At 40.6% G+C, this 288,358-nt stretch overlaps 1 protein-coding gene across 2 annotated transcripts; it reads left to right on the forward strand.

Annotated features, from left to right (window-relative positions):
- The first annotated feature begins 69,324 nt into the window (after positions 1-69,324).
- On the forward strand, positions 69,325-233,147 carry LOC124778849 (nucleolar complex protein 4 homolog A). 2 transcript variants are annotated; one of them, XM_047253673.1, is made up of 11 exons: positions 69,325-69,465; positions 69,554-69,662; positions 120,483-120,694; positions 131,499-131,742; positions 150,262-150,462; positions 177,843-177,903; positions 177,981-178,091; positions 178,239-178,402; positions 191,919-192,112; positions 215,588-215,671; positions 228,275-233,147. In XM_047253673.1, exons 1-11 carry the CDS (start codon positions 69,373-69,375, stop codon positions 228,389-228,391), a joined length of 1,590 nt encoding a protein of 529 aa, XP_047109629.1. In that variant the 5' UTR covers positions 69,325-69,372; the 3' UTR covers positions 228,392-233,147. The 2 variants fall into 2 exon arrangements, with proteins under 2 accessions (XP_047109629.1, XP_047109636.1); XM_047253680.1 differs by lacking the exon at positions 215,588-215,671.
- The last annotated feature ends 55,211 nt before the right edge of the window (positions 233,148-288,358 follow it).

Raw genomic sequence — 288,358 nt, forward strand, 5'->3', positions numbered from 1 at the left:
AGACTGGGCCATTCAGAAATTCACTTTTAATTCTCGCTTGTTCTGCTGATACCAAAATTTGGTTAAAAATGTCTTTTCTAAATCATTAAATGTCATTTCAGAACTGGTATTCTGTTTGGCCCACAGAAGTGCTTCTCCATCTAGCAGATTAAAAAAAATTATATTGAAAGTATTGGTCATGTGATACGTAAAGTTTCCGTTACAGTTTTGAATAAATCGTGTACGATGCAGTTCTGCATCCCTGTGGGAGCTTTTTATGGGCAAATCCCACATGCACCACCACAACTGCCATAGAAACTTCTTTGCTTATCCCCTCCTGAAACTCTACGAATTTTTTGTTAAGATTCTCCATATTGTTATTAACATCTTCTTTGACATTACTAACATGACTACTAATTGCCGAATTTTGCTGGTAAGTGTTAGTTTTAAAATTTTTAACTTTTTTCTCAAAAAACCCTTTCGTGTGAACTACTTCTGTTCTCAACTGAGAATTTTCTTGTCTAACAAAAGTGATAATATTCTCCAATTCCTTATCTTTTTCGAAATCTCAAGTGTCAAACTTGACTCTACATCTCATAATTATCTTCTACTGTTTCCACGCGAATATAAAGCTGTTTTTGCTCAGACTCGACCATGGATTTCAGTGCATGTAGTCCCGCTCTTATCTCCACGACCTACATACTGTTTCCTGTTATTTGATCTTTTAGTTCCGAGATAGCCTGTTTCATCTTCTTTTCGATCAGGTTTCTTATACTGATTTTTAGTTCACTTTTTGTTGTTTCCAGTTCATACATTACATGTTTTTCTAATCGGGACTGTGAGCTTTCGATTTTTGTACTTAGGTCCCTCAACATTTTCTCCAGTCTTGTGAATATGTCTCCGACTGCTTTTATTTGTGAATTATTCATGGCTGCACTTTTCCCTACTACTGCAGTACTAATAATAACTCCTGTTCCTACTAACGGATTGCTAGTGTCTACAGTTGATGATTCCAAACGGAAACTTTGGTCGAACCCAACGTTTACTGACTGATTTTCCTCACATTCCTGCTTACTCATTTTGAATATCAACATGCAATATTCTTTTGAAATATAAATAACTGTTTCTGATAATACACACATCAAAAAAAGTTTTGCATCACATTGGTTCCGATAGTTCTGGAACCTGTACAGAAAATTCGAATAGACATCATCTTAAACGTTACTTCCGCCCTTTTTACACCTCATGAAAACCACACATTGCGAGTTGTACCATCATACAGCGAGACCTTCAGAGGTGGTGGTCCAGATTGCAGTACACACCGGTACCTCTAATACCCAGCAGCACGTCCTCTTGCATTGATGCATGCCTGTTTCGCCATAGCATACTATCCACAAGTTCATCAAGGCATAGTTGGTCAAGATTGTCCCACTCCACAACGGTGATTCGGCGTAGATCCCTCAGAATGACTGGTGGGTCAGATCGTCCATAAACAGCCCTTATCGATCTATCCCACGCATCTTCAATAGGGTTCATGTCTGTAGAACATGCTGGCCACTCTAGTCGAGGGATGTCGTTATCCTGAAGGAAGTCATTCACAAGATGTGCACGATGGGTGCGCGAATTGTCGTCCACGGTGACGAATGCCTCGCCGATATGCTGCCGATATGGTTGCACTATCGGTCGGAGGATGGCATTCAAGTATCGTACAGACGTTATGGCGCCTTCCATGACTACCAATGGCGTACTTCGGCCCCACATAATGCCACCCCAAAACAGCAGGGAACCTCCACCTTGTTGCACTCGCTGGACAGTGTGTCTAAGGCGTTCAGCCTGGCCGGGTTGCCTCTAAACACGTCTCCGACGATTGTCTGGTTGGAGGTATATGCGACACTCATCAATGAAGAGAACGTGATGCCAATGCTGAGTGGTCCATTCGGCATGTTGTTGGGCCCATCTTTACCACACTGCATGGTGTTGTGTTTGCAAAGATGGACCTCGCCATAGACGTTGGGAGTGAAGTTTTGCATCATGCAGCCTATTGCGCACAGTTTGAGTCGTAACATGAAGTCCCGTGGCTGCTCGAAAAGCATTATCCAACATGGTGGCGTTGCTGACAGGGTTCCTCCGAGCCGTAATCCTTAGGTAGCGGTCATCCACTGCAGTAGTATCCCTTGGGAGGCCTGAGCGAGGCCTGTCATCGACAGAGACAGTCTCTCTGTATCTCCTCTATGTACGAACAACATCGCTTTGGTGCATTCCGAGACACCTGGACACTTCCCTTGTTAAGAGCCCCTCCTACAACAAAGTAACAATGCGGACGCGATAGGACCGCGGTATTGACCGTCTAGGCATGGTTGAACTACAGACAACACGAGCCATGTACCTCCTTCCTGGTGGAATCACTGTAACTAATAGGCTGTCGGATCCCCTCCGTGTAATAGGTGCTGCTCATGCATGGTTATTTAGATCTTTGGGCAGGTTTAGTGACATCTCTGAGCAGTCAAAGGGATTGTGTCTGTGATGCAATATCCACAGTCAACGTCTATCTTCAGCAGTTCTGGGAACTGGGGCGATGCAAAACTTTTCTTGATGTGTGGATAATAGAAAATACAGTATTTATCTTTGCATCCGGAGTCTGATCTCTTTAATAACATGATTCATTAAGATCCTATGTCAGTTTAATTACATATGATCTCATAAAAAATTTCGAATTGTTAATTTGGTTTTACATAAAATAATCGAAGTTTAGCGATTAATTTGCTAATTAGTTACAACCTGGAATTTGATGCTAACATTATTATGACACATTTACTTACTGTTTTCAAAAGTTACTTAATCAGTTTTCCGATAACCGTTATCAAATCGCTGGTTCTGAAATAATGTATTACTAGTATTTACCGAATCTGGCTAATTACTTTTGCATTGCAAACTGATAAGCTGATTAGTTATACTACATAATGCACAAAATGTATTGCTGGCTAGTAAGCTAATCATTTACACTACATCATGTACATAACGTTTCCATTACTATCCTATAATAAATTATGAAGCAAAAGATGTTTCATTACATACTGTGTTTTGTGTAATGTGAATTGGTTGGTATTCCGAAAAGGTATCTTAGTTGGTATCGTACAGTTCATAATGTGTCCCTCACTAGTCCCAATTACAAATGGTGTCCCAAAGTCGAACACTACAGTGATAGTTTATCAAAGTTAAACATAAACAAGAACTGAAATTGATGAAGTAATTTTCATTAAATGACCTTTTTCAACACTGAGTAGTCAAATGTAATGAAGGAGAAAAGTAGTTGCCTTTGATATCGTTATCTACTTAGAGAGCTAAAAGAAACACAGTGTGTAAGGTAAGCAAGCACTTTAAGAATACAAACTTCATCAAGAACAAGCATTATGATGTTTCCTTTGATCATTAAGTTTACAGCAGAAGTCCGTGATATTTGTTGGCAAGTAAAACAGGAAATAACATCGATGTAAATAACAAAGTCTCTAATTTCATTGAGAGACTCAATAATTTGTAAGATAAGTATGCTCCCCTGAAAACAGTAAGAGTAAGTGGAAGCCTGCGCCATGGCTCACAGATCATCCCAAATTCCTCATGAGAGTTAAAGGCGGAGCACACAGGTTAATACAAGCGACACCCAACATATAACAATCACACCACATAAAGGCAGCTATGCAACCGAGTAAGTCAATTCATCAGGAATGTGAAACTCTGGTAAGCCCACTCACTAACTTAGGACTTACACAGACCTACTATACTGTGAAACATCTACAGGGGCTAGGAATAGGCAAACTCAAATCTGCTGGTGAACATCTAGTTCCTATTGAAGACCTAAATGAGTATTTCACAATGCCAACATTTTACTTGACCAACACACAAAGGCGCAACCTATCGATTCCCTTAATGCATCAGTGGTCAGGGGATATGAGAAGTTTTCTCTGCAGATTGTAAGCCCTAACACGGTCAGGAAGTCAGTTGTTAGAATTCATCATTCAGCTGCAGGACAAGGTAATATTACAGTGCAAATGATCATTTTTCTCGGTGATCCACTGCTACCTATAATTACAGACATTTTTAACAATTCTTTAACCTCGTGCCCATTCCCATCAGACTGGAAGCAGTGACTCATAAAAACACTACGAAAGAAGCAACCTGCCAAAGAACCCTTCGACTACAGACCCACTTGTATTCTACCATCGTTATCCAAGGCTTTAGAATATATAGTTCATGGACAACTCATTAATTATTTAACACCACACATCCTTTTAGATGAGTACCAATCTGATTTCCAGCAAAATCGCAGCATCACAACTGCTTTTATAAAAGTAACTGACGATTTAAAACAGGCCAAGGACAAGCAGCAGGCGACTATTAAGTGCTTTTTAGATTTCAGCAAGGCATTTGGCACTGTTGACTTTGTCATTTTACTTGCTAAACTCAAAAGCCTAAACTTTTCTTCAAATGCTGTAGAATAGTTCCATTTGTTTCTTACATCGCTTCAGCAATGTGTAATGGTTGGAGCAAAAAGATAACAACAGAGGAATGTAGTATCAGGAGTCCCTCAAAGATGAGTTTTGGGCCCACTACTATTCTCATTATAAGTTCTCTCCCACTGTAAAAACACTTATACATTGATGATGTCCTGTTATATCTAATTGCAAACCCAACAAACTTGTACACAGCCATCCAGCATGTAAATGCTGATTTACGTGCCTTGTCAGACTGGGTGCAGAAATTAGGATTGAAACTTAACACATCTGAAACACAAGCAATCTTAGTCAATCATGAAAGACTCATTACCTGCCAATACAGAGAATCTCTTCCACCATTGATCCTAAACAGCACATAAATAACGGTTTCTTCTTCTTCAAAGAACTTGGGAATAATTCTGGACCATCACCTAGACTGTACTGCACACACAATTGCAGTCGGTAAGAAGATGTTAGTGTCACTTAATTCACTACAGAAATATAAAATATAAAATTTTTTTTCCTTTCGAGTTTAACAATAAGATTGCAGAGTCACTTTATTCCCTATACTCGACTATGGTAACGCTATTCTCCAAGGACTTTCATACGAAAACTCGTGCAGGTTGCACAGGACGATGAATGTTTGTGCACGAGACATTAGTAAGATTCGCTTTTTCGACCACATCAATCCTGCCTAAAAACAATTACATACCATGGCTACATGCCAATAAGAACAGAGACCATCGTACCCTATGCTTGCTCTATTGTCTTCTCAATCACTGCACTTCCTCTTTTTTATTGTCAATTTTTACACTACCATCTGCATACCACACAAGAAACACCCACTCTCAATTCAGTAAAATCCTCTCTCTACCAGCACATAACACTGCCATATTCTCTAAATCAGTCTCTGTGCCAGGACCCCTACTCTGAAAAAAATCTTTCACAAAATATTAGAGAACCCAAATCCCTTCCAAGCTTCAAAAGACAGCTAATGGCCCATCTTCTATCCCATACTCAGATCCACAGCTTATTCTTGCTAATTCCTTCTAACCCCTCTTCTCTGCACAGTTCTCTATTTGTATTTTATTGTTTCCTATCTTCGATTGTCACTCTCATTTCAATCGTCTCCTTCATCTATATTCCTTTTACTCTTCATAACTCTAATCATAGACTCAAATGCATTAAAATAATTTTATTATTCCTTTTGCCATTCACTATTATTATTATTATCATTATCGTTATTATTGTTAATATTGTTATTAGTGTCAACTATTACTATTATTAGTACAGTCATTCTTAATATTATTATGACTATTATTACTGTGAGCTTTTCTAAGAAATCTTTCGTATGTTTTGTTCCTGGTCAGATGTGAGACAGAGTCTTAAGGCTCTAATCTACTTAGGCAAAATAAGCAATAAATAAATAAATAGTTAAGAAACTTTATCATTGCTAGTTTCTTAATTATGGCATTGTATTCCAACTTTTAATATCACAAATGGGAGCTCATAAATTCGCTTTCATACTTTAGTTCTGGGATGAACAAAACAATACCATATTGTAATTCTGTCTAGATTGAACATACCAGCATTTGACATTAACGTCATCAACTGTTCCATTCCACTGATGTTGAGTGTGAATCAGTCTTTTAGGAGTTCATTTTACTTTTTGAAATGATTCCCATTATTACAGAACCGTTAAATTTTTTTATTTCTTATTCCTCAATAAACATACATTGGGTGAATAAAATATCTTTACATCAATTACAAACAGCTAGCGTCTATGGTTTTCTGTGGAATTATTTCTGCATTTACAATTACCTAATTCTCACACTTTTGGAAACGTGTAAATAAATTAAAGGGTCATTAAATCCAATATACCCTCAATATTTACGTCATTGTATGAGGAACACTAGCTAATGTGAATATGAATCAGACATGATATGTTTAAGGCATTATACTTGGCAGAGACAAGCCTTTGGAAACACACGTGATTAGAAGAAGATTTGAAACTAGTTTTTCCTGAATGTATGTCCACTGTCCCAAGCACATATTAAAAGTTGAAATGAGCTGCATTTGTGTTAATTGCTTTGCATTGATAATGGTTCACGAATGTCCCTCAGAAAAATTTTGATAGCCAGTATGTCGGTAGATGGTATCATACATGATAACTGGGACTTTAGCAGGGCCGCTATATACACAACTATGCAGTTTCATGATATTTTATCACAAACATTATACATATTGTTCATATTTGCTGTAGATTTCAAGATAGCTCAAACTACAAGTTTTTTATCAAAACTTTCAACAAATGTAAGTAAACAATTCAAAGTATTTCAGCATAAGTCATCTAAGTAAACTATTTAGTGGAAAACAGTAATTATTTTAATAACACACTGTAAGTGTTACAGGCTCGACACAGCTGCTTCATACGAGTATGAGTGTGAGTTGGTGCTATCTTGGAGTGCTGACGAAATGCTTCGCTGGCCGCCTGCAACAGCAGAACTGTTTCAATGCACTTGATCTTGACGTGGAATTCAGAGCTTTTTCAGCTCACAATGGAGTCTTAACAAATCCACATTTATTTGTGATAGGTCGTCAGACATAGTTACATCGGGTCAGGAAGGAGAAAGTGTTATAATAAACTATGTTATAGATATAACGTGGTGATGGTTAATAGCTCGTAGTTGGTGTACTTCTGAAACTCATGGACCCAATGTCTGTGACAGTTCTGGCAGATAGCAAGGGAGGCCCACAGCTGAGGATACAAACCTCATAACCGCCTTCTAGAAATGGTGTCAGCATGGGGATCAGTTATCGAAATGCTACAGTCCTGAGCAGGGGCACCAATTTGTGAACTTCAGAGAATTTCCGAGCCTTTGTCTTTACTCCATGGCGAATCAGCAGCAGCGGCAGCAGCCTGGAATCATCTGACAAGGCGGGGGTATCCAACACTGAAATTCAGATTACTCTACTCAAATTTGGCTACAATGGTGAGAGAGAATGTCGCTAGAGTCCCAATAACAATAACGAGTATGAGTAACGAAAAAGTTGTATTGCTACGAGGAACGAAAGTTGCTGAAGTGTCAAGCATCAGTAAACGTGATGTCATACAGATTCCAAATGAAGTTTCAAATATTGCAGTAACAAAGAGAGATTTTTGTAGTGATACTGAAAAACTGCAGTCAGGAGTTGAAATTAATTAAGAACTAAAGAACAAGATTTGGCAGAAGATAGATGTTTGACAGCTGAAGAACAGAAATTTTAGCGTCTGTTTTATTGGAGTATACTGATCTTTTCCGAGAGCATTCAAATTTAGCTGTCACTCATCTGAGTCAGTGTCATATACATTCTGGAAATGCAGCACTGGCCACCCAGAAACCTTCCAGAATACCATTCACTACTGATAAAACAAAAGGTTGAATAACAAATGGAAGCTGGAATTATAGAACCAAGAGATCCTGCAGATCCACCATGGTATCCACTGGTTGTCATTGTCAAGAAGAAAACTATTTCCAAGGAACCACAGTTCAGTTTTCGTGTGGCTGAGCTCTACCAGACCTGGTAGAAACCCTTGGTTACTCAGGCAGATGTCGAACTTTTTTGGTTTGCAATCTAACAAATGACTACCATCAGCTGACAGCACATCTAGATGATCGAGCAAAAACTTTATTTGTTACAACAACAGGAGTGTTTAAATACTCACGTATGGCATTTGGACTTTGCAATGCATCCGACACATTTCAGCACCTGATGAATTCAGTTTTATGAGGGTTCCCACCAACACAAGGTCTTGTATACCTCGACAACATAATACGTTCTATTGAAAACGTGAAGCAGCTTAGACTTCAAGCAGTTTTCGCTCATATTGGAAGCTCAAATCTGTCTTTGTCAATAGATAAATATCATTTCACAAAGCCAAGACAACTACTTTGACATGTTATAACTAGTGGAGGAGTCCATCCTGATCCAAAATTAACTGAATCTGTCAACACCTTCCCGTGCCACAGAAATTAAAGGAATGCAATAATTCTTGTGAGAAGCAATTTTCTATAGCTGTTTAATAGCCGGTTATGCATATATAGCATGTCCAATGACACAGCCACTCAAAAAGGGAACTACATTCAATTTGTCAACAGAATGCACAAAGACAGTGGAAGAATGTAAAACTAACCACAGCTCCAGTGTTAGCCTATCCACATTCTAACATGTGCGTCATTCTTTCAACAGATGCTTCAAATTGAACTGATGGAGCTATTTTGTCTCAGGTAAATGATGGCCATGAGTACCCAATACCGTTTGCACCCAGGTGGTAAAACAAAGCAGAATACAAATGTACTACCTCAGAAAAGGAGCTCTGTGCTTTGGTTTTTGGTATAACATGTAACATTTTTTTTGACAGGAAGGGAATTCACGATGACACAGAACATGCCATACTTAAATGGCTATTGAGCTTAAAGGGCCCAAGTTCCAGACAAACAAGGTGGGCTCTGGGACTGAGTGAGTTTCAGTTTAAATTTATTCATCGACCTGGCAAACTACACATAAATGTTGGCGCAATGAGCCGAAAGGTGTATGTATGTGTTACAATAAGTAGTGAGGAAGAGTAAGTGCAGCTCAAGAGGAAGATCCACAACGCAAAATATGGAAAAATTGTCAAAGTTTTGTCGAAATAAATGGGTTGCTATACAAAATCACTAGAAAAGGAAAATGCCTAGTTCTTCCAGAAAGGATGAGAGAGCAAGTCATGATGGAATAGCATTATTATTATCTGGATTGTTGTTGTTGTTGTTGTCTTCAGTCCTGAGACTGGTTTGATGCAGCTCTCCATGCTACCCTAGCCTGTGCAAGTTTCTTCATCTCCCAGTACTTACTGCAACCTACATCCTTCTGAATCTGCTTGGTGTATTCATCTCTTGGTCTCCCTCTACGATTTTTACCCTCCACGCTGCCCTCCAATGCTAAATTTGTGATCCCTTTATGCCTCTGAACATGTCCTACCAACCTGTCCCTTCTTCTTGTCAAGTTGTGCCACAAACTCCTATTCTCCCCAATTCTATTCAATACCTCCTCATTAGTTGTACTGTGGTAAAAAAGCAACCAACATTGAAATAGCTGAAATATATTAGTGTCCAATTCGCAAAGTAGATATCTACACTTTAGGTCATGTAAATGCAGTTGACATTGAGGCCCAAGGTACCATCATATGTGATACCCAAACGTTTAAGGGTGATAAATCCTTTATAACGTCAATTTACAGTTCGCTATTTAAGTGGGGCATATCTGTACAGTTTTAATACGATATTAAAGCATGTGAAAACTAATATAGGTAGAATAAGATACGACTTTTCCTTTGTTTTGCGGAGATATGCTATGCTGTTGAAGAATCCGAAGTTTCCAGTCAGTGCTGTCAACACATAGCACTTGCTAGAAGAACGAACAAGTGAGCTACCACTAGCATGATGTCCTTTGTACATGATGCCACAGCCAGAAAAAGATCAACTGTATCATGTCCAAGAAAAAAAATGAAACCTGGAAGTACCATATATGATATCTTGGGATTAAACAGATCAAGCACTGCACAACAATGTCTATTTCTTTCATGACTGTAATTAATCTTCACTCAACAGTTTCCCGCAGCAGGAAGGTCGTTCAGATTGTTGACTGCAGTCTGAGCTGGGTCTTTTTTTATTACTATTTTTTGTTTTAGGTTCCACTTAAGAGGAAACAATTTTTCCTCTTTCAATGCAGACATGTTTTGCCAAAGTTGCTATATCATAGTAGGTTGTTTTTATTTTCTTTGTTTTACTACATGCTAGTTTTCTGTATTTTGCATTATACTTGTTTTTCTTTCACTTATTGTCATTTCTTCTGATTTTCTCACTACCGTCAATGTAGAAACTGAGTGTTTAAATTTTCGCTGCGTGACTGTTTACAGGATACGAAAGCATATACAGAAACAAGCTTTAACCTCAAGACTAATATTTCAGTGCTATACTAGGCTGTTTTGTTTGTTCTGTACTTTTTTCTGGCAGTGCAGCGATGAAAAAATATGTTATATATTGTTATTAACTATTTCACTGTTGTTATACATCTACAGAAGTATACCAGCAATAATTTGAATAACTATATAAAATCATAACAGCCAGACCTGGCATAATCAGGTGACAGAGATAAGCGATCTGATGTATTTCTGAAACTTTAAAAAATCTTACATAAAATCTTTTAATTATCTTGATCAAAATAATACATTGCTTTACAATTGATAACTAGTCTTGGTTACTAAACAACCATCTTCAGATATGTAAAAGTAATAAGAAACAGGAAATTGCCTTTAGGTTAAAATGACTTTTACAATCTTCAAGAACATATATATTTCAAAGTAATTGCCATTAGGCAGGGAAGTCATATCACTCATGCTATGAAATGTGTTTCCGTACACTGTCACCATCTGATAGTGTATTGTGGAACCATGTAAATAAATGGACAATACCTGTAGGGTGATTGTGTACAATTAACAATTTCATGACACTTATTATCTGTTTATGGTATGAATTGAAAACACATGAAGTCAAGATTGCATATGAAATCTTCTTTATTTGAGCTGATTACGTTTTGGCTAACAATATAGTCATCTTCAGATATTAGATATAAAACAGATTTTTTCCATGTTAGCATCATGTAACAGCTTACAGAACTGCACATACTGTAGCAGAGTTCAAGAGTATATTAACAAATTAATTTCATAATATGTACCATAAGACATTCTTGATTACTGTTAGTGCCATTATGGCTGCACACATTGTTAAAAACTTTCTTCAAATGACAACATCCATACATGACAATTAAGAACAGCTTCTCATTGATAGTAGCCAGAGTGTATCTTAGCGATGGTTAAAACGAAAATTATATGTTACTGTAGAGAATATGCAGTGAAAAAAGCATTATTTGCATAAGGAACTACCCACTAAAATGACTCAATGTAAAAGATGTCCTTACCAGATATGTTACACTATTACAACTTAGTAACTGACAAAATAAGTATTTACATCGTTTTGTAATCGTAATAGATATATTGCTGTGATGTGGTACATGTGAATAGTAAGGCTGCTGTTGCCCATTACAATGAACAAGAAACACAACTTTCGGCATATACATAGTATACACACGTGTGGCCAATACAGTGGTGACATGGGACTCATAGCTCCTAGTTTTTGATGTGTTGACTGAGAGGAATACTGCTGGGTGACGTTAGCAGCAGGCTACAGAAGTTTCATAAAATCTACATGTTCTAATAATAACTTAAAGACCAAGATGTAAACATAACCAAATTTAAATAGTCGACATCAGTACAGTTCACTTATTTAAAATCCAACATGACTTTAACGACAGTAGTTAGCAAGAGAGGAATCTGCTGACGTTATATAACCAAGCAATCAACTTTTTTCAGAATTTGGCCAATTATAGACCGCTAAACTTAAGATAAAGGGACAATCTTTTTCTTTTTATCCTCCTAGAAAAACTTGTTGCATTGGCTGATGGCCTGTCTCTGTTCATTTGACTTCACCCTTTTAGGTTGTGAATTTCATTGCTGGACAGGAAATTTTTAATATTGATCAGTAGCCTGAACCTTTCACTGTTCTGTATGGTGTTTTTTGCGGCACTCAATTTTCTCAAGTTCTTTCTGGCAACTTACTTTTATGCAATACTTTATTTATTGATAGTTTACAATACATTGCTGGCCTTAACTACTGCCTCAAAATGATTTTATTTTATTTTTAATATGTGTCTACACATGAATGAAATTATAAGGAACATCTCCAACATCCAACACTATGGGCCACAATTCAGGTGGAACTAATGAAGGACAGTTTTTTCATCACGCTGATAACATAAGATTATACAACAATAAAACTGAAAAGGATGTAAAATGTGTGACAATGCACATGATGATGATGGAATGACATTTTTTAAAACATGTTATTCTACATGACTTAATAGCAAACCATGTTTTAAGCAGCTTTACTCATACACAATATTAAGGACCTTAATGGCGGTCAAAACGACTTCAGAAAATTTTTATATCCTAGCAATGGTACTATGTAATGACAACGGATTCAGTTTATTAAAATGGAAAAGTGCATATGTATGACACTATAAGTAATATAAAGAGATGTAATAAAAAAATAAAAACTGCATTTAGCTCTGTGGCTTGATGCTTACCAAGTTCATACATAAAACTGCAATACTTACATTCTTGGAATTCACCATAATCTTGTACATTCTATGTATCATTGTTCGAGATCAACTTACAGAAATACATGTATTTGTAACTAAGTTTGTACCACACTCCATCACATGGTTGGCATTCACTCTCTTATGAGAAAACCTTACATAATCGGGCTTTCTACAATTTCTCCAACGAATCACTGAGATTTTGTCATAGAGTCGTCCCCATCTAGGTTGCAGCGTTGGCTGAAGTCTAAATTCAAATAGATAGAAGGTGGAAGGCATTAACTTAATTATCTTCCTAATGCAAAGCTTATTAATAATATTTATGTGCCTGTGTAATGTATGTGCAATACATTTATTGGATCAAACCTTTTTACTATTGAAAGGACATGTGTGAGTATACCGATATATTGACTACTTTGGCAGTTACTAAACCATTACTCCTTCTACAATTACATTGATAGTAAACATATTTACATCTCTAACTTTAATAGGAATGTAAAGCTTATAAATTTATAATATACATGACTAATAGGCAGAACTGGTAAAGACTGAATCAATTATCATTTATGGACATGGAACTAAAGTTACCACGGTCTACATAATACCAATCTGTACTCTCCAAACTTTTATTGATTGACAATGTCAACATACCTGAAAAGGTTATTTAAATAGATATTAGAACACAAACAAAATTTATGAAAACATTTTTTGTTCACTAATGAGGCAAATTTTCAGTACACTGTTGGTTATAACAACAAAATTACAGAGTGCAATTTTGGACCCAAGGAGACAAACGAAAAACTTTAGAATCATTAAAATAAAGGCATTTGAACAACTCATAATATAAATTAACTTTCAAGCAAAAGAATATGAAAATGTAACAAGAAAACAATACCATTCTTATTAAGAACCACATCAGAGTAAAAGGTTGGAATATCTTGTTTATGCATCATAGCATGTCAATGGTAGGAACGTAAAATACAGAAAAGAAAGTAAAAATTAGGTCATAGATCTTTTGCTACCATTTGAAGCCATCAGAATACTAACCACTGCATAGACTTGTCACCACCAACCAAATTAGCCAGTAAAAGGTGGCATGTAATGTGCAAGTACACTCAGTTCCAGTTCCAAGAATCAAATAAATTACTAACAATATGATAATAAATACAATTTAGAAATAAATAAGAGAACATGAAAAACGTGACTCACAATATAAATGTCAAGTTCGCAGCAACTGTGACTGGATTACATAAGAGCACACAGTAGGTATCAAAAGGTAATCATTTAAACAAGGATTAAAATCAAGTATTCTAACAAGCATTTTTTTAGCCAAATGAGTACAGATAAAAAGTATTACGATCTAAAAATAAAATAACTATTAAAGGCCAATCGACTGCCCTGCTACTGTGATCGAGATGCCACCTCTCAGTATGCATATGCAGTTGAGCCAGTGTCGATGCACACACACAGAGGGCCATAGGGGAGGTGGTAGTGTATGTAACAGACTACTGTGCAGAACACATTCAACATGGTCTGTCAGGACTATTGCTTCCATAACTCCAAGCTTGAAATACATTTTTAAAGTAGGTCAGCAAAAGTGCTGAAAAAATAGTTTCGATTAAATTCACTTTGCTCGTTTAGTAGTAGTTTAGGAGATTTTTCTCTTCTTACTGTGTATTTATTTTTATTTATTTATTTATTTATTGTTCCGTGGGAATAAATTAAGGAAAAGTCTCCATGGTCATGGAACGAGTCAATACATGAAATTATAACACGATATTAGAAACAGATAAAATGAAATATAAAAAAACATATTCAGGTGACAAGTCGTAAGTTTAAATGAAGAAAATCAACAATGTAACACTGGAATTTGCTTAATTTTTTAGCTCTTCCAGGAGCTCCTCGACAGAATAGAAGGAGTGAGCCATGAGGAAACTCTTCAGTTTATACTTAAAAGTGTTTGGGCTACTGCTAAGATTTTTGAGTTCGTGTGGTAGCTTATTGAAAATGGATGCAGCAGAATACTGCACTCCTTTCTGCACAAGAGTCAATGAAGTGCATTCTACATGCAGATTTGATTTCTGCCTAGTATTAACTGAGTGAAAGCTGCTAACTCTTGGGAATAGGCTAATATTGCTAACAACAATATTCTATACTTTGCAACAAATCGAACCTCCCTTCCTTGGACGCTGTCTAATCACACACTGCACTTCTGTGTGCAACACCAACATGATCCTCAAAAGGATCTTCAGTTCATGGTATGGTTCCCATTAAGACAAACTATAGCAAGTTGGAACAACAGAGACCATAAAATGCACTGCTCATTTACGAAATGAAATTGGCAGACCTATAAAACTGTGGCATTATTTTTATCTCAATAATTATCCAAAGGGGTACACAGACTGTGCAGGCTCTTCTACCACAATGAGAAAATTCTTCTGATACTAGTAGAAGAAATATGAAGAAATAAAGTACCAAATTTAGAAACAAAGATAATGTTCATGTACTTGCCTTACAGACGAATGGAACAGAGACAGATACATATGGTACACCATTATTATTTATGCAGCGGATTAATTACAAGACATTGAGTACACTGAATGAATAACAACAGTATTAGCAAGGTCTTCAAAACCAGGGAGTAATTATAAACATTAATCAGCAGTCACAAGAGGGTATTCCTTTTTTTCATTCTGAATCTGAGTGGCTTATTTGTGTGTTTAAACTAGCTTCAGAACTCAACTTCCTCTAGGCTTCTTGGGCAGGTTATGATAAAAGATGAATTTATGGTGAGTATGGGTGTACAGTATTCCCCTTACACCAGGTATTTCATTATGTCTTTACAATAGTGTGGGATCATTAAAAGCTAATGTTAGGTTCAACATGATTTTTGTGGTATTAGATGAGCACATATAATAGCATGAAACCCTCATTTACACACAATTGCACTCACAGTCGGTTCGAAAGTTCCAAAAGAGATATATCACTGTTGCCATTACCAGCATCCTCAAATCTCATAGCATAGGAGTCAACACAATGAAAGACATCCTTTGTTAATTTAATTCTATTGTATATACTGTTGTCCAAGTATTATGTGTAAAACTTTTTTTTGTGCTATACTTGCTGTGAATTCTCAAATCTTATAATCAATATAAGATCGATTGTAAAAATTCGCTCTATGTGATTGCTTCAGACCATAATTCACCATAATCTAACTCTTCACGTGGTAAACGTTCGTTCTTGCATAAACCAACAGACACTTTTCGCTAAAACATGAAGTTAAGTAGCAAATATCACTTATAATTATAATATTCTAATTAATATCAGTTAATTAAAACACCAATAAAATGCAAAAACCTTTGAAAATACTTAGCATTTACAAAATACAAAAACATGCTTCTACACTCCCTAATCAAATGCCATCATTTGATCTACATAAGAATAAAATTATGTTCAACTGTTATTACAATATTTTAAGAAGATTTTTATTTTTGTATCTTTTTAGCTATTCTATCCATACATCAGTCCATTCACTCAATGTATTATAAACATGGTATAATAAATATTTTGCAATAACGATGTATATTATACCAGAAACTGCCTCTGCTGGCGTGATCAGACCATTGGCAGAGTAGTGATAGAGTGAGGGGTGTGTTAAATGGTGGTTGTTCTGGTGCTTGTCACTTCAGATGCGTTTTGGGTCATGGTGTAATAGCAACATTGGTGGAGCCATATTAGATTGATTCAGATATATATTTTTGTGTAGAAAATTAAGAACAAGCAATCATTCTATAAAGTCTTTTGTTTGTTACTCGTACCTCAGTATCACCATGGACATCAAATAAAGCTGTGGACCAATAACTCAGCACTGAACGACATCAGCTAAGATAAAATATATCCAAAGAAGGTGTGGCTTTGGGTATCTCCTTACTCAATTAACTATCGAGTAATTTGATTAAATGTCATAAAGTAAACATAGGTAAATCTTGTACTCGCCACTCTCAAATACTAACCTTGGATTGAGCATTTAGAAGTGACATAAATTCAGCACTTGCAGGCAAGACAATGCGGTAGTAAAATACTTACCATCTTTCCACTATGTTCTGCAAATAACAGATGTAGTATGCTACATGTGTAAATAATTATCTGAGGGTAACATTACTAAATTTCAACTGCTAATTTGAAATAAATAGAAGCAGTCCAAAGGTGTATTGTCTAGTGACTTGCCTCCCACTACATGCATGTTACACAAACAAATGTACAGTGCATGGCAGGGTTACTTTGAACCAATATTATCGCTTTTTTACCTTGTTCCATTCGCATATATAGCTCTTCCGGCTTGCTAACTCTCATCATTCCTATGTAGTATCTACGATGGTGGTAGAAGGATGGTCACAGTCTTCCTCAAGTAAATATTCGCTACATTTACCAAACAGCACATATGAGAACTACATTGTTTTTCTTCAAAGAATTCTCACAGAAGTTCCTAACCATTTGTGTTACAGTTTTATAGTAGCAGCACCATTCAATTACGATCATAATAGCAAGTCTTTGAACTTATTCGGTGTCTGTTGTCATGTCTTCTCGATAATGGATAGAAAAATACTCTGCCATTGCTCACGTCAGCGTCCAGTAGGCGATTTCGTTTAAACAAGCATTGTACTGTTTCAGAGCGCTTCCAAAAAATCAAGTCTTCCATTCATCTCTCCTCATATGGATTTTTACGTGAACACCACATTTCAAATTGCTTCTTAGTATTGCGCCCTAAACGCTTACACAATATGACTTTACAAGATATTCGACACTCATCTTGTAATCACAGATTGTAAGATGAATGGATGGATTAGATCCCTTTATTGACCTTACAGATGCACAGAACTTTGTAGGATTTTCTAATAGACCTTCCGCCAAGACCTCATAGTGAATATAAAAAGGCGTCACACATGGCCCTTATTATGAATGCTCAATTTGCTATTAGTTTTCTTTATACTTCCTTGCCATCTCTTTTGAAGTGAGTGCATAGCAGTCTGTTGAAATAATTGCTTCATTTGATGCTGGGTTTTGTACTGGAGACACAGAGTTTCACCTCCTCTAATAAAAAAGGTACATGCATTCCACTTCACCACTTATGTCACCACTTCCACTACACAGAGCTCACCTGACTTATTCAGGGCATTTTTATAAGTCAGCACGTAAGTATGGTGTAGGTTGAGGAACATACAACTGACCTGATTACAGAACTAACAGAGCCTCTGGTTTAGATCCTCAAGTCAGTTCCAGTCAAAGGGGCCCTGACTAATCCTCACAACACTGCTGCAAATCAACAGCTGCCCAGAGACGTCATGGGTAAAGCTTGCTGCCTTCACTGTGTTCGCCAGTTTATGGATGGAGCTAGGAATTGCCTCAGAGCCCAAGTGTTGGATGTTTTTGGTGTTGATGTGATGACAACTTGTGCTTTCGACTGTCCCTGGGAGGGCCTCTTCCATCTGGCAGATACTTCTCCTCTGATACACATCATGTACACGTTTTATTCGTTTCGTTCCCAAAACGCTGTTTACCTAAGAAGGGCCATCGCGTAGCTAACAACGGAACTGCCTACAACTAATGGCCCCTCTCTTTCCCCTCTGAGGATCTGAAGATGCCTGGATCCCAAAAGAGGAGAATCGCTTCATGAGCAGGGGAGGCAATGCTTTCAGCATGTAGATTGGATGTTGCAAGATTGTAGCATGGATTAAACATTATTGATATACACTGAAATAAGCAGTGGACTAAGATTTTAGAAGTAATCATCCTCATGAAAAGTCCTGTTTATTCACTATCTGGCATAGTTTCGTTTCAGTCATTTGAAATTATTATTAATTACTGTAACAGCCTCGATTCCTCTTCTGAGGCTGGGATAGGGAGGCGAAGGCCCACATGCCATATTGCCTGTGCTGATGCTGTGGTGTCAGCGCTGATGTTGTTGCGCTTCCCTGGTGAACAATGAGATTTTACCAGCCAGACTGGGCAAGGTGTACCTCTCTCTGTGAGTGGCCTTGGAACTATTCAAGACTGAAGTTGCCTGCAATGCCTCCTCCTATGTAGGACCTCTGTGTTCCTTCTTTCCAATAAATCACTTTGGTGTCATTCATGCCTTAATCTTATTACCCCTAAAATCACTGTCTACCCTGTCATCCACACTCCTAGCTTGGCCATTCTGTACATTGGTGTGCAGAACTGGGATCTAACCTGTAACCTAACCCTTTAGACTGTTCATGGCTATTAAAAGACATCCAGAATAATACAGTCATGTGGAACACAGGATATCCTCTCAGCACAAGAGCGTGCTGGACTGCCCTACTGTGCTAAGATTTCACTTTTCTCTGATTTCACTACATGCATGCACACTGCAAAGAGCAAGTTCTCGTTTTCGCGCAGCCAAAGGCCGTTTGGAATAATAACTTGCTGCCGTCTGTTCGAATCGGCCGGGTATGACACCGTGTTGCCTATCCATTCGTCATAGTGGAAGGTCGATGGGTCGCTTTCTGCTCCACCACACATCAATCACGCATAGCCAACTATCTGTGATCCGCTGTGACCACCACATCATCCGTGTCACAGCCTGAAGACGCCGACCGTAAGTGTTGAATTATTATTATAAGCCAGCTTGATGATTGTTGAGCCAGAAAACAGAATAATAGAACCTGAGAATATCTATTTCAAAATATAGCGTCATTTAGAACTTGATAGAGCCATGAGATGAAGCTTAACTACTTCTATTTCATGGAAGCAACGTTTGTCTAACAGTATTTGTTTCTTATCGTAAGTGATTTGTTGGTTTGTGTAACTGAAGTGTGGCACTACTCTAGTTTTTATAAATTCTCTCTTTGTGTGAAAGTTGAGAAAAATTTTATGATGTAGGTTAAGACAATGAATGTTTATGACTTGTGTTGTGAATGAGGCAATTATGGCCAATTAGATCAGTTGCGTAAGTAAATTGTTGCGTTTATGTTAGAAAACAGACAACTGAAGGAAAGTTTAAATCAGGCGATTCGGCTGCAGCAATGTTTAGTGGGGACAATAAATCGCAAACCGATCCCACTATAGCAAATGTGTCAAATCCACAAGCACCTGTGGCTTCACCACCTGTGACAATGGCAGTTAATCCATTACTAGACGTTTTCTAGAGTCATTTTATACAGTCTTTTTCAGGAAAGTCGAATGGAAATCTACACACATTTCTACAGAGTATTAGAGATGTGAGGTGTATGTACACATGGTCGAGTGAGTTCCAATTGATATATTCGATTTAAATTTTCTGATGATACCAGGAAGTAGATAGTAGGTTCACTCAGAAAGGCTTTCTCTTTCCAAAGGATTATGCACAAGTTAGTGGAACGTGTCGCAGACAGAAAAAGGGGAATCATTTGTAGACAGAAGCCAGGAATATTTGTTAACAGAATGCCAAGGACATAATGATGTCTTACTCTGTGAGGCAAACACAGAGGCACATGTAGCTGATGTCTTTGTAAAAGGGATTGATCCTAGGATACGTGATGAGATGAAGTTCACATCCCGTAGTACCTAACAAGAAGTGGTGTGGCTTGTTCTATTAGGGTGAAGGCAAACAAAATAGTAACAGCTGCAAGTCATGCAACTGATGTGCGCCACGTTTTCGTAACCAGGACATTGTGCACACAATTTCCAAGTGCTGAGTTGCCTGCATTGCAGAGAAATGGGTAATTCGCAGTAGGCATATATGGTGGAATGGAAAAGATTCTCAGGGTGAAGGTAAAATCTAAATTCCCCATTAACTCAGTTATTCTAGTGGATCCAATCCCCAGGAATGAGTTACTCAATGAGTTGCAAGTGTGCGAAAACAGATATATATGTCAACCATCAAATGAATTCGCAATTATGAATGAGGACTACTATCAGCTGTAGAATAGAATGACAATAGTGAAAATTTGTGTCGGACCAGTATCCGACCAGGATTTCCTGCTTATCGCGAGCGGTGGCCTTACCATTTGGCTATCCATGTACGATTCATGGCCAGACCCAAACTCCCATATATCGTCAACCACATGTCTGTGACCTGTGTTCGTACATCCATTATGTATATTTCCGCACAGGTCGGACGTTGTGTTTGAAATTTTCATTGTCGTCTTTCCATTCTATAGCTGATGGTAGTCCTAACTCGCAACAAATTCATTTGATATGTTTCGTAACGGCAATGGTCACTGCAGTGCCTGTGCATATCCAAAGGAACTTTACATCGTAATCAGAATAACACATGCACTGCAATATCGTATATGTCAACCGATTGTATTGAATGAAAAATGTTTTCGCCAGTTAGTACTGATAATTTTGGAAGAACAGATGCCACAATATCCTCGGGAACAGTATTAGCAAGTAAACAAGAGTTGGTGTCAAATGAAATTGTGAAATGAGAAGACAAATGAAAAAAAGGAACAGGTGGAAAGTAAGACGAAAAAGAGTATATGTAAATAGTGTAGATGCCACAACACCTTAGAATAGAAATTATAGGAAAAGTTGATACATCTGCCTGAGAAGGATAGAAGTTTGTTGTATTTAGTACATGAGGAATTTAGTACCATTTTTGAGCACTTCAGGATTGGTCTGCTACAAATTTGGCGCAATATGAGAATCCTACTGGAGATGCTGGGCCAATCAGACAAAACCATATAGAATTCCACAGCATTTGCAACCTGTTGTTGAACTGAGCGTTAGAGAACAGTTGGAAGTGAGGATAGTGCAAACATAATGCAGTCCTTGGTCTTCATTTACTGTCATCATCCTTAATGGACGCAAGATAGAGAAAAAGCATACCAAATACCCATCAAGGCATGAACTTTGAATAAGGTAACTATGCACTTACATCCAATCACAACAAAGGATTAAACATTGGACCACTTTGGCAACTACCAATATTTCTCAACCCTACAAATGCATTCTGGCTGTCGCCAAATACTCTCGCCCAGCAGATCATGAAAAACCTGTATTTGTAGAATCGTCACGGCTCTGTGAGTATCTGAGAATGCCTTTTGGGTTATGAAATGCACCTGCAACATTCCAGCAGTTTGTGGATTTATTGCTGTGGGGACTAAAACCTTCAACATGTCTAACCTTTTTTGATGACACTATTGTGTCTTTCAGTCCCCCAGAGGAACATGCACAACAATTATGTCGTGCTCTTATGCATACACAAAATGTGAATCTGAGATCCAAACTGGAGACATGAAAATTTGCAGAACCAAAAGTTAATTATTTGGGCCACTTAATTTTGGGCGATGGAGTTCAACCAGATCCACAGTTAACTGATGCAGTAAAAGACTTCCCCTCCCCTAGTAATATGAAGGAATTAGTCATTTCTCAGTTCAGCAAACTATTACCATAGTTTTGTGTCAGGATACGCCATCTTTGGCAAGTAACCTAATAGCAAACTGACAAGATGGGTCCTTACGTTGAGCGGTTATGATTATTTAAAGAGGCACAAGTCAGCAAAGCTTCTTCAAAATGCTGACTCCTTAAGTAGAAAAGTTCAGTATGTAGAGGCTGACGAGGTTCTGTTTGCTGAACTAGGGAAAGAAGCGCAAGAGGATGAAGATTGCGTACAATCTGCCGCATCCGCAGACTTCATAGTTGTTGAGAAAATACTTTATCATAAAACACCACAAGGTATTAAGTTGGTTATTCCGATATCCCTTAGACAGATAATTTTGCAGCAGTCACATGAAAATTATGGCAGTTTGGTAACAAGGCCACTTATGCATGTGCGAAAAGCCTCACAAATTTGGTGACGTGCTCGTATGAAGGACGTCGAAAATTATGTACAGTCTTACCTACCATATGCAGAAAGAGCACAACATGTATAACTAAAAATTCCCCTTTACTCTTCCAGAAGCCACTAAACCATTTGTTTTATAGTGACTAGTGTTGTAGGAATGTTCCCAATTTCATCTCAAAACAATATATATGTTTCTTCAGGTATTGACCACATACCAATCTTTTAATTATGGTAAACATGAAATGTATCCGCAGCTGTGAATCAGCCATCAGCTGTAGACAACAATGAAAATTTGTGCCAGACTGGGACTTGAACCTGGATTTCCCACTTTACATGAATGCTCGTCTTAACTGCTTTAGTTATCAATGTCTGACCCACTGCTAGGTGCAAACTTCTATATGTCGTCTTTCTTGTATCATGACCTGTACTCATACTCACAAGATATAATTTCCATAAAGGAGAGGACATTGTAATTGAAAATGGCTGCCAGGTATCACTGGGTAAATACGAAACTAGAGTGGCTGTGTCGTTGAGAAGAATGATGCAATTTTCCTTTGGATATGCAGGCATGTACAAAGAAACAGGCAGTGAAGCCACCACAGTCGTTATGGAATACATGAAATGTATTTGCAGTAGGCCAATATAAATAACCATCAGCTGAAGAAGAGAATGAGTGCAACGAAAATTTGTGCTGGACCGGGATTCGAACTTATATCTTCTACTTCTACATCAACATCTACATCTACTTGGATAGTCTGCAAATTACACTTAAATGCCTGGCAGAGAGGTCATTGAATCACCTGCACAATAATTCTCTATTATTCCATCCTCGAACAGCGCATGGAAAAAACGAACACCTATATCTTTGCATGAGAACTCTGATTTCCATTATTTTATTGTGACGATCGTTTGTCCCTATGTAGGTCAACGTTAACAAAAAGATTTTCCTAGTTGGAGTTGAAAGTTGGTTATTGAAATTTCGTGAGAACATCCCGCCGCCACAAGAAACGCCTTTGTTTTAATGATGTACACCCCAAATCCTGTATCATGTCCGTGACACTCTCTTCCCCATTTACCGATAACACAAAACGTGCTGGCCTTCTTTGAACTATTTCGATGTGCTCCATCAATCCTATCTGGTAAGAATCTCACACCATACAGCAGTATTGCAAAATAGGACGGACAAGCGTAGAAGAGACAGTCTCTTTAGTAGACCTGTTGTAGAGAGTGTTCTGCCAATAAAACATAGTCTTTGGTTCGCCTTTCCCCACAACATTTTTTGTGTTATTTCCAATTTGAGTTGTCCATAATGAAATTCCTAGGGATTTAATTGAATTTACGGCCTTCTGGTTTGATTGATGTATCAGTAACCGAAGTTTAAGGGCTTCCTTTTAGCACGCATGTGAATGACCTCACACTTCTCATTATTTGGGATCAATTGCCAATTTTTGCACCATACAGATATCTTTTCTAAATCGTTTTGCAGTTTCTTTTGATTTTGGATTACTTTACTAGACGATAAACGACAGCATCACCTGCAAACAACCTAATACATTTAATATAGTGTTATTGGTTAGTTAATTAAAAATATTCTTTATTTAGTTATTATTATAAACACAAATTCTTTATGTGTGCTTCTATTTTAATTATTGGTTTAGTTATTGGTTTTAGTTGATTTAGCTTAGTTCCTTATTTCCTTTTATCTTTACTCTCCTAAAAACCTGGAAAATACAAATATTTCGTTTTAAATACCACAGGTGAGCAAGAGATGTATTTCGCAGCAGTGATATCACGGAAATTCCTTGTCGTTATCTGCTCCACCTGAAATCTCTAAAACCTTTAATCTCGCTGCGGACAGTTCAGCACAACTGTGTGCTATGTTGTTGAGTCTGGATGATGGGTCCAACAATTTAGTAAGTTAAAGTTTATTAATTCAGAGATAATCTCATAATATCTGTACTGTGACAATTAACTAATTTCAGTATGGAGATATAAACACCCTGAATACTTGATGTAAGTTATTGGATTTTATTTTGTGCAGAAAACTATTTGAATATTTACTTCATACCATAATGGCGTCTCACAACAATACACTCTCTCTCCTCCTCTCACAAGTCGGACCTCTCCATTTCCTTCACAGAGTCCCTAAAACAAAATCTTTGGTTCGGTAAGACACAGATATGCGTTCATAGCACGGAACGTCCGATTCTCGCAGTCGGTATATGCCGTTCACCACAATATCAATTTGTCGCACCCAATTTAGACTTTTGGATACATTGGTACACCATAGACGATTGCTCAGATTGTCTCCAAAATCGTTTATATCGATAACGAAAAGCAGAGAGCCTATAACACTACCTTCAGGAACGCCAGACATTACTTGCGTTTTATCCAACGATTGTCCGTCAGCTACTTCGAATTTTAAACACTCTGAGAGGAAAACATCACTCTGATCTCATAACTGAGACGATATTCCATAAGCGCGGAATTTGATTATAACCCATAAGAGGTAAGATGTCCAAAGCCTTTTGGAAATCTAGAAACACGGAATCAATTTCAAATCCGCTGTCGATAGCACTCAACATGTGTGAGTAAAGAGTTATGTTTCACAAGAACGATGTTTTCCAAATTCGTGTTGACTATGTGTCAATAGACCATTCTCTTTGAAATAATTCATAATGTTTGAACACAATATATGTTTCAAAATCCTGCTGCATATCGACATTAATGATATGGGTCTGTAATTTAGTGTATATTCCTATTTCCTTTCTTGAATATTGGTGTTACCTGTGCAACTTTCCAGTCTTTGGCTATGGATCTTTCATTGAGCAAGTGGTTGTGTATGATTGTTAAATATTTTGCTATTATATCAGCATACACTGAAAGGAACCTCGACTTGCTTTTATTGATTGATGTAAGTTGCTTCCTACTCAGACGATATCTACTTCTAAGTTACTCATGTTGGCAACTGTTTTTGATTCGAATTCCAGAATATTTACTTCGTCTTCTTTGGTGACAGGAGCACTGTCATCGATAGTATTTCCATTGCTACCGTGGAGAGATGGCATTGATTGTGTCCTGTTGCTAACATACTTTACATATGACCAGAATCTCTTTGGTTTTTCTGCCAGGTTTTGAGACAGTTTAGCTGTGAAAATATTATAAATATCTCGCATTGAAGTTCGAGCTAAAATTCGAGCTTCTGTAATAGACTGCCAATTTTGAGCATTTTGTGTTTGTCTAAATTTCACATGCTTTTTTGTTGTTTCTGCAACAGTGTTCCGACATGTTTTATGTGCCATGAGGTATCAACTCCATCGTTAGTTAATTTTTTGGTATAAATTTCTCAATGCGATCTGATAGTTTTATCATCAACACCAAAAACAGGTATCTACCAGTGCCAGAATTAAGTGGAGAAGAGCCTCAGGTAGAATGAGGTGCAGGAAATCTGCAGCACTCTTCAACCAAGGCCAAGAAGCCTGGGAATGTACAAAGTGTTAGGAAGAAGAAAGTGCTGCTGCTAGGTAAGAGTCATGGGCGAGGTGTAGGCCCTCAGTTACAGGGAAGTTTAGGGGCAGCGTTCCAGGCCACCAGTGTCTTCAAGCCAAACGCAGTGCTAAGTCATGTGATAGAGGACTTAGGGTCCTTATGTAAGGACTTGACAAAAGAGTAACATGTAGTGATAGTAGGTGGGGTGGGAAACAGTTTGGACAGGGATGAGGCATATGACATAGGTGGTGACCTGGAAAAGATAGCTTCCATGACTCATGGCACCAACGTAAACTTTGTTGAGCTGTTCCGGGATCATGATCGACGATGCCTTGATGGAGCTGTGAGGCGAATCAGTGTGGGGTTAGGGATGGCTCTGAGGGCAACCAACTTTGCTCATGTTTCTGTGGTGCCCGTCGGGACTATCAACAGATGGGGTTTCACTAGGCATGGCCTACACCTAAACAGGATTGCGAAGGGAAGATTGGTACAGCTGATTCATGGAAGTATAGGGGGTGGATTTTGGGCCACACATGGTCAAATACCTGTGTCAGTTAGACCATCAGTGACAGAGCTGCTCGAGTTCCTGCTGCTAATAAGGCGAGTACACTGTTCGTTTATTACATATTTTTAAGAGCTTCGAACAGGAGTGGCTTATTTTCAGTTATCTGCGTAGTTACTAGTTTGTTTTTGTAATTTCTTGCTTGTTTGAATGCTTACTAGGCACAACCTTTTAATTTAAACACAGTGTAGCGTACAGTACCGCCGTTGCTATTGACCCTTGTATTGATCCTCGTATCGTACAGGCTTTTGTTTGTTTTGGTTAGAACAGCTCAGTATCGGTTAGACCGTCAGTGACATAGCCCCTTGAGTTCCTCCTGCTAATAAGGCGAGTACACTGTTCTTTTATCGCATATTTTTACGAGTTTCAAACAGGGGCGACTTCAGTAATGGGTAGGAATTGTGATTACTGTGTACAGATGCGATCTGAGTTGGTGACCCTTCGCTCACAGCTCCAGGCAGTCTTGATTCCATCACACTGCTTGAGGTTGCTGCCAAGGGGCATCACTGTGGGGTGTCAGACATGGGAAGCGAGGGACATTGACACATCTCACATGCCCCCAATCGGGCAACTGCTGTAGCCAACCCAGGTACTGCCTACACTGAGGTTGACCCCTCACCCGTGGTCGAGTGACGGATCATTCCAAAGCCTGGTAGGCAGAAAAAGACTTTCTGAGGGGATGATCGTAGAACCTCCCCCGTTCGTTTGATGAACAGGTTTCGGGCGTTATCTGTGGCTAAGGAAGTCTCTAAGCGAGATGCAGTCGCCCCACCTGTTCCAGAGGAAGCTTCTCAGGCCACAAGGTCTGGGAATTCACAGAGGATGGCCGTGCTGGTAGTTTGGAGCTCCAACATTAGGGGCATAATGGGTCCCCTTTGGAACATGACTGCCAAGGAGGGGAAGGAAGTCAGTTTTCCCTCCATGTGCATACCAGGGGGAGTCATTCCGGATGTGGAAAGTATGCTCCCGGATGCCATGAAGAGTACAGGGTGCAGCCAACTGCAGGTGGTGGCCCATGTCGGTACCAATGACACGTGTCACTTTGGATCGGAGCAGATTCTCTCTGGTTTCGGGCGGCTAGCGGAAATGGTAAAGATTGCCAGTTTTGCTTGCGAGATTAAGGCGGAGCTCACCATCTGCAGCACCATCGACAGAATGGACTGTGGTCCTTTGGTGCAGAGCCGAGTGGAGGGTCTAAGTCAGAGGCTCAGGCGATTCTGTGACCGTGTAGGCTGCAGATTCCTTGACTTGCGCCATCGGGTGGTGGGTTTCTGGGTTTTGCTTAATAGGTCAGGAGTCCACTACACACAGGAAGCGGCTACACGGGTAGCGGGGGCTGTGTGGAAGGGATTGCGTGGTTTTTTATGTTAGAGGGTCTCAGGAAACCACAGAAAGGGCGTCCATCTAAAAGAGGGCAGGTAAAACACAGTAAGGTAGTTGTATAAACGATCGGTGTTGTACTTGTAAATTGTCTTAGCTGTGTTAGGAAAGAACCAGAGCTTCAAGCACCAATAGAAAGCACTAAAGCTCAAATAGTTATGGGAATGGAAAGGTGGCCAAAGCCGGAAATAAGTTCAACCGAAATTTTTTCAAACGACGTAACAGTGTTCAGAAAGAATAAATTAAATACAATTGGTGGTGGAGTATTTATTGCTGTCAGAAGTAGTTTACTTCGTAGTGAAATTGAAGTAGATAGTTCTTGTGAAACAGTATTGTAGAGGTTGTACTTGACAATCTGACTAGACTCTTAGTTGTATCGTTTTACGAAGCCCCCGACTCAGAAGATATAGTTGCTGAACAGTTCAAAGAAAACTTGGGTGTCGTTTCAAATAGGTACGCCACTCGTACAATTATAGTCGGTGGTGACTTCAATCTAACCTCGATATGCTGGAAAAATTATACGTTTAAAGCCGGCGGAAGACATAAAACGTCGTCCAAAATTGTACTGAATGCTTTCTCAGAAAATTATTTTGAACAATTAGGCGATGAGCCCACTTGAAGAGAGAATCTTTGCGAAAGCATACTTGATCTCTTAGCAACAAATAATCCTGGGCAAGTAGGGAGTATCATGACGAATATAGGTATCAGTGATCACAAGGCAGTTGCTGCTACGCTGAATACTGTAACACCCACAACCATAAAAAAACGCAAAGTACATCTATTTAAAAAAGCTGATAAAAATGCTCTTAATGCCGTTTTAAGGGACAATCTCCACTCCTTCCGATCTGACCATGTAAGCGTAGGAAAGATGTGGAATGACATCAAAGAGGTAGTGTCGACGGCAATTGAGAGATACATACCACATAAATTAATAAGTGATGGTACTGATCCCCCATGGTACACAAAATGAGTCAGATCGCTGTTGCAGGAGCAACGAAGAAAGCATGCCAAATTTAAAAGTACGCAAAATCCCCAAGATTGGCAAAGTTTTGCAGAATTTCGAAATATAGCACGTGCTTCAATGCAAGATGCTTTTAATAATTTCCACAACGAAACTCTGTCTCGGAATCTGGCAGAAAACACACCAGTGACAAGACGCAATCAATATCTTCACTGCGCGATAACAGCAGTGAAGTCACTGATGACAGTGCCACTAAAGCAGAGTTATTAAACACCGCTTTCCAAAACTCCTTCACCAAAGAAGACGAACTAAATATTCCTGAATTCCAATCAAGAACAACTGCCAAGATGAGAAACATAGATATCTTCGGTGTAGCAAAGCAGCTTAAAAGGCAAGGACTCCGGTACAGAATGTGTAACAGTCAGGTTCCTTTCGGAGTCTGCTGATACAATAGCTCCATATTTAGCAATTACGAGTATATACTACCGCTCGCTCACAGAAAGTTCCGTTCCTAAAGACTGGAAAATTGCTCAACTCACACCAATACCCAAAAAGGGAAATAGGAGTAATCCGCTGAATGACAGACCCATATCACTAACGTCGATTTGCAGTAGGGTTTTGGAACATATACTGTGTTCGAACATTATGAATTACCTCGAAAGAAAACGATTTATTGACACATAGGCACCACGGATTCAGAAAACATCGTTCTTACGAAACACAACTAGCTCTTTATACTCATGAAGTAATGAGTGCTATCGATAGGGGATGTCAAATTGATTCCATATTTTTAGATTTCCAGAAGGCTTTTGACATCGTTCCTCACAAGCATCTTCTAACCAAACTGCGTGCCTATAGAATATCGCCTCAGTTGTGCGACTGGATTCGTGATTTCACTATTTTGATTAACAGTGGCAGTTAAAATATACACATCAAAAAAAGTTTTGCACTATCTCAGTTCCGATAGTTCTGGAACCTGTACAGATAATTGGAATAGACATCAACATAAACGTTGTTTCCGCCCTTTTTTCTGCTCATGAAAACCACACATTGCATGATGTACCACCATACAGCGAGACTTTCAGAGGTGGTGGTCCAGATTGCTGTACACACCGGTACCTCTAATACTCAGTAACACGTCCTGTTGCATTGATGCATGCCTGTATTCGTCGTGGCATACTATGCACAAGTTCATCAAGACATTGTTGGTCCAGATTGTCCCTCTCCTCAACGGCGATTCCGCGTAGATCCCTCAGAATGACTGGTGGGTCAGATCGTCCATAAACAGCCCTTATCGATCTATCCCAGGCATGTTCTACATCTACATCTACATCTACATTGATACTCCGCAAGCCACCCAACGGTGTGTGGCGGAGGGCACTTTACGTGCCACTGTCATTACCTCCCTTTCCTGTTCCAGTCGCGTATGGTTCGCGGGAAGAACGACTGTCTGAAAACCTCCGTGCGCGCTCTAATCTCTCTAATTTTACATTCGTGATCTCCTCTGGAGGTATAAGTAGGGGGAAGCAATATATTCGATACCTCATCCAGAAACGCACCCTCTCGAAACCTGGCGAGCAAGCTACACCGCGATGCAGAGCGCCTCTCTTGCAGAGTCTGCCACTTGAGTTTATTAAACATCTCCGTAACGCTATCACGGTTACCAAATAACCCTGTGACGAAACGCGCCGCTCTTCTTTGGATCTTCTCTATCTCCTCCGTCAGACCGATCTGGTACGGATCCCACACTGATGAGCAATACTCAAGTATGGGTCGAACGAGTGTTTTGTAAGCCACCTCCTTTGTTGATGGACTACATTTTCTAAGCACTCTTCCAATGAATCTCAACCTGGTACCCGCCTTACCAACAATTAATTTTATATGATCATTCCACTTCAAATCGTTCCGCACGCATACTCCCAGATATTTTACAGAAGTAACTGCTACCAGTGTTTGTTCCGCTATCATATAATCATACAATAAGGGATCCTTCTTTCTATGTATTCGCAATACATTACATTTGTCTATGTTAAGGGTCAGTTGCCACTCCCTGCACCAAGTGCCTATCCGCTGCAGATCTTCCTGCATTTCGCTACAATTTTCTAATGCTGCAACTTCTCTGTATACTACAGCATCATCCGCGAAAAGCCGCATGGAACTTCCGACACTATCTACTAAGTCATTTATATATATTGTGAAAAGCAATGGTCCCATAACACTCCCCTGTGGCACGCCAGAGGTTACTTTAACGTCTGTAGACGTCTCTCCATTGATAACAACATGCTGTGTTCTGTTTGCTAAAAACTCTTCAATCCAGCCACACAGCTGGTCTGATATTCCGTAGGCTCTTACTTTGTTTATCAGGCGACAGTGCGGAACTGTATCGAACGCCTTCCGGAAGTCAAGAAAAATAGCATCTACCTGGGAGCCTGTATCTAATATTTTCTGGGTCTCATGAACAAATAAGGCGAGTTGGGTCTCACACGATAGCTGTTTCCGGAATCCATGTTGATTCCTACATAGTAGATTCTGGGTTTCCAGAAATGACATGATACGCGAGCAAAAAACATGTTCTAAAATTCTACAACAGATCGACGTAAGAGATATAGGTCTATAGTTTTGCGCATCTGCTCGACGACCCTTCTTGAAGACTGGGACTATCTGCGCTCTTTTCCAATCATTTGGAACCCTCCGTTCCTCTAGAGACTTGCGGTACACGGCTGTTAGAAGGGGGGCAAGTTCTTTCGCGTACTCTGTGTAGAATCGAATTGGTATCCCGTCAGGTCCAGTGGACTTTCCTCTATTGAGTGATTCCAGTTGCTTTTCTATTCCTTGGACACTTATTTCGATGTCAGCCATTTTTTCGTTTGTGCGAGGATTTAGAGAAGGAACTGCAGTGCGGTCTTCCTCTGTGAAACAGCTTTGGAAAAAGGTGTTTAGTATTTCAGCTTTACGCGAGTCATCCTCTGTTTCAATGCCATCATCATCCCGTAGTGTCTGGATATGCTGTTTCGAGCCACTTACTGATTTAACGTAAGACCAGAACTTCCTAGGATTTTCTGTCAAGTCGGTACATAGAATTTTACTTTCGAATTCAATGAACGCTTCACGCATAGCCCTCCTTACGCTAACTTTGACATCGTTTAGCTTCTGTTTGTCTGAGAGGTTTTGGCTGCGTTTAAACTTGGAGTGGAACTCTCTTTGCTTTCGCAGTAGTTTCCTAACTTTGTTGTTGTACCACGGTGGGTTTTTCCCGTCCCTCACAGTTTTACTCGGCACGTACCTGTCTAAAACGCATTTTACGATTGCCTTGAACTTTTTCCATAAACACTCAGCATTGTCAGTGTCGGAACAGAAATTTTCGTTTTGATCTGTTAGGTAGTCTGAAATCTGCCTTCTATTACTCTTGCTAAACAGATAAACCTTCCTCCCTTTTTTTATATTCCTATTAACTTCCATATTCAGGGATGCTGCAACGGCCTTATGATCACTGATTCCCTGTTCTGTACATACAGAGTCGAAAAGTTCGGGTCTGTTTGTTATCAGTAGGTCCAAGATGTTATTTCCACGAGTCGGTTCTCTGTTTAATTGCTCGAGGTAATTTTCGGATAGTGCACTCAGTATAATGTCACTCGATGCTCTGTCCCTACCACCCGTCCTAAACATCTGAGTGTCCCAGTCTATATCTGGTAAATTGAAATCTCCACCTAAGACTATAACATGCTGAGAAAATTTATGTGAAATGTATTCCAAATTTGCTCTCAGTTGTTCTGCCACTAATGCTGCTGAGTCGGGAGGTCGGTAAAAGGAGCCAATTATTAACCTAGTTCGGTTGTTTAGTGTAACCTCCACCCATAATAATTCACAGGAACTATCCACTTCTACTTCACTACAGGATAAACTACTACTAACAGCGACGAACACTCCACCACCGGTTGCATGCAATCTATCCTTTCTAAACACCGTCTGTACCTTTGTAAAAATTTCGGCAGAATTTATCTCTGGCTTAAGCCAGCTTTCTGTACCTATAACGATTTCAGCTTCGGTGCTTTCTATCAGCGCTTGAAGTTCCGGTACTTTACCAACGCAGCTTCGACAGTTGACAATTACAATACCGATTGCTGCTTGGTCCCTGCATGTCCTGACTTTGCCCCGCACCCGTTGAGGCTGTTGCCCTTTCTGTACTTGCCCAAGGCCATCTAACCTAAAAAACCGCCCAGCCCACGCCACACAACCCCTGCTACCCGTGTAGCCGCTTGTTGCGTGTAGTGGACTCCTGATCTATCCAGCGGAACCCAAAACCCCACCACCCTATGGCGCAAGTCGAGGAATCTGCAGCCCACACGGTCGCAGAACCGTCTCAGCCTCTGATTCAGACCCTCAACTCGGCTCTGTACCAAAGGTCCGCAGTCAGTCCTGTCGACGATGCTGCAGATGGTGAGCTCTGCTTTCATCCCGCTAGCGAGACTGGCAGTCTTCACCAAATCAGATAGCCGCAGGAAGCCAGAGAGGATTTCCTCCGATCCATAGCGACACACATCATTGGTGCCGACATGAGCGACCACCTGCAGATGGGTGCACCCTGTACACTTCATGGCATCCGGAAGGACCCTTTCCACATCTGGAATGACTCCCCCCGGTATGCACACGGAGTGCACATTGGTTTTCTTCCCCTCTCTTGCTGCCATTTCCCTAAGGGGCCCCATTACGCGCCTGACGTTGGAGCTCCCAACTATCAGTAAGCCCACCCTCTGCAACTGCCCGGATCTTGCAGACTGAGGGGCAACCTCTGGAACAGGACAAGCAGCCGTGTCAGGACGAAGATCAGTATCAGCCTGAGACAGAGCCTGAAACCGGTTCGTCAGACAAACTGGAGAGGCTTTCCGTTCAGCCCTCCGGAATGTCTTTCGCCCCCTGCCACACCTTGAAACGACCTCCCACTCTACCACAGGTGAGGGATCAGCCTCAATGCGGGCAGTATCCCGGGCAACCACAGTCGTAGTCCGATCAGGGGATGCGTGGGACGAGCTGGCCGTCCCCGACAAACCCCCATCCGGACCCCCACAGTGATGCCCATTGGCAACAGCCTCAAGCTGTGTGACCGAAGCCAACACTGCCTGAAGCTGGGAGCGAAGGGATGCCAACTCAGCCTGCATCCGAACACAGCAGTTGCAGTCCCTATCCATGCTAAAAACTGTTTTGCAAAGAACGTCTGAACTAATTTACAGAGAGCGCAAACAAATCGACAAAATTTAAACGGTTACTAAAATACAAGATTGCCTAGTAAATGCAGTAATGCTGCTACTTGCGCACTGCTGACACTGCTCGGCGGCGGAAGGAGACTAAGCGAAATTACACAATTCAGGTACTAAAACGCGATGCTACACTCTCAAATACTATAATACGCCCGAAATTTATGAATTAAACAATGCAAGTACCAAAAACACGCAAAGAAATTAAGAATTAAACTATGTAACAAATGAGTGAGCTAGGAGTATACGACTTGCTGCTCAGCTGCTTATCCAACGGCGGCAGGGAGCACACTGACTGTGACCAACCGACACTGGCCGTTCAAAACAAAAACAGTAGACAAACGACTACGCGAATTTACACTATTCAGGTACTAAAACGCGATGCTACAACTCTCAAATACTATAATACGCCCGAAATTTATGAATTAAACAATGCAAGTACCAAAAACACGCACAGAAATTAAGAATTAAACTATGTAACAAACGAGTGAGCTAGGAGTATACGACTTGCTGCTCAGCTGCTTATCCAACGGCGGCAGGGAGCACACTAGGGTTCAATAGGGTTCATGTCTGGAGAACATGCTGGCCACTCTAGTCAAGCGATGTCGTTACCATGAAGGAAGTCATTCACAAGATGTGGACGAAGGGGGCGCGAATTGTCGTCGATATGCTGCCGATATGGTTGAAATATTGGTCGGAGGATGGCATCCACGTATCGTACAGCCGTTACGGTGCTTTCCATGACCACCAGCGGCGTACGTCGGCCACACACAATGCCACCCCAAAACAGCAGGTAACCTCCACCTTGCTATACTCACTGGACAGTGTGTCTAAGGCTTTCAGCCTGACCGGGTTGCCTCTAAACAAGTCTCCGACGATTGTCTGGTTGAAGGCATAAGCGGCACTCATCAGTGAAGAGAACGTGATGCCAATCCTGAGCAGTCCATTCGGTATGTTGTTGGGCCCATCTTTACTGCGCTGCATGGTGTTGTGCTTGGACCTCGCCATGGACGTCAGTGGTGAAGTTGCGCATCATGCAGCCTATTGTGCACAGTTTTAGTCGTAACATGACGTCCTGTGACTGCACGAAAAGCATTATTCGACATGTGGCGTTGCTGTCAGGGTTCCTCGGAGCCATTATCCGTAGGTAGCGGTCATTCACTGCAATAGTAGCCCTTGGGCCTTCTGAACGAGGCATATCATCGACAATTCCTGTCTCTCTGTATCTCATTCATGTCCGAACAATATCGCTTTGGTCCACTCTGAGACGCCTGGACACTTCCCTTGTTGAGAGCCCTTCGCAGCACAAAGTAATAATGCGGGCGCGATCTAACCGCGGTATTGACCATCTAGGCATGGTTGAACTACAGACGACACGAGCCGTGTATGTCCTTCCTGGTGGAATGACTGGAACTGATCGGCTGTCGGACCCCCTCTGTCTAATAGGCGCTGCTCATGCATGATTGTTTACATCTTTGGGCGGGGTTAGTGACGTCTCTGAACAGTCAAAGGAACTGTGTCTGTGGTACAATATCCACAGTCAACGTCTATCTTCAGGAGTTCTGGGATCCGGGGTGATGTAAAACTTTTCTTGATGTGTGTACAAATCCATTTGCGAAGAAATAGAGGGTATGAGAGTATTTCTTCGGCATCACAAAACCAGGACTAAACTGGTGCCCCGAAAGCAACTTTTGGGATGCTCATATTTTTTAATACGAAACCGGGAGAGTCCTGGAAAACGGGGACATTTGGCAACCCTATGTCAAACACAACTGTCGGTAATTTTTCACCTATGCGTTAATGGAAATATTTGTTCATCTCGTCAATCCGATTGTGAGATACTGAATAGTGGCGGGGGAATAAAATGTAATATATATTGAAAACTGATTAATGATTGCTGTTTAATAGCTAAAAAAGAGATTTTGAAAGAATAATTTTAAAAAATTGTTAGGTACATATATCCTGAGTGACCTTGAGCTGGCGTTAATATCAGCAGACCCTCAATATTCATATTCAATAAATTTAAATTTACGTACTTCTTTTCTCGTTAACGCCAGTGTGCATAGAGCTTGGTATGACAATACTGGTTCTGGATCACCCCTCTTCTGCTCACGCAAGTTATTCTTGTCTGCTTCGATCCTCTTGATGCAGGATTCTTGGCACGTCGCGGAATGATGAACAGTCGGGTTTGGTCGTCGTGAATGTACGAATGAAATTTTCTGTCTCGATCAGTTTCTATTACACCTTTAAATGTACCATTGGAATATACATTTATTAACAATATTAACTCGGCGGAGCCACAACTTACAGAGACAGACAGATGAATATATAGAAATGAATTCTCATGCTGTTTGACAGAGTGTAGGGTAACGACGCGGGAGACCCACATCGTCGTACTAGGCAAGGTCCTAATGGAGGTGGTTTGCCGTTGCCTTCATCCGACCGTAATGGGGATGAATGATGATGAAGAAGATGACAGAAGAACTCCCAGTCATCTCGGGGCAGGTGAAAATCCCTGACCCCGCTGGGAATCGAACCCGGGACCCCATGCTCGGGAAGCGAGAAAGCTACCTAGAGACCACGGGCGGCAGATGACGAATATATAGAGATTAAAAAATTGAAGAGTGTATCTCTACTTGTTTTATTGGTTGATACAAACCTTAAAAAAGTGCACGGAAGTATGTTTTTTAACACAAACCTACGTTTTTTTAAATGGAACCCCGTTAGTTTTGTTAGCACATCTGAACATATAAACAAATACGTAATCAGTGGCGTTTGTTGCATTGTAAAATGTTAATTACATCCGGAGATATTGTAACCTAAAGTTGGCGCTTGAAACCTCCGACGTTCAGTTGCGTGTTGTAACAAACACGGGCCACGTCGGCGAGCAGCATCTGCAGGGACATGTTTACGATGACGACCGTGTTTACGAGTGTGGCTGTAGTGCTCTGTTGTGGTTTGGTCTAGCTGTCGCAGTGTCCGCATGTAGCTCTTGCTGCTATTGTTATTCTGCATTCGTCTCCGCACGCAGACCAATTGTAGTACACCGTGCACCGGACGTCTGTGATAGTGTAGTGTTGTAGGAACTGTGACCATGGTGTATTCGAACTCAGAAAAGGCGGAGATGATACTCATCTATGGCGGGTGTCGACGAAATGCAGCTGAAGCCTGCAGGGTGTATGCAGAACGGTACCCGGATAGAGAGCATCCAACGTGCCGCACATTGCAAAACATCTACCGCCAACTGTATGCAACAGGTATGGTCGTAGCACGCAAACGGGTCCGTAACAGGCCCGTCACAGGAGAAGCGGGTGCAGTTGGTGTGTTAGCTGCTGTTGCCATGAACCCACACATGAGTACGCGGGACATTGCGAGAGCCGGTGGACTGAGTCAAAGTAGTGTCATGCGCGTACTGCATTGTCACCGCTTTCACCCGTTTCATGTGTCGCTACATCAGCAATTACATGGTGATGACTTTAATCATCGAGTGCAATTCTGTCAATGGGCATTAACAGAGAATGCGTTGCAGTTCTACGCAGCGGCGTGATCCTTTGTGAAATCTTCGATGCGGTGACAACTCGTTTCCATAACAGCAGCCCGAGGAATGTATTTCAACTCGTCGCTCGCACTTATTCAGTGGGGACAACGTCCGTGCATCCGACATCCGCCGACGAGCTAGGATTCTTGCCGTTTCTACGTCGTTGTCGAGCACAGAAAATTCAAGTTTTCACGACGTTGCCGAGCACAGAAGATTCATGTTACACGAAGTATTGTCATTTTTAGTTCATCACGTGCACACCCACATATCTCACACGCATACTTTGCAGGCAGGTTTCGTATGTTTTTGCGCTTTGGTTTTGGCCTTCTTTCATACCGTTGCATTACACAAAATTTCTGTAGTGTCCTTTCCACACACTATACACATAACAAGAAAAATACAACCACAAGAATAAACTGCTCCTATTCATTTGCCGACATGCCATTTTCGCTTCGTATAGACATTGCAGTCTGATTGTCTTTTGTTTTAGTACATTTTGTTAAATTATAATTTCGTTACATTGTTCAATTCCAATTAGATGAGTAAACCTTTTACTCTCATTTGGTTTTACATTCTTTACACAAGATTCATACAACAATAGATTCGTTTTTCCTTTATGGCCTAAACTGACACACACATTTCATTTCAATTTACAGTGACTTCTTGTCGGAGCGTATTTATCAAGTTCAAAAAATTAGAGAAGTAACCGATAGTCGCTACAACAGATTCTACGCGGTGCTTAAATAACTACGTGTGGCCTCGCCTCTCTAGTATTCTCCAGGAAGGATCTACACATTACAGGCTTGAGGAAATTTCACGGAAAGGCTTTTATGTGCTCAGTTACGCCTCGTTGCTGGTCATAACTGCGTTCTCAAGAACAAAATAGCCTTTAATTGCCTCTTGTTTCGAGGAACAGGGCATCCAGTTTTTTAGGATCTGACAGTATGCCTTCCGAAGAGATTATGTATACTAAAAATTTTACCTTTTCTTATCCGAAAGTAGATTTCTTGAGATTTGCTGTTACTTCATATTCGGAAAAACGCCTCAATATTTGTTCAATTAATCTTAAATGTTCTACCCAAGTGGGTGTAGTGACTAAAAGGTCGTCCACGTATACTGTTACTTTACTCAAAAGTTCGGGTCCTAGCACCCTATCAAAAATAAATACACGTGCACTTACGTTCAATCGAAACGGTAATACTTAAAATTCGAAGCTCCTGCCCCCACACACGAAGGCGGTATACTTCCGACTTTCTTCATGTAGTTTTATTTGCCAATATGAAGACTGGAGGTCGATTATAGTAAGAAATTTAGCACCTGTGGAATTTCATAAGCTATTCCTTTAAATTGTCTGGACGTGTTCGGACTGGTACAGTAATCTTATTAATGTTACGTGCATGAGGACCAAGCGCACCTTGCCATCTGGCTCGCTTACAGCCAAGATAGGACTACAATAAGGGGAAAATGATGGTTGTATTGTGTCTCAAGCATCCTGTTAATCTCTTTTCTTATTGCTTCCCTTTTTGTACCTGGTATAGGGTATGAGGTAGAACAAAAAGTTTCGTGAGGATACACTTCCTTAATAATATCTGGTCATTTTTCAAATACATCTGTATAAACAAGTATCAATTCCGTAAGTACCCACTTGCTGTTCTTTAGACAAGCACTTTGATTCACTTACATTTGTGCTTACTGTGACGACGTTTATTTCTTCTGCTGATGACTGTTCGTTATTGTATGTGTTGACAAACGTAACTATGAGATTTACCAATTGAACTTCAAAGTCGTGAGTAACTTCAGCCTTACATCTATCATTACTTCCCCTGATTAGGTCTATTAGAAATAATTGGTTATTTACAGTGAAATGACATTGGCTTTTTCCTACGTCAGTTTGTACTTGGTATGTCCTAACTGTATCGATATCGATTAAACAATCAACTATTAATATCTCTACTATCAAAAGATTGTATCGTACAGAAAACTGTCCTAATTGTACAGGAATTAAGGCTTGTATCTTGACTCCATTTCTGATCAGTGGCAGTTTGTACTTAGCAATTTTGCACTGGCAGTGTGGGTATAAGTCCACGTTTCTTCAATACTTGAAAGAATCCCTGTGACATCAAATTAGTCGTAGCACCTGCGTCAAGCACAATGGGTACTTCAAGGTCAAATATTTTGGCTTTAACGGTAGCTTGTACCTTGTTCTCTATCAAGATTTTCTGCGTAACCTCATTACCTTGATACAGATCATCTCTCACATCATTACCATGATCGTGTCTGATAAAGCAAGTCTCGATCAAGCTCGTGTCCCCACTCCCCTCCAAGGTCACAGAACGGGAGCCTCCCGTGACCGGTTCGTTTTCCGGAGTCACGGTGGCATCGATCTCTAGGTTAGGCGTAACTTCCACTATGTTGACCACTGGTGTTTGGTTACGCCAATTAGTGTCCTGAGAGGCTCTTGACTGAAATTCTGTTTGGCTCTGCGTGTTATTCCGCATATTTGTGTTACTTTGCTGGCCGAATTCCGTTGTCTGTGGGCTCTCTTCCTATATTAAATCTATTAAGTCCAGTACAGATAGAAAGTATTGAGTGCCGTGTTCCAGGATGGTAATCAGTTTTTCCCTAATGTGGGCAGGAAGACGGCTCTTTAAAATTTCAACATGTCTTCTTGAGATACTGGGTTCGCCTAGTATCTGGTTTTATTCAAATATTTTTCAAAATGACCCCTTAAGCTTTCATACTTGCTATTGAACGTAGCTGGGTTGAATACTTCAAGTCTGAGCCTCTCTTGTACGGCCTCCGACCAATACTTATCCAGAAATGCTCTCTCAAATTGTTCATAATAGTGGCAACGTTCCGCCATGTCCGTAGCCCGTAGCAGAACGTCACTCTGTGTGTATCCAGCAACAAATCTAATTTTCTGGGCTTCGGTCCAGGTATGAGGTAAAACATTTCGAAACGCTCTGATAAATTCCACAGGGTGCGTTCTTTTCCCTTGAAAAGCTAATATCGGATGCCTAAGTGATCGCTCATCTACAAGTAATGTTGACAATCACGCCGCACCGTTAGTGACAGGAGTGTCTGTGTTCGCTTGTTGGGGTGGCGCATGGCAACTGCGCTTGGTCGACAAATGCAACTGCCGGCAACTGTTGTTGCATTGTGCAACCTTCGCTATTTTCCTCCGACGGGCTAACCCCGTATTGTGGGTAACCAGTGAAGGTATCTAACTTCTCTAAAAGCATAGGGTTGCTTTCTGTCATATATTGTTTTGGAATACCAGTAGTTTTAGCAACACTGCCTCGTAACGTTTCCTCTTTCTTTAAAGCCGAGTCTATTTTAGCTAGGAGTTGACTTTCTTTCTCCTTTAGAGCTTCTTCTACAGTATCTACATAAATTTTTGCATTCTGAAACTACTTTTTCAGCATGGGTGCTGCCCTTATCCAGTATCACATCTTCAGCCATTTCAGTTATTTCCTTTACATCTGCACATAACTTAACTCTCTGTTTCTTCACAAATTCTGACTGTAAACTTAACTGATCTCCTCTTAGACTCAACTTGTGTATTTCTGTAGTAGGTGTTTGCGTACGTCTTGCAGCTCGCTCACTACGTTCGTCACATTTTTTTACTGACGCATCCACTTGGGATTGCGTCTCCTGAATATGCTTCACTGAGGTTTTGCAACTCACCTGCAAGTTGTTCCTGTTTACAATATACGGATGTTACCTTTTCCGTTAACGTATTTATATTGCGGGACAAGTCGGTAATTATTTCTTGTTTTAGTTTTTCACCGAGTTCTGTCAACTTCCCGGATAGTGCGTATAGTTTTGCTCACTTCACTGAATTGTTGACTATTACTAATCTTGAAATAATTAAATGCCTGATTTTGCTGTGTAAGCTGTTGCCCTATATTTTCCTGATATTCTGTGAACTGCTGTGTAAACTGTTGTCCTATATTTTCCTGATGTCTTGTGAACTGATGTGTTACACTCTTAAGTTGCTGTGTTACAATTTCTTGAAACTCCTGTTGTCTGGTAAGCTGTTGTGTTATTAGTTGCATGAATTGTGTCAAATTGTGGGTGTCACTAGTATTTGCATTGCCTTTTCGAACTGTTTCCTTCTCTTGCGTTCGCGACGTCGTGTGCAAATAATCAAAGGAATTTTCGCTGTCGCGCGCTTCAGTTTCACTATTTGAAAAAATGTATCCCGGTGAGAACTGAAAAATTGTCTCATCGATCGTCATAAAAGTGACATGATGATTAGTTATATCACCAGTGTAACCATTTTTTAATAGTGAGACGCCAACTTAGTTGTTTTGGTAGCCATCGGGCAGTTCACGAGTTGGCTCGTTACTTCCAACTGTTTCCAAGCTCGGATTTCTGACATCTTGGCATATAGTATTTCGTAATGAGTTTACAACAATGGCCATTTCCTTTGACTCCATTGTGAACAGTGTTTAACAAAATTATGAAAAGAAAAAAAAAGATTTTGTTTGTATCGGTACTTTTCAATTAAAGTAGATTTATATGAGTAGTCATTAATGCTCCCAATTATTTTCAGATACGGCATTACAGAATTTGAATGAATTATTTTGCACTCTAGTGTTGACTTTACACAAATTTTCGTCTTTCCTATAGAAATGCACTTTTCATAGAGGATATTAATTGGAAGGAAAAGAGATAATCTACTGCTGTATAAGCATACAGCGTAGCAGCTTCCTACATTAACCGCAGAAATTCGCATTCCCGGCGCATCTTATGTGTAGGCAGAGTTTAATTCTAATTTGCTCCTTCAAGTTTTTATTGGTCCCAATCTCACGTACATGTAACAAATGCAACAAAGGCCTCATTAGCTTCTTGTAACGATAAAATGGATCATTTATCTAAAAAAAAATTTATCTCAACAATTGAAAGATTTGACCATATTTCGCTCGGCGCCGTTCTTTGAACAGTCGGCATTGAACAGTGGCGATTAAAAAGTAATATATTATGGAGACTGAATAATAATTGCTGTTTAAATAATTAAAAAAAAGATTTTGAAAGAATAATTGAAAAAAATTGGAAGGTACACTTATCATGAATGAACTTTAACTGACATTAATGTCAACAGACTCTCAATATTCGATACACATATTCAGCATTTAAATTTACGCACTTCTTTTTCTTGTTACCGCCATAACCAGAGGTCCCCACCCTGGTTGGACAGTTCTAGCTTATAGCAATAGACTCCAAGTTTGCGACACATTGAATTCAGCAGAGCAGCCCACAACATAATAGAGCTGGTCTTCAGTCAGTATCCATGATGCAGATGTAATGGCCTGACTATGAGAATGAGCTTGAGGAGGGCACAGGTTTTGTTGCAAGTGATGACGTGATCCGCTCCCAAACTGGTAACCGAATGTACTCTCGTTTTCTGAGTCTGCCACCGCTCTCAGCTGCTATAATATTTAACTTCAAGGTTTCAGGGCGTTCCTTTATGGGAAGTCTGCATCCTGAAAGGCGTTCTTATGACATCTCTGTATGAAATTATTTAGCCTCGTTACAGTAGAGCGTTCTGTCTGCTCCACGCTGCTGCCAAAGCGCTAAATCGGTTGACCTTGGCTTCCCTCTCACATTGTCTGATGAAACGAGCTCCCAGCTTTTTGTACTTTGGGCTTCCCATGTTGACATTGGTTAGAAACTTGCGCAGCCAGCAGACGTGCCCCATTGAGTGACGTCTCAGTAGGTTTCTAACCAAATTTTATTCCTGAAATTGCTTACTGTTCTACTGTGCAACACTGCATTTCATTCTCGCTGCTGCTGACAAGTCTTCACAACTTTGTTGCTACCCACTACCAAGCATTCACATAGGTTTGTAGTGCATGGAAACGTAAGTGTGCGGAGAGGGCAGTGATTGTCATTGGATAGTATTGCGTCTGCATGTTAATATGACTACGTTTCAAGACACACAGAGCCAAAAAAGGTATATGCATTTCTTCGCCATCTTAAAGATAATGCCAGAAGAGATGAAATCTGAAAGGCACCGCTGACTGCAACAGCAAATATGTATAGTGTTTCACTACGAATCATACAGAGAGTTAATTGCAGAACAACGAGCAATGGAAATCTCTGTCAAGAAATAAAGTTTCAATCTCCGAGAAAAGATATTATGGGAAGAAGAATTGTCATTCGTTTTATTTTCCAGGAAGGCGTTGTTATCGTAGTATATTAGAAGATAAAAGATCTTTTAAATGACGAGACTGCTTGCACAAGAGCTTTCCATTCGAGTGGACGAAGTCTTTGGGTTTTAGGTAGAAAATGCAATGATGGAAGGCGCATTGTGATGGAGAGATCCGATATTGTAGTAGCTAGGGCTACTTTTCTGCGAAAAAGAAACAACGCCAGGAAAGAAAATCACCATAGCTTATTACTTACCTCATGAGACCTAGCACAAACAAAATCACATCAAAAAGGACATCTGGCAGGATTCCAAAGGAAGTGGAGGACTGAAGGTACCGAATGTCAGAGGAAACAGACTTAATTGTGTGTCATGCCAGATCCTCTGAATATGGCTGTATCGAAAGCGCAAAGCTATTACTTACACACTGCAAATCCGGTGATTATCATGAAGAAATGAATAGCGATGTGTTTAAACACAAGTTTTCAGATTTATTACGTGATCCAGAAGAGGTCGTGTGGTCGTCTTGGAAACGCCAGTTTTCATTCAAGAAAAAAGGAGAAAATTCTTAATTCAAGTATAGAGAATAAAGAAAGCGCACAGTAACTGGAAAAGTATTTCAATTTCAGGCAACTACATAAAAATGGAGATGTTAGAGGAATTCAGGCGCCACAAGCACCTTAATCAATATGAACTCGGCAGTTTATCAACAGATATGTGCCACGAGGTTGTGAATCTGCCACCTTACCAAAGCTAATACCATGCCGTAGAAAATGTGTGGGGCCTAGTACAAAGAAAAGTCGCATACAGAAACTGCACAGTCAGAATGAAAGATGTGCAGAATGTACTTTTTTGTTTATGTAATACAACATGCTCCTTTATAATATATGTAATACTAAATGAATGTATTGTGTGTATGGAGTGCAGCGTAATGTAATGTTTGTGTTGTATTATGATGATGATGATGATGATGATGATGATGACGATGATGAGAGAAGGGAAGGGGCGAAAGCCGGTGACAGGACATAGACTACTCCTCGCCAATAGCACCAAGGGGGCCGCCAAGTTTAACGTCCCCATCCTACAGACGAATCACCATCAACAGTCTCACATAACCTCACTTCAACTCTCTACCTCGTCAATGGCGGATGGAGGGCTGGACAGCCTTCTAACTAACGGAATAGTGCTGCTGGGACGTGATTGGATTTCGAGAGGATTAGCAGGGGTCTGTGACTTGGCAGGGGACATCTCTTACTCGTCGAAATCATGTGCATTCAAATGCTATGTATCGAAGAATGGAAGATTCGTGAGAATATGGCAGATAAGCGATATTCTGACGAAAGGGGAGTTGAGATGTGAGCTCTATACCGCTTCTTATAAGTTGTGAGGTAACGGGCGAGTCGTCGTGCCCTGAAAATATAAGTTCGCAGGAAGCAGTGGCCGCACGGGCCGCTCGGCCAGCCGGGGCCCGGCAGCAAACAAGTGGTGCCGAACGTTAGCCGGACGAGAGGGGTAGCCCCATCGCGTGGTCCATCGAGCAAGTGGCTGGGAATTCCTTGGTGAGGCTGTGCGCTGGGAGGGCCAAAGATGGCGGACTTTGTGAAACCTTAATGGCAGACATTTCACAGTTCGTATAGAAATTAATAATAGCCAGATGAATCATGATACCTCAAAAAGAAACATGAATATCACTATTATTTGCACGACGATTCTGATGGTGTAATCAGATTTTCAATATCTTTATTACATAAAAAGTTCTCGGTTTACTTGCTGCGTCAGATTTGGATAAAAGCCCAAGCTTTTGATGACTACCTCCGTCATCTTCGTCAGGGGTAAGACTGACAGTCGTGGACCAGTGAGGCTTCAGCTTTTATAAGCAGTGGACAGCTTCTCATTGGCTGGATGACGTCACGGTGAAAACGGCGAGTACGGAGCTGGCAGCCTCTCTGTCCATAGGTTTTGTTTGTGCACTGTATCCAGCGTTGCTTGCAGCGCCATCCATTGCAACAGGCGCAGAAGTGCGAGCAATGTAAGAAGTCTCCCTCTGCACTCTTTCTTTATCAACTGCGCGCTTCCATGCATTGCTGAGTGCATATCCGAAGTCTCTGTTGAAATTATTTTCACATAGTCTAATTTCAACTGCTTCCCTGATGACAGAGTCCCAATAGTTTGAAGCGGGAGCAAGTATTCTTGTTTCATCGAATAAAATCTTATGTTTATTTAACAAACTGCGCTCAGCCACCGCTGATTTTTCTAGATACCGGTGTTTCAGGTGACGCTGATGTTCCACAAAGCGATCGGCAACAGTTCTTATAGCTTGGCCCACATACTTTTTGCCACACTCTCAAGGAATGGTGTAAATTCACGGTACTCTCAGGCCGAGATTATCTTTCATGGGTCGCAACATTTCCTTAATCTTCCTGGGTGGCCGGAAGACTGGTCTGATTCCCTGCCGGCTCAGGACTCTACCGATCTTTGATGGTCGTTGCACCGCAGAATGGTAGCCGCGCGATCTGTTGGTCACCTTGATCTGTTCGAACAGCGTCCTCCCTAGGATTCTTCGCCAGAGTAGATCTGATCAGAATATCCATTTTTTCTGAATACCTTCGTCAGATGGTTAATCTCGGAGCCGAGATGATCCTTGTCCGAAATAGTCCTTGCTCTGTGTACCAAGGTATTCAGCATACTCTCTTCTGAGCTGGGTGGTGAAAACTACGTGCGTTTAGATATAAATCTGTATGCGTCGGTTTTCTGTCCACAGAATGTCCGAGACGTCCATCTGATTTTCGCTCCACCAGCACATCTAAGAAGGGCAACTTCCCATCCTTCTCCATCTCCACTGTAAATCTTGTGTTTTGGTGTCTACCATTCGCCGGCCGGAGTGGCCGAGCGGTTCTAGGCGCTAAAGTCTGGAACCGCGGGACCGCTACGGTCGCAGGTTCGAATCCTGCCTCGGGTATGGATATGTCTGATGTCCTTAGGTTAGTTAGGTTTAAGTAGTTCTAAGTTCTAGGGGACTGATGACCTCAGAAGTTAAGTCCCTTAGTGCTCAGAGCCATTTGAACCATTTGTATACCATTCAAATGATCAACAAACTGCTGCAGTGTCTCTTTGCCATGTGTCCTGATTAAAAATGCATCATCAACATACCTGAAGAAGCAGGATGGAGGTAAGGGAGCACTGTTCAACGCTCTTTCTTCGAAATCCTCCATGAAAAAGTTAGCTATGGCTGGTGACAGTGGCGAACCCGTGGCTGTTCCATCAGTCATTTCATAATATTTTCCTCCATTCAAAAAATAGATGGTCGTCAAAGTGTGTCGAAATAACTTCAGTATTTCAAGAGAGAAATGAGCAGCCAACAGTTTTAACGATTCTTCCACCGGTATCTTTGTAAACAAAGAGACCACATCTAGGGTGACCATGATGTCATTCGGACCTATCCTCATCTGCTTTATGATATCAACAAACATTTTGGAGTTATTAATATGATGGCTACAGTGGCCGACTATAGGTGCTAATAATTTGGTTAAGTATTTTGCCAACCGATATGTAGGAGACCTAATAGCACTAACAATAGGTCTCAACAGGACCCCATCTTTATGGACCTTGGGTAGACCGTATATCCTGGGTGGCCTTGGTGCTCTTGGTCGTAGCTTCTTGACTAGTTCTTCTGGGAGGCCAGAGTTCTTCAGTAGCTCCCCTGTCTTCCTGCTAAGTGCTGCTGTGGGATCCCGTTTAAGAGAAGCCTCCACTGCTTATAAAAGCGGAAGCCTCACCGGTCCACGACAGCCACGACAGTCAGTTTTACCCCTGACGAAGATGACGGAGGTAGTCATCGAAAGCTTGGGATTTTATCCAAATTTGACGCGGCAGGTAAACCGAGGACTTTTTATGCAAGGACTCCGTCGTGAAAGACTTCGTAGTAATATCACTATTAGTTTAAAGTTTAGTATCTGACGGTAAATTATACAAGTAACACCCAGCAACGAATTTCCAAAAATCTAAACAGTTCTTCCGATTTCGTCGATCTACGTGTCTTTAGAAAGCTGTTAGTGTGAACCTAAATTAGTATGAATTACAGGCATGTAACTTAAATAGTACATGAGTTATTGGAGGTCAAAGTCACCGATTACTATCGATCGCGTCAGGCCATAAGTACTCCACAGTGACAAGAAAAAACGGTAGCAGCATGCTTGTTAATATATTTATTCCTCTATGTCTTTGTTTATATTCGGTATATACTAGTGATGAAGAAATTGGTTAAATATTTACTGTGTTTTAGAAAGCACAGAGACATTAGGCTACTGGCCTACCTTTTGTTCTATTTCTTTGATACATGTTTATTTAATTTCTTTATGTATCTAATAATGTGTGTTAGAGCGTGTTTATGGTCCAGCCATAGAAATATTTATTTAATTTAAAGTTATTTAAATGTACAGCTTCTACAGTGAAGACGTAGTGTGCGTTTAGAATTGAATATCTCGCGAGCTGTGTTGTTGTTCATAACTAATTATGTGCTATAGGAATCTATTGTTTCCCTGTTATTCAACTTATATTTTATTTAATTGCTGGACCATCGACGCCAATAAGTGTTTTGCAGAGATATACCGCACTCTCAAAAGTACTTGTACTATCGTTCTCATCATTTAAAGTCGTTAAGATAGTACCTGCAGATTTTATTGAATTGCAATCTTTCATTTATAAATTTGTATGTTACATTCATAATTCGCAATTGCCGAGTGATAGAAACATTCGACCATTCGATTCATGTGTGTATTCTTATCGTATACTGTAGACTCAGCAGTATTTCGCCTGTAATGCGGCAACTACATATCCCAGCCCCTAGACAACGACACCAGCCAAAACTTTTAATATTGCAACTTTGAGTTGGAGGGTATGTAGTTGAGGACCCACATCCTTTCATCATTTTATTGTTTGAAAGTCTGCAATGTGTTGTGGTCTAACATATTAAAACCTCCAACATACGTCTCGCAAAGTGACTGCAATAAGAAAATTGGGGGTTAACATGAAGATTTCTACAGAAAGACAGCCAGTAGCAGAAGTTGCATCGTTTGTTTTCTCGACAAATAAGAGGCAAAAGTCTTCTGTGGGTTTTGTGTATCTATCTGACATCTTTAACAGGTAGACTAAATTTACATGTACATCTGTATGTGTACTTCGTAAAACATCGTATGGTGCGTGGCGGAGGGTACCCTGTACTACTAGTCATTTCCTTTCTTATTTCACTCGCAAGTAGAGCGAGGAAAAAAAAAGGCTACTATCTATATGCCTCTGTCTGAGCGTTAATTTCTCGTCTCTCCTCTTCGTGGTCCTTACTCGAAATGTATGTTGGCGGTAGTAGAATCCTTTTGCAGTCAGCTTCAAATGTCGGTTCTGAGTAGCGTTGCTCGACAAGAACATCGCTTTCCCTCCAGGGATTCTCATTTGAGTTTTGAAACATCCAACCATTAATTTTGCGGGAGCCAATAGGATCGCTTCTACCGGGCTGTATTCTGAGGGAAGCCCAGTTCTGCAGGCTCATATACATTTCAGACGGGACAGGTATTTTACTATTGTTCACTGGGTCAGCCTTTCTGGCATATTTCGGAAACACTTTTCAGAACATTTCGGTTTGCAGGTGGGTGGAGAGAAAGCATATTGTTCAATGTCTTGGTATTTACCCCAGCGACATTTAAGTGCTCAGTGCTTCTGAGAAGGACAGGACAATTTTCGCGAGTCTGAAATCATTAACAGCTGTCTGGAACGGGAAGCGGTGTCTTGTTGGCTGGGTGCGGTACAGCCCCGACATGCAGGCAGAGGTTTGTGACCCAGTGGATGCGGTCGCAGCTGTTCGCATGCGATGCGGTGGCGGCGCTAGGGACGGGGTGGGGGAATTGCAGGAGTGGAGAAGAGAGTGAAAGATCCAACTGCCCCCATAGACCGACAGGTCTCAGCAGGATTAGTTCGGGAGCAGTATTCTGGAATTCTAAGTGACTTATTTCCACCAGGATGATAAGGCCGACATACAGAACATAATTAGCGTTCGATATCTTCAGCTATTTGACGACGGTTACCACAAAGTTTGGTATCGGAGGAAAGGACTACTTAGCCTGTGGGAAGCCCCTAAAGAAGCCACAGACGCGTCTGTTACTGTTACTAGAGAGTGTAACCCGACTACAGGAAAATAATTAAACACCATGTAAAGGGACTCCCATGATCAATTTAATTAATTAGTCAATTTTCGTCGGGCGGGTGGGAGTGAGGGCGAGAGTACCACAGATATCATCTGCGAGTTGGTGAGATAGACAGGCGTTTTATCGTTGCAGTGAGATCTTTTAACGAAATTTCAATCTCCCACCTACTCAGGGAGAGATGGCCGCCGTAATGAAATCAGCTATATTACCGAATTTATAAACAGATATGAAGTAATAACCTGACATTTACAACTCCTCTGTGCAGCTAATTGTCTACCTGAAGCGACTTTGTAGATGACGAATCACTGGTTACCCTAAGAGAGTTAGAAAGTGAGGAGGCATCCTGTGGCAGAGGTAGAGCATCGTCTCAGCAGTCCGTCGTGAGCCAAAAATGATTTTAGTGTTCTAGTCCTGTGATGCAGGACGTAACAGCTGACAAAAAGAAATTTTTTTCACGTGATAACGGAACACTAAGGGGAAATATAGCCTTTGCCATACTGTTGTACAAGACTTTCATCAGTAACGATACTTTAGCGATTTGGAAACGCATGTATGCTTCAGTGTCTTCTGTCTTCGAAAATAACTTTGTATAAAAGAAACGAATCCACATTTCGCGAGAAATTCGAGATATATGATCAACAACATACCTGTCTCGTATTTCCTAATTTGGATTTTGTAAACTGGGGAGAGTCTATGTCGGAGGGGAGGAGGAATTGTATTTAGAAATATATGTCCAAGCCAGGCCTGCTTGTCTCGAAGAGTGCCGCAGCCAGTAGCAGGGACAGTCATATGGGCTTGGCCGACGGAAGCAGAGTCTTAGCCTATGACGACTGGTTATGTACAAAGAAAGGCTCCGGTTAGTCAGGACTTGCCCACAGCTGTGGGGACAAGTCCTGGCAGCAGTGCACGTGTCGCCATCTGGGTGGCTGTGTTGTGAAGTAACCGGTGTGCTGGTTGAGCAGCAACAGAAGCAGACGCTTGTGTCGTGTTTATTCTCTAATTTTTATGTGGGTATTTGGGAAGATTCAATATGATGAGTATTTGCGCTGGACGATTATTTCCCCCATGTAAATTGATTGGCCTACAACTGGGTGATCACGGTGACAGTATCTCCGGCCTCCGACCATCTGGTATGGCCAGCATGTGGATACCGGGAGATGGGCACACAACTACCGGCGTGGCTGTTATGTGTGCTGGTCTCAGTTCTTTCCCGATCGGGGCGGCCGTGGGTCTGGACAATCCTGCAGTCGATATTTCACGATCATGAGTGTGTGCAATTGGAAGGTTTTTCTCCAGATATGTTCATTGTAAGCTGGAAACGTTGTGGCGGTCATGGTGGATAGTGCAGTACGTGAAGGAGGTGGCTCGTATTCTCAAATGTCGGTGGATACAAGAGCTCGGAAACGTACAGTGCTACAATTTATTTTTTGCGGAAATTTAATCACTTGATTTTGCAAAACGCATGTGCGTCATTTGCAGACGTTGAAAACATGTTCTATTGTGAAGAAGAATCATCAGAAGGTGGTGGTGAGTATTTTAAGCGATCTATTTGACTTAAACTTTCGAGAGCCCTTTTCCCTACCTTGTGTCCTGTAAATTGTTAAGCAGTTGAGTGAAATAGCCACTTGAGAGAGAGAGAGAGAGACAGAAAGGAAGACAGGCAGGAAGCGAGCTGGAATTTTCCAACCAAAGGAATGCTGCCGCCTGTTGCTTTCTTCAGGGCCACAACAACAAAGGGAGGTCACCCAGGCAGGTACGCATGTATTAGCACACAAGACTCCTATCGACAGACTGTGCAGCTCCTGACAGCGGTTTCTCTGCATGCGGTGTGGTCTCACAATTGGTGTGGCAGTGGACTGTGCAGCCCCTGACGGTGGTTTCCTTGTGTGTGGTGTGACCTCGTAGTCGCTGCAGTACGTCCTTATTCCATCCTACTGCATTACCATTATCTGCTGAAAAGTATTCCCCCCTACTCTCGTCCATTATCATCTCCTTCCATTCCTCGTGTAACAGGCTATAAATGCAGTCATCTGTTGTACACTTGTGAGTAACACACATATTAAATCCTCTCTGTCCAACAACAAATAAGACCTTCCTTTCTGACCTTTCTCCTGTCAATTCACAAGTGGGGGAGGACCCCTGTCTCCTACAAATTGTTTAAATAAGGAATATGCAAACTGAATTTTGTGTCATAAGATTCTTCCTCTCCAGCAGCTCAGCATAGACAGAGAAGAGTATTTGCTCTTGCATCAACATCCCACCAATTACCAAGTGGAAGAGGGGAAGGAGAGTCGGGGTGGGGAGAGGAGGCCTGGGTGGGTATTTTTCAGGAGGAGGAAAAGTAGCTCAGAACTGAACTAGTGAGAGGAGACAAAAAGGAAGTTTCCCAGGATTGACATACCTTTTCCCAGAGTGGTGGGGGAGGAGGATAGGGAGAGGGAGGGTGGGGGTTTCTCAGAAATGTGGATTACCTCCAGGAGGTCATAAATCAATCTCCAGAGACTCATTAACCAATGAGCATAACAATAGTTTAAGGGCAGAGGGAGGGGGATAATTCGCCCTTGCATGTATGCATGCCCCTGAATTTATGCAACCTGCACAAACAAAATGCACCATAATCGGCTTTGCGTAGCTACCCTTCTTCACCTGTGCTGCTCAAAGCAATTGCAAGTGAGGGCAGAATGCTCCCCTGAAAAGGTGGACATGGGGAAGGAGTACAATGTCACAATAATGTTGACTGGGAAGTGTACCGAGCTCAAAGATTTGGAGATCAGGATCCCCATGCAACATTATATCTCCCCAAACCAGAACAGCTCGACCACTGAAACGATCACGTTCCGACAATGTTCCTGGGTGCGTTATTTTGTGTCCCGCCTGGAAGACGGCACGTGGGTCTCCTCCTGAGATCTGCAAAAAAGGTCGAATGAAGGAAGCGAGTAGGAGAAGGTGAGGTCAAGCACTTTGGTACTGCAAGTAAAGTTAAAGCACTTTTCCTGATGTATAAACATATGCAAACATATTACTTAACTTTTGGTACAGATGAGCACGTAGGTGCGAAGCTGTTCATGTATCAAAGCTAACAGTTACTAGAAGTTACAAAGGCAAAGTCTGTAATGGCAAGCCCTCCTAAAAGTAGAAGCTAAGGTGCTAGGTCATCTGCTCTTGGTCAACTGGGCTGAAAGTGGAGCGGCGCTCGTTGAGCTCCACAGTGTTGGCTAGATGGCGCTGTGGTCGGCGTAGTTCGTCCGCTCTCGTAGTGCCAACCTATAAGCGTGAACCTACGCTGTGGCCTCGGAACTACCGATACCACACATTATATGTTCCCAGCTGTCACCAGTTGAGAGTATGTCCATAATTACTCCTCATACTGAATCAGCTCTGATCCAAAAAAATCACATGACTCCACACCTCATTGGTCGACTCCCTGTGCTCTTGGCACAATAGCAAAAGGTGCTACCAATGTGCAGGTATTACCAGAACACAATGTACCAGGTGTCAAGATCAGCAACATGCTGTCACCATATCACTGTAGAGCGTGAGATTCTATGCCTTGCAGTCCTGTTAAATGTAGTTCCAATTGCACCTGCTGTTTTATGTGGATCCGTTCTTGCCTGTAGTACAATGTAGCGGTCATCTGCTGCTGTATTTGCTATGAGCACTTGCTCATCTCCGCTACACTGTAAAACGCAGCTCCTTTACTGAACAAGTGCTCGTAGCTCTTTAGGCAAGCATTTCAGAGCCTATGTTTACTAAACAATTTTACCTTGTTTTGATCCATAAAATCTACTCCCAAAACATGGAAAACAAAGAGCTTGCACTAGAAGTGAATTGTTTCATAGTACCAAAGATGAAGAAGTGCTCATAGCTCTTAAGGTACGCATTTTGAACCGATGTTTACTGGAATTTTTGCTTCGAATCATCGTTCCTGTCGTATCTGCGAATATTGGTCATTACTTCTGGAACACTCCATATACACTACAACCTAGAATGAGAGTGTTCATGTCGATGACGTAGTTATTGTACATAAGTGCTATATTTTAGCTGGGAAACAGTTTTTCTCAATCCAGCACCAGTCGTGAGTACACCGGAAACCTTTTTTGTATCACGGTTGACTGGTGGGAAAACCTCTTTAAAGCTGGTATCCAGATATTATATAAAAATGTAACCTTCAGGCAATGACGACACGAGAAAGAATAACAAATAATTTCAACATTCTTAGTCATGAACTGAAAGCAAAAGTAGATAATGAGGAAAGAGCGAGCAAGTGATTTAAAAAAATTCAAAAAGCTAGCGCGCTAGAAGAGCAAATTTCATCACATGCAAGGATTATAGGTATCTGCCAGATGAAGTGGAACATTTACCACCTTGCAAGAGAAGGGAAAAGACGTGAACAGAGATATATACGTAATAACCTGTTTACAGACGGGAATGAATATGAAACTTCCTGGCAGATTAAAACTGTGTGCTGGACCGAGACACGAACTCGGTAGAGCACTTGCGCGCGAAAGTCAAAGGTCCCGAGTTCGAGTCTCGGTCCGGACAGTTTTAATCTGCCAGGAAGTTTCATATCAGCGCACACTCCACTGCAGAGTGAAAATCTCATTCGGGGAATGAATATGTTAGCCGGGAGGGGATCATTTCCAAAGTCTTTATGGAGCATGACCGTCTGATTATACAAAAACAGCTCAGCTGTTACAAGATCTTATGCGCTCATATATATATATATATATATATATATATATATATATATATATATATATCACATGAAAGTGTTATTACTTTGTCAGAACCTGTATCTGAAGAAGAAACAGGAGGCATAATAAAAGTCATGCCAAATCACAGGAGCCTAGGAGTAGACGGTAACTCCTATGAATTTTATAGAACTTTCAGCCCAATCATAAAGAACGAGTTTTCAGAAGTAGCGAGGGAGAAACAACGCTGTAAATATTTACATTCTGGAAATGAACTCGGAGTTACCCGGCTCGTCCCCGAAAAAAATAAGCCACAAAGAATAATGGACTTCAGACCGATAAAGGTGTTACAAGCAGACTCGAAATTCATATCACGTGTCATACACTCAAGATAAAAAAAGACGCTTACAGCATTTGAGAGAATGGTTTAGTAAGAGAGAGTTCTCAAACACTTTAAGGTACCACCGAAGAAGTATGGCCGGCCGGGGTGGCGGAGCGGTTCTAGGCGCTACAGTCTGGAACCGCGCGACTTCTGCGGTCGCAGGTTCGAATCCTGGTTGGGGCATGGGTGTGTGTGATGTCCTTAGGTTAATTAGGTTTAAGTAGTTCTAAGTTTTATGCGACTGATGACCTCAGAAGTCCATAGTGCTCAGAGCCATTTGAACCAAGTGTACACAATAAAAGCATCATAAATGAAATTTGTTCCTTAAGAGACATAGCCTTCTACTGACGGCAGCATCATGCATACAAACATTAGGGCTACTGAACACAGGTTTAGAGAAAGATTTCGTTAAAGTCAGGCATCAGTACCTAGGGAGTTTGTTGTAGCATTTCACATTTCCATGAGCAACAATAGATTTACAGCTACCAAATGTGTATGAAATGGTTTTCAAAGTGCAAATAAATAGATATCTTGTAGAAGAATTCTCAGTGCAGTGTCCTGTCGGACATATCAGGACTACGCAATGGTACACGATAGTTCACCATCAATGTCTATGCTGATGATCTTTTCATAATACCTGCAGAGCCCCAAGACATCCTCCAAAATCTTGGACAGCATAGATGTTTACGAGATAGCACTGTGAGGAACTATGAACAATGATGGAACACAACTCAATGAACGTGTGATGAAACATAACTCAATGAAAATCCACGTCCCTTGCTAAATCATTTTAACGAATGTGTTGGAATGGAAGTGATGACTGCGAAACAAGCTGCAAGACAAAAACGACCTAACTGACGTCAATTACAAGGAAATGGTACAAAAAATAAGAGTAACTCTAAGAGCGAATAGGGAAATTGAACATCATTCAAAGGACTCAATGCACTAACACATGGGCCCTGTCCAAATTGTTGCATGTTGCACATGTCATACCCACTGATAGAAAATATATAGCAAAAATAACTAAAATACATAGATTGGTTCATTTGGAAGGGTGTATTTTTCCATGTAGCCAAGGGATCAGCTGACGAAATCACCTACAGAAGGTGGCCTAGGTTTCATAGACTGTGAGACAAAGTCTTCAGCCCTTGTCGTGCAAAATCTATTAAATACACTGAAATTGCCTGCAAGACGATCGGATTTACTAAAGAGTGCCTGAGAAAACGTGACAGGAAAACATAGGTTACTGACAGATGCCAGCAGCTGTATGTCGGGCATTACAAACTGCAACATATGTATTAGAGAAGATTCCTAATGAAATGTTAACGACTGGGAGAACGGTGTGCTGACACACGCCCCTCCTATCTGCATCATCAGCTGAGGATGACATGGCGGTCGGATGATCCTGATGGGCCACTTGTGGTCTGAAGACGGAGTGCTTGCTAATGAAATGTATTATAGGTCAAAGACAATAATGGAAACATTTAGAAGAAAACTCCATGTGCAAGATGACATGGGCAAATCTTACCAACAAACCCATCAGCTCACATACATGCTCACTGGCATGCATGTTTGTAAATGATCCAATCCCAACAGAATTGTGTCGCCACAAAATGAAACAGAGTAGTCATCCAGTCCTTTGGGGCAGTTCGAGATAATTTTCCCACACAAGCAACTTACCGTTTGGCACCCAGCTCCTGGCCCCTTTCCCATCCAACACTTTCACTCGCATCAGGTTTTCGTTACGAATTGTGATCTACAATGTATACAAATCTTGGATCTAGGTTCCCCTCTCAGGTTTGCACCCTAAGCGGCCGCTACTAATTCTGATATGTGCTGTATGGCAGTCTTACAGATGCGCCTCTGGCGCCCCTCTTAGCTCGGTGCCCAGAGTGGCGGCTCGTGTCGCTCGGACCTTAAACTGGTCCCGCATAGCGCCAGAACTGCGGTATAACTGACACACCCATACACTGAATAGCAAGTTGCCACAAAATTACAGGTCTGTGGAAAAGGGTAAAGTTTGATGCAGCAAGATTGTTATCAACGAGTGTTGACGAAATAAACATGAGGAAAATAATTTATGCTACGGTTTATCAGCATGGATGATATTTGCACCCACAGATTTGAGCAACTTTTCTCAAACCTACAAATTCCAGGTTTGCGCATGTCTCAAATTGCACAAATCTTCTGTTCACATGGGCAGATGTCATGTGTACAGACAGAACGCTGCATGTGGACTGGTCTTTATGGAAAACTTTGAACTACTTATTTGTGCATGTCAAAGAGGTGGTGGGGACATGCACATGTATAAGTTTTAATTGGCAACTGTCTGTTGGTTTCCTGTAGCACACAGCACTTTTATCTTCCAGTGCTGTAAAAGTGTTTGTGGTCCCTAATTTATCCCTGTGCGAAATTAATTTCGGATCCAACATTTAGCTTTCATCTTCCTAGTATTTAGGTCTTGTCACAGCTCTAATGCCATAATCTGATCTACAAAACATTGATAACCGTCAATGTGATTTCAGTTGACACCATACTGAAAGCTGTGCGAGCGCATAGAATTTGTGGCATGCCATGATCTGTTAGGGATCACAGAACATCAAAATATGAGAAGTGCAAGGCCCGTGTTCAGGCCTTGGTAAACGAGAAAATTTGTTTATCAACTTCGTCTTCGTCTAGCCACGGATTTGTCAAACAAACCAATACACATGTTCCGAAGCTGACATTGTTCGTTTCCGTGAGTATTTTGCCAATAGTGAGAATGGCTACAAATGCGGACAAAGCATTTCTGGCCTTGTCTTGGGCACTGTGTTTAAAGAAGAAGAGGAAGAAGAAGAAGAAGGAGAGAAGAAAACAAGATGCTGATCCAAGGAATGACTTAAAACGAGAGAGAGATTTAACGATTAAAATCTGCTAAAGAAAATATTACTCTCAGAACCCAATGATTACATCAGCTTTCTTCGACTGGGCAATGACGTTTTTAATATCTTGTTAAGGCCCTTGTAGAAGAAGAAACTCATTTCTCGATTCGCTCTTATCTAGCCACAGTTGTGTCAAACAAGCTTGTACACATACCAATAAAGCTTGTCAATGTAACCTTAATTCTGCAGCAGATTCTTTTTCTGTATGCTGTATTTTGACTGTAGTGGGAATAGGCTACAAATGCACGTAAAGCATTTCTAAAACATTGACTCTGATACTGTGTTTAAAGAAGAAGAACATAACAAAACGCTGGTCTGGGGAGTGATTTAAAATGAGAGATAAATGTACACACGAAAACCTCTTAAAAGAAATTACACTCAGACCTTGATGATTACATCAACTTTCCATGGATGGACAGAGAAACTTTTAATAACTTGTTTGGTATTACTTTGTCCTTAAACTGGAAAAGAAGACACAAGTATTCGAAAATTTATTCTCTTCTACTTGGTGTTCTAATTACAGTTAGTTAAAATATCACTTATGAGAACATATAGCTCACATCATCAGTGGAAGAACTGGAGAGGAAATTGTTGATTTTCTCCTTAACCTCTTCCTGTATAATATAAGGCTGGGAAAGATGTGACACCACCACTATTTTGGTAACTGCAAGTGCTATTATGTTTTTATCTTTGATCGCAGTTTCCATGCTTTTTGAAACTCACAATACAGTCAGATAAATTGTAATAAAACTATTTTTCACTAAACTCAGCGAAACGTCGAATCAAACAGCGCCCGCCATCTTATCAAACTTTCTGTCAATCAAAATTTCTCACAAACACAGCAAACACGATTTAAGCTGTTGTAGCTGTTATCAAACGGAAATTATGTCCTGATTATGAGCTTCTTGTGCATGCTATGCTCTTTGAATTGCAATGTAACTGTGTTGCTCGAATTATGATTAATTTTTGCTCTCATCTAGAAGATTGGGTGGGGTAAATGATACCATATTTGTTTTTGCTTCACATGAAATAGAACAGGGCTGGCCACAGCAGGGCAAACTTCACGCATGTCGCATGTGTGGGCTGCTGGTGTGCCACAGCCCGGCCTGTCTCTGCTACAGTCTGGGACCGCGACCGCTACGGTCGCAGGTTCGAATCCTGCCTCGGGTATGGATGTGTGTGATGTCCTTAGGTTAGTTAGGTTTAAGTAGTTCTAAGTTCTAGGGGACTGATGACCTCAGAGGTTAAGTCCCGTAGTGCTCAGAGCCATTTGAACAATTTGAACCGGCCTGTCCCTCAGCTTTGTTTGGTCCTTCTCAGAGGTATTTGGAGCAGTGTGCCATTTCGTTTAGCATTATGGTGCGGCTTTTCTCGGTAGGTACAACTCTCTGAGTGTAGCAAAATCGTGCTGTCAGCGCTGTTTAACCTTCGCTGTTTATTCGTGCTATGAACGACACGCACAGATCCAAGGGCTATTTGTGTAAAAAGAGGAAGTCTAGAAATCTCGCGTTGCTGTCCCTTAAAATGAATGGGAATGACAGAAGGGAGGGATGAGAATTCTCAATTCGCATAACGACAGATACTGCATATTTACTATGAAATGACATTACAGTACTATGAAAAAAGAATTTAAAGGTTTAGCTGATAAAGCAAGAGCAAAAAATTTCAACGATTGACAGACAGGATTCATTGTTCTGTATATAAAATGCACTTTGTGCTAAATATGCAGGCCTGGATCACTTGAAAAAATTGGTCGTTCAAACTGTAAAATTTCTTAAGTCGCATTGTCAGTTGTAACTGATTTCAGTGAAAGAGTATGGAGACTTCATATATTACTGCAAAGTGTGTTGATTAAGTTTTGGTCAACTACATCTTATCTCCAGCCGATGAAGAGATGCAGTGTTCTAGTGAAGCAATAACTTTTTATTTTTTCTCAAGCTCGAACACCAATCAACTCAAAACACAAGTAAATACAAATAATACTAATAAAAATCAAAGAGTAAAGCAGATCGTCTGTGCGCTCTTCGGCACAGAATAATGCTGCGTTTCTTATGCATTCACAGGTGTTCTTCTGGCGACTCCCACACAGCCTCCACCCCCCCACCCCCCCTCTACTGTAGAGCAGAGCTCCAGGAATGTAGGGGTATTTATATTTCACCCGACGTCCAGCTCTCGTGTGTACTGAAGGCACTGCTTGAACTTCTTCAGTGACAGTGACAGTCCTGTTTCCTCTTGTGGCACTGAGACAGTGTCATTCGTGTCCAGTACTGTGGAAGGTGACACGTCATGTTCAGCGTGTACATCTTCTTTGGTCGGTAACATATGTGCAGGTTTTAAACGTTCCAATGGAACCACTTGGGTCTTCCCATTTTGATCTATACGTACAGTATGTTCATCCTGGGAGAGAACCCTGTAGGGCGCAGACTATGGGGGCTGAGGCGGTGACTTGATGGCGTCTATGTGTACATCACATGTGTACATGACCGTAGGTCTTAGTGCACGAACATTGTTATCGCCCCATGTCTTGAGACAGCAGATGGGCGAAGTGTGGCCATATGCTTCCGCACCATTTGTAGTACATAAGGCAATTCAGTCTGTCGTGCCCCAGTTTGATTGGTGAAGAATTCTGCAGGCAGTCTTAAGGGGGTCACCATAGAACAATTCTGCAGTGGATACCCCTAAATCTGCTTTTGATGCTGAACAAAGGCCCAACAAAACCAGTGGCAATGCTGATGATCAAGACTGTGCATGGCACATTAAAGCGGCTCTTAACATTCTGTGCCAACGTTCCACCATTCCATTGCTTGTTAGGTGGTAAGCCATGGTACAATGATAGTGAAAACCGCAGAGGTTGGCCAATTCTGAGAACAGCGTCGATTCAAATTGACTCCCCTGGTCTGTGGTGACATGTAAAGGGCAGCCGAAATGTGCAATCCATGACGAAAGAAAAACCGTGCCTCCATTTCCATGGAAATGTGCGATAATGGAACCGTCTCCGCCCATCTGGTGAAGCAGTCCACTACAGTGAGGAGGTAACGGTATCCTTCTGATGGCAATAGAGGTCCCACGATATCCAGGTGCACATGTGTGAAACGTTGTAAGTGGGAAGTCTCCCACTGCTTTGTGCACGTGTCGCCCAGTCTTTGCCCGACTATGGCAGACCTTCTTTATGTTGGGCCACACAAATCTTTCCATCATCAGCTTCACGCTGGCGTTTATTCCCGGATGACCCAGCCCATGGATGCTGTCAAATAATTGCCATCGCAATTTCTTAGGTACAAAAGGTCTCGGTTTTCCCTGTGATGCACCGCACCAAACTCGCAAATATTCACCAGCAGGTTGTATCTGCCGCAGACGTAACCTGGATGTACTGTAGAAACGGAATTCGGGGAGTTATTGGTCTGTCTCTTGCACAGTAACCAGCTCCTTGTGGTCAATAGCCTGAGAGATCGATTTCAACCGAGGCAGGAAATCCGCCATGACGTTCTCAGCTCCTTTTATATGCTGCAGGTCTCTCGTGAATTGGGCGATGAATTCAAGTTCTCTAAATTGTCATGGTGAACATCCATCCTTGTTCCTGCTGAAGGCGAAAGAAATCGGCTTGTGGTCTGGTAAGATCGTGAATGGCCTGGCTTCCACTTGTGGCCAGATATGACAGACAGCTTCATAAATTGCCAGCAATTCCCTATCGTAAGTGTTCCATTTCACTTGTGATGATGTAAGCTTATGGGAGAAGAAGCCCAGGGGCTGCCAGTGGCCTTCGACATGCTGGTGTAGAGCTGCTTGCTGACTGGCATCCACAACAATTGCCAGTATCGCCTTAGGAACTGGGTGTGTCAGCATGATTGCCTGACGTAGACATGCCTTGGTCTTATCAAATGCCATCAAATCTCTGGTGTCCATTGCAAAGGTCGTTTGCCCACTGCTTCCTTGCTGACTAGTGCTGATGTCAAAGGTGCCTGGATGGTCACTGCATTAGGCAAATGTTGTCTGTAGAAATTAAATGCTCCAAGGAACCGGCGTAGTTGATGATAATCAATGGGGTGAGCCATCTCTTCGATAATGGCAAGTTTATCTTGCAGTGGGCTGATGCCAGCTGCTGTCACTGAGTATCCCAAGAACGGCACCAGATGTCGCCGAAGTAAACACTTTGATTCATTGACCGAAATGCCATATGCATTAATGCATTGGTAAACAGTCTTTAAATGCAACTCGTGCAATTTCTCAGATGCCGAAAAGACCAGGACATCATTGAGGTATGCGAAGCACTACATTAAACCTGTTAGTAATTCATTGATAAACCGTTGCCAAGTTTGTGTCATATTTTTCAAACCAAACAGCATATGGAGGTATTCGAATAAGCTGAATAGTGTCGTGACGACTGTCTTCGGTATATCAGCAGGCGCTACTGGTATCTGGTGATATGCTTTCTGGCAATCAATGACACTAAAAATGGTCGCGCCTGCCAGCACATGCATAAAATCCTTAATATGTGGTATCGGATAGCGGTCGGGAATAGTGCGGGGACTGAATGCTCGGTAGTCTCCACATGGTCTCCAGGTGGTTAAGCGCCTGCCAGCACATGTGTAAAATCCTTAATATGTGGTACTGCATAGCAGATTGGAATAGTACGGTTACTGAGTGCTTGGTAGTCTCCACATGATCTCCAGGTCCCATCTTTCTTCCTTACTAGATGAAATGGTGATGACCACGGGCTGTCGGATCTACGGTCGACTCCCGAGCGCAAGAGTTCTTCGAATTCTGCCTTCGCTGCACCGGTACAATTAGGAGCTAACTGCCGCGGATGCTGAGATACTGGTTGACTGGGTGTAGTCCTGATGTGATGGACCGTGTTGTGCTTAACTGCCCACGCACATGGCACGGATTCGTAGTTTGCTACATGTGGCGTCACTTCCTGTCTGTCATCATACGTAGGCAGAGAACCTCGTCCTAGGGTGCCTCTAATACTCTGTTTACCAAGGCAGATGCTCGACGAGCCAGCATCTTCTTCAATTGTGTAATGAAACAGAAAATCCGCACCCAATATTGCGTCTGACACATCGGCATTCAAAGAAAGTCCATGGTAAATGTTCTTGGAAACTGGCCTACAACTGTCTGGCATTTTCCATAAGTCATTATTGAAGTCTCGTTTGCTGCTGTGAGCTTTGATTGAGATGGAGGAAGCTTCACTTCGCAACTTCCAACAGGCAATGCACTGATGTCCGAGCCTGAGTCGATTACATAAGCGCGGACGGGTTTAGCGTCTGTGACAAGAAGTCGGTGGGGCAGTGAAAGCAAAGAAGAAAGGTTACTCACCAGTAGTTTCCTGTCAACGCTCTTATCTCGCAGTGGTAGGCGCTGGTGCTCGAACTCGCAACTGGTGGCGCCTATCGCCGGCCTATGTCGCCATTTGGGTGAGTGCAAGGTGATGTTCATCGCTTCGCCTTATTTCCGAAGCGACGTTTGTACCAGCAGATACGTTCTTTTGACACATTGCCACCTTCCTTGCTCTTCTTGCATGCAGCTGTTGTGCCTTCCGGCAATGTCGATATCTGTCGCCGCAAGTGGTCAATGTGATTTCGTAGTTCATACAATTGTTGAGTAACGTCCGTTTGCTGGCGTTGTTGTATCGCTGCAGCTTCCCGAATGTATGTACTGTTGCGTTCGAACGTCACAGACGACGTATGCCCTGCATCTAACGAGACATAGACCTTGTCGGCTAGTGAGAGCAACGATGAAATACCGCGTGCGTCGAAAAGCACTACAGCTGTTCTGACTGCCTGTGGCAACTGTCCGCGCCGTACATGTTGCAGTGTTGCATCTGGCAACTCGGTGTCGTCAACTAAGCTTCGCAGGTGCCGCCAAAATCCCGAAGGCGACATGTCTCCTCTCTTTTCACCATGTAGTGCTTGTTGGATACGTTGTTCCACTTGCCGATGTAGTCGCTCAAGGAGTAACTGTTTAAAATGCGTATACTTATGCATGGAGGACGGGTGGAGTATTATATTCGTGCTGATCGTTGCTGTCTTACTGTCGAGCGCTCTAACAGCGATCGAAAATTTAGTATCTTTGTTTACAATGCCGTGGTGCTCGAAAGTGAGATTGAGCATTGCAAACCATAATTCTGGTTTATCAGGAATGAACTGCGGTGGGCGTATCTTGATCTTGCTGGTGTCATCCGCAGACGGCTGTTCCTTGACGCAATAGAAAAGTTCGAAGCAGCATTTTCCTGGTTTTCAATGTCGTGTCGTAAATCTTCGATGTCTTCCAACAAAATATCGCGCCGATCCGTAGTACTCTGTGAGTCGAGCGGACGTGCCGACTCTGAGTCAGATGACACCGATCGGTACTGCATTTGCTCGTCAAAAATGGAATTTAATATACGGGGTTACCACTTTGGTCAACTACAGATTATCTAGATCTGCTGAAGAGATGCAGTGTAGTAGTCAAGTAATAACTTTTTATTTTTTCTCAAGCTCGAACACTAATCAACTCAAAACACAAGCAAATACGAGGGTCACTCCAAAAGAAATGCACACTATTTTTGTAAAAATACAGTTTTCATTCTGCATGTGTGAAAGTTTTACAGTATGTAGATACATCCTTCCCGCTTGTTTTCAAACTTAGTTCAACCTGTTCCCGTGAGTGGCGACGTCACAGCATGTCTTCAAGATGGCTGCTACACTTGACGTTCGTCAGAAGCAACGTGCTGTCATAGAACTCCTGTGCTGTGAAAACGAGACAGTGAGAACATCCACAAGAGATTGAAAAAGGTGTATGGAGATGCTGCTGTCGATCGCAGTACAGTTAGTAGGCGGGCAAGCAGGTTACATGATGAAAGTGGGCATGTCAATATTGAGGATTGTCCTCGCAGCGGCAGGCCTCGTAGTGCACACACTGCCGCGCGGGATTAGCCGAGCGGTCTAGGCGCTGCAGTCATGGACTGTGCGGCTGGTCCCGGCGGAGGTTCGAGTCCTCCCTTGGGCATGGGTGTGTGTGTTTGTCTTTAGGATAATTTAGGTCAAATAGTGTGTAAGCATAGGGACTGACGACCTCAGCAGTTAAATCCCGTAAGGTTTCACACACACACACTGCACACACTCGAGACAATGTGCAGAGAGTTAACGAATTGGTGACTGCTGACAGACGCTTCACAGTGAACGAATTGTCACGCTACGTTGGGATAGGGGAAGGAAGTGTTTACAGAATACTGAAAATTTTGGCGATAAAAAAGGTTTGTGCCAGGTGGGTTCCCAGGATGTTGACAGTGGCTCACAAAGAAACGAGAAAAACGGTACGCAGCGAACTTTTGGAACAGTACGAGAATGGTGGAGATGAATTTCTTGGAAGAATTGTGATAGATGATGCAACATGGCTCCATCATTTTTCACCAGAGACGAAGAGGCAATCAATGGAGTGGCATCATGCACATTCACCCAAGGAAAAAAAAAAATTCAAAACCACACCTTCTGCTGGAAAAGTTATGGCTACGGCATTTTTCGATTCCGAAGGACTCTTGCTTGTGGACATCATGCCAAGTGGAACCACCATAAATTCTGATGCATATGTGACGACACTGAAGAAACTTCATGCTCGACTGAGACGTGTTTGACCACATCGGCTGGATGTTTTGCTGTTGCACGACAATGCATTGCCACATGTCAGTCAAAAAACCATGGAAGCGATCACAAAACTCGGATGGACAACACTGAAATACCCACCTTACAGTCCTGACCTGTCTCCATGTGACTATCATCTCTTAGGGAATCTGAAACACTTTCTTCGTGGAGCAAGGTTTGAAGATGATGACACCCTCGTGCACGCTGCCAAACAGTGGCTCCAGCAGGTTGGTCCAGAATTTTACCGTGCGGCTATACAGGCGCTGGTTCCAAGATGGCGTAAGGCAGTTGAGAGGGATGGAAATTATGTGGAGAAATGAAAATATTGTTCCTAAAGGATGTATCTAGACACTATAAAACTTTCAAAAATGTAGAATAAAAGATGGATTTAAAAAAAATAGTGTGCATTTCTTTTGAAGTTACCATAGTACAAAGCATATGAATAAAAATCAAAGAGTAAAGCAGATCGTCTGTGCGCTCATAGCTGCAGAATAATGCTGCGTTCTTGTGCATTCAAGGTGTTCTTCTGGCGACTCCCACAAAGTCAAAGGACATGCCTGGAACGATTTTTCAATTTAAAACTCGATATTGTTGAATTTGTGGTGGAAAAGGAGTATAGGAACGAAAATTAGAACATCTGGAATGGAATTTTAAGTGGACTAGGCAGCACACTGCCCACAGTAAGATATTGTAAAATAACTTCTTTCTGATTTGAGGGAATGCATTTAAAAAGAAAATAGCGTTGTAGTAGGGTCATATTCTGACAAAGACACTCCACTACCCTAAGCTCACTACCATTAAATAAAACGCGAGGTCTGCGGGATTCATTGTGGCCTTGCAACAATTACAAGAATAGTTTTATAAAAATTTTGAGTACGGTGTCAATCTTACATCGGTTTCTGTGCTATTTTTGTGATCATTTGCTGTTTCTGTTGCAAGCAGCCCTGTGCATATGCCGATGTAACTGATTGACCTACAAGGTAATTCCAGTTGTAATATACGCGCAAACAAAGTTGACTCTCGGCACGGTGGCTGATGGGAACGACTGTAAATGGGAAATGCCTTTACAGTCGCTACCATCAGCCACCGCACCGAGTGTCCACTTTGTTTGTGCGTATAGTAATGACAAACATTTTCACGTCAAAACTGCCCAGGACGTCTACATTGCTTTCCTCAGGTAGTGTTTCCAAGTCTCCATAACGAGATTGCAAAAGTACTACAATATTTCGATGGACGTATTTGCGTGAAAGACTTTTTCGATTATGAAACTTAAAACTTCACGACTACGTGGCAACTTGGGAGCGAATCTCTTTGAAACAGTCTGTGTCTATAAATACTCATGCCTACAGTTCAGATGAAAATTATATTATGTCTTCAGTACGCCAAAAATAATGAAATAATACTGAAAATTTGTTTCGTTTGTGACATATGTTGTTGAGAAATGAGAAATATAAGATCAAATAGTATGCAGTGGGACTGCATTGCTATTTAACGCCGGCCGGAGTGGCCGTGCGGTTCTAGGCGCTACAGACTAGAACCGAACGACCGCTACGGTCGCAGGTTCGAATCCTGCCTCGGGCAGTCACATGGAGCCAGGTCAGGACAGTAAGATGGGTGTTTCAGTGTTGTCCATCCGAGTTTTGTGATGTGTGTGATGTCCTTAGGTTAGTTATGTTTAATTAGTTCTAAGTTCTAGGCGACTGATGACCTCAGAGGTTAAGTCGCATAGTGCTCAGAGCCATTTTTTTGCTATTTAACTGCGAGCGTTCGCAGTTTTCTGCTATTCCTCCTTTTCGCGCTCTGACAGCGTGACAGAGCGGTGGGGGAAATGAGAAGGGAGGCCGAGCACTTTGGGACTCGCGCCGGGAAAAGCCCACGAGCCGAAATCCTGCCCGCCCCTGAAATAGATACTGTTTTGTCACATGATATTCTACGGACTCATGTTTTTTTTTTTTTTTTTTACTAGTTACGTATCATATGTGAATAGGTAGATTTAAAAACACGGTAAGTATAGTGATCGTATTCTAAATTTTTGTTGCCACACGTTTTTCGTACTGTAGCATTTATTTCAGTGGCTTGTGCTAAGGTGTCCTTATTGCATTATTGTAGTATCTGTTAAAAACATGTGAAAACACTTGTGTAATTACTGTCGCACTTTTAGGATTGCAAGAAAGACTGCTCTACTCACCCAGACAACAAAGCGTAGGGCCTACTACCTACATCTCCTTACTCCACCAGCCACTGTGAAATGCATGGCCCTCATGGCAAAAAGCAACACCATTCAAAGCAGAATTACATATTCATTCCGTGGTAAGATATAATAAGGCTGAATACCAGTACTGTCAAAACCTGCTAACAGTGAATTTTACATTAAATTTGCGAAAGTACGGGAAATGGACGCAAACAAAATATAGAGTACAATACTAGCAATATACTTGCAATCCATTTAAATAGAACAATCGGCACTCAGATTCGTAAGTAATAACAGATACAGAACACTATGCAACGAAAGCAGCTTCTTTTATACAACAAAAACAAGTTTGGAATCGTTTACCCCACCCAATACCGCGAAAGCAATCACAATACGAGTAAAATATTTACAACGCAGTTCAGCGTGTGCAATACACACGAGAAGACTTAAACAGGTGCACACTGTGATGAAACCAACGTGGAATACTAAAAATCAGCCAATAAGAAAACTAGATGATGGATTGATAAACATGCATCGCTTCAGATGGCGTGGCATCGAACCAAAGGCATGTTACCAAAGGTCATATTACTCGCACAAACAAAATTGACACTCGGCGTGGTTGCAGATGGGAGTGACCGTAAAGGCATTTGGGATCGACAGAAGCGTCCGTTCCATGGAGGTAAGAATTCTTACGTCCATGGTCCGTTCCCACGCGTCGGCTTTGACCCGTGACGTAAGGGTGTTGTCGTGTGTGACGTCATGACGGCGCGGAGTTTGGTTTGAGTGTGGCTGTCTCCAGTTCTGTTTTATCTTATTTTATTTACTTTTCTGATCTGTTCGTTCTATCTCGTGAGATTTTTTTAAAATTTAAAAACACTTATTACTTATTTTAATTATCTGTTTCCTCCAATTTCTGTTTTAGTTTATTATATTTATCTTTCTGATCTGTTCGTTCAATCCCGTGAGATTTTTTTTTTTTAAGACAAAAAACACTAATCAGCTACTGAAGCATCTTTATCTTCTATGGGTTGCAGGGGTTACGACCCCTGGGGAGGTGGGTGGGTATTCATGCAAGGCTGTCTTCACTTACACGTTGTAGCTACGCAAGGCGTCTAAATTTGTTTATATTTAGTTTACCCCCACGCAAAACACCCCATTTTCCGCGCTTGCCCCGTTAGTGTCATTAATTAGGCTTCTTGTGGAAAGTGTGTGTGTTTGCTTTTGTTTCCGCCATATTTGTGACGTCATGGGTCAAAGCAGACGGGCGGGATCGGACGCTTCCGTATTTCCGGCATTTGCCATTTACGGTCTCTCCCATCAACGACTGTGCCCGGTGTCAACTTTGTTTGCTCGAATATTCACGAGTTTCTGTCTCGTGTGAGCTCTCACATTACTTGTGTATATAATTTCGGCGTTCAAATTCATGCCTATGGATCCGGCTTCATATTCTAAACTCTTTGGGCAGGGGATGTGCGATCTCTGTGCAATTGTACTATGATTGAGAGTCTCTGAATTGCCTGTCAGTGTTTGTTTTGAAAACGTAGACCATGTGTTCGAAAGAGCTTCGTAATAAAGTTTTGTTCTTTTTAGAGAACAGAAAGTATGCAAATAATCTCGTCGACATACTTTCCTTAATAGATGTTAGTTCAAGATTATGTCTGATTCGAGCGTTGTTTGTGTGTAGGTGGTGATAATTTTATTCTTTAATTTATGTTTCTCGTATGGCAGGGCAGTGAGAAGAAATCACAGGCAGCGATACTTGCATTGGAGCTTGCATTTTCAGAAGTACTAAAACGAGGAGACTTGCATAATGTGCCCCAGAGTATTACACTAAATGGTAAGTTCAGCTAGTCTTCAGAATTAGTCTGAACGGACAGGTGGTAGTGCCCTTACTTTTCATTGTTTATTTACACAATAGTTGAGAAAAGGCATAAACTAAAAGCTAGAACCTGTCACGTCATCAGAGGAGACAGATGTCGATCTCTCTGTCAAGTATCCTGTATGACATTGGTAAGAAGCATGAGAGTAAATTTGCTCAGGGTTTAATATTTTCACTGGGCGATAAATTGTTCTGTGCTCACTTGTTTATTTAAAGCATTAAACGTTTAGATACAATGTAATTAGAAAGGTTTAGATAAGTGAGGCGGCGTGCCATATAAAAACTAAACATCCTGCTGACTGAAAATGTGGAGAATTGAAATTGGATCAACATGCATGTGCAACAGCATAATTAAACCTTCGGTTTAGATTGAAAGTTTAGAAAAGTTACGTGGTGGTGACGCATTGTTTGTAGTTTATGTGCAATATATTATGTACATAATGTGCTCAAAATAGTTGCCAGAGATTGGTCTATTATACGGTCTATTATACAGGGTGTTTATAAATGAATATAGGAGTTTTAAGGCTTTATAATATTTATTATATTAAACTTGCAATTACAAATGATATGTCAAATGAAAGAGCTACTCAAACAGTTTTACCAAGAACCTTATAAATGTTCAATGTGAGCACCATTTGTCACATGGCACACACAAAGTCTATAACCGAGTTCTTCCCAAATGCTGGATAGGCTGAAACGGGCACTATGACAGAGCTTGTTTGCATGGCCTTCACGTTCACCCAACCTAATGCCATGCGATTTTTTCCTTTGGGGCTTCATCAAGGACTGTGTGTACGTGCCTCCGCTACCAGCAGACCTCCTTGAATTAAGAAACCGGATTGAAGCAGCTGTTGCTACAATCACTGAAGACACACTTACTAACGTTTAGGAAAAACTTGGCTATAGACTTGATGTGTGCTGTGTGACAAGTGCTCACATTGAACATTTGTAAGATTTTTAGCAAAACTGTTTTAGTTGCTCTTTCATTTGACATATCATTTATAACTGTAAGTTTGACATAATAAATATTATAAACTGTTAAAACCCCAGTATTCATTATAAAAGCCCTACATAATACAGCATTTCTCAATTTAGTCCCTCTGTACTGCTGCTTATTTATAATGTGAAGACGGTTAAATGTGGAGTGAATATTGACTAATATAGATTCACACTGAAATTAGAAATAACCACACAAAAAAAGGAATTACTTGTCATAGTAATCATGCGTAGCATTAAATACTTGGTAAATGTTGTCAGTGATGGGTGTAGACCTCAGACTGTATTGCCAACCAGTCTTTTACCACAGCCTTCATATTCACATGTTTCATCCAGTGTCAACGAAATTGTCAGCCTCCTGTCTATCCTGTAATGTTAAGCTGTCACCATAACCAGATTTTCTATCACTATTACGTTGAGGTAAGGCAGCCATGGTAAATACTTTCCCCATCTTTGCCCTACAGAACTAGACTATCTGTGGAAGTGACTGTAAATTATGAAATACCTAATATACTGATTCGTGATAACTTTGTACATCTGTTCCATGCACTGAGAACAACACACAACTTATCATGGTCTGAATGTTAACTTTTACATTTTTAGCCATGATTTTATCTTGCTGGACCAGAAGTTTGGTAACAAAAGGCTTTTTTCTACTAGGAGACTCACTGTGTATTCTGAGCAGCATGGACTTAGCAGAGGAATATCATTCATATAGGATTTAATAAAGGACTTAAAATTACTACTGAGCCATTGCCCAGATTGGAGTTAATGGAAACGTCCAATTCCACCCATCTACTTTGACCAATGACGTCACCAATATAGCAGAAACGACCATTCACAACTACTCCCATATCGCGACTATGACATCATTACGTAAACATGACAATAAACATGAAAATAGATCGAAAAACCATCAAACACATATTTCTCTAATAATATAATGAAACAAGTGGGGGAAGTTGGGGGTTTTTGGGTGGGGACAAACAAAAAATAAACACACGCCACTAGACAAAACCGGTAAAATAAAATGACCACAACCTTCCCAAAATCATGTAGATACAATATCTACTGGAATCAAACATTTCCCGTGCCCTATATAGCTCAACAGAAACTACCAATACCAATTCATAAAACCCAAACCTACAACCACTTCCACAATCATCACCACCTCAAAAACCACAAGAAAACATCAAATTTGGAATTGAACACTTCCCTTGACCTATAAAGATCAACGGAAACTCCCGATACCAATCCATAAAACCCATATCTACAACCACTTCCACAAGCATCACTACCTCAAAAACTAATAAAACACCAAATTTGAATCAAACACTTCCATTGACCTCACAGGTCAACAACAACATACAAAACCAGCTCACCAATACCAGCAACACCCTCTCCCTCCCCCCCCCCCCCCCCCACACACACACACACACACACACACACACACACACACACACACACACACACACACACACACACTCTCTCTCTCTCACAATCCACGAATCATCTAACCAGATAAAAACATGAACAAAAAAGACAACTCACCACATGAAAGCTCCGGCGCTGTCTCCTGTATTGGACACCACACACACACACACACACACACACACACACACACACACACACACACACACACACACACAATAAACTACAACCAAATAAAATTCCCAACCTCCCCACTCCCAAAAAATCAAAACTGAAGAAACAAATACTAACCAAAAACAAAAAAACATACACAGCCTAAGAATCCTCCACAACAAAAACAAAAATCCACAACCACCCCCCACCCACCTACCTCCCCAAACCTCACCAACCCCCCCCCCCTCCCCAGAGCCACAGCCAACCCTCACCCCCCACCCCCCCAAAAAAAACCTAACTAACTCACAATCCTGGGCCTGTACATCTTCGTAACAGCTCTTAAGGAAACCCTAAACATAGGATACCCCTCAGGGATGCTCTTTCGCCAACAATACTCACCTAAATGAGACTGAAGGTTGGAAGAGTGCCTCTTCCCCCTCCCTATAACAGATTTAACAGCCCCCCTCCCCCCCCCCCCCAAAACCCCTCTATAGTATTTGTACAGGCCCCACTCATAATTCTTAAACTCTACATTGTGATTGACTACTAAGTCATTGTAACCCTCCCAACCCAACCCACTATAAGGAGCAAGCCCATTAGAAACTACAGTGCTCCCCTGTTCTACATACTCCTGAATTAACTCCACTAACTCCCTCTTTGTACGATGTTCAGCAACCCTAAACACACTTTGAGAAGACCCAGACCCTGATACCACAGCCCCCCCCTCCTCCCCACGCACATAAACCAACCACAGGTGTACTCCTCCCATACTTCCTCCTACCAAACTGTGACTCACGCATCTCAACCACACCTAGTAGATAGTGTCGGAAGTTCCATGCGGCTTTTCGTGGATGATGCTGTAGTATACAGAGAAGTTGCAGCATTAGAAAATTGTAGCGAAATGCAGGAAGATCTGCAGCGGATAGGCACTTGGTGCAGGGAGTGGCAACTGTCCCTTAACATAGACAAATGTAATGTATTGCGAATACATAGAAAGAAGGATCCTTTATTATATGATTATATGATAGCGGAACAAACACTGGTAGCAGTTACTTCTGTAAAATATCTGGGAGTATGCGTGCGGAACGATTTGAAGTGGAATGATCATATAAAATTTATTGTTGGTAAGGCGGGTACCAGGTTGAGATTCATTGGGAGAGTGCTTAGAAAATGTAGTCCATCAACAAAGGAGGTGGCTTACAAAACACTCGTTCGACCTATACTTGAGTATTGCTCATCAGTGTGGGATCCGTACCAGATCGGTTTGACGGAGGAGATAGAGAAGATCCAAAGAAGAGAGGCGCGTTTCGTCACAGGGTTATTTGGTAACCGTGATAGCGTTACGGAGATGTTTAATAAACTCAAGTGGCAGACTCTGCAAGAGAGGCGCTCTGCATCGCGGTGTAGATTGCTAGCCAGGTTTCGAGAGGGTGCGTTTCTGGATGAGGTATCGAATATATTGCTTCCCCCTACTTATACCTCCCGAGGAGATCACAAATGTAAAATTAGAGAGATTAGAGCGCGCACTGAGGCTTTCAGACAGTCGTTCTTCCCGCGAACCATACGCGACTGGAACAGGAAAGGGAGGTAATGACAGTGGCACGTAAAGTGCCCTCCGCCACACACCGTTGGGTGGCTTGCGGAGTATAAATGTAGATGTAGATGTTCTTCCCGCGAACCATACGCGACTGGAACAGAAAAGGGAGGTAATGACCGTGACACGTAAAGTGTCCTCCGCCACACACCGTTGGGTGGCTTGCGGAGTATAAATGTAGATGTAGATGTACTCCAGGCCCACCCAACTTACCCCTGTATTTAATGTACTCTGAACAAACCTCGAGACAAAAAGAATACCAATCAAGGACCGTTTGCTCACTCACACACACCTCATGCGCACAAAAACTGTGAGAGGACTGAAAACAGAAATGATAACTCATCAACACAATTTCACGCACGCCCAACCCAGACTTCTAGAACCAGGTACCAAGCGAATGGAGCGCTAAATGTTATCATGCCGGCTCCTCTACATATAGCCGTCCCTGGCCCGAGACGCCAGAACTTTCCTTAACTTTATATATTCACCACATTTCACCAGCTTGGCCAAAAGTCCAAACAGTTGCAGGAATTTGATGAGCGACGTAGTACTGTCACCCATCGTGCCCCACAACTGAAAACTGTTGACATTATCGGTCATATCCATTCCTAACAATGACATAAGAAAAGTAATGTAAAAAATTCAAAGACGACACACCACATACGACACTACATTAACATAGGAATAACCAAAAATTAAACCATCAACTCACTGCAAAATATTCCGCTAGAACTTCACTAATCACCAGAAGAACACCCGACAATGTCAACAACTCCAATGAACCCAATATGACACACAACACACAAACCCCACCAGAGAGCACCACCAACCACAACCACACACCACCTACAAACACATCACAAGTGCACACTAAACCAACGACAAAACGATACCCGCAACCCATGAACACGCCACCAGAGAGTACCACTTACAGCACAACAAGACATCTGCAAACACGCGACACTCACAAACTAAACTTTGCACTGTTGTGACGTCACACACAACAATAGACTTATGTCACGGGTCAAAGCCAACGGGTGGTATTGGACCCTTCTGGTGACCCCAAAATTGTATGTCCAGCTTGACTGGTTGAATGCTGATTATGCCCTCTGCTCTCGATTGTGATGAGAGCTAATCTGTGGTCTATGTTTACATCATAATTAACATACTCAGTGTTATAAAAATTAAAACTTCTAGATAAAATCAGAAAAGGTGTGTTATATAGCAATCAAATCTCTGAGAAGCCTTTCGTTGCGTATTACGTAAGTAGGGCCTACATATATTTTGCATCAATTATGAGAAAGGCAAAGGGACCACTTCATCATCCATTTTCATACAGTGTATGCGTACTGTGGCACAACAAGCAATTACAGTATTCTGCTTTGATACTCTACAAACCACTGTGAGGTGCATGGCAGTGAGTATATCCTGTTGTACCAGATATAGGGGCTTTTTCCCTGTTTCACTCACATATGGTGAGCAGGAAGAATGATTGCTTAAAAGCCTCTGTGCACACTGTAATTAGTCCAATCTTGTCTTCGCAGCCACTATAGGAATGATTCATAGTGGGTTGTAATACATTTCTAAATTCATCTCTTTGAAGTTGGTTCTAGAAACTTGTGACACTCTCCTATGGGTCAAACAAAACTGTGACCAGTTGTGCTGCTGGTCTTTGTCTCTGTTAGTATCCGGGATTTTCCATGTAAAGTAGGACACACTTTCGATATGTGAAAGTTTAAAATTTGGTACTTTTTATAAATTTTTTGGAAAGGCTGAAGTTTTTACTGTTTGGCAACAATGGTTTGTCGCCCATTATTGCTTTCCCTCCACAATTTGTAGCCATTTTTATAACACCATGTATTTTTCATGCGATGAGAGTGTGAATTATTGGAGATTTTGGAACTTCATTTCAACTAATTGAAAGGTAAGAATTAACATATCATTATTTGTATTACTGTTACATATCCTAATGTATTGCATAAAGAGTATAAAACTGAAGTAGGTAAATTTTAGGTTGGGGTAATAAATAATATAATACAACACCATGAACTTTCATGTAACATGAGTCACTTTCATGTAATTAAGTTTTTATACCAAGAGAGATGTTAGAGGTAACTTTATCTTGTTCAGTAATTTCCTTCTTAATGTGAATGTGTAACTAATATCACTACTAAAAATTTCCCAATTTCAACCAGTAATGTAAAAGCAGAAAATTAAATGTGTATCATGAGTCACATAGTCTGAGTCACAGTTTTATTATTTTAAGGTTAGAAGAGGAGGATGCTCTTAGCAGCAGCAGAAAGGCCGAGTAAGAGGAGGGAAAAAGTTAAAAGAGTCAAAGAAAATATGAAGAATTTAAGAATCATCTGGAAGAAGCTCAAAAAATTCAGCAGAAGCAGAAAGAAAAGTCTCTACAATTGAGTCAACATAAGCAAGGGCTGTTGTTAGGAGAAAGAAAAGCTAAAAAGAGGGAGAGAGTTAGAAAACATAGGCAGCATAAGATGCAAGATCAGCAACCTAGTAAAGCAAGTTGGTCACTGTATAAGCCACATAGTGCTCTGGATAAAGCCGTGACTCAAGTGCTGCAATTGCTTACATTATCATGTACTGTCAACTATACCTGAAAATGTAAAGGTACTTCCAACCTGTTCAGATGGACTTGCCTCACAATTTAAAAACAAATATGTTACTGCTGCTGTACCCCAATTTTAATCATATCTTAATGTGGAAATCCATTGGAACTTATTTGCTACAACCCATGGTAAAGGAGCCATAGATGGAATTGGTGCAGTTGCAGAACGGCTAGGGGGTATGCAGTAAAAAAGAAAAAAGGGAAGTAGGTTATGCATCAACTTTCGCTCAGGTAGCTGCAGGTACCACAACTATGCAGGTTTTTCATGTGTCTATTGATGAAATTCAAGGAATCAATATGAAACTTAATCTGGCTTAAATATTTTCTTCAGCGCCTCAGTACCAAACATAAAAAGCGTTCACTGCTTTCACTACAAGAAATGAGTACTACAAATATATCTGCTGTCTCCAAAGAATTGTGCTGCTGCAGATCATCATACTGAAGAAACTAAAGAAAGTATGAAAATTGGAGACTGGTACAAAGTAGAATATAACAGTAAATATAATGCTGGAGAAGTACGTGCAGTTTTTGGAAATTCTTACTTAATTAGTGCAATGGAGTGTGCTGGTTACTATTGGAAGTGGCCTGTAAAATGTGCTGAAATTATAAAGAAAATTAATCGACTTAATGGTGTCAGTGCAAGAGGACATTTTCAGTTTTCTGATTTTTAGTTGAATTTACAGTTCATTTTCCCAGATATGCTCTTATAATTTTTCATAATGTTTGAAAAGTGAAATGTTGATGTTAGGTTTATCTTATTTGGCACATAATGTCATATTTTCATTTCTCTGCTGTTAAGAAAAAAGTTTTTCGAACAAGAAGTAGCAAGTAACAAGAGTCATGTAACATTGAGTCACACATCTTTTTTAATATATTACAATATTTCACATGGTATAAAAATTTTTAGAAATCTGTAATTCTGTCATTTGAATGCCAACCTAATATGCATTTTCTGTGATCAAAACCAGATCCATACTCGTAGTAGTTTGAGGACACTTTTGACCTGAAATGCACATTAGGAATAGGATGTCCCAAATCTGTAACGTGAGTCACAACATAAATTACATTGTTATTCTTTAATTTTAATGCTCTGCCCTGCTTAAATAACACTTCAAGATCTTTGCCTGAATAATGCAATTTATAATGATGATTTGCATAAGAAAATATGGGTTTATAGATTGATAACAAGTCAACCTAATAAAACAGTGATTTCAAAATGTAACGTGAGTTACCATGGAATCTCCCACCCCATTAGTCCAACATGGTATGAGCATGACAGATGAGCAGTATTCTAGAATGGATTGCACGAGTGTTTTGTGTGCTATCTCCTTCATAGGCTGATTGCATTTCCTTAGTATTCTGCCAATGAGCCACAGTCTGCCACTAGCTTTACATACGATAGAGAATATTATGTGATCGTTCCATTTCATGACACACACACACACACACACACACACACACACACACACACACACACACACACACACCTCCTGTGCATCTACATGGTGCTGGCTGGATGGACAATGCCAGGATTGCAGTTTGGCAGGTGGCGGGTTGTAAGGGGTGGGTGAGTAGATGGAGAGAGAGGTGGGAGGCAGGATTAATGGTTTGGGGATACATAACTAGCGGCTGGGAGAGAGACAACCAGTTTGCTGGCTAGGAGTGTGGGAGGGGTGGCAGATGCACAAGTGTGGCACATGATATATGGGTGTTGGAGCTGTTGGGAGGTGACAAATGATGGTGATGTGGAGGTATTAATTGGGAGTGGGTGCTGCTACTGAGTCATTCTCAGCCATCGACCTACCTCCCTTTTTTACAGCCCTTGCAGACTTTCTTCAGTGGGAAGTCATTGACAAACTTCATTCCAGTGACCACTTTCCTTGTCACATTAACCTACTGGATGGAGGATTGCTTCAACAGAACCCACCACAGTGGATGGTCAGCAGGGCTAGCTGGATCTTTTCAGCCAGCTGGCTGTGTTTGAACACCGTAATGGCATCCAGGAGTGAGTGGACCACATTACGAGAGTGACCCATCATGCTGCTGACTTATCCATCCCGAAGTCTTCACGTCATCTTAGGAGGCGACTTATATGTTGGCGGACTGATGAGTGCCCTTCGGCAATCCAGTATAGGCATCCAGTTCTTTGATGGTTTAAATGCCGCCCAACTGCAGACAACATCATAGCCTTTCAAATCTTGAGAGCCAAGGCTCAACATATAATTAAGGAGATTAGGAATAGGTCATGGCAAGCATTCCTGGACTCTATCAATGGTTCCACTTGGTCTGCAAATGTTTGGGAAGCCAGCCAGAGGATTTCCAGTAAATGCAGTCATTTGCCAATAGCAGTAGTCCTGAAACAGAGGTGTCTCCAAACACCTCCCAGAGACATCATTCAGACACTGGCAGAGCATTTTGCAAAAACTACAGCCCATTCCAGCCAGCAACAGATGTTTCGCCACCACCGTGTGATGTAGAGAGGGGCAAGTTGGACTTTGGACCCAACAATTCTAAGTCCTACAACTCCCCTTTCTCCAGGTCACTTCCCCAACTCATGGTGAAAGGCAGTTTTGATACCTCTCCTCAAACTAGGAAAGGATCTTGTGTGTATCAATAGTTACCGGAGTATCACCTTAACGAGCTGTGTTGGAAAGGCCCTGGAGTGGATGGTCAGCTGTTATCTGTCATTTTGTTAGAGACCAGACAACTCCTTAGCCACTCTCAGTGTGGATTCCGGAGATTTCGGTCCACCATCGACAACCTGACCCTGCTAGAGGTGGTCATTCATCAGTCTTCCCTACATAACCATTACTGTATCAGCATGTCCTTCAGTATCAGTAACGTGTGCGATACTACTTGGAGACACAGTATTCTCACGCAGCTGCTTCATTGGGGCTTTCATGACCACCTCCCCATCTTCCTATGGTCTTTCCTGTGTTAGCAGTTTTTTTAGGACTCGAATTGGTGACACACTGTCCAATCATATTAAATAGGAGAATGACATCCCTCAGGGCGGTGTTTTAAGTGCTGCCCTCTTTGCCATAGCCATAAACAGCTTCATGTCTATGGTAAGGTTCTTGTACAGTGCTCCTTATTTGTCGACAATTTTGTTGTTTTCTCTTCCTCCTCTAGTAGTTGTGGAGCTTAGATGAGTAGGCTGCAAAGACAGATTTTCAGTTTTCTGCAGATAAGAGTGAGTGTGTGTGTGTGTGTGTGTGTGTGTGTGTGTGTGTGTTTGTTTTCATTTTAATCATTCCCATCATATTTTTAATTTACCGAACTTGCATATGAGGAACACCACCCTACATTCTTGAGTCTCAGTGAGGTTTCTGGGACTCATTTTTTGCTCCAGATTGTCGTGGTTGCCACACCTGAGAGACCTGAAAGACAGATCTCTCAAGGCACTGAACATTGTAAAATGCCTTAGTCACAGATCTTGGGGAGCGGACAGGGTACATCTGTTCCAGTTTTACAGGACTTATGTGCGTTCGCTTCTGGACTGTGGGTGCACAGTGTCTGGATTGGTGAGGGCTTCTTATTTGATCATTGACGCTGTCCACCACGAGGGAATTGGGCCAGCCTTTTCTCCACTTATTTGTGTGCAGCATGTGCTGGAGTCATTTGGTGTGGAGCAAGTACATCATCAAACCTAGGCTTTTAACCGTCTACCACCAAGGTTAGGGCAGAGGCCCAGAGTAATTTTAGATTTGGTGCAGTATAGGAGAGATTGCACTCCTGCTTCTGTTTTTCATGCGATATTATCTGACATTTTATATGAGCATCACAACTATGAAGCTCTCTTTACAGAGGGTCTAATCAGGAGGCCTCAGTTGGTTGCTCTGTGTTTTGCCAGATTGTGTCCTCAAGGTCTGACTGCCTGAGACTTTACTGTCTTCAATGCAGGTTGATTCATGAAGATATGCAAATATTTTAATATGTTATTCTACAAGTAAAACTAAAGAAAAAAGTTCATATAAACATAGGCCCGCAAATCTTTAGTCACAGAGTTATGTCTAATAAAAGATTTTTCCTGAAATTAGCAACTTTGCTAATATGAAGCCATCAAAAAAACTGTACGATGTTAAAGTAAAGCACAGTTCCCATTTATTTTGTTGTTATTGATCTGATGAATCTAATAAAACATGTCTCAGACGTGTATCTGCAGTAGTTTTCCATAACATCCAGAGAAGCAAATACGTAATTTTGTAAAATTTTTAATTTATTAACTACTTGGCCCAATTTGTTTTTTAAATTCCAGACAGTTGCATAAAGTTTCCAACAGAAGTTGTAGAGAATTTAATTTTGGAAAAATGATGGTAATAACATTAACTGTAACTGTATGAATGTGTCAGATAATCTGCTTTTATTAATACCATAGCACACTTGAATTCATGTTAAACCAGAAAAAACAAAAGCTCAGTGTTAAGGAAGTTGTACAGTGTACATACAATTTCACAATACATTCACAATAAATGTTCAAAAATGTCTCCACCGAGGCATCCCTATTTCATAAATAACCTACAAACTACAACAGTTGCTATGTGGCTTCACTTAAATACACTGTCGTTATTATGTTCTTTCACTGAACGATACAGAAAACTAACTGTTTCAAGGTCAGGAAACAACTGAAACAACTTGCTAATGGTTGCCAACAATGACATAAATGTTTCTACATTCTTAATGGAAAGTAAACAAATTTACCTGTATAATAATCTTTGCTTCTCTGGATATTCTGGAAAACTACTGCAGATACACATCTGGGACATGTTTTATTAGATTCACCAGGCCAATAACAACAAAATAAATGGAAATCATGCTTTGCTTTAGCCTCGTACAGTTTTGTGATGGCTTCATATTAGCGAAGTTGCTAAATTTCGCGCAGAATCTTTTATTAGCCGTAACTCCATAACTAAACATTTGCAGACCTTTGTTTATATGAACTTTTTCTTAAATTTTACTTGTAGAGTAACATACTAAAATACTTGCATATCTACAACCAATGTACCCAGCAGATAAAGTAGTCCAGAATATCCAGGATGCCCTGCTCAAACTACCATGATTGAGGAATGTGGTGTCTTTCTGCTGGGTACCAGGGCAAATGGGTATTGTGAGGAATGAAAGGGTGGATCTAGCAGCCAAGGAACTGTGTCATGATCCTCAGCTGTTTCAGCATGTCATCCCCTGCATGCTGTAGTCTCGCTGTTGTGCTCCAGAGTCTGGCGTCAGTGGTAGGATGAGCGACCGGAAGTGAAAAACAATAAGCTCTGTGTAGTAGAGTCCACAACTCAGCCGTGGCATACCTCTTTCCAGCCATGTCGATGGGACAAGGTCCTCGTTACTCCTCTTTGTGAAGGTCACAGCCCTATGATGCATGGCTTCTTGCTCCAGTGAAGGGCCTTCCAATGTGTGGTGCTTGTGGCGTACAAATCTCTGTGCACCACATTTTTTTGGCCTGTGTTTTATTTTCTGACCAGCGGGCCATGGTGGGTTTGCTGATGGATCTGCCCTCTATTTTAAGTAACGTTCAAACAAATGTGGTTCTAGTTTTAAAGTTTTGTGAATTGTCCAACAATTTTCCCAAGATTTTTGGGAGGTGGTTTTAATGTATTAACAGGGTAACTGTCTCACCCATATTTTTTCCAAATAGTCAGCTAGTGACGTTTGCATGTGCCTTTCTGTTACCTCCCATGTAGTTTTACTTGTATTTTAATCTGATGCATCGTTAGTTTTAATTGTGGAACAATTTTTGAGTTTTTACCCACATCCGTCTGTTTTGATGATTGTAAGAGCACTGATAACCTCACTGTTGAGCACCCATAAGCTCCAAACAAACACACAGACACACACACACACACACACACACACACACACACACACCATAAGAAGTTATGCAGTAATACCAGCAGAGTTGGTAGATGACAAGGTTGCTTTCAAAGGTGGTCCTACCTCTGATGGAGTAGTATAAGCCTCTGACCTGACAGGAGTAGGAAGCGCAGGGTGGATGGGTTGGGGAGCTTTTGCACCTGGGTCTTCCAAAGGTATATTATCCCAGAGGCAAGGGTTTAGGAGAGGGGAATGGTGTAGTGATGGACTAGGATGTTGTGTGGTTTGGGTGGGTGGGGTGTGGGAAGGATCTTGGTAGGATGTTCCTCATCTCAGGGCATGGTGATTGATAATCAAAGCCCAGGCGAATGACGAAGTTAATTTGTTTCAGTCCAGGTTATATTAGATGATGGGGTAGGTGCTCCTTTGTGGCTGGTTCTGCGGGGTGAAGGGAGGATTAGGGGTGTGTGAGGAAATGCCACTGGGAATTTTTTTATGGGCTGGGTTTGGGGGGGGGGGGGGGGGGGAGTCTCTCCAGGCTCTTGTGAAACTTTAAGCATACTGGGCAAGGGAGTTCTCATCACTACAGATAAGCCATTTGTGGGTGGCCAGGCTGTGAGGGAGGGACTTTTTGGTGTGGAAGGGACGACAGCTGTTGAAATGCAGATACTGATAGTGATTAGTGGATTTAATGTACAGAGGTGTGGATGGAACCATTGGGGAGGTGGATCTCAGCATACAGGAATGTGGCATGTTGGATTCAGGAGGACCAGGTGAAGCAGATGGGAGAGAAGGTGTTGAGGTTGTGAAGAAACAGTGACACTTGAGTGGATATCACGAAGATATCATTTGTGAAGCTGAACCAGACAAGGGGTTTGGGATTTTGGGAAGCTAGGAAGGTTTCCTCTAGATGGCCCATAAAAAGGTTGGCACAGGAGGCTGCCATACAAATTCCAGTGGGTGTGCTGCAGGTTTGCTTGTATAATCTCCCCTGAAATTGGTAGTAGTTGTGCGAGAGGATAGAGTTGGTAAAGTGTATGATGAATGAGATAGTGAGTTTGGAGTCTGAAAGACATTGGGAGATGTAGTGTTTGATAGTGGTAAGGCCACGGGCCTGAGGATGTTGTATAATGAGACAGCATCAACAGTAGGGATCAGGAGGTGAAGGGGAGGGGACGGTAGAGAGTTGTTGAAGAAAGTGGTTAGTATCCTTGATGTGAGGAGCTAGGTTTTGGGCAATTGATTTGAGACGTTGATGAACAAGAGTGGAAATCTTTCAGTAGAAGCACAATAACCATTTACAATAGTGCATCCAGGATTGTTGGGTTTATGAATTTTGGGGAGCATATAGAAGTTGGGTGTGCAGGACATCGTTGGGAGAGGTTATGGGATGGACTTAAGGATCTCAGAAGGAATTGGAGGTTATGTTGGACTTCGGGAATGTGATCACTGTAGCGGAGCTTTTAGGTGGAGGGGACAGATGGCTGGCAGAAGCCATCTGTCAGGTAGTCTCTGTGATTCATCATAAAGTGGCAGAGCCTTTGTCTATGGGGAGGATGATTCAGCCAGGATGTGTGGCTGTTCTTTCTCCTGCTGAGAGATTAGTGTTATTTTGATGGGACCTAGGGAAGGATGGTAAGGCCAAGTTGGAGGTAAGGGATTCCTGGAAGGTGAGCAGGAGGTGGCTGGGGGGGGGGGGGGAGACAAGGTCATGGTTTGATGGTAATACGAACTGGAACCCCCCCCCCCCCCCCCCCCCCCATGAACCATGGACCTTGCCGTTGGTGGGGAGGCTTGCGTGCCTCAGCGATACAGATAGCCGTACCGTAGGTGCAACCACAACGGAGGGGTATCTGTTGAGAGGCTAGACAAACGTGTGGTTCCTGAAGAGGGGCAGCAGCCTTTTCAGTAGTTGCAAGGGCAACAGTCTGGATGATTGACTGATCTGGCCTTGTAACAATAACCAAAACGGCCTTGCTGTGCTGGTACTGCGAATGGCTGAAAGCAAGGGGAAACTACAGCCGTAATTTTTCCCGAGGGCATGCAGCTTTACTGTATGATTACATGATGATGGCGTCCTCTTGGGTAAAATATTCCGGAGGTAAAATAGTCCCCCATTCGGAGCTCCGGGCGGGGACTACTCAAGAGGATGTCGTTATCAGGAGAAAGAAAACTGGCGTTCTACGGATCGGAGCATGGAATGTCAGATCCCTTAATCGGGCAGGTAGGTTAGAAAATTTAAAAAGGGAAATGGATAGGTTGAAGTTAGATATAGTGGGAATTAGTGAAGTTCGGTGGCAGGAGGAACAAGACTTCTGGTCAGGTGAATACAGGGTTATAAACACAAAATCAAATAGGGGTAATGCAGGAGTAGGTTTAATAATGAATAGGAAAATAGGAATGCGGGTAAGCTACTACAAACAGCATAGTGAACGCATTATTGTGGCCAAGATGGATACGAAGCCCACACCTACTACAGTAGTACAAGTTTATATGCCAACTAGCTCTGCAGATGACGAAGAAATTGAAGAAATGTATGATGAAATAAAAGAAATTATTCAGATTGTGAAGGGAGACGAAAATTTAATAGTCATGGGTGACTGGAATTCGAGTGTAGGAAAAGGGAGAGAAGGAAACATAGTAGGTGAATATGGATTGGGGGACAGAAATGAAAGAGGAAGCCGCCTGGTAGAATTTTGCACAGAGCACAACATAATCATAACTAACACTTGGTTTAAGAATCATGAAAGAAGGTTGTATACATGGAAGAACCCTGGAGATACTAAAAGGTATCAGATAGATTATATAATGGTAAGACAGAGATTTAGGAACCAGGTTTTAAATTGTAAGACAGGGGCAGATGTGGACTCTGACCACAATCTATTGGTTATGACCTGTAGATTAAAACTGAAGAAACTGCAAAAAGGTGGGAATTTAAGGAGATGGGACCTGGACAAACTAAAAGAACCAGAGGTTGTACAGAGATTCAGGGAGAGCATAAGGGAGCAATTGACAGGAATGGGGGAAATAAATACAGTAGAAGAAGAATGGGTAGCTTTGAGGGATGAAGTAGTGAAGGCAGCAGAGGATCAAGTAGGTAAAAAGACGAGGGCTAGTAGAAATCCTTGGGTAACAGAAGAAATATTGAATTTAATTGATGAAAGGAGAAAATATAAAAATGCAGTAAGTGAAACAGGCAAAAAGGAATACAAACGTCTCAAAAATGAGATCGACAGGAAGTGCAAAATGGCTAAGCAGGGATGGCTAGAGGACAAATGTAAGGATGTAGAGGCCTATCTCACTAGAGGTAAGATAGATACCGCCTACAGGAAAATTAAAGAGACCTTTGGAGATAAGAGAACCACTTGTATGAATATCAAGAGCTCAGATGGAAACCCGGTTCTAAACAAAGAAGGGAAAGCAGAAAGGTGGAAGGAGTATATAGAGGGTCTATACAAGGGCGATGTACTTGAGGACAATATTATGGAAATGGAAGAGGATGTAGATGAAGATGAAATGGGAGATATGATACTGCGTGAAGAGTTTGACAGAGCACTGAAAGACCTGCGTCGAAACAAGGCCCCCGGAGTAGACAATATTCCATTGGAACTACTGACGGCCATGGGAGAGCCAGTCCTGACAAAACTCTACCATCTGGTGAGCAAGATGTATGAAACAGGCGAAATACCCTCAGACTTCAAGAAGAATATAATAATTCCAATCCCAAAGAAAGCAGGTGTTGACAGATGTGAAAATTACCGAACTATCAGTTTAATAAGTCACAGCTGCAAAATACTAACACGAATTCTTTACAGACGGATGAAGAAACTAGTAGAAGCCAACCTCGGGGAAAATCAGTTTGGATTCCGTAGAAACACTGGAACACGTGAGGCAATACTGACCTTACGACTTATCTTAGAAGAAAGATTAAGGAAAGGCAAACCTACGTTTCTAGCATTTGTAGACTTAGAGAAAGCTTTTGACAATGTTTACTGGAATACTCTCTTTCAAACTCTAAAGGTGGCAGGGGTAAAATACAGGGAGCGAAAGGCTATTTACAATTTGTACAGAAACCAGATGGCAGTTATAAGAGTCGAGGGACATGAAAGGGAAGCAGTGGTTGGGAAGGGAGTAAGACAGGGTTGTAGCCTCTCCCCGATGTTGTTCAATCTGTATATTGAGCAAGCAGTAAAGGAAACAATAGAAAAATTCGGAGTAGGTATTAAAATTCATGGAGAAGAAATAAAAACTTTGAGGTTCGCCGATGACATTGTAATTCTGTCAGAGACAGCAAAGGACTTGGAAGAGCAGTTGAACGGAATGGACAGTGTCTTGAAAGGAGGATATAAGATGAACATCAACAAAAGCAAAACAAGGATAATGGAATGTAGTCTAATTAAGTCGGGTGATGCTGAGGGAATTAGATTAGGAAATGAGACACTTAAAGTAGTAAAGGAGTTTTGCTATTTGGGGAGCAAAATAACTGATGATGGTCGAAGTAGAGAGGATATAAAATGTAGACTGGCAATGGCAAGGAAAGCGTTTCTGAAGAAGAGAAATTTGTTAACATCGAGTATAGATTTAAGTGTCAGGAAGTCCTTTCTGAAAGTATTTGTATGGAGTGTAGCCATGTATGGAAGTGAAACATGGACGATAAATAGTTTGGACAAGAAGAGAATAGAAGCTTTCGAAATGTGGTGCTACAGAAGAATGCTGAAGATTAGATGGGTAGATCACATAACTAATGAGGAAGTATTGAATAGGATTGGGGAGAAGAGAAGTTTGTGGCACAATTTGACCAGAAGAAGGGATCGGTTGGTAGGTCATGTTCTGAGGCATCAAGGGATCACCAATTTAGTATTGGAGTGCAGCGTGGAGGGTAAAAATCGTAGTGGGAGACCAAGAGATGAATACACTAAGCAGATTCAGAAGGATGTAGGTTGCAGTAGGTACTGGGAGATGAAAAAGCTTGCACAGGATAGAGTAGCGTGGAGAGCTGCATCAAACCAGTCTCAGGACTGAAGACCACAACAACAAAACAATGAACTGGAACTGGAGAAGACAAGGTTCATTGTTTGGATTACATTGGCTTTGGTTGGTAGGATTGGTGACAAAGATGTGTTCTCACTGTGGGGATCGAGAGAAAGGGACTAGGTATCTGTCAAGTCCAGTGTGATTACACGTGGGTGTGGGGCTGAGTGACGCATTTGGCTATGACTGAAACTTCAGTAGGATTGATGTTTCTGGTGGGAAGGTTAACAGCAGTGTTTCATGTTTGGGTTCTGGATTTCATTGAGTGTTGGAAGTGAGTTTCAGAGGATATGGCAAATTGAAAAGGTCATGTAGGCAGGGCTTGGATGCTGCGAGGGGTGGATGAAGAGCTTTGCAATGGTAGGCATAGGAGTTGATGGGTAGCAGTGCTCCAAGCAGGGAGTGGGATGTCAACAGGTTGGACAATTTATCGATGTATTGTGTGGAATGCTCTTCCAGGTGTTAAGAGGGCAAGGGTTTCAATTTTGGAGATGTGTTTGGTATTGCATAGTAACATTATCTTGCAGAGGGAGCAAAGTTGTTTCTGGGATGCCTGTGCCATGGAGATATGTTTTTGCAGTATCAGGTATGTAAGGGGTACTGAACTGCCATTATTGGAAAAGGTGAAATGAAGATTGTTGCGAGAGGAGGGATGGGATCAAAAAAATAAATAAATAAGTAAATAAATTAAATAAATAAATAAATAAATAAAAATTATTGTATGATCAAAAATATTATAGTTAGGCTTTTGAGTGGTGGTCCATTGCTTAGGCAGCAATTAAGAAACAAAATGTGGAACTGGGGTCTAGCTATGGGGAGTGACACTTGACGACTGATGACCATAGATGTTAAGTCCCATAGTGCTCAGAGCCATTTGACACTTTACTGAACAGGTGCAGATAGATGGAGCAGGGGTCCATTTGGGTTAGGTTGGTGCTAGGAAAATGGGAAATGGGCAAATGAAAGCTTTAGGTGGCTGTAAAGGTTTCTGGATAACAGACTGTGAGTTTGGAGATTGCATCACTTTGAAATCTCATCAAGATCTGACTGAATTTGTGCAACTTTTCTCAGACAGTACCTCGTTATCTGCATAAAGTCTGAGGTTACTATTAATATTGTCTGCAAAGTCATTAATATACAACACAAACAGTAATGGTCCCAGCACTCTTCCCTGGGGCACACCTGAAGTTACTTCTATCTGTTGATGACTCCCCATCCAACGTAACATCGTATGCCCTCCCCTCCAATAAATCCTCAATCTAGTCACAGATATCACTTGATATCCCACATGAACGTACTTTTGATAATAAGCATTTGTGCAGTACTGAGTCAAATTACTTTTGGGGGGTCAAGAAACATGGCATCTTTCTGACTGCCTTGATCCGTGCGTGAGGAAGACCCCCCAATGGAAAGGCAGAGGGGGAAAGGAATAGTGGAAGTTTAGACTTGCAGTGCTGAATGGGAAGTATTGCTTGCCAAGGTGGTTTCTACTCATACCTATGAGGTGGGGCACTTATGCCTCATTGACTGCTTGCGGGGCCACTGCTCGCCTGCTCTGGCCCTGGGGACTCTGGCCTGGCTCATAACCTTCTCACCTTATTGTCCTCATTATTTTTTTATGGTTGTTGTTTTGTCTATCCTAAAATATTATCTTCTTGTGTGTTTTTATGGGGTAATGGAGGGTGAGGTACTGGTGGTTGGATGAAGAGGGTGCATCTCCCACTGCATGCCGTGTCCCAGGGACCTCCAGTTGCATTCTGGGCAGGTCACCTCACCCACTCCATTCCCTCTCACTCCTCTCCTGCATCTCCTTGCTTTTATCTGTGTCTTATTGCATCTTGGTTACAGTTGGGCTTCCAAGGATTTGCCATTTGTGTCCTTTTTCTGAGAGTTATTCCTGGTTCGATACATATAGGAAGAGGCTGATGACCTCGCAGTTTCTACATCTACATACTTACTCTGCAAGCCACCGCATAGTGCATGGTAGACGATTCTCTGTACCAGTACTAATTTTTTTTCCCCCTATTACATTCACAGATAGAGTGAGGGAAAAATGATTGTCTATATGCCTCCGTATGAACATTTACTTCTCGTATCTTATCTTCATGGTCCCTACATAGAAATGTGCGTTTGCGGCAGTATGATTGCTCTGCAGCCAGCATCAAATGCCACTCCTCTAGAACTTTCTCAGTAGTGTTCTTCGAAATGAATGTCTTCTTGCCTCCAGGATTTCCCGAAGCGTATCTGTAACAATTGCATGCTGCTTGAATCTAGCAACTTGCCTCTGAACTGCTTAGGAGTCTTCTTTCAATCCAACCTGGTGCGGATCCCACACACTTGAAATGGTCACACTAGTGTTTTATATGCGGTCTCCTCTACAGATAAACCACACTTTCCTGAAATTCTTCCAATAAACTGAAGTTGATGATTCGCCTTCCCTACCACAATTCTCACATGCTCATTCCATTTCATATCACTTCTCAGCGTTACACCCAGATATTTAAGCAACGTGACTTTTTCGAGTAAGACACTACTAATGCTGTATCTGAAAATAAAGTTTTTTTTTTTCCCCTACTCAACCACATTAACTTACATATTTCTACATTTAGAGCCAGCGGCCATTCGTCACACCAACTAGAAATTTTGTCTAGGTCATCTTATATCATCCTGCAGTCACTGATCTTCAACACCTTCTTGTACACCACAGCATCATCAGTGAAGAACTGTATATTGCTGCCCACCTGCTAGATCATTTATGTATATAGAAAACACACTTTCCTGGGGCACCCGTGATGTTACCCCTGTCTTCAATGAACACTCGTCCTTGAGGACAGCATACTAGGTTCTATTATATAAGAAGTCTTCAAGCCTGTCATGTATCTTGGAGTCAATTTTGTATGCTCGTACCTTTGTTAACAGTTGGCAATGGGATACGGTGTTAAATGCTTTTTGGAAATCTATGTATATGGAATCTACCTGTTGCCCTTCATCCATAGGTAGCAGTATATCTGAGAGAAAAGAGCAATCTGGGTTTTGCATGAGCAATACTTTCTAGTCATGTTGATTCGTGGACATGAGCTTTTCGATCTTTAGGAAATTTATTACATCCAAACTCAGAATATGCTCTAGAATTCTGCGGAAAACCAATGTTAAGGAGTTTGGTCTGTAATTTTGTGGGTTCATTCTTTTACCCTTCATATACAGGAGTCATTCACACTTCTTTCCAGTCACTTGGCCTTTTATGCTGGTGGAGAGATTCACGATAAATTCATATCAAGTAAGGGGCCAGTGACATAGACTACTCTTTGTAAAACCAACTTGGAATTCTGGACAGGGAACCTGGTGACTGATTTATTTTTCTCTCTTTCAGTTGTTTCTCTGTGCCAGGGATGCTTATTATTATGTCATCCATATGGGACTTTGTGTCGTGATCAAATGACGGTACATTTGTAAGATTTGCCTGCGTGAACATTTTCTTAAATGTGGTCTTCAAAACTTCAGCGTTCCTTTTGGTGTCTTCCACTGTGAAACCAGACTGATCAATAAGTGATTGGATAAGTGATTGGATGGAAGCCTTAGACCCACTTAGTGATTTTACAGAGAACCAGAATTTTATTGGGTCCTCCTCCAGATCTTTAACCACGGTATGACGGTGGTGGCTGTTGTATGCTTCGCACATAGATCTTTTCACAGACCCACAAATCTCTACTAATTTTTGCCTGTTGTCATTTGCGCATCGTCTTTCGAACTGAGAGTGGAACAGCCTTTGTTTCCTCAGCATTTTCCGAATTTCACTTTTAAACCATGGTTGGTCTTTTCTGCCCTTAATCCACTTACTAGGCATATACTTACCCAGAGTATAATTTCCAATCTGTTTAAACTTTGCCCATAATTCCTCTATGTCCATCATTCTGGAACTAAATGATTGCAGTTCATTGTCTAAGTGAGATGCTAACAGCTGCTTATCTGTTCTTTTGAACAGAAAAACTCTCCTAGTCCTCTTGACTGATTTATTAACTTTCATAACCATAGTTGCTATGATGACATCATGATCACTAATCCCTGTCTCTATACTGACACCATTGATAAGGTCTGGCCTGCTGGTAGCTACAAGGTCCAAAGTATTTCCATTGCATGTGGGCTGCAAAATTAGTTGCTCGAGACAGCTATCAGAAAATTCGTTCGAAGGTGCTTCACAGGACTGCCTGTTTTTCCCATTTAACTCCAAGAAACCAACAAACAGACCTTGATTCATGGCTTTCGGGATGACATGAGAAAAGCTGGAGTGAACTTTCACATGATTGATAATTTCAGAATCCATGCTGGATGACATGGAGAAGATCCCCCTGTTTGAGATACCTCATTACGTTTGAGCTCAAAATGTGTTCTAAGATTCTGTAACAAATGGATTTCAAGGATGTTTGTCATTAGCTTTGTGGCTCACTTCTGTTGGCCTTCTTGTAGATGGGTGTGACCTGTGTTTTCTTCCAATTACTGGGCACAGTTTTTTTGTTCAAGGTATCTTGAGTATATTATGGTTAAAAGAGGGCTAAATATGCCACAAATTTGGTATAGATTCTGATTTTGATTCCCTTAGGCCTTGGAGCTTTGTTCAATTTGCCAACTCTAACACTTACTTCTCTCTTCTTGGCTGTGGTAAGGAAATTAAAGAGGGTCACTACTGCTGGGTGTTCTTTTGTGAAGGAACATTGGAAAACTGAGTTAAGCATTTCCACTTTTCTTCACTGCTCTCAGTTTCAGCTCCTGTGTCATCCTTCAGTGTCTGATGCCACTAACAGCCTTCACATACGACCAAAATTTCTTCAAGTTTTGTGAAATGTTTGTTGATAATATTCTGCTAAGGTAGTTACTGAAGGCTTCATGCATTGCACCCTTGACAGCTAAACACATTTAATTCAAAACTCTCTACCTGTAGCCCTATGCTTTGTTTTACAAATATTATGCAGTACCATAAACTGTGTATACTTTGACAGATTTTCAGATCCAGATGTGATTATTGTGACTGTTCTTTTAACTTCTGTGATATTTATGTTAGTGAACATAGGAGCTTTTATGTAAGGATTACATACTAATTAATACAGTACATTTTCTAAAATGCAAAGGAAATAATAGAAAAAATTGTGGTTGGGCAAAGTTAGCTTGGATTTGGAGATTGGCCTCTACTTCCACCATAACTGTCAGCTACGTTCCATTTGTGGTCAATATTTCAGAAATGCAATGAAACTCTGACCACCCAGAAATAAATACAATTTTTTAAGTGCTCTATTAAGTCTTATAAAAGAAAAATCCTAGTAAGAATTAATAGAGGGAAACATTCCACGTGGGAAAAATATATCTAAAAACAAAGATGATGTGACTTACCAAACGAAAGTGCTGGCACGTCAATAGACACACAAACTTACACACAAAATACTAGCTTTCGCTACCAACGGTTGCTTCGTCAGGAAAGAGAGAAGGAGAGGGAAAAACGAAAGGATTTAGGTTTTAAGGGAGAGGGTAAGGAGTCATTCCAATCCCGGGAGCGGAAAGACTTACCTTAGGGGGAAAAAAGGACGGGTATACACTCGCACACACACACACATATCCATCCACACACATACAGACACAAGCAGACATATACAGAGGCAAAGAGTTTTTGCCTCCGTATATATCTGCTTGTGTCTGTATATGTGTGGATGGATATGTGTGTGTGTGTGCGCGAGTGTATACCCGTCCTTTTTGCCCCTAAGGTAAGTCTTTCCGCTCCCGGGATTGGAATGACTCCTTACCCTCTCCCTTAAAACCCAAATCCTATCGTCTTTCCCTCTCCTTCCCTCTTTCCTGACGAAGCAACCGTTGGTTGCGAAAGCTAGTATTTTGTGTGTTTGTTTGTGTGTCTATTGACGTGCCAGCGCTTTCGTTTGGTAAGTCACATCATCTTTGTTTTTAGATATAAAAAACCTAGTACGGTATATAAATTAAACAGTATGACCCATTATCAAAATTATAAATATACTGAAAGGTACTAGAATAGAGTACCACACATGTAGTTCCAAATTTAGTTTTGCATAATACCTTAAATTCAATCCATCTTAAACCTAAATCCTCAATGGAAAACACCTGGTACAGTGAGAACGAAGGTTATCCATTCTTCATTTAATGAACCAATACCTCGCACTCGTGGCAAAATGAACTTCATTCAAAGTATCCAGAGATATTTGACATTGTATGTTATACCTGAATCACCACCTGGACCACAACAGTTGGCAGTTTGATCTATGTATGACTGACATTTGCTTTTCTTAGTTTTTACTATTACAAATGAGTCTTCATCTATGTACCGATGGTAGCCTTAGCAGCCAGAGACTGCAGGTGTGTGTGTGTGTGTGTGTGTGTGTGTGTGTGTGTGTGTGTGTGTTTTCTATCTCCGAGGATGGTCATGTTGGCTGAAAGCTCATTTTCTCACTCTTTTGTTGTGCCTATCTGCGACTCAGCATCTCCTCTCTATGGTGAGTAGCAACTATACTTATGCAAGATGGTTAATTTTTGTTTTCCTCAGTTCCACACTGTCATGGCATCAACACTTTCATAAATTGTGTGTGTATGTGTAATCCTGGGGTAACAATGACCAGTGGTCAAACTAAATCCAGATTAGATTAGATTAACACATTAGAAAAATGTAATTAGAAAAACTTGAGTTTCATTAATTTTAATGGTCCTCAGTCAATAAACAGTAAAATTATGTACATGAATTAAATTCAAACTTCTAATATTTACAGGTTTAATACTTACATCTGCTTTCATTAAATCCATCAATCAGACATTTGCTAGTTTCTTGGATATTACAACCAAGCATTGTCAAAAGTTAAAGTAAATTATTCATTTCAGTGATCCTCAGTTAAGAACAGTCAGATTTTGTACAAGATTTAAAATTAAACTTCCACTATTTACAGACTTAAGACTTCCATCTGCTTTCCGTACATCCATCATTTACACAGTGGGTGGTTACTTGGCTGTTACAACCAAGTATTGTCAAAAATTAATGTATAATAAATTTTCATTAAAATGGTCTACTGCACTTGTTGAGAAACTCAAGGATGGAATAGAAGGAGTTGGCCACCAAAAATTCTTTTAAATTATGTTTAAATTGTGCCTTGTCTGAAACTAAACTCTTAATGGTTGCTGGTAACTTATTGAAAATATGCTTTGCTGAATACTGGACTCCTTTCTGGGCAAGAGTAAGTGATTTTAAATCTTTATGTATATTGTTCTTATTCCTAGTATTGATACTGTGTACTAAGCAATTAGTTGGAAAAAGAGATGTATTATTTACAACAAACTTCATTAAGGAATAAATATACTGAGAAGCTGTGGTTAATATGCCCAGTTCTTTGAATAGGTTTCAACATGATGTTCTGGGATTGGGCCAAAACTCTTTGCCTTTGCATATGTCTGCTTGTGACTGTATATGTGCGGATGGATATGTGTGTGTGTGCGCGCGCGAGTGTATACCTGTCCCTTTTCCCCCCCTAAGGTAAGTCTTTACGCTCACGGGATTGGAATGACTCCTTACCCTCTCCCTTAAAAACCACATCCTTTCATCTTTCCCTCTCCTTCCCTCTTTCCTGATGAAGCAACCGTGGGTTGTGAAAGCTTGAAATTTGTTTGTGTGTTTTTTATTGTTTCTATCTACCAGCACTTTCTCGTTTGGTAAGTCACAGCATCTTTTATATAAATCCTGCCCTGAAACGAGATCCATCCATCTTGAAATCTTCCCCACTCCACCAAGAGTGTCTTTCCGCCGTCCACCTAACCTTCGTAACCTCTTGGTTCATCCCTATGAAATCCCCAAACCACCTTCCCTATCCTCTGGCTCCTACCCTTGTAACTGCCCCCGGTATAAAACCTGTCCCATGCACCCTCCCACCACCTACTCCAGTCCTGTGACCCGGAAGGTGTACACGATCATGTGAAAGCACCCACTTGAGTTACCAACTGACCTGCCTACACTGTGAAGCCTTCTATGTGGGAATGACCAGCAACAAACTGTCCGTTCACATGAACGGACACAGGCAGACAGTGTTTGTTGGTAATGAGGATCACCCTGTGGCTAAACATGCCTTGGTGCACGGCCAGCACATCTTGGCACAGTGTTACACTGTCCAGGTTATCTGGATTCTTCCCACTGACACCAGCCTATCAGAACTCTGGAGATGGGAACTTGCTCTTCAATATATCCTCTCGTCCCGTTACCTACCTGGCCTTAACTTCCACTAATTTCAAGTTGCCGCCCCTCGTACATCACTTATCACTCAACAACATATTTGCCTCTGCACTTCCGCCTCGACTGACATCTCTGCCCAAACTCTTTGCCTTTACAAATGTCTGCTTGTGTCTGTATATGTGTCGATGGATATGTGTGTGTGTGCGCGCGAGTGTATACCTGTCCCTTTTTCCCCCTAAGGTAAGTCTTTCCGCTCCTGGGATTGGAATGACTCCTTACCCTCTCCTTTAAAACCCACATCCTTTTGCCTTTCCCTCTCCTTCCCTCTTTCCTGATGAAGCAACCGTGGGTTGCGAAAGCTTGATATTTGTGTATGTGTTTGTGTGTTTTTCATTGTGTCTATCCACCAGCACTTTCCCATTTGGTAACTCACAGCATTTTTTAATATATTTTTCCCATGTGGAATGGTTCTTTTTTTTTTGACAACATACCTTTACTCATCCTCATAATTTTGATGGTCCTTCTCAAAGTAGTCTCCCATGAATGCGATGCACTTGTCCCAGCATTTCTGACAGTCTTCAAATACATACTGGAAACCATTATTTGAGAGGTCCTTCAAAATTGCCTCCGCAGCCTTCACCTCTGCTTCTGATGATTGATAATGCCTCCCACGAAGGCGTGTCATCATGTTAGGGAACAGAAAAAGTCCAGACTATGGGGAAGGTGAGGGATGCATTTCATGTTTATTTTTGCAAGATATTCAGCAACAACATTGGCAGTATGAGGCTGCGCATTGTCGTGGTGCAACATCCAGCCTGCTTCACGAAAATGTGGTCTTTTACACCTGATATGGACTTGCAATGTTTTCAGGACATCCCTGTAGTATTGTCCAGTTACTGATGTGTGTGCAGGTACAACATGCTGATACACCATTCCATGAATATCAAAGAATGAGATGACCATAACTTTTCCAGCAGAAGCAACCACTTTTGCTTTTTTGGGGGTTGTTGACGGAGAGTTCCACAGTGAGCTTTGCTGTTTGCTTTCAGGATCAAAATGATGTAGCCAAGTTTTATCAGTAGTGATTACATTTGAAAGAAACTCCGGATCTTGCTCTAACATCAACTTTAATTGCATGCAGACCTGCACATGAATGTCCTTTTGTTCGGGAATCAACAGTATTGGAACCCGTTGTCCACAAATATGTGTCATTTGTAATTTTTCTGTTGCCAACATGTGGATGGAACCCAATGAAATGTTCAGTATTTCAGAAAGTGATCTGGTAATTCATCAATCTTCTCTCACAGTGACAGCAGCACTGTTGATGTTTTCTTCCACAAGAGCAGTAACTGGAGCATCGGGTCCACTTCCTTTGAAATTGATTGTCTCCCCTCTTTAAACATTTTAAACCAACTTCGAGCTATGCTGTAGGGAAGAACAGACTCTCCATAGACCTCCTGACCGTCGGTGAGCTCTACAGTGGCATAAGTGCCACACTTCTGTAGAGCACCTAATAGCCTTTAAGCAGCTCTGTGCCGGCATTCACCTGCTAATACAACGATGGAAAGAGGAGTGTTGGGAGAGGTACGTGTTGAAATATGCTCACTATTTTTATTTACTTAAATTTGGCATATTTCGTGACAGTACCTTTTCCGTAAAATGTTTACAAGGTGATATTTGTCTTGGCTTCAGTTGTCTAGTGGAAGTATGATTCCACAATGCAGTTTCGTCGGCTGCAGAAATGACCTGGTTCAATGCGTTTGCCTCATTTTTGGTGCTTCAAATACCATTTCTTTGAATGTGGTTTCTTCTTAAAGTTTATATAAAAAAAAGTAGTAACATAATTCATTTTTTTCTGTTCACTTCCAAATTATTATGACGGCGACCTGCACATTGTTCTACCGTCAACACACACCAAGAGTTCACTGCCGACTGACTACAGTCAAAGACGACTCCAGCGTCAAAGACATTTTACACAACACACAAGCTTCCACTTGTAACCAGTCTCTTTGATATTCTTTGTCACATTTACTAATAGTAATCAATATGCTTTCACTCTCAAAAATATAAGTAAATTAGCATATAATAAGGCAAATTACAATAAAAAGTTCTGACCAAAAATATAAGAAAACATTTACAATGTGGTATCTGGTAGAAAATAACACGTCTCCCAGATCCATTACAGTGTCGACCATTGGGTGCCATACGTCACCTTCCGATGTCCGGATGAAGATAAGACATCTTTTTGGGTCTCAGACCCCAACAGGTGTCCGTGCCATTAACATCAATAGCGTGCTCTCTACCGATGCAAACGTGATTGCCGAGCACTTTGCTGAGCACTATGCTTGAACCTCTGCGTCGGAGAACCACACCCCTCCCCCAGCCTTTCACATCCTCAAACGGTGGATGGAAAGGAAAGTCCTCTTGCTCACTATATGCCACAGTGAACCCTATAATGCCCCATTTACAGAGTGGGAGCCCCTCAGCACCCCTGCACATTGCCCCGACACAGCTCCTGGGCCGGATCAGATCCACAGTCAGATGATTAAACATGTCTCGTCTGACTATATCTCCTTGTTGTCTTCAACCAGATCTGGTGCGACGGTGTCTTTCCACCACAATGGCAAGAGAGCACCATCATTCCGGTGCTAAAACCCAGTAAAAATCTGCTTGATGTGGATAGCTATTGGCCCATCAACCTCACCAATGTTCTGTGTAAGCTGCTGGAACATACGGTGTGTCAGCGGTTGGGTTGGGTCCTGGAGTCATGTGGCCTACTGGCTCCATGTCAGGGTGGCTTCCAGCAGGGTCGCTCTACCACTGATAATCTTGTGTCTCTCGAGTCTGCGATCCAAACAGGCTTTTCCAGATGCCAACACCTTCTTGCTGTCTTTTTTGACTTCATAAAGTATGCGACGCAACCTGGCTACATCATATCCTTGCCACATTGTATGAGTGGGGTCTCCGAGGCCCGCTCCCGGTTTTTATCCAAAACTTCCTGTCGCTCCGTGCTTTTCACGTCCAAGTTGGTGCCCCCCATATCTAGGAGAATGGGGTCCTGCAGGGCTCTGTATTGAGTGTATCTCCATTTTTAGTGGCCACTAACAGTGTAGCAGCAGCTGTTGGGTCATCAGTCTCACCTTCTCTGTATGCAGACGATTTATGCATTTCGTACTGCTCCTCCAGTACTGGTGTTGCCGAGTGGTTACTACAGGTAGCCATCCACAAGGCGTAGTCATGGGCTCTAGCCCATGGCTTCCAGTTTTCAGCCGCGAAGTCGTGTGTCATGCACTTCTATCGGTGTCATACCATTCATCCGGAACCTGAAATTTGCCTTAATAACAATCCACTCACTGTAGTGGAGACGTATCAATTCTTAGGACTGGTTTTCAATGACCGATTGACTTGGGTACCAAGCCCCCACAGAACGTATCTCTGCCTACGTAGATCAACACCTTCAACCCATTACATGCAGTCTCCCATCCTTCATCAAAGACACCAACCACTTTCTCGAACGCCTGGAATCCTTACCCAATCTGTTACCCCCCGGAAACCATCCATGTAACCATTGATGCCACTTCCTTATACACAAATATTCCGCACGTCCAGGGCCTCGCTGCGATGGAGCACTTCTTTTCACGCCGATCATCTGCCACCCTATTTAAAACCTCTTTCCTCATTACCTTAGCCTGCTTCATCCTGACCCACATCTTCTTCACTTTTGAAGGCCAGACATACCAACAATTAAAGGGAACAGCCATGGGTACCAGGATGGCCCCCTCGTACACCAACCTATTCATGGGTCGCTTAGAGGAAGCCTTCTTGGTTACCCAGGCCTGCCAACCCAAAGTTTGGTACAGATTTATTGACGACATCTTCATGATCTGGACTCACAGTGAAGAAGAACTCCAGAATTTCCTCTCCAACCTCAGCTCCTTTGGTTCCATCAGATTCACCTGGTCCTACTCCAAATCCCATGCCACTTTCCTTGACGTTGACGTCCATCTGTCCAATGGCCAGCTTCACACGTCCGTCCACATCAAACCCACCAACAAGCAACAGTACCTCCATTATGACAGCTGCCCACCCTTTCCACATCAAAAGGTCCCTTCCCTACAGCCTAAGTCTTCGTGGCAAACGAATCTGCTCCAGTCCGGAATCCCTGAACCATTACACCAACAATCTGAAAACAGCTTTCGCATCCCGCAACTACCCTCCCGACCTGGTACAGAAGCAAATAACCAGAGCCACTTCCTCATCCCCTCAAACCAGAACCTCCCACAGAAGAACCACAAAAGTGCCCCACTTGTGACAGGAGACTTTTCGGGACTGGATCAGACTCTGAATGTGGCTCTCCAGCAGGGATACGACTTCCTCAAATCCTGCCCTGAAATGAGATCCATCCTTCATGAAATCCTCCCCACTCCACCAAGAGTGTCTTTCCGCCGTCCACCTAACCTTCGTAACCTCTTAGTTCATCCCTATGAAATCCCCAAACCACCTTCCCTACCCTCTGGCTCCTACCCTCGTAACCGCCGCGGTGTAAAACCTGTCCCATGCACCCTCCCACCACCACCTACTCCAGTCCTGTAACCCGGAAAGTGTACACAATCAAAGGCAGAGCCACGTGTGAAAGCACCCACGTGATTTACCAACTGACCTGCCTACACTGTGAAGCTTTCTATGTGGGAATGACCAGCAACAAACTGTCCATTCGCATGAATGGACACAGGCAGACAGTGTTTGTTGGTAATGAGGATCACCCTGTGGCTAAACATGCCTTGGTGCACATCCAGCACATCTTGGCACAGTGTTACAGCGTCCGGGTTATCTGGATACTTCCCACTAACACCAACCTATCAGAACTCCGGAGATGGGAACTTGCCCTTCAGTATATCCTCTCTTCTCGTTACCCACCAGGCCTCAACCTCTGCTAATTTCAAGTTGCCGCCGCTCATACCTCACCTGTCATTCAACAACATCTTTGCCTTTGTACTTCCGCCTCGACAGACATCTCTGCCCGAACTCTTTGCCTTTGCAAATGTCTGCTTGTGTCTGTGTATGTGCGGATGGGTATGTGTGTGTATGCGAGTGTATACCTGTCCTTTTTTTCCCCTAAGGTAAGTCTTTCTGCTCCCGGGATTGGAATGACTCCTTACCCTCTCCCTTAAAACCCACATCCTTTCGTCTTTCCCTCTCCTTCCCTCTTTCCTGATGAAGCAACCGTTGGTTGCGAAAGCTTGAATTTTGTGTGTATGTTTGTGTTTGTGTGTCTATCAACCTGCCAGCACTTTTGTTTGGTAAGTCACATCATCTTTGTTTTTAGATATATTTTTCCCACGTGGAATGTTTCCCTCTATTATATTCAGACATTTAAATCTATAGACAAGCCTAATGGTGATGGTGATAGCTTCCCATGTATGTAATTTCTTATGTGTTGCATATTTAAAAGAAAAGCAGTTATCAACCAGGAGGTTGTACTGAGAAAAACTGTAGTTACAGTAACAATATTATGCAAAGGAAAGTTGCTACTCACCATATAGCATAGATGCCGAGTCACAGATAGGCACAACTTTCCTATTCATAATATTGTAACATTCCATCCTGGATTTTCCATTGCAGTTACAGTAAGGAAACATGAAAAAGAGCTACAGCTACAATTAAATTCGTACTGATGTTGATCTTTGTGGTACACTTGATGTCATCTGCTTATAGTGTCTTTTGCATTGCATTCACTCTTCATTTAATGAATCAGTATCTCTCTCTCCCTCCCCCCCCCCCCCCCCCTTCCCCCCTATAAACCATGGATCTTGCGATTGGTGAGGAGGCTTGCATGCCTCAGTGATACAGATAGCTATACCTTAGGTTCAACCACATTGGAGGTTTATCTGTTGAGAGGCCAGACAAACATGGTGTCCCTGAAAAGAGGTAGCAGTCTTTCAGTAGTTGCAGGGGCAACAGTCTGGATGATTGCCTGATGTGGCCTTGTAGCATCAACCAAAACGGCCTTGCTATGCTGGTACTGAGAATGGGTGAAAGCAAGGTGAAACTACAGCCGTAATTTTTCCTTAGGGCATGCAGCTTTACAGTATGGTTAAATGATGATGGGGTCCTTTTGAGTAAAATATTCCAGAGGTAAAACAGTCCCCCCATTTGGATCTCCGAGCAGGGAGTACGCAGGAGGACATTGTTATCAGGAGAAACAAAACTGGCATTCTACGGATGTCAGGTAGATTAGAAAATTTTTGAAGGTACTAGGTTAAAGTTATAGTGGAATTGGTGAAGTTCAGTGGCAGGAGGAACAAGACTTCTGGTCAGGTGAATACAGGGTTAAGAATACAAAATCAAATATGGGTCATGCAGGAGTAGGTTTAATAATAAATAAAAAATAGGAACCCAAATAAGCTACTATGAACAGCATAGTGAACAAATTACTGTAGCTGAGATAGACAAGTTTATATGCCAACTAGCTCCACAGATGATGAAGAGATTGAAGAAATGTATGATGGGAGAAAAGAAATTATTCAGCTAGTTAAGGGAGGTGAAAATTTAATAGTCATGGGGAACTGGAATTTGTTAGTAGGAAAGGAAGAGAAGAAAAAGTTGTAGCTGAATATGGACTAGGGGTAAGGAATGAAAGAGGAAGCCTCCTGCTAGAATTTTGCACAGAGCATAACTTAATCATAGCTGACACTTGGTTTAAAAATTGTGAAAGGAGGCTATATATGTGGAAGAGGCCTGGAGACACTGGAAGGTTTCAGATAGATTATCTAATGGTAAGAAAGAGATTTAGGAACCAGGTTTTAAATTGGCAGGGGCAGATGTGGACTCTGACCACAATTTATTGGTTATGAACAGTAGATTAAAGCTGAAGAAACTGCGAAAAGATTGGAAGTTGAGGGGATGGGACCTGAATAAACTGAAAGAGTTGAGAGTTTCAGAGAGAGCATTAGGGAACAATTGACGAGAACAGGGAAAAGAAATACAGCAGAAGAAGAATGGTAGCTTTTAGAGATGAAATAGTGAAGGCAGCAGAGTATCAAGTAGGTAAAAAAGACAAAGGCTAGTAGAAATCCTTGAGTAACAGAAAATATATTGAATTTAATTGATAGATGAAAAAATATAAAAATGCAGTAAATGAAGCAGGCGAAGAGGAATATAAACGTCTCAAAAATAAGCTCGACAGGAAGTGCAAAATGCCCTAACTAGATGACAGATGTAAGGATGTAGAAGTATACATCACTAGGGGTAAGACAGATACTGTCTACACGAAAATTAGAGAGACCTTTGGAGAAAAGAGAGCCATCTGTATAAATATCAAGGGCCCAGATGGAAAACCCATCCTAAGTAAAGAAGGGAAATTAAAAAGGTGGAACGAGTATATAGAGGTTCTATACAAGATGATGTATTTGAGGGCAATATTATGAAAATGGAAGAGGACATAGATGAAAATGAAATGGGAGATACGATTCTCCATGAAGAATATGACAGAGCACTGAAAGACCTAAGTCAAAACAAGGCCATGGGAGTAGACAACACTACATTAGAGCTACTGATAGCCTTGGGAGAGCCAGCCATGACAAAACTCTTCCATCTGATGAGCAAGATGTATGAAACAGGCAAAATACCCTCAGACTTCAAGAAGAATATAATAATTCCGATCCCAAAGAAAGCAGGTGTTGATAGATGTGAAAATTACCGAACTATCAGTGTAATAAGTCACAGTTGTGAAAAACTAAAACAAACTCTTTACAGACAAATGGAAAAATTGGTAGAAGTTGACCTCAGGGAAGATCAGTTTGGGTTCTGTAGAAATGTTGGAACATGGGAGGGAATACTGACCCTACGACTTATCTTAGAACATGGTTAAGGAAAGGCAAACATACGTTTCTAGCATCTGTAGAATTAGAGAAAGCTTTTGACAATTTTGACTGGAATATTCTCATTCAACTTCTCAAAGTGTCAGGGGTAAAAATACTGTAAGCAAAATGCTATTTACAATTTGTACAGAAACCAGATAACAGTTGTAAGAATAGAGGGTTACGAAAGCGAAGCAGTGGTTGTGAAGGGAGTGAGACGGGTTTGTAACCTATCCCTGATATTATTCAGTCTGTATATTGAGCAACAAAAGAAAAATTTGAAGTGGGAATTAAAATCCATGGAGAAGAAATAAAAACTTTGAGGTTTAACGATGACAGTATGATTCTGACAGTGACAGCAAAGGACCTGGAAGAATAGTTGAATGGAATAGACAGTGCCTTGAAAGGAGAATATAAGACAAACATCAACAAAAGCAAAACGAGGATAATGGAATGTAGTCAAATTAAATTGGGTGATGCTGAGGGAAAGAGATTGGGAATTAGATTAGGAAATGAGACACTTGAAGTAATAGATGAGTTTTGCTATCTGGGAAGCAAAATAACTGATGACGGTCGAAGTAGAGAGGATATAAAAGATTGACTGGCTATGGCAAGGAAAGTGTTTCTGAAGAAGAGTAATTTGTTAACATCGAGTATAGATTTAAGTGTCAGGAAGATGTTTCTGAAAGCGTTTGCATGGACGGAAGACCATAACAACAACATCTGATACTTGTGGTCAAACAAACTTCATTTTTTGTATCCAGAGATATTTGACATTAAATGTTACACCTGACTCACTGCCTGAACTGCAACAGCTTGCAGTTTGCATATCAGGACCAGATATAGATAATTTTTGGGGTATGATAAAGACATAAAAATATGATTTTTGCATATAATGTGTTGAAATCAACTGTTTCTAGAAGTTAAATGAAATCTGGAATGGTAAATGTAATTGCTTGTAATCAATCTGTTTCCAGTTTGATAATACATTTGTAGGAGAGCTATAATTAAATATAGAATCTGAATTGACAGGTATCAAAATTACCCACAAACATACTAAACCTCATGTTGTATGGTTATGCCTATATTATTTTACCTTTTAGCTATTCTTGAGTAGATAAAAATGAGGGAAGACAAACCACTCATCTGAAGGTGAGATAGGTGGGTGCTACATAGACACAGATCACATAATAGCACTAGCTTTGTCTAGTCTGCCAAATGCTTGCCAACCCACTGCCCCCTCCACCCTTCCTCATGTACAGATAGAGGCTAGAGAAAAGCAAAAAGCTTGAAAGCTATTCCAATTTTTGCATTAACTGCAGCCTTCAGCACTACTTCCGAAACTCTCAGACTGTCACCGTTCAACCTAACGTAGACCTGGGGCAACATTACAGATCAGTATGTCACTGCAACAGTGGGATGCCACTTCAACACATAATCCCACCGGAGAAAGGAACCTTTGGCTTAATGTGGAATGCAAACAGCATGTTGTTCCTGGTGAATTGAGGGGAAAGACTAGGTTAAAGGCAGACAAATATTCTTTGGTCTCCTACTACCTTTGGTTTCCAGGCAAGCACTTCATCACTAGACCATTGAACCTGCCTGTTACATTCCAAAAAATAATGTAGACCCAAAAAAATGACAGTATTGTGTTCTCTTTCTGTTGGCATGCATATAACGTCACATACCACAAAACTCCATTACATCATGAGACGAAGTTAGCATCTGGACTCAGTAGGTTCATTTCACCCAAACTTTTTTGATGTGTTAAGTGTATATACACCACTTGTAAATGAACTGTAAGCTGCAGGTTGGTGCTAACTTTCCCTTTCCTCTGTAATCCGCACTTAAATATTCATTATCAAACTAACTGTGATTTAACCAGTATCATTGAGTGAGAAGAACAGTTTGTACTAAGAACTCAGCAATGTTGAACTAAATCTGTTACAAATTCAAAGCCAAGATGAGAAAGAGGAGGAGATGCCATTTTTCAAAATACCACTTCTTTTCACAAGGTGTGACGGTTTAAATGAAAACAGAGGCCCAGCATCATTTTAGATTTAGTGCAGTACAAGAGAGATTGCATTCCTGCTTCTGTGTTTAATGCGATATGTTTTGACATTTTATGTGATCACCTCAGTTATGTAGCTGTCTTTACGGCTGGGTTGAAGCAGGGGGACTCCATTCATTGCTCTGTCATTTTCCTGGATCGTGTCCTCAAAGTCAGACTGCCTGAAGAATTTACTGTCTTTGATGCAGAATTATATGCAATCTTGCGGGCAGTGAAGCATATGAGACATTCTTCCAGTGCTGAATTTCTTGTCTGTTCCAATTCTGAGTGTGTGCTTCATTCTCTACAATATTTGTACCCAGCAGATAAAGTAGTCCAGAATATCCAGGATGCCCTCCTCCAGCTACAACAACTGGGGAAGGAGGTGTCGTTCTGCTGGGTACCTGGGCACAGGTGTATTGCGGGGAGTGAAAGGGTGGATCTAGCAGCCAAGGAGGCATGTAGTGATCCTGAGTTACTTCATTGTACCCTCTCCCTGCATGCTATAACCTTGCTGTTAGGGTACAAGGCACGTGTCAATGGGAAAACGATTGGCTGGAAGTGACCAACAATAAGCTCTGTCTAGTAAAGCCCATAACTTGGCTGTGTTGTACCTTCTTCCAACCATGTTAATGGGACAAGGTCCTTCTTACTCGTCTTCGTGTAGGCCACAGCCTTATGGTGCATGGCTTCTTACGCGAATGAGATAACCCTCCAGTGTGTGGTGCTTGTGGCGTGCAGATCACTGTGCACCTCATTTTATTGGACTGGATTTCATTTTCTGGCCAGTGGGCCCTGGCTGATTGGCCAACAGATCTGCAATCTATTTTAGCTAACATTCAAATATATGTTGTTAGAGTTTTAAAGTTTTATGAATTCTCCAATAGTTTTTTCAAGATTTTATGCAGATGGTTTTAATGTATAAACAGGGTGTCTGGCTCACCCATATTTTACATAAGTGGTCAGCCAGTGACATTTTCCTGTGCCTTCCTTTTAGTTCCTTTGTTGTTTTACTTGTGTACATTTTAGTAATTTTATCCACGTTCGTTTCTTTTAATGTGTGTTTAAAGCTGTTGACAACCTCGCCATTGAGAGCTCGTAAGCTCAAAGTCGCACACATAAGCACACAGTTCAGTTGAACATTATTGATGACAGAAATACTCTGCCTTAAACTGTGCAGGAATGTTTCAGTTTTCTCAAATTAATTCAGAGACAGTTCACAAATGTAGGACATGTATTGTGTAATTAAGTATTAAAGTAACCACATACTGTAGTGCAAATGGTTTTCGTATTCAGACCCCCCCCCCCCCCCCCCCCCCCCCCGATGAACCATGGACCTTGCCGTTGGTGGGGAGGCTTGCATGCCTCAGCAATACAGATAGCCGTACTGTAGGTGCAACCACAATGGAGGGGTATCTGTTGAGAGGCCAGACAAACGTGTGCATCCTGAAGAGGGGCAGCAGCCTTTTCAGTAGTTGCAGGGGCAACAGTCTGGATGATTGCTTGATCTGGCCTTGTAACAATAACCAAAACAGCCTTGCTGTGCTGGTACTGCGAACGGCTGAAAGCAAGGGGAAACTACAGCCATAATTTTTCCTGAGGACATGCAGCTTTACTGTATGGTTAAATGATGATGGCGTCCTCTTGGGTAAAATATTCCGGAGGTAAAATAGTTCCTCATTCAGATCTGCGGGAGAGGACTACTCAGTAGGATGTCATTATCAGGAGAAAGAAAACTGGCGTTCTACGGATTGGAGCATGGAATGTCAAATCCCTTAATCGGGCAGGTAGGTTAGAAAATGGAAAGGTTAAAGTTAGATATAGTGGGAATTAGTGAAGTTCGGTGGCAGGAGGAACAAGACTTCTGGTCAGGTGAATACAGGGTTATAAATACAAAATTAAATAGAGGCAATGCAGGAGTAGCTTTAATAAGGAATAAAAACATAGGAGTGCGGGTAAGCTACTACAAACAGCATAGTAAACGTATTATTGTAGCCAAGATAGACACGAAGCCCATGCCTACTACAGTAGTACAAGTTTAAATGCCAACTAGCTCTGCAGATGGTAAAGAAATTGATGAAATGTATGATGAGATAAAAGAAATTATTCAGATTGTGAAGGGAGACGAAAATTTAATAGTCATGAGTGACTGGAACTTGACAGTAGGAAAAGGAAGAGAAGGAAACGTAGTAGGTGAATATAGGGAGACGAAAATTTAATAGTCAGGGGTGACTGGAACTTGACAGTAGGAAAAGGAAGAGAAGGAAATGTAGTAGGTGAATATGGAATGGGAGTAAGGAATGAAAGAGGAAACTGCCTGGTAGAATTTTGCTCAGAGCACAACTTAATCATAGTTAACACTTTGTTCAAGAATCATGAAAGAAGGTTGTATACATGGAAGAAGCCTGACAATACTGGAAGGTATCAGATATATTATATAATGGTAAGACAGAGATTCAGGAACTAAGTTTTAAATTGTAAGACATTTCCAGGGGCAGATGTGGACTCTGACCACAATCTATTGTTATGAACTGTAGATTAAAACTGAATAAACTGCAAAAAGGTGGGAATTTAAGGAGATTGGGCCTGGATAAACTGACTAAACCAGAGGTTGTACAGAGTTTCAGGGAGAGCATAAGGGAACAATTGACAGGAATGGGGGAAAGAAATCCTATAGAAGAAGAATGGGTAGCTTTGAGGGATGAAGTAGTGAAGGCAGCAGATGATCAAGTAGGTAAAAAGACGAGGGCTAATAGAAATCCTTGGGTAACAGAAGAGATACTGAATTTAATTGATGAAAGGAGAAAATACAAAAATGCAGTAAGTGAAGCAGGCAAAAAGGAATACAAACGTCTCAAAAATGAGATCGACAGGAAGTGCAAAATGGCTAAGCAGGGATGGCCAGAGGACAAATGTAAGGATGTAGAGGCTTATCTCACTAGGGGTAAGATAGATACTGCCTACAGGAAACTTAGAGAGACCTTTGGAGAAAAGAGAACCATTTGTATGAATATCAAGAGCACAGATGGGAATCCAGTTCTAAGCAAAGAAGGGAAAGCAGAAAGGTGGAAGGAGTATATAGAGGGTCTATACAAGGGCGATGTATTTGAGGAAAATATTATGGAAATGGAAGAGCATGTAGATGAAGATGAAATGGGAGACATGATACTACGTGAAGAGTTTGACAGAGCACTGAAAGACCTAAGTCGAAACAGGGCCCCCGGAGTAGACAACATTCCATTAAAACTACTGGCGGCCTTGGGAGTGCCAGTCCTGACAAAACTCTACCATCTGGTGAACAAGATGTATGAGACAGGCGAAATACCCTCAGACTTCAAGAAGAATATAATAATTCCAATCCCAAAGAAAGCAGGTGTTGACAGATGTGAAAATTACCGAACTATCAGCTTAATAAGTCACAGCTGCAAAATACTAATGCGAATACTTTACAGATGAATGGAAAAACTGGTAGAAGCTGACCTCGGGAAAGATAAGTTTGGATTTCATAGAAATATTGGAACACTTGAGGCAATACTGACCCTACGACTTAACTCAGAAGATTGATTAAGGAAAGGCAAACCTACCTTTCTAGCATTTGTAGACTTAGAGAAAGCTTTTGACAATGTTGTCTGGAATACACTCTTTCAAATTCTGAAGGTGGCAGGGGTCAAATACAGCGAGTGAAAGGCTATTTACAATTTGTACAGAAACCAAAAGGCAGTTATAAGAGTCGAGGGGCCTGAAAGGGAAGCAGTGGTTGGGAAGGGAGTGAGACAGGGTTGATGCCTATCACCAATGTCATTCAATCTGTATATTGAGCAAGCAGTAAAGGAAACAAAAGAAAAATTCGGAGTAGGTATTAAAATCCATGGAGAAGAAATAAAAATGTTGAGGTTTGCGATGACATTGTAATTCTGTCAGAGACAGCAAAGGACTTGGAAGAGCAGTTGAACGGAATGGACTGTTCTTGAAAGGAGGATATAAGATGAATATCAACAAAAGCAAAACTAGGATAATGGAATGTAATCGAATAAAGTCGGGTGATACTGAGGGAATTAGATTAGGAAATGAGACACTTATAGTAGTAAATGAGTTTTGTTATTTGGGGAGCAAAATAACTGATGATGGTTGAAGTAGAGAGGATATAAAATGTAGACTGGCAATGGCAAGGAAAGTGTTTCTGAAGAAGAGAAATTTGTTAACATCGAGTATAGATTTCAGTGTTAGGAAGTCATTTCTGAAAGTATTTCAATGGAGTGTACCCATGTATGGAAGTGCAACATGGACGAAAAATAGTTTGGACAAGAAGAGAATAGAAGCTCTCGAAATGTGTTGCTACAGAAGAAGCTGAAGATTAGATGGGTAGATCACATAACTAATGAGGAGGTATTGAATAGAATTAGGGAGAAGAGGAGTTTGTGGCACAACTTGACTAGAAGAAGGGATCGGTTGATAGGACATGTTCTGAGGCATCAATGGATCACCAATTTAGTATTGGAGGGCAGCGTGGAGGGTAAAAATTGTAGAGTCCATTTGAACAAAAATAAATATTTTCTGTTTCCTCTATCATTCTACTTCAGTTATTCTTTATGTGTTCTTTGCAAGTTTTAACACAGTTCACAGAAAAGTACTCGAATACTTCCATAATTCACAAATAGTCTTGGGCACATTCGAGTAATTTAGGAGTCCATTCAACAAATAGCAGAAACATTGAGCTGTTGACAGGCACACAAAAAGAGAAGAAAGATTTACTAGCTTTCGGAATCAATCCTGTCTTGAACTAGAGTACAAATACACACACAAAAGCCACACATACTCACATGCAAGCGCACGCACATATGTATGGAGTGCAGCCATGTATGGAAATGAAACATGGACGATAAATAGTTTAAACAAGAAGAGAATAGAAGCTTTCAAAATGTGTTGCTACAAAAGAATGCTGAAGATTAGATGGGTAGATCACATAACTAATGAGGAGGTATTGAACAGAATTGGGGAGAAGAGGAGCTTGTGGCACAACTTGACTAGAAGAAGGGATCGGTTGGTAGGACATGTTCTGAAACATCGAGGGATCACCAATTTAGTACTGGAGGGCAGCGTGGAGGGTAAAAATCGTAGAGGGAGACCAAGAGATAAATACACTAAGCAGATTCAGAAGGATGTAGGCTGCAGTAGGCACTGGGAGATGATGAAGCTGGCGCAGGATAGAGTAGCATGGAGAGCTGCATCAAACCAGTCTCAGGACTGAAGACAACAACAACAACATTCAGACATTAGTCAACTTGATAACATGAAGATCACTTTCTGCTTATGGGAGGGGGTGGGGTGGGGGGCGCAAAAGTGTTGATGGGTGGGGAGGGGTGTTTTTTCCATTTGAATTGGGTCCAGCACTGTTGACGTGCATAGTGTTAGTGACAGCAGTGTGAACAACGGTGCTCACTACAAATGGTTTATAATTTTGAAGGGTATTCATAAATATTACAAGGTGTACAACTTTTCTTCCGCTGTTTGCCGATAGGTGGCGACAACGGTAAGTAGCGGTCAAAAGAAACAGATCGCAGATATCAGGCAGTTAACTTGGACCTCAGTCAACATAACATCATTCAAACATTACTCGATTTGTGTCTGCATCATAAAGTTGTTTTTGATTGAAAATGTCAGTTTACGAGCGTAATTCTCGTCATTTGTGGTAGGTGTTACTGTTTTGTTTCAGTATGAAGAAAACTACGGCTGAGTCTCATCAAATGCACTCAAGTGCGGATGGTAAGGACGCTGTTAGTGAAAGAACATATTGTGAGTGGTTTCAATGCTTCAAGAATGGTGATTTTAACGTCATAGACCAGCATAGTGGTGGAAGAGAGAATGTTTTCGAAGATGCAGAATTGGAGACATTACTGAGTGAACACTCACTTCAAATTCAAGAAGAATTGGCATGGTTAGTGGTAGTGATACAGCAAGCCATTTCAAAATGTCTCAAGGCTATGGGCATGATTCAGAAAGAAGGAACTTGGATCCCGTGTGAGCTGAAACCAAGAGACGTTGAACGGCATTTGTGTGTTTGTGAACAGATGCTTCAAAGGCAAAAACAAAAGGGATCTCTGCATTGCATTGTGACCGAGGATGAAAAATGGGTTCATTACGATAACCCTGAACGCAAAAAACATGGGGATATCCAGGCCATATTTCCTCATCAACGGCCAAACCAAATGTTCACGGCTACAAGATCATGCTCTGCATTTGGTGGAACCAGTTCGGCATCGTATACTATGAGGTGTTAAAACCAAGTGAAACAATCACAGGTGCTCATTATCGAATGTGTTTGAGGAGAGCAGTAAAAGACAAACAGCCGCAATACAGTGAGAGGCACGGTAAAGTGATTTTGCAGCATGACAACGCTTGACCCCACGTTGCAAAAGAGGTCAAAAGATACTTGGAAACTTTAAAATGGGAAGTCCTACCCCAGCTGCCGTATTCTCCAGACATTGCTCCCTCTGACTATCACGTGTTGAGATCAATAGCGCATGGCCTGACTGACCAACACTTCCTATCTCATGAAGAAGTCACAAATTGGATCGATTCGTGGATCGCTTCAAAAGATGAACAATTTCTTTTATGTGGGATTTGTACACTGCCTGAAAGATGGGAGAAAGTAGTGGCCAGCGATGGAAAATACTTTGAATGATACATGTGTAACCAATTTGTTTCATTAAAGCCTCAAATGTTGGGGAAAAAATGGTGAAAGCAAAGTTGTACACATTGTATTATTTTAAATTATTCACTCCACACTTTGAATATAGATGCTGTTTTGTACACATCTGCATCTCGAATTGTAGAAATCTTTCCTGTGTAATAGAAAATTTAATACAAATTGTAGTATGATACTACACTTGACAGAATTCCACTGTATATGTCAGCCTGTGTGTCTTGAATAAAATTGGTGCTGGTGCTTCATATTCTGCTACAAATACTGTTTTTCCTATTCTGTAATTTTTTTATGAATATTACAGAGAATATTTTTTTCTTACATTCTGACATTTTGAAACAGACGCTGCATATAATCAACATAGTTGTGCTCCATAAATGGGTATTACGTTGCAGTCATATCAAAGACAGCAAAAAGTGGAAGCACGTATAATACGTAGTTTTCTCCCATTACCATTAAAGTATGATTTGGCCCTAAGTATAAACTTTTTGAACTTGGTATATAACTCACACACTTGTGACTGCTGTTGAAGTGTGTTTCGTTAGCTCAAGTGGAAAGCAAAACCTCTTGTCATCAGTAAAGTACCACATGAAAATATTGTGTGGAGTTATGGGTTTCTGAATGGGGCACCTTTTATTGGGCAGTTGAATGACCAGTCCATTGTTGAAGCAGATTTATGGGAGCTTCCTTTGCCACTAACTTGGAACTCATTAGCACATTAGCAGAAACAAAGTCTGCATTATCATGTTGGCATTGAAGTACAACTTATTTACCAACACTGCACGAATACATTAACTTTTTGCGAATTATAAAGTTTGTAAATTCATATGACATTGTTGCCCGAGATAGCTTGGTCAACAAATTCAAAAGGCAGACACTATGAGGTAGTGGTTTTACTGTATTCTATAAAACTGTTCTTCTCAGGCAGCATTGCCTAAGGAAAGACATTAACAATTATGAGAAGGATAGATTGGTATTCACCATAAAGATGACACGTTAAGTTGCAGACAGGCACAACGGAAAGACTGTTACACACTGAGCTTCCAGCCAAAGCCATCTTCGAAAAAGAAGAGAAAACACACACACATTCACGCGAGCAGGCACTCCTCATGCACATGGGACCGCTGTCTCTGACCTGAGTCTTGCCTTAGTGACCAGAGATAGTTGTCATATGTGCATGAGTGTGCATGCTCATGTGAACACGTGTGTGTGTGTGTGTGTGTGTGTGTGTGTGTGTGTGTGTGTGTGTGTGTGTGTGGTTTTATTTTTTTTTCTGAAGAAGGCCTTGGTCGAAAGTCGACCTGAGTCTGGCTTGAATGGCTGCAGATAGGGGTCATGTGTGCAAGTGTGTGCCTGCTCATGTGTGTGTGTGTGTGTGTGTGTGTGTGTGTGTGTGTGTGTGTGTGTGTTTTCCTTTCTTTTCTGAAGATGACTTTGGCTGAATGCTCAGTGTGTAATGGTTTTATTGGTGTGCCTGTCTGCAACTCAATGTGTCATCTTTACGGGAGTAACAATCTATCCTTTTCATACTTGTTGGTATTCCAACCTGGACTTTCCAAAGAAAGACATTCCTGTTTCACTAATACCTATTGGATGTAAATAAATTCTTTATTTGGCATTAGTGCCCAATTTTGGTCTTAGGTTATTGTTGAGCTATGCTATAGGTGTGCTGAAAGTGACCTTCTAAGATAAAAACCAGGCGGAAGTGTAGAATAAAGCTCAACCAAACTTCCTTTTTCAGAAATTTTGATGTCTTTGAATAAGTGTTGCAATTCAGTGTAGATATCTATGATAGGTGTAGTGTTGTAATTGTGTTGAAATGTTGTCTTGTCACCAATGTCTTAGTGTCCGTCTGCATAAGACACTAAAAAGAAGAGCTACGTGGCACCACCCTTCTCTATCACGTTTTTACTACACTTTATTCAGATGTTATAAAACTCACACTGACTAAGCAACATGATTTTTTCTTTTTTTCTTTTATGTATGTACAGACAAATCTTCCATCACCTTAGACAACTTGTGTTTTGCTTTTTTGACTTAGTTTTCAACCTTTCAAAACATACAACAAACACTGTGTTTTGGCAGCTTTCTGCCATCCCCTTCTTGCCCAAATACAAGTCATCAAAATGTTTTCCACATAAAAGATTTGAACCAATTTCTACTTGTTTGAAACCTGTTGCACCAACAGATGTTAGGAACCAAGACTGATAACAGCACTTCGTACAAAACGGCCACTGGTTTTAAATACTGTTTTGTCACAAACATTCTTTTCTGTTTCTTGAGATACTTAACTGTATAGAATGGTGATTGATAACCCAAAATAAGCCAAACAAATAAATCATTTTTCACATTTCACTGCTGCAATTCCACATGCAATAGGACAGGTAAGTTTTTCATCCTAATGTAAAGTTTGTAGAAGCTGTAGTTTTCTATCCTACTCGGTGTAGATAACAAAAGTTCAGTATCAGTCTGCTCACAGTGACTACTGGAATAAATTGCTGTTTTGAATGGTTGGTAACAATTAGGATCATGCATTGGACAGCTGGCTTGGAACAGAGTCCAAAGTGCAGTAAGGTGCTCATAAATGTACAAGATCAGTTCAGAGTGAATCCAAAAGAAAGAAAACCGTGAAACAAGCAACTGCCAATCTCAGTATCAAATGGTAACAAGCAAATGGCACTATCTGGTTGTATGCTGATATTTAAGTGGAGAACTTAGCAAAAGGGCATACCCATTGTGCTTTCGGGTTGAGCCACTGCAGAGCCACGAGTAATTGTTACTATTGCCAACCATAGCATTTCATACTCCGTATCAATTCTGCAATAGGGCAAGGAACCCGAATAACTGTCGAACACAAGATGTATTCTATAGGCTAACATTTTCTAAACTGCTTTCATTGTTTGAAAGGTGGTTTGTAGAATTTCAAACACTTTTTGGAGCAATGTAGGTAAACTTATGGAATATAATTCTCTGTTAACCATACAAGAACATTTGGAGATCTGAAATGTCTTGCTTTGTCCATAGTTGGAATTCCTTGTTGATGGGTATTAGATATATTATGTTGTGAAAGTTCTCAGTAGATCAGAGATTGATTTCATTTTTGCCACTTCCAGCACATACATAAAAGGAAAAAGGTAACTGCAGTAACTTCATGCAGTTATGTAATATTACAACAAAAGAGCGAAGTGACCAAATCATTTCTTCTCTACAGCAGAGTAGTTATTACATTCTTGCCAGTCTGATTGATATCTTTTTTTGAATGTCTGAAACTGCCCTTTTTCTGCTAACTGTTTGATTTTTTATGGCTGTTTGTATGTTGTGTTTTTTTATGTACCAACATAGAGTGTCTACAGTTTTTTTCATTTTTTGCATGGACTTTGCTGTGGGAACCATCAGGTTTTGTCTTCTGAATGGAAAGGGTGCTACAGTATTTTATGAAACAAAGTGAAGCTTCACCGGGATTTAGAGGATGTGTGATATTATGTCAATGATTACAAAATTGAGTCAAATTTACAAAGAACTTGGCAGTATGAGCCCACTTATCAGTACAATGTTGCACTCCCTTTGCCATGAATACGTATGGTTGGGAAGTGCATCGTAAATCCATTGTATCTTCTCCTGATGAAAACTCTCCCACAACTGTTGTATTTGGTCCTTGATATCCCGTATACTGGAACTGGGGTGTAGTTGACATCCAAGCTGATCTCACGTGTTCTGTTGGGCACAGATATAGGTATCTTGGTGGCTGCAGGAGTACCACATCACGTTCACAGAGAAAGTACCATGTGTGGACAAGCATTATCCTGCTGAAAAATGACATAACAATAGTGTTGCATGAGAGGTAACGCATAAGGATACAAGATGTACGTGACATAAGATTGTGCCATCTGAATTACCACAATCACTACCAGCCATGTCCAGAAATCATACTCAGTGGCTCCCCACACCATGTTGTCGGCAGTAACACTGCTGTCTGTGCCTCTCCAAGACAATGGACGAATGAGACGTCTTCCGAGGTTGCCACAGCCCTCGCTGGCAATGGTCATGTGGGGTAGTGTGCAACTTCATCGATGAACACAGTGCACTGCCATTCATCAGCAATTCATGCTTTCCTGTCGTGACACCATTGCAAACACAACCATTTGTGTTGCAACATTAATGGCAGTCTATGCATTGGACAGTAATTCCATAGTATGGCTGCTGCTAGTCTCTGACTGACGGTGCAGAATGACATAGAATTTTGCCGGGGGTCTATTACTTGCTTTGAGATGGTAGGTGCAGATGAGAAGAAATTACAATGTGCTTGGTGCACAGCGATCCTCCCTTGTCTCGATCAGATGTTGTCAACCAGATCCTTGATGATGAGTATGCCTGCCCTCACATATCCATACGGTCCAACATTGGCCGTCTGCCACATCTGGATGTCCCAGAATTTTGGGTATTGCAGGATTTGACCATTGGACCAAATGGAGATACACAATGGGGCTCCTTTCAAACTTTGTCAGGTGCTGGTAACACTGTCTAACATGGTATGTGGCACCTCCACGTCCTTCTCAGAGGTCTCTCAACATCTGATGCTGTTCATGCCCCACATATACTGGACCAGGCCTAGCAGCAACACTAAACACAAACAACATTAATGTACTCTGGTAGCCATTCTACCTGTTACAGAAAATTGCAACTCTAATCATTTACATATTCGCTGACGGTGAAGTTTCATTGACATTCAACCATGTCTTCTGGGTGCTTCATAGGCAGGGTAATTTATAAATGTTACCGTAGCAATGTATTTAGCTCTTTGTGTAACCAGTGCTCTCAAACAGGTCTTTCCCAGACAGACAAATATTCAGTGATGAAGTGTCTAAACAAGAAAAAGAGAGAAAATTATAATCATCATAAATTGCAATATACAGTAGTATTGTTGCTAGTTTCTTATAGTGTAGCTCTGGTTTAGCAATGGATTTTCTAATGTACAGACAATGTATTCCTTCTTCCTCAACATAGTGAAAGATATAAATGAAAATAGCTGTGCCTATTCATTATCTTTTATGACTTAACAAAGACTTTTCGACTTTGTAGACCACGAAATACCACTACAAAGACAAGGCATAAGGAGTTAAGGGCAAGGCATTCAGTTAATTTCAATATTATTTGATCAGCAACATTAGTTGATCTCATGTGGTGCAATATTTAAGGCCAACTCAATTCAGGAACAAAGAATACTTTTTGGGTGAAAAATGAGTATGTGATGTTAGTTAATAAGTTTGTGAATGTTTATTTAGTGACCAGAATTAGATTTTCACTCTAGTGAGTTGGGGATTCTTGCATTGGCATCTAATACGAGATCGTTTATCCTGCCGTGATTGTATTTATTAACAATCAAGCGACAGATCAGTTTTGACACCTTGGTCATTGTCAAGTGAACATGATCAGTTAGATCACATGTCACTCCTCATAAAATAAACATGTGTTGGTGACAGTGCATGATAGCGAACAAAAAACGTTAAAGCAGTGGCAGATACAGAAAAAACTCAAGGAGGTGGTGCTAAATATTTCTGCTTCTGAATGTAAACTAGCTTCCTAATCTGCAATTAGTTCATATTTATAACGCTACATATAGAAGGTTCTGCGTACAAGAAAACAATAGAATATTCATGACTTCTCTCGAACAAATGCCATACGGAATATCGTATCGAGATCACTAGAATGGCCGTGGCTTTTCTCATAGGTATGTGTTAGCTACCAGAGAGAAACGTTTAAAATACAATGACGCATGTGCTACATAGGAAAGTACAACTACTCGTTAACTCAATTCAGTCGAGTCGACTGAATTGAGAAACAAACGAATAGCATGTGGGATGACTGATGAGGGCGGCATGGGTAACAATGGGGGTGCCCCCCCCCCCGCCCCCCCCTGCCCCATAAGTATCCACCACTGCATTAAAGACAGCACTTTCAGTGGTTGACATGTATTGTCATGTCTTAATACCTTCAAATAATTTTTATTTTATTGGCTTGATCTTTTTCTAGTAGGTCGTGTATGATGAGTGACAAACATATTCCCAAAATTGGGCAGTAACTAGCATAATTATTAATAAATATTGGATAAATACTGTTGAGATATTCATTTTGTCCATTTACTGAAGTACACAAAGTACAATACATCCACCTATGAGAGTGATTGTTAAAAACATGAAATTTTTAGATGGCACAGCAAACAGTAAATATAAGACATAAGAGTATTATCAAATTCCTTTCAAAAAACAGTGCAACACTATGTAACCTACATTTTAAACTGTTTCCAGCAGAGCTTTTAGTGACAAACCACAGGGTTTCATACCCAAGTTGAAAGCTTTTCGCCTGATAATCTGTTTTCACAGGAATGCTTTAGGTTCACTGAATAGTATTGCAGCAGTGTAACTCACTGCCATTAATGGAGGAGTATGCATTGCACTTATTGCATAATATTTTCTCTGCTTGATTATGTTATGGTAACTGTTCAAACGAATATGAAAGTGAAAAAAACTGTTAATGTAAAGTGAATACAGACTTGTTTACTTGATCCAGCCATCCAGACCTTTTTTTTTACCCATAGTTTTTCCTATTCATTCCAGATGAATGATGAAATAGTTCATACTTATAGACCATCGCCAGCACATTCCCCTTCAGTATCCCTTTTAAATGGAAATAAATTCTTAACCTAGCATGCCTGTTGTTGTTATATCACTGTCACTCTGTAATTTCATAATTGAGCATTTCATTATTCTGATATCTTTCTTTTAATAAGTTGCAAGTGTATTCTGTGACCTTGCGCCATTGATACAGTAGTCCATTGGAACAAAAATAAGTATTTTCTGTTTCCTCTATCATTCTACTTCAGTTATTCTTTATGTGTTCTTTGCAAGTTTTAACACAGTTCACAGAAAAGTACTCGAATACTTCCATAATTCACGAATAGTCTTGGGCACATTCGAGTAATTTAGGAGTCCATTCAACAAATAGCAGAAGCATTGAGCTGTTGACAGGCACACAAAAAGAGAAGAAAGATTTACTAGCTTTCGGAATCAATCCTGTCTTGAACTAGAGTACAAATACACACACAAAAGCCACACATACTCACATGCAAGCGCACACACATATGTGCCTCTACATGGTGCCATCTAGATGCGCAGTGCCATGACTGTGGTTCTGCAGGTGGTCTGGGTGGAGAGGATATTATGTCAGGTGGGGTGGGTAGAGGCAGAGGAACATGGGAGGCAGGAGGAGAAGTTGGAGCGGAGTAGCTAGTGGCTCAAGGCGAGGTATCTAGTTTGCTGGCTAGGAGTCCAGGAGGGTGGGGGAAGAATGGCAAGTGTCTGGGGTTGGCATGTGATACACGGCAGCCAGCTAGTGGTGAGTTGTGCATGATGAAGATGCCATAGGGACATTTTTTGGGAGAGAGTGCTAGGACAGAGAGATAGGTAACTGTTGGGTGGAGGGTATGGGGACAGTCGGTTAATACAGACTGAGGCCAGGAGGGTTAAGGAGCGAAGGATGCACTGCAAGGATAATGCCCATCTGCAGAATTCAGAAAATCTGGTGGTGGAGGGAGGAATGCAGATGACCCGGTTTGTGAAGCTGCCTTGTAATCGAGCATTTTGTGCTCAGCTACATGTTGTGCCACTGACTTGTCAGCTCTGCTCTTGGCCATAGATTGGCAGTGGCCATTCATTCTGGTGGACAGCTGCTTGGTTTCATCATACCAACGTAAAAAGCTGTGGAGTGATTGCAGTAGAGTTAGTATATGGCATGACTGCTTTCACAGGTGGTCCTGCCTCTGATGGGTTAGGATAAGCCTGTAGCCAGATTGGTAGAAAGTGCTGGGTGGGGGAATTGGGCAGGTCTTCCACCTGGGTCTTCCACAAGGACATGTTCCTTGAGGCAAGGGGGTTGGGAGTGGCATACAGATGTACTAGGATGTTGTGTAGGTTGGGTGGTTGTGGAATATCACTTTAGGAATGCTGGGAAGGATTTTGGATATGATGCTCCATTTCAGGGCATCGTGAATAATAATCAAAGCTCTGATGAAGGATATGGTTCAGTTTTTCCAATCCAAGGTGATAATGGGTGACGAGGGGACTACTCTGTTGTAACTGATTCTTGGGGGTGGTGGGAGGATTAGGGGTGTGTGAGGATATGGCATGGGAAATCTTTGCAGACTAGGTTTGGAGGCAGTGGCTATGCTTAAACGCCCATTAAGTGATTCTGAATTACTGTATTAACATTTGTCTGTCTTATTGCAGAGAGTGATGCAGAACAAATTTATAAATTGTGGCTGCGAGAAAGATATGAGGAATACTTCGACAAGTTGTTGTGGACCATAGAGAAAGGAAAACTTGCAGCACAGTTACAAGCTCTGTCGAGTGCTGTGAAACTTTACATTGTACTGGAAGGAAGATACCCATTGGAGAATACAATAAATAGTGAATACTATTTTCCTTTGAACAGGTTAAAGGTAAACCTACTTTTTTGCTTTTTGTGGCTTGCTGTGCAAGTACTATTAATCTCCCAAATTTCTTTCTTAGTGAAGAGATATTGTTGTTTCTGAATATATATTTATCTTTTATGTCATGCTGAGAAAGTAGGAAGATTTTCTCTTTACGCTTTTCACACTGGATCTTGTTTAGTCTTATTTGTTTGACTCAGGTATTTAAATAAGTAAAATTAAAATGTTGTGTAAGGGGTGACCAAAAAGTTTTCATTAAAGGTGCTGCTGCATTGCATATGCAATGTAGTGTAACTCTAATGTGGGTATATAAGCATTGACACGTAGTCATAGGATTAGCGTGTGATTCATGTCTTTCTGATGTGCATGTGGTAAACCCAGAATCATAAATTAGGGTGACATTATTACCAAATGCATCCATACAGGACCAAAGTACTATTATTATTTTCTGCTAAAGAACAAACATCGGAGACATCCATTAGAGAATGAAGGATGTGTATGGAGGAGCACATCTGTCAAAAATCACTGTTGTGGAATGGTGCGACAGGGGTGATCTCCCCCATGCAGTTAAAAAAAGTTCTGATGGGTCGATGATTTCTGTCGGACAAGGATGTCCAGCAGGCAGTTACAATCTTCTTCACACAGCAGGACACAGTGTTTTATCAAATGGGTATCTTCAATCTTGTGCATCGGTTGGATGATTGCTTCATTGCACATGAAACCTTCTGCCTGATTGGCGTTCCGATTCTGAAGTGGAAACTTTTTGATCACCCCTTATAATTCACACCTAAAACTAGCGGAAATCTAATGTGCCATACAGTACAAAATCTTTCAAGCATTATAGATGACTGATATATTTGACGTATTATTTCTGACTCTTGTTTTCATTACTACAAGTAATAAACAATGCTAATTAAAATTCTAGTCTTGTTCTGATTTCCATGGGAAACTCTCATTAAAATTAAATAATAGAAAGGTGTAATATATATGATTCTAAAAGAATGAGAATTAATTTTCTGAAAAAGTATGGTGTTTTAACTCTGCGTAGATACTGGGGATAACAGTTGCCGTATTACATAGCTTGAGACCTCTGTTATGCATCATACATGACAACCACAGGATATTTCATCTATTAGTGTTGCCTGTATTACTGTATCAGCTTGCCCATTCCACCCAGATTGAGTATTAGTGTTTCAGTGTGTTGCATTGTGGCACACAGACTGCAGTTGTCAAATGTGAATACATTCAATGAAGCATAGGCAGTAGACATTTCAACAGCTTACAAGCTACAAAGGCAGTCACTTCGGTCCAATAATTGACTTTAAATGGCAATAAATGACATTTTGTCGTGTATGCTTCAGATCTGTCTGTCAGTCATTCATCAGTTGTGGAAGTGCTAAAGTGACACAGGTCAGGCCACAATTTATGTTGGACAACATTCATGACTCGTTACTGCCCACAGGAAGACCAATATCATGGCACACTTGTTGTGGCATTATACAACTTCTGCAAGAGAACTGCAACTACCCAGTAGGATGACCACTGATGCCATTGTGTTCAATTCAACTGTAAGGAGTGGATAATGAAAATTGATTTCACAACCCTATTAAAGTTCTTCACTCAGGTTGGCAACATAGCTCATATTCTGTTGGGTTGTACCAAACCAGTGGGCAACTTGCAATAAATGACTCAAAATTTCTGCTGATTCACATTATGTGCATGTGCAAGGGAATGCATAGTGAAGTTTTAATGCAACATGTTTCCAACAGTTTTGCAGATTTGAGCAAGATTTTATGGTGGTGTCACATGGCATAAGTAGTTCTGGCTGTTTGGATCTTGCTTTTGTCCATGTTGAGTACATCAAGGACTCCTGTACTGCATGTGTTATCTACTAAGTATACTGTCTGTGCTGAATTTTTTCTACTTACCCTATAATATCTGGGCACACATCTGCACCATTATCAACAGTTTACAGAACTTTCAAGTGATACAATTCAAGTGCTGCAAAGGTCAGTGATGAGTCCTTTATCAGTGACACTGAATACATGCCAGACAGATTTGTCAGACATTGTGTTGCATCACTGACTCCTGAAGATAGTATTTCACAGACATGCAGAGGCATGAAATTGAAAGACTCCAAGATGTGATGATAAGAGGAATGTAGACTAATGAAAATAACAGCTATGGGAAACTTTATATGCTACCTGTTTTGAAACTGGAGTTTGCGGCAGTGGGCAGACAATACAGTACAATGCAATGCAATGCAATGCAATGCAATACAATACAATGCATACAACGGAGCAAATGATTGTTTACTTACTGAATTTTCATGCTCCTCAGGAAGATGAAAGGATACCACTAATGTTGAAGATAAATTAAAAGTTCAGATGCAACACTTCGTAGGATCAGCAGTGTAGAAGGGGCTTGATTTCCTTACAGCATTTTGTGTAATGAATAGCTGAAAAACTGTTACTGTTATATTCAAGATTGTACTCAGGACTTGTACTTTGGTGCCACGAATGTTCACATGTTTATTTGACTCGAGAAAACAAAAATATGACTTGGTGTACCCTACAAGATAGATGTCAGTCCTGTGAAAGCCTACATACAAAGTTTCAAGAACCTGTGTTAACTACAATACTAGAGAAAGAAAGTTGCTACTCACCATATAGTGGAGATGCTGAGTCGCAATAGGCACAACAAAAAGATTCGCACAATTATAGCTTTCGGCCATTAAGGCCTTTGTCAGCAGTAGACACACATACGCACACGCGCGCGCACACACACACACTCACACAAACGCAACTAGCACACGTCTGCAGTCTCAGAGAACTACAGAAGTACAGGATCGTGAGGTGTTCTTCAGCACCTATTGTCACTTCCATAGGGATTGTGAGGACAAGATTATACTAATTACAGCATGCACAGAGGTATTTAAATAGGCATTCTTCTCTCACTTCATATGTGAGTGGAAGCAGAAGAAACCCTATCATGTGATACCATGCTAAGTGCCCTGTGCCATGCATTTCATGTCATTGTGTGTAAATGTTGTTAGGTACAACTCATATTATATTCATGGTGAATGGCAAAATATTTTTGAGATTTCCACAACAAATGCTTCTTGCTACACTTGTTACAGGTTAACATCTATTACATCTTTTGACTTTCTTCAAACTGATATTTCTATCTATGTGCCAGAACAGATTTGAGATCACATTTATATTTTTGGGAGGGGGGATTGCTGTATTTTTCATTTTTTACAAACACAATTGGATCATATAAATATAAAATTTTTCCAACAATGGAATATCCGGGATGGAATAAGCCTTCGCATCCAGAGATGTTAATGGTTTTGTGGGTTTTTATATATCTGACAAAGGACTTTGTCCAATAGACTCTATTTATAAATGTGCCTGTCTGCTACTCAATGCCTCCTCTATGAATTATAGAATGTTTTTCATTCATCATTCATATATTTAATGAAGAATCTAAGCACAGAACCCTGTCCCATTTACATAAACTGTTATTGAGCAGTGAAGTCATTTGTTATTTGTGCAAAGCACAACAGAATAGCTTTTTAACAAGAGAAAGTCATAGTCTGTTCAGCTAGAGTGATTTCTATTGTTGCTCTGGGAGCATTCAGGACCTAACTTGTGTGTGTAAACTACAAAAATACTGCTTTCCACAACAATTAAGTCCTTAAGTGTTGGTAGCCCTGCGCCTGCTGTACGGACGTCTGAGTCAGAGCTCTCATACAAGATAAGTAATTTAAGTAGTAATAAACTGTTTTTAACACTTTAAACTAATTTATTACATTAATTATAGTGCTCTTCAAGCGTACCATTAAAGGTTTTTGTCTTACTCGCGTATTTTCACAGTAATCACATAAAGTTTGTGTTGTTTACATATCGCGGCCAGGCCGAACTTTTGAGCTTTCAGACTAAACTTCATACTGCAATTTTAAGGGCATTTGCTGATAGTTTAGTGTGCTAAATACGTTTGCTGCCCCTTTATATCTGTAGAGTATCGTCATCTCTTAAGTAATTTCCAGTAATAAACTTCTGAACCACTGTTTACATTGTCGCGAGTAGGCCTAATTTTTCGTACACGTATTTTCATTGTTTTCCGGTAACTTAATTGTCTTTCTGTCACTAAAATCGATTTGTACCATGAGTGTAAAGTGCCTGACGTGCCGTAGAATCGTTAGCTCCGGGGTCTGGTGTGATGGATGTAGTAACTTTTTTCATTGGGGTGATTGTAGTGGCGTGGGAATTTGGAAAATGAGCGAGACTCATCAGTGGTTCTGTAGGCCATGCAATAGAGACAGAAAGATTGTGGAACAGGAGGGGAAAATTGCTGCCCTTCAGGCTGAGTTAGATGAGGCTAGGCGAGAACTGGGCAGGTTAAGGGGGGAGAAGGGTAAACAGGGGTGGGAAGTGGCAACAGGCATAAGGAACAGGCCAAGAAATTCTTCTGACAGCTTTGTTATTAATGTACAAAATAGGAGTGACCTGTTGCCTCAGTCAGAAACTGATGAGCCACTCACAGAAGTAGATGTAGACAGGGCTCAACAAGCTTTCAGCAGCAAATTGAATAAGAATGTAGGGAAGTCTGCAAAGAAAAAGAAAGTCTTGTTGCTAGGTAGTTCGCATGCTAGGGGTGTGGACCAACTTCTGCAGGATGAATTAGGGTCAGAATACCAGGTCACAAGTTTTTTCAAACCTAGTGCTGGACTGGGGCAGGTTACAGAGGATTTAGGTTCACTATGTAGAGGCTTTACTAAGGAAGATACCGTGGTTATTGTGGGGGGGGGGGGGGGGGGCGGGCAACAGTATTGACAGAGATCCGGGGTACAGCATAGAGTGTGACCTGGCAAAGATTGCATCAACATCGAGTCATACCAGGGTTGGGTTTGTGTCGGTTCTGGAGCGCCACGACCGACCTCATTTGAGCTCTTCTGTCAGGAGAGTTAATTTGGAGTTGGAACGGCTACTTGGATCTGGTGCAGGGTCACACATTGGTGTGGTTCCTGTTGATTCACTCTGTAGGTGGGACTATACTAGACATGGCCTACACCTCAACAAGAAAGGGAAGGGTAAACTGGCTGGGCTGAAAGCAGGAAATTTAAAGGGGGGAGGAACTACATCTCATGGTGGAAACTCTTTTTTAGTGTAAGATCAGTGTCCAGTGGGAAACTTAGCCAGGCAAGTACTAAAGATGTTAAAAAAGTTCAAGATACTCACAAAAGTAAAGTGAAAAATAATGTTAGTATATTTCATCAAAATATTGGGGGATTGAAGAATAAAATTGATGAGCTTCTGCTTTGTTTAGAAGATATAGAAACTGAGAATGTAATAGATGTACTATGCCTGTCTGAGCATCACATTGTCACTGATATGCAAAAGGTTAGCATCAATGGGTACAAATTAGCTGCACATGTAAGTAGAGATAATATGATGAGAGGAGGAGTTGCCATATATGTCAAAAGCTTCCACAGTGTAAAAAATTTAGAAACTAAAAAAATTTGTGTAGAGCAACATATGGAAGCATGTGCCACTGAACTAAAACTAAATGATGGCAGTTTCATAATTGTAACAGTGTATAGGTCCCCCTCAGGGAATTTCCAGCTATTTCTAGAAAACTTGGATGCTTTGTTGTGCTATCTGCAAGACAGGGGGAAGCAAATTATCATTTGTGAGGATTTCAATGTTGATTCCCTGAAAGAGTGTAATAGGAAGAATGACCTTGTAGTATTACTCAGTTCTTTCAATTTGAGCTTCGTCATTGATTTTACTACTCAGATAACAAAGAACAGCAGGACATCGATATATAACTTTTTTATAGACCAAGATAAGTTTAAGAACATAAATGCTTATCCTGTTGAGAATGGTCTTTCAGATCATGGTGCACAGCTAGTTACAGTACATGACATAGCTCCATGCAGTATATCAAATCAGAATTTCAAAGCAGTGCGTTCAATTAACAATATAAATATTGCAAACTTTAGGGAAAGCCTGCAGCAGATAGACTGGGATGAAGTGTATAAGGAACCCGATGCAAACTTGAAATATAACTTATTTCACAATACATTTTTAAGGGTATTTGAAAATTGTTTTCCCAAGAAAATAGTTAAACATAATTCCAAGAAAACATATAAAAAACCTTGGCTAACTAAAGGAATAAGAATATCTTGCAACCGTAAAAGAGAACTGTATCTAACAGCAAGAGGGAGTACTGACCCCGAAATTGTTCAATATTATAAAAACTTTTGTGCAGTACTAAGAAAAGTTATTAAAAAGTCCAGAAGCATGTGTATCATGTCTGAGATCAGTAACTCTGATAATAAAATTAAAGCAATTTGGAATATTATTGAAAGGGAAACAGGGCAACCAAGAGCAGAGGAAGACTTTAGTGCCATAAAACTGAATGACAAGTGTACTAACAAACAATCAGAAATTGAAAATATTTTCAGTAATCATTTTTTAAATGTTGTAGAGAAAATAGGATCTAGATCTTCACTAGAAGAGGCAAGGCTACTAATAGAAGAGGCCATACCTGTGCAGTTTGAAACAACTGTATTTCCACCAACCTTTCCCTCTGAAATCAGTAAAATAATAAACTCACTGAAAAGTAAAAGCTCTTACGGAATTGATGGCATTTCCAGCAAGGTACTTAAAGCCTGTTCCTCACAGATAAGTAGGATTCTCAGCCACATATGTAATAGCTCTTTGGAGCAGGGTGTTTTCCCCGATAGACTGAAATATGCCATTGTAAACCCATTGCATAAAAAGGGGGATACGTCGGATGTCAACAACTACTGCCCAATCTCTCATCTGACAGATCTATCAAAAATTTTTGAGAAAGTAATGTATTCAAGAGTAGCCTCCCATATTTGTAAAAATAAAGTACTAACAAAATGTAAGTTTGGTTTTCAGAAAGGCTTTTCAACAGAAAATGCTATACCGTATTTACTCGAATCTAAGCCGCACTTTTTTTCCGCTTTTTGTAATCCAAAAAACCGCCTGCGGCTTAGAATCGAGTGCAAAGCAAGCGGAAGTTATTTAAAATGTCGATGGGTACCGCCACAACTTAGTTCTGCCGTCGAATATATGTAGCGCTACACAGGCATGCTTTGTAGGCACAAAGATAAATACTGGCGCCAAAACCTCTGCGTCAGTAAATAAATTAAAAAAAAAAGGTGGAAGACAAGCTTTTTTTCTCCACGCCGAGTTTCGACCACTGCATTTTCGTACATTATCCAACGAAGTAAATACAAATCCCGTATTGTTCATGTTCGAATGTAGCAGCGAAAACCCGACTGGCAAGAATGTTTAGGATGTTTGTCAATATGGTCAACTCTCCGTTCTGAATTTTTTCCTATCTGTGAGAAGAGATGGTTGCTAATAGGAACTTTTATAAATTGCGAATCACATGCAGTATTCTCGTCACCATAAGAATAATACGAATATAAACATTTTGCCATGTATTGTTTCGTGTTTGCTGCTATCTCATTTAAATCCTGTCTGCGTAATAAACCACAAAACTAGAGTGAGACAACAGCCAGCGCGGAAGAATATACATATCATGTCATGTTTATATTCGTATTATTCTTATGCTAAACAGTGATACAGTCAGAAATGAAGCGAGACAATTGACTAGTTTTTAAATGTAAGATGACTCTAATTTCTGTGCAGAATGTAATGTATTAAAGAGGCGCCTGCAAAGATTTTCAAACGGAGAAAAATTTTCGCTAAACTCTTGTTCAGAACATCTTCTATCATACGCAGTCTATTATTTGGTTCTTGTTGATCATTATGGAAGGAAGCAGCAGTGTAAGTAACAAGAAGTAGCAGTCTCTTGACATTGTTTCGCTAATGAGATGATTCCTCTCTCTCTCTCTCTCTTTTTCTTTTTTTTTTATTTGTAAGCGGCGGTAGCGCGCACAAAAGCAAGCCATGCCGCGATTGGCGACAGGCCGTAAATACGCACTATCAGAGTACGACAAACAATGCATGACACAGTACAGTAATGCATTTTCAGCGTAGAGTGACGTAAACACCTATAACAAAGAAAACTGCGCTTATCAGATCAAAGAAAAATAAGCAATCAATTCAAACCAGACGAAGCACGTGAAAAAGGAAGGGTACCCGTATAAATACGGACGGAGCGCCTGACGCATAGCAATGGCTACCTGGTAAAGCTTAACTGCTAAGCTTACGACTCGAACCAAACTACTGTAGCTGTATCGTCATTCATTCGACCTAAATTGTCTCATATTACAGTGGACCAACTTTGTTTCGATTTGGAGATGCGGCCTAAAACTTTTATCTCCCCTTGAATGTCGAGTCTCAAATTTCAGGTGTGGCTTCGATACGAGAAATTTTTTTTCCTTGATTTCGAGTCTCATTTTTCAGGTGCGGCTTAGATTCGAGTGCAGATTCGAGTGCGGCTTAGACTCGAGTAAATACGGTATATGCTTTCACTGATCAAATATTAAATGCTCTGAATAACCAGATATCACCCATTGGTATTTTTTGTGATCTCTCAAAGGCCTTTGATTGTGTAAATCATGGAATTCTTTTAGATAAGCTAAATCATTATGGTTTGAGGGGAGCAGTGCACAAATGGTTTAATTCATACTTAACTGGAAGAATGCAGAAAGTTGAAATAAATGGTTCATGTAATGTTAAAACAACAGCTGATTCCTCAAACTGGGGGGGGGCTATCAAGTACAGTGTCCCACAGGGTTCGGTCTTAGGTCCTTTACTGTTCTTGATATACATTAATGACTTACCATTCCACATTGATGAAGATGCAAAGTTAGTTCTTTTTGCTGATGATACAAGTATAGTAATAACATCCAAAAACCAAGAACTAAGTGATATAATTGTAAATGATGTTTTTCACAAAATTATTAAGTGGTTCTCAGCAAACGGACTCTCTTTAAATTTTTATAAAACACAGTATATACAGTTCCGTACAGTAAATGGCACAACTCCAGTAATAAATATAGACTTTGAACAGAAGTCTGTAGCTAAGGTAGAATTTTCAAAATTTTTAGGTGTGTCCATTGATGAGAGGTTAAACTGGAAGCAACACAGTGATGGTCTGCTGAAGCGTCTGAGTTCAGCTACGTATGCTATTAGGGTTATTGCAAATTTTGGTGACAAGAATCTCAGTAAATTAGCTTACTATGCCTACTTTCATTCACTGCTTTCGTATGGCATCATATTCTAGGGTAATTCATCGTTGAGTAGAAAAGTATTCATTGCTCAAAAACGTGTAATCAGAATAACTGCTGGAACCCACCCACGGTCATCCTGCAGACGTCTATTTAAGGATCTAGGGATCCTCACAGTAACCTCACAGTATATATATTCACTTATGAAATTTGTTGTTAATAATCCAACCCAGTTCAAAAGTAATAGCAGTGTGCATAGCTATAACACCAGGAGAAAGGATGATCTTCACTATGCAGGGCTAAATCTGACTTTGGCACAGAAAGGGGTAAATTATGCTGCCACAAAAGTCTTTGGTCACCTACCAAACAGCATCAAAAGCCTGACAGATAGCCAACCAACATTTAAAAATAAATTAAAAGAATTTCTAGATGACAACTCCTTCTACTCATTGGCTGAATTTTTAGATATAAATTAAGGGGGAAAAAAAAACAACTTAAACATTAGTGTCATGCGATATTTTGTGTAATGTAATATCTTGTACAGACTAATCTTTTATTAACCTGACACGTTCCACATCATTGCGAAGTGTCGTATTCATGATCTGTGGAACAAGTATTAATCTAATCTAATCTAATCTTCATTTGACATTGTAATGGCGTGCCAGTACATACTAATGAATGTCCACAGAAAAATCCAACATGTCTGATAAATTGTTTATTCTGAAGACTCAGCAGATTTTTGAAATATGAACTTACCATTTTCAGTGCAGATTTACTCATTTTTTACAACACAAGAGCAAATGAAACAAGATTATCAGCTGAAAATTTTGGTAGCACATGTCGAGTTAGTTGGCGCACCTAGCATTGCAGACAAGGCAGTTATTGATGATCCAGAGATTCTTTTGTCATCAGGAGAAGGAATTCTTTGAGGCAAAGAGAAGTCACCCACTATAACAAGAGGAAGCTCTCTTTTAATCTATATATGACAATAGATTTTTGCTTTTGCTCAAGAAAAGTATCAAAAGTGTTTACTGTTTATGACTCACTGATGTCAGTGGCACAAATTTAACATTATTTTACCTTGCTGCAAAGTGTGCATATTACTGGCCTCTTTTGTGTGTTGATGTACTGAGGGACATATACTTCATTTTAAACTTTTTATGAAAAAATGTGGAACATATTTTAAAGTTTTTGGTGTTATCAGGATTTTTCCCACAATGCTTGCCAAAGACCTATGCTGAAGACATTGCTTGGTTCATCCTGTTTCTCTTGAAGAGAAAAGGAGACTGCATGATCAGCATACTACAAAGATTTTTGTTGGAATCTTTTTACTATTCTTTGTTCAATTAATTCAATGATATCTATATAATTTTATTTTTCTGAAATATGTGTGTAACTGATTTTGTCATTCCACATTGTATATTAACTGTTTTATCTACACTCATTTATCCAAATACTTTCTTCTCAGATATAGAAAAGTGAAACTTAATTGTTACTATGAATAGCAGACTTACTTCTTGGTAGATTTTAGTACAGTGATTACTTTTTTTATTGAGGATTATTAATGTTGGGTAGCAGCCAAACTTTTAAAATTATGTTTAAATTTTAAAAATATGTGCTCTTCTTTTACAGTTTATCATCAGCAAACTTCTGTCAAATGAGAGGGCAAACAGTCAACTAATTACCAGGCTACTTGAATATACATCTTGCAAAGACTTCTTACAGTTTACTTGGAAGGTGCTTCCTTCAATAGTTGTTATGGAAAGTAAACCCAACGAGATTTTTCTTAATAACTTAATTGAATTACTGGATAAAATTCCAATCCCAAGGAAGGAAGAGGAAGGAAAAATGACTTTGTTGCTATACAGCAGTGAAGGTTTGCTTTCCTGTGTCCTTATTTCTAGAATTATAATTCAATTAACAATTCTAAAACCCTTACCTGCTATTTTTATAAAGATAAGCAGTCTAGAAGTTTTCATTTAGCTTGGCATCAGTATTATGTGAAGAAATGTCCTGCAAACTGTTCAGAAGTGCCATTAATTATATCATGTACCTCTACATCTGTACTCCTATTCATATTCAGCAAAGCATACCTGCTTGTACTAAAGAGGTCTTCAGACTGTCGATAGTTATATGCACCTTTCTCAGATATAGAAAAGTGAAACTTAATTGTTACTGTTGTTGTTATTGTTGTTGTGGAAGACCGTTGCTGAAAAATGTCTTGCTAGGAAATGTAACGTGCTTCTCTACATTCTTCTCTATTCTTGTTTATCCGGATGAGCTCAAGTAGCTTAATTTTTTTCTGTGGCTTATTTTCACTACTTTGTTTTCGTAACAGAGACTTTGTGAATTTTTAACATGTTTATAATTCTGTCACTTACTTTATTGAGGAGCAATTACCTACAAGTCTGCTTATCTTGTACTGCATGTCCTCAAATATCCATTACCTCTCATTTTTGATAGCATTGCAGATTTCAAACAAGTGAGCATAGCAATCAATTTATGTACCAGGTGATCAAAAAATCAGTATAAATTTGAAAACTGAATAAATCATGGAATAATGTAGATAGAGAGGTACAAATTGACACACATGCTTGGAATGACGGGGTTTTATTAGAACAAAAAAAAATACAAATTTTCAAAAAAGTCCGACAGGTGGCGCTTCATCTGATCAGAATAGCGATAATTAGCATGACAAAGTAAGACAAAGCAAAGATGATGTTCTTTACAGGAAATGCTCAATATGTCCACCATCATTCCTCAACAATAGCTTTAGTTGAGGAATAATGTTGTGAACAGCACTGTAAAGCATGTCCGGAGTTATGGTGAGGCATTGGCATCGGATGTTGTCTTTCAGCGTCCCTAGATATGTCGGTTGATCACGATACACTTGCGACTTCAGGTAATCCCAAAGCCAATAATCACACGGACTGAGGGCTGGGGACATGAGAGGCCAAGCATGACGAAAGTGGCGGCTGGGCACACGATCATCACCAAACAATGCGCGCAAGAGATCTTTCACACGTCTAGCAATACTTTTTTTTTTTTTAACCCCCACGTTATTCCAAGCATGTGTGTCAATTTTTACCTCTCTATCTACATAATTCCGTGGTTTATTAAGTTTTCAAATTTATACTGACTTTTTGATCACCCGGTATGTTGGGTTCCACAGCTGCTTTGAATTTGTTGTTAGTTAAAAAGCAAGGAAGGAAAATGGGCACACTTCAAAGAATGCCCTGTGGGGCACCATTGTCATGTTTTAAAGAGGCAGGGAGCTACAAATGCTCTATTAAATGAAATGTTTGAAGTTGTCAGAGGGGCCTCATGTTAAAAGCTGCCTGAGGATAATTTACCTACAAGTGCCAATATAGTTCTTCTCATTATTGAGATAGGGGGAAAATCTATTGCATGAAGTCTGTCAACGAAAGTTTTGTGTAGCTGTCTGCGATAGAGTTCAGATATCATTGGTGGAGGGATATTTTCTGGATCTGCATGAAAACAGCTGAGAAACTATTTGGACTCCCAAGATCCAGATGAGCCAGTGTCTTTCATTCCTTACTTCTCTGTGTGAGACGCACAACATGCTGTAATTCATGCTGTTGTGACTGCGTAATGTATCACTGGCCAAAAACAATGCAGAATCCAGATCTCATATGGAAATGTATGATTTGTTGTTAAACTAATCAAAATCCAGCTGCCACTTGAGACCCGACCCCTCACAATGTGCAAGCACGTTGGAGTGCCAGAAAGCTGGATACTGACTGAGTTGATAACTCTGACGAAATGTAACACCAGTAACACCAGTGGTGGCCCATTGTCTTCGTTCAGTAATGCACCACCTGGCCACAATAGGATCAATAACAGCAAGTTGTGCACCTCACACAGAGACTGATAAAAGCAGAAGAGGAACAGGTTACAGTTACTGGAACTAACTACACAGATTCAACCGAGATGTGCACTCCGTACTGCAATGTGATTAAAAGGCGAATGATATTAAGTATGATGTATTTTCCTTTGACAGGGAGGTGCACCAGTTACCATAGGAACTTGGTATACCATATTTTAAAAGAAGAAATGTAACAAGGGAACCTTAGTGATTGGCTCTCTTCAATTTTCCTTGTACTTGGAGAATTTGAAGCTCGGTGCCCAGAGAGCAATATCCTAAAGCATTACAACATAGCTCTAAAATATAAATTATTTATATAGTCACCTGTAGCTAGTGCACCACCAAATGTCTTGTGTTCATTGTAATCTTTAATAAAAATAATCTCCTTTTGTTTTTAATTACTTTTATTTATTTATTTGCATCTAAATGTAACAAAATATGCTTTAGCAACAATTTTATGAAAAAGATTGCTACTTGCCATAGAGAGGAGACTTCGAGTCCCAAACAGGCACAGCAGAAAGACTGCCATACATTTTAGCTTTTGGCCGAAAGGTCCTCTTCTGAAGTAGAAAGCACGCACGCAGTCACACAAGCACAATGTGCACATGACCGCTGTCTCTGGCCACTGCAGCCAGACTGATTTGTAACTGTGCATGATGGAAGCAGCAGTCTGGTGGTGGTGGTGGTGGTGGTGGTGGTAAGGAGAAGGCATGGTGCAGGAATAGGAAGGGCTAGCAATGTGGGGTGGGGGAACATATAGTATCGCTTGATGTATCATGCAAGGGCAGTGTAGGGCTGGTAGATGCAATCAGAAGGTGTGAGAGGAAGGAAAAAGAGACATAATGAAGGTGAAAAGGAATAGTGGATGCATTGGTGGAACGAAACACTGTGTTGTGCTGGGGTTGCCGTTAAACAGAGAACCGACTCGTGGCGATAACATATTAGACCTTCTGGTGACAAACAGACCTGAACTATTTGAAACAGTTGACGCAGAACAGGGAATCAGTGATCATAAAGCGTTTACTGCATCGATGATTTCAGCCGTAAATAGAAATATTAAAAAAGGTAGGAAGATTTTTCTGTTTACCAAAAGTGACAAAAAGCAGATTACAGAGTACCTGACGGCTCAACATGAAAGTTTTGTCTCAAGTACAGATAGTGTTGACGATCAGTGGACAAAGTTCAAAACCATCGTACAATATGCGTTAGATGAGTATGTGCCAAGCAAGATTGTAAGAGATGGAAAAGAGCCACCGTGGTACAACAACCGAGTTAGAAAACTGCTGCGGAAGCAAAGGGAACTTCACAGCAAACATAAACATAGGCAAAGCCTTGCAGACAAACCAAAATTACGCGAAGCGAAATGTAGTGTGAGGAGGGCTATGCGAGAGGCATTCAATGAATTCGAAAGTAAAGTTCTATGTACTGACTTGGCAGAAAATCCTAAGAAATTTTGGTCTTATGTCAAAGCGGTAGGTGGATCAAAATAAAATGTCCAGACACTCTGTGACCAAAACGGTACTGAAACAGAGGATGACAGACTAAAGGCCGAAATACTAAATGTCTTTTTCCAAAGCTGTTTCACAGAGGAAGACTGCACTGTAGTTCCTTCTCTAGATTGTCGCACAGATGACAAAATGGTAGATATCGAAATAGACGACAGAGGGATAGAGAAACAATTAAAATCACTCAAAAAGGGAAAGGCCGCTGGACCTGATGGGATACCAGTTCGATTTTACACAGAGTACGCGAAGGAACTTGCCCCCCTTCTTGCAGCGGTGTACCGTAGGTCTCTAGAAGAGCGTAGTGTTCCAAAGGATTGGAAAAGAGCACAGGTCATCCCCGTTTTCAAGAAGGGACGTCGAACAGATGTGCAGAACTGTAGACCTATGTCTCTAACGTCGATCAGTTGTAGAATTTTGGAACACGTATTATGTTCGAGTATAATGACTTTTCTGAAGACTAGAAATCTACTCTGTAGGAATCAGCATGGGTTTTGAAAAAGATGATCGTGTGAAACCCAGCTCGCGCTATTCGTCCACGAGACTCAGAGGGCCATAGACACGGGTTCACAGGTAGATGCCGTGTTTCTTGACTTCTGCAAGGCGTTCAATACAGTTCGCCACAGTTGTTTAATGAACAAAGTACGAGCATATGGACTATCAGACCAATTGTGTGATTGGATTGAAGAGTTCCTAAATAATAGAACGCAGCATGTCATTCTCAGTGGAGAGTCGTCCGAAGTAAGAGTGATTTCAGGTGTGCCGCAGGGGAGTGTCGTAGGACCGTTGCTATTCACGATATACATAAATGACCTTGTGGATGACATCGGAAGTTCGCTGAGGCTTTTTGCGGATGATGCTGTGGTATATCGAGAGGTTGTAACAATGGAAAATTGTACTGAAATGCAGGAGGATCTGCAGCGAATTGACGCATGGTGCAGGGAATGGCAATTGAATCTCAGTGTAGACAAGTGTAATGTGCTGCGAATACATATAAATATAGATCCCATATCATTTAGCTACAAAATAGCAGGTCAGCAACTGGAAGCAGTTAATTCCATAAATTATCTGGGAGTACACATTAGGAGTGATTTAAAATGGAATGATCATATAAAGTTGATTGTTGGTAAAGCAGATGCCAGATTGAGATTGTAAGGGATCCATGATCCCACAAACATAGATGCTAGTATCCGATGCCCAGGTCGATAGCAGACAGGAGTGGATTGTCGAGTGCTGCAGGAGGCAGTGAGACCTAGTGTCAAGTGCAGAGTAGTACTAGAAAGTGTCGAGTGAGCTGTAGTGCGGGAAAGACGGGCAAGAATGTTGGTCGAGTGAGTTGTAAACGTTAAAATTCACCGGAGTATGACGAGTGAGCACGTCCCCCTGATCGTCGTGGGGTTGACCTTCACTAATACCGATTCGCGAGTGATATGAAACCAAAAGTGGCAAGTGCCGAATTACGTGTTTCGTGTCAACCGCGTCGGCCAACAACAACCATGGATTGCAGTGAGGATTGTTGTGGATGTTAACCATCATCATTGCGTTTGACGAAATACCTGAAAATCAGCAACCAATAAGAGGTATAACCATAATTAGATGTGTAAGGCGAAGGTAGCAACTGCCTCAGAATTTGTGTGTTAGTAGAAAATATAGAGTTTGTACATCGCAACCTTTATGGTCCTTAATAACAGACAAACTTTCAATCATTCCACTATTCAGTTTCAAAACAACCGCACTCGGTTGAAATGCCCTGAAACTACAGCAGAAAGCCGATAGCCTTTCATCCATTAAGCACACAGTCATATAATCATAATAATTAACTGTTTGGCAGCTGCGATAAGTTATACAAAATCCAGTAAAGGAATTTAAACGGGGGTGTTTCAAGATTCATTGGAAGAATCCTAAGGAAATGCAATCCGAAAAGAAAGGAAGTAGGTTACAGTATGCTTGTTCGCCCACTGCTTGAATACTGCTCAGCAGTGTGGGATCCGTACCAGACAGGGTTGATGGAAGAGATAGAGAAGATCCAACGGAGAGCAGCACGCTTCATTACAGGATCATTTAGTAATCGCGAAAGCGTTACGGAGATGATAGATAAACTCCAGTGGAAGACTCTACAGGAGAGACGCTCAGTAATTCAGTACGGGCTTTTGTTGAAGTTTCGAGAACATACCTTCACCGAAGAGTCAAGCAGTATATTGCTTCCTCCTACGTATATCTCGCGAAGAGACCATGGGGGTAAAATCAGAGAGATTAGAGCCCACACAGAAGCATACCAACAATCCTTCTTTCCACGAACAATATGAGACTGGAATAGAAGGGAGAACCGATAGAGGTACTCAAGGTACCCTCCGCCACACACCGTCAGGTGGCTTGCGGAGTATGGCTGTAGATGTAGAAGGGGATAGATAAGTACAGGACAGGGTCTAGTTAAGATTTGAGGCCAGGGGGCTACAGGAATGTAAAATATGTTGCAGGTAGAACTCCCCCTGCAGAATTCAGGAAAGCTGGTGTTAGTAGGAAGGATCCAGCAATCATTGAAATGAGGTACATTGTGTTGGGCAGCGTGTTCAGCAACTGGGTGGCCCAGCTGTCTCTTGACCACAGTTTGTCAGTGACCATTCACATTAACAGACAGCTTGTTATTCATCGTGCAGTTTAGTTTGTAGATCAGATGATCCCTTTCATAGGTAGTGCTGCCTTTGATGGGATAGGAGGTGCCTGTGACTGGACTGGAGTACATGGTAGTGGGAGGATGTATGGGGCAGGTCTTGCATCTTGATGCATGGACACAAGCCATGAGGCAAGGGTTTGGGGGCAGAGGTAGAGCAAGAATGGACAAGGATATTGTGTAGTTTTGGTGGGTGGTGGAATACCACTGTGGGAGGGGTGGGAAGGATAGTGGGTGGGGTATTCCCCATTTCAGGGCACAACAAGAGGGAGTGAAAACCCTGTCAGAGAATGTGTTTAGTTGCTCCAGTCCTGAATGGCACTGAGTCACAATGGTTCTGCTCCTTTGTGGGCAGGTGGTGGGTGTGTGACAAGTGGTAGGTGACTGGAGAGACAAGGCACAGGAGATCTGTTTCTGAACAAGGTTAGATGTGTAATTTCAGTCTATAAAGGCCTCAGTAAGACCCTTCCTATATTTGGAGAGAGACTGTTCGTCACTGCAGATCTAACAACCACGGGTGGCTAGGCTGTATGCAAGGCGCTTCTCGGTACAGAATGGATGACAGCTTTCGGAAGTGGAGGTACTGCTAGTGGATGGGTGGTAGATTGAATACAAACAGAGGTTCTGATGTGACCATCCTTTAGGTTGAGGTCTAAATTTTGGGTTGAAGATGGACTGGAGGATCGACTAACAAGCTGTCTGTCTCCGTGAATAGCCACCGGCAAACTGGCCAAGCAACAGCTGGACCACCCAGTTTCTGAACATGCTGTCCAATACAATGTGCTTCAGTTCAGAGTCTGCTTCAAAGACTGTGTCATGTGGATCCTGCCTACCAGCACCATCTTTTCTGAACTGCACAGGTGTGAAATCATTTTGCAATATATCCTACATTCCCATAACCCTCCCTGTCCTCAACCATCACTAGTCCCTGTCCTGCACTTACCCATCCCCTTCCCTGCTGCCACTCCAGCACAACATAGCCTTCCATTCCACTAACACATCCACTAGTCCTTTTCCCTTTCAATATCTCTCCTTTTTCTTCCTCCCAAACTTCTTTATTGCATCTAACAGCCCCATGCTATCCCCACCATGTCCCTGTACTCCCATGAGCTACACTACACATTTCCTTACCCCAACATGGTATCCCCTCCCCTCCCTGCCCTGAGCATTTTCCTTATCCCCACCACTGGATCCCCCAGGGGGCTCGCCAGTCTTTGGCGAGTTCGTGCTTGGCTACCACAGGGCCCCAGCTTTATCTATCCTCTTGCTATTCTTTTTCCCCTTCCTTGGGGAATATGTCTGGGGTGTTATTGGAAATGTTCTGCAATGTCTGTCGCTGACATAAGAACAGTCTCAGCTTTGTATTTTCCCTCCCTTTTCCTTTCTTTGTTTCCCTTCTCCTCTCGTTCCCCTGCTTCGATGTTTGAGGTTCCTCTTTCTCTTCTTCCTCCATGTGCACTGCCGAAGGCTGGTCCACACATCTGATGTGTAACAAGTGACTGGGTAACACGTAATTCTCAGCCCCAAGTCGACATGAAGGGTTCACACGTACCCCGTGGTACAGGCCAGGCCCAGGGAGGGGTGACTGCCTGAGCTGCAACCTTCCCAAATTGCCAATTGATCCGTCTGTCAGGTGTTCGGGAGGTGTGACTTGAGGTGTGAACAATCACCTAAGGCGGATGAAGGGGGTGCCCCAGTTGGAAGGAGCATCCCATTGTAGACGCTGGCAATCATGGGGTATTTTCTTGCAATGATTCAGTCATCTTCACAATCAACGCCTCCGAAAGGTAAAGGTAATGAGGCTAATGATTCAGAGACCCTTCCCGCTGCACCCCGGTTCCTTGTGGTCTCACGTACTTAAGACGGTCAGTCCTTTGCCATGGTAAATCCATTTATTATTCAGAAAGGTGTTGAAGCAATTGCCAGCCCTATGAAATCCTGCTCTCCTTTATGGGATGGCACTTTGCTTTTGGAGACTACTTCTGATTCTCAAGCACAACAACTGCTTTTCACCTTGGTGTCATTTACACTAGGCTGCTCGATGGTCTAACTGAGGCTGAAATCCAATCTTACCTATCTGATCAGAGTGTCATTGCCGTCTATCGTGTAATGAATATGGTATATTCCTCCTTAGTACCCAACCGCACTCTTTTTCTCACCTTTGATAGAGTGGTGCTTCCATCCAAGATCAAAACAGGCTATGAAATTATCACAGTCCGGCCATACATTCCGAACCTGATACGCCACTACCAGTGTCATCGTTTCAACCACACTAAGATGTCTTGTCAACACCCAGCCAAGTGTATCACCTGTGGTAGGAATGTGCACGAGGGTGATTGTCCGCCTCCTCCTCCCCGCTGTATCAACTGCAATGGCGGCCATGTTGCCAACTTTCGGGATTGTCCTGTGTATCTTAATGAGCGGGCAGTCCAAGAGATCTGAGTAAAGGAAAAAGTGCCTTACCCAGTCACTTGCAAGTTATTGGCTAGTTGCAAACCCTGCGTTCTCCCGTCTGGCACCTATAGTTCTGTTCTTGTTACCCCTCAACCCATGAAGGACATCGCCATGCGGACATGTGACGTCCAATTCAGCTCTGAGGCTGTGAAAACACCCAGTGTCAAGTTAGCATTGTCATCCCCCTGTTCAGTTGTGCAGCAAGCCATCAGACTGTCACCTCAAGAGGCGAAGCCACCAGCTACACAACCGGTAGACTGGAAAGGACAGAAGTAGTACTCCCACGAAGACATCCTCTGTCCCTCCAGCCAAGCACCACCTGAATCTTCCTCTAACGGTAAAGGCTCGAAGAAGTCCACCAAAGGCAAATGGTCTTCTCCTTCGCCAACTTGAAGATCCTCTTCGACGGTGTCGCCATGCAATAACTTAGCCCGGGCGGCCTCTATGTCACCGATGCACACCACCAACCATTTTTCAACGTTGGACTCCACAGACCGACCGCATAAGCAAGCCAATGCTTCTGTGGACCCCATGGAGCAGGATCCTCCTGCTTCTGTGCCCTGTAGTGGTGATTCTTCACAGTCTGGCACTCGGCAGCTGCTGAGGTAACACCCCTACAGCTCTTCTTCATGGCTCTCCTCCAATGGAATGTTTGCGGTCTTCAGTCCCGCAAAGAGGATTTACAGCTGGTTTTAGCATTGCAGCGTCTCCTTGTGTTCTGCCTTCAGGAAACAAAATTGTGCCCTTACGACTGCTCTCAGCTTTCACATTTGTTATTGGTTCGTTTTGACCTTCCCCTGAGGTTGACATTCCACCTGATGGGGGTGTCATGCTGCTCGTACGGGATGACATTCATAGTTAATCCATTTCCCTGACTACCCATCTTCAAGCTATGGCAGTTCGCCTGTTCCTTCCCACTGACCTTTTCCCCCTGTATCACTTATGTCCCTCCCTCATTCAGTGTCACCAGGGCAGACTTCCTTCAGCTTATTGGGCAGCTCCCTCCCACATTTTTGCTACGCAGTGGCTTTAATCCGCATCATCCCCTTTGGGGTTCTCCCAGGACCTGTTAGAGAGGTGCCCTCATGGCTGACCATCTGAACCAACTTAACCTCTTCTGCCTAACACTGGAGCACCTACTTTCCTTTCTGACTCCTCGCACACCTATTACCATTTGGACCTATCCTTCTGCAATGCCCAGCTTGCCCTTCGCCTTGATTGGCTTGTTCTTTCTGACACCTACTCGAGTGAACATTTCCCCCCATGCTATCCATTTGCTGACTCCTACCCCATGTGCGTGCACATCCAAATGGCAGCTTACTGAGGCTGACTGGCAGCTTTACTCCTCCCTGGTGACCTTGGCGACCTCCGAAGAACAAGATTTCCCCAATTGCAATGATCAGGTGGAATATCTCACAAACGTTATCCTTACTGCTGCAGAACGTTCCATTCCTCGTACTTCCTCTTTACCACATTGTGTCCCAGTCCCTTGGTGGACTGAGGCATGCCGCAACGCAATTTGTGCATGGGGATGTGCTCTCCGCATTTTTACCTGTCATCCTACGCTGGCAAACTGCATTCATTATAAACAAATGCAGGCAAAGTGTCGTTGCATTCTTCGGGATAGCAAAAGAGCTAGCTGGATTACATTCACTAGTTCTTTTATAAGTTCCACCCCTTCCCCTGTCGTGTGGGCCAACCTCCACTGGCTCTCTGGGACCAAGATCCACTCCCCAGTTTCTGGCCTGACAGTAGAAGACGATGTCATTGTAGACCCTATTGCCATCTCCAACACCTTGGGCCACCATTTTGTGGACATTTTGAGCTCTTCCCACTATCGCCCTGCCTTCCTCCATCGGAAATGAGTGGAGGCGGCTCGGCTGATACCGCTCTCTTATCCGAAACATGAGTGTTAGAATGCAGTTCATCCCGTTCCTCCACTCCAGGGCCAGACACCATCCACATTCAGATGTTGCAGCACCTTTCGCTTGCGGGCAAGCACTTTCTGCTTAACACATACAACCGCATCTGGGCAGAGGGCAAATTTCCCAGACGTTGGAGTGAATCCACCATCATACCCATACCTAAGCCCGGTAAGGAAAGAAACCTTCCTTGGAGCTATGCCTCATTTCTCTCATCAGCTGGGTTTGCAAGGTGATGGAACATATGATTCATACCCAGCTGGTATGGTGGCTCGACTCTCACAAATGTGGATTTCGAATGCGGTGTTCTGCAGTTGACCATCTTGTTACTTTGTCCAACCATGCCATGAATGGTTTTCTGTGGAAACCCCAGACTGTGGCCATGTTTTTCGATTTGGAGAAGGCCTACAACACCTGCTGGAGAATTGGTATCCTCCATACTCTTTACGGATGGGGCTTCCGTCGCCAGCTGTCCTCTTTTGTTCAGGAATTTTTAAAAGACTGAGTTTTCAAGGTGCGTGTGGGTTCTGCCTTGTCGGACACCTTTATCCAGGAAAACGGTATGCCTCAGGGCTCCATCCTGAGCTTTGCCCTCTTTGCTTCCACCATTAACCTTATAATGGCCTGTCTCCCGTCAGGCTTCTCGAGCTCCCATTTTGTTGGCGATTTTTCCAATTGTTGCTATTCTCTACAGACCTGTCTCACCGAGTAGCATCTTCAGAAATGTCTTGATCATCTTTCCTCCTGGAGCATTGACAATGGCTTTTGTTTTTCCACTGATAAAACCGTCTTTATAAATTTCTGGCAACACAGTTGGCTTCTCCCACCATATTTACATCTTGGGCCTGTTGCCCTACCATTCATTGAAAATATGAAATTTCTGGGGCTCATGCTCAATAGGAAACACTCTTGGTTCTCCCATGTGCCTTACCTGGCAGCCCGCTGTACGCGTTTTCTTAGTGTCCTATTTATTATATTTTAATTAATTTATTTATTTAAGAAATTTGTTTAAGAAAATTCTCTGCTTCTTATTTATTTTTGGTACTTTTAGTTATTGGTTTTTATTCAGATTTTAGTTTCAGTCTTTTGAAAGCTGAGGAATATAAATCCATGGTGTTAAATACCACAGGAGAGCTAGATATATGTCCCGCAGCGTCAGTCTCACTGATACTCTTCGTCAGAACTGCTCCATCTGAAATCTCTAAAATTTTTATTTCGCTACGAAGATCGTTCAGCACAACTAGGTGCTATGTCTAGGTGCTATGTTGTATGATGTGTATGGATTGATGTGTCTAACTTTTTTATCAACAAAAAGTTTATTGCTTCTTCTCTCGAAGAATATTGACCATGAAAAGATGTAGACCTTGAATGCGTATTAATTTCTTGAATTTGTTTATTGTGCCATTGACTAACTAAACATTCACAATGAGCTTAATAGCGTCACACAACAATAACAAAATCTCGCCAACGTAAAACACATCCGATCTCTGTAATCACTTCACACAGAGTCCCCAAATATACATCTGTGGTTACTTATTCCAGAGAGGTGCGTCCGTAGCATGGAACTTCCAGTTCTCGCAGGCAGTTTGTACTACTCTTGGCATTAATAATTTGCCGCACCTGAGTCAAAGTTTTTCACCATTTGTGATCAATTGCACCTACATTTTCTCAATGGTGCCGATCGAACCACCCAACTCTGTTTGTACCGGTCCCTTGTCCATTCAAAATTCGACTATGGCTACTTTGTTTATGTGTCTGTATGTCCATCCCTCTTATGCCGTCTCAACACTATCCACCATCCATTTGGCCACTGGCACCTTTTACACTAGCCCGATTGCCGATTGAGAGTCTGTATGCTGAAGCTGCTGAACTACCACCGTCCTACCACTGTGACTTTCTCCTCAGCAGGTATGCATGCCGTTTATCTGCCATGCATGGCCACCCATCCTATGCCTCCTTCTTTGATGATTCCTTTGATCGCCAGTATGGGGCGCGTCCCTCTTCTCTGTTACCTCCTGGAGTCGGTTTTCGGCTCGTGATACAGCGAGTTAACTTCACACTACCTGCAACTTTCCTGGTGGGTGTGAACCCTTCACCAACTTGGCTTTGTGGTGCAGCCCACGTTAACCTTGGCCTTCATTCACTTCCTAAGGACACTACTCCAGCCTCGCTCTATCACCTTCAGTTTCATGACCTTTGCATGGAACTGTGCGATAGTACCTTTGTATACACTAATGGCTCTCGGACTGACCATGGGGTTGAGTATGCCATCATCATTGGCACCTGTGTCTTTCAATATTGGCTTCCGGCACACTGCTCAGTATTTACAGCCAAGCTCTTCGCCCTGTGTCAGGCCATAGAGTACATCCAGTGACAAAGACCTTTCAATTGTGTCCTCTTCTCAGACACACTCAGCACCCATCAAAGTCTATGTGCGCTGTACACCGCCCATCCCTTAGTGCAGCGGGTCCATGAAAACTGTCATTTGCTCAGTCTTGGTGGAGCCAGTGTGATGTTTCTGTGGGTTCCTGGTCATGTCGGTCTGCCAGGAAACGAGGCTGCTGACGCTGCTGCCAAGGCTGCAGTCCTCGTAACTCAGCCCACTAGTTCCTATATTCCCTCCCATGATCCTTGTGTTGCTGTCTGTCAGGAGGTGGTGTCCCTTTGGCATTGCCAATGGTTCTCCCTTCACGGGAATAAGCTCCGGCTTATCAGGCCTCTCCCAGCAGCTTGGACGACCTCCTCTCAGCCCTCCTCTCGGGAGGAGGTCATTTTAACTAGGCTGCATGTTGGGCACTGCCTTTTTAGCCATCATCATTCGATAAGTGGCACTACCCCACCACTTTGTGCACACTGTGCCAAAGTTTTAACTGTCCGCCACTTCCTGATGGAATACCAATTTTTTAACCATTTACATTCCAGCTTGGTTTGGCCGTCTGAGTTATCGACCATTTTAGTAAATGACGCACAGGCTATCGACTGCATTTTACTTTTTATCCGCCAAAGTAATATTGCGAAGGCTATATAATTTTTAGTTTTGGACCTCCATTTCTGTACAGTGTCTTTCTTAGCCCTTTCTCTACGTGCCTTTTTTTTAGCTGTTTTCTCTTACGTCTGTTGGGACTAACATATAGTCACTTTTTAACTCCTCTCTGTCTTCGTGTTCTATAGTTTTGACTTGGGTGTGTATGACCCCAGTTGTTTTTTGCGCCCTAAAGCAAAACAAAACCAAACCCACCACTGGACTGCTGCTTGCATCATGAGCAGTTACACCTCAGTATGGTTGCAGCGCCCAGTGACAGTGGCCGAATGTGTGCATGTTGTGCTTGTGTGACTCTGTGCGTGCTTTCAACTTCACTAGATCTTGTTGCTTGAAGCTAAAATATATAGCAGTCTTTTTGTTGTGCCTGTTTCCAGCTCAACATCTCCTGTATATGGTAGCAATCTATCCTTAACACAACACTGTTCTTATTCCATCCTGGATTTTCTGTCATTTGAAGTTATAACATTATACATTTAATTTTTTCATGCACAGGTCACTAGCACAATACTCTGCATTTATAGTTGAAATATTCTTTAGTTGCATGGGCATATGTAGTAATAATGAAAAACACTAATAGCACAATACTTTCGATTTTACTTTTACATGACTCTGTTATTCATTTCTGGCCATATGGACACTTTGCTGTAAGCCATATCTTAAGGTCTCTCTTATGTCTTTTGGCCGTTAACTTTTTGAATTCACTCTGCTTCTTTGATATATGGACTGCTTTCCATTAGTCTAAGTGAAAAATCTTCCTACCTCCTTGTACTTTAACCATGAAATTCCATCTTTCTGCTAGTACCATGCAATGAGTCCAATATATATTATCTTTAATGTTTCTGACTATAGATGTTGCCTATAGATGTAGATGTTAGATTAGTACACACACTTGATGTTTCCAATACCCAATTAAAGTACTACTGACCACAGGAAAATATGAGTATTCACTGGAAAATAAAATTTGTACAAACATGTGAAACATCAGTAGAAAATAAAATATTTTGTTTGTAGAGATTTAAAAGTATTATTGATGTATATAACCTTTTCATTTTAACAACAAGGCCTTTTGTATGTCTGTATATAGTTTTAATTTATTTTCATATGGTCAGTAATTAAAATAAAAATGTTGTTTTTACTAAAATTATTATTTAGTATTTGTTAACTCACACGGAATTTAAATAAAAGTAAGAAAAAAGGTTATAGTTAATTAAATTTGAACAAGTTACTTTATGACTGCATAACTCTTACTCTGTACACTAAGTTACCTGTGGCAGTGTTTAATAAGCTGCAGTCCAATTTATGAGCGATGGCAGTTTACGCAGGTCGAGGCACAGGCGATAATTGCATTGTTGGCAGTTCCAAGTGACAGTTGCAGTATGCACATGCATGTGCTTTGTACATGAAGAAAGTCCTTTGAATTATGTCTCTTTCACTTGCTTATGTAGTATTTCACTCTTACCACAACCATCAGTGGTGTCAAATTGCAAAAAATTGAATAAAAATGTACTAAATAACTCACTCTCTTCACATTGGCTACTACATTCACAGCGATTGCTCAAAACACTACTGAATGCTCATTGACAGTGCAGAACAAGCTGAAACTCGAATGCCTTTGTTTGTGATTCAAGCTATAGAAACGTTTTGTACTTAACTGTACTCTGAAATATTCCAAATTTAAAAGCAATTTTTTGAGATTGTGGTTATAAGATTTTAGGAAGTTGATGTATTGCCTTTGACCGTCAAGTCCTATAAGCATCAAGAAAATCAAAGATTACCAGTCCATGAGGTCCACTTGTAAGTTTATTTCAAGATTCAAGTATAAATGTGAATCAGACCACACTCCATATTTTGGCTGATGGTTGATGAAATATGGTTTTACCAATTTGACTAAGAGGTTGAGTAGCATTCATGCATCAAGATATTTCACAATAATGTTCGTTCAAAGGAATTGTAGAGGCCAAGGAGCATAGGTAAAAGAAGAGTGTCCTTATACATTGTGCACAATTGTATTTAAAGGGAATACGAGGTCTGTTCAAAAAATTCCAGAACATTTGTAATTTAGCACCAGTGGTGTGTTGGAGCAAAATATTGTTGATATCCCTGGACACTCCTGTGTTTAATGTGTAACTGCTGGAAGTTTCATTGTTGTATGTCAGTTAGTTATTGTTCAGTGCTGTATTGAGTATAATGTTGTGTTGCACAGTTTGAAAATTTCGAGATGGCTGAGTTAGAGGAGCATGAAACTCCAGAAAACCTTTACACGGGCATGCCAAAGTTGCAGTAAGCCCACAGTGATGAGTGCTTAAGCCATACTCGGTGTTATGAATGGTTCACACAGTAACATTTCAACTGGATCATGTCATTAAATCCTGACACAGCATCTTGGAATGCATTGTGTTGCCACAAAATTCATCCCACAGCTCATTAATCAAGACCAGAATGACCTTCACCTCACAATCTGTGAATAGCTTTTGGATCACACAAATGAGAACAAGATGTTCTTTAAGAGAATCATAACTGATGATGAGACATAAGTCTACAGTTATGATGTTCAGACAAAGGTTCAATTTTCACAATGGGTCAGGGAAGGTCCTCAAAGTCCAAAGAGAGCTCATCAGGTGAGGTCAGATGTCAAAGCCATGCTGATAGTTTCCTCTGACTTCGAAGGATTAATTCATCATGAAATCGTACCACAGTGACAAACTATCAATCGATGGTACTATCGAGACGAGTGCGAGAAAATGTAAGAAGGATACGGCTTGAAATGTGGCGAGACAATTCATGGCTCTTGCTTCACGATAACATGCCTGCACATTCATCCCTGTTGGTGCATTACTATTGCACAAAAAATGAAATTACTGTGCTGCCTCATCGTCTGTACTCTTCAGACCTGGCTCCTGGGAAAATTTTTATTTCCAAAGTTTAAAACCTGTTGAAAGGATGAAATTTTGCAATGGTAGATGAGATAAAAGAAAATTTGCAGATGGCGCTTCGCGCGATCCAGCAAGAGGCTTAGCAAGACTGCTGCCAGAAATGGGGACGGCAGTGGGAGCTGTGTATCAATTGGGAGGAGAGTATTTCAGAGGATACCATGCACAATAAGTAAAAGGTAAGCATAGAAAAATTTTGTGGATAAAGTTCCAGAATTTTTAGAACAGACCTCGTATTATAGTAAGTTTGATTGGTGTGCTGATTTATACTTTCCTAATCGTTCTGAAACAAGTCCAATGTTGTAGCTAAAGGGTGGTCTTTTACAATACATTCTTACCGTAGAAGTGCGAAAACAAAGCAAAATGTTTATCAACAGTCTTCCAAAGAGAGGATGTTATGGCTCTCTATGTATGTATGTATCTATCTATCTATCATGAGGGAAGCTCTGGTATGTGCGACTTGAAGGAGTACACATAATGTAATTCAGTAAATAAAAAATCTACTCACCAAGTGGCACAGAACCCGTGCTTGAAAGGAGGTGATAATTATGCAAGCTTTCAGAGGCAGTGGCTCCTCCCTCCAGCAGCAGGGTTGGTGGGGAAGGAAGAGGGGTGAAGGGAAAGGACTGGAGAGGTCTAAGAAAAGGGGCAGATTTTTCAAAAGTCATCCACAACCGTGGATCCGGGAAAACTTACCAGACAGAATGAGAAGGAATTTTAGCAAAACATTAAAAATTAACCCTGTATATTGTGAGTGGCACAGTGATCAAAACATTTGATTTGTGTTCAGGAAGAAGGGGGATCATATCCACATGAAGCCATCATTATAAAGGAGGGAAACATTCCACGTAGGAAAAATATATCTAAAAACAAAGATGATGTGACTTACCAAATGAAAGTGTTGGCAGGTCGACAGACACACAAACAAACACAAACATACACACAAAATTCAAGCTTTCGCAACAAACTGTTGCCTCATCAGGAAAGAGGGAAGGAGAGGGAAAGACGAAAGGATGTGGGTTTTAAGGGAGAGGGTAAGGAGTCATTCCAACCCCGGGAGCGGAAAGACTTACCTTAGGGGGAAAAAAGGACAGGTATACACTCGCACACACACACATATCCATCCACACATATACAAACATGTTCCCTCTTTCCTGATGAGGCAACAGTTTGTTGCGAAAGCTTGAATTTTGTGTGTATGTTTGTGTTTGTTTGTGTGTCTGTCGACCTGCCAACACTTTCATTTGGTAAGTCACATCATCTTTGTTTTTAGATATATGAAGCCATCATTGTGTAGATTTCCTGCTGCTCCCCTCTGTCACATGAAGCAAAGCCAGGATGGTTCTTTCAGTGAGATCATGGCCTTCTTACACCATTGTTCATCTGAAGTAGTACTCAATCTCTATCAATTTCAGTATCAGAATGTTGTTGAACTGGAAGCTTTCTTGTTTTCTTGAACAAGGCACTGCTAATTCATGTTTGTCTCTTGTGATTACTTTCCATCTAGTGGGGTGTAACGTGTTCTGCGTGAAAATAAATTTCTACTACAGTTGCAATGTTATTGATTCTTTTGTGAGTGTTTCTGTACTAACAATAGTGCGGGATTGTTTTTAAAGCCTTCCAGTGCTGGAAATATTGTGCCCCCTTACTGATATTTCCCATAAAATTGAGTGTGTCGTCTGTAAGTAAAGCAGTGTCTGTCTCACAGTACTGCGTGGGAAGTATCTCCATCCTTAGTGCCACACTTGATGTTTTATCTTTGGATTATTTCATTGAATAGTGGAATGAAATTACCTAGGTTATGTGGAAAGAAGGTATTTGCAGTTATCTCAACCCTTGACATGTTATTGTGATTAATATTACAGGACTTGAGTAACCATTCAAATAGATGCTCACACACTGAGATAGTGAACAATGTCAGAATAAGAAGTTTCTTATATAATGTAAAAGTATTTTTTAAAGGAAGTATTAATTTTTCATGTTTCAGAACAGAACTGTTTTGTGCCTAAAACTCAACTTATGCAGAAGTGGCTTAACAAAGTTTGGAATTGTATGAGCAAGTGGGAGTACTGGAATTACTCTCCAGTAACTCAACGGCATTTGCTTGTAGTTTTGCTTGAGAAACTCCTTCCACATTTGGAAAAACCACTGCTTCTTACAGACTATTTTATTGACTCTATGGATGTGGGTAAGTATCCAAATGTACTTTCCATATGAAATGTGCTTGTGCTTCTAGCATCCTAGTTGGTGTCAGACAATGGAGTTAAATCTATGTGAAAGAATATTGTCTGTTGACAACTGTGTATATGGGTGTGGGGGGCATGCATGGTAGAACCAACCTCATTTGACACTTGGAGAAATTTATTTTCTAATAATTAAGTCTTTATTGCGTTGTGTTTTGTATACAAAAAAAAATCTAAAGTGTACTGTTTCCTGATAAATAACTCATTTGATCTGGTTAATTAATTTGAAGTGAAGTAACCAAATCTAGTTTCACAGAATGACATTTTTTCAATGACAATCTGTTTCAAACCTGTCAGTGAACACAGCTCCATTTCAACCAGTTTCTGAGCAAACTCGCTAAGGGAACTGCATGAAACATGTGTTTGGAATCGGGTATACCTCAAAAGGCCATTGCTCACAGCAACACATTAAGTTGCTTGTGTTCAGTAGACCAAACAACGTAAAAATTGGATGTAGCTGACTGAAGGCAAGGAGTGTGGACTAGTTTTTGTTTTCCTTCTTTTCATATGTTTCAAGGCATTGAATGCGCCAGTGGGCATTTAACCCACAATACTTGTTGTGTGTAGCCCTTCAGGCAGAAGTGTGCTTTTTTTTAGGGTGTTTTCTGGCCCAGTCATTCAGGTTTCGTGAACATGGACCTGGGTGTTTATTTCAACATTCTAGTGTTGCCCATTCTTCTGTTTCTTCATGATGACTACTCCTGTCTTCCAAGATGATAAAAGCCTTGTTCAGCAGTCTGCATACATACATTTATGGTTTTACAAAAAGACATGCACACTATGACATCTCAGTTGGGAAAATTAATCACTCAATCTTAATCCCATAGAAAATGATGGGGATTATTTGGAACAACAGGTGAATGTAGCAGTCAAGACACCCGCAATTTAGTGGTTCTACAGGGCCTAATCATGAGTGTGTGGCTTCACCTAGATATGGTTTACCTGAAAAAACTATTGGACTCATTTCCTCATCAAATTTAAGTTGCTATCCAGACTTGAGGTGGTGTTATGTAGTATTAGCATGATGCCTTTTGGGGGGACTAATCTTTTATCCAGTTTGCTTATAATGGTAAAATAAATGTGTAGGTCACTTGTAGAAGATGACTGTCTCCATGAAGCTGAATGAATCAAGGGTTTTTTTTTTTTTTTTTTTTTTTTTTTTTTTTTTTTTTTAAGGCAGGGAAAATTATTTGCCTTTACACAAACTTTCCCCTTAGATTTATCATAGTTGCGAAGTTTGTGCATTTCAGTCTGAGCAATAACTCTATGTGACCAGATAGATATTTCTGTGCAGTTTTCATTACATCTGTTTTATTTCGTCCACGTATTGTCTCCACATTCCTGTCTTCCTATAGGCACCGATTTCCCTCTGGAACTCTGTCACTTTTTACTACCTCAATAGTGACCAGTAAACTGTTTAGTAGATGTAAACAATATTTGTGTAAGCTTTCGCCATTTATATTTGTTGAGATATGTACCTTTCTTTACAACTAAGCACCTGTTGTGAATGTTTAACTAAGTTGGGGGACACCCACACTTGCCAGTACATTTTTTACATTTAAAAATCGCAGTAAAACACTTTGAAAGTTTGTAATACCTGTATTTCTACTCTTTAGACACAAAGCAATTAGGTCTGGGACAACACAAAATGGAAGTTATGGTATATTCTGTGCAGAAAGTACAATTTCCTCCTGCATCTTTAAGAGAAGTGGTTACTTAGAAGCCTAGTAGCTGTAAATTTTGAAGCAGCTGTTGAAATCAACTGTGTGATGTGTTATAGGTAGGGACAGGAAAATATTGTTGGATTTCATGACTAATTTCAGTGTTATTTTCTGCCAATTTCAGTGTTGTTTTTGCTAAATTTGTTGTTATTTGTTATGACTGGTAAGGGTTCTGCAGAACCCTCATTCTCCTTATTCTTTAGAACATAACTACACACATATTACTCAAGCCTATTTGAGTAAATAGTCATTACTTGAGAGTAACAATATAATTTATTGCCATATTTAGATGCAATAGACCTTTTCAATGTAAAGGATCTCAAACAACTCTGTTATGTAATATCCAGCAGTGTTTTTCTGTGGAATGCTTCTGCTTAAAGGATTCCCTGGAGTGACAATGGTGTTTGAGGTTGCTCTACTACATTGGTCCTCATGTCAGAGCATCACCCATTGTGTTCACAACAGTACATGAAAGCCAATGAATACCTCAAACAGAAATTACAAAATACAGCCAGAAACTTAATCTAGTACATGTTACAAATCAAGTTGACTGCATTTATTGACATCATAGATCACATTTATTTAAATTATTAAAAAGGAGTAATATATGTTAGATATAATCAATTAAATAAAAGTATTAATTTGCTATTTCAGTAGAAAGCATTGTTATAACTGCAAAGTTCTGTTCTTAGACATTATGTTACTCATCTGTCAACACTACACACATATTACTCAAGCCTATTGTAGTCTGGAAACAGCCACCCAGAGTGTAAAATTGAACACAGAAGACAAACTACCTTCATCACAGCACCTGACATTTGACAATGCCCATATACCCTTCTGGTATGGGAAGTTGCTGTTTCACTAAATTATGAAGGGAGTCGTACATGGCTGAGATTTGCCATTCAAGGTATGCGTAACAGTCTCACTGCCATGTCAGCTTTAGTAAAGTTCATCATCATCATCATCATCCTGTGACTAAAAGAAAAACTTAGAACTGTGAACACAGTTTACATAGATCTGCGGCAGTGAGTTGTTAGCCTAATTTGAAGGTGCAACTGTTTCCTTCACCTCTGCCTGAAGTATTCGTCCCTTCATAGTTCTCAAAAGTTTCCTGGTTTATCGCCAAAACTTAACTTTTCCACAATAATCCCACAGTCTTCATTTTTAACTTGGAGTACAGATAAAGTTCTGACCTGGCAATGTCATATTTCCTGATATTTTTGTGGAACAGATTGTACCACAAACAAAGCAGTCTGGGAAGATCTGTAAGGTGAACTACACACTTTTTGTAATACGTGAGTATAAGAATGAAAATAACCAATTACAACACTTCAGCTTCACTATTAAGTTACCCGACATGGCACCCACACCTTTTAGTTCTTTCAGCTACTCAGAGAATTGGACACACAAAATCATGCAAATGTGTTCCTGGCAGTAAAAGAGAACACTAACAAAGTTTATTTCAATATGTATCCAATTTTATTTTTACTGTTTAATGAATGAAGTTTGTGTTGACTGCATGATTTGTTGGATAGACAGGGGCCTGGGTTAGGTCGAAATGTGATCAGATACCTTGTTGATTTACATGATTTAATAAATAATGTGCTGAATTTGGTTTTTTTTTTCATATTTATACTTGTGTACCATGTAAATATGTAGTTTAATTAATGCATCACATTAACAATTTCTCAAAACAATATGACTTTTTTGTGCAATCAGACTATGCAAAAGAGTCAGGAGATTTCATGGCGGTAACTAAAACCCTTACTGGAATGGTGATCGTTGGAAACTGAATATTTTCATTTGAGGTCACATCTAAAGCCATAGTTCTTTACATAGAAAATCAGCTGTCATCATACACAATTGTCAGCATTGATTACACACAATTGTTAGCATTCACAAGAAGAGACAAAATCCACTTTCAGCATTCAGTAATTGTCAGTTACCAATATTAGTAAACTGCTATCCTCAGATTTACATTTTGCTCCCGGAAATAGGGAAAAGCCAGATTTTGTAACGTTTTACAAAAAAAAAAAAAAAAAAAATGCTGATTTTGCATTGTGTTGATATAAATCAGAGATTTCAAAGAATTTTTTCTTAATTGTTGATGCAAAATTTTCCTATCCCTAGTTATACGATACTGTAGAAGTGAAGAGAATATAAGTTCACCACAGCACATGAATACATCAACAGCTGTTCTTGAATGATATCTGTGAATTAAAACAATTTCTTACCTGTTCTTCTTGCATTAATTTTTTTAAATGACCAGTACTGGTTCAACATGAACCATTTTCAGATTCGTAGACAACAATATAATAATTAATTAGCAAATACTGTACGAAATACAAAATGTTACCATACTATGCCAACACCAAATGCATCGAAACTTTCCTGAATGTATTGGTTACAAGAGTCCAATTATCAGCAGCCACATGATAAAACAGTGACTTGGTAGAATCCACACTTTAGCATAGCTGCTGACATATGGTATATTTGTCACATTTGAATAACACACCCATACTGAATTAATAGTAAATTTTGTTGTTTGGTGTGAATAGTGTTCTTGGAGGTACTTAATTAAAATTTATTTATTTTATTTACACGTCAAGTTCCATAAGACCAAATTTAGGAGCAAATCTCCAAGATCATGGAACGTGTTAGTACATAAAATTACAACATAAAATTAATAACAGATAAAAATAAAATGTTTATGAACCCGAAAAAAGTCAATCCATAAGTTTAAGTAAAAACAATCATCAATACAACAAGAATCTCCTTAATTTTTCAAGGAACTTCTCTACAGAATAGAAGTGACCCATGAGGAAACTCTTCAGTTTCGAGTTGATAGTGCATGGATTACTGCTAAGATTTTTGAATTCAAGTGGTAGCTTATTGAAAATGGTTGCAGCAGTATACTGCACACCTTTCTGCACAAGACTTAAGGAAGTCCAGTCCAAATGCAGGTTTGATTTCTGCCGAGTATTAACTGAGTGAAAGCCTCTTATTCTTGGGAATGAGCTAATATTGTTAACAAGAAATGACAGTAAAGTATATATATGTTGAGAGGCCAATGTCAAAACACCCAGACTCGTGAACAGGGGTCGACAAGAGGTTCGTGGACTTACACCACTTATTGCCTGAACATTCATTTCTGAGCCAAAAATATCCTTTTAGAATGGGAACAGTTACCCCAAAATATAATACCATATGACATAAGTGAATGAAAATAAGCAAAGTAGACTAATTTTCGTGTCGAATGATCACTCGCTTCAGATACCGTTCGCATAGTAAAAATGGCAGCATTAAATCTTCGAACAAGATCCTAATCGTGGGCTTTCCATGACAGTTTCCTGCCTATCTGAACACCTAGAAATTTGAACTGTTTGGTTTGATTAATCATATGCCCATTATCTGAAATTAATACGTCAGGTCTTGTTGACTTGTGTGTTAGAAACTGTAAAAACTGAGTCCTACTGTGATTTAGTGTTAGTTTATTTTCTGCAAGCCATGAACTTAGGTCATGAACTGCACTATTTGAAACCAAGCCAATGTTGCACAAAACATCGTTTGCTACCAAGCTAGTGTCATCAGCAAACAGAAATATTTTAGTTACCCGTAACACTAGAGGGCATATCATTTATATAAATAACGAACAGGAGTGGCCCTAACGCTGATCCCTGTGGCTTGTCAAGATTAAGATATATTATCCGTGGTGTTGCTGTGGGACTGTCTTCTTTATGGCTTGCTTTTTCATGTGATAACTGTTTTGGTGCTGTGCTGTGCTGTGGGACTGCCAGTTGCCTGCCAACAACAACCATAGGCAGAGGGCCACATAGGAGGGCCCCCACCCATCACTGTTGTCAGGCGCAGCACATACATTCTAGCTGTCCCACCACACATTTCTTGTCCCTATCATCTTGGATATCCGTATGCAACAATCATCACTGTAGTAAGTCATCATAAATGTTGAAATAGACATTACGATTGACTTCAGTCTGTTCATTCAAGATCGTATTTTGATCTTGCTTTTTGCGAGTGGAAATTTCAAGTTCCTCCAAGACATTAAGGAGTCATCCCTTTCTGGACCTGTGTATTATTTCCAAATTTTGCCCAGTGTTTGTGATTGAGTGCTGTAAGGTTTCTGTATACGCACCAAATTCTGTTTTGTTCTGAGAGTATGTGTGGTCCTTCCCATTTGCCCTATGTACTGTTTACAGTAATCATTGCATTTAATCCTTAGCACACTTGAATCCCGAAACTCATTCCTAATATTACCGATTTGATGGCAGAGCTTGTTGGTGTGTGACTAGCATCATAGGACATTCCTGTGAAAGAAATAATAGAAGTCACCAAAAAAAAATTTCCTCACATACAAAAAATAGCAATAGGTGAAGTGACTGAACTAGTGGAAATGTTGCAAATGGTATTTTTGTTCAATTACTTCACATTCAGTGATAAATTTTTTTAACAGAAATGTGGGTTGACTGTGCGTGACAGTTCAGTTGGAATCTTGGCCAATATTTTTATAAACTACTGAGAAAACAATTTCTTTGATGAAAATTACAAAATATCATGTGTTACATGAAATATGTAGATGATTCAATTTTATTAGACAAAGGAGATAAAAGTGACATTAACCCTAGAACAGGCATGCTTTTTAGTGTTGCAGAAGCAGGCATGTAGTGTATTATGTATACTTTGATGATAAGTAGCTATTTATTGCTATTGCTTCATCATTTATTGCAGTAATTTACATTACATCATTTAATGTATACAAGTAATATTTAAGTACAACAAAAAACCAGTTCAAAGTTGCAAATTTCACTTTTTTTATCCACTCGATGACTAGTTTCAGGCCAAGACACGTTTTCAAATCATTGTACATAGTGAGAAATGGTATTTCCGAAAACGTAAAAACCATGTCAGAAATGTGCAAACAAACAGTTACAGCACATACAAATTGTTCATTTGCACATTTTTGACATGGTTTTTACATTTTCGCAAATACCATTTCGGAGTACATTACAGTGATTTTCAAATCTGCAACTTTGGCCTGATTTTTTGTTGCACTGATTAACAGAAGTTCCACAGCTATTCCAACATGCTGGAAGTTCATAGTAACATTTATGCTTATGCTCAACAATAGATTCATACATGTTATAAATGCTAGTTTCATACATAGGAATAATTTACTTGCAAATTAATTGTCTTCGACTTTGGATGAATGCACACTACATTTTTGGCAGAGAACTGTTGTCTAGAATGAGAGAACTGTTGTGTAGAATGATTTCTGCAAACAAAATCTTTGCGAAAGCTGCATCTTATTGCCGTAGAGCTATTCTGTGCCCTTTCACAAATTCCACATCTACCTTTTTTCTACTTTAGTTGCTCTTGTATGTGTGTCTCTTGATCATTGAAACATTGCAGGTGTGAGGTGTGATCAGAAATACACAGGAATTTTTTTTTAAGTATCTTTATTTATTTATCAACATTAACATTGTCCTCTTCAGAGCAATCCCCCTCAGATATAATACACTTGTGCCAGCACTTTTTCCAATCTTGAAAGCACTTCTGGAACTCACTTTTCATTATGCTCCTCAGCTCGTTAAGTTCTGTGGATTGCTTCGCACGAACCACATTAAGTTCCAGGTAGTATACCTTCTTCATTGTATAGTCATATTATCGAAGAAGACACTGAGAAGAACTTTCATATGTGATCGAACTTGTGAAGTTTTTTTTCAGTCTTGGCTCTTCAGGCAGTTTACAGAGACTTGGTTTTTCCCTCATACACATATACCCATGTTTTGTCACCTGCTGCTATCTTCTTTAGAAGTTGTGGATCATTGTCGACTTCAGTCAGCAATTCCTGAGCGATGTCTATTCAATGACGTTTTTGGTCAAAATTCAAGAATTTCAGAACAGACTTTGATGCTACACGTTTCATGCCCAAAACATCCAAAAAAATGGCTTGCGTGAGCCAAACGGTATGCTGCATCATCAGCAACATCTCTGATGGCAATTCGGCAATTTTCGAGAATCATTTTCTTTACTAATTCTATGCTGTCATCAATAATTAATGTGCTGTGCTGTCCAGGACAGTCGTCATCTTTAAAGTCTTCTCAATCCTCTTTGAAACTTTTAAGCTACACATAAACTGTTGTCTTACTCACAGTAGATTTTCCAAAATATTCCATTTTTCAAGCAAAATTTAATGCAAATTCTTTGATCAATCTTGTTGGAAAATAAAAGTTTGTCGAGCACTCGAGAACAGCTATAACTTTTTCGGCTGTCAACATTAAACTAAACATTTAAAACGGCTGAAAATACAAAAATACATCAGGAACATGTGTACCAACAAGATAAAAAAAAAAAAAAAAAAAAAAAAAACGAAAATATGATTTATAAAGTCCACAAAATTAAAAAATTCCCATTACTTTTTGATCATACCTCATACATGCTAATATCACCTGGTAAACTTGGTATTGCAAATTTCTTGTTACAATGTGTTTTCATGAGATGTGAGAAGAAACTTTCTTTAGAAAAACTCAGCAAGGCCGTTTCTCATTCTTTTGATTTGCTTGAAACATCAGCACATTGAATAAGAGCCACATTAAACTAGGTGTACCATATAGCTATTGTCCATCTTCTTGCCATTCATGTTACTGGATATTATTGCGCATTTGATCAATGGCATCAACTCTACCCTTTGTCATATTATAAACTAGCGTAATATGAGGTTTGTTAGTGACCGCACCCAGGCAGGATTTCTTTTTTATCCGTTATTTGGGTTACAACACAAGTGATTTAGTTTTGCAGCAGAGAGAGAGAGAGAGAGAAAAAAAAGAGAGAGAGAGAGAGAGAGAGAGAGAGAGAGAGAGAGAGAGAGCCATCATTGAGCTAGTGTACCAGTTATTTATTTTCGCTTTTTTATTTGTCCTTTTTATCGGCTAGGTTAGTCTACATATCAAATGTCTTATTATAAACACAGAATGGTTCCTGTGTCTTTTAGCCGCAATACACTTCCGACACACTAGTGTAAAATGAATTAGCACCATGCAGAGCAAATATTTTGATGTCATATTTAGCTGGTTTGTTGGGAAATGTATTGTATGAAACTGCAAAGACCCTAGAATGCTTCTAGTTTCTCACCAGTAATAACAAATTCTCGAATTATTCATGTATTTCTCACAAATGCGTCCAGAAAGCTCCTAACAGCTGCTCATCTATCTGTCTCACATCCCTAATTTCTTTATCATCAAATCTAGTGCACCTGAGAAGCAGTAAAAATATCTTGTCACTCATGCAGTACCTCAGAACAATCATTCTAGCTCTATCATTTGATCAAAATTCCAATTCGTTTGTGTGTTTTACAACTTTTGAGGCCAATCAAATTAAGAATGCCTTATTCTGCACAAATTTCGTTTGTCTGTTAATGTGGTATCTGTATCTCTAGAATAATTTTCTTCTTGACTTTTTCTGCAAATGTGTAGATTTGTTAAATGCACAGTTTCATCTGTCATATCAGTATTTATGATTTTATGGAATTATTACATTTACTTTACATTATCTCACACTACCATTTTAGGACCTGGAATGATCTTGACAATATTTATTGCTGGTACACAATCTGTCTTTTTATGCACATCAGTTTTCATCCATTTTGTTTGTTTCTACCAGTAAATATATCGTTTTCAGTATCAGAGGAAGGTAACCTTCCATCACACTCAATTTCAGAGTCACTAACATCACCACTTTATAATATTACTTCATCCTCTCCATCAGAACAAAAATAATCAATATCTCCACAGTTGTTCTCTTCCACAAGCACCTCTAAAAAGGTTTCGTTTGAATACTCCTCTATCGAGTATTTTTTGGCCCTAAAATTACAAACACAAACTGTTGTTAGTGACTAATGGAGTATAGTAATGGAGGCATCTAAGAGATACCATTTTTAGCATACCTCTTCATGTAAATGCACAAGAGATAATGTTGACAGTTTGAAGTAGTGCTTATGTGACCAGGCATGTGGTGTATACAGTACTCAGGTGCTGCGCATCCAGAATAAGTTATCGTTGCCCTTGACCGGTTGATGCTGAGATCTCTATGACACAACTACATATAAGCTAAACTATGATTAGAAAGGTATCAACAATTAGACGCCTATAAATCTTAGCATTTTTCCGGTAGAAGGCAAAAGGGACTCTGGTGTAAAAGGTGATTCTGGTGTATAAAATATACCAGTTAGTGTTAAAAACTTAGCACATAAAATGAGTTCACAGTAACTGAAAGTTATATTTACCATGGACTTTCAGGAGGATAACCTATTTAACACTAAGCAATGCAAGTGGGTGTATTTTAATGCAATGGTGTATAGGTTATAAAAATTGCTGCTCAGCCAGCAGGAAGTATAAAAAGAAGTGAGTGTGTTAAAGCAAATAGGTACAGGAGCAAGGACCCGGTGAAAAGTTATAATAATGTAAAGAAGCAGCAGCTAAAAGAAATAAATGAAAGTCACATTGCAGTTGAGAATAACAACAAGAAAAGATTTGTGGCTGTAATTTACAAAGAAATGGCTTGCGACAAAATTAAGAGATGTTTTCATAAAGCAAGTATTAAAATTGATTTTTGTACAAACAACATGTCAAAATTGAAGCTCCACCAGAAAACCAGTAAAAAACAACTGCCTTTAAAGTTGATTTTGAAGAATCAGTGAAGTGTCCTCAATCTCAGGGCTGTGAACATGACACAGTACTCCAAACAAACTATTGATGTCACTACAGCACAGTCTCATTGGAGCAAGAGAAAAAGGCTTCAAACTCACTCTGGCACCTTGTATGTGAAGTTGCTTTAACACTCTGAGTGAGCAAATTCCGTCTTTGCAATAGCAAAACCAGTAAGTCAGGTTGTGTGTGTGATAACCTAAAGTCCCTACAGAGTTCATTAAGTTCACCCTGAGTATTGTGATGAGGTGATGTTGATTGTGGTAGCTACACTCGAATCTGGGCCAGTAAGTGCTGTGCTGGTTGCTGCTGCTGCTGCTGCTGTTTCATTCTCACTGCTGTCAGATAGCATCACTTGCTGGCTTAGGAGGTGGAGAAGCATCATGAGGAACTGGCTGCGTATGGCTGAGGGCAGGTATGGATACTGAATAGCTTGTTTTGATTTTGCAGAGTACTCTTTCACTTTGGTCAAGCAGAAATAGCAGTAGTGGCATGATCCTTCTGTTGTGCTACACCATTGATACCATAAATGGCACTGATGCTTAAGAACTCTGCAGCATACATACAAGTTAATTGCACAAATGTTACAACAAAGATGAGGAGTAAAAGGCTCATTGTGGTTCCCAACTCTACAGTCAAAATACAACTTATGTGCCTTCTTAACTAAGGAAGTAAGGTTATCCCTTTGAATCTTCACTGTAAATTCCCCACAGATGTAATAAAACATATTTGTCTAGACATTGTGCAGAAGTTTCTGTCAAAATATACTCGTATATCACAAACTTCACATGACAACATGCAGTACAGTAGGAACTGCCGTTGCAGTGTAGCACCAACTCTCTGTCTTCGAAATTGCAGGAAAACTTACCAGGTGGCAGCACGAGGCACAATTGTGACTTCTGTGTGATGGCTAACACCAGATGGAGAAACACAGAGATCGAAATACTTGTTTAGAAGAAAGCTTCCATATTGTATGTGAAATGAAACTTCCTTCAGTTAAATTAAAACTTATTTCCGTACCAGAGAAAAAAAGCCTGATATCCAGAAGAAACTATGTAATAGAGAAAAACTAAAAACAGATAAGAATTTAATAGAAGAATATTAGTCGTAATCATCTATTTTCATGCAGAGGGCAAAAAGTGAGTTGTGCAATGTTGTTGGTACACCCTTCATTACTTTGAATAACTACAAATTATTTTATGGCCATTTATAATTTCATACACCCACAAATAAATAATTCATATCTGAAGTGCTCCTCAGGGAAAAAATTGTTTTCTGTGTGACAACAGACCAAAAGAGGAATGGGGCTACGAAGAAGTGACAGCATACAAATCTATGTCATCTCCAGGCAGTATCTCATGTATTTCCTACAGGTATTTACTTGAAAAGTACTACTTTGCTTACAGTTGTGTTGCACCCCCCTTTCAAAAGGATCTGTTAAAACATACTCTCTCAAATTTACTCTGTAAACACAAAAATAAAGTAGAAGAAAAAAATGACTGTTTTTGAGGAAAATTTATAGGACAGAAATGAATGCAAATTAGCTTGTTTTTTTTTTATATAATTTGCATATTAAAACTGGATATTCTGAAGCTTCTTGAAGAAAAAAGTGAGTCAATCTTGCAGAAAATTTGCTAAAACAGTATTAGTATTTTTTTTGTCCAATGATCATTTTATAATTATACTGGCTGTATCGATTTAACATAAGGTTGTTACAATCTGTCCTGGATTTTCCATTGTTTGATTTGCGCCACAGATGAACATTGAAATGTCAGCAGTTGACAGTAAATGGATAACTGCTGGTATTAAAAAGTCCTCTGAAACTCTCAAATGCTTCTGACATTTAAAAAAAAAAAAAAAAAAAAAAAAACCTGTGATAATCAAGAGTTCCTAAATTATAATGACAGTTACAAAAATTGTACAGTAAGGTACTGCTTGCTGCAAATAAATAAATAAATAAATAAAAAGGAATGATGTATAGTGCACAAAATAAAAATAAAGTAATATGAGCCATAACAAAACAAGAAACCAAAAAAGACAGAACCACATACAATTACATAAAAATTAAAAAAATGGAACCAGATTGGCAGAAAATATGCAAGAACTAGCAAATCTGAATAATGACCATTTTTCTGCTATACCAAAGAAACTGCAGGAAAATGTCGCTAAAATAGGTGTAGCATTGAAAACAAATTATGTAGCTGGTACAATGAGAGCAAATAGTTGGGAAGATAATACAAAAATTAAAAAATAAAAAGTCAACAGGGGTAGTGACGTACTAGTCTCTGTCCTGAGGACTGAATGGACAGCTTAGTAACTCCATTACCAAACATAATAAATGAGTATTTTAGTTTAGGCATTTGATTGCATTGATTGACTGTTTTGTCCACTTTTGGTAGAATATTTTATACATTATGAATGAAAACATGCACGACACTGTATAGTATTCTACAATATTTATTATATATTTTACCAACCAGTTTTTGATTGTTACACCATCATCAGATTCAAAGATAAATGTGTGTTTAAAGCTCACACATACTAAAGAAAGCCAGTGGTAGAAAATATTGTAACAACAGACGAGGTTCCCTGATCTCATCACTCTCAAGTAATAATAGTAGTAGTAGTAGTAGTAGTAGTAGCAGTAGTGGTAGAATGAGTCATGAAAGACACACTAATGTATTATCTGAGTAAATACAGCCATCTTATCGAAGCACAGTTTGAATTCCAAGTTAGCAGAAGTACAGCATTGTTTGTAGCAAAGTTCAGAAGAGTGGTATGTGAAGATCTCAACAGAGTGACTGTGTTATATACTTATTTTTGGACCTGCCCAAGGCTTTTGACAATCTTGGCCAGTTAATAAACAAAATAGAAGTGCTCGGTATAACACAAATGGTAAAAGAAAGGTTCCAGTCATATTTTGGAAAAAGGGTGCAAAAGGTAGACATATCCCACACTTTAAATTATCCCAAATTTTTAGTGAAACATTTATCAAGCCCCAAACATATTAATATAGGTGTTTATTAGGGAACTATGTTGGGGCCAATTCTGTTCTTAACATGCACTGTCCAGTTGCATTAATGTGACCACCTGCCAAAAGCCTGAGTAAACACCTTTTGCAGTGTGCACCACTGTGAGATGTGTAGGAAGGGAATCAGTGAGGTTCAGGAAGGATGCTGACTCCTGTGCTGTGGCCAGTTGCACTAGGTTTCTCGGTTGAGGATCAATGGTGTGAGCAGCCCGATCAGGTTCGTACCACATATTCTCGATTGAGCATAAATCCGGGTAGTTTGGTGGCAGAGGAGTATGGTAAACTCATCCTGGTGCTCTTTGAACCATGCACGTACACTGTAGGGTGTGTGAGAGGGTGCATTGTCCTGCTGGTAGATGCCATCATACCGAGGAAAAACAAACCGCATATAGGAGCGATGTGGTCCCAAAGAATAGATGCATATTTTTATTGATCCATTGTGCAATGCCAAGGCCACCCAGGGAGTGCCATGAAAATGTTCCCCAGACCACAGTGTATCCTCCTCAGCCCTGGACCCTTCCAGCCAATTATTACAGGGTGATTGCTTTCAGCCATTTCATCCTGTACAAGCAAAGGCCTTCTGTTTGATTGAACCTGAAACATGTTAGATCTGAAAAGGCCACTTGGTGCCACTCAGTGGATATCCAATTGTGGTACTGCTGTTCAAATTCCAGCCTTTGTGACTAGTGAACAGCATACTGCATGGGTGCATGAACCAGGCACCTGCTTTAGATGCCGATACACAGTAGTGTTCGCTGAATGGTCATTGAGGGGACACTGTTCGTTATCCTTTTTTTCATCTGGACAGTCAGCTGCTCAACAGTTAACAGTTGCATGTCTGTCTGCCTATATACATCTCTGCAGCTGTTGTTCACCCCTGTCATCTGTGGTCCATGGTGCACCACAGTTGCCTTGGCACCAGTTTTTGGTAGCAACATTTTGCCATGCATGTTGTCCTTCAATCATAGCAGCACACAAACAATTTACAGATTTAGACATTTCGGAAATGCTTCCACCCTTGGCCCAAAAGCCAATGATCATGCCCTTTTGGCCTTTTACGACAATGACTGCATTGTTTTCCATGTCCTGTCTTGTCTTCCCCCCCCCCCCCAAAAAAAAATCCCCTTGCCCCCTACCCCCTCGCCTAACACACTTTACATACTCTACTCTCCATTGCTGGTGCTGCCACCTGTCATCTGTAAATGTTTATTGCATGTTGACATTGAACATAGGCAGTGGTCACATTAATGTGACTGGAAAATGTATATCAGTGACATTCGAGATTATGTAACACATATCTCTTTTATGATCACAGCAACATTATAGAGACTAATAAAAATCAGAATTCTTAGCTGAGAAGGCAAATGAAAACCTCAAGGATATGTATGATCGGATGGTATGTAATAAATTAATACTGCATATAAAGGAAAGAAACAGCATGAATTTCAGCTTAGAGGGAAAACAACTCTATAACTTTAAGCGTAAATGATAAATCTGCAGATTGTATAGCAAATGCAGAGATTACAGGGATGAGTGTTGATTGTCAGTTACATGGAATGTACACACAGAGATACTGCCAAATAGAATGTTATTAACATGTTATGTTCTGTGTTCCTGTCATCAGTGTGTAACTTTCACTAATGTTATTTCATCATTTGCATTTGCAGTTTTGGTCCTAATTGTCTTCCTATATATTTGATAGACTATTTTAGCATTTTAGCTATTATTTGTGGCTACAGTTTTAACTGTATCCGACTCTGTAGTCATGCTTTCTCTAGTAAGGGGAACTCCAGTGAAGCGATCTATCATGGAATGAAAATACACTGCTTTACGTACTAGTGGGTGACGTGGTGAATTGTGTCATATATGGGCACTTGTGACTGGCTTGCAGTGTGAGTCGGGTTTATGGACACCATTACAATTAGCAATTTTTATATCCAAGAAGTTGATGCTGTTGTATGTTTCATAGATTACGGTAAATTTGGGTAAATTTGATGCTGTTATTCATTTTATTGATTTGTTGTTTAAATTAATTAATTTTATCATTATTTCCATTGAAGAGATGATGGTGTCACCAGTATCATGTCAGTAATAATGGATTTTATCAGCCATTGTATTTACATTCAATATAAATCTATTTTCGTCATAGATGTAAATTTAATAACAAACCATATCTCTGACACACAAATTGATATTGTAATAGTTGTACTCAAATACAAAAAAATGGTGTGTGTGTGTGTGTGTGTGTGTGTGTGTGTGTGTGTGTGTGTGTGCGCGCGTGCGTTTGGTGGTAAATAAAATATAAAAAAGCAGCTCTGGTGGATTATTATTGCAGTAGTATGTGTTTCATACAGTATTTTGAGGCTACAGAATAGCATACACAAGTGCTCTTGCTCAGATGGTAGAGCACTTGCCCGCGAAAGGCAAAGGTCCCGAGTTCGAGTCTTGGTCTGCCACACAGTTTTAATCTGCCAGGAAGTTTAATATTCAAGACATTGCCCAACCAGGCTGTAAGCGCTGTGCCAGTGAAGAAAAATCAAGCTAAAGAAAACCATAAAAAGTATTCAATTCAACAGCTGTGTATAATCAAGAAAGTGATAACTAAATATGCAGTTGTAAATATTAAAGCCACTGAAAATGTGGCAAAACCTGTTAAATAAAAAAAGTGAACAGTGGTATTTGAGAGAAGAAATTCGTGAAAAATATAAATGTAAAGATTTCTCAAATAAACAGCTTACGTAGCACATATGAAATTAGGAAAGCTTTAGCCCACACTCATTTTGATTAATAATTAATCAGTGACCAAATATGTTATCTGCATCAATTAATAATGCTAATGTTAAATTCATAATTGGCCATGGTAAAGAAGCATTGGGTGTAGTAAATAAAGTTACTAATAGTTAAACGAAATCTCATAGGTAGCAAAACTACAGGTTTTGTTGATAAGGAACTACAGCTGAACAAAAGTTTGAGAAATAATAATGATGATGATGATAATAATAATAATAATAATAATAATAATAATAGTGCTTGCTTTTAAAAACATCAACAAGAAATTGCAACCACACAATGCTGTGCAGTAAAAGCAGACAAAGGCAATATAATTGAAGTTATGTGTAAAGAAGACTATATTACAAAAACAAACAAAGAATTTAGAACAGGTAAGATTGTGAGCGTAAAGAAAGATCCAACAAACAAATTTCAGTCACTTATTAAACAGCAGTTGAGGAATATAATTTTCCACTTTCTGGTAAGAAAATGAATAGTTGTATAATGATAAAACTAGAAGCACTTAAACTAAGAGCACAGTGTAAAATACACAAACAAGGAATTTGCTTTAGACCTGTTGCAAATTACATAAATATTGCAGCATATCTACTTTTAAAAAAATAATTAATTTCTAAACCAATACTGTACATCTGCCAAGAGATACAAAATTAGAAAGATCATGGACCCAGATTAAGGGGAGATGGAATGCCCTAGCTCGACAATCTTAAATTTTGTCATTTGGCTGTACTTCAAAAACCATTGAAGCAATTGACATAAAACTTTTACAGGATGTTAGATGTTACATTCCAAGTCTACTGAACTACAGTCATTGCACCTCGGCCACTGTTTCTGCATATACAATTTTTCATTACATAGTTAAAATTTTTTGTACTTTCTCCTAAATAATTTTATGCTTAACATTGTTTTTCTCTTAGCTCAGTAGACTGTGAATATGTACGTTGCTACTCTCTGAAAATATAAATCCTCTATTCAGAGTGGTTTCTGAGTCTTAGGGAAAACTGCAACAGAAAATGCAAATTTTCAGGAATGGCTTCTCAAGTTTCAAAACACTAAAACCTATTTTTCTTTCATCAATTTTCTGACTGGTTTGATGTGGCCCACCACGAATTCCTCTCCTGTGCCCACTTCTTCATCTCAGAGTAGCACTTGAAACCTACGACCTTAATTATTTGCTGTACATATTCCAATTTCTGTCTTCCTCTATGGTTTTAGCCCTCTACAGCTCCCTCTAGTACCATGGAAGTCATTCCCTCATATCTTAACAGATGCCGTATCATCCTGTCCCTTCTCCTTGTCACTGTTTCCCGCATATTCCTTTCCTCTCCAATTCTGCGCAGAACCTCCTCATTCTTTACCTTATCAGTCCACCCAGTGTAGCACCACATCTCAAATGCTTTGATTCTCTTCTGTTTCAGTTTTCCCACAGTCCATATTTCACTGACTTACAATGCTGTACTCAAAACGTATATTCTTAGAAATTTCTTCCTAAAATTCAGGCCTTTGTTTGATACTAGTAGCCTTCTCTTGGCCAGGAAGCCCTTTAAGCCAGTGCTGGTCTGCTTTTGGTGTCGTCCTTACTCCATCCATCATTGGTTATTTTGCTGCCTGGGTAGCAGATTTCCTTTAGTTCATCTACTTCGTGACCCTCAATCCTGATGTTAAGTTTCTCACTGTTCTCATTTCTGCTACTTCTCATTACTTTCGTCTTTCTTTGATTTACTCTCAATCCTTATTCCGTACTCATAAGACTGTTCATTCCATTCAGCAGATCCTATAATTCTTCTTCATTTTCACTCAGGCTAGCAATGTCATCAGCGAATTGTATAATTGATATTGTTTCACCTTGAATTTTAATTCCACTCCTGAACCTTTCTTTTATTTCCATCACTGCTTCTTTGATGTATAGATTGAACAGTAGGGGAAAAAAAGACAACACCCCTGTCTTACATCATTTTTAATCTGAGCACTTTGTTCTTGGTTGTCCACTCATGTTTTCTGCCTTGGCTCTTGTACGTTTGGGTATTATCCACCTCTCCCTATAGCTTACCCCTATTTTTCTCAGAATTTTGAACAACTTACACCACTTTACATTGTTGAACTCTTTTGCAGGTTGACAAATCCTATGAATGTGTCTTGATTTTTATTTAGTGTTGTTTTCATTATCATTCACAACTTCAGAATTGCCTTTCCAGTGCCTTTAACTTTCCCAAAGCCAAACTGATTGTCCTCTAACACATCCTCAATTTTCTTTTCAATTCCTCTTTATATTATTCTTGTAAGCAACTTGTATGTATAGGCTGTTAAGCTGATTTTTCGATGATGATGATAATGAGCGTATGGCATTGGTGGCCGGGAGACCCCTTGCGGGACGGTTCGGCCGCCGCTCCACAAGTTCTTTAACGCCACTACGGCGACTTGCGAGTGAATGAGGATGAAATGTTGATGAAAGACACACAACACCCAGTCATCTCGAGGCAGAGAAAATGCCTGACCCCGCCGGGAATCGAACCCGGGACCCCGTGCGCAGGAAGCGAGAATGCTACCACAAGACCACGAGCCACGGGCATTTTACGATAATTCTCACACTTGTCAGCTCTTGCAGTCTTTGGAACTGATGAATGATATTTTTCTGAAAGTCAGATGGTGTGTCGTCAGTCTCATACTTTCTACACACTAACCTGAATAATCATTTTATTGCTACTTCCCCCAATGATTTTAGTAATTCTGATGGAATGTTATGCAACCCATCTACCTTATTTGATCTTAAGCCCTCCAAGGCTCTCTTAAATTCTGATTCTAGTGCTGTATTCCTTATCTCTTCTAAATCGACTCCTGTTTCTTCTCCTGTCACATCAGACAAATCTTCCCCCTTATAGAGGTCTTCAGTGTGTCTATCCTCTCTCTCCTCTGCATTTAACAGTGGAATTCATATTGCACTCTTAATGTTACAACCTTTGCTTTTAATTTCACGGAAGTTTGTTTTGGCTTCCCCATATGCTGAATCGGTCCTTCCGACAAACATTTCTTTTTAGATTTCTTCACATTTTTCGTGCAGCTACCTCATCTTAGCTTTCCTGCACTTCCTATTTATTTCATTCCTTAGCAAATTGTATTTCTGTATTCGTGACTTTCCTGTCAACATGTTTGTACTTTCTTCTTTCATCAACCAGCTGAAGTATTTCTTCTGTTACCCTTGGTTTCTTTGCAGTTACTTTGCCTTTGTTATTTTTTTTTCCAACTTCTGTGATTGCCCTTTTTAGAGATGTCCCTTCCTCTTCAACTGTACTGCCTTCCGAACTATTCCTTATTGTTGTATCTATAGCCTTAGAGAACTTCAAGTGTATCTCGTCATTCCTTAGTACTTCGGTATTCCACTTCTTTGTGTATTGATTCTTCCTGATTAATCTCTTTAACTTAAGCTTACTCTTCATCACTACTACATTGTGATCTGAGTCTACATCTGCTCCTTGGTACACCTTACAATCCAGTATCTGATTTCAGGATCTCTGTTTGACCGTGATGTAATCTAACTGAAATCTTCCTGTATCACCCGGCCTTTTCCAAGTATACCTCCTCCTCTTGTGATTCGTGAACAGAGTATTCACTATTACTAGCTGAAATTTATTACAGAACTCAAGTAGTCTTTCTTCTCTCTCATTCCTTGTCCCAAACCATATTCTCCCATAACCCTTTCTTTTACTCTTCCCGTTACAACTGCGTTCCAGTCCCCCATGGCAATTAGATTTTCTTCTTGCTGTACATACTGTATTACCCTTTGAATATCCTCATATAATTTCTCTATCTCTTCCATCTTTAACTTGTGACATCGGCATGTATATTCTGATAAGAGTAACACTATCACTGAACTGTTCACAGTAACATACTCTCTGCCCTATCTACCTATTCACAGTGAATCCTACTCCTTTTATACCATTTTCTGCTGCTGTAATTGATATTACCCTATACTCATCTGACCAGAACTCCTTGTCTTCTTTCCGTTTCACTTCACTGATCGCTTCTGTATCTAAAGTGAGCCTTTGCATTTCTCTTTTCAGGTTTTCTAGCTTCCCTACCATGTTCAAGCTTCTGATATACCATTCCCCAAATCATAGAACAGTATCCTTTCGTTGATTATTCAATCTTTTTCTCACTGTCGCCTCGTCCTTGGCAGTCTGCTCCCAGAGATCCAAATGTGGAACTATTCAGGAATCTTTTACCAGCGGAGAGATCATCATGACACTTTTTCAGTTACGGGCCACGAGTCCTGTGGGTACTCATTATGTGTCTTTAATGCAGTGGTTTCTGTTGCTTCTGCATCCTCATGCCATTGATCATTGCTTATTCTTCCTCCTTTATGGACAGCTTCCCATCCCAAGCACAAAAGAGTGCCCTGAACCACTGTCCGCTCCTCCACCCTCTTTGACAAGACCATAGGCAGAATGAGGATGACTTGTTGTGCAGGAAGTTTTCAGCCACCAATGTTGATTATTAATCGAAATTTAAGTATTGGTGGGTTTTGAACCTGGGACCAAGGATGTTCTGATTACTAATCAAGGACACTACCTCTAGATCACAGATGCATACTCTTACTTAAAATATGCTTTTTTTTAATTATTTTACTTATCTAGGAGCACCCTGCTCCATACTGTGTATCATCCTCTTCGTCTTTTTCCAAGGTTCTTACTGTTTTCTACTGTCTGGACTCCTTAGTGGCCAATTTTGCTGCATAATCTGCTTTATTGGTGTGAACCTTGTCCATCCATTCAATTTCTCTGATGCAGTTTGCTCCAGGATTAATTTCCATATGCTGTAGCACTTTCAGCATACCAATGCTGCCACCATTAAAAGCAATGATAGCATCACTGACCCCACCCCCCATTTTAGTGTATTCATTCTAACAAAAAAAAATTTGGTAAGTGAATCCATGTGAGATTACTGAAAGATTAATTTGGATTTTGAGTCTGACCTTGCAGACACTTAATTGATAATTCAGGATTTGCCAGGTCTCTGTAAATATGTTTTATGACATTCATGACTGCTGCTTCGATTAAATGTTTCTGGCTGTGTGAACTGGTGAGTACTGGGCATTGTGGTAATTGCACCTTGAATCCGGTCTGGGTAGGCAAAGTTAATATATTGGTTTTGTTCATCTGTTGCAGTCTGTGGAAGAAGAAATCCATATTGTAGTTCATCAGTAATTTTGTCTGCCAGCCAGTCTCTTATGGTTTTACCATCAGAAAGTTTCTTGTCTTTCAAACTTTATTTCAGCTTTGTCAACCTGGTGTCCATCCTCTTCTGGACATGGCCAACACATTCCAGTTTTGTGACACTCATATCACAATAAGGCTGAGTGGCTATTACACTGTTTTATTCTTCTGAGTCCTCATCACCTAAGAACTTAGTGTAACAGATACCCCTTACATTCATAGATCAAAAAAAGAAGAAAAAAAAATCAGTAGCTGCAGAAGCCTCCACACCACCACTTGTTCCTTCATAATTTCTGTCACAGATACATTCTTCTTCATTTTGTGATTTACATTTATTACAATGTTTTGGTACAGTCTGGAAGTCTATTACCTTTCCAGTATCCGCACTGGTCACCATAGCAACAGAATTCATAAAGCTGTAGCCATACTTCTGCCAAGTGCCATCAAAAGCTGCTGGTATGTGAGTCATACCATAATTTGTTTCAACAGCTTCATTTGCAGCACCCTTCATTTACCCATAGGCAACAGATCCCACAGCAGCTCCAATAAATCCTGTGTATTTGTTTATTTTACAAGGTGGGCATGGTATATTCATCACAGCACACATCATTTCTGCTGTAGTGTGTCCCTTGCAAATAGCTCTCAATCCATAAAACCTAAAATTTACTTTAAAAAATCTGTACACTTATCAGAATTCCAAAATGAATGAGCATATTTACAACTAGCACAATTGCTATCTCAGTGGACATCCCAGGATATGACAATAACTTAACAGGCGAGAGGATGGTGCAGGGTGAGCCATTTGTTGCTTCACAGTAGTTCATAATCCCTTATTGAACAAGGTATACTGAAAACACCAATATCATACAAATAAATAGTAACTGTTTGAGATTGATTTCAGGCCAACAAACCAGAAAGACCAAACTTACAACAAAGTAGCCCTGACAGAACAGGAAGTTTAAGGCAAGTTAACACAAGTTACGTAAAGTAGTTTAAATACCCCTTTAAGCAGTTGCAATATTTTTGTACAGGACAAGTAATGCCTCTTTAAAATAACAAGTTCAACATTCATAAAAATACAACTCGAGAGCCCATTAGTACACACAAAATTTCAACCAGGCAAATGCGACTTCTCTACAGTTGGAGAAAGAGCATAAACAGTAGTACCGTAGGGTAGGGCAGGTGGTTGCCAGAGAAATCATCATGGTCACAGCACCCACATCAGCAGTTTGCCACTCCCAAATCCAGATAGTCAACTGGGTGAAACAGTATAGAACACAGCACTCCACACCAACACGGCCCTGTACAAGTAGTCGTCCACTTGGATGAGCAACCACTAATCAGGCTCCATAATGGCATGCTCAGCGTTCATCATCCATTCCTCTCTCTCATTGTCCCATCATCCATCAACAAGCTGCCTCCAACTCCCTCTAACCAAAGAGCCCAACTACAAGACGACCGAAGCACCACCCACTGGTGTGATAGGAAAACGGATTGCGCCAGTAAGTGAACGTATAACAGCAGAAAACAAACCAACATGGCTCAACAATCACTGATATGTTTCCTGGCTATTCCATTTGATACCTCACTGTCTTCATGTAAACTAACTAGCCTCCCATGCTTCACCACACACACATTCACCCAGCACCTTTGTTAGTATGTTTAACTCTATTGGAATATAACTTAACATATCTTTTACATCTGTTCCTTTTTCAGAAAACTGTTTTTCACAATGTTTTATTTTATTCTTCAAAACACTAATGGGTACTTCTCTAGATACTGACAATTTGGGCTGTGATCTGTAACTTCACATGCCACATGTTCAACACAGTGTTTCCCTTTCTTTGAAAATATATTGTCACGAAACCCATGTTTCTTAAAAATACCTCATTTTGGTGTCACACTTTATTTTTTTAGAGATGTACCTGTTTATTCATCACTTTTCCTCAAGAAAACATTAGCACTTCCACATACAATGTGTGTTTATACTACAAAAATTTTATGATACTGTTTTCAACAGTGCTACCAGTTCACACAACGTTATTTCACCTTTATAACACTGTAAACCACAGCCTTGTACATAAAAAGTTACCAATACTGTTAGATCTTGGAGTAATGCATGTAAAAATTTTAACATTTTCAACCGATATAGACAATATTAAAAAAAAATACTTCCCATGCAAGTTTGTAAGTGATACATATACCATTTTATTCAGAAAATTGCAAATGTTATAATGAAATAAAAAATCCAAAAAATGTGAAAAAAAACCAGTAAGTGAGGAAAATTCATTTCTTTAGATGTCATTAGTCTCTAATCAAATGTTCTATATATTGAAATCACAAGAAATAACATACCAGAATTTGGCAGATTAGCCAACCAGAAATATATGAACTGGCCAATCTCCCAGAAATAGAACTATCACAAAATTACTTCAGTTTCCAGGGACAGATATACAAACAGAATGATGGGTTGCCATTGGGGAGCTGCCTTGCAGAAACCCAAGCAAGTTTTTTTTCTTAGATACGTACAAAATAAATGAAGCATAAGAAAATAGCATCAGATTTACTGTAGAATATGAAACAGACAAGAGCATAAACTTCTCGTACAAAAAACTAGCTAATGAGAATAGCAACCATAAATCTGACATATTTTGTAAACCAACCACAAGTGACTGTATAACATATAATTCATGCCGTCCACTAGCACATATAGCAGCTTATTTTCATGCCATGGTAGATCGCATCATTCAAGTTCCACTTACCAAAGAAAACATGAACGCCAAATTGGATACAATTAAAATTGTAGTCACAAATAATCCTTAAAATCCTAATATAGGTGATTAAATATACAGAAAGAAAATTAATGCCAAATTTGCAGATGAAAATGATGAAATAGCATTAGCAAAAGAAGAAAGAAAGCATCATTACCGTATCACCTTTTGAGAAATATTTCTCAAAAAATGAGAAACACATTTTGTCATAGTAATTTAAAATGAGCTTTTGCACTGAAAATAAACTATCAAAGCAAAGCTACACATTCTGGCCCTGATGGGCCAATAGTGACCAACCAGTTGCCAAGTCATTCTACCAATGGCGTCGTTTAATACAGAATGGAGGATGTGATGTCAGCTCACAGTCTTCCAGTAGTTGTCGGCTTTCATGGTCTTTGAGCCATCACTTCTCGTTCACCTTGCTCCTATGTTGGCTTCAAGAGCCTAAGTGCGCTCCATTCCAGTCCTCCTCCCAATGAAAAGTTCCTAACAGCACCCAGAATTGAACCAGAGTCCTCAGCATAGCAGCCAGACAAACTAACCATTGATCTGCAGAGCTAGATGAAAATAAACAGGGACTAAATATAAGAAATGGAACAGACAAAACTTAAAAAAAAAAGACCAATCAGGAATATATAAAATTAAATGTAATGACTAAATCAAACAGTTGAAAATTCGGGTAGAATGTAACAATATTATGAAAAGGATAGTTGCTGCTCACTATATAGCGCATATGTCACACTATCACACAATAGACTTTGTTAAAAGTAGAACACACTCACACACTCTGTCTCTCTCTCTCTCTCTCTCTCTCTCTCTCTCTCTCTCTCTCTCCCAGACATGCAAATGCAACTCACATACACTTGACCACAGTTTCTGGCAGCTGAACCAGGCTACAAACAGGAACAGCAGTGCATGACGGGAGAGGCCTCTCCTCTCATGCACTGCTGTTTGTAGTATGGCTTCAGCTGCCAGAGACAGTGGTTTTGTGTGTGTGTGTGTGTGTGTGTGTGTGTGTGTGTGTGTGTGTGTCTGACAAAGGCCTTTTTGGCCAAAAGGTTATTGTATGTCAGTCTTTTTTGTTGTACCTATCTGCAAGTGAGTATCTGTGCTATATGGTGAGTAGCAACTATCCTTTTCATAATATTGTTAAATGTAATGGCTGTAACATTTCTACACCAGACAAGCAGGATAAATATTCACTACAAAATACAAAGAACGTGTGATATATTGAGAACTTTGCCAAGATTCTTAGACGACAGATAACATAAATCAATTTTTATCAAACATATTTTAATATATAACCATATCTCTTGCCACAAATCAATGTTGTAACAGTCATACAGAAATATGACAAAACAAAAGCAGATCATAACTGAAAAATAACATGTAGGATCTTATACTGAAAGTAAAAATTACACATACGGTATGTATATAATGTGTAGTCAAATGAAAATGAAATGGATGGAAAAAGTAAGTAAACTGTGTATTATTTCAAAAGTAATCATCATAATTGTTAATATATTAATCCCACTGTGAGACAAGATCGTCAGTGCTTTCATGGAAAAATACTTGCAGTTTGCCTACAGAACCATGATTGTACCCAAGCATGCACCTCTTTGTCCAAAGCAAATTGATGTCCACAAATGTCTTCTTCAGGGCTCCAAAAGTATGGATATCATTGTGATGTTTAAAGCTTTCCTGGCGTACTGATTGTTCCATAAAAACACAGGAGAACTGCCGGATGTCAGTAACATCCTGCCACGATATTTCAGCGCAGAATCTTCTGGCCATCTTCAGGTGAGAACTTACTGTAGTAGTAGTGGTGAGTACGCGCTGAGCTCTGCTATTTAAAGCCATACTGAGGTGACATTGCGCATGCGCTGCTCAGTGTCGCTTTAAATAGCAGAACTCAGCCTGTACTCGCCAGTACTACTACAGTGGTACTCACCTGAAGATGGCCAGAAGACTCTGCACCGAAATATCGTGGCAGGACGTTACTGACATCCGGCAGTTCTCCCGTGTTTTTATGGAACAATATGGATATCAATTGACATTATTACATTCAACTGGAAGAATGAGGGTATTTCACTTGTCTCATATATCTTGCACATCATTTGGATTAGTTTTGTCTTGGCTGGATTTCCTAAGAACATCTATAATCCCGAGGGAATGTCATCTACTCCAAGGGCCTTGTCTCAACTTAGATCTTTCAGTGCTACTGTTTTTCCTTCTCTTCCTTGGAATTTTGATATGAGCTGTGAAGAGACTTAATGATCAGTTTATAATTGTTTTTTATGCTATTGAGCTAACTTTTTCCAAGTATAAAAGGCATAAGATTGCTGAATGTTTGAAATAGTCATGTGAGATAATGCATTTTTTGATACAAAGGCCTCTAATTTGGGAGAATGAGAAGGCTCATGCTCTGTCCAGCCATCCTGGCTTATGTTTTATCAGGAGAGCGGATGAAAGTTTTGTACAAAAATAGCAAGCATGAAGTGAAAAATGTCATATACTATGTAAACAATCTTAATTTATAAATTGTGTACAGTTTTCAAGTGCTTTCTGATATGGATTGTGGAAAGTGATCAATTTCTCAAAACCTGTAAGCACTAATTTTGTCAAAATAGAGCAGAAATCTGTTTCAAAATTATATCAGTCGTTGCCAGCATGGTAACTCATAATCATCATTCCTATCCATAGTATATCTTGATCAGTTGGTTGGGAGACTTACTGCTCATTTCACTTTAATTTATTCATTTCATACTTTGTTTGTGATCCTTTCTCTCTTAAATTCTCATTACAAGTTCTGAGGTCATCTTTCAGATGAAATGTGCTTAATCCATTGAATTCTGATATGCAATGAAAAATCTGCAGTTACTAGATTTCTGTACTAATACTACCTCTGTAGCTTAAATTGTCTTTCTTGGACCAAATAATAATTATCTTTTAATATTTTTCTAGTATCATCTAAGATTTTGTTTGATGAAGCTGTTTCTTATATGGTTCCATGTGCCTCACACATGCATTTTTTTCTTTTAAAAGGCTTTAATTTTTTTTTTGTTTTTCTCTTCTCTATTAGGTGGTCCTGTTAGTTTACTGGCACTACAAGGAATTTTTACTCTCATACAACATCATAATCTGTAAGTGACTACATTATAACAACTTTATGTTGCTGATATTGTGTGCTGTAATGAGAATAGAATTTTATTTTTTATAGGGAGTATCCTAACATTTACAAGAAGCTATATTCATTATTTGAGCCAGAGATATTCCACACTAAATACAAGGCTCGGTTGTTCTACTTATCAGATATTTTCCTGAGTTCGACGTAAGTATGGCCATATTTGTTTTGTTTCTTTCTTCTTTTAGTGCTGATTTGAGCTTTATTAGGATAATACTTTTCTTCTATCCGTTTACAAAGTGCTTTTATTTTTTCGTTAATCAAAATTATATTACTTTTCTGACCTCCATTTAGACATCTTCCAGAGAACTTAGTTGCAGCATTTGTGAAACGTCTCTCAAGGCTTGCTCTTCTGGCACCACCACAGGACATTTTGATCATATTAAGATTTGTGGGAAACTTGTTAATACGCCATCCAGGTCTGCAGATACTTGTGAACTGTACGCAAGGACAGCAAGGTATGCATTATAGTAACTGTTGCAATATGCTAAAACATCATTTATTTTGCACCACATTTTTCATTCCCTGTAATTGCAGAGGTTGCGTAAATTTTGACCATAGCTCAAGAACCATATTGTTATTTACACTATACTGGATGTCCAACAAACGAGAAGTTACTGCTCGTATTCTCCTCCCCCCTCCTCCTCCTGGAAAGATTGAAGAAATATGGCCTATAAAGGAGTGTGTCCACTAGCAAATAACTTCTGAGACGTTTGCTGAAGGGTTTACACTAGAACAAAAGCTTGTGCAAGTTTCCTTCTGCAAGTCAATTCAGCAAGTTAAACCCAGGAATTTGCAGCAAGCACATGCAGAAGTGTTTCCACGAGAGTTGCATTGTAAGATAGGCAGGTGAAAGTTTATATTGTCCTGCTTAAGAACAAGAGCAGGTGGCACTGGTGTTGCATTATTATTATTGAGGAAAAATCATTATGAAAAACGAAGTTAAGAAAAAAAGAAATGCTTGGGTGAAGAAATGGATACAGAGTTATGTATATTTTAAGTTGTGAAGAGATACTATTGAATGGAATAAAATCAGAGAACGTCACTAAGCTTGAAAAAGCTTTCTGAGAACGTCATGTACTAATTTTGAACATCTCTTTCCTGTTGTACAATAAAATATTCAAAAACGGGATGCAGAACTGCAGCAAGCTCTATCACCAAGAGATGACCTTTTCTGTACTCTTTGATTTTTACAAACAGTATTTATTAATTTTGTGACAAATGTATCACATTTATGTTTCTGCCAACAACAACAAAAAATCAGGTACCATTTAAAGACATCTATACTGCCATTCCACTTCCTCTTCTGGTAAAACAAAGTAATTGACAAATTCATTCTGCAGTGCCTTGCCTATGGTGGTCGGCTATGTATGTTTAAGGGCTCCAGAGGTACAATTGCTCTCTTTGCACCATTCTTCTTTTTGACACTGACAATTCCATAGTGGTAGGGAATTTGTACAACTCCTGCAAGCTGAAGAAAAACTTCCAGCAACTGGCAAGTTCGACACCTACTTGCAGCAGGATGTTAAGAAACTGTTTCCTTTAACTCACAGAAGCTACTTCTGTAAGATGATGAAATTTGCATAAGTTGACTTGCTGGTGCTACCTCCATGTGAAATAACTCGCAGAAGCAGCTGTTGCAAGTGACTTACAGGAATTTACTTGCCAGTGGACACATGCTATGATACAAGACAGTCCCTGAAGCAAGTGACTTTGATCCAGTAATGGTAAGCCCTGGTAGAATTTAAATAATCTAGGAATATAAATAACAGCTCACTGAATAGCACACATTCATGCGTGCGTACGCGCACGCACCCCACACACACACACACACACACACACACACACACACACACACACACACACACGCACACCCACACCCACACCCACACCCACACACTTACTCTCCTGTTCATTGTCATTGAACACTTCTCAAATTCACCTGTACCAGTGCCCGTGTAACATTCCTAGCCAAGAGCTATCCTTCCCCAACCCTCCAGCCCTCTCCCTCCCTCCTTTCTCCACTTGCCCACTCCACCCAATACACTCTATCAAGCTACTGAACTGAAACTAGCAAAGTTTCAGTGTTGTTTATTTCCCTCTCGATAACTCAATGCACCTACTGTTTGGTGAATTGTTGCCTTTATTCCTAAATAACTTGACTAAGACCATTCGATACTATTAGAGAGAAATGAGACTGAGATCCACATCTTCCATTTTGTGATTTAGCTTTAGAATAACTTTCCTAAATTATGTCACATGAGTAGCAAGATAGTTCCTTAAAGTGCACTGTCAATGTCATTTTCTTATTCCAGCTGTAAATTCAGAAACAGTCATTTCCAGTTTGTTATCATCAGCACAGTTCTAGTAGCACTCTGTTAAAACCAGTTCTTTTCCCCACTGTGGCTTTGTATTATCACACTTAAAGATGCATTGAAACAGAAAATGAGTCAATTTTGTATGCAAGCAGAGTTTGTTCTAGATGCTGCATTTATTGATATGCATTGTTTTGTTAGTCTCCAATGAATGTTGGGTAGATCCACTTAGAAATCATATGATTCAACAGAAGCTTACTGGTGATGCATTAATAGTAAATTTACTTGTCGATGTATAAGCTTCATAGCAAACACGACTACCAAAACATTAATATAGCTGACTGTGAAAACTCTTTGTTTGTCAGTTAAAGATAAATGTAATTTTTTTGTTTTATCAGTTTTTTTACACAATATAGTTTGTTTTTCAAGGCAGTTCATAGTTTTTCACAAACTGATTCCTTGCTGCAGGGGATTATTGTCTTCTAATTTAGGGGATCCAACATGATCAGTTATTTGGGTGTAAAAGTATGTCAAACTTTGGCTCAGTTTGAGTTAAACTAGAAAATAACATGGTGTCATGTGGTTAAGCAAAAAAAGTGTTGATTTTAAGGTTAAAAAAATTGAAAGTATAAGCACAGTAAAGTCTGAAGAAATTCTAATTTGAATGTAAAAAAGAGCATTATGTTGTTTTAAATTACAATTGTTATGCTGATAATATTTGAAGTCATATCAGAATGTCAGTTTCTATTTATTTTCCTTCCACTTAAAATGAGGGATCTTCGAAATGGTGCTCTAGAGTCAACGTGAAAAGTTAATGAGCCACTTGATGCATGACATATATAACCTGCCATGAAACAAAGCTATTCTTGGAAATTCTTATGGAAGTTCTCCCCTTACAGCAACAAGAAATAGAATCAGTAGCATTTACCTGAACTTTTCCAGTATTTGCCTGCCAAAGTATCATTTCTGTAGAAAAAATATTGAGTTTACTTCTACAGGAGTCCATATTAGACTTTTATGGTGGGATTTCTTTGCATATGGGAGATGTGGCTGTTTAATGTTTGCTTGATTCAAGTGTTGTATTGTAACAACAAAACACTTCACTGAAAAAAATTTAGGTGGCTGTGCAGAAACATATGATTTTTTAGTAATTGTTCTCTGTATGCCCTCCAGTACAGCTAAAAAGAAGTCGATTCTCTGGACATGATATTGTGCTAAACTTAACTTCTGAGGAAAGATATCTGGTAAATTTTGTAAAGTACATAGTATTAGAACTTCCAGACAAATTATAACTGAATGCTGGACTGTGATTCGAACCTAGGACCTTTCCTTTCACGAGCAGTTTGCTTACCAACTGAGGTATGCAAACAATACTTACAACCAACAGGTCATGTCATGTTTTGAGTAGTGCCTTTGTGTCTCCATTGGTAAGAGCATTGCCCCCTGAAGGCAAGGTTGAGAGATCAAGTCCCAGTACAGCACACAATCTTAATCTGTCAGGAGGTTTCAAAACAGCACACACTGTGCTGCAGGGTGAAAGATTCTTTCCAGTAGCCAGTATTAACTTAACAACTGATTTTTCAGTAAGTACTACTAGTTGTGTTTTGTGACTACTATCTTACACGCGCATATGCATATGCACACGCACACTTCCAGTCACTAGAATCACTTCCCCCTGCGGGTTCGGGGGTAAGAATAGGCCCGCGGTATTCCTGCCTGTCGTAAGAGGTGACTAAAAGGAGTCTCAAATGTTTCAGCCTTAATGTGATGGTCCCCTAAGGGGTTTGACCACTACCTTTCAAAATTTTCTGTTAGTGCGTACCATTTGGGGAAGGACACCTTACGTGGTGATTATATATCCATCTTGCCCTAAGATCTGGCACAACAGATTTTGTCATGGAGTTGGCCTTCCACCGTGCTTCCAGCCACATCAGCTGCTGTGTGTTCCGGGCAGCATACATGCCCTCCATTATGAACTTCCATCTTTGCCCTCCTGACACATATGGATATTCGACACCCGACATCCAGCACGGTAGCCAGTCCGTTGTGGTGGGGTCGTCATGTACCCTCTTGGTGGTAGCCCCCTGACTACACAGGGATCGCACTGCTGATGCCTGAGCTGCTACCTCCCCACATATGCCGAGAAGTAGATGCGTATCCCTCTGGGGCATCGGGACTCCCAGCAATGGCCATCCTGCCAGGTGGTCTTTGCTGTGGCTGGGTGGTGCCCATGGGGAGAGCCCTTGGTCGGAGTGGGTGGCATCAGGGCGGATGACCCGCAATGAAGCGTGGTACATCATCTCTTGCTGGTGGGCCTCCACCAGCAGTCTCTAAGCGATCGAGGTCTAACCTCAACGGCAAGCAATTCAATCCAAGATCATTTCCCTCCCTGGCCACTCCATGGGAGGAACGTATGGCAAAAGAAGGCAGTGGAGAATATTCACCCCGGTTCCTTGTGTGTACGCGAGTTGATGGGGAATCGTTTATGTCAACCAAGCCCCAGTTTTTTGTGGAGCATTTAGAGGACAAGTTCGGGGAGGTGGAGGGCTTGTCCAAGATGCGCTCTGGTTCTGTGCTCATCAAAACGGCATCCTCTGCCCAGTCCCGGATGTTGTTCAATTGTGACAAGTTGGGGGATGTTTCAGTTAGCATCACGCCGCATAAGAGTCTCAACATGGTCCAGAGTATTATATTCCACAGGGATCTTCTTCTGCAGTTCGACAATGAATTGCGCGCCAACCTCGAACGACGAGGTGTTCACTTCGTCCGGTGCGTCCATCGGGGTCCAAGGGATAATCAGGTAGCCACCGGTGCCTTCATCTTGGCCTTTGCAGGTGATGTCTTACCCGAAAAGATTAAGGTGATGGTTTACTGTTGTGATGTCAAGCCATATATCCCTCCTCCGATGCGGTGTTTTAAATGCTGGAAGTTCGGGCACATGTCATCTCGCTGTACTTCCAGCATCACGTGTCGGGATTGTGGACGTCCTTCGCATCCTGATACTCCATGTGCCCCGCCTCCTATCTGTGTTAACTGCGGAGAACACCATTCCCCCTGCTCGCCAGACTGTAGGATATTCCAGAAAGAAAGGAAGATAATGGAATATAAGACCCTGGACCGCCTGACCTACCCCGAGGCTAGACGGAAATACGAGCGGCTCCATCCTGTGGCAATGACGTCAACCTACGCCGCTGCTGCAACGACGGTTCTTCCATCATCACGACTCGGCTCTAAAATCGGTCAGCATCCACCAGCCCCCTTGCTTGTGGGGGGCACTTCACAACCTGTTGCTCCTGCTCCATCTACTTCAGGAGCAACACCCCCCCCTCCCCCCCCCCCCCCCCCCCCAACAATCAGGGACATCAGTTCCCCCTTCCCATCCGGAGAAGCGTCAGACTTCTTCGGCTACTCTCGCAAGGAAGGGGTCCCTTGGGGACCTCCCTTCACAAGTTCCGACCAGCGGCACAGCAGACACCCGCAAGTTTCTGAAACAACCACCGGTCGCTGGTCGTAAGGTGTCACGGTCGTCTTCAGTCCCTGAGACTGACCCGGTGCGGCCCTCCCAGCCAGAACCACCTAAGGCACAGCGCACAAAGCAGGCCAAGAAAAAGGCTCCCAAGCATACTGACATTGCGGTGGCACCTGTCCCACCACAACCTTCTCACTCTGCATCCGAAGATGAGGTGGAGATTCTGGCGTCCGCTGAGGACCTGGATCTCGCCAGTCCCTCGGACGCAGTGGATGGCTGTTGTACAGGTGGTGACTCAGTAGCAGCAGGGGCCCAGGAGGCTTAATCTGCCTCCCCAGTCCCTCCACGCCTTTCCCATCCATGGACAATACCATCCTCCAGTGGAACTGCAGCGGTTTCTTCCACCATCTAGCTGAGCTCCGACAACTTATCAGCCTTCACCCTTTCTTCTGCATTGCCCTTCAGGAAACTTGGTTTCCCGCAATGCGAACCCCCGCCCTCCGTGGCTATCGGGGTTATTATAAGAACCGGGCAGCTTATGAAAGGGTGTCTGGTGGCGTCTGCATGTATGTCCTTAACTCTCTTCACAGCGAGTTTGTTCCTCTACAAACAGCTTTAGAGGCTGTCGCTGTTCGGGTGTGGACGCCACAGGCTGTTACCGTCTGCAGTCTTTACCTTCCACCAGATGGTGCCGTCGCGCAGCATGTCCTGGCTGCTCTGATAGCCCAATTGCCGCCACCTTTCTTGTTGCTGGGCGATTTCAATGCCCACAACCCTCTGTGGGGTGGGACTGTCTCCGATGACCGCGATCGTGCCGTGGAGCATTTGTTGGCTCAGCTCGACCTTAGCCTTTTGAACACCGGTGCTCCCACGCATTTCAGTGTGGCCCATGGCTCGTTCTCGGCCATCGATCTCTCTCTTTGCAGCCCCGGCCTTGTCCCATCCCTCCACTGGAGAGTGCATCCTGACCTGTGTGGTAGTGACCATTTTCCCATTATTTGTCACTGCCCCAGTGTCATTCTTCTGGGCGCCTGCCCCGCTGGGCTCTCCACAGGGCTGACTGGCCGGCTTTTACTTCCGCTGCAACCATCGAGTCTCCCCCACAGGGTGACATTGACGAGGTGGTCCGTGTCTTAACCACGTCAATCATTTCGGCGGCCGAGGCTGCCATCCCCCGCTCTTCTGGACTCCCTCGGAGGAAGGCTGTACCCTGGTGGTCGCCGGAGATTGCTGAGGCTGTTCGCGACCGTAGGCAGGCCCTCCAGCGTCATAGGCGGCACCCATCTCTAGAGACCCTCATCGCCTTCAAGAGGCTCCGTGCCTTGGCCCGTCGTCTTATTACACGGCGTAAGCAGGAGTGCTGGGTGAGGTATGTCTCATCCTTGGGCTTCCGTGTCTCCCCCTCGCTCGTGTAGTCCCAGATCCGGCGGATTTATGGATACCAGACCTCTATGGGTGACCCTGGGATCTCCTTAGACGGCGCTGTCTGCACGGACGCTGCCGCCATTGCTGAACACCTTGCTGCACACTTTGCTAAGAGCTCTGCGACTGCAACTTATCCCCCCGCCTTTCGCTCTCTCAAGGAGCGAGCCGAGCAGACGCCGTTATCATTCCACACGCATCGTTCTGAAAAATACAATGCTCCTTTCAGCGAGAGGGAATTCCTCGCTGCCCTCGCCGATTGCCCTGATACAGCACCAGGACCAGACTGCATCCACGCACAGATGCTGAAGCATCTCTCCAGGGACTGCCAGAGACACATCCTCACCATCTTTAACCGCATTTGGAGTGAAGGCGTGTTCCCGTCGCAATGGCGAGAGGGTCTTATTGTCCCCATCTTGAAGCCCGGTGCGGACCCACTGGCGGTGGACAGCTATCGTCCCATTACCCTCACCAATGTTTTGTGCAAATTGCTCAAACGTATGGTGGGGCAGCGTTTGTGTTGGGTCCTTGAGTCGCGCGGTCTCCTCGCTCCATCCCAGGGTGGCTTCCGTCGAGGCCGGTCTGCAGCGGACAATTTGGTGCGGCTGGAATCTGCTATCCGTATGGCCTTTGCCCAACGTCAGCATCTCGTTGCTGTATTTTTTGATCTGCGGAAGGCGTATGACACCACATGGAGGCATCACATCCTTGCTACGTTGCATGAGTGGGGTCTTCGTGGTCGGCTCCCGGCTTTTCTTCAAACCTTTCTATTGTGCCGCTCTTTCCGGGTGCAAGTCGGTGCCACCTCTAGTTCCTCTTATACACAGGAAAATGGGGTCCCGCAGGGCTCGGTGTTGAGCGTCTCCTTATTTCTAGTGGCCATTAATGGTCTGGCTGCAGCCGTGGGGTCGTCGGTGTCTCCTTCTTTGTATGCCGACGACTTCTGCATCTCGTTTAGCTCCACGACTACGGGAGTCGCCGAACGCCGCCTGCAAGTAGCCGTTCGCTAGGCAGCATCATGGGCTCTGACTCACGGTTTTCAGTTCTCTGCAGCCAAGACTCGAGTTATGCACTTCTGCAGGCGTCGGACGGTCCACCCTCATCCTGAACTTTACCTCGAGGGCCACCTGCTTGAAGTGGTGGACACTTGCCACTTCTTAGGACTCGTCTTTGATGCCCGGCTCACATGGGTTCCTCATATTACTCAGCTGCAGCAAAAGTGCTGGCGGCACCTCAACGCCCTCCGCTGCCTGAGCCACACGTCTTAGGGTGCAGATCGCTGCACACTGTTGCGATTGTACAGAGCCCTTGTGCAGTCCAGGCTTGATTATTGGAGCCTGGCCTATGGGTCTGCATCACCCTCAGTGTTGACCTTGTTAGACCCCATACACCACTGTGGGGTTCGGCTTGCAACTGGCGCCTTTCGTACGAGCCCCGTGGATAGTCTACTGGTGGAGGCCGGGGTTCCCCCGCTGCGGATTCGCCGCCATCGACTTCTCGCCGACTATGCTGTCCATGTGCATTGCTCACTGGGCCATCCCAATCGTTGCCTGCTTTTCCCTGCCATGGTCCTCCATCTGCCCGAAAGGCGACCTAGGTCTGGGCTTTCCATAGCTGCCCGCGTCCAGTCCCTGCTGTCGGAACTGGGGTCCTCCCCTCTTTTGCCTCCCTTCCGGGTCCGTGCACCTACGCCTCCCTGGTGTTTGCCCCAGCCGTCCGTCCGTCTGGACTTGGCACAGGGACCCAAGGACTCGGTTCCGCCTGTGGCCCTCCGTCGCCGTTTTCTTGCACTCCTCACCTCATTTTCGGGCTGTGAGGCTGTCTACACTGATGGTTCCCTGGTTGATGGTCGCACTGCCTACGCTTTTGCTCACGCTGCCCATGTTAAGCAGCGCTCCTTGCCGGCTGGCTGCAGTATTTTTACGGCAGAGCTGGTGGCCATATTGCGCGCTCTTGAGCATATTCGTTTCTGCTCAGGTACGTCCATCGTCATCTGCAGTGACTCCCTGAGCAGCCTCCAGGCCATCGACTGCTGCTATGCCTCTTCTCCTCTGGTGTCCTCTGTTCAGGAGTCTGTTTCCGCCATTACCCGTTCTGGTCGTTCAGTGGTCTTTGTTTGGACGCCAGGTCACGTTGGCATCCCGGGGAATGAACGTGTTGACAGGCTGGCCAAAGGGGCTTTGGAGATCGGCCTCACGGCTCACGATCAGCAGCTGGTGTTGCGCCGTAAGGTGCTTGGGATGTGGACTGCTGAGTGGCGTGGCATGACATCCCCGAATAAACTGCGGGCTGTCAAGGGGACGACCGATGTGTGGCGCTCCTCCCGCAGATCCCCCCCCCCCTGTGTCGGTGTGGGTCCCGGCTGACGGTCGTCCATATTTTGTTGGAGTGTCCCCGACGGCGCACCCTCCGGTAATCTTTTAATCTCCCGGGCACTTTGTCTTTGGTTTTATGCGATGATGCCTCCATGGCTGACGATGTTTTAAATTTTATCCGTGGTAGTCCTTTTTATGGTTCCATTTAGGGAGGTCCTGCACCTTTCCCTTTCTGTGTCTCTTGTCCTCAAGTCTCTCATATTTGGTTGCAGATTTTAGTGTGTCGTAAGATGGTTGACTCTTTCCTTTTTTTTGTTCTCGTGGTCAGTCAACCAGTCTCCGGCCATCTTCTTTTCTTCTGTTTCTTTCTGTGTGGTGTTTATCTGTACTCTTCTTGTCTGTCATGTTCGTTGCCTAATTTGTGTTCTTTTAGTGCCTGGGGGGGGGGGGGGGGGGGGGGAGTCTCCTTCCCCTTGGGGTTTTACCTGCTCCGCGAATTTATGTCTTGCCTGTTTTTGGAATGGGGGACTGATGACCTTAGCTGTTTAGTCCCCCTTAATCACCCAACAACCACCACCACCACCACCACCACTAGAATCACTGATATCCAGAGCAGACTGTTGTGTGCCAGTAAACTCTTAAAAAAATAGCACCTGTCCCATTATTTAGTTTCCAGTAATCCATAAATTGGATACTTGTCTTGATGATAATATTAACTTCAAATTCAGTGAAAGGGATAGGTGCTACTACCCATATAGGAGAGATGCTGAGTAACAGAAAGGCACATCAGAAAGACTGCCAGAAAGTTAGTTTTCGCCCAACAAGGCCATTGTCAAAAATAGACACACACACACACACACACACACACACACACACACACCACAGTCTCTGACAGCTGGAACCAGACTGCGAGCAGCTTACGGGAGAGGCAACGATGTGATAGTAATAGGAGACTAGGGCGGGCAGGAGGAGGAATAGGAGGGTAGGGATGGGGGACAGTAAAATGCTGCTGGGAGCATGCAGGGAAGAGGTGGAGAGTGGGGCAGCTAGGTGCAGTCAGTAGGTTAGACGGAGGAGGCGAGGGGGAGAGAGGAGGTTAGCAGAAAAGAAGTAAAACAACTGGGTGTGTTGGTGGAATAGAGGATTGTGTAGTGCTGGAATGGTAATAGGAATGGGGCTAGATGGGTAAGGACAATGACAAACGAAGATCAAAGCCAGGATGGTTATGGGAACATAGGATATATTATTGCAGGGAGAGTTCCCACCTGTGCAATACAGAAAAGCTCCTATTGGTTGGAAAGTTCTAAATGGCACAGGCTGTGAAGCAGTCATTGAATGAAAGACGTCATGTTGGGTGGTGTGCTCAGCAACAGGGTGATCTACTTGTTTCTTGGCAACAGTTTGTCAGACGTTCATGCGGACAGACAGCTTGTCGGTTGTCATGCAGACAGATAGCTTGTTGGTTGTCATGCCCACGTAGAATGCGGCACAGTAGTTGCAGCTTAGCTTGTAGATCACAAGACTGGTTTCATATAGCCCAGCTTTTGATGGGATAGGTGATGATTGTGACAGGTGTGGAGGAGGTGGTGGTGGAAGGATGCATGGGACAGGTCTTGGATCTAGGTCTATTACATGGATATTACCATGAGGCAAGGGGTTAGGAGCAGGGGCTGTGTAGGCATGGACAAGGATATTGTGTAGGTTAGGTGGGCGGCAGAATACCACTGTGGGAGGAGTGGGAAGGATAGTGGGTAGGATTTTCTCATTGCAGGGCACAACAAGAGGTTGTCAAAACCCAGACGGAGAATGTAATTCAGTTGCTCCAGTGCTGAGTGGTACTGAGTCATGAGGGGAATGCTCCTCTGTGGCCATATGGTGGGGCTTTAGAAGGTATTGGGTGACTGGAAAGATGAGGCACAGGAGATCTGTTTTTGTACAAGGTTTATGATCCGTAAAGGCCTCTGTGAGACCCTTGGTATATTTCGAGAGGGACCACTCATCACTACATATGCAACATCTGCAGGTCGCTAGGCTGCATGGAAGGGTCTTCTTGGCACAGAATAGATGGCCGCTGTCCAAGTGAAAGTATTGCTTATGGGTAGTAGGTTTGATATGGACAGAAGTATTCATATAGTCATCCTTGAGGTGGAGGTCAATTCAACCCATTAAGCCACCTTCCTCGATGTTGACCTCCACCTCAGAGATGGATATATCAGTACCTCTGTTCATATCAAACATACCACACACATACCTCCACTTCGACAGCTGCCACTCGTTCCATACCATGAAGACCATTCCATACAGCCAAGCCACTTGTGGCTGACACATTTGTAGTGACAAGTGGTCTCTCCCGAAATATACTGAGGGTCTCACAGAGGCCTTTATGGATCGTAATTACCCTCCTAACCTTGTACAAAAACAGATTTCCCAAGCCGTATCTTTTCAATCACCCAACACCTCCCAAAGCCTCATTGTCCAGCCACTGAGGAGCATTCTTCTCTTGACTTAGTACCATTCTTCTCATGACTTAGTAGCACCAGGACTGGAGCAACTGAATTACAACAAACTATGGCCAAGAAACAAATGGACCACCCTGTTGCTCAACAAGCCACCAAATATAAAGTCCTTCATTTCAGTGACTGCTTCAAAGCCTGTGCCATCTGAATCCTTCCCACCAAACCAGCTTTTCTGAATTGCACAGGTGGGAACTCTTCCTGCAAAAGGTGGGAACTCTTCCTGCAATATATTCTATGTTCCCGTAACCCTCCTGGCTTCATCCTTTGTCAGTCATTTCCCTTACCCCTGTTCCCATTCTAGCACTGCCCAGCCCTCTATTCCACCAACACACCCAGTCTTTTTACTTCTCTCCTTTTCTGCTAACCCCCTTCTTTCTCCCCCAGTCTCCGTCTAACCTCCCGACTGCACCTAGCTGCCCCACTCTCCATTTCTTCCCTGCATGTTCCCAGCAGCACTTTACTGTCCCCCACACTACTCTGCTCTTCCTCTCCCTCTCCGAACCAGCCCTCCTCCTTAACTCCACCCGGTTGCCTCTCCCAGAATGCCCCGCTGCTCGCAGTCTGGCTCCAGCTGCCAGAGATTGTGGTCGTGTGTGTGAGTTGCATTTGTCAGCGCACGCGCGCGCGCGTGCATGTGTGTGTGTGTGTGTGTGTGTGTGTGTGTGTGTGTGTGTAACTTTCCGACAGTCTTTTTATTGTGCCTCTCTGCGACTCAGCATCTCCACTATCTGGTGAGTAGCAACTATCCTTTTCTTGTTACATTCCGTTGAGGATTTTCCATTATTTAACTTCTAATTCTGCACTTATTCATGATTTAAAAGTAGTACTCAGATGAAACATGAATTGCCACTAACGCTTACTATTCTATGCCTACAGTGATTGCATAACAACCTCAACTCCTCTTCTTTCTTTGTAGTTCCATATTTTACTACTACTGCCCCCTGTTGTATTTTCCTTTCTTCTATTCATGTCATTTTCAACTGCTTATTTTTTGTGTGTTCTAAATCTAATATCTTATTCTTAAAACAGTTGCTGTTGTTTGCTTTCTGTTTTTTCCAGTTATGTGATATTGTTTCTATTTAGTTCTTTTCTTGTTTCTGTAATCCTTGCTGTTGCTACTCCTATCGTGTTCTCATTCATTCAGTGTAGAGTTTCCAGAGAAGATTAATCTGCACTTTGCTGTTACTTCTACTACTTTCTATATATTTTGATAGTGCTCCTTATTATTCTCATGTTCCAGCCATGTGTAGTTTGTAATACACCCATTACTTTGTAATAATCCATGTTTCAAGTATTTCTATTCTCTATACTTTATAGTTCATTGTTATGCATTCACACGCTTATAAACATACTGGTCTTACCACTATGGTATAATGGTTTAGTTTTGTATTTTTAGAGGTGCAATTCTTGTAGTAGATTATTTTAGTTATACTGTATGCTCATTCCATTTTACTAAAGTTTACATCTATTGCAAATATTTCTAATCCATACAGCTGTGTTGTTATTCCAATATATTTAAATTTACTAACTTGCTTGATTTTATCTGTTCATGTTTCTATTTTGTTGCATGTTTAGATTACTCATGAAAATCCCCCTCCCCCCCCCACCCCCAGCTCAACTTATGGGACTAGTTTTATTGCCTATTCTCTGATATGTGTATGTGGTAACACTTAAGAACCACAGTAAAATAACAAGTAATGGAAAATGTACAAAAGGAGAGTTGTGCTTTCACTCATGAGTTTGGCATTAATTTGTTGCTGTGTTTAATGAAACAAAATTCATTTTCTGTTTCATGTTTTCTGTTGCTTTATGGTTTATCAGCTGACTCATAATCTGTCTTTACTGAGTTCTAGTGCATATTATCTTTTATATTGTAAGTTACTATCCAATAACTACTTGTTGTGTATGCTCCTTTTTCGTTTTCCCTTGCATTTAAGTGACAGGTGATCCCTTCATTATGGAAGAAAGTGATCCAGTAAAAAGCCATGCAATTGAAAGCTCATTGTGGGAAATCCAGGCTCTGCAAACACATCATATTCCTAGCATTGCATCTGCAGCTAGGTTTATCAACTTTCCTCTACCATCTCTGGAGTGGGATCTGTCAGATGTGTTGGAGGTGTCAGCAGATGATGTAAGTTCTCTCTCTCACCAAATATGAATACTCTTTCTTTTTTTTTCATGTTAGTATCGTATCCATTGACTGTAGATCACATTTAAGACAAGGAATGATTTCTGCAAGTGTTTGACTGTGCCTCTTTGGTTCCATATATTTTAATATCCATTATGCATACACAAAATACATCTATTACCTTATTACATGAGTAATACATCTGACGATTAGAAAAATTGTAAGGACATAAAGTGCAGATAAGTGCTAACAGCTCATATCAACAATTTGAGATATCTTGTCATAATCACAAGTAGTTTCAATTGTTGAGTGGCACAAAAGCTAAAGAATAAGACAAGAACAATATTTCATTTGTGGTATTATCTTCTGTCAAGGAATCTAGAAGTGATATAGAAGCTCTGTGGGAAAACACAAATTATCGATATGGTTTACAATCTCTTATGAATTGCACCCTTATCCTGTAAATTGTTCCTTTTTAGGGTTTCGTGTCTCAGTCATAAAAACGGAACCCTTATAAGACTGTTTTGCCGTCTGTCTGTCAGTTAAAAATCCTTTTTCTCGGGAACGGCTACATGTATCAAGTTGAAATATATGTCTCATATTGAGGTCCATGGTTCCTTGGCAGAGTAAAATATTGAAGCTTCTAAGTCAATGCAATTAAGAGATATAGCAATCTACGTCACATATTTTGATACTCGCGAACCCACCATCAAACCCTATAGGTTACTTCCCGTTGACATAGAATCATGAAAATTGGCAAGAAGCGACATTTCACAATAAAAGTACAGGAAAAATCCAAAAATTGTTAATTTGTAATTATAACACAAGAAACAAATATATTTTTTTGTCTTTTGTTGTGTGTCATCAAACTTGAGATTATAATGATCGGTAGTTCCACATTCAGTTGTACCACTGCAACTCAGTCAGCCTGACTGGAGAACTACTGATTATTATAATAATGATTGCCTGTGCGCTGCATGACTTTTTGTCAGATTTATGTCACTAAAATTAAAACATTCTCGAAAATCTTGGATTCCCTGGGACTGATATATTGCTTGTATCATTGTTGCTAAAAGGCAAAAATGGTCAAGATTCTCGATTCACAGAATGGATGAACTGTGTGTGTGTGTGTGTGTGTGTGTGTGTGTGTGTGTGTGTGTGTGTGTGTGTGTATATATATATATATATATATATATATAAAAAAACAAAGATGAGGTGACTTACCGAACGAAAGCGCTGGCAGGTCGATAGACACACAAACAAACACAAACATACACACAAAATTCAAGCTTTCGCAACAAACTGTTGCCTCATCAGGAAAGAGGGAAGGAGAGGGGAAGACGAAAGGAAGTGGGTTTTAAGGGAGAGGGTAAGGAGTCATTCCAATCCCGGGAGCGGAAAGACTTACCTTAGGGGGAAAAAAGGACAGGTATACACTCGCACACACGCACATATCCATCCACACATACAGACACAAGCAGACATATTTAAAGACAAAGAGTTTGGGCAGAGATGTCAGTCAAGGCAGAAGTGTAGAGGCAAAGAAGTTGTTGAAAGACAGGTGAGGTATGAGTGGCGGCAACTTGAAATTAGCGGAGATTGAGGCCTGGCGGATGACGAGAAGAGAGGATATACTGAAGGGCAAGTTCCCATCTCCGGAGTTCTGATAGGTTGGTGTTGGTGGGAAGTATCCAGATAACCCGGACGGTGTAACACTGTGCCAAGATGTGCTGGCTGTGCACCAAGGCATGTTTAGCCACAGGGTGATCCTCATTACCAACAAACACTGTCTGCCTGTGTCCATTCATGCGAATGGACAGTTTGTTGCTGGTCATTCCCACATAGAATGCATCACAGTGTAGGCAGGTCAGTTGGTAAATCATGTGGGTGCTTTCACACGTGGCTCTGCCTTTGATCGTGTACACCTTCCGGGTTACAGGACTGGAGTAGGTGGTGGTGGGAGGGTGCATGGGACAGGTTTTGCATCGGGGGCGGTTACAAGGATAAGAGCCAGAGGGTAGGGAAGGTGGTTTGGGGATTTCATAGGGATGAACTAACAGGTTACGAAGGTTAGGTGGACGGCGGAAAGACACTCTTGGCGGAGTGGGGGGGATTTCATGAAGGATGGATCTCATTTCAGGGCAGGATTTGAGGAAGTCGTATCCCTGCTGGAGAGCCACATTCAGAGTCTGGTCCAGTCCCGGAAAGTATCCTGTCACAAGTGGGGCACTTTTGTGGTTCTTCTGTGGGGGATTCTGTCCTGTAACCCGGAAGGTGTACACGATCAAAGGCAGAGCCACGTGTGAAAGCACCCACGTGATTTACCAACTGACCTGCCTACACTGTGATGCATTCTATGTGGGAATGACCAGCAACAAACTGTCCATTCGCATGAATGGACACAGGCAGACAGTGTTTGTTGGTAATGAGGATCACCCTGTGGCTAAACATGCCTTGGTGCACAGCCAGCACATCTTGGCACAGTGTTACACCGTCCGAGTTATCTGGATACTTCCCACCAACACCAACCTATCCGAACTCCGGAGATGGGAACTTGCCCTTCAGTATATCCTCTCTTCTCGTCATCCGCCAGGCCTCAATCTCCGCTAATTTCAAGTTGCCGCCACTCATACCTCACCTGTCTTTCAACAACTTCTTTGCCTCTACACTTCTGCCTCGACTGACATCTCTGCCCAAACTCTTTGTCTTTAAATATGTCTGCTTGTGTCTGTATGTGTGGATGGATATGTGCGTGTGTGCGAGTGTATACCTGTCCTTTTTTCCCCCTAAGGTAAGTCTTTCCGCTCCCGGGATTGGAATGACTCCTTACCCTCTCCCTTAAAACCCACTTCCTTTCGTCTTCCCCTCTTCTTCCCTCTTTCCTGATGAGGCAACAGTTTGTTGCGAAAGCTTGAATTTTGTGTGTATGTTTGTGTGTCTATCGACCTGCCAGCGCTTTCGTTCGGTAAGTCACCTCATCTTTGTTTTTATATATAATTTTTCCCACGTGGAATGTTTCCTTCTATATATATATATATATATATATATATATATATATATATATATATATATATATATAAAAAAAAATTAAGTTTGTACAGAACCCTCAGTGTGCGAGTCGTACCTGCACGTGGCCAGTTTTTCTGATGTGAGGGTAGTTGTAACACAAGTGGATGTCAGTGTTTCAAATTGTATAGTCTCATGGATAAAGTGACCTGCAGGTTACAATACTGCTCATAGCATTTGAATCACCTTGTGATTTTGAGGTCTCTCACCTGCAGATACGACCAAGTAAGTTGTCAAGATGTTAGTGCATTCTTATGGTGGACATTACGAATTGTCTGTTGCATGTCCAGTTTTTTAAGCCATAAACAATTTGTAGGAATGCACTGTTGGTTTCTGTGCTGTCATGTTTCTTCCCACTATTCCGTGCGTTATATGCCCTCATTTAAATTTAAAGATATGGCTGGGTACTTTGAAATGGACCTGTGTCACTTGTATTATTTGTGAAAAGGTCCATATACAAATTCAGTTGACTGCATTGGTCCACTGGTGTCCAAAGAATGTTCACCAAAGTTCCATACCACTGAAGCTCAATCACCGGCATTACATACATAAGATGAACATAATTGTTTCTCCGTATTGCTTGGGTATTGAGCACTGATAGTACACTTAACAAGTTAGATGTGACAGGAGCTCATTCACTCGTAAGGGCCTGACAAACTGGGGAGCTGACGTTATGCTACTGCCTCTGCGGTAGAGACTTACCTCATCTAAGGAATGGAGTAACCTGTTACTGCTTGTACTTTAGGGCAGAAAAAAAGTCTTAACCACATGAGGTTGATCAGCTTTTTTTCCTATCTGTCAGTGAATTTTTGAATCACACCTGAAATCGGGAATTACCAGGATCAGGAAAATGAAATGGAAGGACTAGACCCCTGTAACTAATGTCATTTATCCTAGGACAACAACATTTACATTTACCGTATTTACTCAAATCTAAGCCGCACTTTTTTTCCAGTTTTTGTAATCCAAAAAACCGCCTGTGGCTTAGAATCGAGTGCAAAGTAGGCGGAAGTTCTGAAAAATGTTGGTAGGTGCCGCCACAACTAACTTCTGCTGTCAAATATATGACTGGCGTCAAAACCTCTGTGTCAGTAAATAAACTTAAAAAAAAAAAAAGCTGGAAGACAAGCTTTTTCCTCCACTCCGAGTTTCGACCACTGCATTTTCATACATTATGCAACGAAGTGAATACAAATTCCGTATTGTTCATCTTCGAATGTAGCAGCATTTCAATGTACTACGAAAATCCGACTGGCAAGACTGTTTGCGATGTTTGTCAATATGGCCAACTCTACGTTCTGAATTTTTTCCTACCTGTGAGAAGAGATGGTTACTAATAGGAACTTATATGAATTGTGAATCACATGCAGTATTCTCTTCACCATAAGAATAATACGAATATAAACATTTTGCAATGTATTCTTTCGTGTTTGCTGCTATCTCATTTAAATCCTGTCCGCCTAATAAACTACGAAACTAGAGTGAGACGACAGCAAACGCGGAAGAATATACATATCATGTCATGTTTATATTCGTATTATTCTTATGCCTAATAGTGATAAAGTCAGAAATGAAGCACGGCTATTGACTAGATTTTTAAATCTAAGGTGACCCTAATTTCTGTGCAGAATGTAATGTACTAAAGAGGTGTCTGCAAAGATTTTTAAACGGAGAAAATTTTTCGCTAAACTCTTGTTCAGAACATCTTCTATCATACGCAGTCTGTTATTTGGTGCTTGTTGATCATTATCAAAGTAAGCAGCAGTGTAAGTAACAACAAATAGCAGTCTATTGTCATTGTTTCGCTAATGAGACGATTCCTCTCTCTCTTTTTTTTAATTGTAAGCGGCGGTAGCGTACACAAAAGCAAGCCATGCTGCGGGCGGCGACAGGCCGTAAACACTCGTTATCACAATGCGACAAACAATGCATGACACAGTACAGTAATGCATTTTCAGCGTAGAGTGACGTAAACACCTATAACAAAGAGAACGGCACTTATCAGATCAAAGAAAAATAAGCAATCAGTTCAAACCAGACGAAGATACCCGTATAAATATGGATGGAGCGCCTGACGCATAGCAATGGCTACCTGCTGAAGGATAACTGCTAAGCTTACGACTCCAACCAAACTACTGTAGCTGTATCGTCATTCATTCGACCTAAATTGTGTCTCATATTACAATGGACCAACTTTGTTTCGATTTAGAGGTGCGGCCTAAAATTTTTCTCTCCCCTTGAATTTCGAGTCTCAAATTTCAGGTGCGGCTTAGATTCGGGAAATTTTTTTTTCCTTGATTTCGAGTCTCATTTTTCAGGTGCGGCTTAGATTCGAGTAAATGCGGTACATTTTTTTTAAACAGGTAGAAAAAATTGAAGTTAATTTGGCATTACAGGCATTCAAAATGGTGAATGAGACAGCCATTAAATTACAATAATCGTAACCCCAAAGACATTCAAAGAATAAGACCTTCATAATATTGGCTATTTAAAAATTTTTAATTTATACAATTTTAAATAAACCTGCCAATTAAAATAATTACAACAGTTTTAGATAAATTTCTTCAAGCAAATTCAAGTCTAAGACATTAGGCAAACCCCCAAATGATATACAGGGTGTTACAAAAAGGTACGGCCAAACTTTCAGGAAACATTCCTCACACACAAAGAAAAAAAGTATGTTATGTGGACTTGTGTCCGGAAACGCTTACTTTCCGTGTTAGAGCTCATTTTATTACTTCTCTTCAAATCATATTAATCATGGAATGGAAACACACAGCAACAGAACGTACGTGACTTCAAACACTTTGTTACAGGAAATGTTCAAAATGTCCTCCGTTAGCGAGGATACATGCATCCACCCTCCGTCGCATGGAATCCCTGATGCGCTGATGCAGCCCTGGAGAATGGCATATTGTATCACAGCTGTCCACAATACGAGCACGAAGAATCTCTACATTTGGTACCGGGGTTGCGTAGACAAGAGCTTTCAAATGCCCCCATAAATGAAAGTCAAGAGGGTTGAGGTCAGGAGAGCGTGGAGGCCATGGAATTGCTCCGCCTCTGCCAATCCATCGGTCACCGAATCTGTTGTTGAGAAGCGTAGGAACACTTCGACTGAAATGTGCAGCAGCTCCATCGTGCATGAACCACATGTTGTGTCGTACTTGTAAAGGCACATGTTCTAGCAGCACAGGTAGAGTATCCCGTATGAAATCACGGCGGTGAATCGCGGAAGTACAGTACGTACTGACGAAACTAAAATGAGCTCTAACATGGAAATTAAGTGTTTACGGACACATGTCCACATAACATGTTTTCTTTATTTGTGTGTGAGGAATGTTTCCTGAAAGTTTGGCCGTACCTTTTTGTAACACCCTGTATATTAACAAACATAACACAGGGATTACCCAAAAGGTTTACACCAAAAAAAAAATTTCAATAAAATTTGGAACAAGAATACAATATGTATTAAAGACAAAATTTCCTGTGTGAAGCCACATAATCAATGGCTGACAACAAAATTTTGTTCATAGTGCAAGTCAAATAACATAAGATACTCAACTTCAGCAAAGACAACCAAGACACTTGACTGCAAACAAATAGCAAACCGCGCTAGGAAAAACTTGAGAGACATACACACGGCCACAAGTAAGCCAGGTCCACGCAGCAAGAAGCTGCTGACATGGAACACACTCCCTACATCATAGTAAGTGCTATTAACAAACAAGAAAAATAAATTTCTGACTAGCTTATACTACAAGTAAAGTTGTGGTTTAACAACAATTGCACTTTTAGAGTGTTTCCAATAAGTTGGTATGCCATAGGAAATAAACTTCGCTGACAGAGAACTACAGAAAGAGAGCTGGAAATTCTTCTGGAAAGGGATATAATAAACAACTGGCTACAGTCTTACCATTAGCTGAAGCTCACAACATGCTTAAAAGGACTGGATAACAGTAATACCAGAGCACACCAGCTTCTAAAACATTATGAAAACAGATATTAAAACCAAGAACTGGTTCTTTTGCATAAATCTTTTAAAACAAACTTCTTTTTTAACTAGATAAGATGTAGGCACATTACATAACCATGTTGTTGTTGTTGTTGTTGTTGTTGTTTTTCTCTTCCGTCCTGAGACTGGTTTGATGCAGCTCTCCATGCTACTCTATCCTGTGCAAGCTTCTTCATCTCCCAGTATGTACTGCAGCCTACATCCTTCTGAATCTGCTTAGTGTATTCAACTCTTGGTCTCCCTCTATGATTTTTACCTTCCACGCTGCCCTCCAATGCTAAATTTGTGATCCCCTGATGGCTCAGAACATGTCCTACCAACCGGTCCCTTCTTCTAGTCAAGTTGTGCCACAAATTCCTTTTCTCCCCAATTCTGTTCAATACCTCCTCATTAGTTATGTGATCTACCCATCTAATCTTCAGCATTGTTCTGTAGCACCACATTTCGAAAGCTTCTATTCTCTTCTTGTCCAAACTATTTATCATCCATGTTTCACTTCCATACATGGCTACACTCCATACAAATACTTTCAGAAACTATTTCCTGACACTTAAATCTATACTCTATGTTAACAAATTTCTCTTCTTCAGAAACGCTTTGCTTGCCATTGCCAGTCTACATTTTATATCCTCTCTACTTCGACCATCATCAGTTATTTTGCTCCACAAATAGCAAAACTCCTTTACTACTTTAAGTGTCTCATTTCCTAATCTAATTCCCTCAGCATCACCCGACTTAATTCGACTACATTCCGTTATCCTCATTTTGCTTTTGTTGATGTTCATCTTACATCCTCCTTTCAAGACACTGTCCATTCCGTTCAACTGCTCTTCCAAGTCCTTTGCTGTCTCTGACAGAATTACAATGTCATTGGTGAACCTCAAAGTTTTTGTTTCTTCTCCATGGATTTTAATACCTACTCCATATTTTTCTTTTGTTTCCTTTACTGCTTGCCCAATATAAAGATTGAATAACATCGGGGATAGGCTACAACCCTGTCTCACTCCCTTCCCAACCACTGCTTCCCTCTCATGCCCCTTAACTCTTATAACTGCCATCTGGTTTTTGTAGAAATTGTAAATAGCCTTTTGCTCCCCGTATTTTACCCCTGCCACCTTTAGAATTTGAAAGAGTGTATTCCATTCAACATTGTCAAAAGCTTTCTCTAAGTCTACAAATGATAGAAACGTAGGTTTGCCTTTCCTTAATCTTTCTTCTAAGATAAGTCGTAAGGTCAGTATTGCCTCACGTGTTCCAATATTTCTACGGAATCCAAACTGATCTTCCCCAAGGTCGGCTTTTACTAGTTTTTCCATTCGTTTGTAAAGAATTCGTATTAGTATTTTGCATCTATGGCTTATTAAACTGATTGTTTGGTAATTTTCACATCTGTCAACACCTGCTTTCTTTTGGGTTGGAATTATTATATTCTTCTTGAAGTCCGAGGGTATTTCGCCTGTCTCATACATCTTGCTCACCAGATAGTAGAGTTTTGTCAGGACTGGCTCTCCCAAGGCCGTCAGTAGTTCTACTGGAATGTTGTCTACTCCCGGGGCCTTGTTTCGACTCAGGTCTTTCAGTGCTTTGTCAAACTCTTCACGCAGTATTGTATCTCCCATTTCGTCTTCATCTACATTCTCTTCCATTTCCAGAATATTGTCCTCAAGTACATTGACCTTGTATAGACCCTCTATATCAGGGCTTAACAACTGGCCGGTTTTGAGCGCGAGTACTCGCGTCTGCTCAGGCACGTGCTCGTGAGCAGGTGCAAGGTCGCAGAGTAGGGAGGGAGGGGAAACGCGCGGGCACGTTTCAATAGGGCCGCAGCGTGCCTATTGAATTCGTACCGACTGTGTAACATTTAAAGTACTACGATCAGCTCTAACAGTCACTTCGCTGGTTAAGAATCATGTCAAGTCGCCATTGTGTAACCCCAACCATGCTTTCGCAGTTCAACCCCCATTGGAAGGAATTGTATCTGTTTACAGAAAAAGATGGTCGACCCCCATTGGAAGGAATTGTATCTGTTTACAGAAAAAGATGGTGTTGCAAATGTTTAGTATGTCACAAAACGCTGAATTCTTTTAGGAAATTTAATTTGCAGCGACATTACATGACTTACCACGCGAAAGACTACGGAAGTGGAAAATGTGATGGACCAGATCGTGCACAGGAAGTTATAACTTAAAAGGAAGCTATCCGAAGACGAAGAAAAATCAACTGAGGCAGCTCTCAGAGTGAGTTACAAAATTGCTTTGCTTTTTGCAAAATCCCTGCACACCTTCACTGATGGCAATTTAATAAAAGAATGTTTGGTAGTTGCAGCGGAACAATTGTGTCAAGTTGAACAGTTTTGGATTGTGCCATTATCTAACATGACCATTATGCGTCGCATACAGGATATGGCAGACGACGTCCAGAGCCAGGTTGCAAATTTCTGTAAAGATTTTATGGCGTATTCTCTAGCTCTGGACGAAAGTGTTGATATCACTGGAACGGCGCAGCTTGCCATATTTATTAGAGGTGTTAATAGAGATCTTCAGGTGAGGGAGGAGCTCCTCAATGTAGTAGCCATGAAGAACACTACAACCGGAGGTGATATTTTAAGTAGTGTTGAAGAAAGTGTTGAAAATATAGGATTGTTGTGGAATACTTTAGTTTCGGTGTCTACAGACGTTGCACCAGCGATGACATGGAAAAAATCAGATTTCGTTGCGCTGTTGAAAGAGAAAATGGAAAAACTGACCGTGCCGAATGAAATAAGGGGCGTTCACTGTGTGATCCACTAGGAAAACTTATGTGCAAAGAGTATCACTCTAAAAAATTTGATGAGTGTTCTTCGTACAACCAATTATGTAAGGAAGCATGGGCTACAACACAGGCAATTTAAAAGCTTTCTTGAGGATCTAGAAAGCAAGTATGGTAGCCTGCCTTATTACAGCGAGGTCCGCTGGCTTAGTCGTGGCGAATTATTAAATCGATTTTTTTGCCTATTAGATGAGATAAATATGTTCATGGAAATAAGTAACATGTGTGTTCTTGAATTGAAAGAGCCTTCATGGAAATGTGATCTCGCGTTCTTAGCAGATTTAACTAGCTATCTGAATGCTTTGAACATTTCACTACAAAGTAAAGATCTGCTAATTATTCATTTCATAGATCGAATACGAGCTTTTAAAATGAAATTGTCACTTTGGGTGAGTCAGCTGGAAACAGGAAACCTAGCTCATTTTCCTAAATTATGATCCATGCAAGACTGTGAATGTTATTCACATAGTTTAGCTGCCCTTAAGCAAGAATTTGCTCAACGCTTTCAAGATCTGACAGCATTAGACAGTGATTTTGATCTGTTCTCCTCTCCGTATTCAGCAAATATTGAAGAGATTCGTCCTGAGCTGCAACTAGAAATTATTGACCTGCAGTGTGACAGAGAATACAGAGACAAATTTCAGAACAAGTAAAACATTGTGGAATTCTACAGACACTTCCCTCAGGATAGATTTCCTCGTTTGCACAAACTGGTGGCTACAATAATATCAATGTTCGGTTTCACGTATATTTGTGAACAACTGTTCTCTGCAATGAAATGTAGCAAGACGCGCCTGAGAAGCGCATTGTCTGATCAAAATTTAAACTGCACGCTGCACCTACAATGCACAAGAACAATTACTCCAAACATAGACGCAATTGTAAAGAGCAAAAAGTACAAGATAACCGAGAATCCCACACTTCAGTGACACCTTTTATTGTGTAACAGTTCACAAATTAATACGAATGTAGAGGCATACACTAAGCTAATAAAATTATGTGGCACGTGTACATTCTCCTTTATTTGTTTCATTTGTCACAGTAATAATTCGTGAGTGATATCCCTGCAGGAGGCCGCGGATTTTCATTGACTGGAGGCAGCTGTTGTGTGCCCCACGTGACTCTCCCCACTCTCTGCTCTGGTCTGGTAGTGGGGGTAGTGTGCTCGCGCTCCTCCGTGCTCGCGCCTTGCGGCTCACAGCTTGCTCTGCGAGCACCTATGTTGTGAAGCCCTGCTCTATATACTCCTTCCACCTTTCTGCTTTCCCTTCTTTGCTTAGAACTGGATTCCCATCTGTGCTCTTGATATTCATACAAATGGTTCTCTTTTCTCCAAAGGTCTCTCTAAGTTTCCTGTAGGCAGTATCTATCTTACCCCTAGTGAGATAAGCCTCTACATCCTTACATTTGTCCTCTGGCCATCCCTGCTTAGCCATTTTGCACTTCCTGTCGATCTCATTTTTGAGACGTTTGTATTCCTTTTTGCCTGCTTCACTTACTGCATTTTTGTATTTTCTCCTTTCATCAATTAAATTCAGTATCTCTTCTGTTACCCAAGGATTTCTACTAGCCCTCGTCTTTTGACCTACTTGATCCTCTGCTCCCTTCACTACTTCATCCCTCAGAGCTACCCATTCTTCTTCTATTGTATTTCTTTCCCCCATTTGTGACAATTGTTCCCTTATGCTCTCCCTGAAACTCTGTACAACCTCTGGTTTAATCAGTTTGTGCAGGTCCCAACTCCTTAAATTCTCACCTTTCTGCAGTTTCTTCAGTTTTAATCTACAGTTCATAACCAATAGATTGTGGTCAGAGTCCACATCTGCCCCTGGAAATGTCTTACAATTTAATACCTGGTTCCTAAATCTCTGTCTTACCATTATATAATCTATCTGATACTTTCTAGTATTTCCAGGATTCTTCCATGTGTACAACCTCCTTTTATGATTCTTGAACCAAGTGTTAGCTATGATTAAGTTATGCTCTGTGCAAAATTCTACCAGACAGCTTCCTCTTTCATTTCTTTCCCCCAATACATATTCACCTACCATGTTTCCTTCTCTCCCTTTTCCTACTCTCGAATTCCAGTCACCCATGACTATTAAATTTTCGTCTCCCTTCACTACCTGAATAATTTCTCTTATCTCATCATACATTTCATCAATTTCTTCATCATCTGCACAGCTAATTGGCATATAAACTTGTACTACTGTAGTAGGTGTGGGCTTCGTGTCTATCTTGGCCACAATAATGCGTTCACTATGCTGTTTGTAGAAGTTTCCCACACTCCTATTTTTTTATTCATTATTAAACGTACTCCTGCATTACCCCTATTTGATTTTGTATTTATAACCCTGTATTCACCTGACCAAAAGTCTTGTTCCTCCTGCCACCGAACTTCACTAATTCCCACTATATCTAACTTTAACCTATCCATTTCCCTTTTTAAATTTTCTAACCTACCTGCCCGATTAAGGGATCTGGCATTCCATGCTCCGATCCGCAGAACGCCAGTTTTCTTTCTCCTGATAACGACGTCCTCTTGAGTAGTCCCTGCCCGGAGACCCGAATGGTGGACCATTTTACCTCCGGAATATTTTACCCAAGAGGATACCATCATCATTTAACCATACAGTAAAGCTGCATGCCCTCGGGAAAAATTACGGCCGTAGTTTCTCCTTGCTTTCAGCCGTTCGCAGTACCAACACAGCAAGGCCGTTTTGGTTAGTGTTACAAGGCCAGATCAGTCAATCATCCAGACTGTTGCCCCTGCAACTACTGAAAAGGCTGCTGCCCCTCTTCAGGAACCACATGTTTGTCTGGCCTCTCAACAGATACCCCTCCGTTGTGGTTGCACTTATCGTACGGCCATCTGTATCTCTGAGGCACGCAAGCCTCCCCACCAACGGCAAGGTCCATGGTTCATGGGGGGGAGTACATAACCATAACAACATTAATCAAGGCAAATTTTTTGAGAGAGAATGCTAGCCCACAGATTAACTTAAGGTACTTCAAAATCACACAGGGCAAACAGGGCAATACACTAGTCCTGGAATCACAGAACCAAATAAGGCATCCATGATGACTCAGTGAAGCAAACACAAACATATATTCAAGCAGCTTGCGGAGTGAGAAATCAGTGTATAGAGCTGATCAACTAGTTGCACACAACATAAGCAAACCATACCTTTGCGTTCTGCCCAGTCCTGGTGAAGAAGAGTGAACGATGACCCGGGAAAGATGTCTTACTGGTTCGTGCTGCATGTCCGTTGCTCCAAGCACTGCTGCTGCCCCCGTCTCCACTCTGTGCAAAAACTGCCTGCGCCGTGATCTTCAAAGGCTCATCCTTAGGTGCGACTCTAGGAGATGCTTTTGAAGACTAGGTGAGACATGGTAACTACACAAGGGAGTAACCCACACCCCCTGGTGGGACACTAGCTAGAAGTTATTGATAGTGACAAGGTGAAATGAGCCGCCATGGCTCAGTCTCTCATTCTCAAACCTAAAACCCTACCCCCTGTTTTATTTTTTTTTTATTTTAAATGAGAATAGGAGAGAAACACATTACTTAGCTAGTTTTTATGTCGCTCACATGAACCTTCAAGATTTTCCCAGTCCCCAGGTTGTGCACTAGCAGGTTAATGGAACTTAACAATTGCACATGGTCCCACAAACCTAGGAGCAAGCTTCATGGTGAAACCATTACCCTGATTACCACCCATGCTAAAATTCCAAATAGAAACCTTATCTCCAACTCGGTCACAAAAGGGTCTACTTCCCTGTTTATACCATCTTGCTTGATGGTGATGGGCAAGGTCAATGTCCTTCCTAGCTCTATCCCAGTTTTTCTTCATCGGGCAAAGGGTAATCCAATCAGGCACCAGATCCTTTATACTCCACAAATCAGCCAAGAGTGAATCCTCATGCTGTGCTGATCTGAAGGCAGCAGTCATCCAAGGGATGGAAATGTTCCATTTGTTCTGATTCTTAGCATGATAAATAATTCAGGCAGCCTTAAGATTACAATTAACCCTCTCTGAAAAGGAAGACTGAGGGTAATAGGGGATGATCCCAAAGTGCTTAAAGGCAAAACAAAACTGCTTAAATTCTTGTGACACAAATGCAAGGGCATTGTCACTGACAAGCACCTTTTGTGTAACAAAACAGGAAAATATTTGAGTTAAATGGCAACTAATTAGGTAGGCAGTAACCCCTCTATTTAGAAAAAGCCACACAAAATGAGAAAAGTCATCCACAACAATGACATAAAATGGTTTCCAGCTCTTGTTCAAGGCAGGGGACCCACATAATCAGTGAAGACTTTATCCATGGGGCCTTGTTCCCATTCAGAGCACAGTAAGACTTTGTGTGTGTTGGAACTGGGCTTCACCATTTTGCATGATTCACACTCCTGAACCAATCATCAAATATCTATGTTATATGAGCATGGACCTTAGCAGATGTTTTATAGAGACCCAGATGCCCACTAATAAGGGACTACAAAAATAACAAGATACAGGTGCTACGAGTTCAACAGGTAAACAAATTTTTGGCTCGGCAAATTTCCCAACTTCACGAGGAAGTATACCCTTTCTCAAGGAATAACTGGGAAGTTGCTCACCCATTAACAACTAACTCCTTCTAGGATCTAAATAAGGATCTTGGTCCTGCTTATTCCTGAGGTCAGAAAATAATTGAGGTATCTCAGTTAAGACTTTAAAAATGGGTTCGTGGGCACCCTTCTCAAATATACAGCTGAGCACATCGGTCACCTGCTTATCTGAACTCCTAATACGGTGGGGCAGTCCTGCCTGTCTTCCGTGGATGAGCCAAAACCCAACTTAAGGCTTGGTTGTTAGTCTCTCAGTCAAACCTCTGTTCAAGATAAAACTGAAACTTTTGAAGAGTGAACAGAACTGCCAGAGCCTCACACTCATACTTAAGTTCAGGTCCCACCAGTACTCGCGAGGCAAAGGCAGAAGGTCATCTCTCACTTGCATCTTCCTGCAAAAGGACTGTGGCCACCCCAGCGTTACACACGTCAGTTTGGAGATTGAATCTCTTTTCAAAATTGGGAATCGCTAATACCTGCAGGTTACTTAGAGCTGTCTTAATCGCCTCAAATCCAGTCTGCTGGCTCTATCCCCAAACAAATTCCCATCCCTTCTTATGAAGATTTTTAAGAGGGACATCTAACTGCCAGAGAGCCCACCAGCTTCTAAAACATCATGAAAACAAGTATTAAAGCTTAGAACAGATGTTTCACATACATAAAAATTATAAAACAAACACAATTTAAAAAAAAAAAATAACCTAGATGTAAGCCCCTGATATAGCTGTGTGTGACAACTGGGTGCATTACATGACCATAACATCATCAACCATGGCAAATGTTGTGAGATAGAATGCTGGCTAGTGATGAAGACAAGTTTCTTCAAAATCACACAAAGCAGATGGGGCAATACACTGGTCCTAGAATCACAGAACCAAATAACAAGGCGTGCATGATGACTTAGTGAAGTAAACACTAACATCTGTTCAATGAGCTTGCAGAGTGGGAAATTGGAGCATGAAGCTGATCAACTAGTTGCAGACAACATAAGCGAACCAGACCTTTACCTTCTGCCCAGTCCTGGTGAAGAAGAGTGAAAGACAACCTGTTAAAGATGTCATGCTGATCCGCACCATGTGTCTGTTGCTCGAAGCACTGCTACTGCTCCCGGCTCTGCACTGTGTGAAAACTGCCTGCACTGCACTCTTTGGAGGCTCCTTCTTTGACGCAATTCTAGCGGACACCTTTTAAGACTAGGCGAGGCAGCAATAATCACACAAGCGAGTAACTTGCGCCCCCTGGTGAGATGCCAGCTAAAGGTTATCAGTAGTGACAAGGAAAAATGAGCCACCTCGGGCCACACTGAATTTGCACGGTAGTTTTGAATATATAGGAAATGTTCAGTGTTCACATTTGGGGAGAAAATGAATGCAGCACAAAACAGGCAGCTGAGAAAAGGTAATTTGAATTGTTGGTTCATCTGACAAATGATTAGTAGAGAAATGTTCTAATTGAGTAGTGACTACTATTCAGTAGCACACTTTTTGTTTCCGTAGCAGGATAGTTATTTATTTGAAGAAGCTCCTGCAGAGCTGCTAGTTTCTGAATAATTAGGGGCTCCAGAATTTTGATCCTTCACCACATAAATTTATCCACAAGGAACTTGGGCCAGATATGAAGAGGTACTTCAACTGCTTTCAAGAGCAAAGCATTGGTTGATGTAGAAGGTATTGCTTCAACACAGATTCTAACAGTGGTACTATCTAATTTGGTGAGTGTTAAATTGATGCCACTGCAGTAGAAGATCATGGCATTATCTAATTTGAGGTTATGCCAGCAACTGATCCAGGGTGAGCATTGTTAAGCAAAGGCCCACTCCTTTCGTGCCCATCAATATGAGCCAGTGCACAAAGAACTTTTTAACACTTGTTGTAGCCTCGGGAAGAGATTTGATTCGTAAGATAGTCCCAGGAATCATATAGTCAAGGTCAATATATCGAGAAAACTGCTGTTCATTTTTGCAAATAACTATTGCTACTTAGGGTTTGTGAAGTGATACTGCTAGCCAGTTTTTTAGGGTTAGTGGAGTCAGTATTATGTCAGTAAGATTAAAACTGTGGCAGCTGTAATGTACATCACAGTTGGTAATGACTGTGGCTAGGATTTTGATGATTGGGCTTACATTTTTGGTAAGATTAACATGTTTCTTAAACACATGTAAATGCTTGTTGTGAAAACACTAAATAAGTTACTGTAATTTGTTACATCATATTTGCATGTACATGAACATTTCTCTCTGACAGATAATATTTTAGTTAGTAATGGACCACATTAATTATATTTTTACTCTTTCAAGAAGTAAAGAACTTTTCTTGTGCAGTTTCTTTCTTCCATGTTACATGTCTCAGAATTTCACATCTCATTTTGTTTCCTGGAAAATGGCAGATATCTACCGCCCTACCCTATTTTGCTTGAAATGACACTGTGGGCTTCACCTTTACACAACAGTAGCCTATTGTTGTCCTAGGAACAGGTAGTTGCTTAAGTCATCTGTACCCTGGACTTCAGACAGGTGCCTCATTTTGTTAGTCTGTCTTGTTGAAGTTCAAGGTTTGTGCAGTATAGTTCAGAAAAAATGCATAAAGTAAACCAGAGTATTCAAGTAAACTCCCAACAGTTGGTGTCTCACTTTAGTGAGAGAGTATTTACAACTGATGGTAAAATACTGTATTGCAAAATGTGCGACAACAGAGTTACTATGGAGAAGTCATTTAACATTCAGCGGCATGTGCCCACAGAAAAACGCAGACATGGAGTGCAACAGATTGAAAATGAAAAAGACACTACAGCAAATAATCCTTGCGGTATCTTGACAGTCATATTCACCATTCTGTAAAGAACTTTTTACATATTTCCCTTGTACAGACATTCACTTAAGTAAACTGAACCATCCAAAATTTCATGACTTCTTAGAAAACACACAGACAAATTTATTTCTGATTCTTCCACACTTTCAAATTCCCATTCAGCCATCTACATTTAAGTTTTTTGTGATTTCCCAAAATTGCTCCAGTCAAATGCTGAGATGGTTCCTTGGCAAAGACTCGGTCAGTTTCCTTCCCCTACCTTTTGTAATCTGAGCTTGTGCTTAATTTCTAATGATCCTGCTGGCAATAGGAAGTTAAACTCGACTCTTCCTTCTTCCACGGTAAGAAAACCCCATGAGCTGAAGCTATGAGAAAACACTGTAACAAATCAGACAACAGGTTGCAAATTAAAAAATACAGGTATCACTTGGTGAAAATAAACTTTGTTGGAAGATATATTGCAAATGTCATTGTGGGAACTTTGGAAGAAGATAGCCCAGATGAAAAATTTCTAATAAACTGTGAACATTTAGAAAAAGTAAATTTTTTGCACTGTTAGTAAATTGTTCAGTGGATCTATGAATGCCATGTGGCCCAAAGGCGTTAAGCATGCCAGTGTATTGTATTTGTAATTGATGCTGTGCCTTATATGGTGAAAGCTGCTGATTCACTAGAAGCATTATACAGTAAAACTGTGCATGTGACTTGGTTAGTTCACATGTTACAGAGTTGCAGAAGAGATCTGTCATAAATCCAGTGACACAGTGTTCCATTTCAATGATTTGTGTGAGTGTAATTTCTCTTTTAATCATTTACATTTAGAGTCAAATGATATTGTCCATTTTAAATGTGCTTGTCTTGGGTCAGCTGAAGTGGGAAGTAGTTATTCGAAGTACAAGGATTCCATGACCAACAGTAGGAAATCTCTTTTATTTGAAAATTTGCACAAGGTATTCGTTGTTTATTGCAACTAGAAATTGAAGAAAAATGAAGATGTCCAAAAAATACACCTTAGGTTAACTATGTTCCGATAATATTAATAGAAAGCATTCACCAACACATCAAATTCCATAGTTTAGCTTGCTTCTTATGTGCATTTTATTCTTAAATAAACATTTCATTATCGTAAACTGACTTTTTATTTTACAAAGAAATTTAACCTTATTTTAATATTGTTAGGTCGTATTCTTTCTGTTAATGTGCATATTTTTGCAAATTTTTTTTACATAACATTTTTTGGTGCATATTGTGAGGATTTTTTAGGTCATAAAAATCCTAGCCCTAATAATGACCATGGTGTTAAAATTGGCTGATGGTAATAAATAAAACATTACACACACACACACACACACACACACACACACACACACACACACACATCGCAGGCCACCATACAGGGCTTGGCGGAGGGTACCCTGTACCACCAATAGCCATTTCCTTTCCTGTTCCACCCCCAAATAGAGTGAGGGAAAAAACAACTGTCTATATGCCTCCATATGAGCCCTAATTTCTCATATCTTATCTTCATGGTCCTTAAACACAATGTATGTTGGCGGCAGTAGAATTGTTTTGCAGTCAGCTTCATGCGCCGGTTCTCCAAATTTTCTCAATAGTGTTTTCCAAAAAGCATGTCACTTTCCTTCCAGGAATTCCCATTTGAGTTCCTGAAGCATCTCTGTAACACTTACTTGTTGTTCGAACCTACTGGTAAAAAGTCTAGCAGCTCGCCTCTGAACTGCTTCAATGTCTTCCTTTGATCCCAGACACTCAAGCAATACTCAAGAATAGGTTGCACCAGTGTCCTATTTGCAGTCTCCTTTAAATGTGAACCACTCTTTCCCAAAATTCTCCCAATAAACTGAAATCAACCTTTCGCCTTCCCTACCACAGTTCTCACATGCTCGTTCCATCTCACATCCCTTAGCAACGTTATGCCCAAATATTTAAACAACTTGACTCTGTCAAGCAGGACACTACTAATACTGTATCTAGGTTTGATATTCCTACTCATCCGCAATTATTTACTTTTTTCCACATGTAGGGCTAGCTGCCATTCATCACATCAACTGGAAATTTTGTCTAAGTCCTCCTGTATCTTCGTACAATTACTCAACTTTGACACTGTGGCATCATCAGTAAACAGCAGCAGATTGCTGCCCACCCTGTCTGCCAAATCATCTACATATATAGAGAACAACAGTGGTCCTATCACACTTCCCTGGGGCACTCCTGATAATACCTTGACTCTGATGAACACTTACTGTCAAGGACAACACACTTCGGAAATCTAGAAATATGAAATCTGCCTGTTGTCCTACATCCATAGGTCACAGCATATCATGTGAGAAAAGGGCAAGCTGAGTTTTGCACGAGCGATGCTTTCTAAAATCATGCTGATTCATGGACGTAAGCTTCTCAGTCTCAAGAAAATTTATTATATTTGAACTCAGAATACATTCAAGAATTCTGCAGCAAACAGAAGTTAGGGAAATTGATTGGTAATTTTTACCCTTCTGATATATTGGTGTCACCTGCACCTTTTTCCAGTCACCTGGGACTTTGTGCTGGGTGAGAGATTAACGATAAATGCAAGCCAAGTAAAGGGCCGGTGCCATAGAATACTCTTTGTAAAATCGAACTGGGATTCCATCCAGACATGGTGATTTATGTACTTTTAAATCTTTCAGCTGTTTCTCTACTACTAACCTTCGTGTGTCATCATTTGTGCTCTTCCTTTTGATCCGAGAGTTCAACAGCCTCAGCATCCTTAGCGTCCTCTGAATTTCATTATTAAAGAATGGTGGGTCTCTTCCATCCATTACCCACTTACTAGGCACATAACTCTTCAGACCACGATCTACAGTCTGCTTAAATCTTCCCATAATTCCTTTACATCCATCTTACTGGAATTAAGCGATGCCAATTCAGTGTCTAAGTGAACTGCTTATCTGCTCTATGTAGCAGAAACTTTCTCCTAGCCTTATTGACTGATTTATTAACTTTCGTAATCATAGTTGTTATAATGACATCATCATCGATAATCCCCATTTCTGTACTGACATTATCAATAAGGTCTGGCCTATTTGTAACTACAGAGTCTAAGATATTTCCATTGTGTGTGGGATGCCAAGCTGTCGGCTCAAGATAGTTCCCAGAAAACACATTCATAACTATTTCGTTTGACTGTCTGTCTGTACCCTCCCTCTCCCCCCTGCACCACAATGAATACATAGACATCTCGGTCTACACTCGGTAGTTTAAAGTTGCCTCCAACTAGTATTGCATGATCTGGGTATTCACAAGCTATTGACCATAGACATCCTTTGAATGACTCTAGAACTTTCAAAGCAGAATCGGGTGGGCGGTAAAAACATCCAACAATTGATTTGGTTTCACCTACACCTGATATTGCGTTCAGGTAACTTCACTGTCACACTCCACTTCAACCTCATTAGAGACATTATTTTTGTCAACAGCAATGAACACTCCCCCTCCAAAGGTCTCTAATCTCTCTTTCCAATATATGTTCCATGACTCGCTAAATATCTCGGAGCTTTTCACTTTGGGTCTCAGCCAGCTCTCAGTCCTAAGAATAGTTTGAGTGCGAGAACTTTCCTGGAGAGCAGTAAATTCGGTAACTTTATTACGAATACTTCAATAGCTTACCGATAAAATTATAACAGTTGAAGTGTCTTATTATGAAAACTGTTTGACTTCCCTTGCTGGATATTGATTGGTGATTGTTCATTAGAGCACCTCAAACTACTGCTTTGCCTGAAAACACTCGTGTACTCCACAAGTACTCTGCTACCCAAGTATTTGCTTTCTTTCTTTGTGTAGTGCACCCCTGACCTATCGGGGGAGTCCTACAGATCCCCACAGAGTAACACTGGTCTAGAAATCTGCAGCCAAGACCATCACAGAGTTGACAAAGTGGTTGAGACCTTCCACTCGCCTCCAAACCAAAGGACCTCGATAAACTCTGGCAACAATGCTGCAAATTGTGAGCTCTGCTGGCATCCCACACGCAAGGCCAGCAGTCTTAACCACCTCTGCCAGCCACATGTACGAACTGAGGATTGTCTCAGAATCCATGCAACAGGCGTCATTGGTACTGACGTGAGCCACAACTTGCAGACAAGTGTAGCCCGCACGCTCGATAGCCGCAGGCAGGACCTCCTCCGCGTCTCAGATGAGGCACCGCAGCAAACGTACCGAGTGCACATTGGCTTTCTTTCCAGCCCTGAATGCTATCTCCATAACGCGCCTACCATTGGAGCTTTCAGTAACTAGTAAACCCCTCCTCCTGTGTGCCTGCTCGGACCCTTCTGAAGGAGCGGCCACCTGTTCATTCACAGGGTGAATGGGTGAGGCATGAGGACCAAACTATTAAAAAAAAGTTGAAATCATTGTTGTAAACAATTCATCTGATAGCTTATGTACAGTGTCAAGAGCTAATGTGGTGATCACACAGTATGAAGTAATGTTCTTTCTGGTATGCCATAGTTTCATACATATATAGGCTGTTGCCACCTTTCCTGTCAATCTGAACTTATTGAGTTATCAGTGTGTTTTTACAATCAAACTGGGTAGTTTGGCTTGAACAATGTATCTGCAGTTGCCAAGATTGATGGCTGAATGGTATGTGTCACTTGGAACAGAGCTGGCTTCCTCTATAGGATCTCACTGTTCATACAATCCATTAGACAGTTTTAAGTCTCACTCATTACAATGGATTAGACTCTCCAAAGGAATAGATAGAGAGACAAACTTTGATAAGAATAGAGCAGTACAGTCATCATAGGTTAAGGAGAAATCTGCTTTTGGAATATTTTAAGCAAAACTAGTCCATAGCACAAGCTGTAATACCAAAGAGCAATCTAAGAGAAAATAAGACACTAGTGGAGATCTCATTAATGGCTTAGCGAGAAGTTATAGACAACGCTCATGTTAAATACAGCACTGAGTGTATGCTGGAGAGCTAGCCTCTTTAAGCACAGACCTGCTGCCCTCCAGACTCGACAGGGGCAACACTTGTCTGAATTTGCATAATTGTGTGTGTATAGTTGTGAGCTGCGTATTAGTGCGGGGTAAGGATGTTAAAATTGTATCTCTAATTAATAGCACGGCATATGAAGCCAGTTGGCCTATGACAGTCTGAAGTATTAGTACTAAAACAAGGTTGTGCATGTCATCAAGCAAGTTTTGAGTTTTATTATGAGCTAGAGTATTGGCCCTTACGTGATCTATATGTGACTGACAAGTGACAGTAGGTTTGTACCATCTACCATGTTACTGCGAAATATGGCCTTTGAGCTGCTGGAGGAACTGAAAATTGTGACAGTCAATATAAATGTTGTAAATGGGTCTTATAACTGTTTTGTTGTTGATGGGTTACCAATCCCATATTCCTATCCTCTCCTGCAGTCGATTTATAACAATGGCTCATGGCACCTCGTGAGACATACCCATCTCTGGCTGTGTTGGCCACCATCTCTGGCAATGTTGGCTAATGCAACCTATGGTGACTGCATTGCTAGAAGTGTTGTTGATGTGTTATATCTGAGTTATGGCTTTGGTCATGACTAGTGGAGCAGGCAAGTAATGTGGAATACTTATAACTGACTAAGAATATTAATAAAGGACTGCCATAGTTAATCCTTCCTGGATAACACTCTATTGCACATTATATGTTTATGATACTCTATGCATTATTTGTCTGTGATGGAATTAGCTAGTCAGTAGTACCCATCCAGGAGGCAGTGTTCAGAGCACAGAGTTCACTTTGTGAGTTATAACGAGTTTCTATTAACAAGAAGAAACGTATCTTTTTATTTACTGTATACATTCCAGTCTAAAATATTAAATTTCTTGTGTATTTGTGTTTCTAGTGGCCACAATTTAATGTTTTAACTACTGTGTAGTGTATATTTCTGCCATTTGTTTTGCATCAGGCATTCATTTCATCTCAGTAGACAGTAACAACTGTAGAACTTGTTGGTCGGTCAGCAGCTCCTGTCTAGGCAGCAGCACTTCAGAGCGTAGTGTTTCGTTTGTGAGTTCCACTTTTTACTTACAGATTATTCTATAGTTCCTCTGCCTTTAGGATGGATAGAGACTGTGATTGCAGTGTTTAGATGTGAACTAAGTTGGTGAACCTTCGCTCGCAGCTGCAGGTGGTGCTGGCTTCAGTTATGCAGCTCGAGGCTGTTGCCTCTGGGCTTCTCTGTGGGGGCTGGACATGGGGATGCAAGGTATGTCCAGCACATCCCATGTGTCCCTGAATCAGTCCACTACTGTGACTTTCCTGGGTTCTGCTCACGTTGAGAATGACCCTTCACCTGTGGTCAACTGGGAATTTCAAGGTTTGGCAGGTAGCGAAAGATTTTCGGGGGAAGGGGGTTATGGAAGGGCCTCTCTGGTTCATCTGACGAACAGGTTTCGGGTGCTGTCGATGGCTGACAAAGCTCCTGAGCCAGATGTAGGCACTTGCCGTGTTCCAGAGGAAGCTTCTCGGCATGCAAGATCTGGGCATTCACAGAGGGCAGGTTTACATGTAGTTGAGCACTCCAGTGTCAGCCACGTAATGGGACCACTTAGGGATATGGCTGCCAAGAAAGGGGAGAAATTCATTGTGCACTCTGTGTGCATACCCAAAGGAGTCATTCCAAATGTGGAACAAGTGCTTCCAGATTCCATGAGGAGCACAGACTGTAGCCAGCCGCAGGTGGTAGCTCACATTGGTATTAACAGTGTGTGTCACTTTGGGTCAGAAGAGATTCTCTCTGGTTTCAGGTAGGTAGTCGAAGTGATGAAGACGGTCAGTCTTGCTTTTGAGATGTAAGCAGAGCTCACAATTTACAGAAACATTGACAGGACCAACTATGTGGACTTCTGGTACAGAGCCAAGTGGATGGTGCAGATCAGAGGCTCATACGATTTTGCAACTGTGTAGGTTGCAGATTTCTCGATTTGCACCATAGGATGGTGGTATTTCTAGTTCTGCTTCATAGGTCAGGTGTCGACAACACACAAGAGGCGGCAGCTACACGGGTAGTGGGAGCTATTTGGAATGGACTGGGTGTTTTTTTTTTATATGAGAGGGTCATGGGAAAGTGCAGAAAGGGCTTTAGTTTCAAAGGGTACAGGGAAAAGAGCATAGATGTAGCAACAATCAGTATTGTAGTTGCTAACTGTTGTAGCTGTGTTGGAAAAGAACCAGAGCTCCAAGCATTAATAGAAAGCACTGAAGCTCAAATCATTACAGGGACTGAAAGCCAGTTAAAGGTGGAAATAAGTTCAGCCAAAATTTTTACAAAGGACCTAACAGTGTTTAGGAATTTAGGCAGCAGCAACCAGCCAAGACAGACACAGTAACAGGGAAGTAACCAATTTTGTGATTTTTACAAGTTCCTAACCAGGAGCAAATAGTATAGTATCATCTGTGTGCTTTAATAGTGTAGTTTCTTGAGTTTCTGCATGTTAATTTAATATCTAATAGCCACAATTCTCGCATTTTTGTTTGCGTTGGAAAGTAAACCAATTTTGCGACAAATTACAAGTTCCTAATCGGGGAAAATTATTTAGTTTCACCTGAGTGCTTCGGTAGTTAGGTTTTTGAATCTCTGTGTATTAACCTAATTTATTAGACACAGTTTCTGCATTTTTGTCTCCATCTACAGTAGAGTTCTGCAGCATGTGCCAATAGTCCATTTATCTGGGTAGTTTAGTTTTCCATGGTCTTTAGTATGGACAGGGATTGTGATTGTTGTGTGTGGATGCAAGTCAAGTTTGTGACTCTTCACTCTCAGCTGCAGGCTTTGATGGCTTCGTTTACACTGATTGAAGTTGCAGTGGATGGGCACTACTGTTGTGGTCCGGCCGTGGGGATCCAACGGACGTCCAGCTCATCTGAGTCCTCCAATCAGTCCTCACCGGTGGCCAGCCCAGTTACTGCTCATACTGAGATTGACCACACACTTGTGATCAAGTGGGAGATTGCCCTTGGGCAAAGCAGGTGGCGAAAGACTTCCCAGGAGGCCGCTCATAAGGCCTCCCTGGTTAGTCTGACAAACAGGTTGTGTGTGCTGTCTGTGTCTGACACTGTCACTCAGCCAGATGCTGTCGCCTGTCGTGTTTCAGAGGAAACCTCTCAGCCTGCAAGATCCGGCCAATGACAGAGGGTGGGATTATTGATATTTGGGAACTCCAACATTAGGCGCATTACAGGGCCCTTTTTGGACATGGCTGCCAAGAAGGGGAAGAAAGCTAGTGTGCATACTGGGTGGAGTCATTCCAGACGTGGAACGGGTTCTTGCGGATGCCATGAAGAGCACAGGATGCAGCCAGCTGTAGGTGGTGCCTCACATTGATACCAATGGTGTGTGTCACTTTGGAGCAGCTAACAGAAGTGGTAAAGGTTGCCAGTCTTGCTTGCAAGATGAAAGCAGAGCTGATCATTTGCAACTTAGTCAACAGGACCGATTGCAGACCTCTGGTTTAGAGCCAAGTGGAGGGTCTGCATCAGAGGCTCGGGTGACTGTGTAAGCTGTAGATTCCTCAACTTGCGCCATAGGAGAGTCGGATTTCGTGTCCCGCTGAATAGGTAAGGAGTCCACTATACGCAGGGTACAGCTACACAAGTAGCAGGGGCTGTTTGGCATGGACTGGGTGGTTTTTAAGGTTAAAGGGTCTCGGGAAAACACAAAAACGGCTTAAGTTACAAAGGGTGCAGGCAAAACACAGGAAGAACATAGTTACAGGAACCATCAGTATAACAGCTGTAAATTGTCATAGCTGTATTGGGGAAAGTGCCAGAGCTCCATCCCCTAATAGAAAGCACTGATGCTCAAATTGTTATAGGCACTGAAAGGTGGCTAAAGCCGGAGATAAGCTCAGCCCAAATTTTTGCTAAGAACTTAATGGTATTCTGAAAGGATAGGCTAAACACGGTTGGCGATGGCGTGTTTGTTGCAGTTATAAGTAGTTTATCTTGTCGCGAAATTGAAGTAGATAGTTCCTGTGAGTTGGTATGGGCATCCAGAATAAAATAATAATTGGATCCTTTTACTGACCTCCCAATTCAGATGGTGCAATTTCTGAAAGGTTGAAAGAAAACTTAAGTTAGATTTCAAGCACATACCCAGCTCATACAATTATAATTGGTAGTGGCTTTTATTTATCCTCAATATGTTGGCAAAAACACATATTTAATTCCAGAGGTATGCATAAAACACCATCTGAAATTGTGCTACATGCATTCTCTGAAAATTATTACGAGCAGTTAGTTCATGAGCCCATGCGAATAGTAAACAGTTGTGGGGACACACTTGACCTCTTAGCAACAAATAATCCTGAGCCAATAACAAGCATCAAAAAAATACAGGGATTAGTGAACACAGGGTTGTCATAGCTAGATTGAATATTGTAACCCCCAAATCCTCCAAAAATAAACAAAAAATATGCCTATTCAAAAAAGCAGATAAAAATTCACTTGCACCTTCATGAAAGACAATTTCCACTCCTTCCAAATTAACAATAAAAGTGTTGACCAGATGTGGTTTGAATTCAAAGAAATAGTATCAATAGCAATTGAGAGATTTATACCAAATGAATTAACAAACAATGGAGCTGATCCTCTTTGGTGCAAAATGGGTTGGAACACTGTTGCAGAAACAGCGTTAAAAAAAACATTCCAAATTTAAACAGAGGTATAATCTCCAAGACTGGCGATCTTGTATAGAAGCTCAAAATTTAGCACAGACTTCAATGTGAGATGCTTATAATAGTTTCCACAATGATACTTTGTCTTGAAACCTGGCAGAAAATCCAAGGAGATTCTGGTCATACATCAAGTTTGCTAGTGGTGGCAAGACACAATCAGTGCCTTCTCTGCGCAATTGCAATGGAGATACTATTGAAGACAGTGCTGCCAAAGCAGAGTTACTAAATACAGCCTTCCGAAATGCCTTCACAAAAGAAGATGAAATAAGTATTCCAGAATTCGAATCAAGAACAGCTGCCAACATGAGATTAGGTTCCTTTCATAGTATGCTGATGCAATAGCTCCTTACTTAACATCATATACAACCATTCGCTCGACAAAAGATCCTTACCCAAAGATTGGAAAGTTGCACAGGTCACACCAACATTCAAGAAAGGTATTAGGAGTAATCCACTAAATTACAGGCCCATATCATTAATGTCAATATGCAGCAGGATTTTGGATCATGTATTATGTTTGAACATTATGAATTACCTCAAAGAAAAGAATCTATTGACACACAGTCAACACGGATTTAGAAAACACTGTTCTTGTGAAACACAACCAGCTCTTTACTCGCATGAAGTGTTGAGTGCTATTGACAAGGGATTTCAAATTGATTCCTTATTTCAGTATTTCCAGAAGGCTTTTGACACTGTACGACGTACACGACTTGTAGTAAATGGAATATCGTCTCAGTTATGTGGCTGGATTCGTGATTTCCTGCGAGAGAGGTCACAGTTCATAGTAATTGACGGAAAGTCATCGAGTAAAACTGAAGTGATTTCTGGCATTCCCCAAGTTAGTGTTATAGGCCCTGTTCCTTATCAGTGTAAATGATTTGGAAGACAATCTGAGCAGTCGTCTTAGGTTGTTTGCAGATGATGCTGTCATTTATCAACTGGTAAAGTCATCAGAAGATCAAAACAAATTGCAAAACAATTTAGAAACTATATCTGCGTGGTGCAAAAATTGGCAGTTGATTCTAAATAACGAAAAATGTGAGGTCATCCACATGAGCGCTAAAAGGAAGCCAGTTAACTTTGGTTACACAATAAACCAGTCAAATCTAAAGGTCATAAATTCAGCTAATTACCTAGGAATTACAAATATGATGAACTTCAACTGGAAGAAACACGTAGAAAATGTTATCGGAAAGGCTAACCAAACTGTGTTTTATTGGCAGGACACTTAGAAAATGTAACAGATCTACTAAGGAGACTGCCTACACTACACTTGTCCATCGTCTTTTAGAATACTGCTGCGCGGTGTGGATCCTTCCCAGATAGGATTGACAGAGTACATCGAAAAAGTTCATAGAAGGGCAGCATGTTTTATATTACCATGAAATAATACAGCATTTGGGATGGACATCATTAACACTAGAACAGCAAAAGGGGTCAAAATGACCCCTATCATACACTTTTCGTTCATTGTCATATCCAGTTTATTTACTTCGTTAATCAAATTGTATTACTTTTTCTAATTTTTTTTCTCTCCTTTCTGAAGATGTATTAAGAACGAAAGCGTTGGTATGTTGATAGACACACTAACAAACACAAACACACACACAAAATTCAAGCTTTTGCAACCCACGGTTGCTTCATCAGGAAAGAGGGAAGGAGAGGGAAAGACGAAAAGATGTGTGTTTTAAGGGAGATGGTAAGGAGTCATCCCAATCCTGGAAGCGGAAAGACTTACCTTAGAGGGAAAAAGGGACAGGTATACTCTTGCGCGCGCGCGCACACACACACACACACACACACACACACACACACACACACACATATCCATCCGCACATATACAGACACAAGCAGACGTATGTAAAGGCCACCTTTTTCCCCCTAAGGTAAGTCTTTCCGCTCCCGGGATTGGGATGACTCCTTACCCTCTCCCTTAAAACCCACATCCTTTCGTCTTTTCCTCTCCTTTTCTCTTTCCTGATGAATCAACCGTGGGTTGCGAAAGCTTGAATTTTGTGTGTGTGTGTTTGTGTTTGTTAGTGTCTCTATCAACATACCAGCACTTTCGTGTGGTAAGTTACTCACCTTTGTTTTTAGATATATTTTTCCCACGTGGAATGTTTCCCTCTATTATATTGAAGATATATTAGTATTTACAAAATGTTTTAATTTTCTTCACCATTTCATTCAGTCTATGTAGAACGGCAGAAGGGATCAATTTGACTCCACTGTAATTTCTCTTCTGAGTACAAGTAAATTATCCAACAATACAGTAGCAACAGTGAGCAGTAACACAGAGTAGTTGCTCTTCATTTTTGCAACTTGGCAGGTGTACATTCCAGTCCGCTATAGCTTATGTTGTGTCACTCAGGCAGTCTTTGTCCGTGAAACGTGTTTTCGAACATGTATCGTCAGCATGGACTTTCTGAAGAAGTGGTGTTACATCTCTTAGAGAGTTTCAAAACTGAATCAGAAATTGACTTCACTGAAGATATGATGCTTATAAACCTGACACAAGTGAAGATGAAGACATTGTGAACGAGGGGCAATTAATGGAAGAGGATTCAGATGCTGATACATGTCAATTATCACCTCTTTCATCACATCAGATACAGTTGGAAGCAAGTGCTAAGATGATTTTAAGGGACTGAACCATGTGAGAGATTGGAAATTATTCATCTTCTGGAAGGTGGTCAGCTGTGAATGTTCTGAAGGAGAGAGGAGGTCCAATTGCTTACGCTTGCCACCAAGTAGACAGTTCCGCCATCAGTGCCTTCCCTATTATTTTTGATGAAGCAGTGCTGCATCTTATGAAGAAATACACAGAATCAAATACTCAAAAAGTACTCAAAAACAATTAATGGACTGTATCACCTGAGGAACTGGAGAAACTGATAGCCATCACGTATGTTCGGGATGTACTTGGGCATGAAAGGTATGTTTGTGGATGATCTCTGGTCGCACTCTTGGGGCCTGATTTTATCAAGGAAATTATGCCAAGGGACAGATTTCAGGAGTTTCTCAGATTTCTCCGTTTTGATAAAAAATCAACCTGGGCTGAACACCTTTCATCCAACAAATACGCTCTTACACCTGAAATTTGGGGAAAGTTCATTGAAAACAGTATTCGCTCTTACCGCCCTGGAGAAAATTTAACCATTGATCAGCAACTGTTACCGAGCAAAGCAAGATGCAGGTTTACCCAATTCATGTCCAACAAACCAGATAAATATGATCTCAAATTCTGGTCGGCTGTTGATGTAATGACAAAGTATGTATGTAATGCTGTCCCATACATCAGCAAAGAGGACACACATAGAGAGAAACAACCGCTTGCATCTCGTGGAGCCATTTGTATATCAAGGAAGAAATGTAACCACTGACAACTTCTTTGTGTCTCTTCAACTTGCTAAAAAACTCAAAGAAAAGAAAACTTCATTAGTTGGTACAATGGAAAATGGAAATGAACGTTTGGCGTCATTGGCCGGGAGGCCTCTTACGGGGCAGGTCCCGCCACCTTGGTGCAGGTCTTATGACATTTGACGCCACGTTGGGCGACCTGCGCGCTGGATGGGAATGAAATGATGATGAAGACAACACAACACCTAATCCCTGAGCGGAGAAAATCCTCGACCCAGCCGGGAATTGAACCCGGGCTCCTTAGGACAGCAGTCCGTTACGCTGACCATTCAGCTATCGGGGCGGACAGTTGGTACAAGATCTGCCGTGAAATCCCCAATGAAGTAAGGAAGCCGAATGCTGAAATACACTCTACCACAATACTGCACAGTAGTGACAAAACAGACTGCAACTTGACTGTATACCAAGGAAAGAAGAATAAAAATGCCATTCTTCTTAGTACGCTGCTTGTTGAAGTAACAATAAGCAAGGAAGGAAAGAAAAAACCTGAAACCGTGATGTTCAACAATGCAACAAAGTACAGGGTGGACGTGGGTGATCGAATGACCCGTAAATATACTATGAAGGTTGCATGTAGGAGATGGCCAGTGCATGTCTTCTTCAACATACTGGACATGGTGATAATAAATGCATGGGTCATCTATAACATAGTAACGAACAAGAAAATGGAAAGGAAGAAGTTCATACTTCAACTGGCAAATGAACTCAGTGGAACGAAAGAGCAAGAACATCAGGCAAAGGAAGAGCATATGGGACTGAAATCACCTAGAAAGTGGAGGAAGTGCCAAATCAGCCTCTGCAAAGACAACAAGACCAGCAAAAACTATGTAAAGTGTCAAAAAGCCACGTGTAGAAAATGTGTGCATAAAACAGAAATCAACTGTGCTAAGTGCATCTAGCAGCTTCAAATGACTTAAGTGGAAAGTAATACAGAGCTGTTTGTAAAGCACATGTGAGAGTAAAATGGACCAAATATACTAAATGTGTCTAGAAGGTTGTATGAATACTTAATAAATTAAAATCTATTGTTAAGAAACTTGTTAGCAGTAGCAACAATAAATTTGTACAAGACATTGTTGTTCAAATGAGTTAGTAATTATTATTTATAATTTAAATAACTGTTGTGATTATTAGGAATAAAGTATGCATTAACAAACACCAAAAAAGTACTTGTTTAAGTCAAATATGAAAATATTTTATGTGCAGTCAAAAGATCCCTTTCCACCATTTTAGGAATGTCAGAAACTCCGCCGTTCTAGTGTTAAAACAAAGGCGTTTTTTGTTGTGTTGGTATCTTCTCATGAAATTCCAAACACCAACTTTCTCCTCCAAATGCAAAAACATTTTGTTGATGCTGACCTACACAGGGAGAAACGATCACCATGATAAAATAAGGGAAATGAGAGCTTGTACAGAAAGATATAGGTGTTAATTCTTTCCACGTGCTATACGAGATTAGAATAATAGAGAATTGTGAATACGGTTCAATGAACCCTCTGCCAGGCACTTAAATGTGACTTGCAGAGTATCCATGTAGATGTAGATGTAGAAATATAAATATAGTTGGTGGTGGCATCTCTGATCTCTGTTCTTGTTAGAAGTAGTTTACTTTGTAGTGAAATTGAAGTACATAGTACCTGTGAGTTATGGTTAGAGTTTACACTCGACAACCAGAATAAAATAATAGTTGGCTCCTTTTACCAACTCCCCCCCCCCCCCCACCACCACCACCACCAACTCAGATGATAAAGTTGCTGAATAGTTCAAAGAAAACGCAAGTTTCATCACAAATAGGTATCTCATGCATACAATTATAGTTGGTGGTGATTTCAATCTACCTTCAGTTTGTTGGTCAAAATACGTAATAGAAACTGGTTGTAGGTATGAAACATTATCAGTAATTGTAGGTATGAAACATCATCAGAAACTGACCAAATTGCTTTCTCCGAAAGTTATTTTGAGTAGTTAATTCAGGAGCCCACTCAAAGTGTAAATGGTTGTGAAAATGTACTTGATGTCTTAACAATAAATAATCCTGAGCAAATAGGGAGCATCATGATGCGTACCATGATTAATGACAACAAAATCGTTGTAGCAAGACTGACCACAACTACTTCCAAATCCACCAAAACTAAATGCAAAAAGTATCTACCTAAAAAAGCAGATAGAAATTCACTCAATGCCATCCTAAGAGAGAGCCTCCACTCCAACTAACTATGTAAATGTAGATGAAATAAGGCTTAAGTTCAGAGAAAGAGTATCTGAGGCATTGAAAGATTTATACCAAATAAATTAGTAAAAGATGATGATGATCCCTCAAAGTACACGAAAAAGATGAGAACACAGTTGCAGAAGCAACAAAAAAAGCGTGCCAATTTTTAAAAGACCACAAAATCTCCAAGATTGGCAATTTTTACTGAAGCTGGAAACTTAGTGTGGACTTCAATGTGAGGCACTTTTAGTAACTTCCAAAGTTAAACTCTGTCTCAAAATCTGACAGAAAATACAAAGACACTCTGGTTGTAGGTGAAGTACACCAGTGTTAAGAAACACTTAATTCCTTCACTGCACTATGCTAGTGGTAATATTACCGATAGCAGCACCACTAAAGTGGAGTTATTGAACACAGTTCTCAGAAATTCCTTCGACAAAGACAATGAAGTAAATATCCCAGAATTTGACTCAGAATAACTTTCAGCATGAGTAACTTAAAAGTAGATATCCTTCGTGTAGCAAAGCAGCTTAAGGCACTCAATAAAGTCAAGTCTTCCTGTCCAGACAGGATATCAGTAAGGTTCCTTTCAGAGTATGCTGATGCAATAGACCCTTACTTAGCAACAATATACAGGTGCTCACTCAAAAAAATGATCTGTGCCTAAAGACTAGAACACTCCATGGGTCACACCAAAGCTCAAGAAAGGAAATAGGAGTAATATGCTGAATTACAGACCCATATTACTAACATTGATTAGTAGTAGGATTTTCGAACATTACGAATTACCTCAAAGGTAACGGTCTATTGACACACAGTCAGCACGGATTCGTAGTGAGTGCTATTGACATGTTTCTAGATTTTCAGAAGACTAGAAACCGTAGCGTCACAAGAGACTTTAAATAAAATTGTGCCCCTGTCGGGTGCAACTGGATTCTCTCAGGAAAGTTGCAGTACATATTAGTTGATGAAAAATCATCAAGTAAAATAGAAGTGATATCCAGCATCCCCCAAGGAAATGTTATAGGCCCTCTGCTGTTTTTAATGTACATAAATGGTTTAGGAGGTAATCTGAGTAGCCCTCCTAGATACTTTGCAGATGATGCTGTCATTTACTGTCCAGTAAAGTCCTCAGAAGATCCAAACCAGTTGCAAAATGACTTAGATGTGAGATCTGAATGCTGAATGGCAGTTGTCTTTCGATATCGAAAAGTGTGAGGTCATTCACGAGTACAAATAGAAATCTATTGAATTTTGATTGTATCATAAATCACGTAACTCTAAAGGCTGTCAATATTGTTACCAACCTATAAGGGAGAAATGATCATCATAATAAAGTAAGAGAAATCATACTCCATACAGAAAGACTTAAGTGTTCATTTTTCCTATGTGCTGTTAGAGTGTGGAACAGTAGAGAAATAGTGTGAAGGTGGTTCGAAGAACCCTCTGTCAGGCACTTATGTGTGAATTGCAGAGTAGTTATGTAGATGTAGAAATGTTACCCATTGCAGCTGGCACATTTAATATATGAGACAGAATGAATAAAAGCGGTAACTTATTGCCACTGTTGTTTGGCTTGTCTGTCAAGCACGCAGTCAACGAAGAGAGAAAATTTCAAGATAAAAGGGGGATCAGGCACCAGTTATGATTCAGAGATGACATAGTCCATCTGGCTAAGAGTAAGGAAGGCTTTGAAGAACTGTTGATTAAAATTGACAATTCACACCAGAATTTGGACAGAAGATAATAAAAACAAAGATTAAAATATAGATCAGGAGGAAGGAAAATAATTTGTTTAATAGCAAAACAAGGGTAGAGACAATAATACTGAAAGATTACACACTATCTGATCAGAAGTATCCAGACACCTATTAGTGGGCATTAATACGAGATATGTCCACTCTTCTCCTTTTGACGGTTTGAACCCTGTTGGGGTCACTTCCAGTGAGGTGTCTGAATGTAGAGGAATTGCAGCCCATTGCTCCTTGAGCCAAAACCAGACAAGATAGTGATGTTGGATGCTGGGGTTTAGAGTGAAGTCAAAGTTCTAACTTACCCCCAAGATGTTCCGTTGAGTTCAGGTTGGGACGCTAGGCAGACCAGTCCATTTGAGGAATGTTATTTTCCACAATCCGTTGTCTCAAAGATGCTACTTTGTGTCATTGTCTCAGAGACGCTGCTTTATGACACGTGTGTTTGCGTACCGATCCAACCAGTCATTACCTCAAACTGTTCCTCAACTGCAGGCAGTACACAATAAAATAAAATGTGTTTATGTTTCATTGCTTTTAGCATTTTTGTAAGTGCAATAAGGGCACCACTCCTTAACCAAGAAAAATATATCTCCATATTGTAACACCAACTTCTGCACACTTCACTTGAGTTCTCCTTACTCATATCCTACGATTGGGTTATTACAGGGTATAAGGTGATATGTCACTCCAAATCACTTGCTTCTAGTCATCCATTGTCCAGTGGCATTGCTCTTTCCACTACATGAAACATCACTTAGCTTTGATGAGTGAAGTGTGTGGCTTAAGAGGAGCTGATCATGATATCCCCTTGTTTTATTTCCTACACATAGTTGTTGTGCTAGCTGGACTGCTGGGAGCACTTTGGAACTCGCGAGTCATCCTTCCACTGATTTCATACCATTTTTTACAACCACCTTCAGCAATGCTTGCCAGTCCTTGTCCGTCAGTAAAAGATTGCACCAGGCCATTGACCCACAGAGTACTGTTATAGAAGTACATGAGGTCTGCCTGATCTTGGTTTATCCGTGTTTGTTTCTTTATGTTTCTGCTTCACAGTTGCTTCAACAGTCGGGTGGGGCAGCTTTAGAAGTGCTGAAATGTCCGTATGGATTTGCTACTCAGGTGACATCTAGTGATCAGTCCACATTCAAAGTCAACTGAGCTCTCTTGGCTGATCACTATGCTGTTACTGCTTCTCTAAAACAACACAATACTGCCCATCTCCTTTTTTCCTGCAGGTCCCCCTCTCAAGTCATGTAGTGATCAATTCCACTTTAAATACTGATTTCCAAAAACATTTGCTCAGATACTGTTTTATATAAGAAACATGACTGCTGAATATGCCTTAAGTAAGGTAAAGAGAAGCTACAGATTGGCACGAAAAAGAAAACTTTCTCATCAAAAGAGATCACATGGAAATTGAGGAAGGTGCTTCTGAAGCAATGAGTCTGGAATACAACATTGTATGAGAGGTAAATATGAATTGTTGGGAAATCAAGAAACAAAAAGTTGACGTTTTCAGTAGTGGATGTTATGTGTACCATCCTTTGAACTAATCTTTGTGGCTGTTGGGTGTAATTCTGTTGTTCTTTATATTCAAAATGATAAATGTTGTATCTACATGCAGAATTATTATAGTTTGTAAAAGTTATGTACATCATTCACTTCAAGAAAATTATTATAAATATTCTGTTAATATGACAAGACTGCACTAACCCTTATGTTTTTCCTTTTCCTTTCCTAGATGTTCGAAAGAGAATTGAAGAAGAAAGTTACAGATGTCATATTAACTTTTGAAAAACCAACATCTCTTTCATTACCAAGTGGAGAGAGGCTGTCGGATTATTGGTCTCTTGTATGATTATCGGGTGTTCTGGACAGGGTGACTTTTGTGACATTGCCCGTGAGGACATGAAGTATATGTAATAGAACCTTGACATGCATTCCAAGATTTTTTTTTTCTTACACACAACGAATTTGAGATTGCTAATGCGTATTGCTAAAAACTTTGGCTGTACTTTGATCTGCTTTTGTATGCTTGTACATATAACTTAAGTAACAGATGTTCTGTATTATATTAAAGCTTCTCATTCACTTACACTTGTGATTTTCCTAGAGGATGATCACCAATCCATTGGTATTATTTTGTTAATGATTGTAAAATGTTAACTGAAATGATTTGATAATTTTCAGAGGTATATAGTTTTGCTATTACTCTAAAATTATAAGAACTGTACATGTGTTTATTTTAGAATTTTACTGGAGATATCAATAATATGTGGAACTGTGCCACTGATATGTTTGATGACAACTCATTGGCACTGAACTGACTAGTATTAAATGTACTATTGATATGTTAACCAAAAAACCACATATTATGTAATAAATTATATAACATTTTATATATTATAAAAGCACAGAATTCCTGTAACACTGCACATAAAATTTGCTAAGCATTTAACTATTTTGCAGCTGGGAGTAATAACAGCAAGGCCCAAAAACTGAAATAAAATGTACATGTTAGAAGCCTTATAGTTGCATGACTTTGCAACCAATGTTTTAACATACAAGTAACCTGACAATGTCTCAGATCAGTCAGATGAAGAATGGTTACAGCATATAGATTTTGTAAGACTGTGATTTATACAGTTGGCCATCTTTAATATTTAGTTGAAGAGCGGTATAGTGCCAAGAATAGTGGTTTGAGTATAAAGTGTTGGGTACGAAACTATGGATATTCCCTTCAGTTGTGTTGGACAACTACATGACCCATTTGTGGTTCCAAATGATGTTGTTGACATTGGCAGATTTAACCCTGTTAAGTTGTGTGGCAATAAGGTCAGATCCCTACTAAAATTCCAAATTTTACATAATAATCCATGTAAACCCTTCTTTGTTATTCATATGCTATGTACCAACTTTTTCTTGAACATGAAAGATGGTTCCTGTCACATAATATGTCACAGGTACTTATTTATTTATTTATTCCCATTCCTCCTTGTCACCATTTTGTGGCTTGAGTTCTAAGTGTGTCACCTTACATAGGACCACAAAATCTCACCTTACATAGGGCCGTAAAACCTCAAGAAAAGCCTCCACAGTTCTGTTGCCACTTTGTCAATACATCCAACTCCATCATCGATAAATATATATCCATTAAGCTGCAGAAGCTATACGGTCTCTGTATGGTCCAATTCATTGAGATATAGTAGATGGGACAGGATGAAAGATGAGTCTGTGGTAACAATGCATACCAACAAAGAAACATAAATCAGTACTACAGAAACCAAGCTTGGGGCTGAGTCTTTAATGTCATCCAAAATTCTTATATCATGGAGGAAATGAACATTAGTCCTAAGTCTCCATCATAAAGACTTAGATCTGAAGAACCCCTTGCAGATTAGTTTCTTGTTTTTCTCAAAATGAAAATATATTTGATTCTGATATGAACTGTAGGTCTTTATCAGGAATTAACGCACGGTACAAACCAAAAGGGACTGACAGTAGTTTCAACACTAAAACACAGTATATAAATACAGTTACCCAACACATGGACATGGAAACACACAAAAGTTGAAGCTGAGCAGTTAATTGCAGTGGGGACAGTATTACACATGGAGCTCATTGAGGTGACACACAGTGCGCACAGGCAAACAAAACAGAAATTTTGAATCATGCAACTATATATTAAAAGAATGAAGTCAGTGTGATTCAATGCCGAGAAAGATGAGATGACTATTTTACATTTAAAACGTTAGAATAAAAAAGAGAAAACTGATAAGTCTTATAGGAATTTCTAGTAGAATGAAAATACTTTAGGATTAAAGGAGATGACTCACCAAAATGCAGAAGAATGGAGTTGTCAATAAGAACACACACAAGGAAGAAAACTAGCCTTTGAAGTTATCCTTTGATGAGCTAGAGTAAAATACACAAACTCCCCCCACCCCGCACACACACACACACACACACACACACACACACACACACACACACACACACACACACTTCTGGCCCTACATTGTACCAGCTAGACTAACAGTGCCAACACTGTTTTGCGGCAGGTGGACTAGTTGTATTGGGGGTAGTGTCGGATTGGGTGGGATGGGTAGAGGGAGAGGGTCTGGGAGAGGGTGGCTTGCAGCTTGGTGGAGGACACTGATTTGCTGGCTAGGAATGCAGGAAGGAATGGTGGCATAGGTATGTGGGCTGGCATGACTGTACCGGCCTGTGGGGGAACTTGCACATGCTGAAGGTGACGTGGGAACATGAATTTGGAGGGGCTGACAGGACAGAGGAAGGGAAAACTGTTGGTTGGAGAATGTGGGGCAATGGCCATTCATCCTGGTGGATAGCTAGGCAGCACCTTCCTTCCTGGACATTGACCTCCACCTCTGTGACGGCTCCATCCACAACTCTGTTCACATTAAATCCATGAACCAACTACAATGCCTACATTTTGACAGCTGCCATCCCACTCAGACCAAAAAATCCATCCCGTACAGCCCATCCACCCGTGGACAATGATTTGCAGTGATGAGAACTCCCTTGCCACTATAGGGCAATACCTCTCAAAGCTAGCCCACAAACAGATTTCTCGTGCCATATCCTACACACCCCTAATCCTTCCACCACCACCCAAGAATCAGCTGCAAAGGAGTGCCCCCATCGCCCAATATCACTGTGGACTGTAACAATTGAATTATATCCTTCACCAGGAGTTTGATGATCTCTCATCCTGCCCTGAAATTAGGGACATCCTACCCAAGATCCTTCCTATCCATCCTAAAGTGGTGTTCCATCGTGCACCCAACCTACACATCATCCTAGTCTATCCCTATGCCACTCGCACTCCCAGCTTGTTGCCACAAGGATCATATCCCTGTGGCGGACCAAGTTGGAAGGCCTGCCCGATCCACTTACCCAGCACCTCCTACTTCAGTTGTGTCAGAGTTCTATTCTAACCCCATCAGAGGCTGGCCACCTGTGAAAGCAGCCAAGTCATATACCATCTCTACTGCAAAGGGTTTGTATTGGTATGATTCCCAGGCAGCTGTCCACCAGCATGAATGGCCATCACCATTCAATTGTCAAGAACAAAGTCAACCACTCAGTGGCACAACTTGCAGCTGAGAACAATATGCTCAATTTCAGTGGCTGCTTCACAACCTGAGCTATCTGGATCCTCCCTTCACCACTAGCCTCTCTGAACTACACAGATGGGGATTATCCTTGCATCTCATCCTGGCTTCAATCTCAGGTAACCCACTGTGTCTGCGCCCCCACCCAACAGTTTCCTCTTCCTCTGTCCTGTCCCCCCACCCATTTCACATCCGCATATCATCTTCAGAGTGTGCCACTTCCCATTGGCTGCTACAGTCATGCTAGCCCATATACGTGCAACCCCTCCCTCCTGCATTCCTAGTGGGAAAACCGGCTGCCTCTCTCCGTGGCACTAGGCACCCACCACAGTCCATCTCTCTGCCTCCCTCTCCCTCCACCCACCCCACCCAACACTACACCCACTACGATAGCTCACCAGCCTCAAAATAGCATTGGTACTGATAGTCTAGCTGACACCATACAGGGGCATAGACATGCATGTGTTTGTGTATTTTACTCTAGCTCATCAAAGGATAACTCCGAAAGCTAGCAAGTTTCTTTCTTCTGGGTGTACTTATCAACAACTCAACACTTTGCTTCTGTTTTTTGGTGAGTGGTCTCGTTTGAGAGTGCCCATACCTGGGGCAAGAAAGGGGCATGCTCCCTCCCCCCAACCCCAGCTCTCAGGGAAAGGAACAAAATATAGTATAGGCAGGTATTTTTCTTTTGAGAAAATGATTTAAAAGTCGAAATAACACAGATTTTTTTAACAGGGTCAGAACTGGAACTTTTTATAGTTGCTTGTAAGTCACCACTCATCTTGCAAAATATTAAATATACTCCATACCCCTCTCCCCTCCCCTGGTCTTGGTGGTGCCTACAAACTATCATATGGGCACTCTTGATCTCTTTTAATTCTAAAGTATCTATAAAGATGAAACTGAACTATTCATAATATAGTGTAAAATGAACCAGATAAAACAAACCAGAATGCCTGTATTATCTTTCAGTGCAGAAATAGTGTAAGTCCATTTAATTATATTATTAGGATGCAGTGTATTGAAATGGTGATATTGTTGGTATATGAGTATTTAGAATTGTTTTTATAATTGTAAATAACTAAAATGCATTGTAAAGTGTGAAAGCTATTTGTATAAAGAGAATACATGCTTTTTAGCTGATCCAGCTCACTTTAGTTGCATTTTCCATGGTTTGTCCCAAATGATCCTAGGCAAATGTTATGCTCTGAAGGATTATGGCCAACTGTGTCCACTTTTATTACACATTTGTGAAATGATGTAAATTGTTACACTTCATTTTCCAATATTATTGTCACTATTATTGGTGCTATTTTCATTCTTACAATTTATAGTTCCATGTTTTACAATTTTGTTTTGTTTTCTTTCAGTATTTTCTGTGTATATTATATTGTATCATATTAAATGCTCTAACATGGATGCCCAATTGCATAAATAACGAAATAAAGTCTGATAACTATTTGAGTATAATGTAAATTCTCTCTTCTTCTATGTAAATGAAACTAAATGATGGTATCAACAAATTATAATCTTTTTTAAATTTTAATTTTGGTCTGAGCAGCTCTTTACAAATGAGTTACAATAAATTAAGGGAGGAAACATGTTCTTATAGAACTATATTCAGAGACTGGACAGAGTAATATAAATATTTATGTGAAAACTCATATCTGAAATTTGTTTTTTTGATTTCCTAATCCAATAACAATGCAGGATTTTGTCTTCCCCTTTTATTATAACATCTCAAAAAGTGTTCTGAGCCACACGGTAGCGTTCAGCTGATCTGCTGTGATATTACACACTTCCAAATATTGCATATTGTTGACACCTGTTAGTTGTGCAACTTAAGGTATCCTGAGCGATTGTTTCTCTAGTGACATGACAGAACTTGAAATTCATTAGAAATGTGATCAGAAAAAAGCTCAATAGTCAGCTATAGTTAGGCTTGGATAGGGACTGGAGGATATTAAAAAGGATAGTTAATTTTCATGAGAAGATCAATACCCTGAGATTGATTTCTGAGTTTAATATCTAACTAGAAAGTAAAGTATCCCATAGTTCAAAATAAGAAGGTGCCCAGGTAGCACTGAGCAAAGGAAGTTGATATTTACAAAAAAGCAAACAAAAGAAAACATGGACAACAGAAAACAAAAAGAAACATGAGAGATCATCCTGATCCAATACAATAACTTGTCACTCATTCAGTATAGCTCCAGGAAGGTGCGAGATCAGAATCAGTTGCGGTCACAATTGGTGGTTCTACTAGCATAGACACGGTCATGATGCAAGGTATTGGAGATTCATCATATGGCACTCAGATTCACGGTCCGTTTCAGACTCGAGACAGCTGCAGACGGCAGTCCTGTAAGGGCCATGCAATGTATGGATGCAAGGAAGTAGCTGGTATAACATGGCTTCTCAGATGTGAGATAGTGCTAGTTGTGAGATAGTGCTAGTTGTGTCATTTGATCGTGGCACCCTTGTTATTGCAGCAGATGTTTCAGTCCAGTGGAGCTGCGTCAGCTGCAGGTGTCTGGGAGGGTGGCAACCTGCAGGGCAGTGGTGTGTGGGATGTATGGTGAGTCATCAGGCACCAGCCATACACTATAAACTCGCCTTCGGAAGGAGATAGCTTTGCTATCTCAGTGTGTAGACGGAAGCCATGGTGAAAGCAACAGCCAAGAACCCAGCAATCTTCTTCTGCACAGAGGAGACAGAACACTCAACTGGGAGAATCAGACTGGACAACAGGATTGCCAATGAAGAGAAGAGGCCAGTGTTCTGCTGAGAAGAGAGGATCCTTGAGGACGGAGGAGATGTCTGGGGCCACGACCAGTGCTGTACAGTACAGAGCCGCAGTGAGAAGAGGGCACGTTGTGCACCACGACAATGCCTGTTGGGAAGAAAACATGGTGCATGCGAGAAAGCAGACGGCTGGGAGTTGATGTAGATGGCTGGGGACATGTGTGAAATACTAGCAACACAAAGGAAGGAGGATGGCGAGTGACCCATGTGGGCACGCGGATGGTGCCAGTGGCCAGTGCATTGTTCATGATGGCCGTGGAGCACACAGGCAGGCCAGCAGCGGCCATGGAGTGCACCACTGGAGTCGGCGGCAAGTGTGCTGACGGCACTGGAGTAACCGACAGGAGAAGCTCAGCATGGGGCCTCAAGGTTTGCAGGAAAAAGCAGGTAAAGGTTGTCTGGGAGGAGGCCTGGAAAAACAAAATACTTAGAGAGTCATCATCAAGAGGCACACGCAGGTATCCAAAGGTGTGGCCGAGCCTTGTAGTGTAACTTCCACACGCCATGTATGGGAGAACAGGGAAGTCTACGAGGCTGCCAGCGAAGGCCATGAGGAAAGACAACTGATGAGTCAGCACGCCGTCCAGGACCCCACTGAAGGCCGAGTGAAGGAAGAACCATCAGGAGGAGACAATCACCTTAGCTGTGAAAACAGAAGAAGGATGAGTCATGGTGGGAGCGAAAGAGCAAGAAAAGCCACATAATGGGTGGGCACCAAGGGCACTAGGAGGCCAGGAGTTAGACAGAGAGGGATGCCAATGGGGCTGGTTGCAGTGCAGGAGCCAGTGACATCAGAGGTGATGGCAACGAGGTTCTACGGGAGGGTGCCATGGGCATGAGAGCCAGCACTATTGCATCAGGTGGGTACCCCATTGGGTGGCGGTGCCACATATCGAGGGGGTACAGGAGCAGACTGAGGCTCCGCACTGGGATGTTCCAGAGTGGGGGTAGGAGCTGCATTGAGAGGCACTGGAATGGGCACTTGAGCTGCATCCGGAGGGTCGGAGCAGGCGTAGAAGCCACATTGGGAGGTGCCAGGTTAGGCTTAGGAGTCACAGCGGAAAGTGGCAGAGCGGGTGTAGGTTGGTGGCCAGGGCCAAGGCGGCCAGTCGAGAAGCATCCGGAAAAGCAGGTTAGGTGGTCCAGCGCAGCAAGGAACGCAGGCCAAGAATCCACAACCCCTACGAAGTTGGATGGAATCGGGGATAATGACATGTCAGGACAGGTGAGGTGCCAACGTAGGAGCTCTGAGATGCACAGGAAGTGCCTAGTACAAAGCAGAAGTGGTAATGTCGTTGCTGTAGCACCCCTCTGAAGCATTGATATTTCCTAGTTCAGATGAAGCAACTGCTGACCCTGCAACTGAAAGAGCTGCAGAAGCAAAAGTTCTGGTACAAAAGAACCCTTCACAAAAGACTAAGTGAAAAGAGACCAGAAGGGCATCAGTCGAATGTGCGTGGAAGTGCACAATGTGGAGAGAGGGCTATTTGGTTGAGTGTTGAGCACAGACACTGGAACAAAGTTCTGAAGAAAAGGAGTCATAAAAAGTTTACCCTTGTCGCAATTGAAGCATCCTGTTGTGGGATGGTGCGTGCAGTAAAAAAAAAGGTGTCCATGTGTTATTGAGAATGGAGTTTATTTTTGCAAGAAAGTAAACAAAAAAATATTAACAGCAGAAAACAGGTTCACCACGAAAGAAACATAAAGAGATCATCATGATCTAAATAGAATAACTGCAACTCATTCAATAAAGTTCACAGAACGCGTGAGAGAAAGCACACAGTCTGTCACCATAAGTTACTTTGCTGCAGACAAGGTCGGAATTGGTTGCAGTCACAGTTGGTGGCTGCACTAGCATAATCCTGGACCTGGTGCATGCCATCAGAGACTCGCCGTATGCCACTCAGGTTCACGGTCGGTTTCTGTCCCTGTTCCACTAGTAGTGTTAGCATTAATACGTCGCAGACTGAGCAGACAAAGGGTTATTTTGGCCATCTTAGTGAGCCTGATGCTATTCAGTTAAGAGGTCATTTGAGTGAGATTCCTAATGTGCTAACTGATCAGTTGGGGTGACCAACAAGATTCAATACAAGATCCGTTTAGTGGATGATTTTCCAATTTGCCAGGCTCCTCATCTGTCAGTGCATAAAATGAAGATTTTAAGGCAAAAGGTCGAGACCAAGCCAGTAAAGGAGTGATTAAACCTTCAGCTTCTCCATATGCCTCACCTATATTTTTGATGACTAAGGGACAGCGCAAAGAATTTAGACTGGTTGTTCATTATAGGATCCTCAATGAAAAGAATCATTTCCCATTCCAAATCTCCATAACTGTTTTACTTGGTTTGCTGAAGCCTCCTATTTTTGTGTACTTGATTTAAATAAGGCTTGTTATCAGATACCATTGAGTAAGGATTCGAAGTCAGTTACATCCCTCTGTACAGACTGGGATTTGTATGAACTCAGACGTGTACCCTTTGGCCTAGCCACTGGAGCTGCCATGCTTTCACAGATTTTGTACCATGTTTTGGAGAATTTGAAGTTCAACTGTGTTTCTAATTATCTTGATAATGTTGTTGTGTATAGTCAGTCCTTTGCTGACCATCTTTTGCATCTTCAGTAGGTCTTATTGAGGCTTCGGTGTGCTGGTTTGACGATCAAACCTTCTAAGGTCACTTTCACGAAGCAGCAAATTTTGTTTTTGGGACATCTGGTTTCTAATGATGGAGTCAGAATCAATCAAGAACGTGCTTCCAATCTTAAGAAGTCTTCTACCCCTAAGAACAGAAGAGGAGTTGCTGAGTTTATCGGGTTGGCCAACTACTTTCGGAAGTATGTTCCTAATTTTGCTCAGTTAGAGCCACCCCTCTTAATGATCTTCTTAAGAAAGGACAGGAAATTGTTTCGGTTGAGAGCCAGCAGGCCACATTTGAGGGGTGATTAAGATGGCTATAAGTAACCTACCAGTATTAGCGATTCCTAATTTCAAAAGAGATTCATTCGCCAGACCGACAAGTGTAACACTAGGATAGCCAAAGTCCTTTTACAAGAAGATGCAGGTGAGAAACGACCTATTGCCTTTGCCTCACGAAGGTTGGTGGGACCTGATTTTAAGTATTTGGTGTAAGAGTGTGAGGCTCTGGCTGTTCTGTTCACTCTTGAAAAGTTTAATTTTTATCTTGAACACAGAGAACGTGACCTAGAGACTGATAGCCAGGCTTTAAGTTGGGTTTTGGCTTGCCTAAGAAAGACAGGCAGGATTTGCAAGGTGGATGATCCTTATATCTGCCTTTCATTTCAAGGTTTACCATATCAGGGGTTCAGATAACTATGTGGCCAATGCGCTCAGCAGCATGTTTGAGGAAGGTGCCAACAAATCCAGGAAGTGTTGTTCAGCCATCATATCTTCTGGTTTTAACATCCTAACTGAGATACCTCAATTATTTTCTGATCTCAGGAATCAGCAGGCTCAAGATCCTTATTTAGGTCGAAAAAGGTATTTGTGAGAAACTTCTCAGTTATTCCTCAAGAAAGAGAATACTCCTCTCTGTGGGACACCATCTTGACAGAGCTCTGTCCATGCGGTTGGAGAGGCTTGCGTATCCGCAGGAAGCTGTGAGCTATGCCGAAGGTAGAGGACCTACTGCCGGAAAGGCCACAGCCAATGGAACAGATTAAGTGTGTCCCACAATGTCCCATCTTCCCTATCCACTCCTAGTCCTACCCTATTCCCTGACACAACCCAAGGTGTGATGCGATCCGTGCTGAGGGGTGCTTGGCACATGGGAAGATGGTTCACAAACGGAGTCTCAGGGATACCGGGTGACCTCTCTGAGTAACCAGCCTTACACTGCATGGGGTATTCATGGTGTGGATCTTCTAGATCCCCAAATCTCGTGGTACCAATATGGACATGATTATAGAAAATAAAGAAAAACAAACTGAGGGGCAAATTGAGACCTCAGATAACCAGACATTGGGGACAGAACCAATGTAAGGCATTCCCACTACTGATTCAGGGTCTAGACCTGAGTCAGAAGTGGGAACTGTAACCAAGAAGCTGGACCAGATTAAGATCAAAGGCTTGTCTGTGGCCCAGAGGAGGAAGCTACACAGGAAACAGAGGAAAAAGGAAGGGAAAGAATGGCTTTCTAAAGACAAGTGGAGGGAATTAAAGGGACTAGAACCTAAGACCCCCAGGAAGAAACTGTCTCAGTTTGAAGGGGACACACAGACCCCCACAACGTCAAAGACAGGTAGTAAGCAGATAAGGGAGGAACCAAAGCCTCACTCCTCCCTGGATAAGTGAGTCCATAAAAACTGAGGCAAGAAATAGGGAAACAGACCCATGGTACTGCAGTCTTGGTTTTTAGGATGGCAGTTATCCAGGAAGGTTATCCACTGGTAGCCATCACTTCACAGCAGGAGGACCTGGTACAGATGGCCCTCTTTGAGAAGATTGGGGGGGGAGGGGGGGTGCTAGCACCCCAGGACCCAACTTCAGGAGGGTCTATCTAGATCACGGTGCACTCATTTTTGTCTGTGAGGGGGTGCACGTGGTAGAATGGCTCAAGAACAAGGTGCCCATGATATCCCCGTGGGAAGAAGCGAAGCTGGTGGTTAAGACGGTACTGGACCTTTGATTCCATGATGATGGGTAGCTATGTCAAACAGTGGCATGTGGTGTTGGAGCCATCCTCATCAGACCACATGTACATCAAATTCAAGGTTGAAATGGGAATCGGACAGACCATGATCTACAGGAATCCCAGGAAAACAGACTGGGAGACATGTAGGAGGGACCTTGACTTAGGCTTATCGGAAATTAAAACCTCGATAAGGAATCCAGTAGAATTTGAGGAAGTAGCAGATGCTGTTACCTCTGCCATAGTGACCTCATATGAGGACAACTGCACAATCACCAGGAAGTGTACAAATAGGAGTGTTCCTCGGTGGAATGACAAACCGGAACGGCAAAGAAAACAGGTACGGAGACTGTTTAATATTGTGAGTCATAAAGGACAATGGGCTAAATATCATGAGGCCCTTGTCAATTACAATCTTGCAATCAGACAAGCAAAGGAGGCATCCTGGAAGGCATTCTGTGAGGAAGTGGAGGGCACAGCTGCACAAGTCAGACTTCAGAAGATTTTCACTAAAGTACCAACCAATCAAGGAGGTACATTAAGGAAGGAGGATGGGGACTATACAAAGGCAGCACATGAGACGCTGGAATTGCTCCTCAAAACTTACTTTCCTCAATATGCTTCGCCGGGCAACACAGACCAGTATGTGACCCCAGAGAGATACGTTTCTCAGGCACTCGAAGAGAGGACTGGGAATCGGCCAAGGGGTGTGTGAACTTCAACAAAATCCAGTGGGCAGTGGGAATATTCTAACCATTCAAGTCACCTGGCCCAGATGGAGTTTTTCCAGCTCTCCTGCAACAGGCAGGAGGAAAGCTCATTTAGAGTCTTATGCAGGCTATTTAGAGTTAGCCTAGCAATAGGAATCATTCCCAATGCTTGGAGGGCAGTGAAGGTTGTCTTCATTCCAAAGCCAGGGAGAACTGATCATATCAAGGCCAATGATATGAGACAAATCGGTCTGTCCTCCTTCATTCTCAAAACATTGGAAAAACTGGTTAATGTATATGTTGGGGAGAGGAGGCTAAGTAGGGTACCTCTACACTTGAACCAACACGCATACCAACCAGGTAAATCACATGAGACAGTTCTCCACCAACTCATTGGGAAGGTGAAAATAGCGCTTCACTTCCAAGAAATAGCCCTCTGCATCTTCCTGGATATCAAGGGGGCCTTCAGTAACACGACCTTCGATTCCATGGTAAGGGCAGCAGAGGTGCATAACCTGAGCCCACTATATGTAGGTGGACCAGGGCCATGCTTAGTGGAAGGAAGGTAGAGGCTATCATGGTGAACGAAAAGATGGTAATTAAGACCACTAGAGGCTGCCCACAAGGAGGAGTTTTGTCTCCTCTATTGTGGAATCTAGAGGTGAACGAACCCATTGAGGAACTAAGTTCTACACAATGCTTCTGCCAAGGATATGCAGATGACCTTGTCATAGTAATACTTGGCAAATTCATTGACACGGTTAGGAATATGGCACAAGAAGGATTGGAAATTGTGCAAAAATGGTGCATTAAACAGGATCTGAGAGTTAATCCTAAGAACACTGTTGTGGTGCCATTTATGAAGAGACGTATTCAACACTCAAGTTGGAATCTAAAGCTCTTCGATGAAACTCTACCTGTGAAGGGGACAGTGAAATATCTAGGGGTAACCTTGGATGAGAAGCTAACTTGGGCCCCTCACATTAAGAGCATCTGCTCCAAGGCAAAAAGTACTCTAGTGAGTACTAGGAGGGCTTGTGGCAAAAACTGGGGCCTAAGCTCCAGTGGTATGCTCTGGATTAGACCTAGGATTTCCTACGGGGCTGTAGTGTGGTGGAAGAAGGTATAACAGCGGGTTGCTGCTAAGGAGCTTGCTAAGGTGCAGAGATTGGCCAGCTTAGCCATAACAGGTGGAATTAGCAGCACACCAACTGCTGGAATGGAAGCCATTCTGGATATGCCTCTACTTCACCTTTGGGTCAAGATGGAGGCAGCAGCTGGGGCACACAGATTTAAAACTGGCAAAAATTGGGTCTCATTTGGATATCCAGAATCAAACACTAACATAGTGAGTGAGGTAAATATAGGAATTGCTGGGGAAATGCCTGCTGTCTATATAATAACTCCCAACTGCTTCGACAAGCGTTACAACATTATAATTGGAAGTGGGGAGCAGTGGGGAAAAAACAGTTCGACACTGTATGGGGAACATTGTTTGGTTCACCGATGGGCCAAAAACAGACCAAGGCATTGGGGCAGGGTTATACGGGTTTCAGGCAAGACTGGAGAGCATCATTTCGCTAGGAAAACTGGCCTCTGTATTCCAAGCTGAAATTACTGCAATCAGGGCATGTGTGGAGGAGAATATGTATAGGTGCTACAATGATCGTAGCATCTACACCTATTCAGACAGCTCTGAAATCATTGACAGCTCCTGCAACAAGATCTAAGATTGTTTGGAAAAATTCCGTCTTCATGAAAATACATTTAAGATTGGTTAGGGTGTTCGGGGTATAAGTGGATGTCCCACGATATTCAAAATGAAATCATTGATCTACAAGGAAAGTCAGTGTTGAGAAAGGTATTGGCTTCAATCAAGAAGACCAAACATTTTTCTATTATGATTGATGAAACAAGTGATTCCTCAATTCACGAACAAGTGTCATTTTGTGTTCATACTGTCGATGATTCCTTAATCGTGAATGAAGACTTTATTGACTTATATGAGACCCCAACACTGAATCACAAACTCTGTTTAGTATTTTCAAAGACATTTTCACTCGTCTTGATTTGTCTATGGATAACTTAAGAGGACAGTGCTATGATGGTGCCTCAAATATGAGAGCTAAGTTCAAAGGACTAAAAAAGTTAGTTTTGGATGTACAACCAAAGGAATCCTTTTCAAGGAATCAATTGGCTCCACTCTTTACCATAATTTACTGTAGATCATATGGTAAGTAGCTGTCACCAACAAAAAAATTTATACAGGGTGATTCAGCTGTCCCTACCGATAAGTTTTATGCAACTCGCAATACCTTCAAACACCATACAAGATTTTCATATTATCTCGCTCCCTACGTGCAAATTACTAGTCTTACAGAAAAATGAATGGGGCATTTTTGTAGGAAATTTATTGTAGTTGAATTTTATACTGAGATACATTTTCGCTAGAGGTCGTAGGTTCCTAATTTATTAATTAATTAAAACAGATTTATGGGTAGTCATTGCTGACTGAAACCTGTAGTCTAAGGACCTAACGAGTTTTTAATCACAGACGGAAATAAAGAAATTTATTCTACACTTCCTGGACCACTGTTCTATTCGGGACCATGAGGTAGTTTGTGAAATTTAAGAAAAATATACAAAAGTGAGCTCCAAACGTGTTTTTCTCGAATAACTCGAAAACAGTGGTCACCAGCAAAAACGTATCCCAGATCAAAATTTAATTATATTAAATTTCCTACTAAAAGGTCATGTTCATTTTTTCTGTAGGAGTAATAATTTGTGTGTAGTGAGCGAAATAACATGAAAAATCTCGCATGTGGGTTTTGGATACATTGTAGATTGCATAAAACCTATAGGTAGTGGCAGCTCAGTCACCCAGTGTACCATTATTTTACAGTATCAGTTGCACATTTTTTTACAATCTGACTAGATTCGACCTCCATGGATTAATTTCAGAACAATGCACGTGCAGAGGCAGTCAAATGGGAACATTTAAAAAATTATCACAAACCGGATACTTAAAACAAATTTTATTTCTGTTTTTGACGTGAATCTATAATACATGAATGAAAATTAATAGTTTAACTTACTGATCTCTAAACATGGTATCGATCAGATGGCGTCTTTGATTTCGCACACATTCTCAAAATCTGAGGGTGAATCTGGTCATGACGTTACATAACATCTCCAAAGTAGTGGCGCTGCTCACAGTTCGGACTTTTCAGTTGTAGACAGTCTCCGCCATCTGATGTCTATGATGGATGTTATGGCTTTAGCCAAGGACTTTATAAACACTGTAAGGGAATCCAACAAAAGGGTGGGAATTTTCAGAGGCATACGCTGTTAGAGCATCAACAACCAAGCTGGTCTATGACCCCTTTGCCTGACTTGATGGACTGTGAGCTTCTAGTATCTTGAGAATATTGAAAAACTTTGAAGAACTTCTAGAGTTTTTTGAAACATTTTCTGCAGAGGACAAAACAGAGGCAGGTTACAAATGTGCAGGCTACCTTGGGTCAATGTTGCAATTGAAGACTTATTTACGTCTTTATTGCCATGCAATGAACCCAGTAGAGGATGTCACTGAAAAAATTCAATGCCCTCATCTAAGTGTTGCTGATCTGAAGAAAATATATGATGAGTATTGAATGGAAGGCGTGATAGTTTTGAACACTTTTGGGAATTATGTTAAAAAAAAAGAACCTTCACAAGTCGATGATCCTTCGCTTCCTGGGAATCGAAGTATACCAAAGTATGAAAACAATGAAGCCAGCTCTCCTTACACTTTCAAAACACCAAAGGAATATTACAAAGCTATTTACATTGAATTTTGTGAAATGGTGCAATCTTGCATTACTGAGCGATTTGCCTCAACTGGACTCACGTAGATCATTGCAGTTGAACAAGAGTGCTTGCTTTTAGTAAGCAGAGGTGAAACAAATTTGGAACAACCAATTGAGTTTTTCAAAAATGACCTAGACATTGAGAGACTTGAAACTGTTAGCCGATATCGCTAATAAAAAACAACTGGTATTAAAAAACAGGCGTGAAGTAAGAAAGTACATTACACAAGAGAAATGTTATGTGAAGTAGTGAAGAGCACTAAGCTTCTCGAAGTAGTTCCAATCATGACAGCAACAGCAGAATGGTCATTTAGTGCCCTTAGGTGTCTGAAGTCATATCTCCAATCAACAATGGGACAGAAGCGATTGAACAACTTGGCTGTTCTTCATGCCCAACAATATGTTTTGGATGAATTGGATATCCAACCAGTCATCAACAACTTTATACTCAGTAATCCAGTCAGACAGTCGACATTTGCACCTTTCTAAAGACACTCTGGCCCTAATAATGGCATTTAGAGCAATATTAAAAATCTTTATAAAATAGAGAATTAAATACATACATGTAAGGGTCTATGGGTTTGCATGTAGTCGCACAGTATGTAACACATGCTTGCCAGCCGACCTATCTTGGAATGCTGACAATTTGCTTGGTCAGTAGATGTGTGTCCGACCACAGGGGAGTAAGCCACTGGCTGCCATCCACAGTCCGCAGTATATCAAGCATGGCCTCGGGTGCGAATATGTCTCTCTTCTTAGCTCACCATGGAGCCCTTTGATACAACCGTAATTAGCCAGTGTTAGGATGTCAGACACAGGGATGACGGGTGCACGTAGCGAGTGTGTTTTACAACCATCCTTTTGTTAATAAACTCTTTAAATGTACTTCTTGGTGTTCACGTATTTCTGTACCTCAGGGACCCACTGCTTACAAATCCTGACAAATATTTCATGTAATTATCATCCATGGGCAACAACACAAACAACCTCCTTATAAAAGTGCTGTCAGAAATGGGGATAATTGTGGAAAATCTACAGTCCTGAAGAGGTGCGGCACAACGTGAACTTCGAGCAGCAGCAGCATGAACACCTTCTGATTAGGCGGGGACATTGAATGCTGGAATTCAGATTGGTCTACTGCAGTTTGACTAGGATACAAAAGGCAGTGATGAACTTCTATTTTACACTTGAGTGACTCATTGGCGTTAAATTAGACGAAATGCCGCAATCCAGTCAGAGTAATGTTGTCGATCTACAAACTGTTATTAATTAACTGCGAGAAGAGATTCAGCAGTTCAAAGCAGAAAGAAGTGAGCATAACATTCCGAAAGACTTGTCAAATGATAGTTCATGCAGTACAAGTATATCTACAATAAAGAATTTTTCATTATTGCCATCAGTACCAGTGTTTAGCGGGACACCCAAAGATGATGTGAAAATGTTTTTTCATAAGCTTGAAGGTGCCACCTTGTTAGGATCATGGACAGATTCCAATAAGCTAGTAGTTGCCAAATTAATAATTCGGGGAGCAGCACAATATTTCATTAGCGTGGAGCCTACTTGCATGAAAACAGAAGATTACAATGAGTTTAGAACGTTATTGTTCAAGGATTTACACGTAAAAACATGATCAGGTTTTACAGAGAGCAGCTTTACAGTTTGCAACTGTGATGAGACAAATTTATCAAGCAGTTTGCTGACAGAATTCAAAACATCAACGCTCAAACGTATGAGTTAGTAGAAGATGAAAATGAGAATCGCATTCACTTGTTCGAGCAAACCAGAGAGCCTTGGACACATTTATTCATGGGTTGTATGGAGAGGAAGTAAGCAAAGCTGTTAGATTGGCATGATGTAAAACATTTCAGGAAGCATTAGAATCAGCTGTTGGTTTCGTTGAAGCACTAAGACAACCGAATGAAATGCAGAAACAAGTACGCAGAGTTTTCAACACAACAGTACAATGCTATAGATGCAATAAGCTGGGCCACAACCATAAGAATTGTAAAGAGAATCGAATCTGCTATCATTGCGGAATGTAGGGTCATGTTTCGAGAGATTGTTGCAACAAGAAGAAAGGTAATATGAACAACAGACAATCTGCCAGATCTTTAAATGGGTACGGGAACGTATGGGCCACCACTCCATCTGCCCCCTGCCAGAGACAGTGATTTCTGTTAGTTCCAGCGAAAATCAGATTGAAAATCACTTCATGATAGGTGCTGTATATCGTGGCAGAAACATCAAACTACTTATTGACACAGGAGCATAGACCTCATTAATGTGGTGTTGCATAGATGAAAGGGATAAATTTAAACTGCCGCTATTAAAAGTGGGAGGGTTAAACAGAGGAAAACTACATAACTATGGAGAAGTTGATGTAGAATTAATTCTTGGCCAAGGCCAAGTTGAAGATGGAAATAAAGATAAATACACAGGAGGGGTGCAAGTAGTTTCAAATAACAAAATGCGTTACGACAGTGTACTTGGATTTGATTTCTTGTCCACTAGCGAGGCAGAGATATTTGTCACAGAAAGAAATATCAGACTAGGCTGTAGCAACCTAGGAAATTGTTCTTCAGATCATACTCAAAGGAGCAGCAATACTGACGACACGGGAATGGACCGCCCAAATGATGCATCAGATCAAACCATCCGAGTCGATGTTCAAATTGATCAGCCTCAACAAATTCCCAAGGGAGCAGGAAAGACAATGTACATTGAAGTTAAGTCATCCCAATGCAAGGAAGGAAGTTTGTTATTAATTGAACGATCCGAGAAAAATGAGTTACTGGATACAATGCATTGTTATGTTGCTAGAAGTGTAGCTGTCACTACAATGGTGAGATAGAATGTTGCAAAAGTCCCAGTTACAATAATGAAAATGAGGAACGAGGATGTTCTTTTGCCCTCGTGGAACGAAAGTTGCTGAAGTGCCAAGTGTAAGTAAAAGTGAAGTAATACAGATTCCAGATGACGTAACAAATGCTGCAGTTATAAACACAGATTTTCGTAACAGTACCGCAAAATTGCAACAAGGAGATGAAGTTAATAATGAACTGAAGAAGCACAAGATTTGGAAGAAGATAGAACATTTGACAGTTCATGAACAGTAGATTTTAGTGCCTGTGTTGGAGTACACAGATTTATTCCGAGACGTACAAATTTACCTGTAACTCATTTAGTTCAGCATCATATCCATACAGGGAATGCAGCCCCAATCACACAGAAACCTTACCGAATACCATTCAGTCAAAGAGAGTTGGTAGAAGACGTGGTTAAAGAACAATTATAAGCTGGAATTATAAAACCAAGAGATCCTCCAGACCCAACGTTCTGTTCACCTGTTGTAATTGTAAAGAAGAAATCAATTTCTGGAGAACCACAGTTCTGTTTTAGTGTTGATTTTCCAATCCCAAAGAAATCAATTTCTGGAGAACCACAGTTCTGTTTTAGTGTTGATTTTCCAATCCCAAAGAAATCAATTTCTGGAGAACCACAGTTCTGTTTTAGTGTTGATTTTCCAATCCCAAAGAAAGCAGGTGTTGACAGATGTGAAAATTACTGAACTATCAGTTTAATAAGTCACAGCTGCAAAATACTAACGTGAATTCTTTACAGACGAATGGAAAAACTGATAGATGCTGATCTCAGGGAAGATCAGTTTGGATTCCGTAGAAATGTTGGAACACATGACGCAATACTGACCCTATGACTTATCTTAGAAAAAAGATTAAGGAAAGGCAAACCTACGTTTCTAGCATTTGTAGACTTAGAGAAAGCTTTTGACAATGTTGTTTGGAATACTCTCTTTCAAATTCTGAAGGTGGCAGGGGTAAAATACAGGGAGCGAAAGGCTATTTACAATTTGTACAGGAACCAGATGGCAGTCATATGAGTCGAGGGGCATGAAAGCGAAGCAGCAGTTGGGAAGGGAGTGAGACAGGGTTGTAGCCTGTCCGTGATGTTATTCAATCTGTATATTGAGCAAGCAGTAAAGGAAAGAAAAGAAAAATATGGAGTAGGTATTAAAATCCATGGAGAAGAAATAAAAACTTTAAGGTTCGCCGATGACATTGTAATTCTGTCAGAGACAGCAAAGGACTCGGAAAAGCAGTTGAACGGAATGGACAGTGTCTTGAAAGAAGGATATAAGATGAACACCAACAAAAGCAAAACGAGGATAATGGAATGTAGTCGAATTAAGTCGGGTGTTGCTGAGGGAATTAGATCAGGAAATGTGACACTTAAAGTAGTAAATCAGCTTTGCTATTTGGGGAGCAAAATAACTGATGATGGTCAAAGTAGAGAGGATATAAAATGTAGACTGGCAATGGCAAGGAAAGCGTTTCTGAAGAAGAAAAATTTGTTAACATCGAGTATAGATTTAAATGTCAGGAAGTCGTTTCTGAAAGTATTTGTATTGAGTGTAGCCATGTATGGAAGTGAAATGTGGAGATAAATAGTTTAGACAAGATGAGAATAGAAGCTTTCGAAATGTGGTGCTACAGAAGAATGCTGAAGATTAGATGGGTAGATCACATAACTAATGAGGAGGTATTGAATAGAATTGGGGAGAAGAGGAGCTTGTGGCACAACTTGACTAGAAGAAGGGATCGATTGGTAGGACATGTTCTGAGACATCGAGGGATCACAAATTTAGCATTGGAGGGCAGCGTGGAGGGTAAAAATCGTAGAGGGAGACCAAGAGATGAATACACTAAGCAGATTCAGAAGGATGTAGGCTGCAGTAGGTACTGGGAGATGAAGAAGCTTGCACAGGATAGAGTAGCATGGAAAACTGCATCAAACCAGTCTCAGGACTGAAGACCACAACAACAACCGATCTCTGAATGCTACGACCACACCCAACATTTACCCCTTACCAAATTTAGTGGAAACCTTGGATTACTTGGGCTGAAGTCAAATTTTTTCAGTATGTGATTTAACAAGTGGCTTTCACCAGTTAACAGTGCATCCACATGATCAACAAAAACTTCATTTGTAACTGCAACAGGAGTATACAAGTATCTTTGTATGCCATTTGGACTTTGTAATGCTCCAGCTACATTTCAATGCCTGATGGATTCAGTTTTATGAGGGCTCACCCCAACACAAGCACTTGTTTACCTTGATGATGTAATAATTTTTGGTGAAAACATGAAGCAGCATACTGAGAGACTACAGATTGTTTTTGAGCATATAATAAATCCAAAATTGTCTTTGTCAATAGATAAATGCCATTTTGCACGAAGTAAAGTTAACTACCTTGGTCATGTTATAACCACTGAAGGTGTTCGACCTGATCCAAAATTAATTGAAGATTTAAAGAATTTTTCTGAACCACAGGATTTGAAAGAACTGCAGTCATTCTTGAGATTGTCAAATTTCTACAGACGATTTATAGCTGGTTATGTGAATATAGTATGTCCAATGACACAGCTACTGAAGAAAGGAGCCACATTTAATTGGTCAACAGAATGCAAAAAGGCAAAGGAAGAACTTAAAACTGCTCTAACCACAGCCCCAGTGTTAGCCTATCTGGATTTCAGTAAACCACTTATTCTTTCAACAGATGCATCCAGTTTTGCAATAGGATCAATCTTGTCTCAAGAAGTTGATGGTCATGAACATCCAATCTCATTTGCTTCAAGACAATTAAACAAATCGGAATGTAATTATACTGCTACTGAGAAGGAGCTTTGTGCTTTGGTCTTTGGTATAACACATAACAGATGTTTCTTAACAGGAAGAGAATTTACAGTTATTACAGATTATGCCACACTTAACTGGGTATTGAGCTTAAAGGATCCAAGTTCCAGGTTAATAAGATGGGCATTAAGACTGAGTGAGTACCAATTTAAGGTTATTCACTGACCTGGTAAACAAAATGTGAATGCTGATGCAATGAGTCGAAAAGTCAATGTTTGTGTTACCATAAGTTGAGAAGAAGAGTTAAGGGTAGCTCAAGAAGAAGATCCACAATGCAAATTATGGAAAAATGATCAATGGTTTGTCAAAGTAGATGAATTATTGTACAAAATCAGTAGTAAAGGAAACCATCTAGTTATTCCAGAAAGTATGAAAGAGCAAATCATGAGAGAACAACATGATTCTTTATTATCGGGACATTGCGGTAAACAAGCAACAAACATTAAAATAGCTCAAATATTTTGGTGGCAGAGCCACAAAGCTGTCATTTTTGAGGTTGTTTCACAATGTGTAAAAGATGGAATAATGTAGGAAAAAGTAGAGCGACAGTACAAAAACTCCCAGAGACAAGTGAACTATTTGAAAGAGTGGGACTAGATGTTGTAGGACCATTGCCTAAGACTAAAGATGGTAACAAATACATATTGACAATGTTAGATCATTTCTCTAGATTCCTTCTCATGATACCAATACCAGATCAGAGTGCTGAGACTATAGCTAAAGTTGTTTTTTTTTTTTTTTTTTTTTTTTGATTCTTAAGTTTGCATCACCATTAAGTATAATTAGTGGTCAAGGAACAAATTTTATGAGTGAATTACTTAAATGGACTTGTAAGGTCATGCAGATAACTCAGTTAAGGACTACACCAGCACACCCTGAAGGAAATGGAAGAGTTGAGCAAGTCCACAGAACAATTATTAAAATGGTTAGCCATTATGTGGGCAGCAAACACGACAATTGGGATATCTGTTTACCGTACTTGGTAAGTTGTTACAGTGCCAAAATGCACAGCTCAGCTGTCCAAAGTCCATCTGAGATCATCTACAGAAGAAGAATGCATTCACCCTTGGACTTTGAATGAGCGACTGCCGGAATCAGCAATGAACACGTAAGGGATCTAGCATGCAAACTAAAGGAAGCACGGAGGGGAGTTAAACAGTGAAACCATCAATCCTTTCTTCAGTAAGCAAGACAACATGACTGCCAAGGAACAGTGCCACAGTATCAAGTTGGAGATCTTGTGTATCTGAGCAACACGGTGTTAAAGAAGAGTCAAGTCAAAAAAGTTTAAGAAGTTTTGGAAAGGACCATATCCAATCTTGGAGGTGTTGTCACCAGTCACTCTTAAGCTCCAACTGCCCTTTCATTCAATTGTCATTCATGTCAGTCGTGTAAAGCCATTTCTGGGTGGATTTCTTGTAGCAAGATGATGAGGACCGACTGAGTGGCAGACCTGCTGTTCTCAAACCCAGGAAGCGAGAATTGCGAGGTCGCAGTCCAGACTTCGAGGCCGAGGCATTGCCATGTTCTGAGCAGTCCTGTTCCAGACACCCCTGCAATCTGCGTAAACGTGTATATTGTGTGAGAATGCAATGTGTGTGTTTATTTCATCCATGTGCTCATGTGAATGTATGGTGAAAATTTAGTATTGAAGCTATTACACAAGTGCACAAGTGAAACTAAACCTTTTATTCCACAGGTTACCACAAGAAACTCATTTATTTTATGTTCTTTGTTAACTTTAGTATTTAGAACTAATTAACCATGTTCATTTTTATTCTAATGTTTGCTATGATAGTGTATTCTACCAATGCTGTAGTCATAGTACCACAGAGTACAGGTGTTTTGTTTAAAACACAATCAGACATAGTAGTTTCAACAAGTAAAGCAAAACTTGTACTCAAGTACAATCTGAGTGAAATCCAGCAACAGTTCAATTCTGTGAAGAAGCAAATTGATCTAATTCATTCTGTGAAGGGTAATGATACAAGTTTGGAAATGGGTGCATTTTGGTATAATAATTGGATCACAGCCAAAGTTCAGGTAGAGTCTACATTTGGTAATTATGAACAAGAGATTTATTTTTTTTTTTTCAAGCTTTTGCCACATAAAACCTTGTTTAGGCGTAAACGTGCTTACTTTGATTTTGGAGGGAGTATCCTTTGTACTGTATTTGGCTCTTTAACTAGTCGAGATCTACTGGAAGTTAAAGGCAAAATGTTAGCTGTTGAACAACAGTCCAGTACAAATTCAGCTAACCTCTCTAATGAAATTATTGTATTAAAGAATATGCAAAGAACCATTACTAACCACACAGTTTTCATTGAACAGATTGTAAAGCAATTTATCTCACATTTCCACATAATTCGTAATGAAATGAATGCAAATATCCAAGAACTATTCCAAGGATTAAATGCTGTGAGTGCACACTTAGATTTAAACACTCTTTTGTTAAGGATTACTGATAGTTTATCAAGTGCTAGAATTGATGCCCTTAACTTAAGAACAGCCTTAGAAAGTAGTTCAAATGATTGTATGATTGTTTGAGCAGTGTACTACTACATACAGGACAATTTTTACAGATCCTACTATCAATCGAACGAAAGCTAGATGCAACATATACTATGATTGTTCCATAAAAACACGGGAGAACTGCCGGATATCAGTAATGTCGTGCCACGATATTTTGGCGCAGAGTCATCTGGCCATCTTCAGGTGAGTGCCACTGTAGTAGTACTATGATTTACCCTGTTACCTTTTACAATTTATATGCTTACTACTCTCCCCCCATGAACCATGGACCTTGCCGTCGGTGGGGAGACTTGCGTGCCTCAGCGATACAGATAGCAGTACCGTAGGTGCAACCACAATGGAGGGGTATCTGTTGAGAGGCCAGACAAATGTGTGGTTCCTGAAGAGAGGAAGCTGCCTTTTCAGTACTTCCAGGGGCAACAGTCTGGATGATTGACTGATCTGGCCTTGTAACACTAACCAAAATGGCCTTGCTGTGTTGGTACTGCAAACGGCTGTAAGCAAGGGCAAACTACGGCCGTAATTTTTTCCTGAGGGCATGCAGATTTACTGTATTGATAAACAATGATGCCGCCCTCTTGGGTAAAATATTCCAGAGGTAAAATAGTTCCCCATTCAGATCTCCGGGTGGGCAGGTAGGTTAGAAAATTTAAAAACGGAAGTGGATAGGTTAAAGTTAGATATAGTGGGAATTAGTGAAGTTCGGTGGCAGGAGGAACAAGACTTCTGGTCAGGTGAATACAGGGTTATAAATACAAAATCAAATAGGGGTAATGCAGGAGTAGGTTTAAAAATGAATAGGAAAATAGGAATGTGGGTAAGCTACTACAAACAGCATAGTGAATGCATTATTCTGGCCAAGATAAATACGAAGCCCACACCTACCACAATAGTACAAGTTTATATGCCAACTAGCACCACAAATGATGAAGAGATTGATGAAATGTATGATGAGATAAAAGAAATTATTCAGATTGTGAAGGGAGACGAAAATTTAATAGTCATGGGTGACTGGAACTTGACTGTAGGAAAAGGAAGAGAAGGAAACGTAGTAGGTGAATATGGAATGGGAGTAAGGAATGAAAGAGGAAGCCGTCTGGTAGAATTTTGCACAGAGCGTAACTTAATCATAGCTAACACTTGGTTCAAGAATCATAAAAGAAGTTTGTATACATGGAAGAAACCTGGAGATACTGGAAGGTATCAGATAGATTATATAATGGTAAAACCTGGTTTTAAATTGTAAGACATTTCCAGGGGCAGATGTGGACTTTGGTTATGAACTGTAGATTAAAACTGAAGAAATTGCAAAAAGGTGGGAAACTGGGGAGATGAGACCTGGATAAACTGAAAGAACCTGAGGTTGTAGAGAGCTTCAGGGAGAGCATTAGGGAATGATTGACAAGAATGGGGGAAAGAAATACAGTAGAAGAAGAATGGGTAGCTTTGAGAGATGAAATAGTGAAGGTAGCAGAGGATCAAGTAAGTAAAAAGATGAGGGCCACTAGAAATCCTTGGGTAACAGATGAGATATTGAATTTAATTCATGAAAGGAGAAAATAAAAAAATGCAGTAAATGAAGCAGGCAAAAAGGAATACAAACGTATCAAGAATGAGATCGACAGGAAGTGCAAAATGGCTAAGCAGGGATGGGTAGAGGACAAATGTAAGGGTGTAGAGGCACATATCACTAAGGGTAAGATAGATACTGCCTACAGGAAAATTAAAGAAACCTTTGGAGAAAAGAGGATGACTTGCATGAATATCAAGAGCACAGATGGAAACCCAGTACTGAGCAAAGAAGGGAAAGCAGAAAGGTGGAAGGAGTATACAGAGGGTCTATACAACGGCGATGTTCTTGAGGACAATATTATAGAAATGGAAGAGAATGTAGATGAAGATGAAATGGGAGATATGGTACTGTGTGAAGAGTTTGACAGAGCACTGAAAGATCTAAGTCGAAACGAGGCCCCGGGAATAGACAACATCCCATTAGAACTAATGACAGCCTTGGGAGAGCCAGGCCTAACAAAACTCTACCATTTAATGAGCTAGATGTATGGGACAGGTGAAATACCCTCAGACCTCAAGAAGAAGATAATAATTCCAATCCCAAAGAAAGCCGGTGTTGATAGATGTGAAAATTACTGAAAAATCAGTTTAATAAGCCACGGCTGCAAAATACTAACATAAATTTTTTACAGACGAATGGAAAAACTGGTAGAAGCCGACCTCGGGGAAGATCAGTTTGGATTCCGTAGAAATGTTGGAACACGTGACGCTATACTGACCCTACTACTTACCTTAGAAAATAGATTAAGGAAAGGCAGATCTACATTTCTAGCATTTGTAGACTTAGAGAAAGCTTTTGACAATGTTGACTGGAATACCCTCTCTCAAATTCTAAAGCTGGCAGGGGTAAGATACAGGGAGCGAAAGGCTATTTACAATTTGTACAGAAACCAGATGGCAGTCATATGAGTCGAGGGGCATGAAAGCAAAGCAGCGGTTGGGAAGGGAGTGAGACAGGGTTGTAGCCTGTCCATGATGTTATTCAATCTGTATATTGAGCAAGCAGTAAAGGAAAGAAAAGAAAAACTTGGAGTAGGTATTAAAATCCATGGAGAAGAAATAAAAACTTTAAGGTTCGCCGATGACATTGTAATTCTGTCAGAGACAGCAAAGTGCCTGGAAGAGCAGTTGAATGGAATGGACAATGTCTTGAAAGGAGGATATAAGATGAACATCAACAAAAGCAAAACGAGGATAATGGAATGTAGTCGATTTAAATCAGGTGATGCTGCCGGAATTAGATTACGAAATGAGACACTTAAAGTAGTAAATGAGTTTTGCTATTTGGGGAGGAGGAGGAGGAGGATATTAGTGTTTAACGTCCCGTCGACAACGAGGTCATTATAGGCGGAGCGCAAGCTCGGGTGAGGGAAGGAAATCGGCCGTGCCCTTTCAAAGGAACGATCCCGGCATTTGCCTGAAGCGATTTAGGGAAATCACGGAAAACCTAAATCAGGATGGCCGGAGACGTGATTGAACCGTCGTCCTCCCGAATGCGAGTCCAGTGTGCTAACCACTGCGCCACCTCACTCGGTATATTTGGGGAGCAAAATAACTTATGATGGTCGAAGTAGAGAGCATATAAAATGTAGACTGGCAATGGCAAGGAAAGCATTTCTGAAAAAGAGAAATTTGTTAACATCGAATTTAGATTTAAATGTCAGGAAGTCGTTTCTGAAAGTATTTGAATGGAGTGTAGCCATGTATGGAAGTGAAATGTGGACGATAAATAGTTTAGACAAGATGAGAATAGAAGCTTTCGAAATGTGGTGCTACAGAAGACTGCTGAAGATTAGATGGGTAGATCACATAACTAATGAGGTGGTACTGAATAGAATTGGAGAGAAGAGAAATTTGTGGGACAACTTGACCAGAAGTAGGGATCAGTTGGTAGGGCATATTCTGAGGCATCAAGGGATCACCAATTTAGTATTGGAGGGCAGCATGGAGGTAAAAATCATAGAGGGAGAACAACAGATGAATACACTAAACAGATCCATAAGGATGTAGATTGCAGTAGGTACTGGGAGATGAAGAAGCTTGCACAGGATAGAGTTGCATGGAGAGCTGCATCAAACCAGTCTCTGGACTGAAGACCACAACAACAACATACTTACTGCAAGTTAACCACCACACCCTCTTTAATGACTGAAGATGAATTAACTGTTATTGTTTCTATACCCATTGCTAGATCAAAGCATAATTTTGAAATGTATAAGATTTATACTTACCCTGTAAAATGGAGACAGGCAGGTATTCATGTGAAGTACGTACTAAATGATTATCTACTGATCAGCAAGGATCGAACATACTTTGTGTCCCTAAATGAAAATGATTTGCATAAGTGTAGACATAGTCATAAGTTAATTTGCCCTGAATTGGCAGTATTTCTTAAACGATGTTCTGAAGGAATAATTTTCTCATTTAATTCCACCCTTGATGTCTCATTTACATGTAAAAATTGTGATACACCTGAGCTACCCTTTAAACTCAAATTGAATAATAGTGGATTAATCTTGAATGTCACACATTGTGATTTATCATGTGAAGTATTTGATTTACCTAGTGTATTGCCAACTACATTTCATGCAACTGGACTTTTACCATTAACAAGAATGTTATCTGTTTATTACAATGATTGGTACATATTAATATATGGAAAGCATTCCTTATCAAGTTTTTCTGAAGACAATGATTTAATTAAGGATATCCATGAAACTATAATTTCTTCCAATAATGAGTCAAACTTCATTGAAGCAGCAAATAGATTCCTTCGATTCATCCAGTAATGTTAACGCATACTTGATTGGCAGTATTGTGTTTTTATTGCTTTTACTAATTTGTCTTTTGTCATCAGTATTTGTCATGTACGAAACTGTCATTCTCAAAGCTCCCTTTTCTGTGCTGAATGTTACTGCATCTGCAAACAAAATATTTGTTTCAATGCCTTATGATGTCACAAATGGTGAAATAGATTCATAACACTCAGGAGGTCATTTTGAGTCACCTATGGTTGCACGTTTTCTCTGGTGAGAGTGCTGTAAGGGTCTACGGGATTGCACATAGCTGTACATTACGTAACACGTGCTTGCCAGCCGAACTATCATGGAATGCTGACAATTTGCTTGGTCAGTGGACGTGCACAGTGTGCCACAGGGGAATAAGCCACTGGCTGCCATCTGCAGCGCACCATATAACTAGCGTGGCCTCGGGAAAGAATATGTCTCTCTTCTTAGCTCACCGTGGATCCTTTCGATATGACCATATTAGCAGGTGTTAGGATGTCAGACACAGTGATGATGGGTGCATGTAGCATGCATGTTTATAATCAGTCTTTTGTTAATAAACTGTTTTAACTTATTTCTCAGTGATCGCATATTTCTGTACCTCAAGGACCCACTGCTAACAAATCCCGACAAATATTTCATGTAATTGTCATCCGGGTGCAACAACACAAACAACCTCCTTATATATATAATGTTAAATTTTCTGTTTCGAAATATTAGTACTAGTTTAGTACTGTATAACTATATTACTGTATTAGTTATTTCAAATACTTAAATATTTTTATGGTGTAAGACTCAATTAAGTATTAGGCATACTGTATTAACTTTATTAACTGTATTAAAGCAATCACTTTGAGATATTGTTTTTATTTAATGAATCCTGAGCCTTATTCAAAGTAATCTTAAATTAGCTATTTCACTTAGTAATCAAAGTGCTATCACTGTGCGACAGCAATATTTTATATTTTATTCTTTTAATGATAGTTTGGGATTTATTTAAATATGATTTCAGTCTTTTCAGAGCTATATATTCACTGCTCTGTAATAGTCTATAACAATGATTATCACTGTAAATGAAATTAGCTTTTTACAAAAATTTGTCTGTGTTTGTGTTTTGTTTCTTTTTTCAAAGCCAAAAAATGTGTCAGGCTTGTTGAGTTTCCTGGAGTGTCAAGTTATTAAGAGTTCAGTTTTTGGGGCTCTAATATTGGTCATATGACTCTAAAAGGCTTAAAAAGACTTTAAGACTCACTATTTTTCATATAAAATTTAGAAAATTTCCCAGGGCAAGACCGTCAGTATGCCCCCCCCCCCCCCAATATTTTTTATAAGTCAGTGCCCCTGAACACAGGTGGTAAATAAGGGTAAAGGTATTATTAGGACGTTTGTGGGACCCTGTGTAAGTGTTAAGATCTTAAGTCCTGTTAATATGCTAGTGTATAACCTGGTGCTGCCTGGTGACTGGGAAAATCTTGAAGGTGCATGTAAGCCAAATAAAAACTAATTGATTTGTTTCTCCCCCAAACTCATTATAAAAAAAGAAGAAGAAGAAGAAGAAGAAGAAGAAGAAGAAGAAGATGATGATGATGATGGGTTTTTTGACTTGAGTGGGGGAATCGTCATGCACAGCCTGTTACTTGACTCTGTGATTTTGTGAATAGTTTATTGCCGTGCCTGCTCTGTGCAATTTTGAAGTAATTTGTCTTAATCTGCTGACCAGCATTCTCTGTCAAAACAAATTCGCCATGGTTAATGTTGTTATGGTTATGTAATGCCCCCAGTTTTCATGCATAGCTGTTTCAAGGGCCTACATCTTATCTAGTTAAAAAAGAAGTTTGTTTTAAAATTCTTATGCAAAAAAACCAGTTCTAGGTTTTAATATTTGTTTTCATGATGTTTTAGAAGTTGGTGGGCTGTCTGGCATTACTATTATCCAGTCCTTTTAAGCATGTTCTGGGCTTCAGCTAATGGTAAGACCGTAGTTAGTTGTTTATTATATCCCTTCCTGGAAGAAATTACAGCTCTCGTTCTGTAGTTCTCTGTTAGTGAAGCTTATTTCCTGTGGTATATCAACTTAGTGGAAATGCTCTATAAGGGCAATCATTGTTAAACCATAACTTTACTTGTAGTGTAATCCAGTCAGAAACTAATCTTTGTCAAGAGCACTTACTGAGTTGCTGGGATAGTGTTCCATATCAGTGGGTTTTGCAGCAAGGGCCGGGCTTACTAGTAGCCATATGCATGGCTCTCAAGCATCTCCTAGTGCTGCTTGCTATTTGTTTGCAGCCACACATCCTGGCCTTCTGTGCTCAAGTTGAGTTTCTTATGTTATCTGACTTGCATTGTAAATTAAATTTTGCTGTCAGCCAAGCGGCCTTTGACTGACTGGCTTCACACAGGAAATTCTCTCTTTGATGTTTAATACATTCTGTATTCTTGTTGTAAGTTTTATTGTAGATTTTTTGTGTAAATCTTTGGGTAATCTCTTTATTATCTTTGTTAATGTCTGTCTCTTGGGGGTCCGCCTAATGTCTGAGACTTGAATTTGTTTGCACAAATTTATTTAAAACTGTTTTAATTATTTTAATTGGGTGTTTTATTTAAAACCGTATAATTTAAAAAGGCCAGTATTGTTCAGGTCTATTTCTTGACTTTGTTTGATTTTATTATTATTGTAATTTAATGAACTGACCTTTAAAATCACTGAAAATCATCATCTGAACTTTCTCCTCCTCCTCCTCCTTCCTCTTTGTCATCATCACTGTCTTGTTCATGTATAATATGGTCTTCACTGCAACTGAGTGTGTTGCTTATGCTGCAGTTCATGAAAGGTTTAACAATAATCCTTTCACTCTAGATCACGATTGTTTTATCCACTGACACATTTGTTTGATTATAGATCATTTTAAAGTGGCACAAATTCATGTTGGGTTTCATCCATCATCCATTTGTTCCATTCCTCTCTCACATATACTTAAATGGTTTATTTATCCAGACATCAAGAGGTTGCAATTGTGAAGTAAGTCCTCCCGGAATAACAGCAAGGTCTGTATTTCTGTGTCTCAATTTCTCTTTCACAGGATTTTTCAAATGACTGCAAAACTGATCTAGCACAGGAAGAGAACTCTTATTCAATAAAGCACCTTTCCTTCTTTCCCACATGCTATTAATCCATAATTTCATACCAGGCTTGTCTATGTAATCCTTGGCATGTATGTGAACACCACCACCTGGTGGTATCTCAGAAGGTTTTGGCATTGTTTTGTACCTGAAAATGATCAATCAATTGAATTTAGTACCACCAGCACAGCTTGAAAGGACAACAGTGAATTGCATCTTTTCATGTCCACTTGTTTTTATAGTTACAGTTTCAGCAGCTTTCATGGTGACCATTCTCTTGCTTGGCACTTCAAATGTTAGAGGAGTTTCATCCATATCCACAATTCTTAAAGTATGTTAAGTCCCACTGTAGCACTAGCTTAAAAGTGTGTATCTGAATTTTTTTTTATTAATTCCAATGCCATTTTGACAGTGTCCTTGAATCCATTTCAATATGTCTTCTAGTTTCGGACATTTTGCATTCAGTCCTCTATTTGCACATTTGGTGTTCTTCATTGTTTTTCAATTCTTCTTTACACCGAGCGAGGTGGCGCAGTGGTTAGCACACTGGACTCGCATTCGGGAGGACGACGGTTCAATCCCGTCTCCAGCCATCCTGATTTAGGTTTTCCGTGATTTCCCTAAATCGTTTCAGGCAAATGCCGGGATGGTTCCTTTGAAAGGGCACGGCCGATTTCCTTCCCAATCCCTCCCTAACCCGAGCTTGCGCTCTGTCTCTAATGACCTCGTTGTCGACGGGACGTTAAACACTAACCACCACCACCATCTTCTTTACTAGCCTGCCAATTGCAAATGGTTTCTTTCAGTTGGTGGAGAGCCAAAATGCCACTCAGCTGCTCTTTCTCCATGTTGTTTTGCATATACTATTACTTTCAATTTATATCTCACATCATATGAATACCTTTTACTTTTTTACCAGCTAGCTACTAACAAAAATATTGTACTCTTACCAATAACATAAATCACTTTAAAGTTCACTGGCACTGTAGATAACAGTCATGCATATAGGCTTGACAGTGTTCTGGGTTTGTGACAGTAAGGCAGTGTCATTTTTAAGACTGGTGGTTATTTTAAATCAAACACTGGATTTTTTTACATATTAATTTTGAGTATAAATTGCACCTGAATCTTGGAGACAATTTTTTGAAGAAGAATGCTTTCTGTTGTCTGTAAAATAAGGTATGTGAGAGGATGCTAACACGTCATGTCAATAAACATATTGATTAACTTTCTATCTATCTACATCATTGATGTTGAACTTTAAAACTGCAAAAGAATTAAAGATTTTATTTACAACTGAGACTTGCTTATAACATAATATTGCATTAGTTTGTGCATATCTAAGATTTTGCGCTGAAATTTGTAATAATCAAGCCATATTATTTCATATTACAAGAATCTAAATTCTGAACAGGCTCTGTTGCAAGATCTCCTCTACACTATCAGAAGTTCTTGTGTCTGACATTATGGCATAAGTGAAAAATATTCGTGGCATCACTTACATACTAAGCATATCTATTACATGAGAGAAGAAAATAAGAACACTTAGAACTACATCCTCCCACCATCACCTACTTCAGTCCAGCCACTAAAATCATCTATCCCATCAAAGGCAAGGCTACATGTGAAACCAGTCATGTGATCTACAAGCTAAGCTGCAACCACCGTGCTACATTCTATGAAGCCATGACAACCAGCAAGCTGTCTGTCCACATGAATGGCCACTGACAAACTGTGGCCAAGAAACAAGTGGATCACCCTGTTGCTTAACATGCTGCCAAACATGAGAACCTTCATTTCAATGACTGCTTCACAGCATGTGCCATATGGAACCTTCCCACCGACATCAGCTTTTCTGAGTTGTGCAGGTGGGAACTTTCCCCGCTCTATATCCTATGTTCACATAACCCTCCTGGCCTCAACCTTCGTTACTCACTGTCCTCACCCATCCAGCCCCTTCCCTGTTCCCATTCCAGCACTACACAACCGTCATTCCACCATCACACCCAGTTTTTTTACTTCTCTCCTTTTCCGGTACTGTCTCCCCCTCATTTTCCACCTGTCCCTTGCCCTCCATATAACCTGCAGCACTTCACTGTCCACCTCCTCCATCATACCATCCTTTCCCCTCCCCACCCCACCCTCCTCCTTATCCCCACCCAGTCACCACTCCCATCATACACTGGTGCTGCTGCTCGCAGTGTAATTTCAGTTGCCTGAGACTGCAGTCGTGTGAAAGTTGCGTTTGTGTGTGTGTGTGTGTGTGTGTGTGTGTGTGTGTGTGTGTGTGTGGTCTATTGTTGACAAAGGTCTTAATGGCCGAAAACTTTATTTGTGACAGTCCTTTTGTTGTGCCTATCTGCGACTCAGCATCTCCGCTATGTGGTGAGAAGCAACTTTACATTTCATAATGTTGTAACACTTAGAACTGTTATGTAAAATAGTAGAACTACTGCATACCAATGGTGATCATTGAATATATTTATTTCAAGTCTTTATAAGGGTATAGGCCCTTTACTTTGCCATTTTCTTCTGTCTGCTACACATCTGTGCAGAAAGCTACATAAATAATAAATTTTAAATAATAAATTTTGTAATGATGTGGAACATGTCATTTTAACATAAGTTTTCTTTACACAAAATAATTAATTAATTATTTTTTTTTACAGTTACTACTTCATATCTAAGAATTCTTGTATTGAGTAGAAGGAGTTGTCATTCAGAAATTCTTTTAATTTGCTTTTAAATGTTGATTGGCTATCTGTCAGACTTTTAATACTACTCGGGAAATGGCCAAAGATTTTTGTGGCAGCATAATTCAGCCGTTTCTGTGCTAAAGTGAGATTTAATCCAGAGTAGTGAAGGTCATCCTTTCTTATAGTGTTGTAGCTCTGCATTTCGCTGTTATTTTTGAATAGGGATGGATTATTAATGACAAATTTCATAAGAGAATATATGTATTGCAAAGGTACTGTGAATATCTTGAGTTCCTTAAATAAATGTCTGCAAGGTGATCTTGGGTGGGCTGATTACACGCTTTTGTGCAATGAATACTTTCTCTCTTAATGATGAATTGCCCCAAAATATGCTGCCATATGAAAGCGGTGAATGAAAATAGGCATAGTAAGCTAATTTACTGATTTTTTCTCACCAAAATTGGCAATAACATTAATAGCATAAGTAGCTGAACCTAACCGCTTCAGCAGATCATCGATGTGTTTCTTCCAATTCAATTTCTCATCAATGCACACACCCAGAAATTTTGAATATTCTGCCTTAGCAACAGACTTCTGTTCATCGTCCATATTTATCAATGTTATGCCATATACTGTATAGAATTGTATAAATTGCCTTTTCTCAAAATTTAGTGAGAGTCCATTTGCAGAGAACCACTTAATAATTTTCTGAAAGACATTATTTACAATTTCCTCAGCTGATTCTTGCTTGTTGGGTGTGATTACTATACTTGTATCATCAGCAAAAAGAACTAGCTTTGCATTTTCATGAATACAGAGTGGCAAGGCATTACTATATATTTAGAACAATAAGGGACCCAAGACTAAACGCTGTGGGACACCATTCTTGATACCTCCCCAGTTAGAAGACTCTGATGATTTTTGCAGGCTGTCTGTACTGTTAATTTCAATCTTCTGCAATCTTCACAGTTAAGTATGAATTAAACCATTTGTGCACTATCCCACTCATACCACAATACTGAAGCTTATCTAGAAGAATTTCGTGATTCACACAATAAAAAGCCTTTGAGAGATCACAAAATATCCCAATAGGTGATGTTCGGTTATTCAGTGCATTTAACATTTGATCAGTGAAAGCATATATAGCATTTTCTGTTGAAAATCCTTTCTGAAAACCAAATTGACCTTTTGTTAGTACTTTCATTAGTAATATGAGAGACACTTTTGTGTAATAATAATGATAATGATAATAATAATAATATTTACTGTGGGCTATAACAAAAAATAAGACATGTACTGGTGTTACGTTAATCATACATAGAACATTTAGTTATTAATATCTGAGACCTTCATGCCATTCATATTATTAAGAGCACCATTAAAAAAAGTTAGATATTTCCTTTAGTGGCTGTCTCTGTGATCGGTTGAATGTATCAGGCTGTGTTCATAGTGGCACAGACAGTGGTCATGACACCATCGCCATAGGTCGCCCGATAACATCGGCTGTTTGTATGGTCATAGTGTGCCCGATTTCCTTCATCAGTTTTTGGCAGGGTCAAAGGAATCTATTCTATATATGAAGTTGGTTAGATTTTAATCTCTTAGGGTGGAGTGGATACCAAGATGCCTTTGTGCTTGGATACGAATGCTGCATGGCGGCTTTTGCCATTAAAGAGACGCCGAATGCATGTGAATGAGCTTTCCTATCTCGTAAAGAACGTGGCTAGTACTATATACTCTGTCCTCAGTTATGGGAATAACCAGACAAATTTTAAGAATATAAGAGATGACGGGAGAAACGTTCTCTTACATATTCGAGGTAATTCGTGGTGATCTTAAAAAGCAAGTTAGAAACACTGCTTCGCTGTATTTGTTTAAAGTTGTGCAGACATACGTCAGTTAACGTTCAATGACTGTCATCTGAAAGTCAAGCATAAAGTGTCTGCAAACCTACAGCAATTAAAGTGGAAATACATACCGTCCACCACATTTGCAAACCACTTCATAATAACAGAATCACTACCCTACTGGCATAAAACGCCAGTAAGCAGTAATAATAATATGTGGACAACTAATGACAACTTTCCACAAAAAAGATCCAGTACAATAGTAGTAAGCGTACTAGATACGCACCCTTTTCACTTCAACAAATTATTTTTTTATGTTATAATCTATGCCTAAAATTTCCAGTACAGATTTTGCCTATTTGAGGTTTCGAATAAACCTGCGACATCAGTCCATAGATTCCGAACTATATCCCAAATATGATATTTCATCCTCAGGATGATTCGTCTGACAAAACTTATCAGATTCTCACAGCCCATACTTAGTGTCGTGTCGGCCACTATGACAAAAAAAAAAACTGATTTTAATTTTACCGATTGTTGTCAGAAATTTTTAAGTTACGGTGATGATAGTGATGGTACACGTATCGGCGTAATGATTTGAAAAGATCTGCTGATGTGTCGTCAGTGGAACCCACCAATATCTTTATTTGCCATTGATCATTAATATAAGGGAATAGGCTTTAAGTCTTATACATAATACTGCCGTTTTTAGTTATTTAAACAATTACAGATATTAATTGTACACTATAAGTTTTAAAATATGTTTGGTATACTTTGCTACATGCTCGATCACAGAAATTTATAATTAATCATATATACAATTACCAGCATTTATACCAAATTACCATATACTTTAAATTTTAACATAACGTTCAATTTTTTTCGCAAAAAAATCTGTAATTTTATAAAACAGATTTTCAGCCAGCCAGCTGTACAGTTTTCTTTAAAATATATTGAAGGCATGGACCACGCTGAGAGTGGTAATTTGTTAAACATTTTTAGGGAGTTGACTGTGGACGAGTGGCGTGTTTTTACGCCAGTTTATCAAAATATCCATTAAATTTTTCTTCTGGTGTTGTGCTCGTATTTGTCTCCTCTTATATGAAATTCTTTGATATTTACAGTGATGAGATATATATATACAGCTTTGCAATTGTTAAGTATATTGAGTTTTCTAAATAGAGGTTGGCAGTGGTCTGTTGTTCCAATCCTACACATTTCTCTTATAGCTTTCTTTTCTTCAGTATATCACCTAGATGTGTAGAATGGTCCTATACTAGTAGTACATAAGAAATGTGGGACTGGAACAATCCAAAATATGTCGATCTTTAATAATTAGGTGTAACTAAATCCCTCAGTTTCCACATTAGGTGTGTTACCCTTCATATATATATGCAAATGTGACTGATACATTCTCCCCAGATAAATTAGGAGTCAATATGGAATCTTAAAAGCTTAAATGCTTTAGTTTCTATGTCATTAGATAGTTCTAACAGAAGATGCTGAGTCTTGTCAGGATTTCCGAGCAATTTGTTCGAGGAGAACCATTTTACTGCAGCATTTAGTGATTCCAGTGACATTTGTGATAATGCTTATGTGTCCTGATAAGCAGCAATTATAGCTGTGTCATCTGAATAACAGACTACAGATTGAGGAGCATTATGTGGCAAATCAATCATGGCAATTACGAAAAAGAATGGTCCAAGCATTGATCCCTGTGGTACCCCTGTCTCTACCATTTTCATTAGATAATGTCTTTTACTCACTGAAACATATCATTTTCTGTGACTTAAGTATGAAGCAATTATTTTTAGTGCTGTAGTTTGTTCTCCATAAAATTCAAGTTTCTCAAGCAATATTTCATAAGGGATACAATCAAAGGCCTTACTTATGTTACATAAAACCAATGAGACTCTATACCTAATTTTAAAAGCAGTGATTTTTCTGGTTTACAATGTGAAGAACTGCTGAAGTGGTATGTTTTCCTCATCTGTAACCAAACTGTTTGTTCAAAAGGGCGTATTTTCTTCAAAATAATCACTTAATTGATTGTATAAAAGAGTTTCAAGTATTTTGGAAATTACAGGAACTATTGAGGTTGGTCGATAATTTTAGGGGAGATCTTTGCCTCCTTTTCTAAAAATTCATATAACTTCAGTATTGTTTAATGATGCAGGGGAAATTCTGAACTGAAGACATTTGTTCAAAAAGAAGTCTAAAGGTTCACAGATGAGAGGAGTACTTTTCTTGATATAGTAGTTGTATCGTCAATAATTATCCATAATTTTAGAGTTGGAGGATTTTTTTTTACTGCTTTTATTATATCAGTGGATGTGATAACTTTCCGCTGGAAAGGCTGTTTCACTGACAGCTACTTACCAAGTAATTCACTTCCAGATGTCACAGTCAAATTAATTCTGTTTACAATTTCTTTCATTGAAGACCCAAAGAACTCATCAGTTGGTCTGGTTCAAGTTATACATCCTGTGTGGTTAGGGCAATAATCTTGAGTGATAATCTGCCATGCAACTTTGCAATTGTTTCGTACAGTTTCTATAAACCTTTCAAATGCTATTTTTTTCTCATTAAGCAGCTTAGTTTTATAATTTTTTTATAATTATGATACTTCCTATATTCTATACTATCTTGTTTAGTGTCACTGTTATTTTTATATGCATTTCGAAATAATAATATTTGTTCCCTAATGTTTTCAAGTTCCTTAGTATACCAATGTGCTAACTTTGTTTAACATTCTTTAACATTTTTCTTAGACGGGAATAAGTGTACCTCAATTCAATACATTTGCTAAAGAAACTGCCAAACACAGTTTCAGGATTAGTTTGTCCAATCTGTGTTTCAGGGGGGATTTCTTACGAAGATAATGACACTGATAATTTTTAGGCTGAGTCATGCAACTTACATATGGTATGAATCTCTCCTCATTCTTCCCTGATGCCATCAAAAACTCCTCATCCTGCATTGTGGCTCTTCTTGGTCTCAGCTGCATTCTCTGTTTCCTTGCTGCTGTTGTCCCAGATGATAATTTTACTACATTTCTTCTGGGTTTGAGGGCCATTTTTTGGATTTATGGTGGTGCTGGTGTTGATTCTTCTATGGAGTTTTTGAGATTTAGATTTCTTTTTGCTGATGATTTTAGAGGACTCACTTATTTCACTAGCAGGTATATTTTGTGTACTGTCCTTGTCTGATTGACATCAGTCAGTGGGGAAGTGTCCTTTTGGTAGTGTTAGCATTAATTGCTTGTTGCAATTTGTAAAAGTTGGTTCAGTACATACAGTCCTTGCTTTCGACATTGTTTTCGTCCCACTTCTTCGTTTTCTTGCTATCCAGTTAGTAATCAGCAATTGCTTACTTGCTGCTTTCTTTTTGAATGTGATCCTCAGTTGTCCTAAAGCAGAGACTATTTTCCTTGCCATTTCCTAGGCAACTGAGGTTTAATCCATGCTTTGTATGGAATCTTCATCCTAAACTGCCTATTTCTACAATTTGTACGTTCTTAAAAGTCCTACACTCATTTCTTATTTACAGGCTTGTGCTGCAGTTTCATTGTTAACACACGACCATGACGGTAAATCCTATCACTGCGCAATGTTTATGATTATCACATCTGTACGTTTTAGGTTATCGAGACATTTGTTTTTTGCATGTGACAGCCTTATGTGATTGGTTTCTGTATACGTCATTTGAACCCCCTATTAGCACAATAAAGTTCTTCAAGTTCATCTTCGTTATTTCAGCTGACTTGGCGCCAGGTTCAGTGAAGCTAATGACCTTACACTAGAGTTTCTTCTAATGCTTTCGGTTCTACCATGTTCGTGACTATCACCCAGAATAATCTTTGCCCCTTCGTTTTTCTTGTGTTTAATGTTGTTCTTTTCGTTCATGAGTCTGCTTCGTCACTAGAAACATTTCATTAATTTGATCCAGACCTAATACTGTTGACTGTTTATGTATCTTTTCTATTTTGTTCTTTACCTATAGCTATTTTTGTCATCTTTGAATTGTTTTGGCACTTTCTTTATCATCATATATATCCAGAACGTTGTATTTCTTGCTGGCTCCACATATTTTCTGATTTACGTGAAAAGTCTCCTTGGTGCTTTGACTTCTGATTTGTACACTTTAATAATTTTTCTTGTTCACTGAAGTATTTGTTGGCTTCTTTTCTATTCCTTTGTAGTTACTGTATGTCGCCACCCTTAAAACAAACACTAGTATTTTTCAGGTCAATGATTTCAACAGTTAACACTGTGACTATTCCATTTATGCTATCTTTCTTCAAGAGCTTTCGGCCTATGTGAGCATCACATTTTATGGATACCTATATTTTCCATTTTTGTTCAGCATTCACACAACTAAAATGTTGTTTCACTTTGCACTTAAACTTATTCAATTCCCTTTATCCAACGTTTTCCACATCTTCTTTCAAAACATGCGAGTAATCGTGCCACTGTGACCGCAGCATAATTGGTAAAGGCTATTATACAACAAAAGGTGTGTAAAAGATACAAATATTTTAAGCGTTGAAATTATTTAATGTATATCAGTAGCATTACTTGTCAAATAATCCTTTCCTTTTTAGAATTTAGCTCCATTTGCAGCTTCACAAGGATATCATTGACGAGCTGCACCAGCAGCCATTAAGCGGTACATGTGAAATTACGCAAACTGCGTGAGACAAGTGCAACTTGAAGCAAATTAATTTAAATATTTTCTCTTTCAGCACTGCGGCAGATGAGAATATATGTCTCAAATTAGTTGTCCAGTTGATTAGTAATGAATAGAACAGACTTGCGTCGGAACATAGAATTTTGTTTGCATATTTCTAATGTTTTTTTCTCAGTTAAAAGCATTTACGTAACGAAATCAGATTAACAACAACAGAATGTGTGGTATTTTCAGCTTATTTAACAAGAGCAAGCTTTATACTTCTATTTAACTTTCGCATATTGTGCACCACGTAAGAAATCTCTCAATAAACTTAATACATTCTTTTCGTTTGAACAATCAATCTCGTGCAGAAAAGATAACAGTACTTTTTATTTCAGTCAAAGTTAAATATTATTTTTCAAATGATAAAATTAAATTAAATAGAAACAGGAGAGACAGGTTAAAATGTCACCCAATAGCACAGAGATACAAATAATTTTCTTTCACGAAAATTATGTAGCTTATAGTTGTATGTTTTTGTATGTATATACATATTTCATGTATTAATTGTGACGTACCTTTTTTTACATGTATCCCAAGAGAGGTGTTGAAACGAGGAAGCATTTTTAAGGAAGAAAGACGAAAGTAAACTATAAAACCCTGACAAGAAATCCCTTGAATGCGAGGTCGCAAGCTCAGGCTTTAGTGATGATCATTTGAAAGTGTTGTGTTCACAATTATGAAAAGGAAAATATTAGCTGCTAATGACTCGCTGTGTACGTCAGGAGACAGACAGAAAACGAGTGTCTGGGAGGTGCACAGACCAACCTTCTACGGGATGTATGTATTATATTTCACAAAATGCACATTGTGAACATCCGAGAAATGTTTGAAACAAATCATTAACTTGCACGTCACAGGAATCACAAAGGTTCGCACCATAACATTGACGGCGAACGTCTCGGGCGCCATTGGCAAGCGGGGTGCGCTCAGCCCTTGTGAGGAAAATTGAGGAGCTGCTTGACTGGAAGCAGCGGCTCCGGTCTCCTAAACTGACAACTACCGGGAGAGAGGTGTGCTGACCACATACGCGTCCATATCAGCATATGGTGAGGCAAACATCTTGGGCGTTACAAACGGCACAGGACGTTTAGCTAGGTCTTAAACTAAACCAAACTCCGTCCGAACATGCCTCAGAAAGCCCAATGGTACTGACAGACCACCCTGTCATCCTAGGCTGAGGGCCTCACAAGGGCTGCGAATACCCCGCTTGCCAACAGCGCTCGGTAGACAGGACGATCACCCATCCCAGTGCTAGCCAAGCCCAATCGGCCTATTTGACATCCTACCTCCCATAAAAAAAACTCAATTAATACTGGGTGGGATTATATGTGACGGGAGAGTAAGAACTTTCCAATAAAATTACACTCTTTATTGCCACTTAGCTAATAACTTTCTCTTTTGTGTGACATGTAATTAAATTTAGGAAACATAAAAGCAGTAAAGACAAGAGACAAGCAAGGTAGTACACATTTCTTCAAATCTTAGTCTCAGCATTTTTCTCTCTCTAATCTTGCTACAGCTTGACACGACATGCTTTCCTTTCTGCAAAATAATCTATTATCCCATCAAAGTTCGTCAAACGTTTTGCTAAATGAAAAATCAAAATGTTTTCTAATACCGAAAAAGCTGTATGGTACACACGACTACTGTGGCTTCTTGATTTGATTACATCTATTTTGTCACTGTCTGCTAGATAAAACAAAATAGGCTTTTCTAATATTGCAGCAATTGTAACACACGCCAAATAAGTGAGACAATTTTAGCACAAATGGTCATTTTTATCTCTCTCATTTACATGAATAACACAACAGAGTACACCCCACGAACCACCAATATCAAATGCCTATTAGGCCTACCACAAGCAAAAAGTTTTATATTAGAAAACAGTTTCACATTTCATTCACATGCTCCAGTTTCTCAAGCATGAGATCGAGAGGTGCCGGTAGTACGAAATTATTATACAATTTTGGAATTGCCATATTCTTCCACATAATTTGCTTTATATTCCCATTTCTTCTCTTTCCTCAATCCAAAAAAACAATCTTGCAATCACTAATTCTGTAACTATTCTGCCACAGTCAAAACTTGTTCTCTGGTTAACTTCAATAACTATGCCACAATCACCGGTTTAGCTATCTCACGTTTATTCTCCGGTTCGTACAACGCGTTTTCTGCGCTATTTCGAGAATAGAATTAAGCGGCTGCTAACAGTGTACTGTACAACTGGCCGTTAGTAGTGCAGCGATCTGGCAAAAATTTTCTGTCAAAATTTCGTTTTCTTGGATACACCGGAAAGATGTGTAATCTTTGTTACCTGTTATTCCTGTTTGTCGTTTATTTCCACTTTGATAATCTGAATCTATGGATTTCTCTAGTAATTACAACAATGATTATCATTCGTCCACCAGTCAACCACCTAAACAAACAGCGATTGGCATTCACCCGTTCGGGTTTCTTCATATCAGCTCGTGGAGCCCTATCACCTTTTGTCTGCGGTAAGGTTTTTTATTTCTACACTGTAGAGCCAAATAAACTGGTACACCTTCCTAATATCGTGTAGGCCCTCGCGAGCATGCAGAAGTGTCGCAACACGACGTGGCATGGACACAACTAATGTCTGTAGTAGTGCTGGAGGGAATTAACACAATGAAATCTGCAGGGCTATCCATAAATCCATTGAGTACGAGGGGGTGGAGGCCCCTTCTGAACAGGACATTTCAAGGCTTCCCAGATATGCTCAATAATATCATGTCTGGGGAGTTTGTTGGCCAGTGGAGGCGTTTAAACTCAGAAGAGTGTTCCTGGAGCCACTCTGTAGCAATTCTGGACATGTCGTGTGTCGCACTGTCCTGCTGGAATTCACAAGTCTGTTGGTATGCACAATGAAGATGAATGGATGCAGGTGATCAGACAGGATGCTTACGTACATGTAACCTATCAGAATCGTATCTCACACCATTACAAAGTTCCACCAGATTGAACAGTCCTCTGCTGACATACAGGGTTCATGGACTCATGAGGTTGTCTCCATACCTGTACATGTCCACCTGCTCGATACAATTTGGAATGAGACTCGTCTGAACAGGCAACATGTTTTTATCATCAGTCCAATGTCGGTGTTGACGGGCCCAGGTGAGGCACAAAGCTTTGTGTCATGCAGTCATCAAGCGCACACGAGTGGGCCTTCGGCTCCTAAACACCCTACCAATGATGTTTCGTTGAATGGTTCACATGCCGACACTTGTTGATGGCACAGCATTGAGATCTGCAGCAGTTTGTGGAATGGTTGCACTTCTGTCACGTTGAATGATTCTCCTCATTTGTTTTTGGTCCCATTCTTGCAGGATCTTTCCCGGTCACATTTATGTTGGAGATTTGATGTTTTACCAGATTCCTGATATTCACGGTGCAATCATGAAATGGTTGTATGGGAAAATCCCACCATGAAATTTGCAGAGCTATCCATAAATCTGTAGAGTACGAGGGGGTGGAGATCCCTTCTGAAGAGGACGTTTCAAAGTTTCCCAGATATGCTCAATAATGTCATGTCTGACTATAACACCACGTTCAAACTCAAATCTTCACAACCTGCCATTGTAGCAGTAGTAACCAATCTAACAACTACACCAGACACTTGTTGTCTTATATAGGCATTGTCGGATGCAGTGCTGTGTTCTGCCGGTTTACATATTTTTGTATTTGAATATGCAAGCCTATACCAGTTTCTTTGGCGCTTCATTTTAAATGCGATGGGGATTCCCCTGGCAGGGACACCACATACACTATGCACACATTCAAAAATCGCCTTATGATCCCTTCAGGTATCAGCTTAAAATGTGTTCAAAAATGTTCAAACCACAGGGATACGGTTCAATATCATATGAACAATTGATAGACCAATGTGCGCTGGATGCTAGGCGCTTTGTGAAACAAGGTTTCTTCCTTCAAGATTATGAATTTGGCACCTATTCCTGATCCTTTTGAGGAATTTTTCTGTAAACTAGAAGAGGGCGATAGGGAACACGATAGGCAGCTCGCCCTTAAATTGGAAGTGCAGGGAAGGAAACAGGCACAAAAGTTGGTGTACGCAATGAGGAACAAGAATAGGCATTAGATCAAAAATTAGCTGAATGCAACCAAGCTATGGTTAATCAATTAAAAGGAGAATCGTCAAAAATGCGAAGTGAAGTAAACGAGATGAAAAAAGTGTGCAAGGTTATAACCTGTCGAATGAAATGCAGAAATTGCAGGCTGTACATACTGTGATGAAAGATGAAGTGCAGAACTTGTCTAGTCGTTTAGAGAATCTAGAGCCTGAGGCTAAACAGAATATTGATCAGCACCTTTCTGACCAGGTGAAAAAGGTAGAGGAAGAAACAAATCAATGGTTCCAAAACAAAGACACTGAAATATTGACACTGTGCTAAAGAATACCAACCCAAAAGTCAACAATGATGGACTTTGGAAATTAGAAAATGCTGAGACTATGAAGGCTGAAATAAATCTGAATAAAGATAAATTAAAGACTGGGATTTCTTGTTGGCAGACATGTCGCGAAATGCATCTCAGAACTTGAAAAGGAAGGAGTAGACAAACAGCAGATACTGATGTCAGTGTTGCCAACCCGTGGGATTTGACAAATATTTTTCAGGAACGGACAAAGGGATTTTTTTGTTGTTGCAAAAAGTGAGATGAATATGAGACATTTAATTGCTGCCTGTAACATAATGTAGTAATAGATGTGTTACATACAACAGCAAAGATGAACATGTCACAGAAGTTAAGAGCACAACACCCACCAACTGCCATTTGTACAACCAGCAATCAGTGTTCTCACTGTGGTCGCCATAGGTTTGCTTACACAGCAATAACACACATGCACTGTTATAGGTATGATTGTCACATATCACGAAAATAAGGTAAAACAGCTCATGGAAGTAATTATACAACACCCACTGACTGTCATTTGTTGAACTAGCAGTCAGCACTTCCATTGTAGTAGCTATTCATAGTTCTAATTTCCGTTCGTATGCACAACTTAAGTGCACCATTATTTACAAACGAGTAGCGCGTGTGAAACATTGTCGAATTTTCAAATATACAATGCATCTGAAACTGCAAGTTAGACGGGAGGACAATTCCAGCGCCACATTAAGCTGTAAAGTAGCCAGTTGTTATACGGTATTGTCTGAAGTGGCTTAATTTGCTCAGTTCAGTGTCATTCAGAAGCATTACCCATTGGCTCTCGGTTGGACTTTGAGTCTTGTGTGCGAATCTCGATATTGTTAAATAATAATTGTTTCTAAGTGGTTTGTTTTGTACACATTAAGACTGTCAGACTGCGGTTCTTCGAGTGCAAAGAAATCGAAATTTGTGTGCAGCGAATTAGAGCCAGAAAATTGTACTAAAACTTTCCAATACTCTATGCTTCAAATATAAAGGGTGGCTGGAGGCCGTTGAAGGTGACAGAAAAGTGCGGTGTAGAGCATGTAACGTGAATGTTACTTGTGGTTAAAATCGAAATCGAAAAAGCATGCTTCTCTCTGTTGTTGAGTGTTTTTCAAAAATGTGTGATGAAAGCAAGCTTGTGGAAAAAGTGAAAACAGTTTAAATAAGATTATCAACTTTTTTTGTGGAGCATGATGAGTTTTCAACAGTGCATCATCTTTTTCCTGTGTTAAAAGATGTTTTCCCTGTCTCCAAATTGCATTCAGAGGTGACTTTAAGTCGTACAAAGTGTACCAATATAGCGAAAAATGTTATTGCATAGGTGAAATTGAAAATTTGTGTTAAGGTCTTACGGAACCAAACTGCTGAGGTCACCGGTCCCTAAGCTTATGCACTACTTAATCTAATTTAAACTAACTTACGCTAAGGACAACACACACACACCCATGCCCAAGGGAGGACTCGAACCTCTGACGGGGGTAGCCGAGCGGACTGTGACAAGAAGCCTTAGACCGCACGGCTACCCCGCGCGGCCTGCGAAGGTGAAAAACTGATAAAACAGTTCAGTTACTGAAGGATATTAAATTTGAAGAGTAATGACATATCAGATAGCAAACATATATGCATTTTGGTGAAATACTGTTGCCAATCGACGGGCGTGTGAAAACTACTTCTGGAATTGATCCCTTTGAATGCCAAAGACTGCTCGGCAGAAAACATGTTCATAGGTTTGGAGAGAGTATGATGGAAGAGAAGGATATTCCAATTACAAATGTAATTGGGATGGTTTGTGACAATGCGTCTATAATGGTGGGAAGTCATAATTCAGTCATAAAAAGACTTGGAAAAGTAGTATCAAATCTGATTTTTCTCAACTGTATATGCCATGCATCTGCTTTAGTTGCAAGCAAGACATGTGAGAAGTTTCCTAGATTCTGTGAAGAGTTAATAAAGTCTGAAGCAAGCTACGTATATGGTAGTGCAAAGCGCTGCGCTATTTTACAAGAATTTCAAGAATTTTTTGGAGTCGTACGTAAAAACAGGTTTAAATTATCAGCTACGCTATGGCTTGTTTCACATGTATGTGTTGTTTGCCTGTTGAAAAACTGGGATATATTTTTGCACTACTTCCAATTAGCAACTGCTGAAGATAAATCAAAGCCTGCAGAAATGTTCTTCACGAAATAGAAAATTCATTTACCACAGCTTACATGTTGTTTCTGCAGTATGTTTTGGTTTACTTCAGCAGGTTTGACACCCTTTTCCAATCGGCATAATATTATTTCACAAGCTCTCTGAAGATCCTTTGCATCTGTTTCAAAGCATTTGTCAGAACTTTTTAAGCCCTCGTGTTCTCACTAAAATGCACAAGATTAATACACTTCAACCATGCCATTATCTCCCATTAGAATCCCTCTATCTTGGCCTCAAATGTGAAAAGTTATTACAATCTCTCCCTACAGAATGTGGAAAGGGAATTAATCAACTGAGGCTTAAATGCTTTGATTTCTGTACCGAAGAAATGGTTACCTGTATATGACAATTTTTTTGGAAACTTAAAATTCATAGAAACAAATATTACATTAACAGTTGACGCAAGGTCCCAGATAAAGGCTGTATCATGCGTTGAATCAAAGTTTGGAGGAGCTGATTGAAATACTTTAGCAATTGAATGGAGAAGTTTTCCATTTGTGCCAGAGGACAGGAGGAAGGAACCTTCAAAATGGACTTGGATTGTATGTGGAGTGAAATCTCAGGGTTGAAAGACTTTCAGGATCAACTGTGGTTTCAAAATATCAGTAAAGTTGGTAAGGTGGTTCTTTCACTTCCACATTCTAATGGTGAATCATAAAATATATTTTCTGTTGTATGTGATAAAAAACAAGAAAACGGTACAGAATTGGAGGTGAAAATTTAAATTCCGTATGTGTTGTGAGATGTTCTTTTCAAGCAAATGGAACGATTGCACAATTTATGAAATAGAACAAAAACATCTCAAGCTTCACAATAAGAAAAACTTGTATCAAGTGAAAGTTCAAGTGTGTGATGGGGACTATAGGAAGGGAGAGTAATATTTCTATAAAAGGAAAGGTGTCTCTACTGAAAGGAGAAACAAACGCTTCAGTAACACAAGTCTTATTTTACAGAAATGTAAGGTTGCTAGTAAATATTGTAGATCTGCACCCTAAACTCTACTACAGTACTAGTTTATCATCCTGCGTGTGGAATAATAGTCCTTTTTTTCCTTTTCTTATACCTACTCTCATTTTTTTCTCTACTGTGGGACGCTTTCCACAGAAAAAGGATATTTTGGGTACCTGGATGGAACTTTTGAGCTTCAGATATTGGCATCACCGACTGATATGCCAAGACTAACATATTTGGAAATGCGCATCGCTCTCCACCTCCAAGAGCATATGAGCATTCATAAGCATTCAGTACTAGAAGGCTATGCCAATAACATAACAACAAACTCATGTTGTGAGACCAGTGCCTAGTATATCTAACATTATGGTGGAATAAAGTCTAATCAAGAACAAAAAAATCACAAATTTTCACAGCTGAGAAACATTCAGCTCACCTGGCAGTATTCATAAAGGGAGAGGAAAGATTCAGTTTATTGTTTCACCTTTGGGAATCGTACCTGACTCCAAGAAGATGACAGTAATAGAAGAATTCCCCAGACCGTGGACGAAAAACCAATTAAAAGCCTTCATCGGGCTAGTTTCATTTTTTCCAGATTCGTGCCAGACCAAACACTAAATAATGATGTACTGTTAAATCTGTTGCATGAAAACATGCCATAGGTTTGATCGACTGAATGACAACAAGAATTTGAAAGTATTAAGCAAGCATTGTTAGATGCAAATATCTTATATCATCCCAAAATGGAAAACGATTTTTGCCTTGCTATAGGTGCGTCTTCTTGTGATCTAGGGGCGTATTTGTTCCAGACAGAAGAGACAGATAACAGAAAAGAGAGATCAGAATAATAGTTTTCACACGCAAAGTGCTTTCATCAGAATAGTTTTCACAAGCAAGGTGCTTTCATCAGGTTGAAGTATTTTGTGACCACCAAGCATTGAGCTTTTTGTTTACTTGCAAGCTATTGCATGCTAGGTTAGCTAGGTGGGCACTAATGTTGCAAGAGCATAGATTCCAGACTACAACGTCTGTTAGAAACATTCCGGAACATTGTCCACAAAATTTTTCTATGCTTATCTTTTATTTATTGCGCATGGTCTCCTTCGAAATACTTTCCTCCACTCCCAACGCTGTTTCCGCTTCCGGAAGCAGTCTTGGTATGCCTCTTGCTGCATCACTTGAGGTGCTGTCTACAAATTTTCATTTATTTCGTCTATCATTGCAAATCTTGGTCCTTTCATTGGGAATTTCAACTTTCAAAATCAAAAAATAAAAAAAATCCTCAGGGGCCAGGCCTGGGGAGTACGGAGGATGAGGCAGCACAGTCATTTCGTTTATTGTGCAGTAGTCATAGACCAACAGGATGAATGTGCAGGTGCATTATCGTGAATTGTCCCACTACATTTCAGACCATTTTCCTATCACGTTTTCTCACAGGCGCCATAACACGATCCAACAGTACCATCGTTTAACAGTTTGTCTCTGTGCACGAATTCATGAAGAACTAATCCTTTGATGTCAATGGGAACTTATCAACATGGATTTCACATGTGATGTGTCCTGACCTGATGAGCTTTTTCTGGTCTTGGAGGAACTTTCCTGAACCACTGTAAAGATTGAATCTTGGTCTCAACATCATAACCGTAGACCCACGTCTCATCACCTGACTCTTCTAAGGAACATCTCGTTCTCATTTGCGTGATTCAAAAGTTCTCCACAGATGGCGAAGTGAAGGTCTTTCTGGTCTTGACTCATGAGACGTGGGACGAACTTGGCGTTAACATGATGCATTCCAAGATACTGTGTTAGAATTCACGACATGATCCAACTGAAACGTCACATTCTTCTGCAGTCTCCCAGACAGTTAGTCTTCGATTGGCACACACAATTTCGTTGTACTTTCTGACAAGAGCATTGTCATTAGACGTCGAAGGGCGTCCTGAACAAGGGTCATCTTTAACTTATGTCTGTCCATTTTTAAACCGTGTGAACCATTCGTAAGATCGAGTACAGCTTAAGCACTCATCACTGTGGGCTTTCTGCATCACTTAGTGTGTCTGTGTAACAGTTTTTTTTTTTTTTTTTTTTTTTTTTCATGCCAAATTTAATGCAGATGTGTTGCTCCTCTAATTTCTGCCATCTCGAAATTTTCGAACTGCGCGACACAACGTTCCACTCAGTACAGCACTGAACAAAAACTAACTGACATACAGCTATGGAACTTCCGGTACTTACATATTAAAACACAGGCGTGTGCTGGGATGCCAAACAAATTTTGTTCCAACGCACTATTGACGCGAAATTACAAATATTCCGAAATTTTGGAACAGACGTTCTAGTTTATAAATGGCAAAGACAAAGTGACTGGATGCATTATTGTAGAGGCTTGCCAGAGCTGACTGAACTAATAAAGCAAGCATCAGAATATAAAATTTCATTAGTAAAAGACCAGACATATAGGCGGGGATTTCTGCAAATGTGAAAGAACATTATACCATTAAAAGCTGCAGACCCTACTTGGGTAACATAACATAATCCATTGGACAGGATCCAACCAGGGAATATAACAGACAGTACAGAGTAGATGGTAATGTTTTATTTTTATAGAAAGGATGTAAACTCAGGTATATTGTGCATGTGCATTACTAGTCCATGCATTGAGGATTTTGTATGGCACACATACTTCATATGGGGACATAGTGGTATGAGAAAGTGTGTATCAATTATAGATACTGTTACTTTCCAAATATGAAAGGCCAGGTACCAAATACTGGGAACATTCCAGTCTTGTGAAAAGACTAAACATTCTAAAGATGATGTAATACATAACTACAACCTGTAGTTCCTGCATGTCCACTAAATTTAACTTCCGCAGATATGCAGGACCCTTGCAACTTTCCTTTTTATAATATTGTTGAAAATTTCAACAGTTTATATAGCAAAGACAACAGAATTGTATAATGTCACCTACTGTACTGGGTATAAATGGAAAGCATTTCTCAGTGAATAGTAAATCAAACCATATTTCAGTATTCCGTTTCCGTCTGGAATCTAGTCTAGTTGAAAGTTGATTCAGAGACTTCAGCCATTTCAAACAAAGATATATCCCTAATCAACATACAAGGCAGGTAGATTATGTGCCAGTTTTCTAAATGATTCACAATAGTTTGTCACTTTCAGCTACTGGGCACATCGCAGCTGAGATGAAGTTGGGTATTGATTCAGAGACTTCAGCCATTTCAAACAAAGATATATCCCTAATCAACATACAAGGCAGGTAGATTATGTGCCAGTTTTCTAAATGATTCACAATAGTTTGTCACTTTCAGCTACTGGGCACATCGCAGCTGAGATGAAGTTGGGTATTGATGAGATAACACAACTACCTAAGCCACCTAGACCAGTGAAAATCAATAAACCTTTACTAAATCATTTACTGCTTAACGAGGTGTACACAAGCCAGTAAAGGAAAATATGACAGACAAGTAAAAGAAAAACAACAGTTACAAACTTGCAACTTGGTTATACTTAGAAGAAATACGAAGTTGTCTGTGCTTAATAGAAAAAAAATGGTAATTAATCTACACAGCCACATGGATGCAGCTATTTCCTAGCATCTACATCTACATCCATACTCCGCAAGCCACCTGACAGTGTGTGGTGGAGGGTACTTTGAGTACCTCTATCAGTTCTCTCTTCTATTCCAGTTTCGTATTGTTCATGGAAAGAAAGATTGTCGGTATGCCTCTATGTGGGCTCTAATCTCTCTGATTTTATCCTCATGGTCTCTTGGCGAGATATACACAGGAGGGAGCAATATACCGCTTGACTCCTCGGCGAAGGTTTGTCTCAAAAGTTCAACAAAAGCCCGTACCGAGCTACTGAGCATCTCTCTTTCAGAGTCTTCCACTGGAGTTTATCTATCATCTCCATAATGCTTTCGCAATTACTAAATGATCCTGTAAGGAAGCGCGCTGCTCTCCGTTGGATCTTCTCTATCTCTTCTATCAACCCTATCTGGTACAGATCCCACACAGGTGAGCAGTATTCAAGCAGTGGGCGAACAAGTGTACTGTAACCTACTTTCTTTGTTTTCGGACTGCATTTCCTTAGGGTTCTTCCAATGAATCTCAGTCTGGCATCCGCTTTACCAACGATTAATTTTATATGGTCATTCCATTTTAAATCACTCCTAATGCCTACTCCCAGATAATTTGTGGAATTAACTTCTTCCAGTTGCTGACCTGCTATATTGTAACTAAATGATAAAGGACCTTTCTTTCTATGTATTTGCAGCACATTACACTTGTCTACATTGAGATTCAATTGCCATTCCTTGCACCATGCATCAATTTGTTGCAGATCCTCCTGCATTTCAGTACAATTTTCCATTGTTACAAACTCTCGATATACTACAGCATCATCCACAAAAAGCCTCAGTGAACTTCCGATGTTATCCACAAGGTGATTTATACAGGGTGGTCCATTGATAGTGACCGGGCCAAATATCTCATGATATAAGCATCAAACGAAAAAACTACAAAGAACGAAACTCGTCTAGCTTGAAGGGGGAAGCCAGATGGCACTATGGTTGGCTCGCTAGATGGCGCTGAAATAGGTCAAACGGATATCAACTGCACTTTTTTTTTAAATAGGAACCCCCATTTTTTATTACATATTCATGTAGTACGTAAAGAAATATAAATGTTTTAGTTGGACCACTGTTTTCGCTTTGTGATAGATGGTGCTGTAATAGTCACGAATGTATAAGTATGTGGTATCACTTAACATTTCGCCAGTGTGGACGTTATTTGCTTCGTGATACATTACTGTCGTAAAATGGACCGTTTACCAATTGTGTAAAAGGTCGATATCGTGTTGACGTATGGCTATTGTGATCAAAATGCCCAACGGGCGTGTGCTATGTATGCTGCTCGGTATCCTGGACAACATCATCCAAGTGTCCAGACCGTTCACCGGATAGTTACGTTATTTAAGGAAACAGGAAGTGTTCAGCCACATGTGAAACGTCAACCACGATCTGCAACAAATGATGACGCCCAAGTAGGTGTTTTAGCTGCTGTCATGGCTAATCCGCACATCAGTAGCAAACAAATTGCGCGAGAATCGGGAATCTCAAAAACGTCAGTGTTGAGAATGCTACAACAACATCGATTGCACCCTACCACATTTCTATGCACCAGGAATTGCATGGTGACGAGTTTGAGCATCGTGTACAGTTCTGCCACTGGGCACAAGAGAAATTACGGGTCGATGACAGATTTTTTGCACGCGTTCTATTTAGCGACGAAGCGTCATTCACCAACAGCGGTAATGTAAACCGGCATAATATGCACTATTGGGCAATGGAAAATCCACGATGGATGCGACAAGTGGAACATCAGCAACCTTGGCGGGTTAATGTATGCTGCGGCATTATGGGAGGAAGTATAACTGGACCCCATTCTATTGATGGCAATCTAAATGGTGCAATGTGTGCTGATTTCCTACGCAATTTTCTACCGGTGTTACTACAAGATGTTTCACTGGATGACAGAATGGCGATGTACTTCCAACATGATGGATGCCCTGCACATAGCTCATGTGCGGTTGAAGCGGTATTGAATAGCATATTTCATGACAGGTGGATTGGTCGTCGAAGCACCATATTGTGGCCCACACGTTCACAGGATCTGACATCCCCGGATTTCTTTCTGTGGGGAATATTGAAGGATATTTGCTATTGTGATCCACCGACAATGCCTGACAACACGCGTCAACGCATTGTCAATGCATGTGCGAACATTACGGAAGGCGAACTACTCGCTGTTGAGAGGAATGTCATTACACGTGTTGCCAAATGCATTGATGTTGACGGACATCATTTTGAGCATTTATTGCATTAATGTGGTACTTACAGGTAATCATGCTGTAACAGAATGCATTCTCAGAAATGATAAGTTCACAAAGAGACATGCATCAAATTGGAACAACCAAAATAAAATGTTCAAATGTACCTATGTTCTGTATTTTAATTGAAAAAACCTACCTGTTACCAACTGTTCATCTAAAATTGTGAGCCATATGTTTGTGACTATTACAGCGCCATCTATCACAAAGTGAAAATAGTGGTCCAACTAAAACATTCATGTTTCTTTATGTACTAGGCAAATATGTAATAAAAAAGTGTGGGTTGCTATTTAAAAAAAAAAACGCAGTTGAAATCCGTTTGACCTATGGCAGCGCCATCTAGCAGGCCAACCATAGCGCTATCTGGTTTCCCCCTTCAAGCGAGACAAGTTTCGTTCTTTGTAGTTTTTTTGTTTGACGCTTATTTTGTGAGATATTTGGCCCTGTCACGATCACTGGACAACCCTGTATAAATTGTGAATAGAAACGTTCCTACGACACTCCCCCGCAGCACACCTGAAATCACTCTCAGTTCAGAATACTTCTCTCTATTGAGAATGACATGCTGCGTTTTGTTATCTAGGAACTCTTCAATCCAATCACACAATTGGTCTGATAGTCCATATGCTCTTACTTTGTTCATTAAATGACTGTGAGGAACTGTATCAAACGCCTTGCGGAAGTGAAGAAACATGGCATCTACCTGGGAACCCGTGTCTATGGTCCTCTGCGTCTCGTGGACGAATAGTGCGAGCTGGGTTTCAAATGATCGTCTTTTTTGAAACCCATGCTGATTCCTACAGAGTAGATTTCTGGTCTCCAGAAAAGTCATTATACTAGAGCATATTACATGTTCCAAAATTCTACAACTGATTGACATTAGAGATATAGGTCTATAGTTCTGCACATCTGTTCGACGTCCCTTCTTGAAAACGGGGTGACCTGTGCCCTTTTCCAATCCTTTGGAACGCTACGCTCTTCTAGAGACCTATGGTACACCGCTGCAAGAAGGGGGGAAGTTCCTTCGCGTACTCTGTGTCAAATCGAACTGGTATCCCATCAGATCCAGCGGCCTTTCCTCTTTTGAATCATTTTAATTGTTTCTCTATCCCTCTGTCATCTATTTTGATATCTACCATTTTGTCATCTGTGCAACAATCTAGAGAAGAAACTACAGTACAGTCGTCCTCAGTGAAACAGCTATGGAAAAAGACATTTAGTATTTCAGCCTTTAGTCTGTCATTCTCTGTTTCAGTACCATTTAGGTCACAGAGTGTCCGGACATTTTGTTTTGATCTACCTACTGCTTTGACATAAGACCAAAATTTCTTAGGATTTTCTGCCAAGTCATTACATAGAACTTTACATTCGAATTCGTTGAACGCCTCTCGTATAGCCCTTCTCACACTACATTTTGACTCATGTAATTTTTGTTTGTCTTCAAGGCTTTGGCTATTTTTATGTTTGCTGTGAAGTTCTCTTTGCTTCCGTAGCAGTTTTCTAACTCGGTTGTTGTACCACGGTGGCTCTTTTCCATTCTTACGATCTTGCTTGTCACATACGCATCTAATGCATATTGTACGATGGTTTTGAACTTTGTCCACTGATCCTCAACACTATTTGTACTTGAGACAAAACTTTTGTGTTGATCCATCAAGTACTCTGAAACCTGCTTTTTATCACTTTTGCTAAACAGAAAAATCTTCCTACTTTTTTTAATATTTCTATTTACATCTGAAATCACTGATACTGTAACCGCTTTATGATCGCTGATTCCCTGTTCTGTGTTAACTCTTTCAAATGGTTTGTGTCTGTTTGTCACCAGAAGGTCTAATATGTTATCGCCATGAGTTGGTTCTCTATTTAACTGCTCAAGGTAGTTTTCAGATAATACACTGAAAAAAATTTCACTGGATTCTTTGTCCCTGCAACCCATTACTAATGTTTGAGTCCCCCAGTGTATATCTGGTAAATTAAAATCTCCACCCAAAACTATAATATGGTTGTGAAATCTACTCGATATATTTTCCAAATTTTCCTTCAGGTGTTCAGCCACAACAGCTGCTGAACCAATTACCATGTTTGAGCCCACTTTAACCGTGACCTTCACCCAAATTATTTCACATTTCAGATGCCCATCAATTTCCTTCAATAGTATTGCACTTTTTATCGCTATAAACACGCCTCCCCCTTCACTGTCCAGCCCGTCTCTGTGGTATACATTCCAATCTGAGTTTAGAATTTCATTACTGTTTACATCTGGTTTCAGCCAACTTTCTGTCCCTAGTACTATGTGGGCATTGTGGCCATTTATTAATGAGAGCAGTTCTGGGACCTTTCTATAGACACTCCTGCAGTTTACTATTACCACATTAATATTGTCATTCCCTGCTGCATTTTGCCTACTGCTACCTTGTCGCGTCTCAGGTTGTGTCTTGTCAGGCCTAGGAAGGGAATTTTCTAACCTAAAAAACCCACATGTGCATTCCACATGTACTCCGCTACCCTTGTAGCTGCTTCCTGCATGTAGTGCACACCTGTCCTATTCAGAGCAACCCTACATTTCTCCCCCTGGTAGCGGAGGTTGAGAAATTTTCACCCCAGATCATTGCGGAATTGTCTGAGCCTCTGGTTTAAGCCTTCCACTCTGCTCCAAACCAGAGGACTGCGATTGGTTCTGGGAACGACACTACAAATAGTTAGCTCAGATTCCACCCTGCGAGCGAGGCTTTCTGCCTTCACCAACTCTGCCAACTGCCTATATGAACTGAGGATGGCCTCTGAACCCAGACAGCAGGAGTCATTTGCGCCAACGTGAGCAACAATTTGCAGTCAGGTGCACCCAGTGCTCTCTATTGCCGCTAGCAGGGCTTCCTCCACATCTCGAATAAGACCCCCGACCTTTCTGCTATTTCCCTAAGGGGTCTATCACCCGCCTTACATTGGAGCTCCAAATCACTAATAAACTCCTCCCCCTGTGTGCCTGCTCAGACCTTGCTGAAGGAGCAGCCACATGTCCACTCACAGGCAGAGTGGGCGATGCCACACGGCCAGCCTCCACATTGACCCTCCACCTCGTGCGACGCGAAAACCATTGAACCCGCCACTCCCCTTGTGGAGAGGGTGGCCCAACCGCGCCCGGTACCCGCGAAGATGTCTCGACAGCAGAAACCATGGGTGAAGCATGTAACACCTGGGATGTACCATGAAATGCACCAGACTCCCCACTGCCGCTACACTCTGAGGCAGCAGCCTGAAGACGGCTGACCGTGGCCATCAGCATGTCCAGCTGTTTGCGAACAGTGGCCAGCTCCTACTGCATCCATACACAGCAGCCACACATCCTATCGTTCCTAAGAAATCAACAATTTACTGTAGAGAGTTAAGTAATCAACTTTTAACTAGACTTCTAATTCACTAAAAGCAGCTGATAGCTGATTAAACTGTGGTTACTAGACACTTCTTGTTGGAAACAGTGAAAATAAGCACTGACTGTCTCTGGGCTGTATTCAAAACAAACATGAAATCTTTGGAACACTATTACTAGTACTCAAAAATTAAAGCTTCCTAAAAGCAAAAACACACAGAAAAAGAAGTGACAAGTAAGAAAAACACATTTCTGCTGGGGTAGTGAGGGTCAAATTCATATTATTGAAGTTACTTGAAATGTCTGGTCTGAGGTATTCCATAGCAGCATCTAGAGAACCTGACAACCCCATCTATTCAGTAACAGTTATAAAACGTCTGTTAAATAGTTCTGCAACACTATGCACATCTGTCACCAATCTATCGTTTACTGTTAATGCTATTTGTCCCTCTTCATGTCTGGTTCTACCGGTCTCCTCCTTCACTATATCACATATTGTCTTTATTTTGTTATCTGATGTGATTATCTTTTCCTTGTAATATATTTGCTGTGATGCCCGTATTGCAGTCTTTAATATTTTGCAGTATCTATTGTAATGTGCTATAGCATCAACATCAGAACTGTTTCGGATTGACAGATAGAGCTTTCTTTTTGTTTTACAAGATACTCCTATTCCTTGAGTAAGTCATGGCTTCTTTGTAGACTTTCCTCTAACCTTGGTTAGTTTAGAGGGGAAACAGTGTTCAAATAAGGTAATAATTTTATTAGGTAAAGTGTTATATTTTTCATTCATGCCATGAGCACTGTAAACATCTATCCAGTGAATGTCTCTGAGGAGTGTCCTAAAATAATCAGTTTTTGGCTTATTGATTACCCTCTTGAGCTCACATTTAACAGATTTTATATCCTATTCAGTATTAACATTTAACAGAAGGAACTGCATGTCATGGTCTGAGAGGCGATTGACTATTGTTTTGTAATGTAATTTTGTTCATTGGACTTTTCTATAAAGATATTATCAATGGCTAGTGGGGAACTTTACAGTGGGAATTAAGTTGAATGATAGCATTACTAACTCAAATAAGTTCTTATTGGGAGTCTTTAAGAAAATCTACATTGAAATCACCAGCAACCACTATTTCTTTGTTTTTAGTTGTTAAATGGGCCAGTACAGCTTCAAGGTGGTTTAGGAACAGATTAAAGTTACCTGCAGGTGCTTGATATACACCTAATATTATGAGGATTTTTTGTGAAATTCTACTTCTGTTACTATGTTAACATCAGGAACTAATTGAAATTGCATGTGAAAAAATAGTTGCAGTGTGGGTCACATTCTACATTAAGGTGTAAGTTCTGACAGTGAAGTTGATACCATCTCTAACAGGACCTTATGTAGTAAAGCCTTGTGTGTTGATAATTGTCTGGCAGTGATGGCAGGAGAAGAAGATACGAACACAGGTCAGAGAAAACTCATATGGGTGGATAGTTCACTGGTTGTCATGACCGTATCAATTTTATCCCCTCTTTGATGAAAAATGTTCAAAAATTGTTCTACAACAGTCACATGATGTACCATTATGAAACAGCATTGTTGGCCAATGTTTACCCTCAGGAGGTGAATTATCAGTGCTTCTGATAAACACATATAAAAATGCGTGACACTACCCTAGCTTGTGTAACTAGCTGTTTCTTGTTCAGGCAGTAGAGTTGGGGAATATTTGTAACAAAAGGCAGGTCACCCACACCTTAGAATGAAAGGAACACAGCTGTTGTGAGAAAAAGAGGAGACAAAGAAGAAAAAAGTGTGGAATTGTAGGAGATCAAAGATGGTACAGGGTGTCTCACAAAAGATGTCTGGGAGGGGTCCATGAGTAACACAGCAGTGCCAACGGCCACTACCATGCTCAACTCTCGGGCTCTAATCTGCTGGTAGTTGGGTGTGTGCATGCTTCCCCTGAATTAACATAAACAGTGTTGACATCTGATTAACTTAAGCCTATCTTTATTTACAGTAGGTGCTCAAAATGATGTCCCCGTGCGGTAAGAGCAGCCTGACATCTCCTGAACATAGCAAACACTCAACGAATTTAGGCTGCCCCAGTCTGGGAAATGACTAGCCAAACCATGTCTTCCAACTCTTTGAGCTTGTGGGGATTGGTTGCATACACCATATCCTTTAACATTCCTCAAAAGTGAAAATCACACAAATCTATATCTGGAGAATGAGGTGGCCAGTTAGCTATCCTATTATCAAAAACACTTCATATTGTTGTTGTAGAAATATTGGCAATGTGTGCTCTTGCATTGTCCTGCATGAAATAACCGTACATCTTTTTGTTAGTTTTTAAAAAAAAAGGATGCCGTATATTGTCCAGATACCTATCAGAACATATTGTTTTGTGGAAAAAGATTGGTCCAGTAATCCGTCTTCCACTAATTGCACACCACACTCCTGTTTTCACATCATGCGGAGGTTGTTCATGTAATTCATAAGGATTTTCAGAGCTCCAATGTCAATCGTTCTGAGGATTTACATACCCTGACAAATGCAGCCATGCTTCATCAGAAAAAAAACATCTCAGGACCAACTTCCTCATCATGCACAGTCTAACACCCAGTTGCAATAATGACATCGAGCAACAGTATCTGAGTTCCTCAGTTGATGCACTACCATTATTTTGTATAGTTTCAATTTCAGTTTGTGTACAGCTGTGTTAGCAGATGCTCTTGCCACACCAGTCTGAAATGCCAAACAGCACAGAGGTTTTCTCCAGCTCCTCCTCTAGCTCATCTAATTTATTTTTGGTTAAATC

The sequence above is a fragment of the Schistocerca piceifrons genome, chromosome 1 (assembly GCF_021461385.2).
Source record: "Schistocerca piceifrons isolate TAMUIC-IGC-003096 chromosome 1, iqSchPice1.1, whole genome shotgun sequence".
NCBI lineage: Eukaryota > Metazoa > Arthropoda > Insecta > Orthoptera > Acrididae > Schistocerca > Schistocerca piceifrons.

Coding starts and splice junctions, on each gene's coding strand:
- LOC124778849 (XM_047253673.1), top strand. CDS start 69,373: ATGTGTTCGAAAGAGCTTCGTAATAAAGTTTTGTTCTTTTTAGAGAAC. Junction 131,743..150,261: donor GTTGCTATACAGCAGTGAAG/GTTTGCTTTCCT, acceptor TTCATGTTTCAG/AACAGAACTGTTTTGTGCCT. Junction 215,672..228,274: donor GCTGGACATGGGGATGCAAG/GTATGTCCAGCA, acceptor TTCCTTTCCTAG/ATGTTCGAAAGAGAATTGAA.